At 41.6% G+C, this 237,164-nt stretch overlaps 3 protein-coding genes and 2 pseudogenes across 6 annotated transcripts; 4 read left to right on the top strand and 1 right to left on the bottom strand.

Moving 5' to 3' along the window:
* Positions 1–15,456: 15,456 nt before the first annotated feature.
* RDH10 (retinol dehydrogenase 10) lies at positions 15,457–45,771 on the bottom strand. Its single transcript, XM_003831321.6, has 6 exons — positions 44,701–45,771; positions 42,852–43,087; positions 21,557–21,655; positions 19,669–19,814; positions 17,935–18,066; positions 15,457–17,828 (listed from the first exon to the last, which is right to left on the bottom strand). The coding sequence occupies exons 1-6, from the start codon at positions 44,987–44,989 to the stop codon at positions 17,705–17,707; spliced, it is 1,026 nt and encodes a 341-aa protein (XP_003831369.1). The 5' UTR covers positions 44,990–45,771; the 3' UTR covers positions 15,457–17,704.
* A 636-nt stretch (positions 45,772–46,407) lies between these two features.
* Positions 46,408–49,640, top strand: RPL7 (ribosomal protein L7). Its single transcript, XM_003831322.6, has 7 exons — positions 46,408–46,680; positions 47,484–47,592; positions 47,876–48,042; positions 48,370–48,507; positions 48,619–48,728; positions 49,028–49,237; positions 49,576–49,640. The coding sequence occupies exons 1-6, from the start codon at positions 46,634–46,636 to the stop codon at positions 49,234–49,236; spliced, it is 780 nt and encodes a 259-aa protein (XP_003831370.1). The 5' UTR covers positions 46,408–46,633; the 3' UTR covers position 49,237; positions 49,576–49,640.
* Positions 49,641–49,779: 139 nt separating this feature from the next.
* C7H8orf89 (chromosome 7 C8orf89 homolog) lies at positions 49,780–188,480 on the top strand. Of its 4 annotated transcripts, XR_008626423.2 has the most exons (6): positions 49,780–54,688; positions 80,794–80,960; positions 83,159–83,312; positions 179,523–180,607; positions 184,738–185,097; positions 187,570–188,480. XR_008626423.2 is itself a non-coding variant. In XM_055116658.2 (5 exons), the coding sequence occupies exons 2-5, from the start codon at positions 80,834–80,836 to the stop codon at positions 179,540–179,542; spliced, it is 357 nt and encodes a 118-aa protein (XP_054972633.1). In that variant the 5' UTR covers positions 49,780–54,688; positions 80,794–80,833; the 3' UTR covers positions 179,543–180,607. The 4 variants fall into 4 exon arrangements, 3 of the variants coding, with proteins under 3 accessions (XP_054972633.1, XP_008954940.1, XP_034822125.1); XM_055116658.2 differs by lacking the exons at positions 184,738–185,097; positions 187,570–188,480 and adding an exon at positions 89,946–90,001; XM_008956692.5 differs by lacking the exons at positions 179,523–180,607; positions 184,738–185,097; positions 187,570–188,480 and adding exons at positions 89,946–90,001; positions 98,774–99,146.
* Positions 61,842–64,378, top strand: LOC100971793 (peroxiredoxin-like 2A; annotated as a pseudogene).
* Positions 123,752–124,481, top strand: LOC100979238 (putative heat shock protein HSP 90-beta-3; annotated as a pseudogene).
* Positions 188,481–237,164: the final 48,684 nt, after the last annotated feature.

The following is a 237,164-nucleotide window of genomic DNA, read 5'->3' as shown; positions in this document are numbered from 1 at the left end:
CAGCAGGTAGCCCAAACAGTGTCCCTGGGAGAGGGGTATGGGTCTCTTCTATGCTCAAATTCCAAATAATTGCCTTGGTTATTGCCAGTTCCCCAGGGCCCTGCACAGGGCAAGGGCAGGGGCAGGGGCTCTTTATTTAGAGACCACAAAATCCATATTTTTTTTTGACTACTCCTCTCTGAGTTTCTTCTCTTCATCTGCTAGCCCTGTGTGTATTTGAATATTTTCACAGTGTCAGGGGTGAGTGGGATCACTTTATCTTCCTTAAACCCCCTGAACCCAAGAAATTTGTCTGTGTGTCCCCTTTCTCTAAGGAGTCAAGTTCTTAGGATTTAGAAAGCAAACACCAGGAAGAGATTCGTTTCTCTTTCTTTCCTTCCTTTCTTCATTTCTTTCTTTATTTTCTTTCTCTCTCTTTCTTCCTCTCCTTCCTTCCTTCCTTGTCTTCTCTTTCTTCCTCTCTCTCTCTCTCTCTTCTTCCTCTTTCTCTCTCTTCTTCCTCTCCCTTCCTTTTCCCTTCTTTTTATCTTTTTACTTCTAGAAAACTATGAAGTATTTCAAGCATGCAAGAAAGAATAAAGGATAATATAAAGAAAACCCAATTATCCATCACCCAGTCTGTTTGAGCTTAGCATTTTGCCATATTTGCTTTTGCTATATATACTTTAAAAAGGAAACACAAAGCATTATACAGCGGAAGCCCTGTATACTTGTCTCTCATCTGATCTTATTCTTTTTCCTCTAAGGAGATAAGCACTACCTGAAACTTGGTGCTTAGCATTTTGGGTATGCTTTTCTACTCTTATTTAATATGTGCATCCATAAATCAACATAAAATAGTTTTGCATCTTTTTTTTTTTTTTTTGAGACAGTCTTGCTGTGTCGCCCGGGCTGGAGTGCAGTGGTGCAATCTTGGCTCACTGCAACCTCTGCCTCCTGGGTTCAAGCAATTCTCGTGTCTCAGTCTCCCAAGTAGCTGGAATTACAGGCAGGTGCCACCACGCCCTATTAATTTTTATTTATTTATTTTTATTTTATTTTTTTGAGACGGAGTTTCGCTCTTGTTGCCCAGGCTGGAGTGCAATGGTGCAATCTTGGCTCATTGCAACCTCTGCCTCCCGGGTTCAAGCGATTCTCCTGCCTCAGCCTCCCGAGTAGCTGGGATTACAGGCATGTGCCACCATGCCCAGCTAATTTTGTACTTTTAGTAGAGACAGGGTTTCTCCATGTTGGTCAGGCTGGTCTCAAATTCCTGACCTCAGGTGATCCGCCTGCCTTGGTCTCCCAAAGTGCTGGGATTACAGGCATGAGCCACTGTACCTGGCCAGTTTTGCATCTTTTAAACTGTAAATACATGACATTGTATAATGTGTCCTTCTGCAGTTTACTTTTTGTATCCAATAATAGGTTTTGTAAAACAACAACAGTACCTTTTTTTTTTTTTTTTTGAGACAGAGTCTCGCTCTTTCTCCCAGGCCGGATTGCAGTGGCGCCATCTCGGCTAGCTGCAAGCTCCACCTCCTGGGTTCACACCATTCTCCTGCTTCAGCCTCCCGAGTAGCTGGGACTACAGGCGCCCGCCACCGCGCCCAGCTGATTTTTTGTATTTTTAGTAGAGACGGGGTTTCACCATGTTAGCCAGGATGGTCTCAATCTCCTGACCTCGTGATCTGCCCGTTTCGGCCTCCCAAAATGCTGGGATTACAGGCGTGAGACACTGCACCCGGCACAACAGTACCTTTTGAGGTGTATCCATGTTGGTGCATATAACAATAGTTCAATCCTTTTTTCATTGTTTCGTAACAATTAATTGAATGAACATATCACAATGTATTCATTCTCCTGTTAATAGACATTTAGGTTGTTTCAATTTATTTATGCAAAGATGCTACAATGACATTCTTGCTGACATCTCCTGTGCCCACGTGTGAGGATTTCTCTAGGCTTTCCCTCTAGGGGTGTGCTGTTGGATAATTCAGCATGTGCTGTCTTCAGTTTTGTTGGGTGTCAGAGGTTATATGCTCTCTCCAGCAATTATGAGAGTTCCTGTTGCTCTGCACCCCGGACGACTATTTGTATTGCTGGGGTTCACTTTTGCAATCTGATAGCCATGAAACGGTATCTCTTTGTGTTTGTTTTTAATTTTTTTAATTTATTTTTTCTTCAAACAATTTTTTTTTCTTTGTAGTGACAAGGTCTCACTATATTGTCTAGGCTGGTCTTGAACTCCTGGCCTCAAGTGATCCTCTTGCCTCGGCTTCCCATACTTTTGTGATTACAGGCATGAGCCCCTGCACCCAGCCTCTTTTGTGGTTTTAAACTGCATTCCCCTGATTACTCCAATTTCTAATGAGGGTGAACATTTGTTTATTGATCCTTTACTGCAGTTTTCTAGTCTGTGGCCTCTCGCCCAGCTGTTTTAAAGAGGTGGGGGATGTGAAACAGGTTTGGGAAAGAACTAATAGTTTCAGCAACCATACCAAGAAAGAATAATTAGTTTTGTTATTCCATAAATGTGCAGTGGTTGGCTATAAGTGCAAGAGAATCCATGTGCCATTGCTGTCATATTTCCTTGTCTACCAATCTTACTTTATCAATTCTGCACTGCCTTCACCAGCAAAGTCTCATTCCCCAATTTGTTCCTGACCAACTCCAGTGCCAAAGGTGAGGTTCAGTTGCCTAGGATTGGCTATCCTTGGCCCCAAAGGCTTGCTACCTGCCTGGAAAAGTCTTTATCTCCAGCTAGTGTGCTTTGTTGGTGTTCTAATACTAACTTGGAGTTACTTTCCTGGGATGAGCACAGCAAATCTAGACATTCTGCCTCTAGATTCATGATGACTTCCTCCCTTCTCTAAAAGCCAGGGTTCTAAATGTTAGAATCTCTATATTTCACATGAAAACTCAAAGACTTTCATGAAACTCTAAAATAGTGAACAGCATCATCTGTTTATACTTACTGACTTTATGGCTATCCTCCTCCCACCCCAATCAGGGCCATTTTTTCCCCAAAAAGAAAGTGGTATTAGAGGCTGGGCCTGGTGGCTCACGCCTGTAATCCCAGCACTCTGGGAGGCCGAGATAGGTGGATCACCTGAGGTCAGGAGTTTGAGATCATCCTGGCCAACATGGTGAAACCCCATCTCTACTAAAAATACAAAAATCAGCCGAGCATGGTGGCGCATGCTTGTAATCCTAGCTACTTGGAAGGCTGAGGCTGGAGGATCGCTTAAACCTGGGAGGCAGAGGTTGCAGTGAGCCAAGACGGCACCACTGCCCTCCAGCTTGGACGACATAGTGAGACTTCATCTCAAAAAAAAAAAAAAAAAAAAGGAAAAAAAAAGTAGTATTAGAGTTTGTATCTCTGCTCTTTTACCTTAATTTATAAAGCACACTGATGTTGCATGGGTGAAGGAATATGGCTGGCATCCAGTCTCCCCACTTGGCCCAGGGACTCCCTAGAGTATGGCAGCCTCTTGGCTTACGGAATTCAAATTGGACCTCAGCAATTTTAAATGATGGCATATCATAGAACTCTGGGGTATTACATGCATATTCTTAGACACGAATGCTAAAACTTGAATGTTGAAAGTTTATTAAATATGTTCATTCATTCTGCCTTTAAGAAAATGCTCTATTGGAATATAATTTACATACTATACAATTTACCCATTTAAGAAGTGTGATTCAGTGATTTTTAGTATAGGCACATATACATGCAACCATCACCACAGTCAATTTCAGAACAATTTTATCACCCCAAAGAGGAACCCCATACCCTTTAGCTATCACACTCCCATCTTCCCACATCTGGTCCTGCATAACCACTGATCTTTCTGTCTCTATAGGTTTTGCCTATTCTGAACATTTCATATAAATGGAATTGTATATAATATAAGGTCTTTTTTGTCTGGCTTCTTTTATTAAGCATAATGTTTTCAAGGCTCATTCATGCTATAACAGGTATAGTACTTCATTCCTTTTTATGGCCGAATAATATCCCATTGTATGAATGTACCACATTTTCTTTATCTCTTCATACACTGACAGACATTTGGATTGTTTCCACCTTTTAACTATTGTGAATAGTGCTGCTACAAACATTTGTTTACAAACTTTTATTTGAATATGTATTTTTAATTCTTTTGGGTATATAGCTAGGAGTGGAATTGCTGGATCATTTGATAATTCTGTGCTTAACTTTTTGAGGCACCACCAAACAGATTTCCACAGCAGATACACCATTTTACATTCCCATCACCAATGAACAAGTGTTCAAATTTCTCCACATCCTTGCCAACACCTATTTTCTGTTTTTCAAAAAATATTATTATAACCACCTTAGTGGGTGTGAAGTGGTATCTCATTGTGGTTTTGATTTGTATTTTTCTAATGACTAATGATGTTGAGTGTCTTTTCAAGTGCTTTTTAGCCATTTATATATCTCCTTTGGAGAAATATATATTCAAGTCTTCTGCCAACCTTCTAATTGGGCGTTTGAATTTTTGTTGTTGAGTGGCATGCATTCTTCAGTTAACATTTTCTGAGCACAAATTGTGTGCCAGGCATGGGGCTGTGGCACTTGGGAGGAGGAATGCAAAGATGAATAAGGTACAGCCCCTGTCTCGCAGCTGCCTTCAGCTGTCATGTGTACAGTGAGTGAGTCTAGCAAGGGACCCTGCATGCCGAGAGTTCAGTGGAGGGAAGGAGATGACACTTCCACCTGGCCAATTCTGGGACTCTGTGGAAGGAGTAAGGCCTGAGCTAGGCCCAGGGAAATGGGAGCTGAGTGAACTTGGGAGCCAATGTTGGAGTTGGGAAAGCAGTAGGAATGCCTGGCCAGAGCCCAGGGATCCCCAGGGAGACAGTGAATCCAAGAGGATGTCAAGTGTAGAGGTGGAGGAAGGAACATGGGTAGAGGAAAATGCATAAATGAGATGATACACAGTTAAAAATTGACAGGGAGGCCAGGTGCGGTGGCTCACGCCTGTAATCCCAGCACTTTGGGAGGGCGAGGTGGGTGGATCACCTGAGGTCAGGAGTTCGAGACCAGCCTGGCCAACATGGTGAAACTGTGACTCTACTAAAAAATAGCTGGGCATGGTGATACACTCCTGTAATCCCAGCTACTCTGGAGGCTGAAGCAGGAGGATCACTTGAACCTGGGAGGTGGAGGTTGCAGTGAGCTGAGGTCGTGTTGCTGCACTCCATCCTGGGTGACAGAGCGAGACTCTGTCTAAAAAAAAAAAAAATGGACAGGGAGCTGGGTGCAGCTGTAGCCTGTAGCTCCAGCTACTCAGGAGGCTGAGGTGAGCAGATTGCTTGAGAACAGGAGTTTGAGGCTGCAGTGTGCACTGTGGTGGGGCCTATGAATGACTACTGCACTCCAGCCTGGGCAAAAAAGCGAGACCCTGTTTGTAAATAAATAAATAAATAAAAGACAAGGTAAAGCTACCAAAAAGAAAGAAAATGAACGGAAAGTTTTGCCTGATGACTGTAAGTGCCTGGATCATGAATAACAAAGTGCCAAGAATTGCCTGTAGATGTAGCAACAGGTGGGTTGTACTGACGTGTGGTTGGGCTGTTATAGTCAAGGATACGAGTATGCCCAAGAAAACGTGGCCCAAATACCTTGGAGCCCAGAGGTGTTCTGTTTCTTACTAGGGAGTGTCTGCATTAACAGCTGGGCTGGTTTGCAAGGCCTAGAATGGTTGGTGTGGCCTCACTCCCTGTCCCCAGGATCTCTGCTCAGCTTCTCTGGAGCCACAGCTGGCTCTGCTGGCTGCCTTTGCACTGTTGGTTCCCCAGCAGTGCCTCAGCCTCACGGCTCCTTGTCAAATCTCAGGTCATCTACACATCTTCACCTACAGAGGTGAAGGACCAGAAGACTTGTGGGAAAAGTCAGCCTGGCTTCATTACTTTCCACCCTAGGCCAGTCAGAGAGCTAATTTCCAACTGGGTAAACTCCTTCCTTATCTTGGCAGGAAGACAGGTGTGAAGGACAGTAGCTCATGTGCCCTGAATACCTACTGGGTACCAACCACTCCAAGGGGAGGAAGGAAAGCAAGATTCCACCCTGACTCCAAGAGGCAACCCAGTCCAGCCAGGATCAAACACACCAGGAAGCATAAAAGCTGCATTCCCAGGGTTGCTCAGCGCGGATTTGTTTCAGTGGGCAGGTCTACGCAAACCTACCTCAAAGTCTGAGGAAATTGAGAGGCTCAAGAAAGAGGCTGACATATCCATTTCTCAGAAGGAAACCTTTAATAAGGACTTAGAAACAGAAACCATGACTGTGACAAGATGGTGGATCTGCTGAGCATTACCTCTCAAACTCAAAACCTATATACCATAGAAAAAGAAGCTGAAGCTGACACCTCAGGGAAAAGCAAGAATGCTATGGGAATCTGCCCAAGGGCAGGATTTATGGTTGAGGTTGTTTTGACCTAAGGGCAGGATTTACAGTAAGTACGTGCTCTTACACAAGGAACCCTAGACACAATAGAAACCTTAGAGGCGTTCCTGGAACTGGGGTTAATTAGAAGTCAACATGGCGGATCAGCATCCAAGATGCAGTTACTTTAGCCTCTACACGAGTGCCCCTCAGCACTGAGGGGTGTTCACGGTGCGACTGGGAACAGTCTTTGGCCATGGAGTGCTTGTCTTCTCTTTTTTTGAGACAGAGTCTCACTCCGTCGCCCAGGCTGGAATGCAATGGTGCGATCTTGGCTCTTTGCGAACTCCGCCTCCCAGGTTCAAATGATTCTCCTACCGCAGCTTCCAAGAAGCTGGGATTACAGGTGTGCACCACCAGGCCTGGCTAATTTTTGTATTTTTAGTAGAGATAGGGTTTCACCATGTTGGCCAGGTTGGTCTCGAACTCCTGACCTCAGGTGACCCACCCACCTGGGCTTCCCAAAGTGCTGGGATTACAGGCGTGAGCCACTGCGCCTGGCCCATGGAGTGCTTTTCTAGCAGCATCTCGTGAGACCAATGCTCCAAGTGACACACTTGGGAAATTGTATCTTATGGCATCTTGTACATGCTTGACCTTATGTCTGGGTGTGTTACCAGTGGAAGGTATCTGAGTTACCAGCAGTGAATCTGTACAGGTCTGTGGCAACCTCAATTCTTAGCTCCTCAGAAGAAAGAATTCCACTGAGGGGATAAGGCAGAAAAGGAGACTGAGGCAAGTTTCAGAGCAGGAGTGAAAGTTTATTTAAAATGGATTTAGAACAAGAAACAAAGGAAAATACACTCGGAAGAGACCCAAGTGGGACACAGAGGTCAAGTGCGGTATTTAACCTTGATCCTAGGACTTTATAGGCTGGCTCCTTTCCCATGCTTCTTCCCTTTGTGTGGGCTGCCCACATGTGCAGTGCCCTCCTTACCCTTGGAAAGTGAGCATGCACAGTGTGTTTAGGAAGTTGCATGCATGCCCATCTGAGACTTTCTTCCCGTTTCCAGTGGAGTGCCCTAGAAGGTCATGCTCTGCCATTTTGTCCCTTAATGCACATGCCCAGGAAGTTGCTTCTCCCTGGCAGCTGCATTCAGTTAAGACTTCAGTGCAATAGGTGTGGACCATCAGGGAATGACCTCTCCCTAGCCCTGGCTGCCAGTTTATCACTTTTAGAGAGGCAAAACAATAATTCCCAAACCGTCACTCGCCATTCCTAGTGGGTGGGGGAAGGACCTCTCCTGTTCTGCTCATGCCTGTCTAACTACCTGTAACAGGTGCAACCTAGGAGTGGTCAGGGGGAGCTGGAGAAACCATGGAAGCCAGGAAAGACATTGCTACATGGCTTAGAATATACACATCGCAAAAGTCTTTGTACTGTTCATAGAGAAATTATTTCATCTAAATATTTTGGCCTTTGGTGCCCTGAGAACAGGGGACTTCTGTATCCTGGCCCCCTTTGGGTTTTCAGTCCCCAGCATGTGGCATCAGCTAATAGTGTTTGTTCTGTGATCTGTCCTGTCTTGTCATAGAGAAGCATGACATAGGGTTGAGAGACCATCTGCTGCAGCTACTTACAGATGGAAAGCTGTCTCCTCAATAGTGGCTCCAAAGGCCAGGTCATTCTAGTCTTTTCTTAAAAAAAGAAAAACTGCAGTAAAACACATAACATAAAACATACCATCTGGATCATTTTAAAGTGTAGAGTTCAGCAGAGTTAAGTATATTTACACTGTTGTGCAACCAATCTCCAGAATTTTTTTTCATCTTGCAAAGCTGAAACTTTGTACGCATTAAACGATAACTCCCCATTCCCGCTTTCCCACCAGTTCTTGGCAACAACCATTCTACTTTCTGTGTCTATGATTTTGACTACTCTAAGTACTTCATATAAGTGGAATCTCATGATACTCACCCTTTTATGACTGGTTTATTTCACTCAGTATAATCTCCTCAAGGTGTATCCTTGTTGTGGTATGTGTAGGAATGTCCTTCTTTTTTAAGGGTGAATAATATTTCACAGTAAGTATATGACACATCTTCTTTAAACCATTCATGCACCAATGGATCTATGTGGTGGTTCCACCTTTTTGTTACTGTGAATAGTGTTGCTATAAATATGGGTGTATGAATGATCTCTTCAAGACTCTGCTTGCAATCCCTTGGATATATACAGACATAGAATTGCTAAATCATATGGCACTTCCAAGGTTTAATATTTTGAGGAACTGCCATACTATTTTTTATAGTGGCGGCACCATCTTACATTCCCTCCAAAAGTACAGAGGGGTTCTAGTCTTTTAAATAGCTCTTCTACGAGCAGAGTGTGTTCTCTAAATAGGTTTCACTTGAAGTTGGAAATATAGACCGTTTTCTTCTCTGAGTCTCTTACAACTTTCTGCTTCCCAAAATTCCCAGTATGTCAATAATTTTGATGGCAAATGGATCTAATTTTAGGGGACTGATACGATGAGAAAACACTAGAAACCCCAAGGCTGATAAAGAAATCAACTTCAGCCTGCAAGCCTCCACTGCCAGGGAGAGCAAAGCAAACTGGCCTGGTGAACACTGCGATTTTGTGCATTTTTCTCTCTAGTCCACCAGAACCTCTCCTTTTCCTTTTAAGCTGACATTTAACTGATCTCTGAAGTTACTTAAATTCTTTTTCTCATACATAAAATACTTCTTCCCTTCTAAGATAAATCATTTCAAACTGACATTTCCTCGTGAAGAATAAGCCAGAAGCACCCACGTTGCACAAATTTCTTATTCGTGGCTCACTGAGCTAAAATCTTGAGGTGCAAGTGAAACTCATTCCCAAAAGCCCAGTCCTGGAGAGGGAAATCTGGCGGATCCCTCTTCTCCAGAATGTGCTCAGTTCCCTATGGCCTCTGTAGCAGGTAAGGAGAAATGGTTCCTGGGCTTTCAGCTGGCTGTGGGAAGGTCTTCAGGGACAGACTCCAGGCGGTGGTGGAGCAGGAAGTTGGAGCAGCTGGAGGAACTGTGGTTAGGGAATCTCCCCTGGGGCTGCAGTTTTGCTCCATCTACTTCCTTCCCTGACAGCGGTATTCATTTCTTCACTCCCTGGCCAGGTTCTGCATTTCCCGGCTCTCAGTCCTCAAGGGCCTCCGCTTCAGGAGCACTCAGGGCAGTGGATTGGGCTCCCAGAGTGGTCATGAGAAAAGCATCTCAGGTCCACTTCTGGGGGTGTTTCAAAGACCCCCTCAGCATACTGCAGTGAGTCCCAGGAAATCTGACAATGCCAAACCATCGCCAAAGTCAGAGAAAAGGGTAGAAAATAAAGGTGGCTTCTGGAGAACAGAGAACACTGTTTATTCTTTTTTTTTTTTTTTTCCCTGAAAGGATAAGCTTTCCATTGTCACTGCAAGCCAGAAGAAAATGGTGTTTATAGGGGTCAGATGGAAGTTCTCTCTGTTTGCATCTGTCTCAATGTTTGTCCTATTCAGAACCTGGCTAACTTGTTTTACTCTCTGAACTATCCAAGACTGGCCAGATATTCTGAGGGCTTGGGAGGACTCTCCGTGTTTAATTTTGGTAGAAGCAGCATCTGTGCGGTTGCCTTACAAACTTTTCTGGCCTTCGGTAACCTCTTGCATACAGGTGACGTTGATCAGAGCAAAGGCTCAAAGAGCACATAAGTAGTAAACTCCTATGTCCTCACAGTTCATTTAGGAGCAACAGCGCAGGGAAAAAAAATTCTCTGGTGCACAGACTTGGGAAAGCCCCATGCTTGGGTATTCCTATTTCACAGACCACCAAGTATTTGAAGAGCACAAAGGGCCATGAAGATCAACATTTATTGAGCATCTACTGTGTGCTTGGGTCTACGTGAGATGTTGGAACTAAGACTACCGAGATCAATAGAACAGGACACTTGTCTTCAGATGTACCAATAACTAATTGCAACACACTAGGTACTTGCAGTAGAGTGAAGACTATATTTGGTCTTTGTCCCTAGCTTCTGGCACAGAGCTCCTAAAACCCTTGGAATTTCCAGAGTGACACGAGTGTCTCTTGTTATTCATAACCGGCCTCTTTACATCCTACTTGAGTCTATGCTAATGATGTGGACAGGGTGGGCCCTTAGAGAGTTTCAAGGGAGGAGTTGAAGTTTCAAACCCCGTCACTTCTGGGGAGAGAAAAAGGGGTGGAGACTGAATCGATTCACCTGTGGCCGATGGTTTGGTCAATCATGTCTACATAATAAAACTTAAGTAAAAACTCTTTAATGAGGAGATTTGGAGAACTTCTGGGTTGGTGAACACATGGAGGTGCTGGGAGGGTGTCTCCTGGGGAGGGCATGGGAAGCCCGTGCCCTTCCCACAGGGCTTGCTCTGTGCATCCCTCCCATCTGGCTGTGCCTGTGCAGCCCTTCTAATAAACTGTAATCAAGGACTGCATAGTGTTTTCCTGAGTTCTGGGTCATTCTAGTGAATTATCAAACCTGAGCAGGGGTCTTGTGAACCCTGAATTTGTAGTCAGCTGGGCAGAAGCATGGGTAGCCTGGGGACCCCATTTGCGATTCTCTGGCCGGTATCTGAAGTGGAGGCAGTCTTGTGGGATCGAAACCTTAACCTGTGGGGCCTGCACTAACTCTGGGAAGTGTCAGAATTGGACCGAACTGTAGGACATCCAGTGGGTGTCAGGAAGTAAGAATTGTTGGAAACACAAAACAGTACCATAAATAGAGATTCTGATCTAGGTACTGTCACTATCCATCCCCCATCATCACTGTTATGTTGAACGAGATAAAAGTGCCTTTTTTGTAGGTCAAAAGAATTCAGTCACAGCAATTTCATATGATTCAACCTAATGCAATCTATTGCACACCTCCAAGGTGTGGTAGGCACAGTCCTAAGTGCTTATCTGTGTCCTCCCACATTCCTCACGATGCTCTTGATATAGGTACTGCAGTTATTCCCAGTGTACCCATGAGGAGACTGAGCCTTACGAAGGTTAAGAAAAAGACCTGGGATCCATGGCTAGGGAGATGCAGAGCTGGACTTGCACTCAGGCTGTCTGACAACAGACCCTGAGTGTATTCGTTTGCTAGGGCTGCTGTACCAAAGCATCACAAACTGGGTGATACTTAAAATAACAGAAATCTATGCTTTCACAGTTCTAGAGGCTATGCATCTGAAATCCAGGTGTCAGCAGGCTTGGTTCCTTTTTGGAGGCACTGAGGGAGGGCCTGCTCCATGCCTCTTTTCTAGCTGCTGGTCCTTGATACAATTCCTTGGCATTCCACGGCTTGCAGCTACGTCAGTCCGATCTCTGCCTATTGTTACATGGCATCTTCTCTCTGTGTGTGTCTGTGTCTCTTTGTATAAGAACACCAGTGATGGGATTTATGGCTTATTCTAATCCAAAATTACCTCATCTTTTTTCGTTGTTGAGACAGGGCCTCCCTCTGTCGCCCATGCTGGAGTGCAGTGGCACGATCACAACTCACTGCAACCTCAAACTCCTGGGCTTAAGCGATTCTTCGGACTACAGGTGTGCACCACCACACCCAGCTGATTTTCTCATTTGTTGTACACATGGGGTCTCACTATGTCATCCAGGCTGGTCTTGAACTCCTGGACTCAAGTGATCCTCCCACCTCAGCCTCCCAAAGTGCTGGGATTACAGGCATGAGCCACTGAGCCTGACCAAAATGATCTCATCTTGATTACATCTGCAAAGACCCTATTTCCAAGTAAGGACACATTTGCAGGGACTAGGGGTCAGGATTTCAACACATCTTTTGAGGGGACATGATCCAATCCACAACACTGAGCTCTTAAGCAGGAACTCTGTGGCTGCCGGATACTGTGCTGTCAACATACGTAAATATGCCTGTGTCCAGGCAGGACTCCCATCTGCTCATTAGCCTCCTGGACCACTCAGGCCCTGGATAAGCTGGGCTGGCCGGGAGATGGCCACCTGCTAGCAGAGGGCTGGAGGAGCTGGGCTCAGGTTCCTCCCTAGGGGGAGGGGATGCCTGCTGAGTGGCATTCAGGTGGACCACCCATGAGGTATGGACAAGGAGAGGGGCATTCTTCATGGCTGCTATGCACACACATTTCTCCCTGCAGCATGGTTTCAATCACCTTGACAGGAAAACCTCAAACTTAGAATCTGGGCTGAAGATGCTTTGTTTTTCTTGCTAATCAATTCTCTTGCGTTTTGCTAGTGGTAGAAATGTTTCAACAGTCACAGCTCAAAAGCCTGTGAGGAGCTCCTGGAAGACATTAAGTTCTCTACAGCAACGGAGCACGTTAAATGAGAAATAATTACTCAATGAGCAGGATTCTCTGGACTGTGTGGCTGTGTGTTGTCAATGCTTTCCCCCAAATAATAGATGAGTTGTGAAATGTGTAAGTGCTTTGGTATAGCTATCGTAATGTAGGAACTGCAATCCCCAGAAAGCGTCATAATAAACAGTAGCAAGACTGTGGTTCCACACTGCTCTGCCGTGACATTTCCTGGGAAAGCTGGGAGTCACTGCATGTCCACCTTGACCCAGGACCTGCCTGAGAGGTTCTTGGCCCGCTGTGAGTTTAGTGCTTCAAGGACCAGATAGGAACCCATCTTTTTGAGCACCCTGATAGAAGCTGGTCCTGTCTCATCTTTTTGGCACATAAAAATAGTTCATTTGCACTAACATGTATCCATTTGGTGATACTCAAAGTGCATTTTGTTTTTCCCCAGGGTTCTGATGAAACGTTGCTTGCACATCTAAGCAAGTCATGCTTCTGAGGCCAAGCAAAGAAAATTGCCAAAGAACAACAGTTTCCAGGATTCACTCAGGAAGAAATTTTCCTTTGGTCCTTTTAACAATGGATTCAGTTACTAGAAACCCGAGTGCGTGGTCGAAGCCTCCATGTGCTGTCTGTTAACACTGCCCTTCACCTTTTGGGCCTCTGCCCCAGGGCTGGCCACACAGACTCTTTTTCTTGGGCCAGACTGAGGTTTCTTAAGTGTGACTCAGCCTGGGGACTAGGTCCGAGGAAAGGAGATAATTATTTCTAGTCTGGTTTCTCCTTGGGAGGAGAAAGTTCCCTTCTTAACTTTACTCTGTCACCTTTTACACCTTCTGCTGCTGCTCTCCCACATTCCCCAAGCTGGGTCCTTGGATCTCCACTCATTCTGTGCTTTCCCCCTCCCAGGTTTGTTCACTTCACAGCCTCTATGTGGATGACTTCAGGATCCCAGCACCAACCTGTTTCCCGAGGGCCAGAATTAACATTCGCCTGTCTGCCAGCTATTGTCACCCGGCATCTCAAATGCAACATTTCTAAATCAGATTCACTCTTGGTGAATTCTGTTCTTCCCACTTAAAACCACTTGGCTCGAGGGATAAGCTATCTTCAGTCACCTAGGCTTGCAAGTTCAACCTCCTGCGGTATCGGTTGCTCAGCCTGGGTTTCTCCCTCCATTCCCTATCCCCCTCTCTTGCTGGCCCATTCTTAGCACCTCCCCGTGGACTACTGCAATAACTTCCTTCCTCACTGCTCCCTACTTCTTGTGCCTTGAAATTCTTCACAGCGGCTTCATTGATCCTATTAACTTACAACTCTGCTTCTGTTACTTTCCTGCTAAAAAAAACTTTCTGGGGCTTCTCTCTTCTGTATCAAATGAAGGGCCCATTCCTCAGCCTGGAATGAAGGCCATTCTCAAGACGGGATCTCCTTAGGGAACGCATGTCATTCTCTTCCCATGTTCTATGCTTCAGTCATAATGAGTATAATCTACCTTTTTTGATCTCTGGGCCTTTCCTGAGAATCTGTTCCCTGGAATCTGCAAACTCCCATTCCCAAATCCATCCATTGCATCACCAACCTTCCAGGCCACCTTTCCTTCCCTTACTGAGATGTCATCATACTCTGAGGCTTCATTTGTGGCATGTGCACATAGATACTTACATGTGTACTTGTGAGTTACCTGCACGCTCCTTGAGTCCCTGGGATGGGCGCTTCGGCAGATGCCTGGTGTGCAAATGCTGACTACATGTGCCCAGGGCCCACATCTCACCACTTCCGAACCATTACATCCTTGCTTTCCCTACTCTTCTGACTCAGGCACAGGCAATACATTTGGCATAGAAAGAATGACCCTGTTCCCCCAACCCCTACTGATCTTATATTTTGCTGGAGGCAAAAGCAAATTTCCAAGATTCAGGTCAATGTCAATTTAGAATTATTTCTGCCAGTTGGAAAAGAAAACATTTTCTTTTAACTTGAGAAAATTTGAAAGCTACAGCCTTCTAAGGAAACAGGATACCTAACACACACACACACAAACACACACACACACACACACACACACCCCAGCCTGGCTTTACGTAGCTCAATCCTGTCAGGCTAATCTAATCTTTTGTGACAGAGCAGCAGACCTGGTAGATCAAGGGGGAAAACAATAGTTGGAATTTATGTTTGTTGGCTTCAGAACTTTTGATTCCTGGGTCCCACTCAATATAATTATCATTAAATTGGTTGAAAGGTTAGAGAAAGGGAGAGTGCCAGTATGAGCTGGGGGTGTTGCTAACAGACAGAGGTGCTGCTCCTTAGGGGATCAGCCTTGAGTCCAGTGGCCCTGAACGTTCACATGAATGGGCCAGATGACAAAAAAGAGAACATATTCAAAGTCAGCATTCATGTTAAGGGGTGGGGGCAGGTGTAGATAAATAACCAGCCAGAAAAGCAACCTTGGCAATTACATAGGTGTTCAACACAAACAGGCAGACTTGTCTAGAAGAGATTTCATGTTTAGAAACAATAATGCACACAATCAGCAATGTAGCATTAATAAGAACGTGACATTGGGATGAAGAAATGCAACTTGTAGGAATTCCATAGTTCTAAACCTGCATTAACTGTATCCCTTTCCAAACTCCACAGCTAAAGATGGGAGGGAGAATATGGACAACATTCAAGGAAGAGCCACAGAAGTGACTGAACTGGGCTGGGACATGGGAATGAAAGACTTCTACAAAAAAGTTAAACGAATTAGTTTATTGAACTTGGAGATGGACACCCTTATAAGGGCAATAACAAACAAAAATAGAAATAGGTTTAAGTTGTAACATACAAGAATAAAATTAGATGTAAAGAAGACTTTCCTCAGTTTTAAGGTGGATAAGTGGGTTGTTAAATTATAACCGATTTCTCTAGGAGGGTCTGGTGTACTCCAGGCTCGCTGGGAGGCAGACCTGGATAATCTCTGAGTATATCTGTCCCCACCTGGCATTGTTGAGACCCTTCAGAGTACTTCTTTAGGTCCATGATTGAAAATTAAGAGGCAGCCAGTGCCTCCATTGTTATAAGGGCCATAAGGTTTGGTTATCTTTTATAAAGAGAAATGGAAACATATAACAGAGCTCTTCCTCAAGTCCTGCATTGGGAACATTAGCACACACCAGGACCTTTCCTATATGTAGACACAGTGCAGATTTGATCTGTGGTGCAGCCAAAATAAAACACAGGTCATGGCATTGTTTCCCCACTTTTGGTACAAACAAGCCCTTAATCAAATCTCTAATCTAGGGACAGTAACATCGGCTATTAGAGTGCAGGCACCCTAGGTTGTTAATGTCTGTTTCCCAACACTATTCCATTCCAATATTTTTCTTTACCTAAAGTGGGATAATGATCATAAAAAAAAACAGTAATTTTCCTTACAACACTGCTGATAACTAATAATCACACAATTGCATGTAAGTTAATTCTTTAAATTTAATCAGTCATTTATAAAACTCCCCAATTAGTAAAAGTTGGCTTATTTTAACAGCCTTAAACATTGGCCACTATTTAAACAAGACATTCTAAAAAAAAAAGCAATCACATAATAGTTTATAGTCATTTACAAGTGGATGGTATACATTTAGATACAGAGGTAGAAGTTCACCTTTACAATGTTTCACTAATACACATATACCAAATTCAAGGCACAAAATAGTTTGCTTTACAAAAAAATACTGTAAAAATGTCATTTGCTGTTCTACAATGTGAATAAACCTTTCAAAAGAATCTTTACACCCTTCCATACATATGCCATAGAATAAGATTTCTTCCTCTCACTAATCATAGTTGGCACAAAAATGGGGACTTTTCAATGTAGAAGTTCCCATTTTTAAAAACTGTTTCTTTGCAGAGCTGCTATGTATTCTAGATAAGAGTCCATCCAAAGAAATGAAACACAGCAACTTCCTGAGGAAAGGGCACTTTCTGTATGCAGCAAAATTCATAGGTAGAAAATGTATGATCTTTTAGGATAATTAGGTCTCCAGACACTTAATGAAGTATATCAGAGATAAAATTAAAAATTCAAGGCTGGGTGCAGTGGCTCATGCCTGTAATCCCAGCACTTTGGGAGGCCGAGGCAGGTGGATCACAATGCCAAGAGATGGAGACCATCCTGACCAACATGGTGAAACCCCGTCTCTACTAAAAATACAAAAATTAGCTGGGCGCGGTGGCGCATGCCTGTAGTCCCAGCTACTTGGGAGGCTGAGACAGCAGAATCACTTGAACCCGGGAGGCAGAGATTGCAGTGAGCCGTGATTGTGCTACTGCACTCCAGCCTGGTGACAGAGCGAGACTCCATCAAAAAAAAAAAAAAAAAAAAAAAATTCAACTAATACTTTAGTCATTGTGACTTTAAGAAAGAGACTTGGTCACCTTTACTGTAACACTCAGACATCATTTACTTCAGTTGATGGAGATTTCAAAATTCCTTTTCAAAAGAGCTAAACATACAAACACCACGAAAAAGCCACCTAGGCCTTGCAAAACGGAAACTTAGAAAACGTGAGAAAATACAGCACTATCAGTCCTTGAAATTGCGAAGATGTCAACTGGCTAGAGTTTAATAACAAGAATAAGTAAACTCTGGGAATTCTGAAAAATCACACACATGAAACATACAGTCTAGTTATCATTTCTAGACTTCCTGCTCATTAAAAAATAATGGTAACCTGAAGATGTCACACTGCTTCTCTACAGATTTGACTGGTTTCTGGGTTCTGCCTAAAAGGACCCTGTTGGCAACAACCTAAGTTCACTTGTACTGATCACATTTTCCAAGTACTCTAGTCGGTTAATTTACACTTTATTTTTTTAAAAAGTTGATTTAAAAAAGAAACAACACAAGTTTAGAATCCATAAAATGTCAGCAATGCTGATGTGCACTGGACTGAAACATCTTGATCATCTTCTGATAGAAGTAATATTCCATACAAAAAGATTCTTAGATTCCATTTTTTGCTTCATTATTGTTTGTGGCTTGCTTTCTTTGAGCAATAAAGGGGTACATACACTTGTCCGCTCCTAGGAACCGATACATGCACACAACTGCTTCAAATGGTAGGATGCTGAAAAAGGGAAGTCACAGCTGTTAGCAAACTTGAAGTTTCAATTAAGACATCGGGCAGGCATGGAGAGACCCAGTCAGTGAGGGAACCCCTCCCAGTTAGTTACCTCTTCATGAAGGTCACGATGTACATGAGGCGGGGAGTGCAGATCATGGGCTGGTCAGTGAGGATGGCCTTCATGGCCTGCTTCACACAGTAATCAGGCTTCAGAGGTGGCAGAAAAGGCTCAATTTCTTTCCTGAAAGTTATTTATTCAAAAACAAAATGAAAAATTAACACAATAGAAAAGACTGGAAATACATATCAAAACATTAACAGTGACGTTATCTGAGTGATGGGATTTTGGGTACATTTTGTTTTCTTCATAGTGCTTTTCTGTATTTTCCAAATTTTCCTGCTATGAACACATTTTATTGGCACAGTCTGGAGAACAAGTTGGGAAAAAAAAGCAAAATTGGTCTGCTTTTCCATAAGATGAGAAAGTCATGTTTTTAAGATGCCTTAAAAGTATTTCAAATTATTTTCCTATGTTTTGCTTTCAATAGAAAGAGGAGAAGGTGTTTGGCATAGCAAACACTGATCTCAAGCAAGATGCCAAGCTTTTAGTATTAGTTGTAGTCAAAATGAGGGTGTAAGCTTTCAAAGTGAAAGGAAGGCCACAGGTATCCACTTTCCAGGATGCCGGAAGAGGGAAAGCTAAGGTATATTCTCTAGGGGCCCCTGAAATGAAGGGTATATAGACATCCTACCTTCAGTCTGATTCACTGGGTTACATGTTGAAATGATAGTGTGCAATTTATTCCTTTCATTCTTCATTTTGCCACCATAGCTTTGGACCCCTGCACCTGCTGCTATGCTACACTGGAGGAAACAGAGCTCTGCAAGACCCTCAGCAACTGCTTCCCAAGTACATAAGAGGAAAACAAACCAAACCAAACCACCAACACACACACATGTTCACACAGACACATACATGTGTGGGATAAGAGGCAGAGCTAGAGTCCATTTTCCAGGTCAGACTTGGGACTCCAAGCCTGACTTTGGAGTGATTCAAATCACCTTCCACCTATTTTGCTGCTTGTTCAGTTCAGTACACGTTAAGAATGGCCCCCAACCAACAGGGAACTGGTTTGGTTATCTTCCTTTGCCTTTCAAATTCACCCAAGCAAAGATAAAAGTAAGCATGTCTTCACAAGCATCCTCTTAATGATTCACAGTTTTGTTTATTCTGCTGAGCTCAAGTCAGATGTAACTTGACATTTATATTCCCACATACCTCCTTTCTATGTGTGTGGGTATTTTATTTCATTTTTCAGTATATCTAAATGGTTCTTCTCATTCTGCCAGAGTGAACCTAGTTACATGCGCTTGCTGCAAAAAGGAAGTTTCCAAATCTGGAGTGTAATATTCAATGGTCTTTTCAGAAGAAAGGCACGTTACTCTCTGTGACAGTAACATTGCTTCATATCCAGACCCAAGTCACATGAAGGAATTTTCTTCTGGAATCCTTATTTACCAATACCAATTTTAAAGAAACAAAATAACTTCAAAAGATGAGCTTCTAAGGAAAAGACTGGATACTTACGTTTTCTCTTTACAGAGAAGCCATTTCCTATCTAATGATTCTGGATTAATTTCTGCAAATTAGTATCAGTGTGTAGCACCAGTCTCTCCTTTGCAAATCTTATACACCAATTTTACAAACTTTACAAATCTTGACCAATAAAAGCCACAGATTGTCAAATGATAGTTAAAATACAAGGTTATGTTTGAAAGTCCAGTTCCACATATTCTCCCAACATTATTCTTTTTATCAGTAATAATATAGGTTCTCACTGACCTGATTCGGCAGCCTCTGAACATGCCAGTGTCTACAAGATAAGGGCAAACCAAGGTTGTTTTAATTCCATCCTTTTCAGCAGCCTTTAGTTCATGGCTCAGGGATTCATGAAAACCCACAACTCCAAATTTACTGGCACAGTAATCCTGAGTTAAAGAGGGGAGAAAGCAGAAATACTAAGCATATGCCCCTATCTCCAACCAAACTAAAGCTTCCCTGGTCCTATTACCATGTTTAGATGTCTAATACATAAGGTTACAGGTGACTACACAAAGAAAAGGAAATCATTTTAAAAGACAGATACCTGGCTGGGCACAGTGGCTCATGCCTGTAATCCTAGCACTTTGGGAGGCCGAGGTGGCTGGATCACTTAAGGTCAGGAGCTCGAGACCAGCCTGGCCAAAATGGTGAAACCCCGCCTCTACTGAAAATACAAAAATTAGCTGGGCATGGTGGGCCTGTGCCTGTAGTCCCAGCTACTCAGGAGGCTGAGGCAGGAGAATTGCTTGAACCTGGGAGGTGGAGGTTGCAGTGAGCCAAGATCACACCACTGCACTCCAGCCTGGGTGATAGAGTGAGACTCTGCCTCAAAAAAAAAAAAAAAAAAAAAAAAAAAAAAAAAAAAAAAAAAAAAACAAAAACCACAAACCAGATACCTGATGTGGTTCAGTGCAGAAATAATATTTTCAAAGCAACAGCAGAAACAGATGAATACTTTTTGTCACATCAACTAAATATCATATTACTTTGGGGAAGTTACCATAAAGGATTCTATGAAAGCTCATAAGCTGAAGTTAAAATGGAGAGAGGTTCACTTTGAAGTGTCTGGAAAATTTACAAATGGTCTCTTGTTCAGTAAAGGAGAAAGAAAAACCAGTTTGTTTAAATTAATGCAAGAAGAATAAAGGCAAATCTAGCTTAGGCTATAAATTGTTATGATTTGACTTTCTTTGTAAGGCGAAGTTAAAATGAAAATGATAATCATGCCTTGTAATCTTAAACTAGAACTTAACCTAAAGGCACAGAATATAGAAAAAAAGTTATTGTCCATGGCCCAACTTCAGAAATGGAATCCCTTGATATAGGTGCTATTTAAATAATGTGTCCTTTTGCATATTTGCATGGAGTGATGTTTTCAGTTTTACAGGCATGCAGAGGACAAACAGGATAGAACAACATATATACTCATACTTTATAATCTGAATATCGTGAAGAACAGGGTTTGATGAAATCCAGTTCTACAATTCTACAAACTTACAATGCAGGATACCTGACCGCCTCATCTGATGGGCTAATTAATACAAGATAGCTCAGTTTTGGCAATGTGACCACAACCGCATGTGAACCTCTGGCCTCATTCTTCTGTTCCCCGCAGCCTTCCATGGTTCCATTCTTGGCCCTGTGCCTCCTGCCATCGTCAAGTGAAGCTGCTAATGAAAATGGGCACACTGAGGGCTGGCCCATGTACTTTTCTTGTCGCTGCTGCTTTGTCAAACTAGTGTAAGAGATTTTATGGCAGAAGAGGCAGAAGTCCATTCCCTTTGTTTGTTTTGTTTTAGAGACAGGGTCTTGCTCTATCTCCCAGGCTGAAGTGCAGTGGTGCCATCATAGCTCACTGCAGTCTTGAACACCTGGGCTCGCACGATTCTCCCACCTCAGCCTCCCAAGTAGCTAGGACTACAGGTGTGCGGCACCACACCTGACATAGAATTCCATTCCAGTGGCTGGCCCTGGGTTCCTGTGGAACATTCTACACGCAGCACACATGCAGAGTGCCTTCGTGCAGCTTTCATGAATGGAGGGGCAGCAGGTGCTCTCCTGGAGGTTCTGGTGTACTTATCACAGGATAAACAGATTGAACGAAAGAAATGCTATATATCTGACAAACCTCAACTCCGGCAGTACTGAACAGTCCCAAGGAACTTGCAACTGTCACAATATGACCATGATTAATCTCCAGCATCGTAGGAAGAAAAGCCTTAGTGGTCTGAAACAAAGTAAGATTCAAGTTTTAGAACTGATTTCATGAATTTCATCTAAAACCCAGTCAGGATCACAAAACAAACTTTTATTCACATGATGTTATGTTTCCCAATTCCTTTAAAAATATTTTATATTTATCAAAAAGATCTTTTAAGTGTCTGGCTAACTTAGCACTGTATCATCGGCATGGCAGGCCTATTATAAGTCGTGACCAACAAGACTGTAACTTAAAAGCTTTTGGGGACAGTGTCTAGAGATAAAAAGAGAGCCATTGGCAGAAGATTCTTAATTACCTTTCAAGTGACAGTTATCTGCTAATTTAAAGTACTCCCAAGCCAGGTATTTGTTTCTGCTCGTGACACTTCAATGCAGCTATCTCATGGTTTAGGAGGGACCACAGCCTACTACAAACATTGCCTTGTATTAATGTGTGCCTTACGGCGATGTCTACGTAGTAATAGACCTATCAATGAAGAGATACTCCAGCAGCATGCTCTGGGATCCCAAGGCTTATTACCAAAATGTACTAGCAGGAGACAAAGTATTTTAGGATGTAAAAAACAGGCTAAATTACAGAACTATTTTTGTGAAAAACATATCATAATGCCAACTATGCACTGACAAGAACGTGTATCATTCTGAACAGTCACATTCCAACATGGGTTTCACTGCAGGGACTCTGCCACAGATGCAGGTGACTGGCCACACAGTGAGGCAGAGAGTGTGGCACAAGTTCCAGGCTGGGGGACCCAGAGGCCCTGAAACTTGTGCCAGAGGTGGCACAAAATCAGAGGTGGCGCTGATTTCTTACTCACTAAACTCTTTTCTCTCTAGCTCGCTTGCCTTCAAAATGCAAGGCTGTATCAAAAAAAAAAAAAATTACTTCAAATTGCTTACGATGATCTATTAACTACTCTACCAGGCTCCCAACAGTTTTATAACCTGCTTCTTAAAAGAAAGCAGCGAAGAGCAATCTGTCTACTGCTGAGTTATCTCCTACTGCCAGCACAGCTTCCCATGATTTATGAAGTTAAAAAAACCCACACAACCAAACACTACAAAGCAGACTTAAGGAAGAGCTGCATTCCCTTCTCAGAGGATTTGCTGGCTAAGGTATCACTGAGTTTTTGCATGAATACCTAATATGGGTTTGTGGTTTTATTTTTTGGGCGGGGGTGGGGGACAGGGATTTGTGGTGTAGCCCAGGTTGGAGTGCAATGGCATCATCATAGCTCACTGCAGCCTCGAACTCCTGGGCTCAAGTGATCCTTCTGCCTCAGCCTCCCGAGTAGCTGGGACTACAGGTGCACGTCACCATGCCCAGCTAATTTTTAATTTTTTGTAGAGAAGGGGTCTCATTATGTTGCCCAGGCCAGTCTTGAACTCCTGGGCTCAAGTGATCCTCCCGTCTCGGCCTCCTAAAGTGCTGGGATTACAGGCGTGAGCCACTGCCCTTGGCCTTATCTAATTTGTTATAATTTTTGTGTGTAAAGATTGAAAACAGCAATTCCCTTAATTCTGATGTTTTCCTGTGCTCCCACCAATTATTCATACAGGTGCCACATGAATTTTTGTGAAGTATCCCAAGGTCTTCCCCAGTCATCATGTAGTACCCCACTCCCAACTCACACCCTGTTTGAGTTTCCTCATCAGTACCCATGAAATGCTTATTCTCACCTGTGGCATTTGACCCATGAACTCTTCTGATAATCTATCCCAGACCCTTCCTGTGTAAATCAAAGTGTAATATTCATCACATATTTATATAGTCTCTCATGCTTTTCAAAGTGCTTTATGTCACTGGAGCCCCCTAATAATTCTTTATTGAAGGTAGTTAGGGTGTTAAACCTTTATCTAATATTATTCTAGGCCAGCCTGACTTTGTCTACATTTCTCTAAGACATATAGTCAGTACCATTTACCTTAATGCGATTATGTGTTTTATAGTGCTTTGATTTTGATTGTCTTATACTTATTTGTCTGACTGTCCCAGACTAAGCTGGAAGACCCAGATCAGTCTTCCAAATATTAAGGGAGAATTACCTTGCTACACTGAGACAGGCACTGTGGAGGAGAGCTAGTGATACGGTTTGGATCTGTGCCCCCACCCAAATCTCAGGTCAACTATAATCCTCAATGTCAGAGGTATGGCCTGGTGGGAGGTGACTGGATCATGGGAGTGATCTTTCATGTATGGTTCAGCACCATCTCCTGGTGCTGCTCTAGTGATGAGTGAGTTCTTGCGAGATCGGGTTGTTTAAACGTGTGCAGCCCCCACCCCCACCCACCCCCTCGCTTCCTCCTGCTTCTGCCGTGTTTATTGCTGCACCCTCTTTGCCTTCTACCATGACTGAAAGCTCCCTGAGTCTTCCCCAGAAATGGAGTAGAAGCCTCTATGCTTCCTGTACAGCCTGCAGAACCGTGAGCCAATTAGACTTCTTTTCTTTGTAAATTACCCAGTCTCACATATTTCTGTATGGCAGTATGAGAACAGACTAATACAGCAAGTGAACACACTTCTCATTACTGCATTGCCCAAGTACACTGCTGAGGAAGAGAGACACATGTTTCAGCTTGATTGTATTTCTTTGTAGTAGTAAAAACAGAAAGAGTAATTATGACAGTAATTATTATTTTGATCTGTTACCAGAAAAAGTCAAAAACTGGTACTTCAGGTTATTATGGGTTCAACTTTAGGCTCTATAATTTATACATGGGTATTATATCACAGAATTGAAATAAAGTAACATCACAATGGAGTTTATATATTCCAATCTAAACTAGAAAACAGCTGGGCACAGTGGCTCACACTTGTAATCCCCAAGCTTTGGGGGAGGTTAAGGCGGGAGGATCACTTGAGCCCAGGAGTTCAAGACCACCCTAGGAAACACTGTGAAACGCTGCCTCTACAAAAAATACAAAAAATTAGCCGGGCATAGTGGTGTGTGCCTGTAGTCTCAACTACTTGGGAGGCTGGGGTAGACAGATCGCTTGAGCCCAGGAGGTCGAGGCTACAGTGAGCCGTGATTGTGTTATGGCACCCCAGCCTAGGCGACAGAGCGAGACCCTGCCTCAAACAACTAGAAAACATATCCCTAAGTAATCAAGCCTATATGTCTTTTAAAAGTATCTAGTTATGATTAATTGTTCCCAGATTAGCCAAAAAGTATAAAACATATTATTGACGTTAACCAGAGATCATTTGTAAGTTTTGAAAATTTGCCTAGTCTTGGAAGACAGCAATAAACTTAACAATAAAGGGTCTTAGTTATCTTTCTGTGTAAAAGTTAAAGTATAAGGACTCAATATTAAATCCTAAGAAATTACATCCAATATCAAATTCCTATCAGAACCTGCTACTTGGTTACCTGACAAATCTGAATCACTCACTCACGTGTCCACTCTAACTCCAGCCAGCGGCTGGCTCTGACTAGAAACTCAGACACCATAGCAGGTTGGCTGTAATGACTTCCCTGTATTCACGTGCTCTGGTCTTGCCTGCAGGTATTAAATGACTAATCCAGATCCCCAGCACCACATCAAGGTAGGTGACAGAAGATTAACAAGTTCCTAACTGTTCTTTAATTTGTTGCAAGGTTCTGAAACTGATTAATATCCCCTCCCCTTCTTGCCCTGAAATGAATCTGGTGGTATTAAATTAAATAAAATAGTTCCAGTTTGTCCATAAGGAGGGTAGTATGGCTGCATATTCTAAAAAATGTGACGTGGGGTCACACTTCCACCTGTGGGACCCTCCCTCCACCCCCAAATTGTCTGAAGAGGAGTTAAGCTAGTGGTTTAAAGGAAAAGGAAGCAAAAAAGGGCGAGGGGGAGAGAGAGAGGAGGCCGGTAGGGGGAGAGAGAGAGAGAGGAGGCCGGTGGGGAGAGGAAGGGAGAGAGAAAGACAAACCAAACAATCCAGATATGGCTATGTGAAAAAAATCTTTTCCAACTGTGGGCTATAAACATTTGGAGAAATATATTCCAATTTTAAAGAGTAAAGTATGACACATGTTGGCTGGTTGTAATATGAAGCTTTCTTTTGAGAGGGAGATTATTTGTTTTGTTCTGTAAAGCACAGGTGGGTCAATGTTCAGTTTAAAACATGTGATTTCTTTGCCTAATCAAGGACAAATCTGGCCTTCTGTATAAATTAAATCCAATGTATCTTTGCATTTTCTACATTTTTAAGACAAAGATCCATATTTTTTATTTGAAAGGCTCATTAATTACAGGCAACACTGCAATTACTATAACAATCACTCACAGCGTCAACAACCACCAAAGAGCTGCGCGGAGGGAACTGAGAGGTGAAGAAAGCTATCCAGGGCCGCTAATCAGCCTGAGATCCCAGACGGCTTGTTTCTAAAGCTGGTGTCAAACATTTACTCAGCTCTGCTCTGTGTCGGGCAAAGGCAGGCGTGGGGTAGGAGCACCCACATCAGAACCACTCGGGTTTCTTTTAAGCCTGTGCTCAGGTTCCCGCTGGAGCCCAGTACACGTGACTGAGCACGAAGGCTGTTAATCATTTCCTTTGCTGCCTGAATAGAGGCGAGCAATTACTCCAAACTCCTGCCTTATGTCTGGGGCGCATTATTAAATAAACTTTGATCAACATGAATTCTATTCCATACTTTGCAAGAAAAATGCTATAGTTGGGTGACTAGAAAGCATCACATTTTCAGGAATTTTCCCAAGTAACCTGACTAGTTTTCTTTTCTAATTACTCTTGCCCTCAACAGTCTGGTAGATGACATTTGAGATAGCACAGCATATTCTGTCCTTGACACTGCTTGACAGCACAAAGAAATCTGGCACTTTGCAATGAATTATTAATGTGCACAAATATTGTAGCATGTATGAGGTAGAGACCAGCAAAAGGTGAAGTGCTAGTTGCCATGACACCAGTCAGTTCAAGCTAAGGTTCATAATCTTTAACTTTGTCTCAAAGAGTCGTCAGAAGAACATAAAGGGCAAATCTGAAACACACAGCCAAACGGCTTTGGTATGGATTAATGCCTGTGACGCATGGGTGGATCTGAGAGGGCAGCACAGATAATTTGCTGACCAATAGGACTGCTGTGTTACATCAAGTATAAGGATGGATAGATCAGCAGTTATCATCTAGTAAAGGGGTCTCTAAATGCAGTACATGTGCTCAGTCTCCAGAGTGAGCTGGTGCCCATGCTGGTTGGCAAGGTTTGCTAGATGCTAAATGTAAGTCAGAGAATTGCACTCTATTGCAGTGTCCTCTTTACTGTCTAAAAAACAGAAGAGGACATCAAGTTCTTCAGCAGGAAAATATGGTTGACTCTTGATCTAGGGGGTCTCAAAGTCAGTAACCAATATATGAAACAGGAAGTTTACAGAATTTAGAGTTGGAAGGGGCCTAGGGATTTTCTTATTTGCAAAAGAGAAAACTTTTAATAACTGACTTTTGCTATTAAATGTAGAGCTAGAACTTTGACTACCATGATTAATTTGATCACAAGATTCCAATACCATAATCTGCTACCAGCTGACAGGGTTGCTGTGTGATTAAAAAAAAAAGGGAAGGACATTCAAATGGACACTGACATTCCTATGAAACATGCTTAACAAGTCTAATATCTCCTTAGCTCCTCAGGGTTCCTCTTCAAAGCACTGGGCACTTTGAAAGATAACTGTAAAGGTCACATTTGTAATATAAGCAAGAACTTCTTAAACAGACATGTAAGTAACTGCACATAGACATGACATGTCATAGCTCGAGAAATCTTTTAAAGTAAAGTTTACGCCAAATTAACTTCCAACAGCTCCGACTCTCCAGACCATTCTTGGTACTCTTAATGACAGACTGTGCAGCCCAAAGCCTGCAGCTGCAGTGTCAGGACAAATTAGCCTAAAGTGGAACAAAAGTCAATGTGAAGAAACGTGGTATCCGGCAAGGTCTGACTTTTGAAATTCTGAGATTGATGACATTTTAAAGGTGTAGGTATAACAGAATGTGTTTTCCATATTTGTAAGCAATTCTAGGTTCCTGAGCACTGAGAGAAAAGCAAAGTTAATTTCTCACCGTAGGAGAAGGCCTCATTATTTTTGTGCACATACATGACTGTCCTGTGATCAAGAAAAGGCATCTTTTAAAAGAATCGTTTTGAAATGTTTATCTCTTATTTGAAATCCAAGAAAGAGAGTAGACATTCATTTCCAAAGAGGACCATAAATCATATAACACTGGGAGAAAGGTCAACACCACCAGCACAGTACAGTTTTCTCACGTATGCTTAAGGATTTTCAGAATCTCCAAATAATAGCATGATGTAAACTTTGAATAAAAAAGAACACCATCAAGACTCCACTGAACAAAGAACGTCTGACTGGAAATGCTTACGGCACCCTTCACATGGTTGGGCAACTTTCCTCTACTGTTCCACCCCTTCTGCCTGTGCAGCTGCCAGAGTTAACTTATCTTTATCAGAATCACAAAGGAACACTCTCCTGCTTATTTACAAGGCTAAAATGACATCTGGTGGCGCTCTTCTCTGAGAACTCAGTCACTGTTCCTGGAAAATGATTCAAAAGCACAAACTTTTGCAGGGCAACTGTAGGAGTATTCTTGTGCATGTGTGTTAAGTACTAACTGCTGATGTTGCTCAAATGTTCCGCTAGTCCCTGTAGCCTCACAATGTTTTATTCATTGTCCTGTGATCAATTCAAAAAAGCCATCTTTTATAAGAATGGTTTTGAAGTGTTTATCTTTTATTTGAACATCCAAGAAAGAGTAGACATTGACTTCCACAGGGGACCATACCTCCTATAATGCCTGAAGGTGCTTAAAATATAGTGAACTGTGTTAAAGTTAATAGGATACATCATTAGTGTGTTAAAAAATGTAAAATGGTGACATACTATCAGCTCACCTGGGTAAGGAAAATATGGCTAAAGTACCTCTAAAGGTATCTACTCATTAAGTATACTGACCAAACTTTAGACATTTTACTTCGACCACAGAAAGTATTATTTGAAAAAAACAATCTTCATTACAAAATTATATATTTAATTAGGAAGTAAAACCTAAATCTGTATTTACTAGCAATACCAACTTTAAATATTCTAGTTGCAGCTGACAACAGAAATTCTAACATGCATATGTTGTTGCGTAATAGCCTCTTTTTCCTAGTTGGGTATGTTTGTAGAGACAGAAAGGTCCCCTGACCAATTGTGCAATAGAGCCCCAAGATACTTAAGCCTGGAACTACTCTCTCAGACTTAACAAGATGTTCATCTTAATTTCTATCAGATTGGGACAAAACATTCACTCTTTAGATAATAGAGGAGAGACTAAAGAACATGTCATAATAGTCAAATTTGTGCCAATGTTAAATCTATCCCTTTAAAAACATGTATTATTGTGAGGCCACAGGGATTAGTGCAACATTTGAACAGAATCAGCAGTTAGTACTTAACACACATGCACAAGAATACTCCTACAGTTGCCCTGCAACCAAGAAGCTAATAAAAGAGCCAGGCTTTTCAAATGAACACCTCGATGATGACACCATTAGTTATTCAGCAAAAATAAATGCTTCATTAACTTGTCTTCCCACTGTTAAAGGATAGGATGAATTTACCTCAAGGCAGCAACTCAGATATTAACGTTCCCTTACATTTTAGAGCTCACTATGCAGAAATACCAGAAATAAGGTGACTTAAAACTCAATTTGTCTGTAAAATACACTGGCCTTTGGAATCCAGAAACCCACTTGGTCCTGACTGCCAATTACTTGACCTTCCTTTTGTTACTTGACCTCTCTGGATCTCACTAAACTCATTTGTGAGACAAAAGAGGAGATGTCCAAAGTTTTTTCATCTCAAATATGTTACGATTTAGATTCAACAATTATTTTTCCAATTCCTACCACACACCCCGAATACTGAGGTCACGCTGAGGTATTATTTGCCTAAGACTCTCGTAAATGACTCAATAAGGGATCAACTCCATTAGTGCAGTGGCCAGCATTGAGTGATCAGCAAAAATATCTCATTGAGTATTTCTATGATGTCACAGCTGTGCCTTTTAACATAATATAACTTGAATGTATGCCTCTTATCTATTAAAAAAATTACAAATTATTTGTTTGAAACAATCATCCTTTTTCCGTTTTACTTGAGTCCATGGAGGCTCAATGTGTTAAACAATGAATGCTGAAGAGTGTTTCTGAAATGCTGTTTTCCCTGATCTTTCCCCTGCCGGGCCCTAGATGATCAAACGAGTGTTCGATGATCTCCTTCAGCCTCACGCCCCTCCCCCTATTTAATAACTCTTTATGGAATAATGAAAATAACCCACAAAATTGCGGCCAAATAGCTTGCCAAACAACAGGCTGTCATTGATCTCTTTGCTTTGCCCCAAACTCAAACTGCATCTCAGAAATTGTAATAAAGACAGATCTTCCAAAGGGCAAAGGCTTCGGTTCTGCTCTAGTGACCAGTAACTACTTCCATGACGCATAAACACATGCATGCGAGCTTAGCCACTGCTCCGGCCATCTGCAGTGGCAGACTTCTTAGCCCCTGTTCCAACAGCACAGCTCTCAATGTCCCCATCATCATCAACCCCTGTAATTCCTAAGTGTAAATAGTTCAAATTCTTCCCTGCTTTCTAGTTTGCTTACTGTGAAATCTTTAAAAAGTTAAAATCTTTACGTAAATGAAGGGTAAATATATTCAAGAGATTACACCTGAAAACTTATTCTGTTTTTAAACATGCACTGTTAGAACTTAGAATTCACTCAACACATACGAGGGTCTATGAGGTACCTACATTGGGATAGGCATTGTTAAAAAACAAAAATAAGTATTTGTGAACCTCTTAAAGGATTTTAAAGATTGCAGATGGCAACTTTCCTATAAATCAGTGGTTTGGTACATTAGAATCACCTGGGGAGCTTTTCCTCCTGGTGTTCAGGACACCTCTCAGACCAATTATACCAGAATCTCCAATGGGAGAATCAGGCATCAGGAGGCAACGTCCCTCAGGTGGCTCCCATTTGTAGCTGAGTTTGGGAACCAGTGCTCTAGAACAGCGTTTCTCAATCTCAGCACCATTACATTTGGGGCTGGGTAATTTTAAGCCATAGGATTGCCCTATGCATGGAAGGATGTTGAAGCAGCATCCCTGACCTCTCTCCACTAGATGCCAGCAGCAGCTCCACCAGTCTGACAAGAAAAATGTCTCCAGATGTTACCAATGTTTCCTGGGGGCAAAATCACCCACATGAGAACTACTCACTAGAAAGAACATGTACATTAGGAAAGGAAGTCCCATATACTCCAGTGATGATTGTCCCTTAAGTTTTCATTCTCATATTGTAATGACATTTTCCAGGTTTGGAATATATTTGGGGCTGGAAATTGAAAAAAAAAAAAAGGCAACAACTTAAATATGGACTCAAAACTTCATCACTTTTAGTTTCTATATTTCAAACCACCACTCCACCATGAAATTAAGAAGTACCTTTGAAGGACAATAATACTGATCCAACAAGTCTGATATATTCTAGCTACCTCACAGAGGAACAATATTGAAATGTCATAGAAGATCACACCAATCACTTACCAATCACAACTCTGGTTAAACCACCGAAAATATCATTACTAAATTATGAGAACTGAAAAAAGAAAACTTCCTTTTAAGGACAACAAATATACATGAGACACCATTCCTTCCATTATCCAGCAATGCCACACAGTTCTTCACTGGCGGGCCCTGACTTTCTGCTGTGGTGCTTAGGGCTGTGAAAACTCCACCCTGGGCAGAGCAACCATTCAGACACTGGACCTGAATCAAAATTTAAAAAATAAACCTAGATCAGAGTGGGCCCCAGAGTGCGTGGTCTGACATCTTCCTAGGTACAAGATTCCTAAAGGGCTGGTTAGCTCAGGAAAAAAAAAGTGTGTGTATGTGGGTAAGGGGGAGATGGAATATTGAAAAAGTGGGAAGAGTAGTTCCTCTTCAAACTTTGGCGCACATGCGTGTAGGAATCACCTGGGCTCTGAATCAAATGCAGACTCAGATTCAGTAGTTAGGTGGTGCTGCTGTGGCTGCTCGGGACAAGCCGAGAAGAAGGTTCTAGAGTGAGCCTGAGCAATCTGTCTACTCCCAACCTCACGTGGCTTCAGATCAACTCTCCTAAGAGTTCAGTGAAACAGGCAATATAATTGATCCTCTTTCTGTTCCCAGTGCCTCCTACCCCTAGCATTTATCAGGTAAAGCCTGGTTCAAATCAATGCCAAGAGCCCCTAGTGCAAGAGCCCCTAGTATGAATGACCATGGGACTTTGTGGACTGACTCTATGTCTATTTACCTTGGATCCATTTTTAGCACTAGCAAGCCACCCAATCCCATTAGAACAAAGTTCGTAAAGAAGAAACCTAAAAGACTTCAAATCCTTCCCTCTGCATCCACAGAGGCTTTGAAGGCTTAGCTTTCAAGACAGGGACTGTAGACTCCGCCAGCCTTGGCACTTACCTCACTGGCTTTCCAACTTTACCTTGGACAAGTGAACCATAGAGGCTTTTATACTATGGTAAGCCTGTGAGAAAACCTCATTTAGGGAATAATTACCGCTTTATAGATCACATGCTTGGACTATAAGTTTGGACACTACCAGTGGCCCAAAGTGCACAATTTTGAAAATCCATGATTAACATTTCAAAGGCAAAGCTTATGAAGCTATCTGGAATTCTGATCCCATAAGAATATTATATAACAGAATAAAGGTTTTACATTTTGTTAGGAGATAAGCTAACAAAATGAACTAAACTAAAACCACACTTAACTGATATTTTGGTACCAATTATTCATAGAACTTTGTTCAGCCAGTCCTTGTAGAAGAGCCCTATCCATTCGTGACTTTTTTTGTGTCTAATTTGTCGACGAAGGATGCACTACACTATTCTCAAGGAAATAATAACTCTCTCCAATACAAGCTATGGAAAAGTACAGAAAAGGCCCAGAAACACGCAAGTTGGGCTTTCGTAATAAAATTCTAGTATAGTATTGGTTCTTCAGGCTTGAATTTTACATGCTTGTCTAATCTACAGAGCAAGCTTCCTGGGGATATTAAGCTAGGGTTAATCAGTTACTGCTAAACTAACCATGCTAATAAAAAATCAACATTTGAAGATTAATTCTTACACTATACCACAGGGCAAAACTCCTAAGTGACTCATAGGAAAATCTACTTACTGTACCAGGAGCTTTGAACTTGTAGCCCACAGCTAAGTATTTGTACAGGCTCTAACCTGGAAGCCTAGGCTGAGGGTTTGGGTCCTAGTTTCTTCCTTCCCTGGCAGTGACCTTAGGGAAGTCCCTTCACCTCTCTGGGTTTGTTTCCTCATCCATAAACATGAGGATAGTGGCTCTATTTAATTCAGAGTTGCTGTGAGGCTCAAATGAGAAAAGTGTTTATGAAAAGGCTTTGTAAATTTAAGTGCTATATAAAAATTTAGTACACAAGGCTCATTAAGCATGTATTTATAGACTATTTTTGTTATAAGTGCTATCTATTTTTGGTTAGGTTGTTTCCTTAAGTTCCTGCAAGTCCTGGTTCTTACTATGTATGGCTCCTAGTCCTCCCTGCCCTCCACGCAGACCATATTCTGGTTAAAACACAGTATCTGACCTAAGAAAAGAAGTCGCAAAAACACTGCTAAGCAGTTGCTTCAGCTGCCTAGTCCCTTTCATCCCAAGTCCTAGATGACGCTGGAAAACAACTTTCCAACACCACCACCTTTCTAATCCTTCTTTTATCAGTCCCATTTTACTAAAGGCAAAAAACGACTGTTATAAGTAAAAATTGCAACACTTAAAGAGTCCAGCAAACATAATAAAAATACAATACGAAATCATTTAGAAGTAATTCATTACACCTTATGCTTCTCTTTCCCAAGAGACTGCAGGACTAGCCCATGTAAAAAACCCTTAAGAAATCAGTAGGGGGCAGTATGTTAATTACAACTTAAGGTGGGAAAATTCAGGCTTTGAATTTTAAGTTTCACTTGTCCTCAAAATACCCATGTGTTTACATAAGTAACACTTATGTTATTTTGAGCCCTATTGTTTAGGCTAACACTAAGAAGCTGCACCATGTTAATATTCAAAAATTCCAGTACTAAACTATTTGAAGGAAAGGCAAGAAATTCACATTTTATGCAAGCAGCATGTAAGAAACACTTGTGGTTTTTTCCAAACCAAAAAATACAATGCTAACACCGCTGCCACTTTCACACATCTTTGTGTGATCTTTGAAAGTTTCACAGACCAAGTAATGTTTTGTTTCCAAATGTGAATTCATTGTAAGTGGCTTGTCATTGTAAGGGGCTAATTTGACAGCACTCAAGGTTGCGGCAGTAATTGCCCTTACTTGTTAAATATTCTAGCAGCATTTGCTGCAGTGTTGAAAGTTTTATGAAGATTATAAGAGGATATTCATTTTTTCCCCCTGTGGCTCACTTCATTTCAGTTTCAGAGCATTTAGGAAAATGGTCCCTGACAGGTGTGAACCTGAGTTTTAAGAGAATTGACAAATAAAGTAAAAAAGAAGAAAAAAATTCAAGAATGAAATACACTGGGGAAGCTCTTCAAGTAAAAAATGTTAGCATTCCTTCAGACCACATGAAAAGGTTTGCGTCCCTTCGCATCCACTCCAGTGTGGGGATGGCATAGGCCTGTATAAACCCAGGGATGCAGGTGACTGGAACTGGCCAGCCAGATATGTCAAGGCAAATGAATCCCAAGGCCATGCTCTGTCAGCCTAGGCTCTGAACAATGGTATCTTAACAGAATGATAATTCACAATACAGGGAACCTTCTGAAGGCTACCTATTATGGGGACCAGCTGTATGCTTTAGAAAGAATCAGAAACCCCTATCTTCTGAGTTATTTTCCAATTATGTCTATATGGGGTCTCAGCCTAAAGGAGCTTCTAGGTCAGTTGATAGAATCTAGAAGTGTTAGTTCTTTGAATAGCTAACTACTATACCAACTTCTGATAAGAAAGATTAACACATTTTAATCTGATCTCTGGAGTTACAGGCTCAAAATATTGAACTTAACCCATTCAGCTGAGGCAGGAAATAGTTCTCTATTTCTTAAGGACTATTAGATTTTGTCATACTCCAAAGATTAGTTACAAAAGACCCTTTCTCTCAGGAAAATACTGGTTCTATGTGCAGGAAATAAGATACAAATCCACCCTGCCAGTACACCCCCTAGTGGAACTTCAGCATAGTACAGTTTGGGGGTCCAAAAACATCCTGGGTATTTAGGACTTTCCCAGGTCCAGTGGCTGTAACTGCACCATAATCATGTCTTCTACTTATTACTGAGCATAGAAAAACAAGCAAGCAAACAAACATAGCATGTCATCTGCACATTTATCCATATAGGCAGACATCTGGATTAGACACATGCAAATAGACTACTTATCATAATTGAAAGAGGCTTAATTTTAGTTTCTGAAAGAACTAAAGCAGAAATTTTAGATGAATTTGCTATTAATATTTCTCAACTCAAGACAAAACTTAAATGTAAAGGGGTTTCCTACTTAAAATTCATCTAACTCTCAGGTGAGGCTATTAAATTTTCTCAGATTGTCATGGGTTAGATATATTCAAGTTACTAAAACCGATTCATTAGAATTTGCCAAAGATCTCAAAAATCTGAAGCATGATCAGAGTAAAAACAAATGTAGGAGAAGAGAATAAGTGGAGTGTGAGCAGTTAAGTATTAAACTATAGGGTTTGTAGTGACCCAATCCTGCAATGAATGGCTAAGGGCTCTGCCGGGGCACTTTGCATTCAGTCTTTTTGAGAAAGCTATTCAGTCAGTGTTAGCATTAGCACAGGCTACACAATGCTTCCACTTTGACATATCCTATAGATTAATTTCTATTTGGGCAGAAAATGGATAAAGCCTGGGATGTAGAAATAATGAGGCAGAAAAGAACAAATACCAACTTTGCTTCCTTCCAGGAATTGAGATAAATAGCACAACTCACTCCATGATCAAACAAGAAAGGGCCATTCCTTGAGCCAAGAATTTCATGACTATTTTACAGGGACTGCCATCTTAACATATAAAGATATTATTAAGTGAACATGAAAATATTTTGAACTTGTTTTTCTTTCTCAGGAATAGTGACAGATTTTTTTCTGAACTATTCAACTTCTGTTGTCTTCAAGTAAAACAGGACTCAAATGGCAGAACAGCCAAGCAGAGGCTCTTGTGTGAAGCATAAGTGTGTGCAAGGCTCTCTCCAGGCACAGTGAGGAGTCCAGCCCATCTGAAGTTTACAGTAGATGAGGGGATAAATAGGTGCTGACCTGGAAAAGCAGGTGGAAATCAGCTTTGGAAGGCCCAGGATGCCATGCTAATGAGCCTGGACTTCACGCTGTGAGCAATATGGTCATACAAGCGTTTTAAGCAGGCAGATAACAAACTCAAGGCTGCTTAGATGACCCTAGGGTGGAAAGCCAAAAGCGAATACAGGAAAAGAAGATCAGAGGCACTTTCAAGAGTCCAGGCAAGAGGTGATGGAGGCACACAGGATGAAGTAGGAAAGGAAAGGGGCGATCAATCAAAGCACAGGGGCACAAGCAAATAGTCAGGATTTGGGGACCCATGAATGTATGCAGGCTGGAGAGGTGAAGATAATGCTGACGTTTCTAAGCCTGGTGACCAGGGAATGCAAGAAGGAGCAAAGAGGAGTTTGTTCAGTTTTGTGACATGCTGCTTTAAGAGAATGTGTGGCGCAGTCAAGGTAGTTGAAGGCAGACAGAGAAGCACGACAAAGTGGGCTTATCATGGAAGCTAAAGCACTTGAGTTTCAAGGAGACGGTCAAGAGGGTCACATTCTGTAGAAAGGCGAAGCTGCACACTGGATTTGGCAATGAGGGGAGCATTGCTGTTTTTTTCATTTAGGTTAGAAATTATGACATTGGTTATTTAGCAGTATTTTTTAAACAACTGAGAAAAACAGACACAGATTAGAACATATTGAAGATGTTGGAGAACTTTTTATCTGATGCAGCGTCTGGTTCCCTATTCACACCAGCTATGTAAAGTGATATTTTATCATGTCATAGATTTTGATTTCTAGTAGCAACAGATTTGGGCCCAGCATGTAATGTATCAAATACAGAAACTCAAAGTTCAATGAGCATGTGATCCTATTTGGTGTATATAGGTATTCAGTCCCAGGTACCAAGCAGTTCCTATCAAAAGAGATGTTTTACTCAGTTTTCAACTGTGACTACAAGAATAAGATAAAATTGACCCCAGGTCAATTTACAACTCTGTTTAAGACATTGAAAGTACTTCTAAAGTTCAAACATTTTTATACATATGACATATATTTAATAACAGAAACCAGTTCTACTGGAGACTTCTAAAAATAGGCCATGAATTCCAAGTGTTTAGTAGCTATCTTAAGATAGGAAATCAATATTCTCTATAAACTAATTAGTCTTACAGTTATTATGGTAAGGAGAAAGAAATACTGGCCAAATATTTTTATGAATACTTTAGAAATGATTTTTGAAATTCTAAATGTAAGAAACCTTAAACAAAACTAGTTTCTGTAACCAGAGAACACAGGAATGCAGTATGTGAGATTAAAAACCAGTAAATCACATAAGAACCTAAACATTAATGATTAGGGACCATTCATGAGATATTAGGTACAACTGCAGCACTAATGTCTTTAAGTGCTACATTACTCAGATCTAGCTGGTGGGCTTTTACTTTTCCTGGATAGATTTTAACTAAATAGACTTTAGACATTTGGATATAGATAAATGCTTAATTCAGTAATTAGTATTTTAAAACTGTGAAACCTTTTAAGTTAAGTGGTCTATTAATTAACTACCAATTATCTTGTCTGACTACCATATCAATAGAAGTAAATTACCTACTAGCTATTTGACAGATTTAGTCCTTTACCATGCAAAAATTCTTCAGAATATAAAAGGCCTGGAGTTAAATGCTTTTGCTTCCCCCTTTTGGTTAATCAGGGATCAATTTGCTGCTCACGTATAAAGGCCAAATGCAGCTCTTCAGTTAAAAAGGATCTACAGATAAACTTTGGCTTTTAGAAATAGCAAGCTAAGGTTCTACTTCTCTTAAAAAATAACAAGTAAAGCAATGTTAGTACTTTGAGGAAAACATGGGTTTGCATGGAGACCAACTTTCCATATTTCAAAGTAGAATACAGAGAGATATTTTTCTTTTCCTTTTTTTGAGACAGAGTCTGGCTCTCGTCACCCAAGCTGGAGTGCAGTGTTGCGATCTCAGCTCATTGCAGTCTACAACCCCTGGGCTCAAGCCAGCCTCCTGCCTCAGCCTCCTGAGGAGCTGGGACAACAGGCACGTGCCACCACGCCCAGCTAATTTTTGTATTTTGGTAGAGACAGGGTTTCGCCATGTTGCCAACGCTGGTCTTGAACTCCTGGGTTCAAGCAATCCACCCTCCTCGGCCTCCCAAAGTGTTGGGATTACAGGCTTGAGTCACTGCACCCCGCCCAAGAGAGGTATCTTTCAAGTTTTTACATCTCACCCAGATACAAACAGCCCACATGAATAATTTCTATGCTAGTGTTAAAGTGCATGATAGTGCATTCATTTTCCATGGTCTTGTACTGGGTGTTTCACAGTAGATTATGCTGACTAGAACCTAACCCAAATCTATCACTAAGTCTTGACTGGGGACCAGGAGAAGGTTCCTAGGAGAGCTACTGGTGATGGAACAACATTGGAAGACGAAGTGTCACAGCAGACTGGAAGGCTGTACAGAATTAGGCCAGGCTGAGGAAAGGCTTCCAAAGGGTACAGAAATGGTACATGGTTAAGAGGGAAGGAAAGAATTGCTAAGGGGGTCCTCTTTTTGAGGACTGATCATTGGTAAATATGAATGGCTGTTACACATTCATTGTGAGCTTCATTCAAACTGGCATACCAACACCAGCCTTATCAAGTCACTAGCCTCACACCAATGAGCAGAGTTCTAACACAAAATAGTAAAAATCAGAACACATGTGGGACAGGGAGAATGGAAAGTTACGTAGGAAAGCAAAAGAAAATATGAGTGATAACAAGGGTGAGACAGCCCTGGTTTGCAATAATGGTCTTACACAGCTTTAGTCCAACATAATGCTCACCTTTTTCTTTCTTGAGATGGAGTATTGTTCTGTCACCCAGGCTGGAGTGCAGTGGCGCCATGTCTGCTCACTGCAACTTCGGCCTCCCGGGTTCAAACAATTCTCCTGCCTCAGCCTCCTGAGTAGCTGGGATTACAGGCTAGCACCACCACGGCTGGCTACTTTTTTTGTATTTTTAGTAGAGACAGGGTTTCTCCATGTTGACCAGGCTGGTCTCGAACTCCTGACATCAAGTGATCCGCCTGCCTTGGCCTTCCAAAGTGCTGGGATTACAGGTGTGAGCCACCGTGCCCAGCCCATAATGCTTACCTTTTAAAACTTCAGAACATAGACCCATGTGAGTATTCTCTGAATAGGTTATCTTCTAAATATTTAAGCCTATTATTATCAAATATTTATTGAGTGACTTAAGAATAGAGTTTTGTTCCAGGCAAAGGAAAATGAAAGATGTATATAATAAACTGCCTTCAGACAGCTTGCCATCTACTTTGGGAGAATGATAACAAATGCTGTGAGAGATTAATGGAAAGAAAAGAAAAACCTTAGATGAGTCATTTAACCCCTACTTCACTGGAAAACAAAGGGTTGAACAAGAAGGTCTCTGGATTCTTGCAACTCTAATATCCAAAAATGCCAGAAGTGCTGCAGTGGGAAGGAAAGGTTATATTGAAACTTGAGCTACACCTTAAAAGACACGTGGAATGGAGGAAGAGGGTGTTTCAGGTAGGGGGAATAGCATGCGGACTGGTTTGGGAGTGCCCACAGCTTTTCAGTGGAAGTCCACACGGTTTTCTATTTCACTCACTTTGGCTCTGAGTCAGGATCAACATACTACTTGTTGAAATACAGGTATTAACTGTATTAACTGCTGAAAACAGATATTAACGGTTACTTAAATGTCTGGTTCAGGATGATCTGTTCAAATGACTGAACAGTTCTTTGCTCAGCTGATGGACTTTTAAAAATGTATGGGGTAACTTCTTTTCCATACCCAGATACAGTAAAAAGACACACTCATTATTTTTTCTAGAAGGAAAACAGCACATGCCAACGTCAACACATCTTTGAAAAGTTGCCACCAACGCTTCGCATAAGAGGACTACTGGAAGGGAAGCTGAATTCAGGTGGCTCTTGTGACACTCCTTAACCCCTGTTAAAAATTCACTGTAAAATCTATACTGAATTTTCCTTTAAATTTTGGTTGCTGAATCAAAACTTCTCAAAAGATTTGTAAATTTCAGCAAGAAGTCAGAAATTCCAACTCTAAAACCAATTTTCTGACTCAATATTGAAAATAAATTCTTAAGTTTAGATGCTTAGGGGAAAAACAGCTGGAGAATTCAGGAGCCTCCCATATTTTAATACAAAGTGACGTCATTACCATCAAGGCTTCCAAGAACTCCTTAAATTGTGTGGTTAAGCAACATCTCAAAGCACAGTGATGACTCTAGGAAGGTGCTATGCTCCTCCCTGGTATACAGATTCAGGTCCAGAATAATTTTTCTATTTAGAGATTTGATTTGACTTCCTCCTTATGTTAAAAAGTAGCCTAATATTAGAAAGACGGTATATCAATTTATGTGCATTTTCAAAGCTAAGGCTATGAATTTTCTGTGCTTTACACACACTAAATTAGCATTCATTTTATCAGATGTCTTCCTGGAGCTGGTTTCTTGTTGTAAGTATTTAACTGCAGATTGTATGGGGTTTCTTAAAAACCTGATTACACTTAAAATTTTACAATTAAGCAAAATAATCATGCAGACAAAGTAGGCAAGATGGCTAAACTTTAGAATACCTGGTGTAGGTAAAAGTTTACAGTTATGTAGTCTTGCATCATCTTAGTCAAAGGTTACGGGAGAAAACAATCCCAGTCAGTATCTGCGGTTCATAATGAACCTACTGATAGTGCTGTAACTGTTTAGGGCTGACTTAAATCAACTGCAGTTTTTATGGCAGCTTCATCTTTACCATTCTTCAAATATGAAAATGACACTTCGCCTCCCACTTATGTATGTCTTTTATTTCAAATGGCAGTTATTTTACTCAGGATTAGTCATAAACACACAAGATTCTTGATAAATTCTATGTCAAGTTTATTTGGTTGGACTGCCTTTTATTCATCTAACCACCCCTTTGACACCTGCTGCCTGTTCCTGGGGACCCAGCCACAGCAAGGACTTTAATTCAGTTCCCCACCCCCACTGAACACAACACACACCTACAGGCAAGCTGAAGTTGCCCAAACTGTATTTGGTGATTTCCTTGTTTAAAACATATATAAGCTCAGGTCATTTATATATTCATTTCTAGAGGTTTGTGAATGAATTAAATAAAGTTCATGTTGGCCGGGTGCAGTGGCTTACACCTGTAACCCCAGCACTTTGGGACACTGAGGCGGGCGGATCACCTGAGGTCAGGAGTTCGAGACCAGCCTGATCAACATGGTGAAACCCCGCCTCTACTAAAAATACAAAATTAGCCAGGCGTGGTGGTGCATGCCTGCAATCCCAGCTACTCGGGAGACTGAGACAGGAGAACTGCTTGAACCCGGGAGGTGGAGGTTGCAGTGAGCTGAGATCACGCCATTGTACTCCAGCCTGGGCAACAAGACCAAAATTCCATCTCAAAATAAATAAACAGGCCAGGTGCGGTGGCTCACGCCAGCACTTTGGGGGCTGAGGTGGGTGGACTGCCTGAGCTCAGGAGTTCGCAACCAGCCTGGGCAACACCATGAAACCCCATCTCTACTAAAATACAAAAAATTAGCCAGGTGTGGCAGCATGTGCCTGTAGTCCCAGCTACTCAAGAGGCTGAGGCAGGAAAATTGCTTGAACTTGGGAGGCAGAGGTTGCAGTGAGCCAAGATCGCACCACTGCATTCAGCCTGGGTGACAGACTGAGACTCCATCTCGAAAAATAAATAAATAAATAAAGTTCATATTTAAAAATAAAACATTAAAATAAGCTTCCTCCAAGAGCAGAGAAAAGGTCTGATGCTTGAGGTGCAACATTTGAATAAGTACTTTTAAAGCCAGATTAAGTTTTTAAGCAGTTGCTAAAAAATTAATGAGGTTTAATGTGACCTATTTAGGAGAAACAGTTCTTTGTTGTGTTCTATTAGAAGGCTAATCCGCCTATGGAAAAAAAAAGTAGAATCCTATTTCTTTACTCCTTCTTTATTGAATCGTATCTGTCTACAAAAGGAAAGGGAAAATACTGTGAGGAAAAAGAGCATAAAGTGGGTCAGCAGTGTGCAGTTATAGGGGACAGAGTCACACCTACCTTTACTGAAGACAAGTTGAGATGAAAAACTGGGGTTACTTTTGCCCCTAGAGCAGCAGAAGGCCCTGCTCCCCTCCGTAGATCATGACATTGTTTAAATCCCCAGCTTACCAGGTTTCACCACCTCACTTCCCTCTCTAGGGTCCTATTAGGGTGATATTTGCCAGGCACTGTCTAACCCGAGAGAGTCCCGAAGCGTCCTGCAACAGGAAGATGCCCTGGACCCAGTGGATGGTCAGGAGATGCGAAGTGACTGCCAGGGTGGCCTGGGCACTCCCAACAGACCACAAATGTTGATTTCAGAATCTTTGGCACTTTCCAAAATGTGGCTGAGCAGTAATTTGGAAGCCTAAATCCTGACTTTAGAAATTCATAAGAACAACCAATGTTTTATAAACTCAACAGAAAGTAAAATAAACAAACCCAGGGTTTTATGCTCCTTTGTGTTATTTTTATGGCAATCTTTCAAACTAGTTCAAAATGTTCAATCCTCTGCCCTCTCAAAAATACTGAGTTAGGGGTGGCGGGGGGGTGGGTGGGGACAAAACGACTAACAGTAACCAGCATACACTGCAGTTTACCATAGGGAAGAGCTAAGGAGACCTTGTGGCGAAAGAGTACAGGTTGCTTTCAGGCTGGCACTGAAGTCTCTCCCCTTCCCAACCTTCTCATTGAGGAGGGCCCAGCAAAGAAAACAAGGATGTTTATATTTACCCAGAAGTGTGCATGGCAATTGACCATCATGGTTCTCTCAATGAGCTCATCAGGACATTCCAGAAGGTGATGCCCAGAGACCACACCAGCATTATTGACCAGGACTGAGACTTCGCCAACCTCCTTGCGGACTCTTTCAGCCGTCAGGTAGACGTTCTCCCTCTTCCCCACATCACAGGTGTAGGTAAAAACCTGCAAGTTACAGTGGGGCAGAATTTCTTCCTCACCATTCCCAGCTGTCCTCAGAAGTCCAGATGAGGAGAAAACATGCAAAAGAGAAGGAAGTGCAGAAAGTGAGTCACATGGCGATCAGTAGGACAAAGATCACACAAAACAAAAATACTACAGTGAGCTTCAAATTTCTAACGCTGCAAGGCTTGCCAACGACTGAGCTTTACAGCTGCCTTCCTCCCATGAAGTCTTTGGGAATTACAGCAATTTACTGGATAACTTTGCTTAGGGGAAAGTCATGTAATTGTGACAAGCCCAATACAAGTAGACCACATGGGATCAGCTTGCTGGAGCTAAAGACACCTGCAAAGAACTGATCTCAGCCCAGAGCTCAGAGAACAACACACACACACTACACACTCCTCTTTTTTTGGGGAAACAGTGGCCCAAGAGAAACAGCTCTTAGTCTTTAGTATGAGAACCCTCAAAATGGAAACTCACTTCAAGGCTCACAAATCAAAACTGCAATTAATAATCTGAATTCATCCAAAGCCAAGAAATGAATCTACAATTTTTAATGAAGAAATAGGGATCACTGGCTTGTTCTAACTGGGCTAGCTGACTCCTCTAAGAAGTACTCTCACAAATCAAGTTACAGGTAAATATGCAATTTTACCGCATAAGAACTTGACAATTTAAAAACCAAAATCGGTATCCTGGAAAATGAATACCCTTATCTTTTAGGTTTCGGCAGGGAGCACAAAAATCTGTATTTGCTACACCTCCATACCACCAATGAAAATGGTACATTTTCACCCTTAAATTAAAAACGCAGGTATCAATAAGTTTGATGATAAATTATCAATACAGGGGAGAAGTGCCCAAGTCAATTTTCTCCGTACAGGTAAATGTTTTCCCTAAAAATGAAAAATTTTGTTAAAAACCAACAGCCATTATCAAATTTCCTGAACCAATATTTATGGTTGGTTATGGACTTTGCTTTGGCTTAAAAAAAAAAAATCTCAGATTCAGGTTAGTTAATAAGTATTCAGAAATGCAGATTTTCTGGGGTGACCAAAAACATGGAAGAAATTTACAACGAAGCCTAAATCCTCCAAGAGCTTTCTCTTAGGAAGCAAGGCGTCTTTCAATCACGCTCAGGGAATGTAACTAAAGCACTTATCGCTGGCGAAACAATGTAATTATGTTCCTCAGGCTAAACTTATAATGAAACCGTCAATACTGCCCTCGTCTAAGGGGTTCAGACCACAGTAAGACAGACACTTCTTCAGTCTAGTCAGAACAACTTCCCAAAGACGCTTCAGTTTCCCATCGCGCCGCTTGTAAGTCGGAGCAAGACATTTCTTTGGGATCCAAACCTGTGGTAACAAGTTCCCTCCGCCTTCCCTACCCCGGAGGGCTTAGGAAACCCCCCCCCCGCGCGTGGTCCCCAGAGACCGAACCTCCGCGAGGACAGGGCACCTTCTCCCTGGTAATACAGAAGTGATCGCGTTCCTTTATCAGGGAGCGAATTCCACTCGTCTCCCGAAAGACCGGTGGGGTGTTCCTTTCCTCCACAGCGGGGCTGACCAGGCAGCGGGATTTGGGGCCTGCCGTGGTAGGGCGCGGGGTGGAAAGAGGCTTGACCCAACAATGCTCCCGCGCGGGTCCAGGTTACCTTGCAGCGCGGCGGCGTCGGCCGCCTCCAGGTCGCGGTAGATGTGGCGCACCATGCCAGCCGTCTCCTCGTTGCTTTGCGTGTTGATGTCCCACAGCACCAGCAGCGCCCGACGCCGGGCGAACTCCAGCGCGAAGAGGCGGCCCAGGCCGCTGCCGGCGCCGGTGATGAGGCACACCTGGCCCGCCACGCTCTTCTCCTTGGGCCGCACCAGCCAGCGCGCCGCGGCCAGCACGAACGCCCAGAGCACTTTGAAAGTAACCACGAAGAACTCCACCACGATGTTCATCGCGACGCCCGGGGCCCCGCACGAGCCCAGTGCCTGCGTCCGCGCCCACCCCGAGCCCGGCAATCGGGCTCCCGGCTCCGGGGCGCTTGTCACAGAGGCCGGGACGAGAAGGCTGCGCCCCGCGCCCGCCCCCGAGGTGCCCGCCGGGTTGGAGTGCGCGGCGCCGCTCCCTGCCTGCGCGGGGCCACTCCCGCCCGGGCTCGGCGCTGTGGCCCCGGACTGTGCCCGCCGCGGCAGTCACCCGGCTCGGCGCCTCCTGCCGGCAGCCGCCCGCCCGTCCCGCAGCGCCCGGCCGGCCGGCTCCGCTGCAGTGGCGGTGACAGCCGCGAGTTAGACGACTCGAACTGCCCTCATGGCCAAGCTGCTGCCGCCCGAGCGTCCCCGGAACCGGCGCGCCGGCTCCCTCTCACCCCGGGGGAGGGGTGCCCAGCGGAGGCGGCACGGGCCAGCAGGCTGCCGCGGGAGTTGTCAACTCGACCCAAGTTGCGAGAGGGTGGGAGAGTGGGGTGCGGGGCGGCGGAGCGCCGGGAAGGGGAGACTCGCACGGCGCAGGCAAGCGCTGCCCAACGCCTTGCAGATGCCCCCGAGGGCTCGCGTTCCCCGGCCCTGCACTCTCCGCGGCTGTCACTCGGGCACTGGGCTCCGCAGCGCAGCCCGCTTGCAAGTCAGAGCGCTCCGGGCCGGCTCTGAGCGGGCTCCACGCTCCGCGCTATATAACCCCGCGACCGGGAAGAGCCCGCGCCAGCCTCGGCATCGGCCCTCCCTCCGCCCGGCCTCCCCGCCCCCGGGCGCACCCCGCCCCCGGCCCAGCCCCCAGCCCGCCAGCCGTCCGCGGAGCCGAGCCGGGTAGCCCCTCTCACACGGCCGTGGCCGCAACCTCAGCCCTCCTCGCACCTCCCTTCGCAGCTCACGCCCCCTCCCGTGGGGTGTCCTGGCCTCCGCCTGCCGAGCTCGGCAGTCAGCAGAGCCCCGGCCATCCTCCTCCGGCCGTCCGGTCCCCACTGGTCCCTGGCTAGCCACTTTTCGTAAGCCAGAGCACTCCGGACCGCCCCGCCTGCGATCAGGCGCTGCGGAAGACAGCCCTGTGGGCTGGAGCGACGACAAGGACCTCGCGGAGCGGCGAAAGGGGTGTAGTCTGCGACTACCGCGGCAGGGAGCCGGGAGGGCGGCCAAAAGTGACTTCGAATTGCAGCTAGCCGTTTGGAACGTGGCCCAAGAGGCTCTCATTTTCCTGGCTGGAACCGTCGCCGCGGTGCTTGCCTGCGGTCCTGGTCACCCGTTGCCCTCCCGCCGGGCGGGCGAAGACTGGTGCATGCTGGGATTTGTAGTTCGTCCCCATGAGGCTCGTCCTGGGAACATTATGGGGAGGAACGGAGCCTAATCCTGTCAGCGCAGCCTGGGGATTAGGACCCGGAGTTGCCAAGGTGTCAGCACTCTTTGCTCTTGAATTGATTAAAAAGTCTAATCAAATGCATATATTTTCTTCAAACAAGTTTTACCCGAAAGTTTGTTGAAAGAGGCTAAATCAGGGAGTTCTTTGCGTCTGCAAGGCGGCTTTTTAGTTCTGGATTCTTTTCCGGCTTATTCTAAGACACCTATGAGTCGTGGGGCTTCTCTCGCGAAGTCTTTAAGTGGACAGTACGCATGCGCCAACTTCCTCTTTTTCCGGCTGGAACCATGGAGGGTGTAGAGTGAGTTGCTTCTGGTCCTCTTGAGAATCCTTCTCCATCTCCAGAGCCAGATACTTTTTGTGCCACTTTTTCTCTCTCTGGCCGTAGCTTGCACCTTTGCCCACCTCCCTGCTTCATTGTGACGCTTTGTGACACCAGTGGGGACCCGAGGCTGGGGTTGGGATGCGGGCGGTCTTAGGACGGAGGTTTTGGAGATCCCGGGAACGAGATGTTGGGTTGGAATGTGTGTGGAACCCGTCGGTTGGCTGACGGCCCAGTCCTCGGTAGAGGGTCTTTCGGGGGAGGCGCAGAACCTCAGCATTGTGTTCGTCCTTGGCTGGTGCTTGGTACAGGCCGACCTGCCGCCAGGCCTTTGCTTTCAACATGTGGATCCTGATTGAACCAGAGTGGTGGTGGCTTGTTTTTTTTTTTTATTTTTATTTTTTAATTTTTGCGCTTAAAGTCTCGGGGTCAGTGCCTTGCAGTAGTCTTTCAGCTAGTACATTTTGTTATTCGGGTGTTGGTGTGTTTTTTTTGTTTTTTTTTTTTAATTAGTCGTCGGAGGCCGGGCCTCTTGGTTGAAATAGGGAAAAACGTATTGCTATTGTCATATTTGTGATTGCGTTTTAGGCAACATGGTGTTAAAGGTTATTGACATGGAGCTAAAATATGCATCGTACACTGTAGCATGCCAGAACAAGTAAAGTTACTAGTGACTAAAGTCAGTGACAGCATTTCTGGTAAACAACACTGCTCAGTACGGGAGTAATTCAGCGCTGTGAGCTTTTTGAGCTATTGATAACATTTTTGTTTATTAACGTTAGAGAGAAGAAGAAGGAGGTTCCTGCTGTGCCAGAAACCCTTAAGAAAAAGCGAAGGAATTTCGCAGAGCTGAAGATCAAGCGCCTGAGAAAGAAGTTTGCCCAAAAGATGGTAAGTAAACTTTTTGAGGCACTAGCACATAAGGAGGCGCCTTATTGGGATTGAGGATGAGGTGAATGTTCTTGGCAAGATTTACTTCCTAACTGTACTGAGTAATTGCTTAGCTCCCTAATGTTACAATCTGAAGGTAGTGGGGTTTTTTGGTGGGGGATGTAATTGCATACTGTGGCAAGAAAAGATTTAAAGGAAACGTGTTTTAGTTTTCTTTTTAATAATTGGCATTGCTAATTGTGATTGAGCTAAAAATTATGAATAACTGATTATTGGTTTTCAGCTTCGAAAGGCAAGGAGGAAGCTTATCTATGAAAAAGCAAAGCACTATCACAAGGAATATAGGCAGATGTACAGAACTGAAATTCGAATGGCGAGGATGGCAAGAAAAGCTGGCAACTTCTATGTACCTGCAGAACCCAAATTGGCGTTTGTCATCAGAATCAGAGGGTAAGTTCAGTTTTACTGCATTCGGGTTTGAAAGGGAAGAAAAAAAAAAACTTCACATTACTTCTGGGAGCCCTGATTCTGAAACACTGGAGGAACAATATTTTAGGGGAAGCTAGAACAAGGAGGGTGCTGATCACTAATGGTTTAGTTGCGAGCCATGTTCCCCAAGCTCCTATCCCTTCTCTTAATAGAATACAGAAATTCAGTGTGTAACATGAGAGGATTCCTATCTGTTTAGGTAGGATTCGATATTCAAAACTATAATGGTTAGTATTAATAAAAATTTCGATGAAAGGCAAATGCATTTCTGGTCTGTTTTCACCACAGTATCAATGGAGTGAGCCCAAAGGTTCGAAAGGTGTTGCAGCTTCTTCGCCTTCGTCAAATCTTCAATGGAACCTTTGTAAAGCTCAACAAGGCTTCGATTAACATGCTGAGGATTGTAGAGCCATATATTGCATGGGGGTAAGTCTCTTTTCTCCTTTGATTTCTATTTGATAAATTGGTTATGTAGCAACATGAATTTTAGATGTTTTAACAGTGGTCACCTTATTTTTGTTTGCTTTTTCACTTCAGGTACCCCAATCTGAAGTCAGTAAATGAACTAATCTACAAGCGTGGTTATGGCAAAATCAATAAGAAGCGAATTGCTTTGACAGATAACGCTTTGATTGCTCGATCTCTTGGTAGGTTCTATTTGGGGGAAAATTTGGTATTAGACCATGCGATAATTTCTTACCCTCTTGTGGCCGTATATTTCTCACTATTGTGAATCTTCATGTGTTCCCTATGATTCTTGATTTAGCTTAAAAGAAAACGTAAGACATGGTTTCATTAGCTTGAACCTTATCTTTGTAAAGCCATGCATTTACCTTGTTTATTCCTGGTTATGTTTTTATCTCACAGCCTATTCAAAAAGATTTTGAATAATTATTTCAAAACTTTTTGCAACTTTAATAATCTTAAATAACCTTAAAATATTTAGGTAAATACGGCATCATCTGCATGGAGGATTTGATTCATGAGATCTATACTGTTGGAAAACGCTTCAAAGAGGCAAATAACTTCCTGTGGCCCTTCAAATTGTCTTCTCCACGAGGTGGAATGAAGAAAAAGACCACCCATTTTGTAGAAGGTGGAGATGCTGGCAACAGGGAGGACCAGATCAACAGGCTTATTAGAAGAATGAACTAAGGTGAGAGACCTCATCCTGAGAAAGGTTGAGTTAATGTTAAGAGTATAAGTGGTGGTAATCTTGAATACTTTTCCCATTAAATATTGATGGGGGTTTGAATTTTAATCAGTGCTTTTGTGGGGAGTGGGGGTCAACTATCTTAATGATTACAGTTGGTTTGTTTACTGCTTTTGAGGACCTTTCTGGAGGAAAGGAAAAGCCTGTTTTGGGGAGTCTTTAAAGATGGAAATTGGGTGGTCTTAAAAATGTAAACTCAATCATTACTTTATAACTGCCTAGTTTATGTTAATTGTTAGCTGCCTAAAGTGTTTTCTAATGGTTTTCTTTTTTCCTTTCAGGTGTCTACCATGATTATTTTTCTAAGCTGGTTGGTTAATAAACAGTACCTGCTCTCAAATTGAAATATATTGTTGTATTTGTGATTTTTTGTTGTTGTTGTTGTTAGCCTGCCTCTGTCTTCCCTTAACTACTGTGGCAAGTCTGGTGTGTGATAAAATTAAGCCAAATCAATAGCCCATTTCATGCAAAATCAGGGTGGAGTCTGTGTGAAAGACATCTCTTGGGTTTTTAAAAGGCTTTTCTCTACAAAAGATTTTAATTTTTTGTTTTTTAACTGTGCTGAGTGATTCGAAATGGGTTTATTCTAAGAAAGCCTGTTTCACAAGCATTTGTACATGATTTGTCGGTAAGGTAATCCAACTTTGGTTTATGGAAAAAATTGAATTTAGTTGCTAAAATTTATTTCTCGGGCCTTCGCTTGTTTATAAACTGCCATGTAAATGTGTTGTTTTCCTTTTGCATTCCATTTTTGTGTTCTTGTTTTGCATCTTTTGCCATACTTACGTGAGTTACTAATAATTGTTACATACTGTGGGTATTATGAAGGAAGGCATGAAATTTGTGCCCAGGGATGCAAATTATTTCAGAGCATCTGGTGAAATTAATGGGCAAAAACTTCAAAGGTTTTTTTGTAAATAAAATTCCTTTATACTTGATGTATTGTTTCACCTAGACTAGTGAACAATGTAGGGTGTAACATGAAGTACATAGAATGAGAGTAAAAATGTTTGTGGTCCTCATTTAGTTGTCAAAGGTCTGACACACTGTGAAACAGCTCCCTTAGTAATTATTTTGGTACTACTGCTCCACAGTCATTTATTGCTTTTTAATATTCGAAAGTTGCTAGACAAATAGAATTTCTTTGAGTTCTTTGTTCCTGGTTTTGGGACCTATTTCTCTGGCTTAGTAAGTTTGTTTAGGGTCAGTGAATTTTGGAGAGAAATCAAGATGATCGTTTATAAAAATCATTTTACATATTTATGATTGTATCAGTGTTTGGCTAGATATTTTTTGTCTTAGCAGTTGGGTCAATATTTTGAAATAGTACATGGATATCTAGGTAGAGCCAAAGAGTTTATTTTTTAATTTTCCTTTGTAGAGATGAGGTCCACACCAGCCTGTGTTCCCCAGCATGTTACTGAACTCCTGGCCTCAAGCAATCCTACTGCCTCAGTCCCCTGAATAGTTGGGATTACAGGCATGACCCACTGCCTCCAGAGGGTTTTTAAGTTATAAATTCAGTTTTGTCTTACTGCTTTGGTAGATAGAGAGTACAGTTCCCAGTGTTAGCACATCCAGTGTCGTGAAGGGTAGTTGTGCCTCAGAAGATGTCAGAGCCTGTTTGGCTTCCAGGTTTTAGAGGAATAGTGAGGGCCATCAGTGGCCTCTGCAGGGTCAGAATTAAGACTAATTATGGAATGAAGTTGTACAGATGGTGTATTGCTTGCTTAATCTAGGTGCAGGTGGGTGGGTGCATGAAATGTGGGAAGTCTTCATTGGGATAGGAATAAGCACTTTATATACAGAGAGATACTTAGCAAAGCTTTTTTAAAAAAAATTTATATAAATATATAGCCCGTGCAGACACATATTGTAAGTGTGGCCTGGGGCCAGGGAGGATGGGGAAATGTGGGAGGGGTTGCAGAGAACCAGGATTCCCATAGAGAACAGAGTAAAGTGGGATAACCAATCTGGTTTTATAAGAGGATTGTGAGGAACAATAATAGGTATGAAAATGTTTGAGCTGGTGGAACCTATTCAAATGCAGATTAACACCTGATTAGGAAACTCACCTCTTATAAATGTCATTGCTTTCAAGGGATCCTCCTCTGGAAGGCCTAACCAACCTTAGGGGTCTGGGCACCCAGTAGGTTCTCCTACAAGATTTCACCTCATATATGTTTATTTCCTGTTCATCCTTCTAAGGTCCGGCTTTCTCTAGTGGATGGTCCCTTAGCTATCTCAGTTTTTATAAAGTTGTCTTGGACTCACTGGCCTTTAACCAGTGTTAACCTAGTTAGTAACTTCTTTGAAGGTTCATTTGTGGTTGGCTGGATTAGGAGTGTTGGCTTCGGAGCCAGAGTGCTTGGGTTCATATTTAGTCTCCACTTATTTGTTAGCTTGGGCCAATAAATAATCTCTGTCTCGGTTTCCATGTCAGCAAAATGGAGATAACTTTGCCTAATTTCATAGGATTTTAATGAAGATTAAATGTTAACAGGTCCTGTAAAATGCTTAGAGCAGCGCCTAGCTCGAAAGTGCTCAATGCTGCTGTGCAGTATAGCTTCAGCACTTAATGTGGGCACACAACAGTGAATTACGGAAAATAGCCTCTGCTTTCAGGTGTCAGTCTGATGGGAAGACAGGCAACAGATACGGTGAAATGAGTGCCCTGGGGATGTATAGGATGTGATAGAGCCTCTTAGGGGTGTCTGGTGTCTTTGTGGGCCCACCTCCATGGGAAGATTGACAGCTTTCTGCTCCCAGTGGTTTTCCTTAGAAATGTGGTGTCAAAGAGCCAAAACATTCCTCTCATGTGCCTCCCTTCTGTTAGGTAGTAAACTTTAAGGCCAGGCCTTTCAGTTTCTGCCCATTTGCTGACATGTAGGCACTCAGTGTTAAATGTATTAGTTTTCTTTTGCTGCTGTAACAAATGACCATAAACTTAAGTGAATTTATTGTTTTAACTTTTCTGGAGGTCAGAAATCTAAAATAGGTTTCACAGCCAAATCAAGGGGTCAGCAGGCCTGTGTTCCTTCTGAAGACTCCTTTTCTTTGCCTTTTCCAGTTATGGGAGCCCCTTGCTTTTCTTGGTTCGTGGCATCTCTGCTTCCATCGTCTTTGATCTTCCTCCTGCCTCCCTCTTAATATAAAAACTAATGTGATTACATTGGGCTACTCGAATAATTGAGGATAATCTCCCCATCTCAAAATCCTTAATTCAAGCACACATCTACAAAGTCCCTTTTGTTGCTATATAAGGTAACGAATTTACAGGTCCCTGTAATTAGGGCATGGAAATTGGGAGGCCCATTATTTGATATTTTATTTCCGGCTCCCCAGCTATATTCTTTGTTCCTCAAAAGTGTCTTCAGCCTCCAGGTCTGGGTACTTGGCTTTTCATTCTGGAAAAAGGTCTTTTCTGACACACGTCTTCATATATCACCTTTTTGCATAGCATTAATTACTATCTGAAACTGCTAACTTGCTTTTCCCAGCCATTCTCCAATGTAAGGTTTGAGTCTTAGCTTTCTCTATTCTGGCACTTAGAACAATGCCTGGTGCATTGTAGGCACTTCACTTTTTTAAGGGAATCTAACCTCATCAGGAAAATAGATATTTAAAATCTTGAGACTTCAATTACTGGCATATTGTAGTCCTTGAGTATTTGGTGATGGGGGATGGCGACAGGAGGAATGGGGTAGAGTATGGATTTATGGATATATATTTCTGTATATATAGTTTACTTTGGAGGACTCAGAAATTGCATTTTGTAGGAATAATGATTTGTAATAGTAGAAAACCATGTTAGGAGAGAGTACAGGAGATGCTTCATGCTGTGAAGATGTGGCAAGTTTCACGGAAGAGGTAGAATTTGGTCACCTGATGATAGGAACAGTTTGAGAAATGGCATGGAGTTTGGGAAGTGTCAGGTAGGGGTGTGATAGCAGAACTAAACAGGAGACCATTTAATAAACATTTGATCACTTGCTGAGTGCCAGTATATCACTTGATCCACATAATCCTAGGTTAGTGTTTCTCCACTTTGATTGCAACCCCAGAACTAAATTCTTAATTGGTTTTGGGATGAGCCCTAGACTTTTTTCTAATTAAGTACTCCACATGATTTTTAATATGCAGCCTAGTCCTCTTGTTAGGTGGGTTAACTTTCCCTCACCCAGGATCACATGACTAAGTAGTGGGGCCAGTGTTACGATTCCAGGCCTAATTTGAGTGTTAAAACCAGGCCTAATTTGAGTGTTAAAAAAATAACCAAATGACCTAGGAGAGGTTAGTGTAGAGCTTAATAAGAATGGAGAAAAGTGTGTTGAGAGCAGTTTCAGGAGTTTTTGTGGGCTCTGAAACCTTGTTACCAGGGATAAGCTTGCAGCTCTAGTGGGGAGTCAAGTCATGAAGGCAGAGGCTTTATATGATAACTTAATCTGGCAAGAGTACAGATGCTAAGATCCCACTGTGCAAGGGGTGCTAGGTGTCCAAGCCAGAGAGGGCACACACACCTAACCTTTTATAAAGGAACCAAAACAAAGGAGTCAGAACATGGAATTTGGGTGGACTCGTGAGGGAACTCGTCATTGTTGTCATTTACCTAAAATTGGGCTAGTCAGGTATTAAGTGGCTAATATTTGAAAGGTACAGCTCATCAGTACTCTGGAAAGCCTGGTTATTTTGAACCTGAAAAATAAGTCTTTGATACAAGCTGATGTGCAAACAACCCAGAAAATTGAATTACACCAAGCTTGCCCAACTCCCCTCTCTTTGCCCTATACGTGCTTCCTGGTGCTGTTTGCCATTGGGCCCCTCACCTTGTGTCACCACTGACCAGTGTTCACCCAGTTTTGATTCAGCTCACTCCCCCACATTACCCCCCATACCCGGCAGCAGTGACCTGAAGGCAGAGGCACTAGTGCTGGTCGAGGAGTCCCGGTGGCCTCCGCTGCCCAAGCTGTCCAAGCACCCGTCATGGCCCTGAACCCTAACACTGGGCCCCTTGCCCTATGGAACTGAGGCGCGAGGCCCCGGGCGCCTAGCAACTGGTGCACGTAGGGCAGGCAGCGCTGCAGCCTCGGGAGACGCCGGCCGGGCTGGGCCCAGCGTCGCCGGGCTGCTGGCTGCGGGGCGTGCTCACCCCAGGAGTGGTGAATGTGGGAGCTCGCGGCCACCTGCATCACCTGTCCCGCCCCGACGCCGTGGCCAGCCCCGCGACAAGGCCGGACTGGGCCGGGGGCTGAGGTGGGCACCGGGCTGCCGCTGGCTCCCACACTGCCCGCTGTGCCCGCTGCCCCAGCCACCCCTGCTGCCGGAGCCTCCTACCTGGGCCGCAACGGCCAGGATCGCAAAGAAATCCCTCCCCTCGGTGCAGCTGCGGGCACAGTGAGTGCGGGCGGCTGGCCCGTCTCAGGACGAGCCCTGGCCAAGGAGCGGGAGGCTCAGGGGACTTGCCAGGTCAGGGCTGGATGGGAGGTCGGGTCCGGAGGTCATCTAGTCCCACTCCCTCCCACGAAGGGGACACTAAGGCTCAGAGAGGCACGTGGGTCACTCCGAGGATGCTCTAGATGCACTTTATGATGGGAGCTGGCAGAAACATCTGGGCATGGGGACCTGAGGAAGGCTACTAGGTGGGGTTGGGGGATGAGATTGAGGGAAGCGGGTCCGCCTGCCAGATCTGTATATTCTTTCTGCACCCCTTACTTCTGGTAAGTAAGTACTTACATCTATCCGTTAAGTGGACACACCCTTACAGATTGACCCTCCCAGGCTTAAACTGGAGTGGGGGGAACGTGTTTACTTTCCTTCCCTTGCCTACCCCTGTGTCTTCCCTTCTCCCACACTTGCACCCAGCCATGCAGTGGGACATGGAAGACCAACCCAGTTAGACTGTTAAAACCCTCTTTCTGTTGCCAATTTTACTTTGAACCATTTCTGATTTACCTATAATTTGTGTGTCTGTTACTTTTCTCACCAGGAGTTAAACATTCTAGAAATTATTTGTGTAACATAGGTAGTCTTTTCTACTGTACTGGTGATTTTCCCATACAACCTTTTTGGGTTCATAGACATCATAAAAACTGGAGTCTCCAGACAAATGCAAACAATTTTGTGAGCACGTTTAGGGTATTATAATCCCTAAAGCACAAGAATTCTTGCTCCTCTTTATTGACTTGTTATGTACATTGTTAACAAGTTAAAATCTCTTGTTACAATGGTATTTCTTCAGAAATACTCTGACATTTCCTTTTTTAAGTTCTTCCTTACATTTTTCAAATTACATTATAATGTATTAGTACTTATTGAAACAGTACGGAAGTATATGGAGTTAGAAAGGAGAGGTCTATGCCTTTCTTTACTTTTTAATCCTTGTTAGAATTCATTTGGTGTTCATTCTTCCTTCTTTTTTCCTTTGTTTTTTGGTCATAATGGAATCATACCATGAATTATTTTGAGAAATGTCTTTTTTCACTTATGATGGAGCGGGCCAGGCATGGTGGCACACGCCTGTAATCCCAGCACTTTGAGAGGCCGAGGCGGGCAGATCACAAGGTCAGGAGTTTTGAGACCAGCCTGACCAACATGGTGAAACCCCGTCTCCACTAAAAATACAAAAATTAACTGGGCATGGTGGTGCGTGCCTGTAATCCCAGCTACTCAGGAGGCTGAGGCAGGAGAATCGCTTGAAACCAGGAGGCGGAGGTTGCAGTGAGCCAAGATGCTGCCACTTCACACCAGCCTGAGTGACAGAGTGAGACTCCATCACAAAAAAAAAAAAAAAAAGATGGAGAATACCATTCATATCAGTTTACTTAGGTCTGCACGGAGTATTTCATAGTATAGATGTATCAGTTTATGTGACCATTCCTCATTGAGATTGGTTTCAATTTTTCCCTGTTACAAACAATGCAACAATAGGCATTCTTTTTTTTTCTTTTTTCTTTTTTTTAAGACAGAGTTTCGTTCTTGTTGCCCAGGCTGGAGTGCCATGGCGCGGTCCTGGCTTACTGCAACCTCCGCCTCCAGGTTCAAGCAGTTCTCCTGCCTCAGCCTCCCAAGTAGCTGGGATTACAGGTGTGTGCCACCATGCTCGAGTAATTTTTTTTGTATTTTTAATAGAGATGGGGTTTCACCATGTTGGCCAGGGTGGTCTTGAACTCCTGATGTCAGGTGATGTGCCTGCCTTGGGCTCCCAAACTGCTGGGATTACAGGTATGAGCCACCATGCCCAGCCACATTCTTACACATGGGAACAGTTCTACAGAATAAATTCCTTGAAGCAGAAGTGCTAAGTCAGATGTAGGCACATTAAAAAATTTTGATAGAATCTTGCCTTTAAGAATCTTGAATGATTTATCTTTTTGTCAACAGACTGTATTGAGCAAAATCTGTATTTATTATTCTTTAAAAGAAGAGAATAGCTTCCACTTAGTGTTTATAACATGTCAGGTACTGTGCTGAACACTTCACATGCATTTTAAAATTTAATCCTCACCTTATGAGAGTCAGAGGCAGAATTATTTTCTTCATGACCCTGTGGTTCTGTAGCTCTTGAGGGGCACATTTAAGATTAGAATCCAAGTTCATTTTGCTTCAGTTCCTGGGTTCTTTGCAGGGTCTGAATCCCTGCTCAGTCATTGACTGGAATCTGTGTTTCATTGGGTGACTTAAGGATTAAATTGGATTGTGTATTTGCTGTTACAGTAATGTTATTAATAATTCCCTTCTCCAGTAACTTGCACAATTGGACATGGTCCAATGCTTCCTATGATGCTGGTTCCCCTGAACTGTCTGCCTCTCCATTCCTTCTCTGCCTTTTCTTCTTCCTGCCTTGCATATATTTTAAGGAAATCTCTGGCTTTTCTTCTTTCTCTCAAATCTCCTTTGCCAACTTTATTACAGTCTCTGGCCTTATTTCTCACGTGTAAGTAGATAACTCTTAACATTTTCATCTTCAGACCTGTGTACCTCAATTCGTACTGCATAGATCCAGATTATATATCTCCATGGGATGTCCTGTACTCACTTTTTTCTAAAACAGAACTCCTTGTTGCCCTCCACCTCCAGACTAGCATGTCCTCTTTGAATTTAATTCATGGTTCCATAATTCTCAGTCACCTCAATTCCCAGCCTCATTCAGCTTTGACTCCTTTTTCTCTGCTGAATCTCCCAAATTAAATAATCAATCTTGCATTCTCACTGTGACCACTCTAAATACTCTGGACTATTATGATTGCCTTGTAATTTCTCTTTTGGGCTCCAGTCTCTGCCATATTAATTTTTCTAAAGCATAGCTGTGAATAGAAACCATACCTCTGTTCAGAATATATACCATATGTCTGTTCTGTGGTTCCACATTACTCAAGAAAATATAGACCACTTTGTCCAGCATTCAGATTTGTCTGTAATCTCATCCAATTTATCATTTCATTATTTCTCACACTGCCTTTATCTGAACCCCTCCCTCCAGGCAATCCAGAGTACTTACATTACATGCTCTGTGACATCTTTCCCATCTATATCTTTTCCTGGAATGCCTCTACCTACATTTCTGCCGTCTAAATCTTATTTAAATGCCATTTTCTAATTTCTTTAAAGTCTTTTTTGAATCTCCCCCGAAAGTAATATCTCCCTCCTTTTAACTCTTCTACTACTTTATATATCTCCTAAGGATTTAATTTATACACACCGCTTTGTATTATAGTTGTATAAGTGGCTACTGTTTTTTCTTCTGGACTGGAAATTCTGTGCAGGCAGAATCTCTCTTTAGTTATTTTTGTGTTTTTTGTGCACGTGACACATTTATGTGTATATCGTACATGCTTAATGAATATATTTAAGTGAGTTACTACATTATTTGAGAATAAAAAGTCACATGTATTAGCCTATTGCTAGCTGTAGTGACAAACAGATCCCAACATTTTCTTGATTTAACATAGAAAAGTTATTTCTTGCTCACATAACAATTTCAAGGTAGGCGTCCCTGGTCAGCAAACGGCTTGCTTTCACTTGGTAGAAGGACCCAGACTCTGCCATTCGTCAGCACTTCACTCTTGTCTAAATCCAGTCAGCAGAAAGGCAAGGAGAAAGTATGGAGAAAGCATACTTGCTTAGCTTCTTAGAAGCTTCTTGCAGTGTTACACATTACATTGGCTCACATTCCAGTCACAGGGAGGCAGCCACTTCCTAGAACAAACGCTATTCTCTGGAGGAGGAGCCAGGATTTTAGTGGACAAACAACCTTCTCTCCCACAGTTAATTTCTACTTGTGAAAACCTTTGGGACTTAGCTTGAACATCACTTGCTCAAAAAGCAAAACAAACAAACAAACAAACAAACAAACCTTCCTACTTCTCCAGTCTGGTTAAGGTCAGCAAAAGTTCTGTTGTGCCATAGAATTTGAACGTAGCTTTATCATAATGAACTAATTACTCCTCCCCACTACCTCCCACAGACTGTATGCTTTATCTTTAATCATTGTTGTATTACAACTCCTAGAACAATGCATGACATGAATAAATAAATATCTTTCTCAATGAATCTATATCTCATCTTTCTTTATGTTCACTTGGTAATTATTTTGGTTCAAACAACCCTAAAATTAAAGATTATTTTGCCACCTGCTGTTTGACATTTGAGTTATTTTCATTCTCTTTTCTATTATAAGAAATACAGGAATTGATATTCATGTATCAATGATTATTTCTTTTTGTTTTTGTGGAGACAGGGTCTCATTATGTTGCCCAGGCTGGTCTCAAACTCCTGGGCTCAAGAGATCCTTCTGTCTCTGCCTTCTAAAATGCTAGGATGACAGGTGTGAGCCACCACACCTGGCCAGTGATTATTTCTTTAGGATAAATTCCCAGAAGTAGAATTGCTGGGTCAAAAATATATACAATTATAAGGACATGTATATTACTAGATTATTCGCTGGAAATATTACACCAATATATACTCCCACTGAAACCTTATTCCTTGCACTCCATCTTACTCTATTAATAGTAAAGAAAAAAATCCCTGCCATTTTGATTGGCGAAAGTAGCTCATTATATTTTCTGCCTTTTATTTGAGTACTAGAGAGAATGAATTTTTTATTGACTGTATTTTCTCTGCAACAAGTTACCTGGTCTTTAATAAATGCACTCTCAGGATTATTTTTCTTTTCTTTTTTGATTTTAATATATACATATATGTATGTATGTATGTATATGTGTGTGTGTGTATGTATGTATGTGTGTGTGTATATATATATATATATATATATATATAAAATAAATTACTGGCCAGGAGTGGTTGCACATGCCTGTAACCCCAGAACTTTAGGAGGATGAGGTGGGTGGATTACCTGAGGTCAGGAGTTCGAGACCAGCCTGGCCAACATGGTGAAACCCCTTCTCTACTAAAAATGCAAAAAAATTTAGCTAGGCCTGGGGCCATGTGCCTGTAATCCCAGCTACTCAGGAGGCTGAGGCAGGAGAACTGCTTGAACCTGGGAGGTGGAGGTTGCAGTGAGCTGAGATCGTGCCACTGCACTCCAGCCTGGGCAACAGAGTGAGACTCCGTTTAAAAATAAATAAATAAATAAACAAATTATTCAGTTCTTTATGTCATTATTTAAAAAGCTATTCTGGGAACTTCTGGGCAATGTGGCAGACTGAGCTGGCATGGAAGGGTCCCCATTTTGCTTCAATATATTTCAAATGCTGAGTAAAAGATAATTTATGGAAATGTGGCTAAGCTAGGAACAAAGAAAAGGAAATCCCCAGGTGCCTGAAATGAAGGAATGTTCACAGAGAAAGCCACCGTTGAGCCATCTGCTGAAAGCTGGGAGTCACAAAGAAGTACTGTTCAGTTACTATGGCTTCATAACAAATTTCTCCAAAACTTAGTGGTATGAAACAACCATTTATTGTGCTCATGGATTCTGTGGGTCAGGAATTCGGACAGTGCACAGCAGAGACAGCTTGGCTCTGCTTCAGGATGTCTGGAGCCTCAGCTGGAAGATTTGAAGGCTCAGGACGGGAATCTCCTGAAGGTTTATTCACTCACATGTCTGGTGGTTGATGCTGGCTCTTGACTGAGACCTTAGCTGTAGATGTCAGCTGTAATCTTTGTATGTGGCCTCTCCATGTCACCTGGCTTCCTCACAAAATGGTGGCTGGATTTCAAAGGTGAGTGTCCTGAGAGCCAAGTGGAAGTCATATCACTTTTATGACCTAGCTTTGGAAATCACATAGTGTGGTTTCTACTGTTTTTTTGTTTGGCTGAGGAAGTTGGTTTCAGGGAAAGAAACATCTCACCTCTTGATGGAGGAGAGGAGGAACATCACAGTGAAGGAAGAGCATGTGGGGCTGCATATGCATTAGTACACCTATCTTTGAAAAATAAAATCTACCACAAGAACCCTTTGACCCTAAGAAGGTAACTAGAAAAACATCCCCTTATTGACCTGAGGAGGCAAGAAGGAAGCTTGCCATCTACTTGAGCTATGGTAAGAAAAGAGTCAGCTGCTAGAGATTAGAGATTAATGGTCCATACTAGCTCAAGTCTGGGGTCTGAATTCATATTACTACATGGTCAGGACCGTAGTCCAAGAAATTGACATTTTAGCTGGTCTGGTACCTCTGACACCCAGGGCCAGGCAAAGATCAATGGAAAACCTCTCTGCATAGCAAAGTTCCTGTAATTCAAGGAATCCTTGACTTCTATAGATATCGATCTCTCTATAGATGAGTTTGCAAAGATTACAGAATATGTAAGGAAATTAACTGCAAGGAAGCAGACTTGGCAGATGCTGCAAACGGGAGATTTGTACCCTAAAACTAAATAGAATGGCATAGAAAAAAATTTAAATTTTTCATATTCAAGAAGGTGAAGGAATGGAAACCATAAGACAAGAACAAGACCATATGAAGAAGAGCAGAAGGACTGGGAAAATGTCCTGTAATACTTAGGACAGTTTGGTACAACAAAGAATTGTCCTTTTAATTAACAGGGTAGCTAAAATGAGAATTAAAAAGGGGGAAAAAAAGAAAGAAAAAAAGAGTTGTCGTACCTAAGGTGCTTGGGTTGAGACTCTCAGTATAGAAAATAGGGGGAGTTATGGATCACTAAAATGAATATAGTTAAAGATAGTCACTGAACACACTCATTAACTCACTTTCTTCTAAAATTCTATTGATAGGAAAGGGTTTAAAAATTTTTTTAATAGCATGGATTTATAAGGACTTAGAGAATAATAGATATAGTATCAACAAAATTTGGAAGTTGGAATCAGAACAGTATTGGGCTTCTCAACAATAAGAATCAAAACATGTAGACTATGGAATAGTCCTTTCAACATTTTTGGAAAAATAATTTATAATCTGAGATTCTGCTCTCATCCCAAGTTATCAATAAGTATGGGGGTGAAATGTAGAAAATTTTCAGACACACGGTATCTTAAAAAATTTTACTTCCAGGGGCCTGCCCCTGGGACCCTTGGGGCCAGGTGGTTTGGCCCCTCAGCGCCCGGGCGTCAGGGTAGGAGAAGGCTAGCAGAAGGGAGGCACTTGTGGTGGTTTTTAAAAAGAAAATAATGAGGATTTATTTTGAAAAGCATTGTGAAGGAGTCAGCTTGAATAGTCTTGAATGCTCCTGCTTAGGCCCAGCCTTGGAGAATGAGAATTGGGATTCTGACTGCAAACCCTGACTCCTTACCATACTCATTCATCAGAAAACTCTCCATTTTGTGTACAAATAACGTTTTAGGGGTAATCATTGTTTTAGAAATGAGAAAGAATTATACATCGTATTATGGCACTTTTTGTAAGCATCTATTCAGAGGTTTCTGAATCTGGCATTTGAGAGTAGGGCTGGGCCAGAACCAGGCAGACACACACCCCAAGGAGCAGAACTGAGAGTTGGAGACTGAGGCAGAAATGTCTTTCTTCCAGAACCCAAGTTTCCTCACCATGGGCATGTGGTCCCTCGGTGCAGGAGCCCTGGGGGCTGCTGCCTTGGCATTATTGCTGGCCAACACAGACATGTTTCTGTCTAAGCCCCAGAAAGCGGCACTGGAGTACCTGGAGGATATAGACCTGAAAATGCTGGAGAAGGAACCAAGGACTTTGAAAGCAAAGGAGCTATGGGAAAAGAAAATGGACCTGTGATTATGGCTGTGCGGAGGCCAGGCTGTTTCCTCTGTTGAGGGGAAGCTGCGGATCTGTCCTCCCTGAAACCCATGTGGACAAGCTGGGTGTACGCCTCTATGCAGTGGTAAAGGAGCACATCAGGACTGAAGTGAAGGATTTCCAGCCTTATTTTAAAAAAGAAACCTTCCTGGGTGAAAAGAAAAAGTTCTATGGTCCACAAAGGCAGAAGATGATGTTTATGGGATTTATCTGTCTGGGAGTGTGGTACTTCTGAGCCTGGAATGGAGGCTTCTCTGGAAACCTGGAAGGAGAAGTCTTCATCCTCAGGGAAGTTTTCGTGGTGGCATCAGGAAACCAGGGGATTCTTCTCGAGCACCGAGAAAAAGAATTTGGAGACAAAGTAAACCTACTTTGTCTGGTTCTGGAGGCTGCTAAGATGATCAAACCACAGACTTTGGCCTCAGAGAAAAAATGATCGTGTGAAACTGCCCAGCTCAGGGATAACCAGGGGCATTCATCTGCGTTCATTGGATGTGTTGCTTCCACTTGTGTCCCTAAGGAGTGAGAAACCCATTTATACTCTATTCTCAGTATGGATTATTAATATATTTTAATATTCTGTTTAGGCCCAGTAAGGCAAAATAGCCCCAACTGACAAAAATCTAAAAAACCAATGAGGATTACTAAGCTAAACCCTGGAAGATTTGAGGCTTAAAATTGACTGCCGGGATGGGCGCGGTGGCTCATGCTTGTAATCCCAGCACTTTGGGAGGCTGAGGTGGGCAGGTCACTTGAGGTCAGGAGTTCAAGACAAGCCTGGGTTACATGGCAAAACTCTGTCTCTACTAAAAACACAAAAATCAGCCGGGCATGGTGGCGTGCACCTGTAGTCCCAGCTATTCAGGAGGCTGAGGCAGGAGAATCACTTGAACCTGGGAGGTGGAGGTTGCAGTGAGCCGAGATCACGCCATTGCACTCCAGCCTGGATGACTGAGACTCCCTCTCAAAAAAAAAAAAAAAAAAAAAAAAAAAAAGACTGCTGTGCCTCATTACAAATATATATGGTATTTGGGTGCTGTTGTTTGAAATTATTTTTCTTTCCAGGTCTTCAAAAATCTAAGAAAAGTTGATGGTTGACTTGAAGATTACAGAATTTAAGGTTTTTTGGCTTGTGTGTTTTCTACTAATAATTTGTTATATAATAATAATTTCATAATAGAGTGGTCATGCTCTGGGATAGTTTGACAAAGGTAAAATATAAAGTGAAATATCTTGTTTCATTGTCTTCCATTCTAACCTCAAAGATTTGTTTCTCTAGAATAAATAACCACCTCTGACTTTAATAAAAGTATGCATCAGAAGGCTGGGTGTGGTGGCTTACTCCTGTAATCTCAGCACTTTGGGAGGCTGAGGTGGGTGGATCACCTGAGGTCAGGCGTTCAAGAATAGGCTGGCCAACATGATGAAACCCCGTCTCTACTAAAAATACAAAAAATTAGCAGGGCGTGGTGGCATGCGCCTGTGATCCCAGCTACTTGGGAGGCTGAGGCAGGAGAATCGCTTGAACCTGGGAGTTGGAGGTTGCAGTGAGCCGAGATTGCACCACTGCACCCCAGCCTGGGTGACAAAGCAAGACTCCGTCTCAAAAAAAAAAAAAAAAAAAAAAGCATCAGAAATCACCTGTATGTACAAGCTTTTCTGATACAACTAATAATAAAAATATATTTACCATAAAAAAATTTTACTTCCTATGAACCCTTTCTCAGGAAGCTTCATAAAACAAGGGAGCGAACAAAAACCAAACAAAAATAAGCTTATATGCACACATAAATGCATATATAATTTTTAGAAATTAAGGTAATGTGATAATGGCTCAGGGGTAGTTAATAAGATCAGAGAAACAGTATCAAAATCAGACTCAAATATTAGGGGATCTTGGCTTTATCTTTTTGTCTTAGAGTAGGAAAGAGGATTTCTTCAATATGATATTATAGAAAAAGAAATAGACAAATTTGACTATATAAAAATTTAAAGTTTCTGATAAACTAAAAGATATAAACAGGTTAAAAATAAACTAATATTGGGAGAGATATTTGTAACATATATAACATATAAAGAATTAGTACTCACCAAATATAAAGCACTACAAATAAGAATAAAACAAAACCCTGTACAAAAATGGGGAAAGCATAGAAATAGGCATTTCACAGAAGAGGAAACCTAAGTGGCAAATAAACACTTTTAGGGAAGTAAAAATTAACAAGGTACCATTTAACATCCAAAGATTAGCAAAAATTAAAATAGCTTAATTGGCAGGGTACAGTGGCTCATGCCTGTAATTCCAGCACTTTGGGAGGCTGAGGTGGGTTGATCACTTGAGGTCAGGAGTTTGAGACCAGCCTGGCTGACATGGTGAAAACCTGTCTGTACTAAAAATACAAAATATTAGCCAGGTGTGGTGGGGCATGTCTGTAATTCCAGCTACTCCGGAGGCTGAGACAGGAGAGTTGCTTGAACCTGGGAGCCAGGGGTTGCAGTGAGCTGAGATCAAGCCACTGCATTCCAGCCTGGGTGACAGCAAGACTATGTCTCAAAAAAAAAAAAAAAAAAAAAAAAAAAAAAAGAACTATTACAAGTGTACATAAGAATGTGGGTAAACAAAAATTATGGGAATACAGGTAGAGATAACCACTTATTCAGTATAAATTAAGATTAGTACATGGAGAATAATCTATTAGTAGTAAGTAAAGTTAAATATCTGCACATCTTACAAACCAGTGAATCCAATTTTAGGTATATTGCCCTACAGAAACACACATGTGTATTAGGAGTCATATACAAAGATATTAACTATCATATTGTTTGTAATATTAGAAAATTCTAAACAATTCACCTGACCACCTGTAGGAAGATAGATAATTACATATTCATATAATCGATATGTTATAGACAGCAGCTAAAATGAATAAACTAAATCTATATGTACACTCAATCTCAGTCTCATGTGACTCAATCTCAATGACTCAATCTCGAGTGAAAAAAAGTTGCAGAAGATATGTGTAACTTATTTATGTAAAACTAATAAAATATCAGACAACTCAGTATCTTTTCTCCTATACCTACGTGCAGTTAAAATATAAAAGCAGACTTCAAGGATTCACACCAAATTTATGAGAGTGGTTGCTTCCGGAAAAGGAGCATGATGGGGGATGGAAAAATATTTGCTGTCTTTCCCTTAAAAACATAGGAAGCAAACATGCAAATTCTTAAATTTTGCTAATATTTAAGCAATATTAGCATATATTTAGCATAATGTTAGGGTGATAGGGAAACAAATGTTACATTTCTCTCTGTACCAATGCATTTTTTAAAACAAACAAAAGATAACCTAAAAAAGATGAAATGGCCAGGCGCGGTGGCTCACACTTGTAATCCCAGCACTTTGGGAGGCTGAGGTGGGCGGATCACAAGGTCAGGAGATTGAGACCATCCTGGCTAACACGGTGAAACCCCATCTCTACTAAAAATACAAAAAATTAGCCAGGTGTGGTGGCGGGTGCCTGTAGTCCCAGCTACTCGGGAGGCTGAGTCAGGAGAAGGGCGTGAACCCGGGAGGCGGAGCTTACAGTGAGCCGAGATCGCGCCACCGCACTCCAGCCTGGGCGACAGAGCAAGATTCCATCTCAAAAAAAAAAAAAAAAAAAAGATGAAATATGGTCTGCTGTATACTAAATAATATAGTGTCAGGTAAGCACCTCTCTCCCCCCACCCAAAAAAAGTCCTTTTGACAAGCAATATAATATAAAAGAGAAAATAGTTAACAGTAATCTCAAGGTGGTAAAAAAAAATTAGATGAACGTTTCAGAAAAGCATAATTTGGATGATATATCATTACAAAATATAACATTTTGACCTTTTAATGGTATTTCTTAGTTCTATTTAGTAGTTTTAAGAGTCATAAAATATACTTAACTAAGAAATAAAATAATTAGAATACATTCCATATAGTTACCAAGGTTAAGCAAGATAAACAGTTGGATATTAAGAAGACCATCTTATGTATCAATCTCCCATGTAAATTTTGAAGTTTGAAGTATCTTTCAGAAAAAAAAAAAAAACTGGCATCACCAACAGAAAAGCACCCCAAGTTCTCACTCTGGGCGCAGACTTCACGTGGAACTGACAGCCTGGGCCCCAGGCTTCAGGCTTCACTGGGGACCGCCTCTTTCCACCTAGGAGCCTGACTCTTGCCGCCATCAACCTGCTGTCCATGGTGCCCATGGCGCCCAGGCTATTCATGCAGAGGGGTTCCTGCAGGGCCAAACTGAGCTGCCCTCAGCCCCACCTCGGCCTCCCTCCTGTGCTCATCAGTGGCCACAGTCTGGAGAGGGCCAAGGTGGCAGGCGGCTGGCATGTTAGTGCCTCCCTGAGCGAGCACACGCCCAGCCAGGTTGTGACAGTGCCCGGGCTCGGCCATAACTTTGCTCTAAAATCAGAGTGGGCACTGGGAGCTGGGAGAGGCCAGGCCGGGGAAGCAAGCACTTTGAAGCCTACAGAGGCAAGTGGTTTCCGGGGCCCTGAGAGTGCAGGGATGCCCAGGTCTGCAGCCATGGCTGGGTGGCTGCAGCTGTGCCCAGGAACATGGGACTTCTGCCCCGCCACTCAGAAAGGGGCATGGCTTCTGCCTGTTCCTGGCTCCCACTGGCTCCATGGAGCATGCAGCCCTGGCTGCACCTCCCCCACTGCAACTGGCATCATGGCAATGACCACTCCAGGCCGGTTGCCGCTGCCATCAGAAGTTTTGAACAAAATTCTGAAAACTTTTGAGGCTCCTAATTTCTCTGATTTTACTTACCTTTTTCCTTGGCATTATAGGAGAGAGATTAAGGGCATCATCTTTGCAGTTGGGAAGGTGGCCTGAGTTAGATTTCCATTTCAAACAGTTAGTAGCTATGGGATTTTGTTATCTAAACCCCAGGTTTCTCAATGTAAAATAGAGATGATAATAATAATAGTGCCATCCTCCAAGGTAGGCTCAATATTAACACTTTACAAAAATTGAGCAGCCATAAAAAAATGATGAGTTCATGTCTTTTGTAGGGACATGGATGAAGCTGGAAACCATCATTCTCAGCAAACTGTCGCAAGGACAAAAAACCAAACACTGCATGTTCTCACTCATAGGTGGGAATTGAACAATGAGAACACTTGGACACAGGAAGGGGAACATCACACACCGGGGCCTATCGTGGGGTGGGGGGAGGGGGGAGGGATAGCATTAGGAGATATACCTAATGTAAATGACGAGTTAATGGGTGCAGCACACCAACACGGCACATGTATACATATATAATAAACCTGCATGTTGTGCACATGTACCCTAGAACTTAAAGTATAATAAAAAATATATATATATTAAAAAAAGAATTAAGTGGGCTGATATAATGTGCATGTCATAGTGCTTGGTACGGTGAGTATTCAAGGAATGTTAGATGTTTTAATTTTATTATGATTACAATAATAAGTATATTAAGCCCTGATTAGGTCCTTTCACAAATGGGCATAGAAATGGACAATTTTCCTGAGTTAACTGGTCAAAGGTGGGAGAGAGGAGAAAGGAAAAAGGAACTTAGAAAATGTTTCTGAATCTGCAAGAAAGATATACTTCTCTCATTAGGAATTAATTGAATTGCCAGTGGTAAAGGGGGAAAAGGTAGAGGTCTAAGTTTGTAGTTTCACCCTGAAAGGAAATAGGAAGAGGCATTGAGTCAAGCTATACATCCCCTACCCCAGCCATTAGTCGATTCTTGGCCTATAATAATAATCATGATGATTATGATAATAATTGCAGCTATCATTTGTTTCTGTGCATAAGAAGGATCCTTTACTGTGGTCTGAAATGAAGATTCTTGCTTGAGAATTAAAGCAGTGTACTAGGTTATATGGTTTGGCTCTGTGTCCCCATCCAAATCTCATCTTGAATTGTTCTCCTATAATTCCCACATGTTGTGGGAGGGACCTGGTGGGAGATAATTGAATCATGGGAGTGGTTTCCCCCCTCATGATTGTGAGGCCTCTCCAGCCACATGGAATTGTAAGCCCAATAATCCTCTTTCTTGTGTAAATTGCACAGTCTCGGGTGTCTTTATCAGCGGCATGAAAATGGACTAATACACTAGGCATTTAGTTAGGTGCTGTCTTAGTATGTTTAGTGTTGCTATAAAAGAATACCTGAGGCTGGGTAATTTATAAAGGAAAGTGGTTTATCTCACTCATGTCTCTGCAAGCTGTACAAGAAGTATGGCTCTGGCATCTGGTTGGCTTCTGGCAAGGGCTTTTGTGTTGCATCAAAAAATGGCAGGGAAAGTCTAAGGGGAAGTGGGCACGTGCAAAGAGGGACCTAACCCAAGGGGCATCCTGGCTTTATCACAACTCCCTCTCCTGAGATGTAATCCATTTCCCCAGAACCAATCCAGTCTCATGAGAGTGAGAACTCACTCACTGCCAGGAGAAGAGGCACCTAGCCATTCATGAGAGATCCACTCCCATGACCCAAACACCTCCCACTAGGCCTCACCTCCCAACACCACCACACTGGGGATAAAAGTCAGCATGAGATTTGGGGAGGAAACAAACCATATTCAAGCTATAGCAGGTGTTTTCCTTAAGTTACCTTTAAACTTCACAATGACTCTGTAAGGCAGAGTGTGCTAGTTCCCAAGATTGGGAGACTGAGGCATAGACAGGTTGACATGAAAATAAATGGCTGCCTTATCCAGGAAGGGGTGGCAGGAATGGGGGATTGGCAAAGGGCTTTGAGGTGGCATGGATGGGGATGTAAATATATCACTCACCATTGCATCTATATACATTCATCTCTTCATTTCTTGATTCACAGGCTGTGAAGTTTTATTTCATAGAACTTTATTTAGGGAAAGCTTAAATGTAACTTTTCCTGTAAGTTGAATATTTAGACACAAATAAGCAAATTAATTGCTTTCAGATTTTGGAAGTGGGAAATACTTTTGTTCAGATAAGCACTTTGCAAGTGTTTTTCCTAATTTTTCTGAATGCTGCTTATTTTGTTAATATTTATTTATTTATTAATTAATTTATTTATAAGATTAGAGACCAGGTCTCCCTGTGTTTCCCAGGCTGGTCTCAAACTCCTGGGCTCAAGTGATCCACCTGCCCTGGCCTCCCAAAGTGCTGGGATTACAGGTGTAAGCCACCACATCTGGACTATTTTTTTAATTTTGTTAGAGCTTCATTTTAATATTTCTTCTTTAGTTGTGTTCCTTTGGCCATCTCCCCTCCTTCCTGAAAGATAATTTGATAAAAGTAATAGTTTTTGTTTTGTTTTGTTTTGTTTTCTGTTGCATAACATTTGATGCAAACCATTTAACCTCCCCAAATCTGTTTCTTTAACTCAAAAATTAGGGGATTAGGCCTCTTAATCAGTGATTTCTGTTGAACCATTCTGTTAATTTTCAAGTAAGGATCTCAATTCAGACAGGAGTTAGATATTCTTTTTATACAGATACGTAGACCTGACTTTGAAAAACTGGTTATTACGCTATTAAATTTTCAACGACTTTCACTTATCTCCTTGCTTATTTTTAGATGTTTGGTATTGGGATGGGGGTGCATGGGCAATTCTAATTCCAGAAATCTTGCACAGAATAAATTTTTATTATAATGACTGAGGTTTTAAAAATGAAGATTTGAAAAAAAACTTTGTTGTTTTTCATTTCACTCAATGATTCTATTCTCTTCCACTAAGTAATTAAAGATTTTCTTGCTACTATAAGTTTTTAATGAAGGTTCTTATATTAACAGGAACAACTTTCCCCATTAACATACTAGTGTTGCTTCAGTGAGTTTAATCTCTGTAAACAGGAACCCCTTACCTTCTTAATATCTTCAAAAATATAGATAAATATAACCAGATCTCTATGTTGAGGTCACCTTTTAATACATTTTAAAATTTTTAAGAATTCTGCTTTTAAAACAATATGTGTCAAGTGCTGAGTAGTGCTGATTTTTAAAATAACAGTGAAAGCTACAGCTTTTTGAAGCTTACTCTGTTTACATACTATATTGAGTTATTATGTCATGGGAGCCCCTAAGGAGCTGGGTTTGTGTTATATTATTGGAGGAGGCAGACAGTAGTATCTTAGTGCACAGCCTGCAGGAATGCTGAATAGATGATTGCTTAAATCTACCTGCATATATTAAGTGCTTTGAAGGTTTGCTGGGTGGATGAATTTATCCTGAGGCAGCCCAGAGTCCCTGTAAGGGTTGGTGGTTCTGCTAATGGAAAAGAACACTGTGCATCTGCCATTGCTTCTCATCCAGTGCAGATCAGACTATAATGAATGTTCAAAGTTTTCTATTGTATTAGGTTTGGAAAAATTCTGTATTAGAGCAGAGACTATTGTTTCAATGTGATTTATGACAGTGGTGGTTAACTGAGAGGTTTTCATCTTTTCATTTTAGGAGAGCAAAAACTTATTGTCAGTTTTTTAGGGAGATTGTGGCATAACAGCAAAATATATTTTAAACTCGTAATCACTTTTCCTCAAATTCTACAGGACAATTATTAAGTATTCCCTGTATTATATTATGAGATGTAAAGGGAGGGAATGACATGTTTAGACTAATTTTTAAATAGAGATTTTGCCCTAGCCAGTGTAGCAGGGATTGCTAAAGTTTTCTCACTGTACCTGTTCCTTCCTTTTTTTCAGTAAAAAGATTCCTGACATTTTTGCTGGATACTTGATCCCCACAATAAAGTCTACATTTTCCACCTTGTTTTGCAGCTTGGTGTGACCACATGGCTAAGTTCTAATCAATAGGATATAATCAAAACTCTGTATGACTTCTGGAAAGTGACCTTAAAGGGAAGGAGAATGTCTCTCCCCTTCCTTCTTCCTGTAGGCAGGAGCTCAAGCTGTTTTGTCTTGTTTTTCAATTGTGGAGTATGCTCAGAACATCCCAAAGTAGAAAGGGTTATATAATAAGGCCCAATGTACCAGCCATTCATTGCAACAATTAGCAACTCATGGCTGACGTGGTTTTACCCATACTGTCACCACTACCCTCTCCCTCCCACGCCCATTATATGGAAGCAAATCACAAACATTGTATCATTTTATCCATAAATATTTCCATATATATCTGGAAAGATGAGAGTTCTTTTGAAAACACAAACCATTATGACATCTTAAAAAATTAATCATAATTCTTTAATGCTATCAAATATCCTGTCAGTGCTCAGACTACCCTGATTGTCTCATAGAGTATCTTTTAAAAAGCAATTCATGCAAAGTTCATACACTGCAATTGTTTGCTATGTTTCTTTTTTTTTTTTTTTTTTTGAGACAGAGTCTCACCCTGTCGCCCAGGCTGGAGTGCAGTGGCGCAATCTCGGCTCACTGCAACCTCTGCCTCCCAGGTTCAAGCAGTTCTCCTGCCCCAGCCTCCTGAGTAGCTGGGATTACAGGTGCGTGCCACCACACCTGGCTAATTTTTTTTATCTTTAGTAGAGACAGGGTCTCACCATGTTGGCCAGGCTGGTCTCGAACTCCTGACCTCGTGATCTGCCTGCCTCGGCCTCCCAAAGTGCTGGGATTACAGGCATGAGGCACCGCGCCCAGCCTGCTATGTTTCTTAAATCTCTTTTAATCTATAGATTATCCCTACCCCCTATACTGATGATTGACTGATTAATTGTAATTTATTTGTGGAAAGAAACAGTTTATTTGTCTCAGGTCAAAACTGCAGTCTGATTTTGCTGATTGTATCCCCGCGATGCCATTTAATATGTTGTTTTGTCTTCTATTCCTCTAAATCAGGAGTTAGATCTAAAGTCTTCATCAGAGTTGGGTTTGATTTTTTTCTGGCAAGAATGCTATATAGATGGTGGTGTTCTGCCAGAGACACATCTTCGGCAGGAGTTAGTACTGCAGTGTTGAGGTAGAATTTCCTTCCTCAAGGAAACATCAGTTTTTCTCCAGGGACTTTCAACTAATTAGATAAAGCCCACTCAGATTATTGAGGAAAATCTCCTTTACTTAAAGTCAACTGACTGTACGTGGTAACTACATCTACAAAATACTGTCCCAGCAACACCTAGATTAGTGTTTAATTAGATAACTAGATACTATATAGCCTAACCAAGCTGAAACAAAACATTAATCGTCATAATTGCCAAGCTCCATTTATTAAGGTTTGCAAAATGGTAATATTTTATAATCATACTCTAATTCCCTCATTTATTAGTTGAGATACTGTGAGAAACTTTCCTATCATCATTTATTTGAATAAATGCTTGGTTATTTCCTGATATGTATTGGGTTTCAAATTAAGTTGATCCTTTAGTATCCTCCAAAGATGAGTAAGGTTTTCATTTGTTTTTGCTGTTGTTTTGTTTTTAAGTGCTGTACAGCAGTTCCCCCTCATTTTCAGTTTCTGGTTTCAGGTATCCATCATCAACTGAGGTCAGAAAATATTACATACAATAAAATATTTTGAAAGAAAGGGCACATTCACATAACTTTTATTATAGTACATTGTTATAATTGTTCTATTTTATTATTAGCTGTTGTGGTTAATCTCTTACTGTGCCCAATTTATAAATTATCATAGGTATGTATATATAGGAAAAAACATAGTATATATAGGGTTCAGTACTATCCACAGTTTCAGGCACACACTGGAAGTCTTGAGCTGTATTCCCCAGGGATAAGGGGGGATTACCGTATATTTACACATTTGTGTATTCTACATGCTTAACATATTTTAATCCATTAAAGTTAATATTCTTATTAAGGTTTATAGTCCTATCTTTGGTCAGTTGGCACCTCATTAAATCGGTGACCGCCATGATTGCAGTTGTCTTTGATAGATTCCTAGACTTCTGAAGTGACAAATTATTACAGGTTCATTTTGTATATTTCCTACCACAGACCTGGAATCAGCTACTTCTTCCAGGGGCCCTAGTTTTTTTTTTCTTTTTTCAGGAATGAGATCACAGCCTGGTTGTTAGGGGTTTTTAATGCTCTTGGTTTGATGATTGTTTCTGGGTGCCTGCTGTTCAGTGGACAGTGCTAGGAAACATTTTTTCATGGTTATTTTAAATAAAAGCCTGTATAATGATACTTCCAATTCATGTTTAGGACTTTGGGAGTTTTCACTTAATCTTATTGATCTTAAATCTTTATGTTTTTCTCCAACACTGGAAACCTTGGTTGCCATCAGCACCATATAAACATTCACTTACTGAAAAGCCACCTCGAACCATAAGGTAGATCCTGTATGTTCAGGGAGGTAGAGCAGTAAGATAGAAGTAGTCTGGCTCTCTGACATCCTGGCACCAGCCTTGAGAGGTCTGGCCAGGCTTTTATATGGTGGAAAATATTCTTGTGTAAGCCATTCATATTCCAGCCATCTTTTCCCATGTCATGATGACACCTCAAATGAGTGGATAGAAACTTTGAGCAATCTATCCCAAGATAGAAGGGCTTCATAGATTGCTCCATCTCAGAGTTCTGTGAGGGACCATAAGCAGGTCCATTCACTCACTGAAAAGCCCAGAAGGCTGCCTGCCAGCTACACAGTCATCCTAAATCAGCCAGAGGTGGCCGAAGGTTTTCACTCTTCTGTCTCCCTCTTTATCAATTTCTTTTCTGTTCTCCAGATGAATGGAGATACAAAAAAAGGTAAGAATCATTTTTTAAAAGTTAAGATACCTTCATTAGTGTTTTGAAATTCAAATTTTAGACTGTGGGAATGTGACTGGATGTGAGGAGATCAGTTAAATCCTAATACAACAACCCAGGCATGAAATGACAGTAGCTTGGAGTAGGGTGGAGATGGAGAGAAGTAGACAGATTAAGAGATATGTAAGAGATAAAACGAACAGCTCTTATTGAATGACAAGATTTAGGAGGAAAGAGGGGTGTCCATGTTGGCATCCAGGTTTCTACCTTTTGTTACTGGAGCATGATGATGTCAGGTACTGTTAGGGAATCTGGAAGGAAACATACTTCAGTTGGAAAACATGGCTAGTTTGGGGGCATTTTGAATTTGAGATGCCCTTGAGACATCCAGGTAAAGCTCCCTAATAAGCAGTTCTTTTTGTATGCTGATTGCTCAGAAGAGATGCCTGAATATACAGATTTAGGATTCTTTGAAGAATGGCATGGGAGAGATCACCATGCTAGCCATATTTAACTGCTTACATTCCTTGAACAGAGAAGTTCTTTTGATACCTCTGTGTCATTGCCCAGCAACGACTCTATAAAGAGGTCTGACCACTCCTCCAACCTGGACTTAGCTTAGGGGGGTCATCTCCTTAAAGCCTTTCCTGAGAATTAACAACTCTCTTCTTTGTGTTCCACAGTGTCCTTTATGTGCCTTTAAACCAGAGATTTGCTTTTAACCCAACTCTAAGATGTTTCTTCCTATTCAAAGCCTTCTGATGGATTTTTGATGCACGTAGAATAAAATCCAAACTCTGTTATGACTTATAAAGCCCTAAAATACCTGATATCTGCTATCTTTCAAACCTTGTCTTATTCTCCTCTCCCCTTTGCTAGCTTCATATGTAATTTAAAAATTTCTGAAAGCCACATTAAAAATGCAAAAAGAGACAGGTGAATTAATGTAAATAACCTTATTTAATCCAAAGTATCCAAACTAGTATCATTTCAACATAAAATCAATACAGCATATAAATTGTTAATGAGATATTTTAGATTCTTTTTTTTTTTCCACAAGAAGTGTTTGCAATCTGATGTGTATTTTACACTTATAGCACATCACAATTCTGACTAGCATGTTTTAAGTGCTCAGTAGCCACCTATGACTAGGGTCTACCATATTGGATACCATAGCTGTGATACACAGAGCTTGTCTACCTATAGAACATGCCAACCTCATTCTGGTTTTATAGCCTTTGCACTCACTGTTCTCTTTGTGAAGAGTGCTCTTCACTTTTAGATATTCCTCCAGATATCTGTGGCTACTCTGGTCCATTGAGATCTCAGCTCAGGATCACCTTATTGCCAGATGTGGTGGCTCACGCCTGTAATCCCAGCACTTTGGGAGGTTGAGGCAGGTGGATCACTTGAGGTCAGGAGTTTGAGACCAGCCTGGTCAACATGGCAAAACACTGTCTCTACTAAAAATACAAAAATTAGCTGGGTGTGGTGGTGGGCACCTGTAATCCCAGCTACTCAGGAGGCTGAGGCAGAAGAATCACATGAACCCGGGAGGTGGAGGTTGTAGTGAGCCGAGATCACGCCACTGCACTCCAGCCTGGGTGACAAGAGTGAAACTCCTTCTCAAAAAAAGAGATCACTTTGTCAATGAGACCTTCCTTAGCCACCCAGTCTGAAGCGCTTCCTGCCCCTCATGACATTGCCAAGTCAACCCTCATTATTCACAGATTCTGCCCTTACAGATTCATCTGCTCACTAAAATGTATTTGTAACCCCAAAGTCAATACTTGTGATGCTTTCCTAGTCTCCTGTGGACATGTGCAGAGCAGCAAAAAATTCACCTGACGTATACTTTCCCAGCTGAGGTCGAACAAGTCAACGCTCTGCCTTCTCGTTTTAGCTTCCATACTGTAAACAAATGTCTTTTTCACTATTTAGTACCATGTTTTTTGCATTTCTGTCCTTTTTTTGGTGATTTTCCTATTTTAGAGGACCCCCAAGTATAGTTACACTGAAGTGCTGTTCAGTGTTCCTAAGCACAAGAAGGCTGTGATGTATCTTGTGGAAAAAATACGGGTGTGAGATTAACCTATTTGACCGTGAGTTCCATGTTAATGAATCAATAATGTATATATTAAATAAGATGTCTTTAAACAGAAACACAAATATGACAAAGTGATGTATGGACTGGTTGATGAAAATGTTGGGACCAGAGGCTCATAGGAACCTACCCTTATAAGTCCCCCTAGGAACAATGGTTCAGTATTTGCTAATTCAGTGTTCACAGTGACTTTATAGAACTTAACCATCACCAGTATAGAACTCTACTTTTATTGTACTTTATCTGAAATAAGCTTGGTTCATTCATTTACTTACCTATTGTCTGACTGCCCCAATTAAGCTTCAGGAGAGCAGGGACCTTATCTCCTTGGGTTCAGTATTACATCTTCCATGCTTGACATGACAGATGTTCAATACATTTTGCTAAGTGAGTGAACGAATGGGTGGATGAATAATAAATATGTGAGCCAATATTTAACATTTCCTTTGAGTTCTAAGCTAGGTGATAAAAGGAAATCTTAATTTAAAAATATTTGAAATATTTTATTATTATTTTTTGAGATGAAGTCTCTCTCTGTCACCCAGGCTGGAGTTCAGTTGTGTGATCTCGGCTCACTGCAACCTCTACTTCTCAGGTTCAAGCAGTTCTCATGCCTCAGCCTCTGAGTAGCTGGGATTACAGGTGTGCACCACCACACATGGCTAATTTTTTTGTATTTTTAGTACAGATGAGGTTTTGCCATGTTGACCACACTGGTCTTGAACTCCTGGCCTCAACTGATCCACCCACCTCAGCCTCCCAAATTGTTGAGATTACAGGTGTGAGCCACCATGCCCAGCTGAAATATTTTTAAAATGTTTAAATACACCCATATTTGGGGGTGCCTTAAAAATACAGTAATTTTTTCACAACTGTTAGTTTTAAACAAGTTTATCTCAACACTAGTTCTCTTTACTGGTAATTTGAGAAAGCATTTTTTCAGTGATTTTTTAATTGGTTGCCCTAGAACATAAGTACTTTCTTCTTTTTATTATCTCTTCCTACATGTGTGTGTGTGTTTTAAATAGCCTTTTTATTAGTTCTGTAAAGTATCCTTAATTTTTCTTTTTCCACTAGAATTAGGTAGAGACCGTGTTTACGGGAAACATCACATCAAAAATATTTGGTTTTTCATGATTTCAGCATATTCTTTAAGTTATATATTCTTGCAGATATGGCTCTTTTATTTTGATTTTTTCAATTTTTTTTTTTTTTTTTTGAGCCAGGATCTTACTCTGTTGCCCAAGCTAGAATGCAGTGGCATGATCATGGCTCACTGCAGCCTAGAACTCCTGGGCTCAAGCAGTCCTATCACCTCATCCTCCTCAGTAGCTGGGACTACAGATGTATGTCACTACACTTGGCTGTTTTAAAATTTTTTGTAGATTAGGGGGTCTCACTATGTTGCCTGGGTTGGTCTTAAACTTCTGGCCTCAAGTGATCCTCCTGCCTCAGCCTCTCAAAGTGCTGGGATTACATGTGTGAGCCATTATGCCCAGCCAGCTGTTACTTAAAAACATTTTTTTTTATTTTGGAAAATTTCAAATACACACAAAAGCATAAAGATAACAATAGTATAATGAATGTGTATTTATCATGTGAACTTTTACTAAAAAGCCAGTTTTAGGAAAGCTTTATCTTGGCCTGATAGAATAAAATGCCACTAAGAGGGCTGTTCTTTGGTATAACCTTGGTCTGGAATGTTCAGAAATGCAGATGTCCGCTGGAGGGTGTGAGGCATTTATTGTTAGTGCCTGATGGCCTCTTCTGTCCTAGAAGAGGGGCTTTGAAGAGGGAGAGGAGGCTGACTTAAAGCTGAAAGAAAGTTGTCTGGTCATCTTCACCTTTACAAATAAAATGAGAAAGAAGCTGTTAGAGTCTGGATCGTGATTCTGAGTTCTTTAAGACTGGAAATTATAATTTACTCCATATTTTAGTTAGTTTTGTTGCCATTTTCATTATTTTTGCGCTTATAATTGTCTTATTTGTTTTCTCAAGTCTTTAGCAACAAATCCTGTGAAATCAAAAGAGTTTGTCTTCAAGTACATCAAAGAAAGAAGGAGCCACTCTTCTTTCTTTGTTGCTTGGAAAGAGGATCAACCCCAAGAATAGAGAGGGTGGTGGCAGCATTAGAGAACAAGCCTGGAGCCTTGCTGCAGGGAAGGAAGCGTGGGCTGGGCCCAGAGGACCTGGCAGGACAGGTTGGAGCTGCCAAAACGGGCCTTTGGAACCAGTGCTGAGCTGGATTCTCCCCTTCCCTTTGCTGTCCCTGACTACATTTCCTAATGCTCTTCACCTGTGCTCTGTAGCTCCTTACTGTCTGATCTCCATCCTCACTTTTAGCTGCCAACACTGCCATTTCAAGCAGTGTAAAAAGCATGTCCAAGATCTCATCACAAAATCTAAAGACTTTCCCTCCTTTATTTTTAACTAATTTCTCACTTTGTAATAAATAACTTTCCAGGATCTGAGGCAGTGGCCCCTCAGGAGTAGCTTCTTGGAGAGGGCTCGCCTCTCCCTACTCCCCCATTGCTGAGGCTACCTTTGGGTCTCCCCCTCCTCTCTTTCCTCCCCTTCTCCCTGTTCCTCCTTTTCCCTCTTTCTCTTCTCCCCTTTGCCCTCACCGTTTGCCCTCTCTCCCCATGTTCTGGGCCACATTCTTGTTTTTCCCCTTCCCTCCCTGCTGGTGTGCAGCACACACACTGCGGCTGTGTTAAACTACATTCTGGAACCCTGTTGTCTCTCACCGGAGAAAGGCATGCTTTTTATGTGCTTGTATTAGTCAGGGTTCTCTAGAGGGACAGAACTAATAGGATAGATGTATATATGAAGGGGAGTTTATTAAGGAGTATTGACTCACGTGATCACAAGGTAAAGTCTCGCAAAAAGCTGCCTGCCAGCTGAGGAGCAAGGAAGCCAGTCTGATTCCCAAAACCTCAAAAGTAGGGAAACTGACAATACCGAGAGCCCCTGACAAATCACTGGGTGTAAGTCCAAGAGTCCAAAATCTGAAGAACTTGGAGTCTAATGTTTGAGGGCAGGAAGCATCCAGCATGGGAGAAAGATGAAGGCCAGAAGACTCAACAGGTCAAGTCCTTCCACGTTTGTCTGCTTTATTCTAGCTACACTGGCAGCTGATTAGATCGTGTCCACCCAGATTAAGGGTGGATCTGCCTCTCCCAGTTCACTGACTTAAATGTTTATCTCTTTTGACAACACCCTCACAGACACACCCAGGAAAAATACTTTGCATCCTTCAATCCAATCAAGTTGACACTCAATATTAACCATCACAATGCTCTTCTTCTGCTGGGAGCCATATCCTCCTCCTGCTCTCCCACGTCCTTGCTTTGTTGGCTTCCTCCAGAAAGGCTTCCCTAATGCCCAAGACTGCGGTGGGAATCCCTCCTGTGTGCTCCCACGGCACCCTTATATTTTGCCCCCCATCATAGCACTTACTAAAACTGTATTATCCGTTTTCTTTCTTTCTTTTATTATACTTTAAGTTCTAGGGTACATGTGCACAACGTGCAGGTTCGTTACATATGTATACATGTGCCATGCTGATGTGCTGCACCCATTAACTCATCATTTACATTAGGTATATCTCCTAATGCTATCCCTGCCCCCTCCCCCACCCCACGACAGGCCCCAGGGTGTGATGTTCCCCTTCCTGTGTCCAAGTGTTCTCATTGTTCAATTCCCACCTATGAGTGAGAACATGTGGTGTTTGGTTTTTTTGTCCTTGCGATAGTTTGCTGAGATCAGAGAAATGTATTATCCATTTTCTCATCCGTATTTCTTTTACTAGATTCTAAGCTCCTCAAGGGCAGGGACTGTTTTGCTTAGCATGTTTCTCTAAGGCTTTATGTAATTCTTGGCATAAAATTGACACTCAGTAAATAATTTATTTTGCATGAATGAATAAGCATAGCTGAATCTGGCTATCTCTAATTCTTTGTTGTGATCACTGGAAAAAATGGATGCAAAATGCCCAGCAAGGATCCTGGAAAAATAGGCATTTCATAAATGGTAGCTGTCATGGTGGTGTCACTCCTCACCATTCCCATGGGACTCCTCGGGGTTTCTCATGGTTGTACTCTTTGGATGTAGTCATGCCTTGCATGTAATAGATAATGTATATGACTGAATTGAATATGTGTTTAATATATTAAGTAAGCAGGGTACGTGATTGATTTTCCTTCTGTGTCCATGTTTAAAATAAAAGTGATGATTATCTAGAAAACATGTTTATTTTCCATGGAGCATAAAATTTGTCTTTTTTTTTTTAGGCACAAATGCATTTTATAATGATAATGTTTTTGAGAGAATCCAAGTATTCCATTGTCTTGTAGGTGATAACTTGCTATTGGACTTTACTTTTAAAAATATTACCCAATATCTGTAACCTGGAATTTGAAAGAATTCATTAAAATGTTCAAAGTTTGAAAGAGAAACATTATGACACATCTGTTTGCCTTGTCTCGGACGTGACTTGTTTTTTTTGTATTTTGTGTCCTGTCTCTGCAGCAGCATCTCCCTCTCATCAGCACTGTTGAAAGAAGAAAAAATGTCAGTGCTATCTCCTGAAATCAAATGTGAGACTTCTAAATTCACCAGAAGTTCCTTTGGCAGTTGTTTTATTTTTGAGAGTAGTTGGAAGAAAGCAGTTTTAGAAACACAAAAGATTAAGAAAGGTAACTTTATTGTTATCATTTTCCTTAAGAAAACATAGAAATAGTGCCTTGAATTTCCATGTATTTTTTTCATCAGGCAAGGGACATTTTCTGTGACATTTATGTAAGAATTATATCTTAAATTGATGAAAAAGAAAAATGGAAGCAAACTAAAATTAATTTAGTTAATGTAATTCTGTGACTCATGATGGAAACAAATTTTAAAGAGCTGTATTTCTTTTTTTTTAAACTCAAATTTGTCTGAAAGAACTGCATTTCTTAATATCCATTGCAGTACTGTCTCTGTTGAATCACACTCCGTTTTATAAATGGCATTTTCTTTTAAATAACTCAAGGTGATTTTTATATTTTAAGACATCCAAATCTTTAACAGTGCTGTTATGTATTAATAATTCTAACCAAAGCCAGGCACAGTGGCTTAGCCTGTAATTTGAGCACTTTGAGAGGCCAAGGCAGGTGGATCGCTTGAGCCCAGTAGTTAGAGATCAGCCTGGGCAACATGGTGATACCCCATCTCTACAAAAAACACAAAAATTAGCTGAGCGTGTTGGTGTGCACCTGTGGTCCCGGCTACTCAGGAGGCTGAGGGTAGGAGGATCACCTGAGCCTGGAGAGGGTGAGGCTGCAGTGAGCCATGACCATGCCACTGTACTTCAGTCTGGGCAACAAAGTGATACCTTGTCTCAAAAAAAAAAAAATTCTAACCAAAACTTTATTTTTGACTGAGTTATGTGGAGAGTATCTTAAATCCCATAGCTGCTCAATGAAGACTAGTTTGATAACTTTTGACATGTAGATGAGTATATTAATAGTTATTCCCCCTTTCTTTCAAGTTAATTATATTTCTTGTTTATTCTGAATTCTGCTTCCATCTTTATTAATGGAGAAATAATTCTTTTTTTTTTTTTTTTGAGATGCAGTCTAGCTTTGTCACCAGGCTGGAGTGCAGTGGTGTGATGTTGGCTCACTGCAGCCTCTGCCTCCCAAGTTCAAGTGATTCGCCTGCCTCAGCCTCCTGAGTAGCTGGGATGACAGGCATGCACTGCCATGCACAGCAGATTTTTGTTATTTTTAGTAGAGATGGGATTTCACCATGTTGGCCAGGATGGTCTCGATCTCCTGACCTTGTGATCTGCCCACCTCGGACTCCCAAAGTGCTGGGATTACAGGCGTAAGCCACCATGCCCAGCCAATAATTCTTGAAAATAGTAAAATGCAAACTACTCAATGATTTATCCCTCTTTGGCTTTGAATGTGTTGCTATACTTTTTCTTCAACTTTCTTACCAGGTTTCCTTTAAAGGTACTCAGACAGTAGTTTATCCACCCTTCTACCCCCCAAATCTAATTGATGAAAAAAGAGTCTATATGCTTTTTGACCAACAGAAACTATTTTTTCCAAAAGAGGAAAAAATCAAAAGTTACAAAATAACATGTTGAACATTCAATATAATAATTTTAGTCCCATTAAATACCATTTTTGTTGCTGTGCTACACTTGCTTTGTAGAGAATACTTTCAAAAAAATTCTCTATGTTTAGTTCAAAGAACACGCAAACCTTTAACCTCTTAATCTCCTTTTTCTTTTCATTTAATGCCTTGAAAATTTTTAAAAATAATTTGACCGTTTCTCTGTGCAATGGATATGTGAGGTTAGTAGAAGAAACAATCTTGATGCTTCAAGGTGATGGTTTACAGATTTGGTATGGAATTTTGTGGACAGAAAATCAAAATCAGTGCCTCAAGTATAATTCTTTGACTCTCATTGCTAGCTAAGATGATCATCTGTTTACACCTCTTATTTACATAAAAGCAGGAAAATGGAAATACTCTAAGTGCTAGATAATATCAGACTCTTGAAAGTGCCTTTTATTTCAGTGTGAAGGTATCTAATATTCTGGGAATTCTAACTGTATAAAATAATCAAAGCAGAGGATAGTGACGACTGTGGAAGATCCGTGAAGCTGTTCTTTTTCCTTATTCCACTCTTAATCATCCCCTTAATCTATTCCTTCCTGCAGTCCCTATAGTCAGGATGTAGAAGGAAAGCCATTCTCTTGGGAAAGATGCTAGATAAATTACAGTTGCTTAATTTTCTTTACTTAATAACTGATTTTGTGTATTTTATTATGTGTTTTAGAATGCAGTAAAACAAGTAGTATGCATTTAATCAAGATGATTCTTATATATTTTTAACCAGAATATACCACAGCATTTGGTCTAGGAGAGCTCAAGGAATGTATCAAAATGCCATATTTACCAGGACTGCAAAGTTGCCAAAAAAGTGTAAGTTCAACTCCACTAGAGGTTCCTAAAAGACTGCCACGTGCTGATGCCGAGGTGTCTGCAGTCAGGTAGATCATTGCTATTTAATTCTCATTTGTTGAATGTGTATTTGTAGTAATACTGCTGAATGTAGAGGTTTTTCTGGTCAGTGAATTGCATTCATTTTTGCCTGTTTTTTTTTTTTTACATAAAGGATTTAATTTTTAAAATCTAAGCTATTTTATTCAGTTTGACAGCTCGGCACTTTTCTCTGTTTTCGAGTGATGTTACCAGAAAAGATTTAAGGGCTTTTTTTTTTTTTTTTTTTTTTGAGACAGAGTCTCGCTGTTTTGCCAGGCTGGAGTGCAGTGGTGTGATCTTGGCTCACTGCAACCTCCGCCTCCCGTATTCCAGCGATTCTCCTGCCTCAGCCTCCTGAGTAGCTGGGATTACAGGCGCCCGCCACCACACCCAGCTAATTTTTGTATTTTTAGTAGAGACGGAGTTTCACCAAGTTGGCCAGGATGGTCTTGATCTCTTGACCTCGTCATCCGCCCGAGTCAGCCTCCCAAAGTGCTGGGATTACAGGCGTGAGCCACTGCACCCACCCCCGATTTAAGGGCATTTTAAAAAAAACCTTGATTGCCCTAGCCTAGATCATGCCCATGAAAGCATTGGAATTTTTAGCATTAGAAAAAAAAATTAACTCTCTGCAATATTAAAAAGTTTCTGTACCCTCTATATAGAACCTTGTGCTTCATTTCTGGTCTGACTGAAGTAATGTGAAGGAAGATTCTGAATGAGATGTTGGCCTAATTAACATCCTGCATTGACTATCAGAAATGAATTTTTCAGCCAGAAAAGTCTCCCTGACTTTGAATACTGACATTTGAAAACATTATTATTATTATTATTATTATTAATTTTTATTTTATTATAATTATACTTTAAGTTTTAGGGTACATGTGCACAATGTGCAGGTTAGCTACATATGTATACATGTGCCATGCTGGTGTGCTGCACCCATTAACTCGTCATTTAGCATTAGGTATCTCTCCTAAAGCTATCCCTCCCCCCTCCCCCCACCCCACAACAGTCCCCAGATTGTGATGTTCCCCTTCCTGTGTCCATGTGTTCTCATTGTTCAATTCCCACCTATGAGTGAGAATATGCGGTGTTTGGTTTTTTGTCCTTGCGATAGTTTATTGAGAATGATGATTTCCAATTTCATCCATGTCCCTACAAAGAACATGAACTCATCATTTTTTATGGCTGCATAGTATTCCATGGTGTATATGTGCCACATTTTCTTAATCCAGTCTATCATTGTTGGACATTTGGGTTGGTTCCAAGTCTTTGCTATTGTGAATAGTGCTGCAATAAATATACGTGTGCATGTGTCTTTATAGCAGCATGATTTATAGTCCTTTGGGTATATACCCAGTAATGGGATGGCTGGGTCAAATGGTATTTCTAGTTCTAGATCCCTGAGGAATCGCCACACTGACTTCCACAAGGGTTAAACTAGTTTACAGTCCCACCAAGGAGTGGGACTTCTCCACATCCTCTCCAGCACCTGTTGTTTCCTGACTTTTTAATGATTGCCATTCTAACTGGTGTGAGATGGTATCTCATTGTGGTTTTGATTTGCATTTCTCTGATGGCCAGTGATGGTGAGCATTTTTTCATGTGTTTTTTGGCTGCATAAATGTCTTCTTTTGAGAAGTGTCTGTTCGTGTCCTTTGCCCACTTTTTGATGGGGTTGTTTGTTTTTTTCTTGTAAATTTGTTTGAGTTCATTGTAGATTCTGGATATTAGCCCTTTGTCAGATGAGTAGGTTGCAAAAATTTTCTCCCATTTTGTAGGTTGCCTGTTCACTCTGATGGTAGTTTCTTTTGCTGTGCAGAAGCTCTTTAGTTTAATTAGATCCCATTTGTCAATTTTGGCTTTTGTTGCCATTGCTTTTGGTGTTTTAGTCATGAAGTCCTTGCCCATGCCTATGTCCTGAATGGTATTGCCTAGGTTTTCTTCTAGGGTTTTTATGGTTTTAGGTCTAACATTTAAGTCTTTAATCCATCTTGAATTAATTTTTGCATAAGGTGTAAGGAAGGGATCCAGTTTCAGCTTTCTACATATGGCTAGCCAGTTTTCCCAGCACCATTTATTAAATAGGGAATCCTTTCCCCATTGCTTATTTTTCTCAGGTTTGTCAAAGATCAGATAGTTGTAGATATGTGGCGTTATTTCTGAGGGCTCTGTTCTGTTCCATTGGTCTGTATCTCTGTTTTGGTACCAGTACCATGCTTCATGCTGGATATATGAAACTCAGACCCACAGATGTCTGCTGCGAGGTCTGTGGCTGGCCTAGGGGTGGGAGGGCCTAGGATGAGACCGGGAGGAGGGCATGAAGAAGGGGAGGTGGGACAAGCCCAGCCACCCAAATGACCAGGCATGAGGTGTCCCCTGGATAAAGCTGCATCTGGAGCCCATTTAGCAGCTTCCTTCTTGCCACTCCCAGTTCCTGTGACCTCCTGGGAATAGAGGAGGCCTCCTTCCCTGAATGCCTTTTTTACAGAATAAAAGTGGTGGTGTTTTCAGTTTGGGCCAGCATCATCCTGATACCAAAGCTGGGCAGAGACACAACCAAAAAAGAGAATTTTAGACCAATATCCTTGATGAACATTGATGCAAAAATCCTCAATAAAATACTGGCAAAATGAATCCAGCAGCACATCAAAAAGCTTATCCACCATGATCAAGTGGGCTTCATCCCTGGGATGCAAGGCTGGTTCAATATATGCAAATCAATAAATGTAATCCAGCATATAAACAGAACCAAAGACAAAAACCACATGATTATCTCAATAGATGCAGAAACGGCCTTTGACAAAATTCAACAACTCTTCATGCTAAAAACTCTCAATAAATTAGGTATTGATGGGACGTATCTCAAAATAATAAGAGCTATCTATGACAAACCCACAGCCAATATCATAGTGAATGGGCAAAAACTGGAAGCATTCCCTTTGAAAACTGGCACAAGACAGGGATGCCCTCTCTCACCACTCCTATTCAACATAGTGTTGGAAGTTCTGGCCAGGGCAATTAGGCAGGAGAAGGAAATAAGGGGTATTCAATTAGGAAAAGAGGAAGTCAAATTGTCCCTGTTTGCAGATGACATGATTGTATATCTAGAAAACCCCATTGTCTCAGCCCAAAATCTCCTTAAGCTGATAAGCAACTTCAGCAAAGTCTCAGGATACAAAATCAGTGTACAAAAATCACAAGCATTCTTATACACCAATAACAGACAAACAGAGAGCCAAATCATGAGTGAACTCCCATTCACAATTGCTTCAAAGACAATAAAATACCTAGGAATCCAACTTACAAGGGACGTGAAGGACCTCTTCAAGGAGAACTACAAACCACTGCTCAAGGAAATAAAAGAGGATACAAACAAATGGAAGAACATTCCATGCTCATGGATAGGAAGAATCAATATCGTGAAAATGGCCATACTGCCCAAGGTAATTTATAGATTCAATGCCATCCCCATCAAGCTACCAATGACTTTCTTCACAGAATTGGAAAAAACTACTTTAAAGTTCATATGGAACCAAAAAAGAGCCCGCATCGCCAAGTCAATCCTAAGCAAAAAAGAACAAAGCTGGAGGCATCACGCTACCTGACTTCAAACTATACTACAAGGCTACAGTAACCGAAAACATTATTACAAATACTTTTCCTGCTAGAAATCAGACTGACTGACATACCATTAAAAGAAAACTCTCCAGAGGGATCTCTAAGTTAGTAAGATAATCTCACATTCTACTCAGCTTCTGCTTTGGTTTGTTTATTTGTTCTTCAGATATTTGTCGAATGTCTAGTTCCTTTTTCTTTTTTTTGAGACGGAGTCTAGCTCTGTCGCCCAGGCTGGAGTGCAGTGGCGCGTTTTTGGCTCGCTGGGAGCTCCGCCTCCCGGGTTCAAGCAATTCTCCCGCCTCAGCCTCCGGAGTAGCTGGGACTACAGGGGCCCGCCACCACGCCTGGCTAACTTTTTGTATTTTTTTAGTAGAGACGGGGTTTCACCGTGTTAGCCAGGATGGTGTCGATCTCCTGACCTCGTGATCCACCCACCTCGGCCTCCCAAAGTGCTGAGATTACAGGCGTGAGCCACCGTGCCCGGCCGAATGTCTAGTTCTTATTCACTCTGGTAGTATTAAAAAAAGTGAAGCACTTATAGCATTCTGAGTTGCACCTCCCTTTAGGGGAGGATTTATATTTTTATGTTATCTTCCTATTATAATGAACTTTAAAGTCATCCAGTTATGCCTAGCACACAAGGTTGACGTTTCAAAATATGTTTCTTGAGTTTTCCAGCTAATACAATTGTTCTTTTTAAGTACTCTTGAAATAAATTCTGGTAATATAAATAGAGAGCTGGAACAGGTTAAAATGAAAAGTTGATAATTTTTATTTAAATTATGAAAATAAGAATAAGAACTTTGCAGAAAAAAAGGAAAATAATTATTTGATAATCTACCCATCATAACATATCCATTTTTATTGTTTGGATATTCCCTTCTTTCAAAAGAAAGAAAAAATTCTTTTTCATGGATTTCATTTTCGTTATGATTTTAGTGTACTTAAAATTTTTATCCTGCCTTTTTAAAAACTTTATATATATGCATTTTGTCATGCCACTATATGTTCTTTAAACAGTCTTACCAACCACATTATATTTCACTGACGGATCCACAGTTTACTTCATCACTTCCTATTGTTGGATTTTGAAAATGTTTGATTGTTTTGGGTTTGTAAGTAACACCACAATAAACAATATCATACATATAGCTTTTCTCATCATTTTTAATATTATCTGAAGAAAGATTTTCAAGCTATGAAAATATAAAACGCAAAATTGTTCTTTCTGAAGTAAGGTTAGAATAAAATAAGGCAGAATTAGAAACGGAAGAGAGAGAGGGTTGCTACCGGATGGTAACTTAAGTCAAAGTGGAAAATGGCGGGGATGCAGAAAAAAGAGGGACCGTTTGAAACATGACTATAAAGCTACTAAGGACAGTCAGTTACATCGTAACCAAGACACTTGTGTCCCTGACTGTCAACTTATGTCATTTTCATCAAGGGTCACAGTGCTCTTTGGGGAGGAGGTAGGAGTGTGCAGGGCTGCCTGTGCCGATGGACTTTGTACTTTGCATCAGTATGGACCCGTCTTGTTACCCTTCCTTCGATACACGTGATCATCTCAAAGATACTGGAAGCCTGGAAAATACCCATGAATTAGCCCTTTCTGACTCTTAATTTGGGGTCTTTATTTTGCTTCTCATTGTTTCCACCCTATTCAGGTTTTTGTTTGTTTGTTTCTGTTTTTCATTTGTGATTTGACTGTGAAATTATTTCTAAACATTTTACATTGATTTGAGTGTGAATTTACTTAGGTCAATGAAGGATAATTGACTATATTTTATTCATGTTATGACAAGTGTTCTTCATATATAAAGTGGAATAGTAATGGCTAAGTGACATAATGTATATGAAGTGCTTGGCAAACATAAATGTTAGTTCTTTTCCCTGCCTTTAACTCAAGTGTCTTCATTTTAGCTGTTGTAGTGAGAACATGTCAAATTGCCTGCAAGTATTTTATTCTCCTGTGCACATTGCTCAGCAGCCTGTGAAGGAGCGGTTTTGGCAAAGCAGAGAAGTACTCATTTTTGTTCGTTTTATGTACAACCCCTTACTCTCTTTTTTCCCTCCTTGTGTGAATATTTGATTGAAAGTGTAGTATTTTTTCAAATTTCCTTATTGGTAAGCAAAATATTTTAGTGACTCTCAAAGCACACTCTAGTAATAGAAATAATAATAGTAATCCTAGAGGCGGAGTACTTAAAAGTTGCTGCTGACTTTTAAAGTGTAAAATGGTTTCAAGAGGCTGGTCTCAGTGGCTCATGCTTGGAAACCCATTTTGGGAGGCTGAGGCAGGAGGATTGCTTGAGGCCAGCATTTTGAGGCCAGCTTGGGTAACATAGTGAGACCCCGTCTTTACAAACTTTTTTTTTTAATTAGCCTTGTGTGGTGACATGCAGCTACCATCCCAGCTACTCAAGAAGCTGACGCAGGAAAATTGCTTGAGCCTAGGAGTTCAAAGTTACAGTGAGCTATATGATTGTGCCACTCCAGCCTGGGAGCGAGTGAGACCTTGTCTCAAAAAAAAATATTGTTACAAGAAATTTGGGATTTTTATAATGGATTATCTCACCCACAGCAGATTCAATCATGATATATTTCCCCTAATAATCTACTTATTATCTAGATGTTATTTCAGTGGGAACAAAATTATGACAAAATTCAGATTGAGGTGATTGATAGGTAAAAAGTGTACAAAAAAAGTGATAGTTGGTATTCAACATATCCAAATGGCCTGTTTATCTTGATTCCCTCCCACTTAGCACTGCTTGAGTCATGACTAGTGAGAGGTATGATAAAGGTCTGTGGGAGAAGTTAGACCTAGCACTCAGCCACTGGTAAAATTTGCTAGCAAGATGTTGGGTTGGCTCATATCTGCTTCTGATGGAAAAAGTTATAATGGAAAGACTTTCCTTAACATTTATTTAATGTCTATGTGATGTTATTCAACAAGTGAGTTTCACTGTACCCTGAATTTATATGTAAGTAATTTTATGATAATATATAATATTCAGGCTAAAGAAGACTAAGGAGACATGCAGTGTGGCACCACTTTGGGAGAAATCAAAAGGTAAGCTGACTCGTCCTTTTTTCTACTACCTCTCTTGGGTGTCATATACCTTATCTTTTTTTAAAAAAAATTCCTTTCTTTTCATTGATTAATTATCTTTGTTTTGTTACTACTTCTTTTAAGCTTTATTTTATAAACTAAGTGGATGTTGGGTTCATTATAAACATACTTTTATAATTTCAGGACTCAAGGGTAGGCCCTCATCATATCTCACTTGGGCCATTTAGTGCCTGCAAACTGGTCTTCTTGTTTTGAATGTCTGATCTTTGAAATCCTTCAATACCACAAAAAAAAGCCTAAAACTTTGACTTCTAATCACATTAGTCTCTTCTTCAAACACAATGACTCCCTCGTTACCCACAGACTGAGTATGAACTCTTTAGCTTGACATTGAACCCCTTACCATCTTCCCTCAGCTTTCCTTTCTAGCTTTATCTTCTAATTGCTATTTTTGTGAATCCTGTGTACTTATGACATCTAATACAGAACTTATCTATATACCAATAGTTTTGGCCCCAAAAAACTACTTTTAAGTCAAGTTACTCCTAAGTTCATGGTGACTAAAAGGGTTTATGGTACTAAGGTATATTTTATTTGCCATTTGTCCTTCAGTCTATCAAATGATTCATCCTTTCCTATGTGCAACAATTATTTCATTAAAAGCTTAAGTTTTTTATTGAATCAGTACAAATAGCCTACCATCAAAGAAACCAGGACTAGACAGATTCACAGCTGAATTCTACCAGATGTACAAAAAGAGCTGGTACCATTCACACTGAAACTATCTAAAAATTTGAGGATGAGGGATTCCTCTGTAACTCATTCTATGAGACAAGCATCATCCTGATACTGAAATATGCAGAGATACAACAAAAAAAGAAAACCACAGGTCAATATCCCTGATGGACATTGATGTAAAAATCCTCAACAAAATACTGGCAAGCTGAATCCAGCAGTATACCAAAAAGCTAATCCACCACCATTAAGTAGGCTTTATCCCTGCAGTGCAAGGTTGGTTCAACATACCCAAATCAATAAGGCAATTCATCACATAAACAGAGCTAAAGACAAAAACCACACGATTATCTCAACAGATGCAGAAAAGACTTTTGATAAAATTCAACACCCTTCCTATTAAAAACTCTCAATAAACTGGGTATTGAAGGACATACCATAAAATAATAAAAGCCATCTATGACAAACCCACAGCCAACATCATATTGAATGGGCAAAAGCTTAAAAACCTGAAAACCAGCACAAGACACTCACCACTCTTATTCAACACAGTATTGGAAGTTCTGACCAGAGCAATCAGGCAAGAGAGAGAAATAAAGTGCATTCCAATAGGAAGAGAGAAAGTCAACCTATCACTGTTTGTAGATGACATGATCCTATATCCAGAAAACCCCATAGTCTTGGCCCAAAAGCTCCTTAAGCTGATAAACAACTTCAGCAAAATTTCAAGATACAAAATCAATGTGCAAAAATTGATAGCATTCCTATACACCAACAACAGTCAAGCCAAGAGCCAAATCAGGAACACAATCCCATTTACAACTGGCACAAAAAGAATAATATACCTAGGAATACAGCTAACCAGGGAGGTGAAAGATCTCTACAAGGAGAACTACAAAACACTGCTCAAATAAATCAGAGATGACACAAACAAGTAGAAAAACATTCCATGTTCATGGATAGGAAGACTCAATATAGTTAAAATAACTATACTACCCAAAGCAATTTATAGATTCAATGTGATTCCTATTAAACTACCAATGACATTCTTCATAGAACTAGAAAAAACTATTTTAAAATTCATATGGAACCAAAAAAGAGCCAAAATAGCCAAGGCAATCCTAAGCAAAAAGAACAAAGCTGGAGGTATCACACAACCTGACTTCAAACCATGGTACAGGGCTATGGTAACCAAAACAGTAAGGTACTGGTACAAAAACAGACACATAGATCAATGGAACACAATAGAGAGATCAAAAATAAGGCCACACACCTACAACTATCTGATTTTCAACAAAGCTGACAAAAACAAGCAATGGGGAAAGTTCTCCCTATTCAATAAATGATGCTGGGCTAACTGGCTAGCCATATGCAGAAGATTAAAACTGGACCCCTTTCTTACACCATATACAAAAATCAACTCAAGATAGATTAAAGACTTAAATGTAAAACCCAAAACTATAAAAACATTGGAAGACAACCTAGGCAATACCATTCTAGACATAGGAACAGGCAAAGATTTCATGATGAAGATGCCAAAAGCAATGCCACAAAAGCAAAAATTAACAAATGGGATCTAATTAAACTAAAGTGCTTCTGCATAGCAAAATAAACTATCAACAGAGTAAACAGACAACCTACAGAATGGAAGAAAAATTTTGCAAACTATGCATCTGACAAAGGTCTAATATCCAGCATCTATAAGGAATTTAAACAATTTACAAGAAAAAAATAACCTCATTAAAAAGTGGACAAAGGACATGAACAGACACTTTTCAAAAGAAGACATACATGCAGCCAAACAAGCATATGAAAAAAAAGCTCAACATCACTGATCATTAGAGAAATGCAAATCAAAACCTCAATGAGATACCATCTCACATGAGTCAGAATGGCTACTATCAAAAAGTAAAAAAATAACAGATGCTGGAGAGGTTACAAAGAAAAAGGAACACTTATACAGTATTGGTGGGAATGTAAATTAGTTCAATCATTGTAGGAAACAGTGTGGTGATTCCTCAAAGACCTAAAAACAGAAATGCCATTTGACCCAGAAATCCCATTACTGGGTATGTACCCAAAGGACTATAAATCCTTCTGTAATAAAGACACATCCATGCATATGTTCACTGCAGCACTATTCACAATAGCAAAGACATGGACTCAACCTAAATGCCCACCAATGGTAGACTGGATAAGGAAAATGTGGTACACACACACCATGGAATACTATGCAGCCATAAAGAAGAACAAGATCATGTCCTTTGCAGGAACATGGATGGAGCTGGAGGCCATTATCCTTAGCAAACTAATGCAGGAACAGAAAACCAAATACCACATGTTCTCACTTAAAAGTGGTAGCTAAGTGATGAGAACACATGGACACACAGAGAGGAACAACAGATACTGGGGCCTACCTGAGTGTGGAGGGTGGGAGGTGGGAGAGGATCAGGAAAAATAACTAATGGGTACTAGGCTTAGTACTCAGGTGAAGAAATAATCTATACAACAAATCCCTGTGACACAAGTTTACCTATATAACAAACCTACACATGTACCCCTGAACTTAAAATAAAAGTTAAAAAGAAAGTTAAAGATTTTTAAAACCTTATTTTAAATTTTTATCATAATCATACTTGTCTTCCTCTAATACACTCATACTTCCATGACTTTGGCTTATGGAATAATGGAGTTAACTGAACACCTCCAAACAAACAACCAAAACTAAAATTACTAAGTAATGCTTCTATTGACATTATTGGTAGCTGTCAGAATTGACTTGTTAGCAGCTCTGCAAGCTCAGTCTATGGAAGTTTATAAGTTTAAATGTTCATGAACTTTTCCTTGGATGTTTTCTCTCTCTTAATTTCATATACTAAAACAATTTCTGTAATCAACAGACAGTGTAAAATAAAAAATATAAATGTTAATTAGAACAAAAGACATTGCTGGCTGGGTGCGGTGGCTCACGCCTGTAATCCTAACGCTTTGGGAGGCCGAGGCGAGCAGATCATGAGGTCAGGAGTTTGAGACCAGCCTGGCCAACATGATGAGACTCCGTCTCTACTAAAAATACAAAAATTAGCTGGGCATTGTGGTATGCGCCTGTAATCTCAGCTACTCAGGGAGCTGAGGCAGGAGAATCGCTTGAACCTGGGAGGCGGAGGTTGCAGTGAGCCAAGATTGTGCCACTGCACTCTAGCCTGGGCGACAGAGCGAGACTCTGTCTCAAACAAACAAACAAACAAACAAACAAACAAAAAACCCAAAAGACATTGCTTTGAATCTCGGCCCAAATGAACATTTGCCAGCCTCTTTTCTAACATTATGGCTTCTGTGTCTTATTCACTCACCTTCATATCCCTACAGTGCCTACGCTAGTTTCTGCAACAAAGTAAGTCTTCAGTAAATACTTATTATTTCTTATTTTGATGTGAAGAGTAACATTTACAGATTTTGTAATGTTAAGTCACTCTTGCATTCCTGAAATACACCCAATTTAGAAATGATTTATTATTTGTTTATATTCTGCCACATTTAATTTGCTAATATCTCATTTGGCATTTTTTACCTATGCTGGTAAGTGGAGTGAGATTGCCATGAATTTTCTTTTTTGTTCTGTCCTTGTCTGGATTCAGTGTCCACATTATAATGGCCTTGTGGAATGAATTGGGGACTATTCTTTCTCTTTCTGTTCTCTGAAGGATACGACCTAAAATTGGAATGATTTTTCTCTTGAAAGTTTGAGGAAATTCATTTATAAAATTCATTTGGGTTACTTGTTTTGTTTGGGAGAATATTTTAATATTGGCTCAATCATTTTGAATTTAGAGCTCTTAAGGTATTCTAATTTTTCAATCAGTTTTGGTAAGTTATATTTTCTAGAAAATTGCATTTTGTCTAAGTTTTAAAAATTTATTAGCATGAAGTTTAGTCTTTGCTTTATCTGTAATTCTGTTCCTCTTTTCCCAATATTATATATTTGTGCCTTCTTTTATTTTCTTGAGTAATGTCACCAGAGGCTTTCCTTTTTTATCAGTTTTTTCAATGAAGAGCTTTTGTCTTTTTAAAAAATCCCTTTTATTGTAACTTGGTTTTCTACTTCATTGATTTCTCCCCTTTCCTATATTATCTTTTTCCTCCATGTTCTTTGGGTTTACTCTTTTCCTACTGTGTATCTAATACCTATGTTTTAAATTTTCAACCTTCTTTTCTAACATAGACATTTTAGGGTATAAACCTCTCTATATACAACTTTTGCTCCATTACACAACTTTTGCGATATTTATCATTTAGCAACAAATATTTGTATGTTTATTATGATTTGTTTTTTGACTGATAATTTAGAAAATGTGTTTATATGGTTTGACTGCGTCCCCATCGAAATCTCATCTTGAATTGTAGTTCCCATAGTTCCCATGTGTTGTGTGATGGACTCAGTGGGAGATAATTGAATCATGGGGGCGGTTCCCCCATACCGTTCTCATGGTAGTGAGTAAGTCTCACGAGATCTGATGGTTTTATAAGAGGAAACCCCTTTTGCTTGGTTCTCATTCTCTCTTATCTGCTGCCATGTAAGACATGCCTTTTGCCTTCTGGTGTGATTGTGAGGTCTCCCCAGCCATGTGGAACTGTGAGTCTATTAAACCTCTGTTTCTTTAAAAAGTACCCAGTTTCAGTTATGTCCTTATCAGCAGCATAAAAATGGACTAATACATGTGTACAAATTTCTAAATATTTCAGAATTTTAAATTTATCTTATTATTAACAACTTCCAACTTAATTGCATTTGTGTGTATGATACTGATCCTTTGAAGTTTTTTCAGGTTTGTGTAATGCCTGGAATCTAGTTATTTTGCTGCCAGAGGGTCTTTTAAAGTGTCAAGTCCATTGTACTGCTAAGAACAGAAGTCCTGATCATATTCTTAACTCTCAGCTGTTTCTCTCTGAACTTCTCACTCATATTACCCCTGCAAACAAAACAAAACAAACAGAAAAATAACAACTACACTGGAGAATTGAAGATAGTGCTTTTTTTTTGACACTTGAAACTGAAGTTAAATAAAAATAATAATAATAATATTTTAAAGCAATATAGGTCAGTATTTTCAAAGCTGCATATATGTTTTTAAATAGAAATATTTCTACATATTTGTATATTGTATATAGAGAGGTTTATACCCTAAAATATTTCTACATGTATTTAGGGGTAATACGTAGTGATTGGAACTTTGATGAATCTGGATTCAAATCCTAACTCTGATAGTTACTAAGTATTTGCACTCGGGCAAGTTATTTAGCATCCCTAAATTGTCTTTTTAAAATCTGTAACTCGAGATAGTACAGATGACTATTTCATAGTGTTGTTGTATGGATAAAATAGATGTAAAGTACTTGACAAAGATCATTCAACAAATGCTATCTGTTGTTATTACTACCACCCTATGATAGAAGTTTGATTAACGCTATTTCAGTTAAGTGAACGATTTTATTTTACTTTACAATTTTACTTCACTTAGCATTTATGAGAAATGTTTTTATTTGAAGAAAATAACTTGATAGGCATGTAAAATATGAAATGAGTTAATTATTTATGGAGATTATGCCTTTTACTTTGAAATAAATCTCACAGTTGTCCCATGTTTTAAAAAGTATTGTACAAAATCAGATTAAGTTGGTGCAAAAGTAATTGCGGTTTTTAGAACTGCAATTACTTTTGCACCAATGTAATTTTATATAATTAAATACAGGCATTAAAGGTTTTTTAGATAAATATTTTTTGAGGCACATAGTCATTTTATAAAGTAGCATTAAAACTGAGTGCGGTGGCTCATGCCTGTAATCCCAGCACTTTGGGAGGCTGAGGTGGGCAGGTCACTTGAAGCCAGGAGTTTGAGATCTGCCTGGACAACATGGTGAAACCCCGTCTCTACTAAAAATACAAAAACTAGCTGGGCATGATGGCACACGCCTGTAGTCCCAGCTACTCAGGAGGCTGAGGCATGTGAATCACTTGAACCCGGGAAGTGGAGGTTGCAGTGAGCCGAGATTGCACCACTGCACTCCAGCCTGGGTGACAGAGCAAGATTCCATCCTCCATCTCAAAAAAAAGAAAAGAAAAAGAAAGTAAACATGGCATTTTTAATTCAAAATATGTGTTATATCAAAAACTAGTCGTGTTTTTTTAATTTTCTGGGTACATAGTAGGTGTATTTATTTATGAGGTATATGAGATATTTTGATACAGGCATACAACGTGTAATAATCACATTCACGTGAATGGAGTATCCATCCCCTCAGGCATTTATCCTTTATGTTACAAACAATCAAATTATACTCTTAAAGTTATTTTTAAATGTACGATTAGATCATTATTGACTATAATTGCCCTGTTGTGCTATCAAATATGTGTTCTTATTCATTCTTTGTATTTTTTGTACCTATAAACCATCCCCACTTCCCCCGCATCTCTCCTCCACTATCCTTCCCAGCCTCTGGTAACCATCCTTCCAGTCTCTATCTCCGTGAGTTCAATTGTTCTAGTTTTTAGCACCCACAAATAACTGAGAATATGTGAAATTTGTCTTTCTGTACCTGGCTTATTTAACCTAACATAATGATCTCCAGTTCCAACCATAATGTTGCAAATGACAGGATCTCTTTTTTTTATGGCTGAATAGTACTCCATTGTGTATATGTACCACATTTTCTTCATCCATTCATCTGTTGATGGACACTTCAGTTGCTTCCAAATCTTGGCCATTGTGAACAGTGCTGCAGTAAACACAGGAGTGCAGATACCTCTTTGATATACCGATTTCCCTTCTTTTGGGTATATGTCTAGCAATGGGATTCCTGGACCATATGGTAGCTCCATTTTTGATTTTCTGAGAAACCTCCAAACTGTTCTCCACAGTGGTTGTACTAATTTACATTCCCACTAACAGTGAATGAGGGTTCCCTTTTTTCTCTGCATCCTTGCCAGCATGTGTTATTTCCTGTCTTTTAGATAAAAGCCATTTTAATTGGGGTGAAATGATATCTCATTGTAGTTTTGATGCCTCTGATAATCAGTGATGTTGACCATATTTCATATGCCTGTTTGCTGTTTGCATGTCTTCTTTTCAGAAATGTCTATTCAGGTCTTTTGGCCCATTTAACTAATTAATTAATTAATTTTTATTAACATGAGAGTTTAAATGAGACAGGGTCTTGCTATGTTGCCCAGGCTGGTCTTGAACTTCTGAGCTCAAGGGATCTGCTCACCTCAGCCTCCCAAAGTGCTAGGATTATAGACGTGAGCCACCCCTTTTGCCCATTTTAAAATGGGATTATTAGACTTTTCCCATAGAGTTGTTTAAGCTCCTTATATATTCTGGTTGTTAATCCCTTGTCAGATGGGTAGTCTGCAAATATTTTCTCCCATTCTGTAGGTTCTTTTCATTTTGTTGATTGTTTCCTTTGCTGTGCAGACACTTTTTATTAATAACTTGATGTGATCTCATTTGTCCATTTTTGCTTTGATTGCCTGTGCTTCTGGGGTATTACTCAGGAAATCTTTGACCACTCCCATGTCCTGGAGAGTTTCCCCAATGCTTTCTTTTAGTATTCATAGTTTGAGGTCTTAGATTTAAGTCTTTAATCCATTTCGATTTTTTTTATATGTCAAGAGATGCGATCTGGTTTCATTTTTCTGCATAATCTCCAGTTTTATAATATCCATAATACCCAGTTTTCCTAGCACCATTTATTGATGAGACTATCTTTTCCCTAGTGTATATTCTTGGCACTTTTGTTAAAAATGAATCCACTATAGATGTATAGATTTGTTTCTGGGTTGTTAATTCTGTTCTATTGGTTTGTGTGTCTGTTTTTATGCATGCTTTTTTTGGGGTTAGTATAGCTCTGTAGTATAAGAACTAGTAGTGTGTAATAGTCATTTGTGGAAGAAATATTTCAGTCACATTATATTTAACAGAATATTATTCATGTGTGCTTAATTCATTTTAATAGCTGACTCCCCACCTCCTCCTCCAGGTTCTGGCTTCAGTGATCCTCTCACTGGAGCACCATCTCAATACTTAGAGAGACTTTCCAAAATAGCCATATTGGAATATGATACCATTCGTCAGGAAACAACCACAAAATCAAAAAAAAGCAAGAAACGAGACCTCCGAGACCGCTGAAAAATGTCGTACAGTGTGATGCTTTCTTCAGTGACTTTTAAGCTTTATATTTTCTTTTTTTATGTGATATGATGCAAAATGATTTATATAAAAATGGAAATGTAAATAAGAAATAAATATTTTACATTATAGATGAGTCATTTGTATTTTGTTAACATTACAGAGATAAATTATATTTTTTCCTTATTTATGTTGAAGGACTATAAATTATGGTTTATGGGAAAATAAGCATAAGATAAATTTTATTCCATGAATTTTATGTACATTGATTGTGTGTTTTGATTCAATTTGATACTCTTGAGTGTCTATTTTGTGCAATGACCTTGGCTAGCTGCTGGGGAAGATTGAAGAAAAAGTGAGGTCTTGAGGGCAGTGCAAGATGGCCAAATAGGAACAGCTCTGGTCTGCAGCTCCCAGCGTGATTGACACAGAAGACAGGTGATTTCTGCATTTCCAACTGAGGTACCTGGTTCATCTCATTGGGACTGGTTGAACAGTGGGTGCAGCCCATGGAGGATGAACTGAAGCAGGGCAGGGCGTCGCCTCACCCGGGAAGTGCAAGGGGTCAGGGGATTTCCCTTTCCTAGCCAAGGGAAGCTGTGACAGACTGTACCTGGAAAAATGGGACACTCCTGCCCAAATACTGTGCTTTTCCCAAGGTCTTAGCAACTGGCAGACAAGGAGATTCTCTCCTGTGCCTGGCTTGGCAGGTCCCATGCCCATGGGGCCTTGCTCACTGCTAGCGAAGCAGTCTAAGATCTAACTGCGAGGTGGCAGTCTGGCTGGGGGAGGGGCGTCTGCCATTGCTGAGGCTCGAGTAGGTAAACAAAGCAGCCAGGAAGCTCGAACTGGGCGGAGCCCACTGCAGCTCAGCAAGGCCTCTAGAGACTCCACCTCTGTGGGCAGGGCATAGCTGAACAAAAGGCAGCAGACAGCTTCTGCAGACTTAAACGTCCCTGTTTGACAGCTCTGAAGACAGCAGTGGTTCTCCCAGCATGGTGTTTGAGCTCTGAGAACGGGCAGACTGCGTTCTCAAGTGAGTCCCTGACTCCCGTGTAGCCTAACTGGGAGACACCTCCCAATAGGGGCCGACAGACACCTCATATAGGTGGGTGCCCTTCTGGGACTAAGCTTCCAGAGGAAGGATCAGGCAGCAATATTTGCTGTTCTGCAACATTTGCTGTTCTGCAGCCTCCACTGGTGAACAGGGTCTGGAGTGGACCTCCAGCAAACTCCAACAGACCTGCAGCTGTTGCAGCTGTTCTGCAGCCTCTGCTGGTGAACAGGGTCTGGAGTGGACCTCCCAGGAAAACAGGGTCTGGAGTGGACCTCCAGCAAACTCCAACAGACCTGCAGCTGAGGGACCTAACTATTGGAAGGAAAACTAACAAACAGAAAGGAATAGCACCAACATCAACAAAAGGACATCTACACCAAAACCCCATCTGTAGGTCACCAACATCAAAGACCAAAGGTAGACAAAACCACAAAGATGGGGAGAAACCAAAGCAGAAAAGCTGAAAATTCTAAAAACCAGAGCGCCTCTTCTCCTCCAAAGGATTGCAGCTCCTTGCCAGCAATGGAACAAAGCTGGACGGAGAATGATTTTGACTAGTTGACAGAAGTAGGCTTCAGAAGGTTGGTAATAACAAACTTCTCTGAGCTAAAGGAGCATGTTCAAACCCATTGCAAGGAAGCTAAAAACCTTGAAAAAAGGTTAGATGACTGGCTACCTAGAATAAACAGTGTAGAGAAGACCTTAAATGACCTGGTGGAGCTGAAAACCATGGCATGAGAACTTCGTGGCGCATGCACAAGCTTCAATAGCCGATTCTATCAAGTGGAAGAAAGTGTATCAGTGATTGAAGATCAAATTAATGAAATAAAGCAAGAAGAGAAGTTTAGAGAAAAAAGAGTAAAAAGAAACAAACAAAACCTCCAAGAAATATGGGACTATGTGAAAAGACCAAATCTATGTTTCATTGGTGTACCTGAAACTGATGGGGAGAATGGAACCAAGTTGGAAAACACTCTTCAGGATATTATCCAGGAGAACTTTTCCAACCTAGCAAGGCAGGCCAACATTCGAATTCAGGAAATACAGAGAACACCACAAAGATACTCCTCAAGAAGAGCAACCCCAAGACACATAATTGTCAGATTTACCAAGGTTGAAATGAAGGAAAAAATGTTAAGGGTAGCCAGAGAGAAAGGTTGGGTTACCCACAAAGCGAAACCCATCAGACTAACCGTGGATCTCTTGGCAGAAAACTTACAAGCCGGAGGAGAGTGGGGGCCAATATTCAGCATTCTTAAAGAAAATAATTTTCAACCCAGAATTTCATATCCAGCCAAACTAAGTTTCATAAGTGAAGGAAAAAAAAAATCCTTTGCAGACAAGCAAATGCTGAGAGAGTCTGTCACCACCAGGCCTGCCTTACAAGAGCTCCTGAAGGAATCACTAAACATGGAAAGAAACAACTGGTACCAGCCACTGCAAAAACATGCCAAATAGTAAAGACCATTGATGCTGTGAAGAAACTGCATCAATTAATGGGCGAAATAACCAGCTAACATCATAATGACAGGATCAAATTCACACATAACAATATTAACCTTAAATGTAAATGGGCTAAATGCCCCAATTAAAAGACATAGACTGACAAATTGAATAAAGAATCAAGATCCATCAGTGTGCTATATTCAGGAGACCCATCTCACATGCAAAGACACACATAGGCTCAAAATAAAGGGATGGAGGAAGATCTACCAAGCAAATGGAAAGCAAAAAAAGGAGGGGTTGCAATCCTAGTCTCTGATAAAACAGACTTTAAACCAACAAAGATTGAAAGAGACAAAGAAGGCCATTACATAATGGTAAAGGGATCAATTCAACAAGAAGAGTGAACTATCCTAAATATATATGCATCCAATACAGGAGCACCGAGATTCATAAAGCAAGTCCTTGGAGACCTACAAAGAGACTTAGATTCCCATACAATAATAATGGTAGACTTTAACACCCCCCTGTGAATATTAGACAGATCGAGATAGAAGGTTAACAAGGATATCCGGGACTTGAACCCAGCTCTGCACCAAGCAGACCTAATAGACATCTACAGAACTCCATACTCCAAGTCAACAGAATATACATTCTTCTCAGCACCACATCGGACTTATTCTAAAATTGACCACATAATTGGAAGCAAAGCACTCCTCAGCAAATGTAAAAGAACAGAAATCACAGCAAACTGTCTCTCGGACCACAGTGCAATCAAACTAGAACTCAGGATTAAGAAACTCACTCAAAACCACACAACTACATGGAAACTGAACAACCTGCTCCTGAATGACTACTGGGTAAATAACGAAATGAAGGCAGAAATAAAGATGCTCTTTGAAACCAATGAGAACAAAGACAAAACGTACCAGAATCTCTGGGACACATTTAAAGCAGTGTGTAGAGGGAAATTTATAGCACTAAATGCTCACAAGAGAAAGCAGGAAAGATCTAAAATTGACACCCTAACATCACAATTAAAAGAACTAGAGAAGCAAGAGCAAACAAATCCAAAAGCTAGAAGAAGGCAAGAAATAACAAAGATCAGAGCAGAACTGAAGGAGATAGAGACACAAAAAACCCTTCAAAAAATCAATGAATCCAGGAGCTGATTTTTTGAAGAGATCAACAAAATTGATAGACCACTAGCAAGACTAATAAAGAAGAAAAAGAGAAGAATCAAATAGAAGCAATAAAAAATGATAGACCACTGATCCCACAGAAATACAAACTACCATCAGAGAATACTATAAATACCTTTATGCAAATAAACTAGAAAATCTAGAAGAAATGGATAAATTTCTGGACACATACACTCTCCCAAGACTAAACCAGAAAGAAGCTGAGTCTCTGAATAGACCAATAGCAGGCTCTGAAATTGAGGCAATAATTAATAGCCTACCAACTAAAAAAAGTCCAGGACCAGACGGATTCACAGCTGAATTCTACCAGAGGTACAAAGAGAAGCTGGTACCATTCCTTCTGAAACTACTCCAATCAATAGAAAAAGAAGGTGTCCTCCCTAACTCATTTTATTAGGCCAGCATCATCCTTATAGCAAAGCCTGGCAGACACACAACAAAAAAAGAGAATTTTAGACCAATATCCCTGATGAACATCAATGCAAAAATCCTCAATGAAATACTGGCAAACCGAATCCAGCAGCACATCAAAAAGTTTATCCACCATGATCAAGTTGGCTTCATCCCTGGGATGCAAGGCTGGCTCAACATATGCAAATCAATAAATGTAACCCATCACATCAACAGAACCAACGACAAAAACCACATGATTATCTCAATAGATGCAGAAAAGGCCTTTGACAAAATTCAACACCCCTTCATGCTAAAAACTCTCAATACACTAGGTACTGATGGAAAGTATCTCAAAATTATAACAGCTATTTATGATAAACCCACAGCCAATATCACACTGAATGGGCAAAAACTGGAAACATTCCCTTTGATAACCGGCACAAGACAAGGATGCCCTCTCTCACCACTCCTATTCAACATAGTGTTGGAAGTTCTGGCCAAGGCAATCAGGCAAAAGAAAGAAATAAAGCATATTCAATTAGGAAAAGAGGAAGTCAAATTGTCCCTGTTTGCAGATGACATGATTGTATATTTAGAAAACTCCATTGTCTCAGCCCAAAATCTCCTTAAGCTGATAAGCAACTTCAGCAACGTCTCAGGATAAAAAATCAATGTGCAAAATTCACAAGCATTCCTATACACCAATAACAGACAAACAGAGAGCCGAATCATGAGTGAACTCCCATTCACAATTGCTGCAAAGAGAATAAAATACCTAGGAATCCAACTTACAAGGGATGTGAAGGACCTCTTCAAGGAGAACTACAAACCACTGCTCAACGAAATTAAAGAAGACAGAGACAAATGGAAGAACATTCCATGCTCATGGATAAGAAGAATCAATATCATGAAAATGGCCATACCCACCCAAGTTAATTTATAGATTCGATGCCATCTGCATTAAGCTACCAATGACTTTCTTCACACAATTGGAAAAAAACTACTTTAAATTTCATATGGAACCAAAAAAGAGCCCACATTGCCAAGACAATCCTAAGCAAAAAGAACAAAGCTGGAGGCATCACGCTACCTGACTTCAAACTATACTACAAGGCTACAGTAACCAAAACAGCATGGAACTGGTATCAAAACAGAGATATAGACCAATGGAACAGAACAGAGGCCTCAGAAATAACACCACACATCTACAACCATCTGATCTTTGACAAACCTGACAAAAACAAGAAATGGGGAAAGGATTCCCTATTTAATAAGTGGTGCTGGGAAAACTGGATAGCCATATGTAGAAAGCTGAAACTGGATCCCTTCCTTACACCTTATACAAAAATTAATTCAAGGTGGATTAAAGACTTAAATGTTAGACCTAAAACCATAAAAACCCTAAAAGAAAACCTAGGCAATACCATTCAGGACATAGGCATGGGCAAGGACTTCATGACTAAAACACCAAAAGCAATGGCAACAAAAGCCAAAATAGACAAATAGGATCTAATTAAACTAAAGAGCTTCTGCACAGCAAAAGAAACTACTATCAGAGTGAACAGGCAACCTACAGAATGGGAGAAAATTTTTGCAATCTACCCATCTGACAAAGGGCCAATATCCAGAATCTACAAAGAACTCAAACATATTTACAGGAAAAAACAACCCCATCAAAAAGTGAGCAAAGGATATGAATAGACACTTCTCAAAAGAAGACATTTATGCAGCCAACAGACCACGAAAAAATGCTCATCATCACTGGTCATGAGAGAAATGCAAATCAAAACCACAATGAGATACCATCTCATGCCAGTTAGAATGGCAATCATTAAAAGGTCAGGAAACAACAGATGCTAGAGAGGATGTGGAGAAATAGGAATGCTTTTACACTGTTGGTGGGAGTGTAAATTAGTTCAACCCTTGTGGAAGACAGTGTGGCAATTCCTCAAGGATCTAGAACTAGAAATACCATTTGACCCAGTAATCCCATTAGGATATATACCCAAAGGATTATAAATCATGCTACTATAAAGACACATGCACATGTATGTTTATTGCAGCACTATTCACAATAGCAAAGACTTGGAATCAACCCAAATGTCCATCAATGATAGACTGGATTAAGAAAATGTGGCACATATACACCATGGAATACTATGCAGCCATAAAAGAGGATGAGTTCATGACCTTTGCAGGGACATGGATGAAGCTGGAAACTATCATTCTCAGCAAACTATCACAAAGACAGAAAACCAAACACTGCATGTTCTCACTCATAGGTGGAATTGAACAATGAGAACACTTGGACACAGGGTGGGGAACATCACACACCAGGGCCTGTCAGGGGGTGGGGGTCTGGGGGAGGGATAGCATTAGGAGAAATACCTAATGTAAATGACGAGTTGATGGATGCAACAAACCAACATGACACATGTATACCTATGTATCAAACCTGTCACTTATGCACAAGTACCCTAGAACTTAATAATAATAAAAAGTGAGGTCTTATTGTTGAGGTCATAAAAATTTCTTTTTTCCCTGCTTGAGTTTGGAAACAGTTGCTAGATAAGTATTCAGGCAGATGACAATGAAAATTTAGCTTGGTTTGCTGATCAACGCAGGATAGGAAGCCCTGTCTTAGATGTGTAGCAATAAGGGGCTTCCCATTACTGGCCTTCAGAATTGGGCAGATGGACACGCACAGGTAGTGTGAACACCCTCAGTCTCACCTGCACATCAGCGCCTTTACTGCCAAGCATAACAAGGCCTCTTCACTGTGTAGACAGGCAGGTCCCTGAGGAGAAAGGGAGGTGGGGACAGATGCTCTTCATCTCTATGGAGAGGAGAAAGAAAGTCTAGGTCAAGAGGAAAACCCCTTTTTGAAAAAGCCTGAGGAGTGGGGAAAAGTGTACATCTCTATCTCTTCCTGAGAAACAGGGAGAAAGCAAGGATATGACTGTGATGCCAAGAAGGGTGGGCTCTGGGCCATAAGAAAGCCACAGAGTGTTACAGACGTTCACAAACGGGCAGTCACATCCAGCGGGGTGCTCACAGAAAGCTTCAAGGAAGATATGGTGTTAGAAATGGGCCGTAAAGACAGGAAAGAAGGAAGGAGAGGGCATTTTCAGAAAGAGGGGGAAACAGAAGTAAAGACGCTATGCATTTGGGAATGTCGCACTTGGCTGGAGCACTAGGTATTCTAGAGCAAGTGTCATAAATCCACGTGCATGAAGGCACCAAGCCAGCACCAGATTGAGTGACACCAGTCAGGTGAAGGCTGTAGTGAACTGGGGCCTGTTTCTCCCTTTCAAAGGGCTCTGGCTGCCTAGCCTCAGCCCTTTGTGCCATGCAGGTTCAAAGCTGCCAGACATCCCAACTTTTCATGTTGGGATCCAGAAGCCAGAATCTGGATTTCTACATGAAAAAACCTTCCAATGTATAAATGTTAGCAACTAATTTGAAATAAGCAGCTAATTCAAAATTTATAAAGCCATTGTGTTTCCCAAAGAAAATTATATCTGCAAGCTAGATCTGGCTTTTTGGGGCCATTCATGCACAACCTCAGGGACAAAGGAATAGAGGGCAATAGGTCCCAAAAGATAACTTGATCATCTGTGGTAGAGAGCCTCAGATGCCAAGCATGAGTTTATATTTAATGTTTCCCAGTGGGAGATTTTGAGAATGCAAGTAAGTTATTGCTTCGGTGATTAAGGATGAAGGTTCATCTAAGTATCATTTGTAGGCTAGACGGTAACAGGGGGACACTGAAGGTTGGGAAACCATTGGGAAGCAGGAATGGGAAGGAGGGACTGGATAATTAGGATATCAAGGGAGAGGACTTAAGATCAATTGTTTAGCTATAGAATATCAAGAAAGGAAGACTCAAAACTAGCTCAGGTTTCCAATCTTAGAGATAAGCATATCAGAAGGATATGCTAATTTGCAGGGGAATAAGAGCATAAATGCAACTTCAGACATATTCGGTTTAAGGTGCCGTCAGGATGTCCACATAGAGATGCCAAGCAGGTATTTGAAAAGCAGCTCTGTAGTTATGGAAAAAAGACACTGACTAGAGTTGGAACTCTGAGAAACATTTGCACAGCAAAGACTGAGTTTTCCATGATAAAAATGTAGAGAGAGAAAGAGTCCAAGTTCATGAGGGATGAGAGGAAATAGGAAGAAGACAGAAGACACAGAAGACAGAAGAGGAAGAAAGGAGGAGAAGAAGGAGGGGGAGGGGGAAGAAGAAGGAGGAAGGAGAAGGAGAAGCAGCAGCAGCTATCACAGATATAGGAGAATGAGCATATTCTATGTCCTTGCATGCTTTATATTAATTCATACATAATGCTATTAATACATATGTGTTTGTAAGCATTATGATACATTAGATCCTAGGAGAATAATTAACTACACTTAAATGGACATGTTTCTGCTTATGTCTGAATTTTGGTTAAGAATGATTTAGATTTACGTTTCTATTTTCTGATCACCTCTTCCAAGTATGGTCAATGATTTAAGAAATCGGAAGCAGGAGAAAATTTTCAAAGAAAATTTTAACTATTTTTTGGATGAACACTCCTAAACACCTTTGATTATCAGATGGATTTAATATTGAACTCCTACTATGTACTCTGAACATTTAATATTATTTATAAATCTTATGAAAACTCTAAAAAATAAGTAGGTGATATTATTTCTGCTTCATAAATAAGATAAATTTGGAGTCTCTGTTTTACACTAGGTCTCTAGCAAGAAAGTGGGAGAACTAGGATTTCAATCTACTAGGATTCAAAGCGGATATAATAAACTCCATGGAACAATTATTCTTAAAACCTTAAACCTAGCTGATACATGTAATAATGGTTTAATCACTTAAACTTTAGGGCAAGATAGTACTTCTGTTACTGAAAATCCAGGAGTTCAGTCTAGATCCTGCTACTCGCCACACAGAAAGCCAATCACTGAGACAAGGATTATCACGAAGGAGGAAGTCTTTAATAGGGTGCTACAGCCAAAGAGATGGGAGTTCAGTCTCAAATCCATCTCCCTGAACTACTAAAACTAGAGGTGTATATAGCAGGGAAGAAATGTAACAATATGCAAGAAAACAGAAACTAGGAACTAGGGAGGAGCATGGAATCAATCATGATGAATTAGTGGTCCAGCCTCACTGTCTGGATGTGGTGATCTGATGAGTTTCAGTTCTTTGATACTTTCTGTTTTGAGATGCTTGAAGGTCCTTCCCTGAGGAAGGAATTCAGATAAAACAAATATAAGTTTCAAGTTTTAAGACTAGAAGGATCAATTTCCATTTTTATCCAAAATAAAATTACCAATGGGACCATTGGGTTGGTTTCACTTCCACAGACAAAAATATCTCTCATGGGGACTTGTGGTGGTGGCTCATGCCTGTAACCCCAGCATTTTGAGGCCAGGAATTTGAGACCAGCCTGGCCAACATGGAGAAACCTGTCCCTATTAAAAATACATAAAAATTACCGGGGTGTGCCGGCACATGCCTGTAATCCCAGCTACTCAGGAGGCTGAGGCACAAGAATCGCTTGAGCCTGGGAGGCGGAGGTTGCAGTGAGCTGAGATTGCGCCACTGCACTCCAGCCTGGGCGACAAAGAGAGATTGTCTTAAAAAAAAAAAAAAATCAAGATTGAGCTGAGTTCCTGACATGAACACATCATGGAGCATTTACACTGGTAGAATGGAAAGCAGGGATCGTATACATGAATAATTATGTCTGCTCCCTGCCCCAGTCTTCCCTAGGAAAGAGTTAACTGAAGCCAATTCAAGAAAGGAGTGGAATGTTTATTTCTTTTTAATAAACAGGATGTGCTGACATTAATAATAAATCACCTTTTTAGCCTTGGGATTGGATTTATGTTTTTCATTAATTTTTTTTTTAACCACAGGCTCTACTTCCTTACCTCACATTTACTCTTTTCGTTTCTCATGAAGTTTTAAGAAAAACCAGTGTATATTTTATTCACAGAAAGCTCGAATCACCCTCAAGTAAGATAAACTCAAGATTTAGAGATAAGCATGAGATGCCAACTTCTGATATTGCAGATGCCATGGATGTTCATCCTTGGGATGGAACACAATGACTCTTCTGCATTTGTGGTTTAGAAATTCCTCCAGTGTAAGCAATATCAATCATAACCTTGGGAAACTGTACCTTATGATAAATATTTAGGATGGGAAGATGGACTTCTGATCGTAGACTGAGAAAACAATTCTTTACAAAGAATAATTACTTTGGTGAAGGACAAATCATTAGTAGTGATAGTTTCAAAGAAATTTCCTAAGACAGCTCACTTCCTTTTCTGTAATTTTCTGCTTACCAAGCAGCCTTCTAGTGTGTAATTTAGACTCTTGAGTACGTATGTCCACTAAAAATCAGATGCCTTCTCTTCATGACATGTTTTAGATCTGGGAATGAGTATGTTAATTAATGAATTGCTATTCTGCTTCACAGTCTCTGTGAATTTGGTTGGTGTGAATTACAGATCATGATCATCCTCATCAGATTAACATATAGAGGGTTTTTTTAATGAGAAAAATCACTTCAGTAATTTTGAAAAATAATGGATATTTTTAGGAATTTCAGCAATGTGGAATAGTACAAAAAAGTCTAAAAAGCACCTCAAATCTCATCACTCATAAATAACATCAGATGCCATTTAAAATTGGATGATTCTACGTATGCTATACTTAAAGTTATTCACTTAATTTTTACTCTGCTATAAGAAAAACTTCAGTAAAAATGTGACATTGCTTAAATTCAAATATTATTACTTTTAAAATTATATATTATAAATTCATATTTAGATCAATTTTTAGATTTATCTCCAGACTTAGATCTAGGTCTTCTTTCCTTAAAGATTCCTCTGTAAGGCTTTTGAAACTGAAGCATGCCTCCAGATCTCCTGGAGAGCTTGTTAAAATCCAGACTCTTGTAGGTCTGGAGTGGGGCCTGAGAACTTGCATTTCTCACAGACTCCCAGGTGATGCTGACGCTGCCTGTCCACAGACCACACTTTCCGTAGACCTGCTTGAGAATCGTCTGTACTCAGAATCACCTGGCAAACATCTGCGAATTACCATTGTCCAGGTTCTACCCCCACAGATTCTGATCTAATTGGTTTGGGGTGGCCTCTTGAACTGGGGTAATTTTTAAAAGCTCTTCTCATGACCAGCCTGGCCAACATGGCAAAACTCTGCCTCTACTAAAAATACAAAAATTAGCTTGGCATAGTGGCAGGCACCTGTAATCCCAGCTATCCAGGAGGCTGAGACAGGAGAATTGCCTGAAACAACCTCCCGGGAAGTGGAGGTTGCAGTGAGCCGAGATCGTGCCATTGCACTCTAGCCTGGGCAACAAGAGCGAAACTCCGTCTCATTTTTCTTCCCTTCAGACCTATATGGATGTTTTCCGTTGTCTTCTGGTATTAATTGTTACCATGGAGAAATCTGATTCCTCACCATGTTTTATCCCTTGTAGATTATTGGCTGTTTCTGTGGGGATGCCTCAAGATTTTCTTGATTTTTGAAACTGAATTAAAGTATGATTCACTGTAGGTAGTACCAGTTCAAGATGTCCTGGAACATGGTGTATTCTTTCAAGGCTGTAGAGTCCATTCTTTCTGCATTTTAGGAAATTTTTCTTTTATTAAATCTTTGAATACTTACTCTTTCTATTCCATAGTTTTGAGTTCTCTACTTCAGGGACACCAAATATCCTTATTTGGGATCATCTTCATCTGTTCTAAATATCTAGAGAATTGGAGAATAAGAATTTGTCAATATTTTCTATTTTCTTTCTGATTCCTTGAATCTGTGGAATTTTTTTCTCCCACGGATGCATTCACTGTTGATTATCTTAGCATTCTTCTAAGTCAGCAGTTCAGTTTCTAGTTGTGACTCTTCTTCCTTGCTGTTTCTAATTTATTAATTTTGTAATGATATTGTGAGTCCAATTTATTTTCTTAGATCTACAATCACTCTTTATTTAATTCTATGTCCAGGGATTGGCAAACTTTTTTTTGGTAAAAAGGCTAGAGGGTAAATATTTTAGGCTTTGCCGACCATACAGTCTCTATTGCAGCTACTTAACTCTGACATTGTAGCGTGAAAACGGTTATAGACAATCTGTAAATTAATGGGCATGACTGTGTTCCAATAACATGTTATTTACAAAAACAAGCCGCTGGCTCGCTCATTCTCAGTGGCAGTAGTATGTTTAGCACATAGTGTTCTTTAAGTAATTGTAATCTCCCTCTTTTCAAGACCAGCTCTTAATTCACTGCCTCTGGGGATAGTTTCCTAATTCTTCCTTAAGTGGATGCTTCTTCTCTGTTCTCAGAACACTTTGTTTACAGGCAGCATGATCATCACCAGGTTGATTTAATAATAAGTAATGTTTTTTGCAGGCCAATTATGTGCAGGCCATTGCACTAAATGCTTTTCATCTACTATCTTGTTGAAACTTCCCAGTAAACCAATTTTACAATTCCTAGTCAACTCATCTTTACTCCATTCTCCTGGGTGACTATTAGGCACCTCTTTTCTTTTCAAATCACCAATGCCTTCCCTCAGCCTCCTATTCTGAGCTTATGACCCATCTCTTTATTTCACTAAGAAAATATTAAATAGACGGAGTCAGAAGAGAACTTCCAGCACCCTAAATGCTAATCTATAACCCTACCTGCTTCTGTTCTCAGACGTGCACTACCCATGTTCCCAAGAGCAACCTCTTCACTTGTGCAGCAAATACATCTCGATCTCCTCTTGCTGCAGCAATGTATCCCCGAACCATCACAGTTTTTCCTCTGAATTTGATCATTTCCACCAGCATAGAAACTTGCTACAAAATCTGTCTTAAATGAACAAGCATCCCTCTTGTCACCTGCTACTTCATTTCTTTGCTTCCCTTTATAGCAAAACTCCAGAGTGCCCTGGACTCAGTCTTCCTTCCTCAACCTCCTGGCTCTCTTGAACCCACTCCAATTAGGCAGTTGGCATCACCACTGCACTAAAACAGCTCTTGTCAAGGTTTCTGGTAACTTCCATGTGGCCAAAGCCAGTGACAATTCTCAGTCCTTATTTGCCCTGTCAAGCACCTTTTGACACAGTGGATCTCTCTTCCTTGAGGAGGCTTCCAGAGCATTATTTTCTTTCTCCTTTTACTTTTCAAGCCACCTCTTCTCATTCTCCTTAACAAAGTCTACAGCTGGTAAATTGGCACATGTGGGATTCGAGCTCCTCCAAGGCAGAAACTACTTCTTACTCATTTCTATGTCCCTAGTACCTAGCACTATCCCCAGCACCTCATGTGAACTGAGAAGAATCTTTATTATTTTGCAAGAAAGGATGTTAGTTGGCGATGAGATGGTTCAGATCAGAGATGCTGGACTCTGAGTAAGGTGAGGGAGATGGGATGGAATTTCCAAAGGGTGGAGAACAGGTAGGATACCTGGACAGCTAAGTGGCAAACTTAGGGTAGGACCAGATGGAAGAAGGAAATTGGGTCTAGTCTGGCAGGCCCTGTCTTCAAAGACTAGCAGCATATAGTTGAGAGACCACTTCCTGGTCTTTAGTCAAGAACTCATTGCCTAAGGACATGTTCCCAGGGAAGAGAACTCCACATGTGCCAGAATTTTACTGGCTGTGCCTTCAGTAACAGTTCCCAGGAGGGTGGGCAAGCAAAATGATTGGGCAGAGAACTTGAACAGCAGTGCAACCTCAGTGAAGGCTTCCACCAATCCCACATGGATCTGTGGAACTGGAAAAGACCTTCAGGATTTTCCTGCTCTGAGGCAAGGAGATTTCACCTTTATAAACTCCACCCCTCCCTGCACTAGTCAGCCACAAGATCATGGGATCATGGATCATGGGGTGCGACCCTGGGCAAGGTAGATCTCTTCTGCCGAGGGAAATTTCTCAGGAGGGCCTCTCCTGTGGACACTCTCAGCAACTGAGGAGCAAGTACTGCAGCTCTCAAGATGCAATTTGGATGGCACACTACAGTATTCATTACACCTCTCCCCAGAGAAACCAAAGTACAGTATTAGGTAGGAATGAAGATAAGCACCCAGGAGTAGAAGAAGAAGATGGCTTGACCATGTATTGGTAGGGCTTCTCTTAGGAAATGGCTCAAATGAAGAGACTTTATGGACAGGGTTAAAGAAGCAGACACGATTGTGATGTACCTGGAGACTAACACAGTGAAAAGCTGTTGCCACCCTTAGGGCTAAAGGGCCAAAGGGAGAGCCAGTAGGAGCAGGCACTGCGGAAGAAGTGCTGCCTGGTAGGAGCTGTGGTTATGAGGGATGCCAGAGATGGTGCCGCATGGGGAGCAGGGAAGTTCCTGACTCTTTCTACTCCCTCTTTCCACCTCCTGCCTGTGTGCCTCCCACGGCCAACCCCTGTTCACAGTCTGTTGATAATGGAGCACGGGTCCTGCATTCCACAGGAGTCAGCTTCTTGGGGTGCAGAGCAGGGTGAACAGAGAGTGGATGTGGGTAAGGAGATGGAGAATAATCAGCAGAGATCACAAGGTAAAAGCAGTATTAGAACCGGGGGCCACGGGTGCGTCTGAGATGCTACTCTGCTCTGCCTTCCAGGCTTTTCTACTGACTGAGACTGAGGCTGAAATAGAGTCTGGGTGTGGCTGAGTCTGGGGTGGATCCCTAATGTGAGGATTGAATGCCAAATTGAGGGCAATTATGAGTGGTAGGCATGGCTAAGTGTTCCCAGGTGGGAAGGTGGGAGGGATCGAGGGGAAAAGAGACAAGGAGGAGAATATGACGCCCAAGAAAGCAAAAACTCAACAAAACCCACACAGAACCCTGAGGCCATTTGACGTTGCCTCCAGTCCCACCAAGTCTGTTGGTTTTGTTTGGTTCTAGCTGAGGTCTCTAACACAGAGATCAGACGGAGGACCAGATCTTCCTTCCAGGGACACTTGAACTAGTGAACTTGGATGTGCCCTTCAGCCTGAACAACCTGTGAAATGCAGGGAGAGGGAGTGGCGAGAGAAGGGAACCTTTACAGTAAGGAGTTGGGCTGGATGGGAGCCACATCTTCCTATGGAAAGGCCATGTGTCACTGCCCATCACCATAAAAAAATCTTGTGGGCATCCGGTAATCAACACTTACGGAGCCCAAATGGTAGTGGAAAATGCTTTTGACTTTACTCATATAGTCGGAGTGAATTGGGCATCCAGGAATCCTGTCTTCCTGGTGTCCTCCCTCTTTGTTTTTAACCTCTGTAGCCTCCCTGCTCCCCCGCCTTGGCAGGGGAGATCAAGGTTCTGGTGATTATTTTTCCTGAGGAGATGGGACGGTAGCAGCTTGTAAATGGTCCTCCTCCTTAGAGGTAATCCTGGTCTTTTAGTCTTTTCACAGTGGAACACCTATGAAACAAACCCATTTCCCTCCTGGCAAATGAGGCCACTCCCACGCACTTCTTTGATGTGTTATTCAAGTGAAGCTCCCCTTCCAAACAAGGGTGAGGGCAGGAGCCAAAAAAAAGGGTGGTGGTGGTGGAGGGCTGGGGGGTGGTGGTGAGGGAGAGAAAAGCCTTGTCCTTCCACACGAAAAATAGTGATAATAATTATTACTCTAGTGGGCTATTATTGAGCAGTGGTTCATCTATTCTGTGGCTACTCTATGTTGGTACATATTAAATGCATGTTGAATATCCCTAATGGGAAAATTGAAAGTGCTGCAAAATCCAAAACTTTTTGAGCACTGACATGACCCCGCAAGTGGAAAATCCCAGATCTGACCACATGTGATGGATCACAGTCAACACACAGGTGCGTGACACAGTGTATTTGGTGTCCTCAAGGAAAAAAAGACCCAGTCCATTTAAGCTGCAATATATCTGTGCAGACTCAAATTCCCCATGCAAGCACAACCACAAAAAGCTATAAAATGGTACGTGTGCCAGCTGGACACACCAACAGCAGCTCCCCCATGATGCCCCACGTGGGGCTAAGGCTTACGTGCATTGCTCACTGTTTTTTGGCGTGTGCTCTGTGGTATAAAGATATTGTTGAAAATGTCAAAAAAAGGCTGCATGATATCCATAGGGTAATGCAGATATTCCAAAATCTGAAAAAATTCAAAATCCAAGACACTTCTGGTTCCAACTCACTTCCACAAGTTGAATATGAGGGATACTCAACCTGTACTATTTTGGCTTGAATGGCGGCCCTCCCAAAAGATATGTTTATATCCTAACGGCTGGAACCCATGAATGTGAACTTATTTGGAAAAAGGGCCTTTGCAAATGTTATTAAGTTAAGGATCTCAAAATGAGATCATCCTGGATTATCTGAGTGGACCCTAAATCCAAAGACAAGTGTAGAGTCCTTATAAGAGACAGATAAAGGGATCCAGGAGAAGAGGAGAAGACCATGTGGAGACAGGAGAAGAGACTGAAGTGATCCAACTGCCAGCCAGGGATCTCCTGAACCACCAGAAGCTGGAAGAGGGGAGTGATTCTCTCCTATGGCCTTCAGAGGGAGCATGTCCCCTTGTTCTCACACTTCGAGCCTCTGGAACTTTAAGAGAATAAATTCCTGTTGTTTTAAGCCACCCAGTTTGTGTTTATTGGTTTTGGTGGCTCTAGGAATCTAAAACTAATGTTTACATGCATTATTTCTAATCCTCATGGTGACTGGTAAGATGAAGGAATTTTTTCCCCCATTTTATAGGCAAATAAATTGCAAGTTAGTAACTTACCCAAGTTTCTGCAGCTGGTAAATTGCAGAGCCAGGATTTGAACCTGGACTTGCCTGAATCACAAATCCAAGTTTCTCCTTCATGATGCAGTTCTCTTTGAGTACTTCATTTTTGATATCCTTTCCATGCAAAAAGTGCTCTTCTGCAGTCCTGACTCATGGGCACGTCTCTGCTTGCCCCAGTCATACTCATTCACTCAGCAACATTTACAGGCACACCTCATTTTATGGCACTTTGCTTTATTGCATCTCACAGATACTGCACTTTTTACAAACTGAAGGTTTGTGGCAACCCTACATTGGGCAAGTCTATCGGCATCATTTTTCCAATAGGATGTGCTCACTTCATGTCTATGTGTCACATTTTGGTGACTCTTGCAATATTTCAAAGTTTGTCTTTATTATTATTTCTGTTACAGTGGTCTGTGATCAGTGATCTTTGATGTTACTATTGTAATTGTTTTGGGGCATCACAAACTGCACCCACATAAGAGGGTGAACTTAATTCATAGTTGTGTGGGTTCCGACTGCTCCATTGACCAGTCATTTCTCATCTCTCTCCCTCTCCTCAAACTCCCTATTCCCTGAGACACAGCAATATTGAAATTAGGCCAATTAATAACCCTACAATAGCTTCTAAGTGTTCAACTGAAAAGAAGCATCACATGTCTATCACTTTACGCCAAAAGCTAGAAATGATTAAGCTTAGTGAGGAAGGCATGTCGGAACTCAAGATAAGTAGAAAGCTAGGTGTCTTGCACCAGTTAGCCCTGCTGTGAATGCAAAGGAAAATTTCTTGAAGGAAATTAAAAGTGCTAGTCCAGTGAACACACAAAAAGTAAGAAAGTGAAACAGTCTTATTGCTAATATAGAGAAAGTTTTAGCAGTCTGGATAGAAGATCAAACCAGCTGCAACATTCCCTTAAGCCAAAGCCTAACCCAGAGCAAGGCCCAACTCTCTTCAATTCCATGAGGGCTGAGAGAGGTGAGGAAACTGCAGAAGAAAAGTGTGAAGCTAGCAGAGGTTGTTTGTTCATGAAATTTAAGGAAAGAAACCATCTCCATAGCATAAAAGTGCAAGGTGAAGCAGCAAGTGATGATGGAGAAGTGGCAGCAGGTTATCCAGAAGATCTAGCTAAGATCATTGATGAAGGTGGCTACACTACACAACAAATTTTCAGTGTAGATGAAACAACCATATGTTGTGAGAAGATGCCATCTAGGACTTTCATAGCTACAAATGAGAAGTTGATGTCTGGTGAAATAGTTTAGATATTTGCCCTCACCCAAATCTCATGTTGAAATGTAATCCCCAATGTTGGAGGTGGGGCCTGGTGGAAAGTGACTGGATCATAGGGGTGTATTTCTCATGAATGGCTTAGTGCCATACCCTTGGTACTGTTGCTGTAATAGTGAGGGATTTCTCACGAGATCTGGTTGTTTAGAATTGTGTGGCACCTCCCCTGCCTTCTCTTTCTCCTGCTTTGCCTTTTGCCATGATTGTAAGTTTCCTGAGGCCTCCCCAGAAGGCAAGCAGATGCCAGCACCATGCTTCCTATAAAGCCTGCAGAACCATGAGCCAATTAGGCCTCCTTTCTTTATAAATTACCCAGCCTCAGTTTTTTTTTTTTTGAGACAGAGTCTCGCTCTGTCACACAGGCTGGAGTGCAGTGGTGCAATCTCAGCTCACTGCAGCCTCCACCTCCCAGATTCAAGCGATTCTCCTGCCTCAGCCTCCCAAGTAGCTGGAATTACAGATGTGCACCACCACGCCCAGCTAATTTTTGTATTTTTAGTAGAGATGGGGTTTTGCCATGTTGGCCAGGCTTGTCTCAAACTCCTGACCTCAAGTGATCTGCCTGCCTTGGCCTCCCAAAGTGCTGGGATTACAGGCATGAGCCACCGTGCCCGGCCACCTCAGGTATTTTTTTATAGCAACATAAGACCAGCCTAATATGCCTGGCTTTAAAGCTTCAACACATAGATTGATTCTCTTGTTAGGCACTGATATAATGGTGACTTTAACTTGAAGCCATTGTTCATTTCCCATTCTGAAAATCCTACGGTCCTTAAGAATTATACTAAATCTGCTCTGCCTCTGCTCTAGAAATGGAACAACAAAGTCTGGATGACAGCACGTGTTTACTGCATGGTTTGGTGAATATTTTAAGTTCACTATTGAGACCTACTCCACAGGAAAAAATACAGATTTCTTTCAAAATATTACTGCTTATTGACCATGCACCTAGTTACCCAAGAGTTCTGATGGAGATGTACCGGGAAATAAGCATTGTTTTCATGCCTGCTAACACAACATCCATTCTGCAGCCTATGGATTAAGGAGTAATTCTGAGTCGTAAGTCTTATTATTTAAAAAATATATTTAGTAAGGCTTTGGTTGCCATAGATTGGATTCCTTTCTTGGATCTGGGCAGAGTACACTGGAAAACTCCTAGAAAGTCATCATTCTACATACTGTTAAGAACATTCATGACTCACAAGAGGAGGTCATACTATCATCATTAACAGGAGTTTGGAAGAAGTTGATTTGCACCCTCAAGTGTAACCTGGAGGGGTTCAAGACTTCAATGGAGGAAGTAACTGCAGATGTGGTACTTGTCAGGGGATTGCAGCAATCTCATGACAAAACTTGAATGGATGAGGAGTTGCTTTTTATAGATAACCATAGAAAGTGATTTCTTGAGATGGAATCTACGCCTGTCAAAAATGCTGTGAACATTGTTGAAATGACAATTAAAAATTTAGAATGTAGTATAAACTTAGTTGATAAAGCAGCAGCAAGATTTGAGAAAATTGACTGAAATTTTGAAAAAAGTTCTCCTAACGAAGAGACAACATACCAAAATCTCTGGGACATAGCTAAAGCAGTGCTAAGAGGGAAATTTGTAGCACTAAATGCCCACATCAAAAAGCTAAAAAGATCTCAAATCGACACCCTAACATCACAAATAAAAGAACTAGAGAACCAAGAGCAAACGAACCCCAGAGCTAACCAAAGACAAGAAATAAGAAAGCTCAGAGTGAAACTGAAGGACATAGAGAAATGAAAAATCCTTCAAAAAAATCAGCGAATCCAGGAGCTGGTTTTCTGAAACACACAATAAAATAGATAGACTGCTAATGAGACTAATAAAGAAGAAAAGAGAGAAGATTCAAATACTTACGATCAGAAATAAGAGGGATACCACCACTGACCCCACAGAAATACGAACAACCATCAAAAAATACTATAAACACCTCTATGCAAATAAACTGGAAAATATAGATGAAATGGATAAATTCCTGGACACCTACACCCTCCTAAGACTGAACCAGGAAGAAGTTGAATCCCTGATGGGACTAATAACAATAACAAGTTCTGAAATTGAGACAGTAATAAATAGCCTACCAACCAATAGCTTAGCCCAGGTCCAGATGGATTTATAGCTGAATTTTACCAGAAGTACAAAGAGGAGCTGGTACCATTTCTCCGGAAACTATTCCAAACAATTGAAAAGGATGGACTCCTCCCTAACTCATTTTATGAGGCTAGCATCATCCTGATACCAAAACCTGGCAGAGATACAACAAAAAAAGAAAACTTCAGGCCAATATCCCTGATGAACATAGATGCAAAAATCCTCAATAAAATACTGGCAAACTGAATCCAGCAGCACATCAAAAAGCTTATCCCCTATGATCAAGTTGGCTTCATCCCCGGGATGCAAGCCTGGTTCAATACACCCAAATCAATAAACATAATTCATCACATAAACAGATCTAAAGACAAAAACCACATGATTATCTCAGTAGATGCAGAAAAGGCCTTTTATAAAATTCAACATTCTTTAAGTTAAAAACTCTCAATAAACTAGGTATTGAAGGAACATGCCTCAAAATATTAAGAGCCATTTATGAGAAACCTTCTGCCGATGTCAGACTGAGTGGGCAAAAGCTGGAAGCATTCCCTTTGAAAACTGGCACAAGACAAGGATGCCCTCTCTCACCACTCTTACTCAACATAGTATTGGAAGTTCTGGCCAGGGCAATCAGGCAAGAGAAAGAAATAAAGGGTATTCAAATAGGAAGAGAGGAAGTCAAATTGTCTTTGTTTGCAAAGGACATGATCCTATATCTAGAAAACCCCATCGACTCAGCCCAAAAGCTTCTTAAGCTGATAAGCAACTTCAGCAAAGTCTCAGGATACAAAATCAATGTGCAGAAATCACAATCACAATGTGCAGAAATGCACCAACAACAGACAAGCAGAGAGCCAAATCATGAATGAAATCCCATTCACAATTCCCACAAAGAGAATAAAATACCTAGAAATACAGCTAACAAGGGAAGTTAAGGACCTCTTCAAGGAGAACTACAAGCCACTACTCAATAAAATCAGAGAGGACACAAGCAGATGGACAAACATTCCATGCTTATGGATAGAAAGAATCAATATCGTGAAAATGGCCATACTGCTCAAAGCAATTTATAGATTCAATGCTGCTATTCCCATTAAACTACCATTGACATTCTTCACAGAATTAGAAAAAGCTATTTAAAAATTCACATGGAACCAAAAAAGAGCTCGTATAGCCAGGACAATCCTAAGCAAAAAGAACAAAGCTGGAGGCATCATGCTGTACTACATTCAAACTATACTACAAGGCTACAGTAACCAAAACAACATGGTACTGGTACAAAAACAGACACATACACCAATGGAAAAAATAGAGAACCCAGAAATAAGGCTACACACCTACAATTATCTGATCTTTGATGAACTTGACAAAAACAAGCAATGGGGAATGAATTCCCTATTCAATAAATGGTGCTGGGAGAACTGGCTAGCCAGATACAGCAGAAAATTGAAACTGGATCCCTTCCTTATACCTTATACAAGAATTAACTCAAGTTGGATTAAACACTTAAATGTAAAACACAAAACCTTAAAAACCCTAGTAGAAAATCTAGGCAATACCATTCAGGACATAGACATGGTCAAATATTTTATGATGAAATTGCCAAAGGCAATTGCAACAAAAGCAAAAATTGACAAATGGAATCTAATTAAACTAAAGAGCTTCTACACAGCAAAAGAAACTGTCATCAGAGTAAACAGACAATCTACAGAATAGAAGAAAATTTTTGCAGTCTATCCATCTGACAAAGGTCGAATATCCAGAATCTACAAGGAACTTAAACAAATTTATAAGAAAAAACAAACAACCCCATTAAAAAGTGGGCAAAGGATATGAACAGACACACCTTAAAAAAAGATATATATGCGGCCAACAAACATGTGAATAAAAGGTCAACATAACTGATCATTAGAGAAATGCAAATCAAAACCACAATGAGATACCATCTCATATTAGAATGGTGATTATTAAAAAGTCAAGAAACAACAGATGCTGATGAGGTTGTGGAGAAACAGGAACACTTTTACACTGTTAGTGGGAATGCAAATTAGTTCAACCATTGTGGAAGACAGTGTGGTGATTCCTCAAAGATCTAGAACCGGAAATACCATTTGACCCAGCAATCCCATTTGACCCAGCAATCCCATTACTGGGTATATATCCAAAGGAATATAAATCATTCTATTATAAAGATACATGCATGCATATGTTCATTGCAGCACTATTCACAATAGTAAAGACATGGAATCAACCCAAATGCCCATCAATGATACACTATGGAATACTATGCAGCCATAAAAAGGAATGAGATCATGTCCTTTGCAGGGACATGGATGAAGCTGGAAGCCATTATCCTCAGCAAACTAATGCAGAAATGGAAAACCAAACACCGCATATTCTCACTTATGAGTGGGAACTGAACAATGAGAACACATGGACACCGGGAGGGGAACAACACACACTGGAGCCTATTGGGGGAGGGTGGGGGAAGGGGAGAGCATTAGGGAAAAGAGCTAATGCATGTTGGGCTTAATACCCAGGTGATGGGTTGATAGGTGCAGCCAAGCTGTGTTACATAGGTGTTTACTGTGTAACAAACCTGCATTCTGCACATGTACCCTGGAACATAAAAAAAACTAAAACAATGTTTTTTAAAAAAGAAAAAAGTTCTCCTGTGGGAAAATACTATGAAATAGCATTCTCATGCTACAGAGAACTCAATCAAGGAATAGTCAATCAATGCGAAAACTTTATTGTGGTTTTATTTTAAGAAATTGCCATAGTCACTCTCACCTTTTACACCACCCTGATCAGTCAGTAGCCATCAGAATCAAGACAAGACCTTCCACCAGCAAAAAGATGATGACACACTGAAGGCTCAGATGATTATTATCATTTTTTAGCAATAAAATATTTTTAAATTAAGGTAGGGAAAATTTCAAACCATGTTTTTCCTCTTTTCTCATTCAAAACACAACAACAATCAACACAAAAAAGTTCTGTGACCAAATGTGGGGGATTACTCCCTACCAAAAAATAAGCAATCTGCAGTTCTGCTGCAGATACGAACTGAGTATCCTCTAATTTAATTCTGACACTATCTACCTCAAGATAGTGTCAGAAACTTACAATCATGGTGGAAGGTGAAGAGGAAACAAGCACCTCTTCACATGGTGGCAGGAGAGAGAGAGAACAAGGGGGAAAGTGCCACACACTTTTAAACCATCAGCTGTCATAAGAACTCATTCACTATCACGAGAACAGCATGGGGGAAACCCGCCCCCATGATCCAATCACCTCCCACCAAGTCCCTCCCCCAACATTGGGAATTACAATTCAACATGAGATTTGGGTGGGGACACAGAGCCAAACTATATCAAATAATATCACAGGTATGTTCACTTTTAAAGACATGCTATTGCACACTTAATAGACCACAGTATAGTGTAAACATAACTTTTATATGACTGGGGACCCCAGAAAAATTGTGTGACTCACTTTGTCATGGTGTTCTGGAACTGACCCTGCAATATCTCTGAGGTTTGCCTATAATTAATGGGCTATTTGTGTTGAGCATTAAATTAGTGCTGTGGATACAAAATTGATTGTCACTAATTCCTTTTCCTCACCTCATTGAGGGCCTCAAATTTTAGAGGAGGAAAAGTCTAGCTTCCATATCTCAAAAAATAGGTTAAACTATTGTAGAACCCTAAGTTATAGTTTAAAATATTAGTGATTACTGGCATCTGTACAATTATTTATGGTTTAATAAAGGTTTTCCATCATGGTCTTAGTCTGTTTTATGCTGCTACATCAAAATACCTGAGACTGGCTAATTCATAAAAAACAGGAATTTATTTCATACAGTTCTGGAGGCTGAGAAGTTCAAGATCAGGGTGCTGACAGTTTCAGTGTCTGGAGACGGCCTGGTCTTTGCTTCCAAGATGGTGCCTCATTTTTGTTTCCTCCAGATGGGAGGAGTGCTGTTTCCCCACATGGCTGAAGGTGGAAGGGTAAAAGGTACGAACTCCCTCTGTAAATCTCTTTTATAAGGGCACCTAATCTCACTCACAAGGGAGGAGCCCCATGGCCTCATCACCTCTTAAAGGCTCCACCTCTTTTTTTTTTTTTTTTTTTTGAGACGGAGTCTCCTCTGTGGCCCAGGCTGGAGTGCAGTGGCACCATCTCAGCTCACCGCAAGCTCCGCCTCCCCGGTTCACACCATTCTCCCGCCTCAGCCTCCTGAGTAGCTGGGACTACAGGTGCCCACCACCATGCCCGGCTAATGTTTTGTATTTTTAGTAGAGACGGGGTTTCACCGTGTTAGCCAGGATGGTCTCGATCTCCTGACCTCATGATCCACCCACCTCGGCCTCCCAAAGTGCTGGGATTACAGGCGTGAGCCACCGCACCCAGCCAAGGCTCCATCTGTTAATACTATCCCATTGGCAGCACGTGAATTTTGAAGGAGAAACATTCACATTCAAATCACATGATTTCATTTCAGCCTTGGACAGTGAAGTTACACATGGATGTAACATGAGTAATTTTCTGGTGAGAGCAAAGAGCAGGTGGCCAATTCTGCTTTTGTGGACTGAGTGTGGAAGCGGGGCTTCAAGGTAGTCTCTATGACCGAGTCCATTGGTGAGTAATGTGTGCAGAGGCTCAAGGAATTTGATGGGAAAAGCCTGGTCTCAGTTACCAAGGAGAGTCTGGAGCTACCTGAGGATGAGGAGGAGAAGAAAATGGAAGAGAGCAAGGCAAAGTTTGAGAACCTCTGCAAGCTCATGAAAAAAAATCTTAGATAAAGAGTTTGAGAAGATGACAATCTTCAATAGGCTTGTGTCTTCACCCTGTTGCATTGTGACCAGCACCTATGGCTGGACAGCCAATATGGAGCAGATCATGAAAGCCCAGGCACTTCAGGACAACTCTACCATGGGCTACATGATGGCCAAAAAGCACCTGGAGATCAACCCCAACCACCCCATTGTGGAGATGCTGCAGCAGAAGGCTGAGGCTGATAGGAACAGCAAGGCAGTCAAGGACCTGATGGTGCTGCTGTTTGAAACCGTGCTGCTCTCTTCTGGCTTCTTCCTTGAGGATCCCCAAACTCACTCCAACTAGATTGACTGCAGGATCAAGCTAGGCCTGTTGAGGATGAAGTGGAAGCAGAGGAACCCAGTGCTGCAGTTCCTGATGAGATTCTCTAGCTTTGAGGGCAATGAAAATGCGTCTTGCATAGAAGATCAGGAGTTTATACCTTGGGTCTTCATATAATGTCCCCACGGTTCTCACCGCATCCTTGAGTGCCTTATCCTACGTGGCTCCCTCTGCTAATGTCTAGTGTTTTTTCCTCTCCTGTCCTTGTGTCTAAGGCAGGAAACAAGGGCCTCAAGCCCCATTCCCTCCCTTCTCTGACAGCAGGATTGGATGTTATGTATTGTGGTTTTATTGTTTGATCATTTTGTTCTGAATCTAAAGTATGCAAAATAAAGAATATGCTGTTTTTATTTAACAAAACCCAAAACATATGAGTGATTTTGTGAATAAAGACAAAAGTGTGTTCCTAAGTCCAGAGGCTCCCTTGGTGTCACATGGTTTCTAGGTGGCGGCTCTCCACAGCACGCTGCCATCAGGAACACTTTCCAAACCTCCATTAGGTCCATCATAGACTCATATAATCAGCCATAGAATTTCAAGTGCTTAATATTCCTCTGGTTTTTCTGTCTGAATTTTTCTGCATTTGAAAATGAGGGGAACGGCTACCTGGAATTATGAAGAGCTGGCTTCTAATTGAATGGGCTTAGAATGTTGAGTGCAGGGCAGATTTCAGCAGACAGTCCAAGTCAGAAGAAAGCTGAATTTAAGACCTGCTTTAGAATAAATATTTGTGATTCCTCAAGCAGTTCTTGTCTCTTAATGTATGGCATTTTCAAAATGCTTACAGTCTGTACCCTGATTGATGTTTATGTTTAAAGAAGTATAGAAATTGCCATCAGTACCTGTTGATCCCACCAGAATATTAAGCTAAACAGAGAAAATGTATGTGTTCACAGTTACAGGCACAATTTATAGTTCTTGGAATACAAGTTGATATCTACACAAAATAGATGTATAAAGAGAGGAATGCTTTTTGATTATTGAGAGTGTTTTGCTTGTGCCATGTTTTTACCTGAAACTAAGGAGACATCAGTGTGTAATTTTCCTATAACTCTACAAGCCTAAGTATAATCTGAGGTAATGTGTGCACAAAGAGACCAAAAACCTATCTTCTAAAAACTGGGCCTGGTGAAATAATACTATCAGGGACCTTATTCTAGAACTTATAATTTTTGTGGTAGCTGACAGACTTGGAGTCTAGGCTTATAGAGTGTTGTTTTGGTGACAACAAAAATGTTGGAAGAAAAGATGCCTTTGGCTCATAACAAGCCAATTTCATTTAATATAAAGGTATTTTAGGCTGGGCATGGTGGCTCACGCATGTAATCCCTACACTTTGGGAGGCCAAGGTCAGGAGTTCGAGACCAGCCTGACCAACATGGAGAAACCCCGTCTCTACTAAAAATACAAAATAAGCCAGGTGTGTTGGCGCGTGCCTCTAATCCCAGCTACTAGGGAGGCTGAGGAAGGAGAATTGCTTGAACCTGGGAAGCAGAGGTTGCGGTTAGCCAAGATCACACCATTGCACTACAGCCTGGGCAACAAGAGTGAAACTCCGTCTCAAAAAAAAAAAAAAGTATTTTAGCAGGTTAAATATATGCACAAATTGATTTACACTTTAGAAGATCTGGCATATATACTTGAAACAATTTCTGACAACTATCCCCTCTCCTTCCAACTACAGGTTGTGCTTCTGCAATCTTTTTTTTCTAAATTGTGATAAAATACACAAAACGATAAATTCACAGGCACTTTGGTTCACAACTGTAATCCCAGCACTTTGGGAGGCTGAGGCAGGAGGATTGCTTGAGGTCAGGAGTTTGAGAACAGCCTGGGCAACATAGCAAGACCCTATCTCTTCAAAAAATAAAAAAAGTTAGCCGGGTGTGGTGTTGCATGCCTGTATCCCAGCTACTCAGAAGGCTGAGGCAGGAGGATCTCTTCAGTTCAGGAGTTTGAGTTTGCAGTGAGCTATGTGCCACTGTACTTTAGCCTGGGCAACAGAATGAGACCATGTCTCAAAAAACAAAAACCCCAAAATTACCATTCTCACCATTTTTAAGTGTACAATTCAGTGGTATTAAATATGTTCACATCTACAATCTTGAGTTCTCTTGGTGTTTTGTTTAGGACTGACTTCCTTTCTTCTCTCTTAGTTAATTATTATTTTTTTTCTTGACTTCACTCTTACCATTCCAACAAATAGGCAAAAAATTCTGAAGCTTGGTACAAAAGGGGAAAAAGAACGATAGGGCTTGTGGAAGGCTATCTCCTCAGAAACTGGAGGAGTGAGCTGCTGGGGCCTTTACTTGTGCCCTGCCTTCTGTTGTGGTAGCAGGAGGACCCTCTCCCAGGGTCCTGGAAAGGCACCAACTTCCCAGAAAAAGGTGGAAGCCTTTTCTGTTTCTATGGCAGGGTTGTCCTCAACCTTATGGAAGCTAAATAGACCTTTTTATGCCTTGGGACTCTTCTACTGCCAAACTCTAACCGATGGGCCCTCAGGTTCTACGGAGGAGGAGGAGAGGAATAAGATGTTTAGTGTTGAAGGACTCTGATCTGAAAAGGACTGGAAGAAAGAGAAGGAGGGTTTCTATATCCTGAGGCGCAGGTGCTCGAACCCCAACATGACACAGGTCTGATAGTTGGCATAGGGCCTAAGATGCTTGGGACTGGTGAAATGCTTGTGCTGCTGCCTAGGAGTGGCTAGATCAGAGAGGATCCATCCATCTCAACCCCACAGCTTTAGGAAAGAGTAGAGTTAATCATAACTTCAACCTAGATGGAAATTGATCTTAGAGAGAAATTTGTCAGCTGCTGGAGTATGGAGGCTCTCTGGTATTGCTTACATAGACAGAATGGGACTGAAGACAGAGAGTCCTAGTCATATACTGAGATGAAAGCTCAACACACAGTGGCGAGATTTGGCAAGCCTCTGCCTTACGGAGAGCCCCTAAGCAGGAGAGCAAAAGGGAGTAGACAGCCTTGTTACACTGTATTGTGAACCTGTGAATTCCTGTGAAAGTCTCAGTAGCTCAAGAAATATTTCTTATAATTTGGCAAGATTAGAGAGAAATCCACTCCTGAATTCCTTAGCAGAAGTTGTAGATGGGCTTGGGTGAAGATTTCCGTTTCAGCATACAGGTTTTCCTTGCAGAGAGATTATTCAAATCAGCTGAAAAACCATTGAGCCTACCATGTGAAGGCAACTGCAGTGGACATTCAAGGGTGGGTAAGACATGGTCCTTGCTTCAGGGATTTTACAGGATAGTGTGGATAAGTGAGCATGGATACCTGTGTGATGGGATGGCATAAATGTTGTGAACTGATGTAAATGCACAGCACTGACTTTCTTTAAGACTTCATTTCTGGTATGGAGGCCATATTAAGTCAGTAAATGAAATAGAGTTATGAGGAAATCCACTAAGAAAATCACTAATTAATCAATTTATTTCAATATATATTGATCTTCCATGTACCAGGCACTAAGTCATTGAAAATCTAAAGAAAAATAAGCATGGTCCCTGTTCTTGCAAGGCTGCCACACAGGATGGGGAGACTGACAGCCATCAGCAATGCAGTATCAGGAGAGGCATCAGCCCCCCCCTTGACTTTACACCTTTTTTGGGGTGGAATTTCCAGGACCACTTGGACACTGGAGCATCCTGATTAATAAAATCACTGAAGGAAAGGCACAACCCCATGGTGCTTGGGTAGACAGGATGAAGAAGGGCAGTGCAAAAAAGGGCAGGAAGGAAGATAATTCTCCAAAGGGCAGGAAGGAAGATAATTCTCCAAGTGTCTGAACATGTCACCACCAATGCCCACTCTGCCATGTTGAAACCTCTCTAAGACAGCATGGTTAAAACTGCAGCTCTTCTAAGTGGCCTGCGAATGTTTGCCAACCCTATAGTTGAACTCATCTTCCCCACCCTATTTATTTGCAGGATTATCACAGCTTGTCCATGCCCTGGGAAGGCCAACAGGATATGGCTACAGCCCGAGTTGATTTCCATTCCCTCTGAAGTCCAACCAAGGGGTCAGGGAGATAGCCTTAGGGACCAAACTAGAGCCTCACCTGGCTGGCTGGTTGCTGAGTGCCACATCTGTTGCTTTCAGAGCAGCCGGGGGGAGTGGAATATCATGGGCCTTCTAGCAACATGGTGGGCATCTTCACCAAGCATGTCTTGGCTCAGGCTATTGTAACAATCCTATAAACTGGAGGCTTTAGTGACAAACAGTTCTGTCTCACAGTTCTGGAGGGTGCGAAATCCAAGATCAAGGTGCCAGCAGACCTGGCATTTAGTGAGGGCTGGCTCCCTTGTTTGGAGACAGCCTTCTTACTGTGTCTTCATATGACTGACAGAAAGAGATTCTCGTGTCTCCTCCTCTTTTTAAAAGGGCGCTGATCCAATTTATGAGGACACCACCCTCATGAAATAGAGTTATGAGGAAATCCACTAAGAAAATCACTAATTAATCAATTTAGCCCACCTCCTGATACCGTCGTATTGAAGAGAAGGCTTCAACATATGAATTTTGGAGGTTCACAAACATTCAGTCCCTAGTACAGCAGGCTGGAGTTTTGAAGTTCATGTTAGAATAGAGGTTAACCACGTGGGCTGTGATGTCATGCTGCCTGGGAGCAGATTCCCACTCTGGAAGTTGCCAGCTGTTTAGCTGTTGTCAGGTTTCTTTGCCTTGCCACGTGTCAAAATGGAGATGTAAAAAACCCAAAATAATAATAATGCTGGGGGTGTTGGGAGATGTAAGTAAAAGAATGCATGTAAAGCCATTAGCACAGTGTCTGTCACATGGTGCTTAATTGTGTTAGGTTTATAAACCCTTCAGGGGGGTTCCCACCACCCAGGGATTGAGCAAAACCCTTGAAGTCCCCGGCTGGTGTGGGAAATAGGAATACCACATGAATCGTATTGTAACTTGAGATGGTCTGATGGGCCACTTTCTCCTCTTTCAGACAGGTTGAGTGGGATACAATTACAATTTCTTAGTTTTTTTCAACCTTAGCAGAAAGGGTATAATTTTAATAAGATGAAAGGAAGCTTGCAGGCTCCTGATAACAAAGACTATCACAGGCCACCCTTGTGTGTCTGCAGTTTCTCAGATCATCTTGAGGAATCCAGATTAATGAATGTGCAGTAAAGGGATGACATTGGTGCATGCCAACAAGACCTCGCTTTCCCCATGGGGGATGAAGGAGGGGGAAAGGAACTCAACTTGAGTCCTCTTTCAATAATTGCTGCTGTTTAAATGGGGGTGGTGGTATACGTGTGTTTTAGAAAGCCTCCTGTGAACATTCCTGAGCTCTATTCCACCAGGGTGGCAGCTCTGGTTTGTTACACTGCCTGATAACAGTTTAGAGTTGACGTAGGGAAAAACCATATATTCCTAGCTCTGTTTTTGAAAGAGACCGAGTAAATGTTCATATTAGAGTTTAATTAAAATGTGCATACATATTATTCTCTTAAATAAGTGTTTACACTGGCCCCTTCCTTTCCCTTTATGTTCCAAGTGAACAATACCAATATCTAACTTCTGTAACATTTTGGTTCAAGAAAACCATACAGAATCTAAGATTACCTCCCACACCCCACTTTCTGCCAGCTCCAGAATGGCTTTCTCCTTCCTTCCAATGTTTTTTTCCTTCATTCACAGCCTTATTGCCCAGTAGTTAACACTGATGCAGGAAAGACACATATAAATGTAATGCACTCAAAACTGTCAAGCTGTGAGTGACTTATTATATTCCGCCTCTATCTTGAAAATGACAACTTTCACTGACATCCCCCTTGGCCCTCCCAGTTGTCAAGGGAGTAGTGCTAAGGGTCCTAGAACAGTAGACCATAGAGCTGCTAGATAGCTAAGAAGGAGTATGACATCTCCATTGAGGCCAGTGAGAGAAGCATAGGTCCAATGCAGTTAAAACCTAGAGGATGTACAGATTAGTAACTGCTATTGTCACTTGTCTGATCTATGTCAGGTACTGTACTAAGTATTTAACAAACATTTCTTTTTATTTATTTATTTGTTTTTAAATTTCACTTTAAGTTCTGGGATACATGTGCAGAACATGTAGGTTTATTACATAGGTATACATAGGCCAGGGTGGTTTGCTGTGCCTATCAACCTGTCATCTAGGTTTTAAGCCCAGCATGCATTAGATATTTGTCCTAATGCTCTCCCTCCCTTTTCCCCCCACCCCCCAACAGGCACTGGTGTGCGATGTTCCCCTTCCTGTGTCCATGTGTTCTCATTGTTCAACTCCCACTTATGAATGAGAACATGTGGTATTTGGTTTTCTGTTAGTTTGCTGAGAATGATGGCTTCCAGCTTCAACTATGTCCCTGCAAAGGACATGAACTCATTCTTTTTTATGGCTGCATAATATTCCGTGGTATATATATGCCACATTTTCTTTCTTTCTTTCCTTTTATTTTTTTTTTTGGATGGAACCTGTTGCCCAGGCTGGAGTGCGGTGGTGCGATCTTGGCTCACTGCAAGCTCCGCCTCCCGGGTTCACGCCGTTCTCCTGCCTTAGCCTCCACGAGTAGCTGGGACTACAGGCTCCCGCCACCACACCCACCTAATTTTTTTGTTTTGTATTTTTAGTAGAGATGGGGTTTCACTGTGTTAGCCAGGATGGTCTCGATCTCCTAACCTCGTGATCCACCCGCCTCGGCCTCCGAAAGTGTTGGGATTACAGGTGTGAGCCACCATGCCCGGCCTGCCACATTTTCTTTATCCAGTCTATCATTGATGGGCATTTGGGTTGGTTCCAAGTCTTTGCTATTGAAAATAGTGCTGCAATAAACATACATGTGCATGTGTCTTTATAGTAGACTGATTTATAATCCTTTCGGTATATACCCAGTAATGAGATTGCTGGGTCAAATGGTATTTCTGGTTCCAGATCCTTGAGGAATCGCCACACTGTCTTCCACAATGGTTGAACTAGTTTACACTCCCATCAACAATGTAAAAGCATTCCTATTTCTCCACATTTAACAAACATTTCATTTATTCCTTGCAACAACCCCAGGTACTGTTTTGAGACAGAGTCTTGCTCTGTTGCCAGGCTGGAGTGCAGTGACGCGAACTTGGCTTACTGCAACCTCTGTATCCCGGGTTCAAGCAATTCTCCTGCCTCAGCCTCCCAAGTAGCTGGGACTACAGGCGTGTGCTACCACGCCCAGCTAATTTTTGTATTATTAATAGAGATGGGGTTTCACCATGTTGGCTAGGATAGTCTCGATCTCTTGACCTCGTGATCCACCCGCCTCTGCCTCCCAAAGTGCTGGGATTACAGGCGTAAGCCACTGCGCCCGGCCCAAATCCTGTGTTCTTAACTACTCTGCAGCCCTTCTGGACACAGGACTCTCTGTGGGATTATAGAAAATATACTTTTTTCTCAAGCTGTTTATAGTCTAGAATGAACTAGAATGTATGCAATAGTATCTTGCTGTTCTAACTTAAATTGTTTTCACTATCTGTTCACCAATAATCTGTTCCAACAGAAAATGCATGGAGTATGATTTTGTCATGCAGGGGAAGATCCACACGGATAGAATTACTTCCCAAAGTGTGTTTTAGATTCACTTCCCCCAAAGGCAATGGTGTGGAAGCTTGAATGTTTATTCTGTAAGCACAAATGATACACGTAGTGTAGTACCTCCAGGTAACGTGGCCTGGGGACTGGGGTAGGCTGGGCATAAGGGAATTATTTGGCTTGTGAGATGTTGCAGACAGATTTCAATACAGTCATGCATTGCTTAACATTGGGCATACATTCTGGGAAATGTGTCGTTAGGCAATTTCATCGTTGGGCAAACACTGTAGGGTGCATTTACACAAACCTAGATGGCAGAGCCTGCTACACAGCAAGGCTAGATGGTGTAGCCTGTTGCTTCTAGGCCACAAGCCTGCTCAGCATGTTGCTGTACTGAATACTGTAGGCAACTGTAACACAACAGTAAGTATTTGTGTATCTAAACATAGAAAAGATACAGTAAAAACACAGTAGAAAAGGCTTCAAAAATGGTATACCTGTAGGGCACTTATCACGAATAGAGCTTGCAGGTCTGGAAGCTGCTCTGGGTGTCAATGAGAAAGTGGCAAGTGACTGTGAAGGCCTATGACATTACCGTGAACTACTGGAGACTTTATAGACACTGTACACTTAGGCTACACAAAATTTATTTAAAATTTTTGTCTTCAATAATAAATTAATCTTAGCTTATTGTAACTTTTTTACTTTATAAATGTTTTTCTTTCTTTCTTTTTTTTTTTTTTGAGACTGAGTCTCTGTCACCATGGCTGGAGTGCAGTGGCGCAATCTCAGCTCACTGCAACCTCTGCCTCCCAGGTTGAAGCTATTCTCCTGCCCCAGCCTCCCGAGTAGCTGGGATTACAGGCTCCCGCCACCACACCTGGCTAACTTTTTTTTGCATTTTTAGTAGAGACAGAGTTTCACCATGTTGGCCAGGCTGGCTCAAACTCCTGACCTCAAGTGATCCACCTGCCTCGGCCTCCCCAAGTGCTGGGATTACAGGCATGAGCCTGTACTTTTTAAAAACTTTTTGGCTGTTTTGTCATAACAATTAGCTTAAAACACATTGCATGGCTATACAAAAATATTTTCTTTCTTTATATCCTTATTCTATAAGCTTTTTTCTATTTTTATGCTTTTTTTTTGTTAAAAGTGAAAACATAAGCACACACATTAGCCTAGGCCTACACAGGGCCAGGATCATCAGTGTCACTGTCTTCCAGCTCTACCTCTTTGTCCCACTGGGAGGTCTTCAGGGACAGTAACAGGCATAGAGCTGTCATTTCCTATGATAACAGTGCCTTCTTCTGGATACCTCCTGAAGGACCTGCCCGAGGCTGTCCTACAGTTCATTTTTTTGTTGTTTTTAATAAGTAGAAGGAGTACAGTCATAAAGATAAAAAGAATAGTATAGTAAATGCTAGGCGATAAAAATTTTCCAGCTCCATTATAATTTTGTGGGACCACTCATATATGTGGTCCATTGTTGACTGAAATGCTATGTGGTGCATGTGTTTTTATAAAATGAAAAGTACAGTTTCCCTCAGGAGCAGCAAAGCTGTGGACCCTGTAGTGTGATAGAGTGATGGGTTTCCCTAATTATTGCTGATTTACTTCCATCAGAGAATGATTTACCACTAGCTGTGTTATGGAAGGTAACATAGGGTAGGCACTATGATAGAAATTAAGAATGCTGATTATCTCATTTGTATGTGAAATCTAGAAGTAGAAACCATAGAATGAGCGTGGAATGATGGTTACCTGGGCTGGCGGTGGGGTTAATGGGGGAGTGGAGTGTGAGAATGGGGAGTTACTGGTCCAGGGGTACACAGTTTCAGTTAGACAGGACAAATAAGTTTTGAGATCTATTGCACAGCAGGTGACTATTGTCAGTAATAATGTATATTTAAAAATAACTAAGAAAGTAAAGTTCAAATGTATAACCACAAAAAAGTCAAGTGAGATCATAGATATGATAATTAGCTTTATTAAATCACTCCACATTGTGTATATATATATATATCACAACATCACATTGCACTTGTGAAAGTTGTCAGAATCAAAGTGGAGTCAATTGTGTTAAAACTTCTGACAAACAGAGCTGGGGAAGGCCATGAAGGAAGGGATCTCATGCACGAATGCCTGATAACAAGAACTATCAAGGCCGGGCGCAACGGCTCATGCCTGCAATCCCAGCAAGAGGAGGGAAGATTGCTTGAGCTCAGGAGTTCAAGACCAGTCTGGGCAACACAATGAAACCTTGTCTCTACAGAAAAATTTAAAAATTACCAGGTGTGATGCCTCACACTTCTAGTCCCAGTTCCTCGGGAGGCTGAGGTGGGAGGATTGCTTGATTGCTTGAGCCCGGGAGATGGAGGCTGCAATGAGCTGTGATTGCACCACTGCACTCCAGTCTGGCCAACAGAGTGAGACCTTTTCTCAAAAACAAAAACAGCAAAAAAGTAATACAAGACTCTACCAAAACCACAACCTTTCATTGCACAAAGGCCATTGCAACCTTACATTTCAAAAAAAAGAAAAAAAAAAAACTTCTGCTGAGGACACTTGCCCAAAAACTTCCTATCCAGCCTCGGACTGGTACCACCTTGTTATTGATCTGTGTGGCCAAGGATAATTATTGCAAAATAATTATATAATCCTCCTCCTTTTTTCTTTAAAAATCTTCCTTTATCTTCCTGAACACACACAGTTTACTATGGCACATGTATTCCCATCGCAATGCCCATTCCCAAATACATGTCATTTTGCTTTAGAGAGTTTCCCTCTGGTTGTTATTTAGGTTGACATACTCTATTAAAATGACACAAATTAAAAAATAGGAGTGCTGAGATGAATAGGTGTTTTGGCTCTTCACTGAGGGAAAGAAAGACCTGTAAGCAGCTGAGTCCAATCGAGAGGTTAAGTGCAGACATGGAAGTGTGTGTAAAATTCTGTGTGAGAAAACAGGTCAGAGCACCTAATTCTGTTTGTGAGTTACAGGGGAGTATGAACATTGGAGGAGGCTTTACTAGGTCAAGAAGGTCATTTCAAGTCGTGGAAACACAGCCCATTGGTTGGCTTGAAGGTATGAATATGTGTGTCATTATTGCAGGATTGTGAAAAATTAGTGACTGGGACATCAGCTCTCTATGGGGAGGTGAGAAAGATGGGGAAGGGAGGCAAACAGGTTTTCTTTTTTCTTTTTTTTTCTTGAGATGGAGTCTCTCTCTGTCGCCCAGACTGGAGTGCAGTGGTGCCATCTCGGCTCACTGCACCCTCCGCCTCCTGGGTCCAAGCGATTTTCCTGCCTCAGCCTCCTGAGAAGCTGGGACTATAGGTGCCCGCCACCACGTCCGGCTAGTTTTTGTATTTTTAGTAGAGATGGGGTTTCACCATTTTGGCCAGGCTGGTCTTGAACTCTTGACGTCGTGATCTGCCCACCTCAGCCTCCCAAAGTGTTGGGATTACAGGCGTGAGCCACCGCGCCCAGCCGCAAACATGTTTTATAACAAAAATATGCAGCAAATTTCTTCCTGTTATATGTTAACAGTAACAAAATGCAATTATTTTAACAATAAAAGTGGGAAAGAAAATAATGCAGCATAGTTTTCATGACCACCGTGTTTAGACAAAAGTTCACCTTTTCAAATATTCCAAAGCATAACAATTCCACTGGGTCATGGTCCATTCCTGGCCACTGAGCTCCTCATGAAAGTAGAAGTCTAGAAAGTGGAGATATTTCTTCTATAATTACAAATGGCAAGACTGATGATAACTTATTGTGGCTTAAGAAATGTCTCTGACAGGTTGGGGTGAGACCTTTGAATTTAAAAAAAATGTATACAAATTAATGGGGTACACGTGAAATTGTGTTACATGTATATAATGCGTAGTGATCAACTCAGGGTATTTAGGGTGTCCATCACCCGAGTATAAAACATTTTTCTTAACTATAGTCACCCTACTCTGCTCCCAGACATTGAATGTATCCCTTCTATCTAACTGTATGTTTGTACCCTTCAACCCACTTGTCTTCAGCCTCTCCCCTCCTGCATACTTGAATATTTTGTTGATCTTGCAAGGGAAGAAATTCAAAAACACTTCAAGAGAAAATAGAGAGGACAGAGGTTAAAGCTGTAGAAGTCTTTGTTTCTTTACTCTTATCGACCAAATGACTTCTAGGAATAAGTGTGTGCTTGTGCTCACGCACAGTGAATTATTTGTAGTTATTTACAAGATCACTCTATTTCATAATTGTAAGCTTTCAAATGGACATTAATGATGAAATTCAAATGCCAAAGGAACAATGCATGTCATAATTCACAGGGCTTGCAGGCCATTCCAGCCTTTATAACTGCTACCCAATTAATGGTGACGCTTAAGCATACTGGAAACAATAGCAGAAAAGAGATTTACTTTTTTTTTGTCGAGGGGTGGGTTAGAGTTTGGATCTCATTCTGTCACCCAGGCTGGAATGTAGTGGTGCAATCATAGCTCACTGTGGCCTTGATAACTTACTGCTTGGCTCAAGCAGTCCAAGCTGGGACTATAGACATGTGCCCCTGCACCCAGCTCCAGGAGATTTACTTTGAAAATACTCTTTGAAATAATGCTAAGGCAGCTGAAAGCTCCCTGGGTGGAAAAAGCAGAGTAGGTCCTGGAACTACCAGGACACTTCCTCAGAGAGTTTGAGAGATTGGGTGCTTTGATCTCAGGTTTGGCTCTCTGAGCCTCTCCCAGAGGGTGTGTTCTATCCTGCCCTGATCCAGGCCCTGATCCATTCAGAAAGGTCCCCAGAGAAAGCAGTTTCAGAAATAAGAGAGAGACAGTAACAATTCAAGCTTTCTTCTTCGGTGGTTACAAAGAGGAGTAGAACACAATAACCAGCACAGGATGGCTTAATTTTAAACATTAAAAAGGAGAGAGTGAAAAGCAAATATGAAAACGTATTTCAAATTCCAAGGAGAGAAAAAAAGAGCAGCAACTCCCCACTTCGACTCCTGTGTGTGTTCATGGTGTCTACCCTGCCCAAGGAATCACAGGGCTGTTCATTATTTTGGAAAAAGGAATTTGTTATTGACATATCGATGTGTGCCCTTAACCATTTGGTGGGTTTTATTTTTCAATGCCCCTCTTTCATGTTCTGGAGTTTTTCCGGGACAAGGCCTCTCCATCCTACGGGATTACACATGGTCAGATTCATTTTACATTGGATGACAAATTGCATTTGAATTCATCGGGTTGAAAGGTCAGGGCTGTTCTCTGTTACCCAGTCAGGCTCCCTCAAAGTGTCTCAGTCATGAGAATATGTTGGAATCCCTGGGTACTCCATGCCGCTGCCCGCCCAAACCCTCATGAATACTGAACTCTGCGCCGACTTGGATTCCTAATTACTGACTCCATCAAAAGGAGGAGCCACAGCCAAGGACAGACAAAGTAAATGGCGTGGGGTCGTGTCATTCCTCTCCCACAGTCTGTACTCAGTGGTAACCCAGAATTTTTAAAAAGATCTATTTCCTGAACCCTAAATAGGAGATATTTTCTCCAGGATACTACTTCGTGACAATAAGTGCCTTACCAAAGATATGCCCAGAATTATTGGGAGGGGAATAAAAACGTAGTTCTGTACTATGGTTGTAAAAAGGTTGAAGAATGTTTCTAACCCAAGTAGCCCACAGGCCCAACAGCTTTTATCTAGTAGAGAAGGTTTTGTTCTGCTAAGTTTACATTAATTTGATTAAAAGTGACTTACCCCAAGATGCTTGGTTCTCCTGTGAGCACCTTGTTTTGGTCTCTGGGTGGGCTAGGTATAAATGTCATGCTACACACACACGAACGCACATAAGGAGAAAAACCACATCCACTCAGATTCTGCTGGTTTTAAATCTTGTGCCATTCACACTAGTACTGGCTAGAATTTAGTTTTGTACTATCTCGAATCAAATGAGTTTTCATAAAATTTTAATAGTGAAAGGAAATTGTAAATAAAACACTCAGGAAATTTTTTTCAAGTACTTTTAAGCTCTAGCTAACATAGAAACAACATGCAAATTTCAGTCATTTTTTACCTAAATCATTTAAGACGATTCTTTCAAGTCTTTTACTAGGCTATATTAATACCAGTTTATTCAGCTAAATAATTACTTACCTCCTCCTTTCTCCAGGTTTCCAGAAACATCTATTGATAATTATGCTAAAAATTATGATATTGGTCATCATGTATACTTGTTATTAAATGTATATAAAAGTAACAAATACATAATAAAAATTTCACAATTCAGACTTTTCCCTTCATTAAGTATTTAATAACAGCTATCTTCTATTAAACCTTTTTTTAGTAGGATGCTAAATGCTTTATATCCATCTTATTTAATCTTTCACCAGCCCTGGGAGGAAAATGTAAATATGATATTGATATTGCAGATGGGATGCAGAGAGGTTAAGTAACTTGCCTCAGCTCACATAGCATGAGTGGCAGAACTGGGATTCAAATTCAAATCTTCCTGATTCCAAAGCCAGGGCTTTTAACCACTGTGATGTACTGCTTTCATAGTGTGGTAAACTGGCCCCGCATGTGTCTGAATGAGTGAGATTCTTCCTGTCCATTTCTCTGCCCATAGCACCTGGCCTCCTGCAGTCATCAGCAAACACTTGTCCTGCCCTCATAAATACTTTTGGACGAATGAAGGATATGGTTAAAGACCAAACGAAAGGTAATATCCACAACAGGAAAGACTTGCTAACAAATTCATGAGTAGATTTTAGTTTAGCTGATATAGTGAAAGTATTTTTGTGTGAAACAAAGCCCCAGATCCTGCTTGCTTTTGTTGCAATGTGAAAATATTGATGGAAAGATTTAGCAGCTGTTATTCATACTTCTGAAGAAGGCAGAAGACTTTCATTATAATGATGATTCATGTCAAAAATAGAAGTGCAAATAACATTTTTTTAAAATTTACACTTTAGTTCTTTCTAAAAAAGTTTCAGATGACAGATCTAATAAGTGATTTTTAATTGATTTTAGTTCGTTCTTTAGTCTTTAGATACATTGCATCTGTGTACAATGATGTAGAAATTCAGTTCAATTCTACACACAGGCACTGATAGCCTTTATGTGTCATTCTCTGAGCTGGCTGTTCCAGACACTTTTCTTCAGGGACACACAGGGTAGAAAGGTAGGCAAGCGGACATGCGCTGAGTCTGGAATTGAAGTTTTGGCCGGGCATAGTGGCTCATGCCTGTAATGCCAGCATTTTGGGAGGCCAAGGCCCGCAGATCCCTTGAGCCCAGGAGTTTTAGACCAGCCTGGGCAACATGGCAAAACTCCGTCTCTTAAAAAAAAAAAAAAAAATTAGCCAGGTGTGGTGGCGCACGCCTGTAGTGCCTGCAGGGGCTGAGGTGGGAGGATTACTTGAGCCCAGGAAGTCAAGGCTGCAGTGAGCTGTGAATTGCACACTGCACTCTAGCCTGGGTGACAGAGAGAGACCTTGTCTCAAAAAAATAAAAGCAAAACAACAACAAAAAAGAAGTTTTAAAATGATGGTTATGACCCATATAAGCACTATCACACCAGTATTTGGCACTAACAATAAGAGTAACAATAAAATTCTGAAGCACTTCCACAGAGAGGCAGTGGCACAGTTCAAACACCAAGAGTGGACTTGAAGTTTAAGCAGAGTATCTTCAGCTTACACCTTTGGATTTAACTAAATTGGAAATTACATTTTCTCCACATCTTAATCGACTAATTTTATCTTTCTTGCAAAGGGGCAGGTTAATTTTACCTGGGTAAAAATTTGTCAAATAAACCAGCATTTTTTTTCTAAGCTGTGTAGTCTATGGCATTTTGTTGTAGCAGCTGAACGTGCTAAGACATCAGATCCACAATTGTGTAAGTCACTTCCTTGGTTCTGCTTCTGTGAGCAACTCTCACTGATACAGCCCATTTTGAACCTGTTCATAAGCTTGGCTATTATAAAGATTCTGATTAATGAATGGCTTTCTACTTTCCTTTCTATTACTTCTTTCAAGTACAGGGAGGATTAACTCTATTCTCTGGGATTCAGGGATTTTGGGGGCAAAGCCTTTAGTCAATGGAGCTTCTAGGAAAATTGCTCTACTCTTGAGTCTCAAATTCTTTTTTTTACCGTGAGCGTGCATCAAGTTACAACTGAGGGAAATAAAACATATTTTTAAAAAATTTTAACTGATATTTGATAAATAAATGTGTATATTTATTTACACATTTATTTATAAAAATAATGTATATTTTATATATAATATATATTTTATTCTATTATTTATTCATATATAAAAGATTATTTTAATATATTTTAATAAATGTATATTAAATAATATATAAAATATATATTGTTTTTATTTATATATAAAAATATATTTTTTATTATATTAAAAATATAATAAAGACAGAGAGAGAGGCTGGTGATTACCTCCAAGATTGTTTCTAGCATTACACGTGTGCACAGGTTTGGCCATGACTTTATCAGAAGAAAACTCTGTGTTTTCTATTTGATTTCCTCATGTTCACCTCAGTTTGGTTCAATGCCATCTGTGAAGCATCTGTTATAAGTCATGTACTGATGGGGGTCCAAAATTTTATACAGATCCCAAAAATATAAGTCTATAAAATTAGAAGGAATTTCACCCAATCTCTTGCTTGATCCTTTTGTTTTGTATATCAGGAAACTAGTTCAGTGGGTGATTTTCTCAAGTTTGTGCAGCCTGTTAATTATAGAACTGAGTCTAATATCCAAGTTGTCTGATTACTAATGCTGTTTTCTTTTTACTGTGCTAGACTATCTCTGATTTGTTGTTAATTGTAAAAAGCAGTCTCTTAGGCGTTACCAACTTCAGCAGATATAACAAGGCCTTCTTTTTTGGACCACCTCACCTTATGTACTAGCTAAGAGCTCACAAATGCTTATTAGAAAGGAATTTGACTTGCTGTTTTTCTCATTATTTTGATTGGTACATATGTCAAGAAGTGAAACTCAAGTTCAGATGAGTCATATTCATATTTCATAACAGGGCAGCAGCAAATTGGTAGCCAATATTATTGGAGAATTAGGATTAAATTTAACCGTGATGAATCAAAGACCAAAGGAAAAGTAATGGTTTCTCAGTATCACTGGACACGTCCATTGATTTGAGTTATCTTTGAATTCACAGGAGACACAGGAACAAAGTTTCCTAGACATCACCCTGGTAAGGACTTTGGTGGTCTGGCGACCAGCCTGTGAGCTGGGTTCTCAGAAGCACATCTTGAATTTCCTCTGCAGTATCCCCTGCTCTCCAGCCTCTTGTCTCTACGCCTCTTGCAAACTTTCAGCCTGGAATCACTCCCACCCTAACCCATCTACCTCCAGGTGGTAGTGAACTCTTGGAAAAGCCCACACAGCTATGTCAAATGGGGTGGCCACAAATTCACACTTCTAGGCTCAGCTGGGCCCTCAGTGCTGCCATTCAGTTTTTTGTTTTTTGTTTTTGAGACGGAGTTTCACTCTTGTTGCCCAGGCTGGGGTGCAGTGGTGTGATCTCGGCTCTCTGCAACCTCCGCCTCCCAGGTTCAAGTGATTCTCCTGCCTCAGCCTCCCAAGTAGCTGGGATTACAGGTGCCCACCACCACGCTTGGTTAATTTTTTGTATTTTTAGTAGAGACAGGGTCTCACCCATGTTGGCCAGGCTGGTCTTGAACTCCTCAGGTGATCCACCCTCCTTGGCCTCCCAAAGTGCAGGGATTACAGGCGTGAGCCACCGCACCTGGCCCCATTCAGTTTTTTGTTTTCTCTTTGTTAAGCTCTCTCTTTGGTCTTATCAGTTCTTTTTTCATTACTGACTCAGTTCTCTTAGCAGATGCTCTCACCTTCTACTTCACGTAAACAATTTGTCAAATCCCCTCTGCCATCCCCTCCTGGTTTCTGTGAGTCTGCACTGATCTCTGGTCTGAAGAGGCTGGGGAGCCTTCCCTGCTACCAACACTCCTACCAAGCTTTCCACCTCTTTTCCTGCCATCCCCTGGGACCCTACTTCATCAGTAATCGCGTCTCTCATAATCTCTGATCTTTCTCTGCTGGCTCATTCTCCTCAGATTATGAACATGATGAAGACCCGCCTATCCTAAACAAATCAACCAAAAACAAGCCAAAACTTCTCTTGGTTCCCTGTCCTTCTTTAGCTACTAGCCAATCTCTCTTCTCCTTTGGAAAGTTTTTCTGAACAATGATCCCCATTTCCTCTGCCAACTTCCTCAACTCCTGTTCACGCCTCAACCTCCCTGGGTCTAGTTTCTGTTTACTGCCTCCACTCTCATTCATTTGTTTGTTTATTTGTTCATCCATCCATTGCATTCAACAAGTATTTATTGATCAGATGCTAGGTGCCAGGCATTGTTCTAGGTGCTGGAAAATAGCAAAAAAACTCCATTGCAACTTCTCTTGCAAAGTCTCATATTCCAAAAAATATTATTCTTTTAAGACATTGATTATAAAACAAATACAAGATACACGAAGTAACTTCATGGTATTGGTCAAGGCTCCACTTTGACCTCATTATTCCCCAATCTGTTACCTACAAAGATCCCCAGTGTGGCAGGTTGCAACTGCCTCTGCCAGGCCAGAACCTGTATCCATCCCCCTGCTCCCTGCCTGCCCCCTGTGGAGTTCCTAGAAATGTCAACCTTAAAAGCACATCAATTTAAACACCAAGATGTCTTCAGTGTTTGCCCTGGAGCTCCAGAAGCTTTTGGTGAATGGAGGTGAGGGTGGGGGGCTAGTGGGAAAGAATCAGAGGAAAGGAGAGGGAAGAGAAGCCCCAGGAGAGAAAGAGCTAAAGATTATGGACCATTCCACTAAAAGCCAAGGCCCTGATCAAAAGATAATAATAACAGTAGAAGTAGTAATAATAATAAATAAATGAAATTAATATTTTATTATTAAATTCATTGCAAAATTTGGAAAACACACAAAAGCAAAAGCACAAGAGGATAATAAAAATCACAAAGTGTACTTCCCAAAGGAAGCTATTCTTTTGGTATGTTTCCTACCAATAGGTATTTCTCTGTACATGTGGTGTACATCCCATGCAAAGTTGATATCCCACTGTAAAAGCTGATTGCATATATCATTTTTCACTTAATATTCTATTATGAGATTTTTTCCTCAACTCATTAAATGTTCTTGAAAAGCATGAAGCTGGAGAAACATGCAAAGAATAGATTCTAAGAGACTGCAGCAAGGGGTTTAGATTTTTCCTGAAAACAGTGGGAATTCCCTGGAGAGATTTTCTTCACCCTCTACTTTTTTTTTTTCTTTTTTTTTTGAGAGGTTTTCTAAGTCAGGCTAATTGAGGAATAATTCACGTGCAGTACAGTAAAAGTCACCCTTTTGAGGTGTGTGGTCTGATGAGTTTAACAAATGGATGCATGTAATATTATCACAACCAAGACATATGATATTTCAATCACCACAAAAAGTCCTTTTGTGATCTTTATGTAGTCCATCCCCTTTTCTCAATCTAACCCCAGCAACCTAATCTGATGTCTTCGTTTTGCCTTTTCCAGAAAGTCATATAAATGAAATCATACAGAATGTTACCTTTTATGTCTGACTTCTTGCACTTAGCATAATGCTTTCTATCCACATTGTCACATGTTTGTTCCTTTTGGTTGCTGAGTGGTATTCCATTTGATAGTATGGCACAACTTGTTTATTCATTCACCAGTTAATGACATTTGAATTGTTTTCAGTTGTTGATTTGTAGTTTTTTCTTTAAGGCCTTTGTCTAGGTTGTTATTAGGGTAATGCTGACTTCATCAAACAGTTTGGGAAATATTCCTTCCACTTCCATTTTCTGCAAGAGTTTGTACACAGTTGCAATGATTTCTTCTTTCAATATTTGCCAGAATTTACCAGTGGCACATCTGGATCTGGACTTTCCGTTGTAAGCAAAATTTTAATGGCAAGTTCAAATTCTTTTATACATATAGGACTATTCTAGTCATCTACTCTTCTTGAGTGAGCGTTGTAGCTTGTATCTTTCAAGAACTGAATCTATTTATCTTTTATCAGACTTTTTGCTATTAATTTTATAATCTTTTAATCTTTTAATGTCTGTAAGATCTATAGTGATTCCCCTCCTTTCATTCCTGAAATTGGTAGTTTGTGTCTTCTCTCTCTTTTTTTCTCGATTACATTAGTTCAAGGTTTATACATTTTGTCCATCATCTCAAAAAGCCAGTTGCTATTTCATGATTATCTCTATTTGTTTTCAGTTTACCTGATTTATGCTCTTATCCCTATTATTTTCTTCCCTCTGCTTGCTTGGGTTTGATTTACTTTTCTTTCTCTCATTTCCTAAGGTTGAAGCTTAGACTGTTGATTTGAGACCATTCTATCTTTTAACATAAGCATTTAATGTTATATATTTCCCTCTAGGAACTGCTGTAGCTATATCCCTCCAATTTTGGTATGTTATTTGTTTTCATCTTCTTAAAAATATTTTATAATATATCTTGCGAGTTCCTTTTTAACCAAGAATTATTTAGAAGGGTGCTGTTTAATATAAAATATTTAGATACTTTTCTAGATACTCTCTTATTATTGATTTCTAATTTTAATTGGCTGTGGTCAGAGAACAGAGTTTTATATGATTTTAATTTTTAATTTTTTTTTTGTTTTGAGATGGAGTCTCACTCTGCTGCCCAGGAGTGCAGTGGCACAATCCCAGCTAGCTGCAACCTCCATCTCCTGGGTTTAAACGATTTTCCTGTCTCAGCCTCCTCAGTAGCTGGGATTACAGGCATGAGCCACTATGCCTGGCAATTTTTGTATTTTGAGTAGACATGGGGTTTCACCTCTTAGCCAGGCTGGTCTCGAACTCCTAAGCTCAGGTGATCTGCCTGCCTTGGCCTCCCAAAGTGCTGGGATTACAGGGGTGAGCCACGACTCCCGACCAATTGTAATTTTTAAAAAAATTATTGAGGCATGTTTTATGACCTAGAATGTGGTCTATTTTGATGAGATTTCATAAGCATGTCAAGTGAGTGTGTGTTCAGCTATTGTTGGTTAGAGTGTTCTGTAAATGTCAATTAGGCCATTTGTTTAATAGCACCGTTTGCTATCGTCATACTGATTTTCCATCTACTTTATTGAGAGAGGCCGACATATATGAAGAAGAGATGCTCAATATCAACATCACTAATCATCAGGAAAATAGAAATCAAAACCACAATGAGAGCATCTCACACCTGTTAAGATGGCTATTATCAGAAAGACAAGAGATAACAAGTGTTGGAAAGAATGTGGAGGAAGGGGAACCTTGCAGACCGTTGGTGGAAGTTCAGATTTGTACAGCCATCATGAAAACTTTACAAATAGAACTACAAATAGAACTACCGTATGATCCAGCAATCCCACTACCAGGTATACATGTAAAGGGAAAGAAATCAGTACCTGGCTGAGATAGCCACACTTTCATGTTCATTGCAGCATTATTCACAATAGCCAAGATACGGAAACAACCTAAATATCCATCAGCAGACGACTGGCTAAAGAAATTGTGACACATACACACACACACACACACACACACACAAACAGTGGAATAGCATTCAGCCTTAAAAAAGAAGGAGATCAGCTGGGCACAGTGGCTCATGCCTATAATCCCAGCACTTTGGGAGGCCGAGGCAGGTGGATCACCTGAGGTCAGGGGTTCGAGACCAGCCTGGCCAACATGGTGAAACCCCGCCTCTACTAAAAATACAAAAATTAGCTGGTTGTTGTGGTGTGCTCCTGTAAGCCCAGCTACTGAGGAGGCTGAGGCAGGAGAATCACTTGAACCCAGGGAACAGAGGTTGCAGTGAATCAAGATCATGCCATTGCACTCTAGCCTGTGTGAAAGAGTGAAACTCTGTTTCAAAAAAAAAAAAAAAGGAGATCTTGCCATTTGTGACAACATAGATGAACCTGAAGGAAATTGCACAAAGTGAAATAAGCCAGACACAGAAAAGAAAATACTGCATGATCTTACTTATATGCAGAATCTAAAAAAAACCAAGTCAAATCAAATACACAGAAATAGAATAGAATAATAGTTACTGGGGCCAGGGAAGGAAGGAAATGGGGAGATGTAGGTCAAAGGGTACAAAATTGCAGTCCAGTAGGATGAATAAGTCTAGTGATCTAATGCAGTGGTCCCCAACATGTTTGGCACCAGGGGCCAGTTTTGTGGAAGACAATTTTTCCATGGACTGGAGAGGGGGTGGTGGTGGTGGTGTGGTGGTGGGCAGGGGGAGAGATGGTTTCGGGATGAAACAGTTCCACCTCAGATCATCAGGCATTAGATTCTCATAAGGAGTGTGCAACCTAGGTCCCTTGCATGCACAATAGGGTTTGCATCCCTATGAGAATCTAATGCCACCACTGATCTGACAGGAGGTGGAGCTCAGTTGGTAATCTGAGTGATGGGGAGCAGCTGTAAATATAGATGAAGCTTCACTTCCTCACCCACTGCTCACCTTTTGCTGTGTGGTCTGGTTCCTAACAGGCCATGGACTGGTGCTGGTCCATGGCCTGGCGATTGAGGACTCCTAATCTAATGGACAGCATGAGAATTACAGTTAACAAGATTGTATTGTATGCTGGAAGTTTGCTGAGAATAGATTTTAGGTGTTCTTACCACACACACAAGTAAATGTGTGAAATGATGGATGTATTAATATGCTGGACTGTAGACCATTTCAGTATGTATGAATATATCAAAATATCATGTTGTATACCTTGAATACATAGTACAATAAAAATATATAAAAATTATTGAGAGAAGAGTGTTAAAATCTCCAACTATAATTGTATATTTGTCTATTTTTTGTTCAGTTATGCTTCATGTATTCTGAAGCTCTGTTAAGTACATGTACATGTAGGATTATTATGTCATTCTGATGAAGTGACCACTTTGTCACTATGTAATGTCTCTGTTTATCCATGGCAATATTCCTTTTTTCTGACGTCTAGTTTGGCATTAACCATTTCAGTTTCATTTTATTAGTAATTTCATAATTACTGATTATTTCATAGTGTATCTTTTTTCCATTTATTTATTTATTTATTTATTTATTTATTTGAGACAAAGTCTTCCTCTTGTCCCCAGGCTGCAGTGCAATGGTGCAACCTTGGCTCACTGCAACCTCCGCCTCCTGGGTTCAAGCGATTCTCTTGCCTCAGCCTTCCGAGTAGCTGGGATTACAGGCATCTGCCCCCATGCCCAGCTAATTTTTGTATTTTTAGTAGAGACAGGGTTTCACCATGTTGGCCAGGCTGGTCTTGAACTCCTGACCTCAGGTGATCTGCCTGCCTCAGCCTCCCAAAGTGCTGAGATTACAAGCGTGAGTCACTGCACCTGGCCTATCATTCTTTTACTTTTGACCCATCTGTGTTTCTATTTTTAAGGTGGGTTTCTTACAAACAGCATATACGTGGGTCTTGCATTTTTAATCCAATCTGACAGTCCTGGCCTTTTAATTTGGCTTCAGCCACACCTGTAGCACTCAGATAATCTCTCTTTCTGGCCCCTTGCCCCTTCCCTAGTCTTTCTCATGAGCACCTGGTAGAAGCCAGTGGAAAGAGCTTGCAAGTGGGTACAAACTCCCCCTGTGTCTGGTGATCCTACCTATTCCAAACTGATGTTCTAACCCACACTAGCTTTTAAGAATATGTTAAAATTTTAGATAATTTCTGTCTCCCCATGTGTATGGTAGCCACCTCTTCCTTTCTTGCTCTGTCAAAGGTGAAACAATATTTGAGTCTCATCTGTCCTCACAGGGTTTGTCACTCTTTGGTATTCAGTTTACCTTCCAGGGAGAGTGGAATTCAGTATCTCTTATGACCTCAGCTATTTGATGGGTTCGAAGAAAAGTGATGGTTTTGTAGAGATCAGCCATTTTCCCATTTTTCAGGGAGCTATGCTCTCTTACGCATTCTAAGTGGAAGCAGGATGATGCACTGAAAAGAGGGGAAGGAGATAAAGGGAGGAATTCAGGATGGCTGCTAGGCTTAGTTTGAGCAGTGGAATAAATGTTGACACCACTTACTAATAGTAAAATGGATCTGGGGGGAAAGTCGAGAGGTCCGTGTTGCACATGTGAAGCCGTAGATCATGTGGATGTGTCCAGTTGGCTGTTGGATACTCAGAGGAGAGCTCTGGTGTGACAATTTCCCTGTGAGAGTTGACAATACAGAGATGATATTTACAGCCTTGGGACTGGATGGGACTACCTAGGGACAGAATGTAGACAGAAGAGGCTGCCTATAACTGAGCCCAGGGACAGTCCAGCACTTGACACAGGATGGAGGAAGAGGAAGGAGCATAAAGGAGAAAGAGAAGCAGTGGCCAAGGACACAGAGGAAAGACATTAGTAATCCCTTGAGGGAAGATTTTCATCTAGATTTGGTAGGAATCCATAAGTCACAAAACATTGTGTTTCATTCAAGACAAACTTAAGATCATAAAAATCTATTGACTCTTTTGAGACTTCCTATCGCTTATGGAATCTTGGGCCCAGGACCTTTCATTGATGCCAAGCAGAGGTCTGCTCCTGCTGAGGCATGGGCTAGAACCTCTCTCTTTCCAAGACCAACTGCAGTGAAAGTTAAATGGGCTCTTGAAAAAAATCCTGCTCCAAATCCCTGAGGATCAGAATGAGCCCTTCATTTGGAGCTCAGTAAGATTTCTGGTAGTTGCATGCAGATATGTCTTTTTTGCCACTTTACTAGGCTTTACAGATATGTGCATTTGTCAGAAGATTGATGCTACCCTTCAAATATTTGTCTCTTCTCCTCCCTCTGGGGCAAGTGCCGCATGGTCTGATGGGTGCTGGCCACATCACACAGATTCCTTCTTTGGTCTTTGCATGTGTTATTGTGAAATCTCCTGGTTCTTCAGAGGAGACACGCTCTGTTGAATAAGAGAAATGTGGTCAAAGGAACATACTAATGAGGCTGATTAGATGGTTTTATTGGTGGTGACCTTTCTATTTCATGGTGGGAATGTGTTGGTTTTTGTTTTAAAAATAAATCATGCATCTCACATTTCTTTCATTTGGCATCTGCATCACATATAGACCTATACTATATAACAGGGTTTAGAAAGAAAATAATGTTAGTGTGTTTAGATTTTTTTCAGGCAGTTAAAAACAATATTATGCTTCCCTTAAACATTCTGATTGACAGAATGATAAGACAAGCTGTATGAAGGAGGGCGAGTGTTTGAATGACAGCACCAAACACTGTCAATGCTACTTGTGTTTCCTAGTGACTCTAAGAGGCCACCAGTTTGAACATATACCTAACACACTGATCCAAGGATCTGAGGCCATTAGCTTAAAGGGCAGTGCCCAGTTCCTAAATTAGCCTTTTTTTCCTTGCCTAAGACACATAAATTTGAATCCCCTCTTGATCTTTATCCATCTCCTTCACACCAAGAATTTAGATTCAGATCATTATTTTTAGTTAGTTCAGGCATTTCTGTGACTGTGTGCCATCTTAAGGATCTTAATTCTTTCTACTAACCACGGGGAATGGACTACCATGACAGTGCTGTCATGGGTGGCCCCCACGCCAGCAGTGTCCTAAGATGGCCCTTCCTCTCCTTCCCCTGTCCTTCCCTCACTGCCCAGGAGGGAGAGCACTCCTGGCCCAGCGGTGATGCAGCATTGGTCTTGGGGCACCCGGGGCCACACTGGGAGGCATTTTCCATGTTTGTCTTTCTACAGAAACCAGTTGCATCAACTCATTCTCTTTGCACATTGCCTCTCTTAGGGTTTTATTTTGTTTGTTTTGGTTTATTTGGTGGTGTGGAGGTTTCCTTAATCTCAGAGGAGTGTATGAATAATTAGAAGCAAGCTGTGATCACCAGCGAAGTTTACCACCTGGGTCTGCTTCTGAGTAAGTTAACTGAACATGCTTAACATATAGTCTGTGAATTTAAAAGAAAAAAAATTTTGGTTTTTATGGAACTCAGATGTCCAGATCAGTCCCTCTGTCTCTTAAGAGCTCCTTGAGTTTGGCCTGAATGTTGTGGAAACCTGTTGGTTGCCCCAAAGCTGTACAGATTCCTTGCAGGGGCAGAGGAAGGGCTCTTTCTCATGGTGGTGTCTAGCTCCACATTCCCGGTTCTCCTAAACTCACTCAGGTTGTGGACTGTATTGCCATCTGCTAGGTGCTATTTTGGTTCTATTCTATAACAACCCAGACATGAAACTTAGCCCATTCCTTTGGTTTACACACACACACACACATACGTGTGTGTGTGAACACATGTACATGCACGAATACACACACAACCACTTGCACGAGGTATATGGCTGGGATGCAGAGGGAATGTGTTTGAGAAAAAGGAGTGGAAATGCACTTCACAGCAACAAAGCTTCATATTTAATATTAGACATCCTGGTTGTATTAGGATTTTCCAGAGAAAGACAACTAATATGATATGTGCTTATTTAGAGGAAGACCTATTTTAGGGAATTGGCTCACACGCTTATGGGGGCTGGCAAGTCCAAAATATAGAGTTCAACTCTGAAGGCTGCCAGGCTGGAAAGCGAGGGAAGAGCTGATGCTGCGGTGCCAGGCCGAAGGCTCTCTGTGGTGGAATTCCCTCTTGCTCAAGGGAGGTCAGTCTTTCATTCAATTCAGGCCTCCAACTGATTGGATAAGGCCCACCCACATTATGGAAGGCAGTGTGCTTTACTCAAAGTTTGCATATTAAAATGTTCATTTTATCCAAAAACACCCACACAGAAACAGCTAGAGTAATTTAGACCACATATCTGGGCACTGTGTCCCAGCCAAGCTGACATATAAAAGTAACCACCATCTGGTTTTCAAAAGTCCTTTCCTACTGCACTGAGTTGCTCAATGATTCTAGTCTTCCCACTCTGCCCCCAAATACCTGCTTATTTCTAGTGCTGTGAAATTTGGCTATTTATTTTATTCAGTTGAATCGTCAGGGTCTCATTTTCCATTTGAAATGGTTTATGAAGGTGTTTTCCTGAACAAAGATAGTTTCCTCCCTAAGAGTACCGGGGCTAGCTGGTAAGATGATGATTTTTCTCACTTTGTTTCCTCTATAAAAATGCTGTCAATGGAGTGGCAATTTAAAAATCTTTCAGGATGTCCTGTTTTAAAGAAACTGCATAAACAATCAGCTGCATCTAACAAAATGACAACAATTTATAATATAAAAGGGCAAATGGTAAAGGGTCTATCAAAAAGAAACCTTCCCTTATTCATTTATATTAAAATAAGATGATGTATAAAGTTTGACTTCTCTGCAATTTCTCAGGAGCACACTGATAAGGAAAAGGCAGGCACAACTGCAGGTTGCTTTTTATCAAGCAAGAATGAATAATTCCAGCCTAGAAAGCTGGAATGCCCTGTTGTACTTTGCTTCTGCCCTGGGTGAGTTCTGCCTCATGCCTACAGCTAAAAATACCTTGCTTCTGGCCAAGCCGGTGGTGGCCAAGAACAGTTAACTACTTAGAAGCTGATTCAGGGCAGAGAAGCTTTTCTCTATGCTTTTGTTTTTATCTTTTATCTTTATTATTAGCATTTGTTTATTCAAATGATAACAGCTAATATTTTTGAGTGCCTGCTGTGTACCAGAGTATTAAGCAGAGTGTATGCTGCATCTCACTTGCTCCTTACAATTCATTTATTAAGCATTCCTGTAAGCTTCATTTTATGGATGAGGAAATTTAGCTACTGCTTCCAAGGTCACACAGCTGTTTAATCCTGAAGCTGGGATTTACATCCAAGAGTATTTGTTGTTGTTTTTGTTTTTTGCTTCGACACAGGATCTCAATCTGTCGCCTAGGTTGGAGTGCAGTGGCATGAACACGGCTCACTGCTGCCTCAACCTCCTGGGCTCAAGCGATCCTCCTGCCTCAGCCTCGCATTGTAGCTGGGCCTATAGGCACATGCCACCATGCCCAGCTAATTTTCAGATTTTCTGTAGAGACAGGGTTTCACTATGTTGCCCAGGCTGGTCTCAAACTCCTGGGCTCACACCATCCTCCCACCTTGGCCTCCCAAAGTGCTAGGATTACAGGTGTGAGCCACTGCACCTGACTTTCCAAGAGGATCTGACTCCAAACTAGCAACTCTCGGCCAAGAGGCCAGGCTTTCTCCTGCCGTGTGCTGGATATTCTGCTGGATGCGTCCCTATAGTAAACCAGTTAGTTTTGTAAAATCTCAGCTAGTTCATCACATTACATATATAGTCACTTAACTGCATTTTACAATAGAATTAAGAACTCTTTTTTTTTCTCTATTCCTTTCTGCCAATCAATTTTTACTATGTAGGAGGGAGGCCCTGGGGAAGCCTCAGCTTCTTAAGGCTGTGGCCCAAAAAGTCTCATGGAGCAAAGTTCCAACTCACTCCTCAGTGGTGCAGCTTGGGGCCAGTGTTAGCATCAACATGGCATTGTGACATGGCGGGGCCCAGGTGTCCTCCTCAGGCCTGCCACCTGCTCTGACATCTGAGGGGTGTTATCTGTCTTGCTCTGAGTAACTTTTTGAAAAGAGGATTATTGGATACTCTCTGAGAATTTACTCCAGGATCTTAAATCAAAGTCAGGAAAAATAGAAAAACATAAGACAGAACAACAAGAACATCCTGAATTTCATAACAGGCAGGACTGGTATTAATATACATACATACATATATATATATATATATTTTTTTTTTTTGAGAGAGGGTCTCGCTCTGTTGCCCAGGCTGGAGTGCAGTGGCAAAATCACTGTTCACTGCACCTTCTGCTTCCTGGGTTCAAGTGATTGTCCCATCTCAGTCTCCTGAGTAGCTGGGACACAGGTGCGTGCCACCATGCCCGTGAGAGCACAAGGCGGTTATTCCCCCTCCCTCGCGTGTACAAGGAGGAAGGAATGTTGTGGTCCAGCTGAGGCCTCATAGCCTCACTCTACCCTGGGGTTGGAGTGTCTGCTGCAACGTCAGGGCAGCGGCAGCGTTCTTAGCTTTGCTCACAAGTAGTCAGAGTCAAATTTTTCAAATTTCAAATTTCAAATGGAGAATGATACAGTGAAAAGAAGAGGCTATAGAAAGAAAATGAAGAGAAATCTATATGCTGATTCAAATTTATGAATTTTTTGTAGAGACGGGGTTTTGCTATGTTGCCCAGGCTGGGCTTGAACTCCTGGACTTAAGCAATCCTCCTGCCTCGTCCTCTTAAAGTGCTGGGATTGCAGGCATGAGCCACTTCACCTGGCCTAATATTCTTAATAGCTATGGACAGGAGGAAAATGAAAACTGCCACTTGCTATCTCTCTTGTGTTCCCCACAGTGCCACCCCTGCAGTGATTCAGCTGGAAGGCCAGGGGTCTCCTCCTGAGCTCCTGGGAGCCCAAGAGGAGGTGACTTTTCAATGTGTTGCACAGAAAGTATCTAGGAAGTGTCTGTTTTCAGTCTGAAGCCCAGGTTGAAAGTGAATAATCCCATTGAGAGGGGTTAAGAGCAGCTCTCCTCTGCCCTGGTGATGGAGCACTGGCCACTATAGGGGTGGGGACCTTGACACACAGGACCAAGACGTGCAGCAGCAGAAGCAGCACAATGCTATTTCCTACTAAGGAGCACAAGAAGCCAGAGAGCTGCAGACACATCGAAGGGTGAGACAGCCTTGGACTCAGCACAGAAGAGACTTTTACCACGCGTGAGCAAAGCTAAGAACTCTGCCGCTGCCCTGACGTTGCAGCAGACACTCCAGCCCCAGGGTGGAGCGAGACTATGAGGCCTCAGCTGGACCACAACATTTCTTGTACACGCAAGGGAGGGAGGATAACTGCCTTGTGCTCTCATAATTTATATTGTAAAAATTCTTCTTAATAATCTCTCTTCCTTGTTATCCAAGTAATATACATGAATTGTGAAGCACATAAAGAAGAAAGAAGAAAAGAAGGACAAAAAAGGAAGAAAAGAAAGAGAAGAAGGAAAGAAAAGAAAGGCAAGCAAACAGCATGGAAGAGTTTAGTATTGAGGAAAAGTGGGTGAAGGGCACATAGGACATCTTTGTACCATTTTTGCAACTTCTGTAAATCTATAATTAATTCTGCAGCATGCAGCTTTGGTTACGCACGTCTGTATAATTTGTTGTAATTAACAAAGCACAGTAAATCGAATGAGAGCTAATTACAGAGCCGGAGCTAGTCATTCTCCTCAAATGTTTGGCATCTGTATAATGTCTCCATGATTCCTCTGTGAAGCTATCTATATCTCTGGATTGCACAGACCCCATCCGACGTGAGAGTAAGGATCTATTGCCCTAAATGGGCAAAACCCCAGCGACCGCCCCTGAATCGGATTCTGCCTTAATAGTGCTTATTTCTTTCTGGGTATATGATCCATCTCTGTTTCCCCCAGAAAAATATCCTTTTACTGAAGGCTTCAGAATCTGGCTGCTCAGGTAGGAAACAGTGCTCTATGAAAGTAACGAATATAGCTAATGAAGAATGATACAGTGAAAAGAACAGGCTAAGAGAGTGAAGAGAAATCCGTAGGCTGAACACAAAAGATGAAAAAGGCGACGCAGTGAAGGCCATGTATTATAGGCCTAAAATTAGGGCCCGATATTATATGTTGCTTTCAGATCCGAAACCAGAAGGACCTCGAATGGCCTGACCACAGGTTTCCCTCCCTACTTTGCTCCCCTGGATAAGGTCCCATTGCCAAACGACACTGCACATCACCGAGACCAGGCACAGTGCCCGTTATGCCTAAGCATCACGCTTCAGTTCTCTGCCGGCCCACGGAATGATTCAAACAGGCCAATCCCATCCTTCCATGGGAACCAGGGGGAACCCCACCCTCTTGGTACTCCAAGGCCTGTCTCCCACAGCCCCTGCTTGCTCACTGTGTTCCCGAGTGCAACCCCTGTGTGGCCCTGCTTGGCGTGCGGTGTCTACCCCGGGCTGTGACTATGTGACTCATAAACCGTTGTGGATCTCATCTGCCCAGTGTTGGGCGTTGCGTGTTCAGCCATCCCCAGAACGCTAGGGTGGGACTCTCTCCGTCACCAATGGGGTGAAGAGGAGGTGATCAAAAAGGGTGGAGGGCTGTGTCAGTAGCCGGAGCCTTGCCCGTCTGCGGAGCCGCCTGGCCTGGCCTTGGGCGCAGTGCTTCATCTCTGGTGTCTATCTTTGTGTATTCCAAGTCATAAAATAGAAAGCTGTTAGAGCAGATTGAGTCACTTCTGTTTGCCTTGATTTACTTACATTTCCTCCCTTTGTTGAGAAAATGTCAACAACCCAGAGTTTGCATTTCAGGGGTTGGTGCATTTCAGGGTGGGAAGAGCTGCACCACCAGGGCGGCTGGCAGCTGCAGGGGCGGGCACCTCAAAGGAGTGAGGGAGCAACACGTGGATGTACTGAGACCACAGGAGGAAGGGAGCTTATTATCTCCAAGCAGGCCTATTTTCTTGTTAGTGAGGTTTTTCCACATTAAATGTGTAAAGGGGCATAATCACAAGCATGCTTTTGAGTTCTTGGCATATTTGAGTAATTCAGAACAGGTTTTTCCTATCCAAAGGGACAAATAAAAGGAAAGGCTAGGAAAACAAGCTACTGAGGTTATCTTCCCTTTAGGAACCAAAGGAATGAGAGTAAATAAGTTCATTAAAGAAGAAAGTGTCCTCAGCTATGTTTTGGGATCATTATCCCTATCTGTCCTTTCAAAGACCTTTGTTTTTATGATAATGGGACTACTTCATACTACTTTTTTGGGGTCTCTCTTTGATTGTTCACAATACTCCTATGAGGTATAGCAGCAACTTAATATTTATTGAAGACAGGAGGAGGCAATGCAGACATTATTATTCTCAGATAGCAGCTAAGTCAATGGTATAACCAAGGGAAATAGGGTCTCCCATTCTTTGTTACCATCATATTGGAAAGGATACACGTGGTATAAAAATCCTTCTTTGCAAGCTTGCCGTGTCTCGTTTAGACAGTGCTGATCCCTGCTGCCCCTAGACACAGTGGAGACAGAGATGCCAAAGGGGGGGAAAAGCTGGCTGGGGCTGGGTGCGGTGGCTCACGCCTGTAATCCCGGCACTTTGGGAGGCCAAAGCGGGGAGATCACTTGAGGTCAGGAGTTCAAGACCAGCCTGACCAACATGGTAAATGCCCATCTCTACTAAAAATTAAAAAAAAAATTAGCTGGGCATAGTGGCACACACCTGTAGTCCCAGCTACTCATCGGGAGGCTGAGGCAGGAGAACTGCTTGAACCCAGGAGGCAGAGGCTTCAGTGAGCCGAGATGGCACACTGAACTCCAGCCTGGGCGACAGAGTAAGACGCTGTCTGAAAAGAAAAAAAAAAAAAGAGAAGGCTGATACTCTGGTACTCAGTCAAGGCTTCACTGACTGGTGGTACCTTGGAAAGGGTCACATGGTCCAAGAGATGATCCAGATGTGGAATTCCAGAAACTCTGATCAGACCAAGGGGAATAACTCCTGCTCACAAGGACTGACCTGTAACCCAGATTTCCAGCTGGTTAGTCCACATTGAGATCCATAACTGCCAGTGGCACGAATGTGTATGTCAACTGTTCAATCTGAAGATACACCTTCTCCCACACCCCCATGTTTTCACATCTCTGACACAGGGATTCCCATCACAACCACTGTCAGTCAAGCAGCAGTTCTGACATAGTTGCCGTTGCCTACACATAGATGGATCTGATTGTTACTTCTTGGGTGTCATGCTTGAAAAACGGCGCAGCAACCAGTGATGCTTCAGTGAGCAAACTCTGAGGACCCCTTGGGGGAAGGAATGTGAATCATGATTCCTGTCTGAAAACTTATGTGGACATCCATCTGGTAAGATCAAGAAAGCACTGATCTGATCTGAACTGGTGTTGGCAGCTTGAGAAAACTTGGAAAAAATTATTGGAGTGGATTTCTCAGTGAAGCACGCTCTTCTCCTACTCAGCTCACTGAAGCCTCTGCCTCCTGGGTTCAAGCAATTCTCCTGCCTCAGCCTCCCGATGAGTATCTGGGACTACAGGTGTGTGCCACTATGCCCCACTCCGAAATAACATTTAATTTTGGAAAACCTTAAGCTTAAAGAAAAATTTAAAAAATAGTTCCATGAATACCTGTATATCCTTTATCTAGATTTTCCTGTTGATATCATTTTGAAGGCATTTCCTTTACTCATCACTCTTTATGTTTCTTTGGGCATTTTGTTTGTATGTTTTTTTGCTGAATCATATGAAAGTAATATGCAAATAGCATGACACCTCACTGCTAAACACTTCAGCACGTATCTTTTAAGAATAAGAACATTCTTCTACGGTATAGTATTATCACACCCAAGAAATTTAATATCAATATCCTAATATCTAATAAACAGACCAAATTTCAAATTTCTATTGGAATATATATATTTTATATATAACATATATATTATATATAATATATAATTCAGAACAGGCTTTTCATATCCAAAGGGGCAAATAAAAGGAAAGGCTAGGGAAACAAGCTACTGAGGTTATCTTCCCTTTAGAAATCAAAGGAATGAGAGTAAATGAGTTAATTTAAAATATATATATATAGCATATATTTTAAATTCTTTTTTAAAGGTGCTGTATTACAAACATTGTTGAAGGTACAGAGGATGATATTGTGCAGGAAAAATACAGACACCAAAGACAGTCTAAAAATGATTCAGAAGAATCAGACATTGAATTTGAAGAAGTTTTAGGAATTATTGCAGCCATTTTATTTCAGTTATATTTTTCTTTTCATTTATGCACAAGCTTGATGTAGAATAAAATCTATGTCAAAATAAGTGTAAAATGATTAAAAGTCAAAGTGAAAGGAAAGCATTATGATGCAGTGTAATTGGCATAAATGTTTCTTCTTTGTGGTACATAAAATAATGGCACGACTTACATATGATAAAATACTCTAGGCAGCTGGGGCTTCAGTGACAAGGAGAAAATATGCCGGGACACGAACTCAGCCGTGCATCCTGGAGTGTAACTGCATGGCTGGCTCCCTCTCCAGCATCTATTTGGCCGGAAACAGCCTGACCGACTCTCACTCTCTTTCTCCCTCTTCAGGATGCCAGGCAGGCATCTGTAGCCTCTGTCTGTTGCAGAAGACCAGAATATGTCACCCTAAGATATGCCACTTTGGCATAAAAGTTATTTTGAGCTGAAGGCAATCGAGAAGAAGCAGATATAAGAAAAGGTCTCTGCTCTACCCCATTAGCCTAAAAGCAAGACATAAATTTACCAAGGCTATGATGTCCATCGTTGCCTCTCTACCAGAAAGAACAAAGGTTGTTCACTGAAGGCAACTTTAGATCCTTCTCATCCTGGAGATGGCACCGAAGAATCCACATGACAAATTCCCATTTCCTCGCCTTCCCTCAATTTGCTAACCCTAGAGACTCACAGTACTTTTCCTTTGGTTACTTCTCTAACAATTTGCTCTTCTTTGTTAAAAATGCCATATAAAACCAGAGTTCTAAGATACTTTGAGAATTTCTCATTTCCTGGGATCTCCTATGTATATATGAAATATACATGCTAATAAATTTGTTTGTTTTTCTCTTGTTAATCTGTCTTTTGCTACAGGGGTCCATCCGAGCTACAAACTCAGAAACGTAGAGAAAAAATTATTTTTCTTCCCTTACACTGTGGTCATATTTTATCTTCAGATGGGTTGCAATACAAGTAATTTAAGTTCCTCTTTCTCTCTGGGTGGACAACTCCCCTTAGATATTCCTAAGCCATATCTGAGCCCATCTTTAGGCAGACATTTTCTGAGCTTTCTCAGCTGGCTAATCACAGGCATTGCGAGTTTATCTTCCAACCACCATCTGCTCCTGCAGGGCAATCAGATTTCTGCTTTCAAGGATCACCTTCCTTGTCACCTTCTAAGTACTGGCTATAGGTGCATCTTTGCCTACTTGCCCTGGATTCCACTCTGCAAGAGTGAGTATTGTTGAAGTTAACTGGTCTCTCTCAGCTTGTCCCAACAGATAGACTCAGAGAACCCCTAAGCATTTGGTCTCCTGTTCAGGGAAAATTTAGAAATAGATGGCGTTGCCATTGACATCTTTTCACCTCCCACCACCATATGATTTCTCCTTCTCTTCTCCGGAAACTCCAAAAGCATTTCTCATTCTTTTTTTCTTTCTATCTAATACCAAGCTTCCTACCCTTGGAAAAAGTTTTCTGCTTAATTAACCCATGCACAGGGATGAATGATTCCTTTCTCTTTGTGGTTTGGAACATAGACTGTAGAGAAAGGGGAGGGAAGAAAGGTTTTGTTTTCTGTAAATACTCAGAAACCCTATAAACCCTTGCCAGAAAAGTGGGAACATTTTCTTGCTTGATAGATTCAGGGTTCTTTAGAGGGACCTCAAGAGCTGCTTAACCAAATACCTACCATTTGAGTGTGTAAATGCTTGCTTTCATTGAGTAAAGTAACATTAAATAAAGACATTTAATTAAAAATTTTTAAAATCAATTTGAGTGGGTTGTATAGTTATTGTTTTTGGTTTTCTAGCAAGTTTTCTCCTGTTTCCCTTCTTTTGGAAGTGGACTCCCATGCCTGGTCATAAAGGCATGGATTCATGGCCTGGGTCAGCAAATCAGAGAATCCCATTTCCCTGGAGCTCGACCCAGCTGTGGCCAATAAAAATCCTCCTGTGGGAATCAGTCCTGTTTCCAGGGTGGTAGGAAAGAGACGCTGTCTTTTCAAGAAGCTTGCTGAATTTGGATGGTGTAGATATGGGGATGCCAGCAATCACTTTCTCTCTCTCTCTCTCTCTCTCCCTCTCTCTCTCTCTCTCTGTCTCTCTCTCTGTGTGTGTGTGTGTGTGTGTGTGAGAGAGAGAGAGAGAGAGAGAGAGAGAGAGAGAGCAAGCTAGCAATGTGCAGAATAAAACCAAGAATATATACAGGCAAAGAACTAAAAGTAGATCTACTATTCGGCCCAGCAATTCCACTACTGGGAATCTACCCAGAGGAAAAGAAGTTATTACATGAAAAAGACACATGCACACACATGTTTATAGCAGCACAATTTGCAATTGCAAAGATATGGAACCAACCTAAGTGCCCATCAACCAACAAGTGACGAAAATATGGTACATATATACCATGGAAATACTACTCAGCCATAAAAAGGAATGAAATAATGTCTTTTGCAGCAATTTGGATGGAACTGGAGGCCATTATTCTAAGTGAAGTAACTCAGGAATGGAAAACCAAATATTGCATGTTCTCACTTACAAGTGGGAGCTAAGTTATGAGGACACAAAGGCATAAGAATGATACAATGGACTTTGGGGGCTCAGTGAGGGGAAGGTTGGGAGGGGGGTGAGGAATGAAAGACTATATATTGGGTACAGTGTACACTGCTCAGGTGATGGTTGCACTAAAATCTTAGAAATCTCCACTAAAGAACTCATTCATATAACCAAAAACCACCTGTACCCCAAAAAACTATTGAAATACAATGAAAAATATATCGAGAGAACAAGAGATAGGCAGAGATAAGAAACAGAAAGGGAGAGGTGTGATGGAGCTGGATTCTCTGTCTCCTGAAGTCTTGTTTCTACAGAAGCTCTTCCTTTGATACTGAATAGATTTCAACTCCCTGCCTTTTAAAACCTTATTTGAGTTGGATTTCTGCCACTGGCAACCAAAAGCATCTCAAATAATGCAGCCATTGTACCTGTTCACTGAGTTGTATAATGGCCCCCAAGCAGTATGTCAGGGAAACGTGACTGTACCTTTATTTGATTACACACTGTATTTTCCCTTGTTTCCAAAGGTTTTTGCTCACAAAATATGTTTCCTTTTGAACAACAGAAAAGATAAAAGGGAACTCTGGTCCAAGACAGTATTTTTGCTGTTTTACTATTACTGTTGTTGGTTTTCTCATCAATATGAATAGTTTGCCACACACACACACACACACACACACACACACACACACCCCTACCTGGGTCTAGATTAAAGATTTCAAGCTCAAGTAATTACAGGAGTGAAGCAGGTCATGCCAAATGATGAGGAGGTGCAGGCATTATGGTAATGTGATAGACGGTAGAGGGACAGAAGTGAGCTGAAAGGAATATGCTGTCTAAAAGGCAGCACCATTCAAATTAAAACAACAATAGCAACCCCATGTGGGTCAAAGCAAACACATCTGTGATCCATCCTGCAGGCTGCCATTTTGCAGCTCCTGGCCTAGAGCGCATCAACTAGCCTAGCTCGCTTAGCCGCGAAGCACTGGGTTGTGAAGAACAGACTTCCATTCAAGCTAGGTCAAGGAAGGGGCCATTACCCATAAGTGTATGACAGGTAATTGCTTGAACACAAGATACAAAGTACAAGCCACGTGGGAACTGGAGTGGGGCACTGCACAGAGCCAGGGACACCCTATTTCTGATTACAGTCTCCATATTGAACTTCAGAGTCTCAAGAGAGAGTTGACTAGTTTCTGGCCAGTGAGTCAGACATCTGTTCCTTGTCTAAAAGGTATATGTTGGAGACGGAGGCAGGTAGGATGTGGCCACTTAAGCCCATGTCTCAGCAGAGGCTGTGGACAGGGGTAGAGTGGGGCTGGGCTGGGCAGACAGTTACAGCTGTCTCACATGGCAGGTTGGCCACTCCTACGTTATCAACACCTAAACTAGTTCAGATTAAGATTTGCTAACTTTGCATATTTTCTTTTAATTTTTTTCTGATCTGATAGAGGATGTGGGACTTTTAATAGGGCATATGTGTGTGTGAATGTGTATTTACAATTCGTCATCAGTGAACATCCTCTGGACTTGCACTGGGTCAGCTCTTATAGGAGCTTTTCTCTGGCTCCTTGGTAATCGTACGTCTCACTCTACAAGGCTCTTCTTATTCCACAGCAACACTCCTGCCTTGTGTTCTGCATAGATGAGTATAAAATGTATAGTTTCTTCCACTTTCAGAATATCCTGAATATCATTATCCAGTTAATCTTTCCAAAGTACCATTGTTATATTACTCTTCTCCTGGGAACATGCCATGGCTCCCTATTGGATTTCTTTCTTTCCTTTTTCTTTTTTTAGACAGGGTCTCATTCTGTCACTCAGGCTGGAGTGCAGTGGTGTCATCACAGCTCACTGCAGCCTCAAACTTTTGGGCTCATGCTATCCTCCCACCTCAGCCTCCAGAATAGCTGGGAACGCAGGTGTGCACCATCACGCTCAGCTAATTTTTAAATTATTTGTAGAGATGGAATCTCCCAATGTCCTATAGGTTTTCTGTCCTGAAAAAATGAACTTCTCTGAATCTTGTACCCAATCGTAAAATGCTTCAATACCAGCCCTGTAGGGAAAGTGACAATGTCTAAAAATGCCTGGAGCAGTGCCTGGCAAAAAAGTGTAAAATAAGTGCAACAAAAATAAATATTTGTGCCGCAGATTTGGGTACTGTTTCCTGAGTCTACATCATTTCCACAGAGACCCCAAGCTCCTTAAGAATATTCCTTTGCTTTCTCTGTATCCTCCACAGCTGTCTAGAGCAGCCGACCACCCAGCACGTGCTCAGTGAGGCACATGCAATGAACCTGAAATATGGTAGGCCTGGCCCTGTGGCCCTGTGGCCCTGAAACAGGTTTGAGCTCCAAAGAGTGAATTAGAGGCTGGGTGTGGTGTCTCACACCTGCAATCCCTCAAACCTGTATGCTTGGCTTTTCTTAGGCTCTGCGGAAGCCAGTGGAGTAGAAGCCCAGTGTTTCCCTGCACCTACAAATTGTCTCCGAGGCTCTTGTAATGGGCTGCAAGTTTCCTAGACCCTGTTCAGGGTGTTTCTGGGATACTTTTCATAGATTCGTTATCCCAGGATGAAGACTTAAGCACCTTATAACTCTCTTCCCCAAGATAGGACTAGGAAACTGCATGGTGGGAGGTTAAATAACAGCCAGTGAACTGCTGACAAGCATGAGTTTGCATCAACAAATCTCAACCTGGCCTGGCTCCCTAGATACCAGTGTGTGTTCGTTACCCTTCTTTGGTTATAAGGAGCAGAAGCATACTCACTGGCCATAAAAGGTCCATTGCCTTCAAGCTAAAAGCTTAACTTCTTAGCACGACATTCAAGACCCTTCTGATCTGGCTTCTGCCTGTTTCATGGGTTTCATCTCCTTCTCTTCTACTCACACTCCTCCCTCACCAATGCAGTGCACACCTAACACACCTACGCACATGTGCACACTATTTGTGTATAGGCACCCTATGTTCTAACCATGTTCAACTTCTTGGAGTCCCCCAAATTTATCATATCCTTCCATGTTTGGAGGCCTTTCTAGATTATTTTCCCCTCTGTCTTCTGATTCACTCCAATTCACTCTTTTTTTTTTTTTTTTTTTTGAAACAGAATCTTGCAGGAGAGCACTGGTGTGATCTTGGCTCACTGCAACCTTCACCTCTCAGGTTCAAGCAATTCTTGTGCCTCAGCCACTCGAGTAGCTGGGATTACAGGCACGCACCACCACACCCAGCTAATTTTTGTATTTTTAGTAGAGACAGGTTTTGCCATATTGGCCAGGCTGATCTGGAACTCCTGACCTCAGGTGATCCACCCGCCTTGACCTCCCGAAGTGCTGGGGTTACAGATGTGAGCCACCACGCCCAGTCTCTAATTCATTCTTTGGAACTCGGTGTCGTTGTTTTTTTGTTTGTTTTTGAGAGAGGGTCTTGCTCTGTCACCCAGGCTGGAGGGCAGTGGCATGATCATAGCTCACTGCAACCTCAACATTTTAGACTCAAGCAATCCTCCCACCTCAGCCTCCCATGTAGCTGGAACTACAGGTGTGCATCACCACACCCAGCTTATTTAAAAAATGTATTCTGTAGGGATAGGGTCTCACTATGTTGCCCAGGGTGGTCTTGAACTCCTGGGCTCAAGTGATCCTCCCACCTAGGCCTCCCAAAGTGCTGGGATTATAGGCATGAGCTACCAAACCCGGCCCCAGTGTCAAGTTTTTAATAAACCTTCCTTGGCCCTCCAGAGCTGACTCGGATGCCTCCTGTCACGTGCCCTTGGCATATGGACCCACCGCCCATAGCACTCACCACACTGCTCTGTCTCTATTGCTGAACTTGTTTATATTCTTTATTGGATGGCAAACTCACTAGGGGCAAGAGCTATATTTTATTCACCATGGTATTGTCACATTTTGTTAGAACTCAAAATTTTTTTGAATGAGTGAATTTTCCCCTAAATATGTTCCTTTTGTAGAAGCAATACAATGAAGTTAAGAACATGAGCTTAGAATTTTGAGTCTCAGTTCTGCCACTGACTAGCTGAGTAACCTTAACCTCTTTGAGACCTGCATAGTTTATTGAGAGAAGGGACAGCTTGAAATCCTGCTCTCTTGGCCCCAGGCTCAGCAGGACCTGTGTCCACATAGGGTCAACCAGCAGAGGACCTAAACTGAGATGCCTGGCTAGGGACGCTAGTCACCAAAGAGACAGGGCAAGATTTTCCTCCTTCTTGCAGACCTCTGTGGTTTAAACGAGACTGCTCCATATCTGCTTGTCCTTTAGGGGTTTCGTGAAGTGCTGCCTTGATTCAGTTTATTTTCTCTAATCGGCCTTTAAAAAGAACAAGGGTTAAACTCTATGGTTTGAAAAGTAGCAAAGAGAGAAAGACATAAGAATCCACCTGCATGTCTAGACATGCCTGTACTATAGCTCTCACTCCATACTCTATTTTTTTAAAACTTTTATTTTGAAATCATTTTAGACCTTTCCCGCTTAAATCGTCTTCTTGATTTGAAATTGGTTTTTCATCAAAAAGTAAGTGGCGTGAGATAAATAGTGTCCCGGAGACTTTATTTTTTCTACTACTAATAAGGAATTTTCCAAGGACAGTGAGATACAGGGATCATCTACAGAACGCGGACAGGACACAGCAGAATTCACCCATTCCTATCTCCTTGGTTAATATGTCTGTTGCCAGCATGCGTTGAACTGGGGCCCAAGCAAGTGATTTCAGTTGTTGATTCAAAACTCACTGACTTTCAAGTTTAATATTGGTCTGCCTGGTTACTGTGGCCAGAAACCTTAAATAGAAAATAAAGACAAGGTGGATTATTGGTCTCCAAGTGCCCCTCAAAAGCAACCTTCGTCTTTGATTGGGTTTTTATGTGGATACTCTCTCCCCATTATGGTGTTCAATACCCCATGCCCTGCATGCCAGAGCTGAGTTACTGGCAGGAGGGTGCTCACTAGCCTTGGGGGATAAGCTTTTAATCATCTACAAAGAGCAGTTGGCCTTCTCTAAAAACACTTCAATAAAGCGAGATTCAGCCCTCAGTCGGCTCAGCCCTTGTCAGCCCCAGGCTTCCCTGTGCCAAAATGCATCGAAGCCAGAAATGGAGGTCAAAAAGTTGCTCAGCGTTGGCCATCCTGCTTGCCGGCTTTTTTGTTATATGCTGATTAAAATATAGGTGAATGTTGGCTAGCTTCTTTCTTGCTCCTATAAATACGGTCATGTCAGTTTTCATTCCTTTCTTCTCTGTCTGGCTTTGCCAAGACGGTTTTGCCAGAGGATGAAGAGGCTGAACTCATCAGTAGAGCTGTCGGCTTACAAGAGGGATTCCCGGTGTCCCAGACGATTAGTGCTGATGATGCACATCAAGAGGATGGTGTTATGAGATCATCCGGGAGCTGGCCGGACGGATCAGGACAGTCAGGGCTTTAAACCCTTTCCTCTGGCTTGTCTGAGGGCCTCCAACGGCAGCTGCGCGCTGTGTCCACTAGATGGCGCAGTGACACAGGCCCACGCCAGGGGGAGTTCTGGGAAAGCAGGGAGCGGAGGATGAACTCACCGAAGCTCTCTCCGCTGTTGGCTCTATTTCTCTAAGTCTCCATATACATGCCGTAAAAATTGTGTGGATTTTGTAAAACGCCGTGGACAATAATTAATGGCAAGAAGCCAAAGAAATGCAAAAATAGCCCTTGATTATGCAGGAGCAATGCCTTTTTTTTTTTTTTTTGACGGAGTCTCGCTCTGTCCGCAGGCTGGAGTGCAGTGGTGCGATCTCAGCTCACTGCAGCCTCCGCCTCCCAGGTTCAAGCGATTCTCATGACTCATCCTCCCGTGTAGCTGGGCTTACAGGCGCCTGCCACCACGCCAGGCTAATTTTTTTTTTTGTATTTTCGTTAGAGACGGGGTTTTGCCCAGTTGCCCAGGCTGGTCTCGAACTCCTGACCTCAGGTGATCCACCCGCCTCGGCATCCCAAAGTGCTGGGATTACAGGCGGGAGCCACCGCGCCCGGCCAGCAATGCCACTTAAAGTGGATCTAATCATCTCTGATACTTAGAAAATGTATCCTAGTATTTGGCGGAAAATAACATGGCTTAAACAGCATTTACGTTTTGCCTGGTGCTGTCTTCCCATGCCTTATCTGCATTAACTCATTTAACCCTTATAATAACCTCTGAGGGAGGTGCTATTAATATACTAATTTACAGATAGTAAGATCCAGGTATAGAGAAGTTAAGTTACTTGCCCAAAGTCACAGGGCTAGTTAGTGCTACAGGTGAGACTCAAACCAAGGGAGTTTGACTCCAAAGTCCAAGCTCTTAATGACTGTACTAAAATAGAAGTCTGGGAGCTCTGCATGGGTGAAAAAGAAGCTTTTAGGCTTTCTTATTACTAAGGAAAGAGCTTCGCTTCTAGACTTCTTCATCCCTAACATCCCCCCGCTTTAATATTACAGCATCGGGACGTCACTGAGATATGTCAGTGTTAACCAGAATCCTCATGTTCTAATTATACAGCAAATGTCATCATCCCTACAGAAATAATGTCAGAAGAATATCATATTTTTGTCCATCTGTTTAAAAGAACATTTACAAAAATCTGCCTGGTGGATTCTCATTCTGATTTTTATTTACAGATAGGAAAATAAATGTGCTAAGTCATTTGTCCACTTAAGGATACACAGGCTGTGGCTAGATAACTTACTCCAATATTCATTCTTCCAGCTTCCATTTCTTTTTTGTGTATTTTATTTTATTTTTATTTTTTGAGGCAGAGTCTCATTCTGTTGCCCAGGCTGGGGTTCAGTGATGTGATCTCAGCTCACTGCAACCTCTGCCTCCTGGGTTCAAGCGATTCTGCTGCCTCAGCCTCCCGAGTAGCTGGGATTACAGGCATGTGCCACCATGTCCGGCTAATTTTTTGTGTTTTTAATAGAGATGGGCTTTACCCACGTTGGCCAGGCTGGTCTCGAATTCCTGGCCTCAAGTGGTCCACCTGCCTTGGCCTTCCAAAGTGTTGGGATTATAGGCGTGAGCCACTGCATCCGGCCATATCTTCCATTTCTTTAATGATGTCTACAGGACATACACAATGTGAGTGGCCCAGGACATGCACAATGTGAGTGGCCCAGGACATGCACAATGTGAGTGGCCCAGGATGTACACAATGTGAGTGGCCCTGAGGTTGAAGACAGCAAGGGCAGATTTGCCACTTTACACCATGCACAGTTTGATAGAGGAGGCAAACACCTCAACACGTCATCAAAAGCAGTGCTGTTGGGGCTGTCCCAGTACTTTAAACAGTTCAGAGAGGGGCTGCCTCACTCTGCTAGGGATCAGCCTCCACAACAGTTGGGGTCCTTGAGTTGAATCATGAAGGATGAGCTGGGACCCCCACGGGTAAACACAGGGGGAAAGAACAGGGTGTGAAAATGGTTGGAGTTTGGAATGGCTGTTGTGCTTTGGCTGGAAGACCTGCAGAAGATGAATCTCAAAAATTCCCAAAGACCAGGCACAAATGTCTCCATGTTTTGAGCTTTCTTCTGTAGCTGACAGAGAGCCACAGCAGGCTTCCTGAGAAGAGATTAAGTCATTAGGTTTGTGTTTAAGAAGAGGACTCTGGTCTGAAGGATGGACTATGGGTTGGGGGGCCATGGCTAGAATGGACACAGGGTCCAGTTAGGAGGTTTTGTGATCATCCAGATGAACTAAGACAATTAGGGTAGGGGATGCTGAGTGGGATGGAGAAAAAGAGTGTTAGGAAAATTTCAAAGATACTATAAATAGAGCCTTTATATTCATACATATATATATATATATATATAGTATACACATACATAATAATTCATGCAAATATATATATGTATATACAATACTATTTTAGAGCCAGCTTTATTCCACAAAGGGTTTGGGATAGCAGCACAAGACTCGATAACCACCAGATAAACATAGGGACCAAGGGAGAAGAAAGCATCCAATAGGACGCCCCGTCTTTGGCTCTTTGGCTTGGACGACTGGGTGGAAGGTGCTCCCTTAATCAATAAAGGTCATGATGGAAAAGATGCAGTGTTCAAAGGGATGGCCAAAGTTTTTTGTGTGTGTGTGGTCTTTTTTTTTTTTTTTTTGTGATAGGGTCTCACGCTGTCACCCAGTCTGAAGTGCAGTGGTGCAATCATGGCTCACTGCAGCCTTGAACTCCTGGGCTCAAGCAATCCTCCCACCTCAGCCAGCTGAGTAGCTAGGTAGGACAACAGGCATGTACCACGATGCCCAGCTAATTTTATTCTTTGTAGAGGCAAGGTTTCACCATGTTCCCAGGCTGGTTTTGAACTCCTGGGCTCAAGTGATCCTCGTGCCTCAGCCTCCCAAAGTGCTGGGATTACATGTGTGAGCCACTGTGCTCGGCCCAACGTTGCATTTCAAATGGGAAGTCTGAAGTGTTGTGAACAATCAAGCAGCTATCAGGAGAAAGCCAAGGTTGGAAATGTAGAATTTGGAATTGTCAGAATATTAGTGTAGACAGAGACTGTGAGGGTGGACGTCATTATGGACTCTGATGAAAATGTGAAACATTGAGTTGTTTCCAAATATTTGGCTGTTTAGTATCTCATAGATCTGACTGCATTTTCCCCCTTTTCATCAGAAGTTAATATCATACAGAAAACTTCAGTGAGTAACAGTAGAACTGAGCAAAAGATCCAGTGTTTCCAGGATTCTTTTGTTCTGTTTTTTCTTGTGCCCAAAGTCCCATGCACCTTTTATACTCAATGGTCTTCCCAAGGTAAATCAAAGACTGGTGTGGAGGGAAAAGCCTTGAGATTTCAACCAGATTGTTGGCAGATTCTACATAAAACTCTACCTCCAGTGCCCAAGTAACGCTCTGGCTTTTTGCAGAACTGGAGAGAACATGTTTTACTGGCAGGTGAAGAAAGGGAGGGCCTCAGGCTTGCATTTATTTTAAAACTGTATAAATGTTTAAAATATGATATGTAAACTTGCCGTCAGACCACTTTTCACTTTAAGCACCCTTGACAGTTAACCATTAGGTTTCTCTGGGGTGGAGGAAGCTCTCTGGGTGTTCTTTGGAAGAAGACAGCAAAAAGGCTGCTTTCTAGGTGGTACAAGGTTTGCCATCTGCTTTTGGCTTTGGCAAAACAAAGGAATTGAAGGCACTGTGCCAGCACGTGGGTGAAATTGAATAGAAGAGGCCTTGTTCCTCCAAGGTCAGAGCTTTTACTGTGGTGACAAATAACTCCCAAATCTGTTTCCTAAGAGCAAATCCTCATGTCTCCATCACAACACTCAAGAGCAGCAGATGGAGTACAGCTCTGTTCCAGGCTGTGGGCCAATTCTGGGTCTCCTTTTCACATCTTCTCGAATCTTCTTGTTCTGGAACAAAGGCTGCAGGAGCAGCATGCAGCCATGGCAGAGAGCAGCAGTGCAAGAGGCGGAGCCACGGCACATGCACTCACTTCAGGTTGCTGCTCAGGCGAGCCTGCGTCATGGCCCCCCGTATCCCACTGGCCAAAGCAAGTCACACAGACAACCCCAAAGTTGTTGGAGGCAGGGATGTGATATGAGGAAGGAGGAAGGCGATGCTTGAGCATAGCTGTTCTGTCTGCCACCGTTAGTCATTCATTCATTCATTCATCAAATATTTCTTGAGTGCTAACTCTGTGCTAGCACTGTATCAGAAATTGATCTATAGAAGTAGACCTATCTGCCTCCTGCCCTTGGGGAGCTTGCAATCTAGTATGGGACACAAATAATAGAACCAGCAATTATAATGAAGGCTGAGCCCAGTTCCAGATTCCAGATCCCTTAAAAGGGTAGTGGAGCAACATAGCACTGAATGACCACCATGAACTTTTAGGGATAAATCACTCCAGAATGTTATCATACCAAGGCCTGTAAACTTCTCTAGAACCTCTTGGTGGGTTTCTATTCACCCGTGGCCTTGGACCTGATGGCTATGTAAGAACACATGTAAAAGATAAGTGTGAATGCATCAACGTTTTTCCACTGATGGGATGGAGGATGGGGAGGGGTGGTGGAAGGCTTCTGTTCTTGAAAAGTCTACTCAGGTCACTAGTGGCCTCCTGGGACTATTTATGGCCTTGTTTGCTGAAATAATGTCAAGTCTAGCATGTTACCTGCCTTGATATCTTTTATCCCACTTGCCATCTGCAAACCCAGACCCACCTGCCTTCCTAGTCTGCTCATGTCCTGAATCAGTAAGGACTTAAACAGATTCAGCTCTGTTTTCGGGGGCTGAGGATCCAGTTACTGTTGGGTACTTGCCTCCTTGACTGGCTGCCCCAGCCTTGAAAACTGGATTCCTGCTGCATCCCTAAGCTTTCTTTATAACTTCTCAAACTCTGCCACACTGTTCTGACCCATCCTTCCCAGGCTTCTACCCAGTGATTTCCTGTGTATCTGTTTGATCCCCAGTTCCAGGGTTAATAACTGCCAGCACTCATTCAACATCTTTACAGAGTGGTATCTCTCACAAAGCTCCTCCCTGTGGGTGCCACTTCTCCTGTGGCCCGCTTGATCTCGGGACCAGGAGACAGACAGAGTGTTCTCCTTACATCCCAGTGTGGCCTCCTATACCCTGGTGACACACTTTGCTCCTTTGCAAGGAGAAATTCTTGGTTACATTTGTGTGGATGGCTTCACTGGTCTTCAGGGAAGCCCCTGGCAAAGGGTAGCTGCTGCTCTGCTCCATACTCACTGCTTGGTGCAACCAAACTACTGAGAAGGTATTGAGGAGTGGGTTCATGCATACGATGTGCAGACGGTGGCCAGGGAGGGGATGGCTTTGAAGTAGGGCAGACCAAGGATTTCCTCCGTGACTCGTTCACCTTTTCCATGAGTTCTTACACAGACATCGGGTCCAAGGACATGGGTGAATAGAAACACATCCAGAGTTCTGGAGAAGTTTGTACAGGGCTCACCGAGGCTGAAAGCAAGCCAGCCAAGTGGGGAAGCAACTCAAGTGCCCTGTCTGCAAAGCTTTACTAAGATTTATTTGGAAAGTTATGGTCTCTCCCACAACGAATCTGTAGATTGCCTTGCTCTGATTACAAGAAGAATGTTGAGGTCTTCATTAACAGTCATCATCAGATTCCTTCTCTCCTTAAGGAGATTAATTAGGTAAATTTCATTACAGTAACACCAAGTTTCTTGGAAAGAAACCATTCAACTTGAGAATGACTTTGCGTTTATATCTGGAAACAAAGCAATGTGAGTGTTTACAGTGAAGAACATGAAACGTTAGGTTTTAATAGATGTTGATGTCATTCTTGGCCTCCTGCAAATGATATAAATGACTCTGTGAAGAGGTAACACATTGTTAAATGTAACCAAAATGCGAAGAAAGAAGGGAAATGTACACACATGACGTTCAGCCCTGCCTCCCACTTCCCTCCCCTGACTTCGCCATCTGAGCTGAACCAGAAAACCACTTCCCTCCCCTGCCTTCACCATCTGAGCTGAACCAGAAAACGGCAGCTGACATGCCCCATCTGTCAGATGTCAAAGAGAGAGATGGAGGACTCTCTCCCGTCCTGTTTAGTGGGCTGATGGTCTAGAATTTCCAAAGGGGAGCCCAAATGGCCAAGGAAAGAGAGGCCAGGTTCAGACCTGGCTCTGCCACGACTTGTCTGACCTTGGACCAATCACCCCCTCTCTGGGCCTCAGTTTCCCCACATATGAGCTGAGAAGTCTGAACTCACAGGCTTCCAGCAATCATCATAAAACTGCTGAGAGAATAACTTTCCCACCATTTGGGTAGATTGTACAATATGCAGCCATTTGACAACTACCCTTTCAGCCCCAAGGGAATATAGAAGCTTTTTTTTTGGTTTTGAGATGGAGTCTCGTTCTGTCACCCAGGCTGGAGTGCACTGGTGCAATCTTGTCTCACTACAACCTCGCTTCTCTGGTTCAAGTGATTCTCCTGCCTCGGCCCCTGAGTAGCTGGGATTACAGGCACACACAACCACGCCTGGCTAATTTTTGTATTTTTAGTAGAGATGGGGTTTCACCATGTTGGCGAGGCTGGTCTCAAACTCCTGGCCTCAGGTGATCCACCTACCTCAGCCTCCCAAAGTGCTGGGATTACAGGTGTGAGCCACCGTGCACAGCCAGAATATGGAAGCTTTGAGTCTGAGTCCTTGAACCTGCCCAGGTGGCCAATCTGTGGCTGACTTCAGTGACAGTCCAGGGCTAGGACAGTGTTGAGACTCTGCCGCTCTGCTCCACACTCACTGCTTGGTGCAACCACAGTTGTTGAGGAGGTATTGAGGAGTGGGTTCATGCACACATGGGCCCGTGGTGGCCAGGGAGGGCATGGCTTTGAAATACAGCAGACCACGAGTTTCCTTAATGACTTGTTCACATTTATCTTCTCCATGAGTTCTTACATAAACATCAGGTCCAAGGCCACAGGTGAACAGAAACACATCCAGGGTTCTGGAGGAGTTCTGTCAGCTCAGAGACAGACTGTGTCAAAGCTTGCTCTTAGGACCTGCTGCCCCCACCCCGCTCTGTCCTCCGTTGGTTTTGCCAGTTTTCAGAGTGTCACCCTATGTGACTCATTCTCACACCATTGCCAGGTGGGCAGGGCAAGTGTTACGTAGCATCGCTAAATGGAGCTCAAGTGTGTTAAGGAAATTGAAATTTAGACACAGCATACAATTTCTTCCATAATGCTGGGGAGAGGGGCATCTCTCTGTGATCTCTCAGTACCCCTAAAGCCATTCTGCACAGCAGCTTTGGATGATTGGATGACTTTGGGAAGAGTTAGGCAAGGTCCAGAGTGATCTGTATATCTGATTTCCCCTAGTAATTAATTAGTTAGTTTGTTCTTCTGTGGAGGCTTTAGGACCTGGCTAAGCTTTTAGTAGTCCTCTAGATCAGGGGTCACTAAATCCCAGGCCATGGACCGGTACTGGTCTGTGTGTGGCCTGTTAGGAACTGGGCCACACAGCAGGTGAGCAGTGGGTGAGTGAACATTACTGCCTGAACTCCACCTCTTGTCAGATCAGCAGTGGCATTAGATTCCCACAGGAGCATGAACTGTATTGTGAACTGCACATGTGAGGGATCTAGGTTGTGTGCTCCTTATGAGAATCTAATGCCTGATGATCTGAGATGGAACAGTTTCATCCTGAAACAATCTCCCCTGTGTCTGTAGAAAAATTGTCTTCCATGAAACCAGTCCCTGGTGCCAAAAACGTTGGGGACCACTGCTCTAGGCCCCCACGTGACCTGAGTGCTAAACTGGACTTTCCATTTAAGACGTTAGAAGGTCTGTCTCTGAGGTTCCTCTTCCACCGTTTCTGACCTGAAATGTGTATGGATGGAACACGAATAATCAGAGACATGCTAGGACTCCACAGGCCTCCGAACAGATTTGCTTGGGCCTGGAGAGTCCAGGAGAGATCCCCGCAGGCTCTAAGGCATTTGGACCTTCCAAGGAAGCAGGGATGTTGGGCATTTTTGCACTGACTACACACGCCCTCAAAATACTGTGCTCTGTTCTGGACTCAACAACTTACGAGTGACAGGAAAAAGTAAGATGAAAACTCAGAGGTAAGCCACAAAGATGAAAAAGTAGATTGGTAGATGTTATTTTTGCATGAAGATGGAAAAACTAGGAAGAGGCCATTTTGGAGAGAAAAAGTCAAGGGGAAGTTTGGGAATAATCTTCAAACACGTAAAGTTTATTTTACAAAAACAGGAGGCCATTGCTGTCCACGGAGAAGGGAACGAAGAGAGACGTGCATGCACTCTTGGCTGGGCGGATTCAATTAGCAAGAGGAAAACTGTCTTGCCAGCTAGAATGAGTGTCTGAAAGTTGTAAAATGCCCTTCTCTGGCACCCTCCTAAGCAGGGTGGATTCTCCTCTTGCTAGTGAGTTTACGAGTTGAAGTCCCTGACAGTAGCAAAAGGGCTAGCTCAGACATCCCATTAGCACTCACCCCAGTGGTTGTAATTTTTCACTGAAGACCGAATAAAATCTTTAGATTTGTAGAAAATGGCATCAAGAGAGCAAGAACATTAGAGAAAAAGGAAAATATTTGAACTGTCAGCTCCAGGAATTGTAAGCACAAGAGCTGGGATGCAGGGCCAGTGCCCTGGAACATGTAAAAGCCCAGCTTTGATTCCCTCAACTATTTCTCAAACTGTTTACAAGATGGAATTAGCTATTCTTCCAAGCTTCCAGAATTCTGTGATTGTGAGTGCTTTTTACTTAAACATTTTTAAAAAAATTTTTTATTTTTATTTTTGAATTTTCATAATTTGGTGACAGAAATTGTTTCATTTTTATTTTTTGGAGACGGAAGTCTTGCTATGTTGCCCTGGCCGGTCTCAAACTCCTGGCCTCAAGCAATCCTCCCACCTTGGCCTCTCAAGTGGCTGGGCCTGCAGGCGTGCACCACCACACTTGGCTATGAGTGCTTTTTAAAAAGAATGGTTTGAATTTGTTTATATAAGCTATATAGGAATGACTCATTGTCCAGTCCATTGGCCACTCTGGAAGTGAAAAAAGAAGAAATAAGACTGTTTCGGTATTGAAGACCTAAACCAACAGTGAGGCTTGACTTTGCTGCGAGTTGCTTGATTTTCATGTGTGTGCATGTGTAAATAATAGCTGGTACCACTCTGAGCTGTGTTTCTCATTGTAGGGTTGGCTCTTAGTACTCTTGCAATGTAAGTCACAGCAATGTGCTGTGCTGAAACGGACAATGGACTCCAATCACTATGAAACGGACAATGGACTGTCTCCATCACTAGGAACTGTGTGATCTTGGGCAAAGCCACCTAACTTGCAGAGTTCTGGTTTGCCTATCTCTAAGATGAAGTCTTTAGAATAGACTAGTGTTTCCTAAATGTCAGGCAATTGTCATTAAAGTCACATCTTTACCTTCCAACTACTACCTGTACTTTTATATTAATATTTTATTTACATTAACTCATTTTAAAATTAATTTACTTAAAAGGTAATTTTGTATCTTACTACACAAGGAATGCTACACTACTTGCCATAAGTAGAAAATAAATGCAAAGTAAACACAATGAAAATAAAACAATGTTATTAAATTCTAGCTAGTAACTGCTGCTTGCCAAAGACTGAGCCTGAGGCCTGTGCTCTCTCTTTACTAAAAGGAGATTAAGAAGTGTTAGAAACATATTAAAGATATATTAGTCCCCCCTCCAAAAAAAAAAAAGATATATTAGTCCCAAACTGATACTTTCTCTTTGACATAATCATGAGGGTTGAAAGAAACTTACAAGGCTGGCTAAATCTTTTTTAAGAAAACTTTTGTTTTGAAGTGATTTCAAATTTAGGGAAATTCGTAAGGACAATACAAAAGAACTCCTGTAGATCTTTTAGTCAGATTTACTAGTTACTAGTTCTGGCCATATTTGTTTATCATCCTCTTTTTTTTTTTTGAGACGGAGTTTTGCTCTGTGGCTGAGGCTGGAGTGCAGTCACACAATCTTGGCTCACTGCAACCTCTGCCTCCTGGGTTCAAGCGATTCTCTTGCCTCAGCCTCCTGAGTGTCTGGGACTACAGGCATGCGCTACCACGCCTGTCTAATTTTTTTTTTTTTTTTTTGTATTTTTAGTAGAGACAGGTTTCACCATGTTGGTCAGGCTGGTCTCGAACTCCTGACCTTAATTAAAGGCTCTGCCCGCCTAGGCCTCCCAAAGTGCTGGGATTACTGGCATGAGCCACCACACTTGGCTCTCTTTCTTTCTGGATATATACTTGTAATTTATTTCTGAATTTTTAAGCAGGCTGCATATACTATACCTTTAATAACTCAATATGTATTTCCTAATAACAAGGATATCCTCTTCTATAACCACAGCATAATCGTCATGTTCAGGAAATTTAACTTTGATGTGGTACTTCTGCCTGACTGAAGTGTATAATTCAATTTTGGCAACTGACCCAAGAACATTATTGATAGCCTTTTTTTTTTTTTCCCCAGACCAGGAACCAGTTCAGATCATGTTTTGCATTCACTGGTGCTGTCTCTTTAGTCTTTTTAAGCCTGGAACAATTCCTCAGCCTTTCCTTGTCTTTTGTGATGTTGACATTTTTGAAGAAGGCAGGCCTAGTTACTTTATAAATTGACCCTAAATTCCTGGTTGTCTGATGTTTTATCTTGATTAGCTTCAGGAAACACTGGTATGCTTCTGATTTGCTAGTATTTAATGCCATGTCGATGTCCCTGTGAAATCCTTTCTTGTGTGATCCTGACAGCCACCCTATGCTTGGCTGACCCTGAAAGAGATCATCTCCATGTTAACTTTTATTACTATCTTTCTGAAGAAATCCAAATGCTAATATTGACCAAATCACATTATCTAAAATAAATTATATCATCCGCAATATTTCATGTTGTTTCTGGTGCTACCAGATATTGTATAGACAGCCTAGAACTTCAAAAGAAGCTCTTTCTTTATACCTCTGTCTACAACAAGGATCCATGATGCTTTTCATTTGGGAGTCAGGAATGGCTGGGGAGAAAGAGTAAAGAGAAAGGTGCATGAGGCCAGGCACGGTGGCTCACACCTGTAATCCCAGCACTTTGGGAGGCTGAGGTGGGCAGATCATCCGGGTTAAGGAGTTTGAGACCATCCTAGCCAACATAGTGAAACCCCATCGTCTCTACTAAAAACTACAAAAATTAGCTGGGTGTGGTGGCAGGTGCCTGTAATCCCAGCTACTCGGGAGGCTGAGGCAGGAGAATCACTTGCACTCGGGAGGTGGAGGTAGCAGTGAGCTGAAATCACGCCACTGATCTCCAGCCTGGGCGACAGAGGGAGTCTCAAAAAAAAAAAAAAAAAAAAAAAAAAAAAGTAGGTGGTTGTAGCAGTGATTTGTGCTCAAAGTGGCCTCTGTTGTGAACAGGCATGGAAAATAAATAATGGGTGAGAGATGGTCCCTGGTGAGGAATTATCTGGGTCAGAGTAGACGTCTTCACAAGCAGTTACAGAGGCAGACAGCAGCTGGTGGCCAAGAAGTATGACTCAAGTCTGTCACCGTGTCTGCTATATGAAGAATCTTTGTAGTTAAAAAAATATATGTTTAGAGACAGAAAACCAACTCAAACTGGCATAGGTAAAAAGAATAATTTATTGGCTCATTTATTAGGCTTCAAGAATAGTGAGATCCAGGAGCTCAAATGACATAATCAGGACTGTCTCTCAGCTCTACCTTTTTCCATACCAGCATCTTACTCAAATAGGCTCTTTCCATTTGGATAGAAAAAATGGCCCTGTTTGGCTTACACAATTGTCACAATCTTAGGAGAGACCCTCTTGTGCCTGTTGGTCTTCCAAAGTGCCCTCTGAATAACCCTCCCTGGGTTATTCATTGTGTTTAGGAAGGGGGAATACTCTGGCCCGGCCTGTGTCCCCCACCTCCCATTCCCTGGGGAGTCAGGGCACATGACTGACAAATCCCCCAGGTGTGGGAGAGGCAGTTCCCCAGTGGAAAAGGTATTTTGTTTGTTTTTGTTTTTGAGACAGAGCCTCGCTCTATCACCTAGGCTGGAGTGTGGTGGCATGATCTCGGCTCACTGCAACCTCCGTCTCCCAGGTTCAAGCAATTCTCCTGCCTCAGCCTCCCAAGTAGCTAGGACTACAGACACGTGCCACTGCGCCTGGCTAATTTTTGTATTTTTAGTAGAGACGTGGTTTCACTATGTTGGCCAGACTGGTCTCGAGCTCCTGACCTCAGGTGATCCTCCTGCCTCGGCCTCCCAAAGTGCTGGGATTACAGGCATGAGCCACTGTGCCAGGCCCCAGATGGAAAAGATATTAGTCAAGGAAACAACAAGCAGATATTCAGGACAGCAATGATGCAGTATGGAGGATGATTTGGTGAGTTCTCTGATGCCATATTAAGAAGGCTTGGTGCAGTGTAGCGATTAAAAGCCCAGGTTTTGGTCTGAATCCTTGTTCTACCATTCACTAGTTCTGCTGGTACTTGGTAAATTATTACAAAATAAAAGCAGAGAGAGACATATTGCAATAAAGCATATCAGGAAATTATTAGAATTTTTCAGAGTTTAGAATCACTGGTTTTGAAAATTGTCATAACATTGCAAAGCAGATATCCACAGGATTAGAAACAGAAATTAAATTTTGATTATCACCCTTAATGGAAAATAACTTTATTTCCACATGAAGCTCTGGATGAACCAAATCTAGTACTAACAAGGAAGATAATTTTATAATTAGTTTTTCCTTGCCACTGAAGATACAATGATAGAATGTAAAAACAGGTGTCTTGAATTATATATAAATCATAAAGCTACTTTCAGTTTCCTGTATGACTTCAACAAGCTACAGGGAATGCCAGAGGAAACATTAAAACGCCACTGTATGAATTTGCATCAAAAATTAAACTCAGACTCACACAAAACTGATTTGTATGAGGAGTTAAATCTTTTTAGAAAATTTCTTCTGCAAAAATTGTCAGCTCTAGATGTACTAAAATTTGTATTTCAAAAAAATTAACAAATTTATCTCAAAGTTGTCAGACTATAAAATACTTTTAACAACTTAAGCAATGGTGACTTTAGTGGAAAAGTCATTCTCAAAATTAAGGATTGTCAAAAATTATTTGTGACCTTGCATTTGCCAAGAACTGACATCACTTTCAATTATACTGATTAAGAATGATGTTGCTAAAAGCAATAAGTGACCTAATAAATGAATTTGTAGAAAAGCATGTGAGAAAAATCTTATGATCAATCAAGATAACATTATTACAACATTAACGTGATAACAATATTGTTCCCCGTATTATACAAAATTGACCCGTTTTTGCAATTTATAACTTTGTTATTAATGCATTGCTATTACCCCATAGTACATTTTGTAAGTAATAAGATCTTTTTAATGAATTAAATTTTAGTACCTTTAACTGCACTTTTCCTCCTGCTTTTTGAATAAGCAGGAGGAAAATGGAAATTTGAATAAATTTTCCATTTTCACAAGGCCCTGCAGATTATGTAGCTAGCACTAGTTACGTGCTATACTTTAGGTGCAAGTGAAGCTGGAAAAACGTAGTTTCAGCGGATTCTACCTTGGGAAGGAGGATTTCGTAAAGGAAGAAACCAACTAGTCAGGAATGATAGACTATCAGCTCCCCACCCACCTCACTGGCTGCCAAACCACTAACCATATTTATTTTCTCTTGGTTTAGGAGATCCCAGCAAAGTTTGAAAGAGGATGAGATTCAGTGCACTAAACTCACCATTCTAAGGATCAGCCACTTCCAAAGGCTGGGGTGGTGCATCAAAGAGAAGCCAGCTGTGCCCCAGCTCCGTGAGGGGTGGTTTCCCTAACACCATGTGGCCCCTTGGCTCCAACTCAGCTTTCTCAATGCCTCTGGGCATTTGTCTGCCTCCCAGAAGTTATTTTTGTGCGTGTGTACTCTTTGGTGATTTTCCAATTCTGTTTAATGCACAGAATATATAACTACAAATATTTACCTCTCTCAAAGCTAGGTCCCAGGAAACTCTTACTGATTTGAAAAGGTTAGTGATTTAATCTCATGCCATTTTCATGTGAGCTGCATGACTGTGAGTAGTCCCAGAATTCTCCTCTGCAAATATCCTGAAAGAAAAAGAACAAATTGTTCTGAATTGAAGACTGAATTCCAACCTGCTAACCAGAAACCTTCTCTGAGAGACTTGGCAAAGATGCATCTGCTGTCAATGCTTGGATCTTTCTTTTTATGCCTCAAAGGATACCATAAACACGTGTGTGTGTGGATGGCCAGTTTCCTAAAATAAATCTCATGTCTCATTCTTGTCCAGAGACTGGCCATCAAGCTTCCTGAGAAAACATGGTGGTTAAAAAGGAAGAATGGCCAGTCGTGTACCCCTAGAAAGAGACCACTGAAACACAATTTTTAATGTTTTAGAGATCACCGAGACCAAGTCCTTCTGTTTAGAGATAAGAACCCTGTGCCCGTGAGGCTGCTTGTTGGTTAGAGGATGAGTTGTGGACTCCTGGATCCTGATCCAGAGTTTATCTGTTTCTCTTCTGCACCATCCCGCCATTGCCAAAACAAAGGAAGCAGGTGTCCAAGTGTCATCTAAGGGGTTTAGAGTACCTGTTTATCCCAGGAAGGGGAGTCTTCTGGGCCTCCCACAGCAGGGACCATAAAGGAGGAAAAGTCAAGTCAAGACTAGAATACTGCTGTTTAGATTTGCAACTGGAATACTGGGGCCAAGTGGAACAGAAACAGGGATTAGAAAATTGCTTCAGGTTGGGATTGAGAAGGTAAGAAAGTGAGTTTGTATGCCATTTTTGTGGGAGAGGAGGAAGGAAAAGGCACCTGACTTTGACATCCCAAGAAATCTGTGTGTGCGTGTGTGAGAGAGAGTGTGTGTTAGTGTGAGTGTGTGTGTGAGCATGTGTGTGTAGGCATATTTGAGAGTGTGAGCATGTGAGTGTGTGAGTGTGTGTGTGCGCGCATGTGTGAGTGTGTTCAAGAGTGATGGTTGTGAGACCATAAAGCTGCCATGGAGTCCCAGCTCACTGCTGACTGGCTGTGTGCTCTGGGCAAGTCAAATCAAGTCATCTCTCTATGCCTCAGATTCCTTAGTTATAAAGTAGGGAGAATTGTCAAAGTCACTTCATAGAAATGTGAGGATTAAATGAGATTATCTACGCAATGTGCTTGGAATAGTGCCTGGCACATGGTAAGTGCTCCATAAATGTGTGCTTTTATTATCACATCAGGTAGCATCTATGACCTAGACTTTTCAGGCTGTTAGTGTACTGCGACCCCTGTCTACCAGGTACGCTTCTCACCTGCTGTACAGAGATGTAACATCCACCCATCCAGATTGCATGTAAACACAACTATGTTTAGAAAGGGACAAGCTCACCTCCCAGCCCACTCCTCCATGTGGGGATGCCCACCTCCCTCACCCACCTCGGACCTGCCTCCAACAATGGTTGGCAGGGTCAGAGGTCCATGGACTGTGGCTCGTATCCCAGTCCCTAAATGAAAACATTGTCTCCTTTCAGTCAGGAGAGTTGTGTCTGCATTTACCTATGAAATAAATCAGATCTTAGGATTTATCCCTTATAGCGGATTTTTAATAAAAAATACCTTTTGCATGACTAGAGCAACATTGCCATATTGAATTGATTTTTCTCCACCTGCAGCCTGGGGAGACCAACCTTGCTCCTTGTTTCTTCTTTCTCACGACTTTATGGGCCTCCTGGGTTTCCTGGCTTTTTTATATTGGTGACTATAGCTACTGAAATGTCTTTACTACTTTCTTTTCTTGCTGAACTGACTGGGTACCTGGAATCCTGCCCTTCTGAGGCTCCAGAGGGAGGCAGAACAGCAGAGGGTTAGAGGATCTGAGACTCTGTGGCTTCAAGAGAGATTCTAGCCTGAGGCAAGTGTAGAGTTAATCAATAAAACAAGAAACCCTGAAGGGGACAAAAGCCCACATCCAAAGATGGGAGAGAAGTGCATGGTGGCTGGAGGTGCCACATGCTAGCCTCATGGGCTGAGCCACAGGGGCCCCTGGCTGGCTGTAGCTCAGAATGAAGAGCTGCTTCCACTGCTACTTGCTTGGACTGAAGTGATGGAGGCCTTCCAGTGGGGGCCCTAACCTCAGGCAGCCCCCAGAGGCCCACATCGCTGGTCCCAAAGGACTCTTGATTCTCACTGACCACTGCTCAGTGAAGGGCAACACCACTGGGGTGAACTGGGTGTCCTCAGGGGTTCCTGAGCTATGGGCAACTGTCTGGTAAATCCAAATAGATTGGTGGGCCAGACAGTGGCTCACACCTGTAATCCCAACACTTTGGGAGGCTGAGGCTGGCAGATCACTTGAGCCTAGGAGTTTGAGACCAGCCTTGGTAACATGGCGAAACCCCATCTTTACAAAAACTACAAAAATTAGTTGGGCATGGTGGTGTGCATCTGTAACCCCAGCTATATGGGAGGCTAAGGTGGGATGATGGCTTAGGCCCAGGCAGCAGAGGTTGCAGTGAGCCGAGATCGTACCACTGCACTCCAGCCTGGATGACAGAGCAAGACCCTGTCTCAGAAATAAATAAATACATAAAGCAAAAAGATTTGTATTTAAAAATAAAAAAAATTAGATGAGTGGCATAGGGTTTGGAGCAGCTGTGGTGTCTGGGGCCTGATCTCATAGTGAGATGTATAGTGGAAAACTGAGGTTGCTGGCCGTGTCCCAGGCGAAGGAAACCTGACTGTAGATCTCTGGCATTCTGAGTTGATAACTTTATAATATTGTTCCCTATCCTCTTAGCAATTCACTTCCTTACTCACCTATCTACTCATTCCAACACCTGCTGAACGTCTACCATGAGGCAGACACTTTGCTGAGCAACAGAGAAATGGAGAAAAGAACAGAGCCCTGTCCTCAGTCAGGTCTGCTGGGAAGAAATCTTAAGAGAAATCCTCAGTGCTTAGAAAATTGCAGATTAATTTCATGTGTCAACTTGGCTGGGCCACAGTAGCCACGTATTTCGTCAAACATTATACTAGTTGTTTCTATGGAGTTATTTTTTAGATGATGTTAACACTTACATCAGTAGAGTTTTGATAAAGCAAATGCCTCTCCATAACGTGGGTGAGCCTTACCTAGTCAGTTGAAGGTCCTAACAGGAAAGACTGAGCTTCCCTGAATAAGAGGGAATTCTGCCAGCAGATTGCCCTTGGCCTGGAACTGCAGCTCTTCCCTGGGTTGCTAGCTTGCCAGCCTGCCTTGCACAGTTTGACTTCCCAGCCTCCATAATTGCAAGAGCCAATTCCCTAAAATCCCATAAAATAATTTCTCTCTCCCTCTCTTTCTCTTTCTGTCTACACACACACACACACACACACGCACGCACGCACGCACGCACATGCACACACCCTATTAGTTCTGTTTCTCTAGAAAACCCTAACTAATACGGGAATACAGCCTCTGTTATATTCCTCTCCTGATGACTTTTGCATTTTATTAAACAGGTTTGGCGTGAACCCGGGAGGCGGAGCTTTCAGTGAGCCGAGATCGCACCACTGCACTGCACTCCAGCCTGGGCGACAAAGCGAGACTCTGTCTAAAAAAAAAACAAAAACCAAAACCAAAAAACAAAACAAGTTTTTTTTTTTTCCCAAAGATGAAATACACATTGTGGAAAATATAGAATATACAAACAAATAGGCTGGGTGTGGTGGCTCATGCCTGTAATTTCAGCACTTTGGGAGGCCAAGGTAGGAGGATCACTTGAGGTCAGGAGTTCAAGACCAGCCTGGGCAACATGGTGAAACCCCATCTCTACTAAAAATACAAAAATTAGCCAGATGCAGTGACACATGCCTGTAGTCCCAGCTACTCGGGAGGCTGAGGTGGGAGAATCATTTGAACCTGGGAGGTGGAGCTTACAGTGAGCCGGGATTGTTCCACTGCACTCTAGCCTGAGCAACAGAGCGAGACTCTGTCTCAAAAAAAAAAAAAAAAAAAAAAAAAAAAAGAAAGAGAAAAAAGAAAAAAGAAAGAAAATACAAACAAATAGTACAAAATAGCCTGTAAACATCCTGCTGGGTGTGCCTTTTTTTTCCTATGCAAACATAGACATGTATACTCAACAACAAAATTTGGATCATGAAGCTTTATTCTGTCTTTTTTCAAAAACATGAATCATGAGCATTTTAAAAATCTCATTAAAATTGTATGGAAAGATGTTTAGGGCCTGCCCACTCATCTGTTTTTGTTGGAAATTTAGGTTGTTTCCTATTTCCTGTTATTATAAATAGCTCTGCAATGAAAGTTTTTCTACATAAATCTGTCTGCCTCTCGGATAATTTCCTTAGGGAAGATTCCTGGGAGGGGAATTACTGAGAACGTTTGCCTCATAAATGGGAGAATTATGAAAAATGGAAGGGGAAAATGCAATAAATTGAATGAACTGGGCTTCTTGACTCATTTTAATGGAGAAAATAAGAAACACCTGACCTCCTCCAGGGCTGAAGTCATGGTCATTAGTGTTATTTAGGGAGACAGTTGGATATGGTAGAAAGAAGCCGATTAGGAGCCAGAGCTTGGGTTCTGGGCCTGCTTCGCTTCTCTGTACAGCCAGGAGCCCCATGTTTTGCTTACAGTTTCTTCATCTATAGAGAGGAGATATAGTAACGACCCTGCCTACTTTGCAAGAGGTTGCGAGGGCCATTGATGCAATTGGTGTGAATGATCCCTCTCACCCACCTGGCCTTTCCTCCCCCTTCCAGAACAAGCAGAACCCTGCTGCTTCTGGGAAGTCTGTTTAGACTTTCTGAGGATAAATCAGTAGCCTCTTCTCTAACATTCTCCAACCTCTTTTCTATAGCGTATATAACGTGGCATTAAAATAACCACTTCACACTTCTATTCCTCTAGCTGGCCTGCGAGTCTGAGTCTTATTCATCTTTTCTCCCCACTGATGCTTAGTATAGCATCAGGCATGCCAGAGATGCCCTATTCACATTGACTAAAATAAATAGTAAAGAGCTACATGAGCATCATTCACAAACATTTATTAAGCACCAACGGTGTGTCTCTGAACTCAAAGCACTCACTCGACAGAAGAAGAAATATCGCATTTGCTGAGTGCCCAATCAGTTGTGTGGATGCTCAGCGCTGCAGGAACTTGGGCAGAGGGAAGCCATCACTGAGGGCCCAAGTGGCCAAGAAGTCTTCTCAGACCAGACCTGGGCCTCTGAGAAACACTGGCCTCGGACGAAGAGAGAATACACAGAGGTAACCCCCCTGCAAAGGGAATAGCATGAGCGAGGGTCATCCAGTGGTGTAATATGTGGTCTGGTATACAGTAGGGGCCTCATAAATACTTGCTGAGTGAGTAAAGAAGAGCACAGTGCAGTGCATCACATTTTCTGAGAACAAGATGGCCTTTTTGCACCTTCCCAAAGAGACTGTCTATTCTATCAATGCAAAAATGACATGTCATCCAATAAATAGGAATGGAGTGTCTAATCACCTCATCAGTTTCCAAATACAGGTACAAACACTGTCCAGCTAAATTTCCTCAGTGCTGCTCACAAAATTACAGGTCCACGTAGCTGTGCATGCTCCTCCACTTCCTCCTGTGACCTCCCTGGGTCTGTAGCAGATCTATGAGGAGCAACTGGCTACTCTGTCAGCTTCTGTTGACAGAGCTTCCACGAGCAAGTGACATGAAACTGAGGTGTCATCCTGCCTGATTCACGGTTCCTGTAGACAGGTTTTTTTTTTTTTTTTTTTTTTTGAGACGGAGTCTGGCTTTATTGCCCAGGCTGGAGTGCAGTGGCCTGATCTTGGCTCACTGAAACCTCTGCCTCCCGAGTTCAAGTGATTCTCCTGCCTCAGCCTCCCAAGTAGCTGGGACTGCAGGTGTGCACGACCATGCCCAACTAATTTTTGTATTTTTAGTAGAGACAGAGTTTCACCATGTTGGCCAGGCTGACCTCGAACTCCTGACCTCAAGGGATCTGCCTGCCTCGGCCTCCCAAAGTGCTGGGATTATAGGCGTGAGCCAATTTTTTTTTTTTTCTTTTTTAAGCCGCTCTGTCCATTCTGTTCTGGCTGACATGGCCCAGCCTTTTATTTGTGTCAGTCATGTTGCTTGCCAAAAATCAGAAATTGTAGGTGTTTATCACAAAATCATCAGTAATCATGTTGGACAATGTGTTTTATCTCTTGGCATCTAACTTTAGGTAAAAGCTTCAAACTTGTCTTGGAAATGGATGGGTCAGTAGACTGATGTTTTTTGGGTAAAATTAATTTCAGCTGTAAATAACATAGACCCTCTCCTCACCCCTTCTAAAAGGTAAACAAGGTAGTTGCTTAATTATTTCAAACATATAAGAATCCAGAACTAGGTAGTGGAGGGTGTGTGTTGACTTCATTGTCACCAGGGATACAAAGCTCCTCTTGCCTCACCGTCGTCCATCCCTAGTGAGGCAGGAGAATAGGGTCTGGAGGCAGGGAACCTAAGGCTGTTTCAAGCTGACTTCCTAGATCTAAATCAAAAGGACAACCCCAAATTTCCAAGCCCAAGTAACAAAAGGACCAGAAGCCACTCCCTTTGCCACATCCCCCTTTTCTGTGTAGCATAGGAAAAATTAAAAGTACCTCTGATTTGTCCCCTCCCACAACCAATCAGGCTGGTCACAGGCCAAGTCTTCATTTGCATAGGAATATAACTTTGTACCTTCACTTCAACCTCTGATTGGCCACTTTCCACACCAATCAGATGTTTGCATAGGGTGTAATTTTGTAACTTTGCTTCAGCCTCTGATTGGTCTCCTCCCACAAGCAATCAGATTGATGGTGGCCACTACTTCATTTACATTGGGTGTACATCAGGTAACCAATGGGAGTGCATTTTGTTCAATTCTTTGTTCAAGACTCCAAGAACCTGGACACCCTCCACTGGTAACACTAGGACATGGCCTGCTTCTTCATGTCCAAGGTTAGCCATTTCAACCACTTCCCAAACAGCAGGGTGGAAGAAGTGAAGGGGGAGGGGTGCAACTCCTCCCTTTTACAAAACTTTCTGGAAATCCCACACAACCCTCCGGCTTACATCTCATTGGCCAGAACATAGTCAGATGGCCACACCTAGCTGGGAAAGAAAATAGGAAATGCTGGGTATTGTATTGCTGTAGCTGGGTGTTGCTGTCCCCATCTAAAAAATAGAGCTCAGTTAATTTGATAGAGGAGAGGATGGATATTTGATGGACAACTAATAATCTCTGCCTCAAACTTGATTGCAGCTATCATAATCTTTGACTCACTTCAGAAAGCAAAGCAACGATATAAATAAATGAAAGAAACATGCCAAAATATCATGCTTGGGAAAAAAACTTGTTTTCTGAATGCCAGGCTCTAAAATTTCAGAGATATTTAATCAAAAGTTTATAGCCCAATTTAGGGCACTGATGTGTCTAACACTCTAGCCAAATATGTATATGTGTATGTGTGTGTGTGTGTTTATGAAATATAAAATGTATCTGTTTATTTAAATTGTTAGAATGCCAATTAACATTTGAATAAGGCACCTTTTGCTTTGAAAGTTTGACAATGATTTGTAATTGTCCTATAGTTATATTTTTTCAGTGTTCATCATTTTAACATTATTTATTGTGAAATATACATGTAAGAAAGTGCAGAAAGCATGAACTTAACTTACTTTTAAATAGAGCTTTAGAGTGCCTCTTTATCATTATTTAGCTTGACCCTCTGGACAGCTCTGTGAGGAGGGAATGGGAGACATCACACTTTCTAAGTGAGGAAGCACAGAAGGGAGATGACTTTCATGAGGTTCGAAGACAGAGGTGGATTCAGAGCTTGAACCTACGTCTTCTGCCTCAGAGCCCCTCGCGTGTTTACCACATGCTGCCAGAGACTAGAAATTCCATGAAATCTGTCAGAGATAGAAAGAGGCGGCACAACTTTCTGGAAAATCATTGGTAAGTAAAAGTGAACAGAGAGGACTAGTAGTTGCTGTTCATATTGAAACATAAGATATCCCAGAGCTGTGGAGTCGATGCATCGTGAATTACCACTTGACATAAACAGTGCCTTAGTGCGAGGAACACTGCAAAGCAGCTCTCACAGATTTAAGATTTTACTATAAATGAAATAAAGGGGGAAAGAAGGACATATCTTTGGCAACCCTTTCTCCTTGTCACTATTTTTGGTTCCTCATCTGAAGAAAGTTTGAAAGATTTCCTTGTAAGGACAAAAGAAAAAAATCACGCCATGGCCTCGTGACCTCAGTAGAAACAGTCATGAGTGAATGAATATTTCTCTTCTCTAGCACTTGGGAAGAATTGGTGGCAGACTGTAAAGACTTCCCACCCACCCAAATGGCATAAATGAATGAAATCAGCTCAGCGATCTCAAAAGGCCGTCTCTGGGACTGATTAATCTCAGCATTTCAGATACAGAATGCCCCCGGGATTTGGATAAGAGTGCACCCAAAGAAGAAGGCAGCCTTTTCTTCCTTAAGTAGACATTGGACCCGAGCCCTTAGAAGAGATGTTTGGTGATATGTATTTGGTTTTCATAAACCCTTTCATCTATGGAATTTCTTCCAGATGGAGGAAAGAGGAGAAGCAATAAAGCAAATGTCTCCCTCCCGTGTTTTTGCAGATTAGTTGTAATTGTGTGAACAAGTCACTGAACAGTGAGAATAAGTATAATCTTTCTCTCACACAGGAGTCAACTGACCCAGCTCATTTATTTATTAAACATACACTGCTTACTGAGTGCCAGGTAAAGACTTTACAGATAGTAATTCATGTAATCCTCCTACAACCCTCTGAGGGAGGTATTATTTACAAGAAAGGAAACTGAAACACTCAAAGTTTAATTAACTGCCCAAGTCAAAGAGCCTGTAAGTGGAACCAGGCAGGGACCATGCCCTGAACCACCATTTATTCTGTCTCTCATCTTCCTGTATAGGGAAGTCCAGGAAGAATGCCTATCTGAAGACAAAGTCACTTGGGAGCAGGGATTATGTATTTATTAGTTTCACTGCCTTATACATATATAATATACATATATATGTATATAGTATATGGTGTAGAAAACTTATGCTTCTCTTAAAAAAGGAAGGAAAGAAAATAGGAAGGAGGGAGGCAGGGAGGGAAGGAAGGGAGGGAGGAAAAATGGAGGTAGAATCATTATATACCAGGAAGGAAGGAAAAAACGAAGGAAGGAAGGAGAAAGGAAAGGAAAGGAGGGAAAAAGGAGTGAGGGAGGGAGGAAAAAATGGAGGGAGAATCATTATATACCAGAAAGAGAATCCTGGTTTGGACATTCTCTCAAAGGCTGCTGAAGATGAAGCTATCCTCAGTGTCTTCATTTCTTTAAACCGGGAGGACGGATTGTCACAACCAACCTGCTTTCATTATGAGTTGTTTATAAATATAAGTCAAATTAAATAATGTATGTCAAAGCACTTTTAAAAATTCTGGTATATATGCTCAAGTATTTTTGTAATTACTATAACCAAGCCAGCTTACCAGTTTTTGCTTTCGATTTTTCCTTATCCCACCTTGCTTTGACTTTCGGGTAGAAAAAAAAAGACTCGAACTAAAATTCTCATGTTCTCCAAAAGTCATTAGAACTAGCTGCTAATCTTTTTTCCTTTAGCTGAACATTCCAAATATTATACCACTTCTTCAAACACAAAACATTCATTCTTATAATGACACCTTCACAAAGGAAACATTTTCTGAATGGCATTCACGCAAAATCTTAAAGTATACTCATCTTCAAGGCTTCGAAATGTTGGATTGGCTCACAGTTGTTCAGCCCTTCTGTTTATCACGAAGGTAGGGGTGATCACCTTCTGATTATCTGTATCTACAGCAGCAGAGTCTTCCCTACAGGAAGCTTTATTCTCTTTAGGCCTCTTCCTGTCAGTCAGCTGTCAATCACAGAGCAGGGCTCATGGCCTTTGAAGTATCTGCTTTCTCTCTTTCTCCTTTTCCTAGAAGAGTTTCAAGGGCAGACATCGGGGCCCTGTCAGAGGAGGATTGGGACTGAGGGATGGGGTATCCGGGTTTACAAAATCTTAATTTTTGTATTGAGACAATCTCGCTCTGTTGTCCAGTCCCCTGCAGTGGCACGATCTCGGCTCACTGCAGCCTCCTGGGCTCAAGTGATCCTCCCACCTCAGTCTCCTGAGTAGCTGGGACTACAGGTGTGCACCACCATGCCTGGCTAATTTGTCTATTTTTATGGAGACTGGGTTTTGCCATGTTGCCCAGGCAGGTCTTGAACTCCTGGGCTCAAGCGATCCGCCTGCCATAGCCTTCAATACTACTGAGACTACAGGCATGAGCCACTGTGCCTGGCCTGAGTCTATGAAATCTTTAGCTTCAGATTTGTTTATCTATTTGCTCATCTGGGTATCCCACAGGCATTTCCAACCCATCGTATCCAAATCTTTTTTAACATTATATTTGATTATAGATTTAGGGGGTACATGTGTAGGTTTGTTACCATTATATTTGATTATAGATTTAGGGGGTACATGTGTAGGTTTGTTACCATTATATTTGATTATAGATTTAGGGGGTACATGTGTAGGTGTGTTACCATTATATTTGATTGTAGATTTAGGGGGTACATGTGTAGGTTTGTCACCATTATATTTGATTGTAGATTTAGGGGGTACATGTGTAGGTGTGTTACCATTATATTTGATTGTAGATTTAGGGGGTACATGTGTAGGTTTGTTACCATTATATTTGATTATAGATTTAGGGGGTACACGTGTAGGTTTGTTATCATTATATTTGATTGTAGATTTAGGGGGTACATGTGTAGGTTTGTTACATGGGTAGGTTGTGTAATGCAGGGGTTTGGGTTTCTGGTGAATCCATCACCCGAATAGTGAACATTGTACCCAGAAGGTAATTTTTCAACCCTTGTCTCCCTTTCACCCTCCCGGCTTTTGGAGTCCTCACTGTCTATTATTTCCATCTTTATGACCAAGGTACCCATTGTTTAGATCCCACTTACAATTGAGAACATGTGGTATTTGATTTTCTGTTTCTGAGTTATTTCACTTAGGATAATGGCCTCCAGCTTCATCCATATTGCTGTGAAGGACACGATTTCAGTTTTTATGGCCGTGTATATTCCATGGTACATACGTACCACATTTTCTTTATGTAATCCACCGTTCATGGGCATTGTGTCCAAATCTGAGCCCACCATCATGAACCTTCTTCTCTTCCTCTGTCCCCATTTCAGTGACTGATACCACCATCCACCAAGCCCTGGAGTCACTGTGGCCCTTCTTTCTCCCTCACACCCACAGTCACCAAGTCCCCCTGATTCTGCCTCCTTAGTGGGTCCATCTCGGTTTGCTTTCAATTCTCCTTCCATATTGTGGCTAGAGGGATCTTCTGAAACTAATTTGTTCATTATTACTCCTCTGTTTAAACAGTTTCAGGGGCTTATTCCTGGCATGGCACAGAGCCCTAACTACTAGCCTGGCAGAAAAGGCTCCTAGTGACCTGTTCCCTGCCCATCCTGAGAAACCTCAGCTCCTCCTGCTTCCTGGCACACACCTGCACTTAGCCACACTGGCTGCGTTCAACTGCAATTACCTCTCCCTCCTTTTTCCACCTGTCTAAGTTCTCTGCGACCTGGAATACTCAGCTCAAACATCCTGTCTCCCCAGCCTGCTGCCCAGGTCCTCCCTGCTGCTGCCATAGAGACCCAAGTAAAGCCCTTGCCATGTCATATGCTGTTAGTTTCCCTTTATCTATTTAGAAGATCTTCAGGGACAGGAGCTGCTTGTTTATCTTTGTATTTCCAAACCTAGAATAGAGTATTGCACCAAATACATGTGCCAAAAATGTTACTGAATGAATAAATGTATTCTAATATTAATTGTCTACTGCCTACAGACTCAGCCAGTGCCACTCTGCAGGGCACACTGAATCCCACACAACATAGCCTCTGATCAGGACACCCACTTTACACAAAGGGAGTGTGGGTGGGAGCCCAGGGCCATGGAATCCACTGAACATATCACAAATTGTACCATCTAGAAGCGACTGCCTCATCATGGAACACAAGAGCAGCCTACTGGATACACAGACACAGCTGAAGATTATACTGAGAAGCAATTATCTGAAAGGATAGGAGTGTCCTCAGACAGCTCTCTATGATGCTGTGTAGAAAGAATACACAAGTGTGGGAACAAAGGGGTGGAAGTGGGAGTGCCTGCACTTACTATCACTTCCAGTGATCCACTGGGGGACTTGGCACTTCTCACCTCCTCAACTCTGGGCTCTGCAGTGGAGGTTCTCTTCCCTTAAAGGGACACACTCTTGCCAAGGGACCCAGACAGGGCCCCATTGCACTGCAAGCTGCAGCTGCCTCTGGGACATGTTAGACTCCTTGTGTCCAGGGACCAACAGACAAGAGAAGGAATCACCATCTTTGCAGGTGTAATTGCCCCTGGCAGGCAGGAGGGGGTAGGGTCACTTTTGCACCTTGAAGCAGAGAAGAAGACATGTGGGCCCCAGATGCTCCACTGAGCACTCCCTGTGCTCACTTTGGCAGCTGACTTTGGTTTGGGCACTCCCCATTGGCCTGGCTGAAATGATTGTAGAATTGTGCTGCCATTCAGGATGCTTTCTGGTCAACTTTTCTTCCTTCCTGCTCTCCTTTCACAGGTGTAATCCTTGCATTGCAGTTTGGTCTTTTTTTTTTTTTTTTTTTTTTTTTTTGAGATGGGGTCTCGCTCTGTCGCCCAGGCTAGAGTGCAGTGGAGTGATCTTGGCTCACTGCAATCTCCGCCTCCTGGGCTCAAGCAATTCTCCCGCCTCAGCCTCCCAAGTAGCTGGGACTACAGGTGTACATCACCATGCCTGGCTAATTTTTGTATTTTTTGTGGAGATGGGGTTTCCCTGTGTGGCCCAGGCTTGTCTGGAACTCCTGAGCTCAAGCAATCCACTCTCCTTGGCCTCCCAAAGTGCTGGGATTACAAGCATGAGCCACTGCCCCAGCTGTTCTCTTTATTTTTAACAGGCATTTCCCCTAATAAGTCTGTTGCACTTCTAATCCCATCTGGCCAGCTGCTTCTCAGGGGACCAAGACTGCACAAGATGCAGTCCTTTTCATGGGCATCTGCTTTTTAAGAGATTTCCTAGAGCAAGCACTCTTTAATAAAATAAGTTAATGCCAAATAGTGGAATTGTAGGCCTGGCAGCAGGCATTCGGGAGTGTCTTTCACATGCTCTAGTGCTGGTGACTAAGCTTATTCCTAAGGCTGGCTGGCCTGGAGCACCTTCTCCCTCAGCAGATGTGCTTGGCTTCTGGTTGGCTTCTTCTTGTAGCCTGGTTGGCTACAGGTCATGTCAGGCTTTGGAATCAGACAGATGGGCAATTCATATCTTGGATTTGTGGAACCTTACCCCCTGGTAAAATAGGAGCAGTAACACTCATTAGGTTACTGGGAGGATTCATATAGAAAATAAATGTAAAGTGTGTAGCATACAGTAAGTGCCCAATAAAGTGTAGGTAATCATACATTATTCTTACTCTTAAACTTAGGAGACATCTCAAAGTCACCTTTAAAATCTACTAATTCTAGGAGAGAATGGTGAGGCTAATCCTTTTTTTCTACTGAAGAGCTGTGTTTTTAGAAATGCGGTTGGCTTTTGTTTATTTTTTTTTTAAAGGTCACTTCCAACTGAATAGCCTATCATTGGTATAACTGTGGCTGTTCATCAAATGGACATAAACACACAGCAAGAAGCCTGCCCATCTGCCTTTTGGTGTCTGGGCTCACTGTAGCACAGGTCAGTCATGCCACCCATCTACCAAACTGTCTTAGTCTGTTTGGGCTGCTGTAATAAACTAGTGCACACTGGGTCACTTATCAATAGAAATGTACTGCTCACATTTCTGAAGGCTGGGAAGTCCAAGGTCAAGGCACCAGCAGATTCTATGTCTGATGAGGGCCTGCTCCTCACAGATGGGGCCTTGTTGCTGTGTCCTCACGGGAAGGAAGATGGAAAAGGCAAGCAGGTCCTCTAAAGCTGCCCTGTTTTTTTGACAAAAAGAAAGAAATTTTATTATATATCTAAGAAAGGACTTGTATACAAAGTGCGTAAAGAACAATGAAAACTCAAGAAGGCAACCCAGTAATATGGGCAAAAGATTTGAAACGATGTTTCACAGGAAGATATAAGAATCACCAAAAGGCACAGGAGAGTATGCTCAGAAATATTAAGTCATCAGGAAAATGCAAATAAAACCACAATGAGATACCACTTTCACACAGTAAAATGGCTTAAATTCAAATACCAAGCAATACCCAGTGTTGCTGTGCACGTGCTGCAGGTGACTCTCTTGTATGTTGTTGTTGTGCGTATAACATGCAGTCACCTGATTTGAAAACATCAGATTTCTTGCGAAGTGGATCACAAACTTATGAGATGATTCTGCAGTTCCATTCTGAGGTATCTACCCAAGAGAAATGGAAATGAATGTTCTTAAAAATTCTAGTCCAGGCTGGGTGCAGTGGCTCATGCCTGTAATCCCAGCACTTTGGGAGGCTGAGGTGGGTGGATCACCTGAGGTTAGGAGTTCGAGACCAGCCTGGCCAACATGGTGAAACCCCGAATCTACTAAAAATAGAAAATAAACAATAAACTAGCCAGGCATGGTGGTGCACACATGTAGTCCCAGCTACTAGGGAGGCTGAGGCAGGAGAATCGTATGAACCTGGAAGGCAGAGGTTGCAGTGAGCTGAAATCGTGCCACTACACTCCAGCCTGGATGACAGAGCAAGACTCTGTCTAAAAAAAAAAAAAAAAAAAAAAAAAAAAAATTCTAGTCTAATAACATTCAAAAGAAATTTACTTATTCCCAAAATCCTAAACAACCCTTTTGTCAATCAAGAGGAGGATAAGTAAACTGTGGTATGTTCAGACCGAAACCTCTACTCAACTATAAAAAAGAAGCTACTGATGCATGCAGTGTGAGTGAATCTCACATTGTGCTCAGTGAGACGTGTTAAACACAAAAGGGCACATACTGTGTGATTTTAATTATATGAAATTCTAGAACAGGCAAGGTTAACCTATAGAGAGAGCAATCAGATGAGTGGTTGCCTGGAGTGGGGAGTGAAAGGGAGATTGACTGTAAAGGGGAGTGAAGGAGGTGAAAATGTTTTATACTTTTGTCAAAAGTCATCTACTTGATATTTCAAATATGTAGAACTTATTGTACATAAATTATGTCTCAATAAAGTCGGTTTATAAAAATTTGTGTGCTTTTTAAAAAAATTATTTTAAGTCCCATGATACATGTGCAGGATGTGCAGGTTTGTTACATAGGTAAATGTGTGCCATGGTGATTTGCTGCACCCATCACCTAGGTATAAATCCTGTTATGCATTAGGTGTTTATCCTGATGCTCTCCCTCTCCCACCCCACCCCCACCAACAGGACCCAGTGTGTATTGCTTCCCTCCCTGGGTCCATGTGTTCTCATTGTTCAGCTCCCACTTATAAGTGAGAACATGCAGTGTTTGGTTTTCTGTTCCTGTGTTAGTTTGCTGAGGATAATGGCTTCCAGCTCCATCCATGTCTCTGCAAAGGACATGATCTCATTTTTTGTTATGGCTGCATAGTATTCCATGGTGTACGTGTACCACATTTTCTTTATCCAGTCTACCATTGATGGCCATTTGGGTTGATTCCATATATTTGCTATTGAGAATAGTGGTGCAATAAATGTACACGTGCATGTATATTTATAATAGAATGATTCATATTCCTTTGGGTATATACCCAGTAATGGGATTGCTGGGTCAAATGATATTTCTTGTTCTAGGTCTTTGAGGAATCATCACACTGTCTTCCACAGTGGTTGAACTAATTTATACTCCCGCCAACTGTATATTATAAAAGCATTCCTATTTCTCCACAGCCTTGCCAGCATCTATTATTTCATGACTTTTCAATAATTGCCATTCTGACTGGCACAATGAGATGGTATCTCATTGTGGTTTTGATTTGCATTTCTCTAATGATCAGTGATCATTAGAGCTTTTTTTCATGTTTGTTGACCTCATAAATGTCTTCTTTTGAGAAATGTCTCTTCATGTCTTTTGCCCATTTTTTAATTGGGTTTCTTTTTCTTGTAAATTTGTTTAAGTTTCTGTAGATTCTAGTTATTAGATGTTTGTCAGGTGGATAGATTGCAAAACTTTTCTCTCTTTCTGTAGGTTGTCTGTTCACTCTGATGATAGTTTCTTTTGCTGTGCAGAAGTTCTTTAGTTTAATTAGATTCCATTTGTCAATTTTTGCTTCTGTTGCAATTACTTTTGATGTTTTCATCATGAAATCTTTGCCTGTGCCTATGTCCTGAATGATATTGCCTAGATATTCTTCTAGGGTTTTTATAGTTTCGGGTTTCACATTTAAGTCTTTAATCCATCTTGAGTTAATTTTTGTGTAAGGTGTAAACAACGGGTCCAGTTTCAATTTTCTGCATATAGCTAGCCAGTTCTTCCAGCACCCTGTATTAAACAGGGAATCCTTTTCCCATTTCTCCTCAAGCCCTTTTATACTGGCACTAATCCCATTAATGAGAATGGTGCTCTCATAAACTAATTACCTCCCAAAGGCCCCACCTCCTAATACCATCACCTTGAGAGTTAGGTTTCAACATACAAATTTTGGGAGGATATAAACATTCTGACCATCGTGTGAACCTTCCACAGAATCAAGTTCGGCTTCATATAGGATGCCAAGCTCAGCACTTACCTTCACACAGGTTGCCAAGGTGTCACATTTACCTATTCCTCTAATAATTGGGCTGTCAGCTGGCCATGCTTCTTGGAAAGAAGTGATTTCATTTGGGTACATGATGATATAATTAGACAACGAATATGTGTCTGCTCTTGGTCGTCTCCTACTCCCAGGCCTTGTAACCTTTCTCTGGAATCTGTTCTTAAATGCCCAGTTATTAGCAGCCAAGTCATGAAATAGAAAATAGCCTTAATTTCTTAAAAGGAAAGGGGAAAATATTACTGAAGTGGAAAATAGGATGGAGGAACAGCTTGAAATGGTTCCTGATGTTTGGGAAATTCAGGTCATAGTAAAGTAGAGACTATTTGTGTTATTTTTTCCATTTAAAAAAAGTTAAAAAAATAAATGAAGTCTTACAGACTCTGAAAGAAATTTCTATCCAGAGACCACAAAGACTGGACCTTAACAATGCTTTTTAGACATCTGGATCCATGATAATAATGTCTGGTTGGGGAAAGGGATAATATGTTTGCAAAGAAACTAGACTTTTTATCATGTTTGGGGTTGAGTCTGCTATGGGATCTTCTTATTTTTATTATGCATTGTACAACTGGCAGAGAGAAAAGCTAGACCCAGAAGCCTGAATAATTTTGGGTAATGAACAAATACTTCTGTAATGAACAAATACAAACTTTATATAATTATGAATCAGATGAATGGTTAATTTACAATTAAAGTCAGCAAATTCCAGTCCCTCAAACAAACGTATTCTATAGATTAAATAAACAACTCACTGTTTTACATACCTTGAGATTAAAGTTTATGTTTCAGAAAATTTGTTTTTAACTTTTAGGACCATCACAGAAAGAAAAGCACATGATGAACTTGTGAATTTGTTAAGAAGCTTCTTGTTTCTTTTTAGGAAACACAGCAACGGTCATGGTTCATATAGTTCAAATAAAAATAAGATATTTTCCCCCCTGTCTGATTTTGTTGTTCTTTGTATTACAGAGATTACTGGAATAAAAACGTTTTTTAGCCCACCTCTCTATTAATAACTAGTATATGACGTAATAGGATTTTGCCCTCAAGATATTAAATTGATTCTGACCTACAGTTTCTTTCCATTTTAACCAAGACAGAATCAAAGTGTTTGTGTTTCTGTTTTCTTATCATCTTATTAACCAGACTGTTGTATTTGAAAGTTATATTTTTTCACTATAAAAATGATTCTTCCTCCCTGTTATTTTCCCTCTCTCCCCTCCTATCTTCCCTACCACCTTTCTTCCTTCTTATTTCTTTTAAAAAATATTAGTTGAGCACCTATTATGTCATGTAACAGATTAGATGTTGGAGATTAAAAGATAATTCAGACATAGGCTTTCACAGAGGAAGAGAGTACAGTGGACAAAGCAGATGTGCAAACAGAAAATCACAACACAGCGTGAGTGCAGCGCTTGAGACACATCCAGGGAGTACAAATGAAAGGCACCACCTCAGAATAATGAAGGGTTGCACTTCATCCAGGGCCAGCCTCCTAGGGAAGTGAAGCTGTGCCTAAACAGGTGAAAATGAGTATGTGTAGGAGAGGCAGGGGCTCGAGGCTTTTCAGGCTGGGGACATAGCACAATCAAAGGAACAGAAGTCAAACAAGAACAGGGAACAGAAGGAGATCAATGTTGCTGGAGTATAAAGTGTGAGGTGCGGAAGGGCAAGAGATGAGGGAAAGACATTTTTCAGGTGCCAGATCATGAATAAACCTCTGCGTTGTATTAAAGAGTTTGGATTTGATTTAATAAGAAAAGAGACTATACTTGTGAGATCCAAGTCTGAATGCAGGGAAACTAATTAAGAAACTGTCGGCCATGCACGTGGTGGCTCACACCTGTAATCCCAGCACTTTGGGAGGCCAAGAAGGGCAGATCATTTGAGGTCAGGAATTTGAGACCAGCCTGACCAACATGGGGAAACCCCATCTCTCTTTAAAATACAAAAAATAACCAGGCCTGTGCCTGTAATCCCAACTACTCAGGAGGCTGAGGCAGAAGAATTGCTTGAACCTGGGAGGCAGAGTTTGCAGTGAGCCGAGATTGTGCCATTGCACTCCAGCCTGGGTGGCAAAAGTGAAACTCTGTTTCAAAATACATAAATAATTAATTTTAAAAAGAAACTATCACACTGGTCCAAGAGAAGAAAACATGAGGGCTCAAACGAGAGAGGGAAGAAGGGAATGGAGCCGAGAAATATTTGAAAGGTAAATTCAGCAAGTGTGAATGACTGCTTGGACATGAGGGGTAAGGAAGGCAAGGGCAGGAATGTGAGATATCTGTCAGGTGTCTAGTTTGTGTGATTGAATAACAGGAGTGCTTTTAGTGCAGATAAACTAATCTTGGAAGGAAAAATGCTGAGCTGCATTTTGGAAACATTCAGCTGCAAATATCAGTGGGGTATGGGGCAGAGATGTCCAGATTTGGATGTATAAGTCTAGAGCTCAAGGAGAAGAATCTAAAGATACAGATTTTTTGGAGTTATTGGCATGTTGTGGTTAAAACCATAAGAAAGGATAAAATCACCCACGATTGCTCTGGGAAAGTGTTTAGAATAAGAGAAGCAGCGGGTTAAAGATGGAACTTTAGAGACAGGAACATCTAAGGGAGAGTTAGAGCAAAAGGAAACCCACGAAGAAGCCAGAAAGACAATGGTCAGAGGGATATGACAACAATTGAAGAAGGCATTGTCACAGACACAAAAAGAATGAAATGTCTCAAGGGCAGCAAGAACAAGAGTATCTGATGGAGAAGTACATAAGACCATCTGAAATGTGTTCATCAGACCTCATGATCAGAATTTCACTGGAGAGAGAGCTTGGCTAGAGGGGAAGACTCCAGGAGGCAGAGGTCACACTACAACAGCTTGAGGAGGGAATAGGAGCTGAAAGTTAGAACAAGTGAAAGCAAATTATTCTTTCAAGAAGTTTGACTGAGAAAGAGAAAAGTGAGATTTGACAGTAACTAGAGGGGAGTAACAGCAACATGGAGTCAATGGAGTTGTTATTTTTCTCTATATTTGAACAAATCTTCTTTAGAGGCTGAAGGGAAGGAGTCACTTAATAGAGAAAGGTTTAAAGATATAAAAACTAGGCCGCGTGGATTGATAGAAGTGTATTTTGGGGGAAGCAATGGGAGGCATTAAGCATACAGGAGGAGATTTTGGTCTTGAGCAAGAAAAGGACTCTTCCTCCTATGAGACTGGAGGTAATAAGAATGGGTATGGTTAGAGCCAAATTGGTAGCCAACTGCTCAATAAGTTGAGAAAGATTGCTGCTGGGGATCTCAGTGAAAGTCCTCAGCTGACAAAATGGGGGTGGAGTTTGTGAAGCCTTGTGAAGAGTGGTGAAGGTTGAGAACCGTCTTTGAGAGGACGATTGAGGGAGCTGATGAAGGACAAGTGAAATATGACCAGCTGGTTGAGTTGGGAAACTGTCATTTTGTCAGTCCTCAGAGACTGTTGTGACTTTTCTCCAGCAGCACTGATTGGACTGAGCATCGACCTAGAGAAAGAGGAGCTGTGCCTGTGATCTAGGGCTGGGGGGAACATGACCCAGAACTATCAGGGTGTTAGGGAAAAGATGAGAGAGAGCGTTCAGATGACCAAAATGGGATCCAGATGGAGTAGTGAGGTCAGGAAGGAGCTCACAAGTTGAGAGAAAATGGAGAGTAAAAGAGGCTAGGCATGTTTGAAGTTGAAGAAATCTTAAGCTGCAACATTCTACTCTCTCCTTTGCTGATGAGTTTCTTGAGAGAGCTGGTCTATGGAGAGAGTAGAATGTTGCAGCTTCAGATTTCTGATATAAAAGTAGCTCTAGATGACAACAAGATCCAAGGTGTGGTCCTAGAAATAGGTGTAAAGATGAAGGCCATTGAAGTTAAAGAGGTCATTAAAGTGAAAAAGGTATAGGAAGGTCCAGTCAAGGGCACTATATCTACAATGTACACTCAAATTTCCTGGATTTGTGGGATAGATGGGTGTAAAAGTCTGTGATCCAGGTTCTAAAGACTTTAGTGATGATAATTTTTCATCTTTATTTGGTGCTTATGTGTTTCTAAAACTATTCTAAATTCTTTGTATACATGTAAATCCTAAGAGGTAGGCATTAATATTATCCCCATTTTATAGATGAGGAAATCTTAAGAACAGAATGATTGAGTAAATTGCTCAAAGGCACAACATTAACAAGTAGTGGAGATAGGATTTGAACTCAGGCAGACTGATTTCAAGATCTTTGTATGTAACTATTGTGTTATTAGCAAGAGGTTGACAATCCAATTCTTTTCCAGTAATGCTCATACCTACCTTTCCTTTTCGTGCTCACTGTTACTTCCCTTGGTTGGGTTCTAATTGCCTCTCTGCAATCTGCAATCTGCAGGACCTGCAATCTGCAATCTGAAAGGACCACTGCAATCTGCATGCGGGCCTTTCACAGACTGCTGCCAAATTACAGAGTTCTGACATTGGTCTATCCCATTGCCCTGCTGTGCCCCTTGTATCTTTTTTTTTTTTTTTTTTTTTTGAGATGAAGTCTCGATCTGTCGCCCAGGCTGGAGTGCAGTGGTGTGATCTTGGCTGACTGCAACCGCTGCCTCCCACATTCAAGCAATTCTTATGCCTCAGCCTCCTGAGTAGCTGGGATTACAGGTACATGCCGCCATGCTGGACTAATTTTTGTATTTTTGGTAGAGACAGGGTTTTGCCTTGTTGGCCAGGCTGGTCTCAAACTCCTGACCTCAAGTGATCCACCCACTTTGGCCTCCCAAAGTGCTGAGATCCACCGTGCCCAGCCACACTCCTTTTATCCTTAATGACTCCTCACTGGGTCGAATCTGAACCTTCTTGTTCAGACCGTTAATGCACTCTGCAATCTGATCCCCATCCTCATTTCCAGCCCTGTCTCCTCTTACTCTCTTAAAAGGCCTTCTTACAGCAGCTCCAGTGCTCAGCACAGTGTCCCACACATAACAGGTGCTCAGTGATTATTCGTTGATGAAGTCCTATTTTTCCCACTAATGAAAGCTCTTCATAACAGGGAAGAAAGCTTTGTATCCCTGTTAAAGGAGAACAATCTGGGAGGAGGACATTAAGACCATCTCGATCAGCAAGTTCTCACCCTGAGACACACAGGGTGGTGATCATTTAATAGACGAGGAGCTGAGACATTGAGAAGATAAGTTGTGAGCCAAATTTAGAAAAAAATATGTGAATGTTCTGCCTCAGTCTATGGTACTAGATTAGAATTACCTTAGATTTGGCAATTGCATTCATCTGTCTGCCTATCTGGTAATAACCTGAACCCTTTGAAAGCAGAAACTCACCTTTATTGGTAGCTTTCTAGAGCCTAGAATAGCATCTTGTAAACTGAAGATTCTCAGTAAATATTTGTTGAATGAAATAAAATAAGTGGGTGTTAATCTTTACATCCCAGGAGCAGCTTTGTTTACATATTAGATAATTTAATTCAATTTAAAATACATTTACTAAGTGTTTAGTCCCATATTGGGCTAAGCTCCCAAGAAATAAGAGAATTATCACCAGGCACAGTGGCTCACACCTGTAATCCCAGCACTTTGGGAGGCTGAGGTGGGCAGATCACGAGGTCAGGAGATCAAGACCATCCTGGCTAAATGGTGAAACTCCATCTCTACTAAAAATACAAAAAAATTAGCCAGGCATGGTGGCGGGCACCTGTAGTCCCAGCTGCTGGGGAGGCTGAGGGAACAGAATGGTGTAAACCCAGGAGGTGGAGCTTGTAGTGAGCTGAGATCACGCCACTGCACTCCAGCCTGGGTGACAGAGCAAGACTCTGTCTCAAAAAAAGAAAAAAAGAGAGAATTATCATATGGCTGCATTGAACTTATTTATGCATTGCTGTATTTCTTCATAAATGGATCAAAAGTAAGATGCACATACAAACATGTAATGGGCCCCCATAGATTATTTAATTGCTTTGAATTTTGTATGTCCTTTGCCCAGGAACGCTATGTTCTGGAGTAGATTGATGACTGTTTGGAGTACAAGGTAGGGTGAACACTTACATCATGTCTTCACCTCAATCCCTACATGGCTGGACCCAATATTAATATTAATACATTTCCCTTATATTCTATCTGCAGTTTACAAGGCATGTTCACATTCATTATATTACCTAGGCTTCGATGAAAAGCTAGGAGTGTCCCCATGTTACAGATTCAACATTCATTTAACAGATATTTACTGAAATAAGCCAGGTACTATTCTAGCTACCAGATTAAAGATTGAGTACAAAAACAAGTTCTCTACTCTCATAGACTTAGCTTCTTGCCAGGGCAGGCAGACAGTAAACAGAGAAGTAACCAGAAGATAATAACGTGGCTCTGAAGACAATGAAGTGGTGTGATTGAGAAGGACCATTGTTGAGAGAGGCTTCTCTGGGGAGGTGACACTTGGGCTAGATGTGTCCTGGATGAGAATCAGAAGTCACTCATGGGCAGGTCCCATGGAAACCTGTTCCAGATAGAAGGAGTAGCAAGTTCAAGGACTCTGAGGTGAAAATGAACTTGGTATGTCCAAGGGACACATGTGTGGCAGGAGCCTAGTGGAGAATGAATGAGATGAGATTGGAAAGATATATGGGTGCCCCATCAAGTAGGCCTTTTAGGCAATGACCAGTCAGTGCTGGATGTCTCACTCTAATTGCAGAGGGGAGCTGTTGGGAGTTTTAAGTAAGCATGTGACTACTGGGAAGCATTTATCCACGGATTCCTCACGTTCCTGCATGGTCCAGGCCTTCTGAACAAAGGCATTTATTGCCAATGTTCATTTAAGGAGACATTCCAAGATAACAAAGCTTAGAGATGTCTCTCTCCCTCTCTCTCTGGAGACATCCCAGGGTAATAAAGATAAAGACTTCCTCATGCCCTCCCCAGAGAAGATTTGCTTACATTCCAAGGTAATGAGTAATCTCTCTCTCAGCAGCCCCATACATGATTGAATTTTCCTAATTTCAGGTTTCCTCTTCTGTGATACACCCCATGCACATGCAGGTAACCTCTGGTCCTATCACATTGGGGAAATAAAGCAAGATATTGCTCTGGATCCTGCTTTTGCTGTGAGTAACAAATGGTCTTTTCTCTGACCCTGAAGTCTCTTGTATCCTCTCAGCACATGTATGTAACACTATGGTAGGCTAACTTGTTAGTTTGCTAAGATAAAATTCCAGACCCTTCACAGCTTCCAAACTTGTCAATGACCTTATCCTATTTGCTTTTGAAAAATATTTCATAATAAGGAGACTGAGAGTTTGAGAGCTGAGAGGATTTTCCCAAGGTGAGGCAGCCATAAGGTTCCCATTAGGACAGTCAATACTACAGGATTTTTAGACACTTGCTTAGTTTTCTCAGAAGAAAACATTTTCTCAGAAGAAACCATTCTGATCACTGTGAGTTTTCTTTCTGAACTCTCCAGGTGTGTTGTAACTTAGTTCCAGTTCATAGACTATTCCTACCAGTCCTCTGAAGGTCTATAAATTCAAAAAGTGGTGCAAGAAACAGCCCAATGGAAGAAATACATAGAAAGTTAGACCACAGACTTTGTGAAAAACAAGGTAAATAGACTTGTTATGAGATTAAAAAAAAAACCTATTTGAAATTTGATGGATTCTCATTTGAATTGAGTTTATTGATGAAAGACATTATATCAAGCCACCTTTGCATTTTGTGAAAGCAGCATCTCAGGGTGCAATGAAATACACCCCCACCTCCCACCGTCTTGTTTAGTCTATTGGCGCCCGATAGGCTGGAATGCTGCCAGCCCACGCATTGCAGAGCACTCGGGAGCTGCCTCCCACAAGGCACAGCTCTCTTGGTGTGGGAGGCTGTTCGATTCGTGTCACCTGGAGAGAACAGTCACAAAGAGAAGAGTCCCTCGAGGCCTTCGTTTGTTTTATGTGTGTTGAACATAAAGCAAGGAACACTCTTGGTTGAACTCACTATTCCTGGTTGCTTCTGAACATCTGCTCTCCAGTAAAGAATATTGTTTGGATTCAAAATCAAAACAGAAATCCACATTATTTTATTTTGCAATGTCCTTGTCTCGCCGTGTTGATCTCTGAAGTCTCTTGTAATCTCAGGTCTTAAAATAAGTATTTCTGTTCCAGGCTCATATTTTCAAAGGAATTGGTCACTTCAAAATTGCTTTGTACTAAACTGCCACTTGCGAGAGTCTTATGCCCTATGTTAGATATGGAAAAAGCCCTAAGAACTGACCTTTGGGATCAATTACAATATTCTTTGGGTGGGCATTAAGGCAGTGGTTCATAACTTTTTGTACTGAATATCTTACCAATTGCTGGATGAAAAACCTTGTTCCTATCATCAAAAAACAGAAACAAACAGAAAAACCCCACTTTTTCCAAAAGAGCGTTTCTACCTTGACATGCATTCTCAGTGGCTTAGAACTTTTAGGAAAACACTGCTTCTCACCCAGACTACTTCACAAGACCATTTACAACCTTGGCAGTCAATCCTAGACCTAAGTAATTACATCTTGGAAATAGGTGTTTGGTGATTATTACTTTAGGTGAGGAATATTTGAGATCCAGGTAACCTGTAAAAACGTTGATCCCATTTATTTTAGTAATGGGTATCCCTTAGCAGTATCCTGGTAGTAAATATTTGCAGGCTGACAAGTATTGTGATCTCATTTTCAAGGTTGTGTTTTAAATCACTAAATAGCTCTCCTTTTCTACTTGCCTGGATGGACAGGGGCTCTCCATTTCCAATTTCCCCTGCTCTTTCTCCATTCAGTTATGACTGCGCTGGGTCTCACCCATGCACGGTGCCCTTCCTGTCTCCAAGCAATTGACCATGTTCATATCTGAGGCTTTTTCAAGTAAAGGGAACTGAAGCGCTCTTCAGAGGCAAGAGATAAACAGGTCCATAGAAACTTCCCTTCCAAACTGAGACATTCTAACTTAAAATATTTAAACTAGGCCTCATGGATCACAAAAACAGTGTGGTTCTTTTCAACCTGATTCTCAAAACAAGCAATCCAACCACACATGCAGCTGAATCAAGTTTGTTGATCAATGTACTGGCATTCGGAGTTACTTTCCCTGTTTCTGAGAGTGACAACACCATCTACTTCTTTGAAATATCTGAGCTGTCTGATGCAACGTTGGCTTTGCCTTCCTGTTTAACTATGGCGTGGTGGAAAGAGAATTGGATGCGAAGTCTAGAGATGTAGGTTCCACAGCTGTCTTTACTGCTGATGAGCTTGTGACTCTGGGTAGCAAGGAGATGTTCCACAACTCTCCCAAAGTGGCAGTGCTGGAATCTGAGCCTGGGCAGCTGGCCCCATGCTCTGACCTTCCCCACTGCAATGCACTCCAATGGGGGTGTTGTCTGCCCTGTTAACCCGTGGGGTTGCTATGATAATCACAGTTCACATCAGTGAGGAAAGTATGTTAGTTTCCCAATTCTTGAATGTAGTAAGCCAGGTTATAGGGTTATTTTCTTTGATCACTTAAAGTGATTTATCTTATTATTAAACTGCAGTGATAGCCTCTTACCTGGCTTCATAGCCCCCACTCTCTTTCTCCAAACACTCCTGCATGACCCCACTCCACTAACCCTCCTGGAGAACCACTACCATCACAGGTCACCCTGGAAAGAGTATTGGAGTAGAATTCAGAAGTCTCACATGCCAGCTCCAGCTTTCTCAGGTTTCCCTGAATTGTGTGATCTCATGTAGTTCACTTAGCCTCTCTCATACTTAGTTTCCGCATTTATAAAATGAAAGGGTTGGTGTAGATTTAGAGATGGAAAACAGGTTATATTTCTCAAGCCAATTTGATCAGTAGCAGCTACCCAGAGCCATGGGTTGAGAAGGATTCTGAGGTTCCAAAAGAGCTTAGCGGGAAAGAGCAATGCTGGCCTCATGTGGGAAGGAGGCAGTGATGGCGCCTGTGCCATGTATTTGCCAGCGCTGGTTTAGATGATCTCGAAGGTCTTCCCAGCTTAAACATTTGATTCTATGTTAATCTCCTGCTCAAAACCACCCATTTTTCTCCATTGCTTAGAAGCCAATCAAATGTTCTCAGTCTTTATTTTAGTACCAACCTTAATCCAGTTATTTCTAAAGATTCTCTAACAAGCACTTTCCGAACCTAAATGTTTGCTAATGCCAATGAGCAGATAAAGTGGTTCTTGAAAATGAGGTGATTTAGGCCAGGTATGGTGGCTCACACTTATAATCCCAGCACTTTGGGAGGCCTAGGTGGGAGGATCGCTTGAGCCCATGAGTTCAAGATCAGCCTGAGCAACATAGAAACCTCATCTTTACTAAAAATAAATTTAAAAATCAGCTGGGCCTGGTAGCATGCGCCTGTATTTCCAGCTACTCAGGAGGCTGAGGCCAGAGGATGGCTTGAGCCTAGAAGTAAGCAGCTACAGTGAGCTATGATTGCTCCACTGCCCTCCAGCCTGGTGACAGTGTGAGACCCTGTCTTGAATTAAAAAAAAGAAAAAGAAAAAAAGAAAAGAAAAGAAAATGAGGTGATTTGCAGGGTAGATAATCTTTGGGTAAATGTACAAGGGCTGATTTATCATCTATGTGAAGATAATAGAAAGCACTGAACAAAAATTAACAATTGATTTGATATGTGGCATTATGTAAACAGTATGGTGTTATGTATGTATGATATAATATATAGATTTGGGAAAGGAATTTAAAGGATTAAATAGCATGAGGACTTTATAAAGACACAGCATTAGGCTTGTTTTCCTTTGAAACAGTTTATTTTGTCATGATACGCTTATTAAGTCAAGACCGTATGGCCGAGTGGTATAATAAAATGGATAGGCTTTGGCATCGAATGCCCTGGGTTAGTTCCACTGTTTACGGCTCTTGGCCCAGGTATCTCAGTTTCCCCCTCTGTGAACTGGGGGTAAAGCACCTACCACCTAGGGTTGTGTAAGGACTGAGTGAGTCAAAATACACAAAGTACTTGCAACAGCATCTGGCTCATGTTAACGCTAAGATTATATGACCTCAGTGGGATGATAGAGAGAAGACAGCACTTTTTGCTTTATCACAAAACTTGCCATCACCACGCAGATAGCACCAAGGGGTTGTAGAGACCAGGCTGTCCCACAGCCCTCAGTATCTACTTAGATTGGTGTCCTCTCTGACCTGTGTCATGAGTTAACACCTCCAGGATGCTGCCTTGTGCTTAAACCATAGGACAGGCTTAAGAATTAGTAGAAAGATTCTTGCGTGTGTAAAGTAAATATGTTATTAACTTATTATTCTTAAGTTGTGAAGAGAAGGAGGAAGGGAAAAGCAAAGAGGAAAGGAAGGGGAAGAAGGGAGGGGGAAGGAGAAAAGAATGAGGGAAGACAAGGGAATAATAATCTTCTTCACCAATATATTTAATTGAATATTAATCTAGAGGAACAATTTATGATGAAATTTGGCTCTGTGAGTTCAAAGCACATTAAATCCTTTTACAGCCTCTTGAATGTATATCAGCACTAGGTCAACTTCAAAATTCCTCCAAGAGGAATAACTCCTTTCTCAGAGCATTGAGAGTTTATCTAAGTACTCCCTTACCCCCTCTTTAAAACAAACAAACAAACAAACAAAAATCATATCTTCACAGATTCTGGTCTTCACATTTATTTAAATTAAAAAAAAAAAAAACTGGGCCAGGTGCGGTGGCTCATGCCTGTAATCCCAGTAGTTTGGGAGGTTGAGGCAAGCAGATCACAATGTTAGGAGATCGAGACCATCTGGCTAACATGGTGAAACCCCGTCTCTACTAAAAATACAAAAAATTAGTCGGACGTGGTGGCGGGCACCTGTAGTCTCAGCTACTCGGGAGGCTGAGGCAGGAGAATGGCGTGAACCCGGGAGGCGGAGTTTGCAGTGAGCTGAGATAGCGCCACTGCACTCCAGCCTGGGTGGCAGAATGACACTCTGTCTCAAAAAGAAAAAAACAAAAACAAAACAAAAAACTGGAAAACTTTCCACGGGGCTGGCATTGCCTGTGGCTCTCCACAAATCATGGAAGTCACCTGGTAGGTTTGCAGGCCCTTATGGTGCTCAATAGGTTCAGTCAGTCTGCCCAGAGCTTTGACATTCAATGGTGGGAGGATTGTAAGATACAGTCAGGCTGTGTGGGTGGTCCAGCTGACCCACACAGCCTGACTGTGAGATGTTGTAATGAATGGGATGGATGCTCATGGGTCTCCTCCAGGGTGTGGGTCTGTCCATCACCTGACAGAGTGTCAGAGTTACAACAGAATCTTCTTTAGGCTGTTTTGCTGTGAAATGCACAGAAGACTCACATGATGCAGGGGTGGATGAGGATGTCATTCACCCCTTTGACTTTAGACAGTGCTGTGTTTTGTTCATCCCTGCCACTGGACTGTCTGATATTTTGTTTTCGAAGGAAACATCTCCACTAAAACAGAGGCCCCCGTCGGAAGGAAACTCACCTGCCTTGTACCTCTGTTTCCCCAGGGCCTGTCCCAGAGCTTAGCATATTGTGGATGCCCAAGAAGTACTCACTCAAGATCTTCACAGCTTCCTTGTTAACAGTTTACAAACCAACTAGCCCTAGGTTTGAGAGAGTTTCAGTAACTCCACCAGTATTGATTGGGTGCCGATTCAGTGGCTGGCACTTCAGTGGATACTAGAGAAATGATGGTGAGTAAGACATAGTCCCTGCTCTTGAAGAATCTAAATCCCTCATTTCAGGCCCTGATGTTTCTGGGTTTATCTCGGGCATTTTAGTCAGGTTGCCCTGCACACAGGGCCTCAGCCTTATTCCAATTGCTTGTAATGCTTGTTCCCTGGTGCCATAAAGAACAGCACTTGAACATAAATTTAATTTCCTCAGCAAAGCCATTTTTATACTTTCTGCAGAAAGGGTACACTCGCCAGCAGTTTTGTCATGAGAGTACACCGAACGAAGCATCATTTATAACCTGATGCTTCCACCCTACTGCTGTGTCTGGTTTCCATTGGCTGAAACGGGACCTCACATTCTGTATTTGTCCCGATTGGCTAGCAACTTAGAACTTTTTAAAAGAGGCAAAGGCAGAGGTGTACAAAGGAAGGAGGAAGTAACTTGTGGAATGCTGAGAAAGGTAAAAACACCTTCAAATAAGGAAGAGGAACAGGCTATGGCCTACTGCTTGCTTGGACCAGTATAAGCATGCCAGGGCAAATATTTAGGCTAAATTGTGGAAGCTAAGAACACAAAGTACATTGATTTCCTTATTATGGCTAGCAGATATTTAAGAATGTTAGCAGGTCTTCAAATAAATTTTGTTTCTAACAGAAGTTACTATTTGTTCTTAATTAGATGGGGAGGAAAGTCTTTGAAGAGTAACCTCTACTTCGCTTTTGACATCAGGATGTCCCTCCTGCTCTTCCTCTTGCCCGGAACACCCTCCACCTCCTCTCCTCCATTCTTCCTATACCCTGAGACCAGCTCAAGTACCCCCTCTCCCACAAAACCCTCCTGACATCACCAGATCCTGCAGCTCCCCTGCCCAACCACCCATAGTCTTGACACATCATCATTTTCCTTACAAACTGCAAGGCTTAATTACACAGCTTTCTGTGGGCTTCCCTTGTTTCACCATCATGCTTATCTTATGCCCTGGTAGAACCTTAGGTGTGGGTCTTCCACGTCTCTGTCTCCCATAGTGTTCACGTTGCTCTTACTACATGGTTACTGCTCAAGGAATACTTGGTTGATGGTATAGTTCTTTTCTTCCTGTTTTATTAGTGCCTATAAAGACCATCAGGACAGTATTTTATTTATAGTAATCCTTTATGTACTTGTTAGCTAAGGTTACTCCATTTCTCACTTTTTCAGATTAAATAGTCCCAGTTCCCTGCATAATTCCCAATGGTTCTCATCTTTTACCTGTTGTGATTGGAGCTGCATTCCAGGAGTACGTCCCATGAAACACCACATGAAAAAGTATTCTGTGGGTAGTTTGACAACTCTTGCTCTTTTGTTTACTGTGGCTATGCAGATCCTTTAATATCCTCTACTATGTTATGAATCTTCTAAAAGTAAGTCTAGTGTGCCTACTTAACACTGAAAAGTTTGAGTCTTATTTTACTTTTACAGGCATAACTTGGATTTATTGAAAGTTCAGTTCCAGACCACTGCAATAAAATGAACATCACAATAAACTGAGAGACATGAATTTTCTTGGCTTCTCAGTACATACACAAGTTAGGTTTACACTATACTGTAGCCTATTAAGTGTGCAATAGCATTATGTCTAAAAACAACCAACATACATACCTTAGTTAAACATACTTTATTGCTAAAAAATGTTAACGATTATCTGAGCCTTCAGTGCATTGTAATCTCTTCACTGGTGGAGGGTCTTGCCTCAATGTTGATGGCTGCTGACTGATCAGGGTGGTGGTTGCTTAAGGTTGGGAGGCTGTGGCAATTTCTTCAATAAGACAAGAGTAAAGTTTGCTGCATTAATTGACTTTTCCTTTCATGAAAGATTTCTCTATAGCATGTGACGCTGTTTGATAGCGTTTCCCCACAATAGAATTTCTTTCATATTTGGAATTAATCCTCTCAAATTCCGATGCTGCTTTATCAAATAAGTTTATGTAATAGTCTAAATCCTGTGCTGTTATTTCAACAATGTTCATAACATCTTTATCAGAGGGCTCAGAAGGGAACAAGAAACATGTTATCGGAAGCTGGAGGACAGGGGATTCTTGTAATATAGTGGCAGAAAGCTGAGCAGAATAGTGTCCTGCAATTATGTGGAAAGCAGAACTTCCAAGTGATGAAACTGAACACTAGGTTGAGACTTCCAAGAAAGGTCTTAAGACGTGGTCTGGTTTTGCTGCTTATAGTGAAGTGTGAGAGGAATGAGATAAATTGTGTGAAGAACAGTTAAACCAAAAGAATTCAAGACTTGATTATTTGGGGAATTCTCATTTTACCCAGATTGCAAAAGATGCTAAAATTAAGAGATTCACCATCAAAAAGCATGCTGTAGAGAAAAAGCTGAGATCATGGCTGGATCCATTTGATAATACTCTGGAAAAATAAAACATTTCAGAAAAATGAAAAGTTCAAAGTCTTTGGTCACAAAAGAAAAAAAAACACAAAAAACTTTTTTGTAAAGATTAAAGATGCAACTCACAGATCCCATTATCTCAGCAGAAACCAAAAATAGAGATGGGATTATCTAGGAAAGATCTTTGAAGGATCCTTTCATCAAATGGAGTAAATCACTGTGATTTAACATGGGAGACTTACAAGGTTTCTGAGGATTTTTATACCTGCTGAAACACTTCCAGCTTGGACCGAAAAGGACAGAGTGCAAAATGAAAGAAGCCTGTTGGTCCCCAGAAATGCAGAACACAGACCAATAAAACTACTCAGCTGCCTTTTATGAAAAAGGAAGGATGGCTCAGGCAGCAGAGCAGTGAACTACAGAGGATTAGTTTTAGGTTTTAAAACCAAATGGAGTTTGCCTCGCTGCAGTTTGAAATCACTTGATTGATGATTTCTTTTTTCTTCTATTTTCTCCTTTTTTGAACAGAAATATCTGTGTCATCCTATGCCTGTCCTGCCATTGTATTTTCAGAGAAGATAACCTGTTTTTTTAGTTCACAAGTCTAGGTAGAGAGAAACTGTGCCCAAAGATCTGTTATACCCAGAGGCTGACCCATACCTTATTTAGATGATTTAGACAATGAGATTTGGCACTTTGAGTTTGTGCTATAATGGGTTGAGACTCTGGGTGCACTGGGATAGGGTTAATGTATTTTGCATGTGGGGCAGACATGAATCTTTCAGTGCCAGAAGGTGGACTGTCCTAGGCAGAATAAGGTGCAGCCACTCAAGATGCCCACACCCCAATACCTGGAACCTGTGAGTATGTTATGTGGCATGGCGAAAGAGAAGGTTGCGGATGTAACTAGGTTTGCTAATTAGCTCACTTAAGATGGGGAGATTAGTCTAGATGATCTCAGTGGGACCAATTTATTTATATGAGTCTTTAAGAGTGGAAGAAGAATCAGAGGCTCAGAGACGGTGGATGAAAGGGACTGGGCCCACTGTTGCTGGCTTTGGAAACAGGGGGAAGGGCCTTGAGTCCAGGAATGAAGGCAGCCTATGGAAACTGGAAAAGGTAAGGAAACAGATTCTCCTCTAGAGCCTTCAGAACGGAACTCAGCCCTGATAACACCTTCATTTCAGCCCCGTGCAACCCTTGGCAGACTTCTGATCTGCAGGCTCGAGATAACACATTAAGTGTTGTTTTAAGCCACCATGTTTATGGTAATTTGTTACAGCAGTGATAGAAAATAAAATACATTTAGTGTCTATCAGAAACACTTGGAAGGCTTATTACAATATAGATTGTTTTCCCCAAGTTTGTGACTCAGTAGATCTTGGGCGGGGCCTGAAAATAGGCATTTCTAACAAGTTCTCAGGAGAAACTGACGCTGCTGGACTGGGGACCACACTTAGAGAATTCCTGCTTTATGTCCTTTAAGGCCTAAACTGTGGCAGGTCACTCAGCTTCTGAAGTGTTCCATGTTATTTATTTCACAATACTTTGTATCCTTTGGCTTGAGAAATTTAAAAGTGAAAAGAGGACTTGAAGGGATGGGTGTTAGAAAGCAATTAGCACCCTAAGTGTGCACAGAGCAGTTTGTAAAAGTCATTCTTATTCCCTGTAGCACAGGAATGGGGATGGGCTCATGTCAGAGAGATCAGCAGCGGCCCTTTCAAGAATGTAATTAGAGATAACAGCATCTGAGTGTGTTATGTTTTCCATGGTATGGAGCTGGATCCAATGGTTCTCATCACTCAGCATGGCAGTAATCCTTGGCATGGAGCTAAATGGAACAGTGACTTCAGAATGACAACATTGATCTTGATTTTAAACTGAGCTCAGGAATTTTTGTGTTCTCAGGTTTCACTGCATGCCTGGTATTGCACAAATTCTTCAGGTTTTTTTGCTCTAAATAGGCCTTTTTAAGCTCAAAATGAGTTCTGTATGCTGAATGGACTCTCTGACTCAAGGCCAGGCACAACAGCAGGTTCACAATAGATTTTGTATTCTTGCTGGGCCTCCTCAACATCACTTTGCAAGTAGTAGCTTTGGAAGAATATACAATGGTACTCTGTATTATTTTTCAAAGCACATTCATGTCTTTCATCTCATCCTAGCTGTCACAGATATTAATGACAAAGCCAGGAAGAGAATCCAGGCTTCCTGGATCTTAGCCTCATGTTCTATCTGCTTTGTGCTCCTGAAACACTTTTACGTCAGTCTCTAGATCAATGCCCAGGATGTTGTTCCATCTATAGGCGAAACATAGCCTGTGGGGTAGCGGGGGAGAAAGAAAGAGAGAAATAGAGAGAGACAGACAGAGATAGAGACAGGGAAGGAAAGAGAGGGAGAAACCGACAGAGACAGAGACAGAGGCAGAGAGAGGAAGAAAGAACAAAAAAGTGAAGAAGATGAAGGTAACCCCCAAACAGGGAAGGATAAGCAAAGGAGGAAAAGAGAAAGAAAGAAGAAAGAAAATAGACGCTGAACCCCCTAAAGGACCACTGGGAGCCGTAACCTTCCATGTCCGTGAATAGGAATAATAATCTAGTTTCCTTGGGATGGTGACAAAAACACCATCATAACCCCGAGAGAAGCGGTGGGTGTCACAGTGATTAATTACAGATAACAGTTGTCACTTCCTTTTCCCTTGTCTCCTTGCCCTGCCCTTCAGTGATGGCTGAGCTTCTGTTGCCTCCTCCCCACTTTCTTCTCCCTCACTGCTGGGGTCTGAGAGAGCTGTGTAGAGAGGTTACCTGCCTGCAGGTCACCTTGTGCTGTTCACAGGCTGATCTCAGGGTCCTCATGGGGCAAAGTGAGGACTGGACAATGACACGGACATGCTGCCTATCGCTTGGCTCCAGTCCCATGCTGTTAGCATCACAGAGCACCCAGAGTGATTTCTGGAACAGAAACTGAACAAACAACCCTTGCCATTCTTTTTAGGTTTCATCTTGACTACTATAAGATTTAGATCATGAAACCTTTTGACAGTGAATAAGAGTCAGTGTAACACTGCTCAAAATGGTGAAATATTTTGAGAATCTAGAATGGAAACACAATATCCGTTATGTAAGTATGCTTCAACAACTGTCAGTATGACCGGGTTAGGGGATGGGGAGATGGCAAAGAGGAAATGCCTGTCAAATGTTAGAGGATGTGCTGGGTTTTGTGTTGACTCTTAGTATCCAGAACCATCTCGCTTTGTTCAAGGATCTCTTTCTTATTCCTCATCTGTATTCTCTCATCCTATTCTCTTACCTACATGGGAGTTTCTTGAGTAGTCAGGATCCTGGCATAGCACCTGGCACACTGCAGGTGCTTAATGAATGAGTAGGGGGATATTGGAGACAGAGAGGCACTGCTTGTGGGAAGAGCTCAGGCAGAGATTGCTGGATCTGTCATTTGGCAGGGGTGTGGGAGTCATGCGTAAGACAGATGGTTAGGCTCCATGATTCTACCATTCCTCCAAACCCTGAGAGTTCACAGTTCTTATATATTTAGAAAAGTTCAGAAATGCCAATATCTGCATCTGAAAGTGTGATGGTTAATACCGAGTGTCAACTTGATTGGATTGAAGGATACAAAGTATTGTTCCTCAGTGTGTCTGTGAAGGTGTTGCCAAAGGAGATTAAAATTTGTGTTAGTGGACGGGGAAAGGCAGATCCACCCTCAATCTGGGTGGGCACCATCTAATCAGCTGCCAGCGTGGCCAGAATAAAAGCAGGTGGGATGCTATGAACAAGCCCTAAGCCTGCCATAAACAGGCCTTAAAGAAACTGGCCATAAACAGGATTTCTGCAGCAATGTGACATGTTCATGATGGCTATCATGCACACTGCTGAAAGTTGTTGGTTTACTGGAGCAGGGCAAGGAAAACCTGGCCCGCCTGGAGTGGAAAACTGCTCAAACCACAAACAATAGCAGGAGCGGCCTATGCCTCAACAACATGCTTTTGCTGCAGACAATCAGCCAGAGCCTGTTTCTCTACTCCTCGCTAAGAATGCTTTGTTTCCCGTAAGGAAAGCTTTTAGCTAATCTATAATCTATAGAAACTATGCTTATCATTGGCAGTAAATATGTGGGTCAGACTCTGTTTGTGGCTTTCAGCTCTGAAGGCTGTCAGCCCCCTGATCCCACTCTGCACTCTATTTCTGTGTCTGTCTTTAATTCTTCTAGTGCCGCTGGGTTAGGGTCTTCACGACCGAACTGGTCTCGGCAGTGGAAGAACATGGAAACACTAGGCTGACTTAGTCTCCCAGCCTACATCTTTCTCCCATGCTGGACGCTGCCTGCCCTCAAACATCAGACTCCAAGTTCTTCAGCTTTTGGACTCTTGGACTTACACCAGTGATTTGCCAAGAGCTCTCAGGCCTTCAGCAACAGACTGAAGGCTGTGCTGTCGGCTTCCCTACTTTTGAGGTTTTGGGACTCAGACTGGCTTCCTGGCTCTTCAGCTTGCAGATGGCGTATTGTGGGACTTCACCTTGTGATCATGTGAGTCAGTACTCCTAATAAACTCCCCTTCATGTGTACATCTATCCTATTAGTTCTGTCCCCCTACAGAACCCCGACTAATACAGAAAGGAATTGTATTAAAGTTTTATGGTGTATTTTTGTCAGAGGTTTATAAATAGCACCATAATTTGTCTTTAGCGCAAATTCCAAGTTTTTAATATTCTCATTTATTATATTCCATTTCTATAGCAGAATTGGAAACCAAGAGTCTGAGGACCCTTACTATTGTCATGCTATATTATTTTACAAATTGAAAGGGTATGTTTTTAGAATTGCAAAAGAAAGTTAACTACTTCAAATGGAGCAAATACCAGCAAAACATAAATTGCCTCTGCCCAAGGAAAGTAGTAAAAAGGATCAAAACTCGGGTCTTTCAAATATTTCCATAAAACCATCCATCAATCTAGAAGCTCTGAGAGAGCACACAAGGCTTAATAAATGGTTTCCCATGGTGATAATGTTTGGTTGTAAAAAAAAAATAGCTCGAAGTTCTATAGCTGAAGGAAAGAGAAAGAAAAAGGAACAAATATCATAACTATGAAATTTTTCATAAAAATTGAAAAATATTTTACCTGTAACAACTATAAGCAAGCTTCACATAAAACAAAACAAGCTTCATGTAAAACAAAAAACTAAGCCTCCATTGTCACCAATCCCTGCAAGATTTGCCAGGCTTTATGTTCTTAAGGAAAAGAATGAGGAACTTGATAAGAAGTTTCCCAGCATGGTGCAGAAACTTGATTCATACCAAACCAAAAACTGCCCCGAATTGTCCAGGAATTTCTGTTATCTATTATAGTTGCTGAGGGGATGGAGGCTTGAATTGTGCAGAAATATTATTTACATGAATGTTTGGGAAAGGAAGTTCCCAAAGGAAAACAGTAACATTCCACCTAAGAAATTATACAGTCTCAGGCTTTGGCCAGTCATTGCAGGAGTAGGCTTCTTTCATATTTGATAGCATTTTATATCAACCCATAGATGATTTGCGGATCATATATGGGGAGGTGAGTCTTCACAAAGGAGGGATAAAGCTGTCATCTCCTGAACCCACTGATCAGTTTTTGTCTCACTAAAAGTGAGAGAATAAGACATTATGGCTCCAATGTACGAGGACATTGCATCATTTATCAGGTATTCTTCCCAAAAAGTTAGAATGCAAACTTAAGCATTTAGATCTAACTTCCAGTTTATAGGAAGCACAGTGGATAGAAGATCTGTTTCAACAACACCATGAGGAAGTCAGTAGAGAAATTCAGAATGTGAGAACTTCTATAACATATCTGACATCTCTCAACAGGTCAATGGTAGGAAAAAATAGCATGTGTGCTAATAGGGCAGAGACTGTTGAAGATCAGGAGACCAAGGACATGGGGCAAATAACGTGTGGACCTTATATTTGGATCCTGATGAAAACAAACCAACATTGGGGAAATAGTTGGGGAAATTAGAATATTAGATGATATTAAGGAATTACTGTTACATTTTTTAGGTGTTATGCTAGCATAGTGGTTATGTAAGAAACTGACCTTAATTTTTAGAAAGATATACTGAACTATTAGGGTAAAATGGCCTTTAAAATACCTCAAAAGGTTTTCATGTGCTTATAAGTGTCAATAATCCCTTAATGCCTTCATAAGTTGGTTTGAATTACATTTTCTTAACAGTATGCTTGAATGTTGATAGTGTTTATCTAGTAGAGAGAGAGGGGAGAATTTCTGGAGTCATGTCTCTGAGCAGGCGGGAAGAGCTGTGATCTAGCACAGGGCCAGCTACTCAGAGCGGTCCAGGGACCCTTGCCAGCCTGTAAATTGCTTGCTACTGGTCCTCGAGAAGATAAATATGAAAGTTGAGAGTACACATTTAGAAACTTATAGAAATTCAACAGAGTCATTTTATGCCCATTGAATCTAATAATTTTTAAATGTGGCTTAAAATGGGGTTTTCCTGTTATCCATAACAGAAAGATTCATAAGTGACATGATATTTCATATTTTACCATCTCTGTTTGCTGGGCTTCTTAGCCTGGATTCTTGGGTGTGCTTCATGGGGTCTGTGAACCTCTTGAAATTGCATGCCAAATGGAATTGCAGACAGATACTCTCACACCCACATTCATGCCCTCACACACATTTGCCAACAGCTGTCATCAGATTCTTGTAGAGGTCCACAACACCCAAAATGATAAAGAAACTTTTCCCTAGAGTTGCCTTAGAGTAATCCTCCCCACACTGCTTAGGGTTGCCTGTGTAGACGCTTTAATTTTTTCCAGATTTTAAACGTCTCAAATGCTAATTCCTAGCTCTATGCCCCTCTACAGGTCTTTAGTTGGCCGCTCTCCTCATCACTTTGCCAAAAGGCAGCTCTGAAAACACACACTATGGGCCAACCAAGCTTCCACCAGGACAGACAAGCTCCCTTCCACCCAAATTGGGTGAGGGGGGTGGAGGGTGCAGGCCACTTTCTCAAGCTTCCGGCACCAAGTGCTGAGTTATTGCCCATCTCAGCTCTACCAGGTTGGCAGCCTCCATTTGCACAATCCTTTTTGGCTTAGCTACTCACCACACGATGCACTGTTTAAACAAATTCCAGAAAGCACATCAATTATTACTAATGAATTCCAAATCAAATCATCCAGAACTACAAAGGGCCGCCAGATGTTTCAGGCAAGGAGAAAAGATGGGATGGGAGGTGTGGGGAGAGGAAGGATTCTTTCCCACCACTCTGTTAACTTGAATCTGAAAGCCATAATTTATCAGGCACCCATTATAAAGAGGCATCACATACATCTGAAAATATTTTTTGGAGATTGTTCTGATGTTAATTTCATTGTGGGATATTACTTTATATTGGTATCATACCTAAAAAAACTTTTCAGACCTCTTTTACACAGACATATCTCACTTTGTCCTTAACAGTGTCTGAGTGAAGATGCAAAGGCTGTGACTGTTTCTCATTGCTTCAGATGAGTAGGCTAAGGCACAATAAGACACATAGGGTTTTTTTGTTTTGTTTTATTTTCATAGTAGGGAGGGCTATGTTTAGAAACCAGGTGTTCTGAAGTTCTTGTTGGACGCTGTCATTTCCAAACAACCAGTGAGCACACTAGGAAGAAAAAAAACTTTCCAAGGAGTAACGTCACAAGGGCCCATAGGAAAACCACACCATGTGTTTTAAAGGTTGTATGTTAATGAGCTATAACCAGGGCCAGAAAACAAATCTGCAGTGGTGAGCCTAAGTGAGAAAGTGAGAAAGCTGGGATGGCCATGGCAGGTGACAGTCCCCCGTGGCTGGGATCTCTGGTAGGGAGTCAGGGGCAGAGGCTCTTTAGGCAGTGGGATACCACCTTTTGCAAAGGTACACAAAAGTTTTCAGTGGTAAATTGCAGCAGACTGGCCCTTCTCTGAGCTTCTGACTCCTCCTGGAAGCTTGTTCCATTACCAAGCAGAATTAAAGACCTCCAGAGGACGCATGTCTAAAACAAAACCCCTTCAAAAGGCTGGGGGTCAGCGTTATCAAAATATAGATGACTTACAAAGTGATGATTTTGGACTTGGAAGTGAGAAGGAGGGAATCGTGGCATAGGAGGCCAGGAAGGGACCTGAACATACGTGATCCAACATGTTCATCTCTCAGGTAAGGGACCTGGGGCCCAGGTAAGGGCAAGCCATTTGCCAGGGGTACACCCCTTTTCTTTAGAGATGGAGTGAACATATGTTAATTAATTGCTTCCTTCTACTTATCCTCATCTTTGTGCTCCTTGCAAATATTCACAGGTTTCCAGTAGGTTTAGATATTTAAAACTTGTGCTCTGAAATGTTAGAATGAGTAAGAATTAAGTGCTGGCTTTTGTCTCTCCTACCATACATTTGATCAAGAAGTCAAATTTTCTTTAGAGGTAGATTTCTAGTATTTTTAAATAACAACACATGTTAAATATCTCAAAAAAAAGGCCTTCATGTAGCAAAAAGTCTTAATGTCTACACTTCTGTTGATACTGTGTGAAGACTGCTGAAGAAGGCTGGAGTTTTGTTTGTGAGTGCATTGCATGCTGCATTCCAGCCCTACAATACATTTGATTTATAAACTCTAAAAATAAGACATACTTTAGAAAAAGATGTGGGCTTGGTCAGAGTAAAAGTAATGGAATAAACAATTTCTTGCAATCACTAACATTCCAAAACCATTTTCAAGAGTGATTATCAAGCCAAGAACTACAAAAACACTTTAATTTACAAATCAATGCAAAATAAAAAAGCTTTACTTACTGACTCAAGAAATATTGTTTGTTTTTCAACTCTAGGATCAAAAGTATATAAGCATGCATAATAAAAAAATGTTAAGTGTTTAACATCTAGGCTATTTTAAATTTTAAGAATAAAAAAATTCAAAATATATAAATATTCTTGGGTGTGCTTCATGGGGTCTGTGAACCTCTTGAAATTGCATGCCAAATGGAATTGCAGACAGATACTCACACACACACATTCATGCCCTCACATATTTGTGTGAGAATGTGTGAGAGAAAGTGTATGTCTCCATCAAGTTCTCTTCTGACAAATACCACAACCATCCTTTTCTCTACTGAAGCTACTGGCCAAGCGCCATGCTTGAGGTAACCAAAACCCAATATTTCTTTAGAGTTATAAAGAAATAACTTGAAGGACTGCCCAACCCCCTTGAGAAACAGAAGTGCTGAGCAAAGGCACCAACTAGGCATTGTGAGCCATCACAACTTTGTGTTTGAGATCTACTTTCCAATGGAGTAGTCATTCAATAGATATGTATTGTTAGCCACCCACCAGGAGCTGGATTTCACTGATAAGTAAGATACAGTCCCTGTCTTACAGGAGGTTCTAGTTCTGGAGAGGAGATGGATAAACGGACTGTACAGCCTCACATTGTAATGCACCGGGACGAAGAAATAATAGTAATAACGGCTAACATTTATGAAATGCTTGCTGAGGGTGTGGCGTTGGGCTGATAATGTACGTGGTGCTGAGAGAGCATGGGGAAGGGATGGGAGTAGTCAGGAAGAGAGAACACTTTGTTATATATGAAAACAAAAGCAGGCTGCCCACACACACACACCACACACAAGATGACACACGATGGAAGAAATGTGGCTGGAGAAAGGCCACAGGCAGGCTGATGGAACGTTCCTTTATTTTCATTACCTCATAAAACCTGAAGTGACAGATACCTGGAAGCCTGTGTCCCTCAGCCCACCCCTGAGCCTCACTCAGTTTCATCCACTCTCTGGCACTCAAGGAAGTCAGGAGCAGACCAAAATGCCGTCGGTTAAACAATAAAGCTGAGAGTTTATTGAATGCCCTTTTTCCACCTCAGCGAAATATTCCTGGCTTTGCATTACAATGGATGTTAAAGCCGTCTCATGGCTTTGGAGTCTGCAGAGGTGGCTCTGAATCCTGTCTAAGCCCTCTGAAGGGTTGAGTATAGGACCCTGGATACATACATCATCTAACTGAGCCTCAGTTTCTTCCTCTGGGAAGTCAGACTGTGAGGGCTTCACTTCCAGGGCTGCCGCAGGGATTCAATGAGCTACGAGAAAAGCACAGTACCTGACACACAATAGTTAAGGTCAGCAGCTCTTACTGCTGTTATTCAGTCACCCTAGCCTTTAGGTGACAGCCCAAAGCCTTGGCACCTGGAACTCAGACCCAGATCCAGATTCCTGCATTCGCCTGTGAGTGCGCACATGTTTGTGCATTCGTGTGTGTGTGTGTCCTGGGCATGGAGTATAAGAAAAGGGAAACAATGGATCAGTCTATAGCAGGGTTTACCAACCTTAGCACGATTGGCATTCTGAACTAGATAATTTTTTGTTGTGGGTGACTGTCTTCTTTTTTATTGGATTTTAAACTAATTTTCATTTAAAATTATAGTATATAAGCATGCATAATAAAAAATGTTAAGTGTTTAATATTTAGGCTATTTTAAATTTTAAGAATAAAAAAATTCAAAATATATAAATATTCAGAGAAAGTGTGTATCTCCATCAAGTTCTCCTCTGACAAACACCACAACTCTCCTCCTCTCTGCTGAAGCCACTGGCCAAGCACTATGCTTGAAGTAACCAAAACCCAGTGTTTCTTCAGAGTTGTGACTTTGAAGGGCTGCCCAACACTCTTGAGAAACAGAAGTGCTGAGCATTGCAGGGTGTTCAGCAGCACCCCTGTCCTCTACCCACTATATGCTAGCAGTGCCCACACTCCCCTTAATCCCCCGCCAAGCTGTGACAACCAAAAATGTTTCCAGACCTTGCCAAATGTCCCCTGGGCAAAATCACCCCTGACTGAGAACCACTGCTCTATACATTGGCATTTTACACCTCTTGTTGCCAACTAAATAAATCATGGGATTGGGGATGACTGAGCCCATGGGGATTAATGTTACATGAAAGGTTTCCAACATTCTGTATAGACAGCACCGTGGTCTTTTGCCCTACCTGTCGAACTAGAGTAAAACAAACAAACAAACAAACAAAAAACAAACCAAAAAACCTGCTTCTAAGGACAGACCTTGCCAATGTTACCTGCAGCCTTTCACTCATGCTCTTACCTGCACAGCTCTCTTACTTTTTGAGGTCAAAATGCTGTTTCCAAAACAATCTCCCCCTCAGGTTTTCTGACCCACCACAACTCCTTTCTGCCTCCCAAGTCAGCTCCCTCCTCTGCACTTGTGTGCCAGGACACCGTGGCAATCTCATCCCATGCACCTCGCTGGGCTCCTGTTTCTCATTTTGTCTAAGGGGACACCCTGTTGACCTCTTTCTTGTTCTTCTGGACGTCTGTGTTCCCCACCCCCCACCCCAGCTGAAGCAGCCTCCCACCTCCTTCCTGCCCATCACCCCATCTTTTCCTTACAGAACTTTTTCCAAACCCTACTCCACAGGGACATCTTTCCACACTCTCTGTCTGCTAATCTCTCTTCCCTCCAACAACTTTCCCATGAAGATATCTATCTACCCCTTGGTGGACAGATTCTGAGAAGAGCATCGTTTGACAACATGCCCAGGGGATTTTATTAAACGCATGGAAACACTTCACTGCTCTTGGCCGCCATTCTTGAGCTGCTTTCACACAGCAGTTGTGGTGAATTTCAAAGCTGTCTCTCATATTTATCTTGATCAAACATCTGTGTGTTCTATATCTACTGACAGTTGAAAAATGAATGCCTCTACAGTAGATGATTGGCTATTTACAAAGTCCACTGAACAATCAAACCTGTACCCTTGGGCAGTTCGTTCCTGTCTTGTTCTTGTTGATTTTGCTCTCTGATTCAAGTCAATTTTGTTTTCCAAACACCCCCTGCCCCTTTTTTTCTGGCATTTAGCTCTTCAGTTTATAACACTTTCTCCTATACTTCAGTTCTGGCTGTAGAGTTAGAAGTAATTTTTAGTGAGGGAAAAAGACTTAGAGTTAAGTGAATAAAGAGATGACAGTGGGTAGGGAAATAAAGGCTTTGGGGAATGTGCTGTATCTCATGTTCAGGACCCATTTATGTTAAAACATATTAATGTTTTAAGGTTTATTTTTGCATTTCACTGAACCAATAGCATTAGCAAAGGCTACTTAGCATACTTTCAGGAAGAAGTTTGGGCATATGCTGTGCTTAATGAATCCAGTTACCAAAACTGTCTTCCTCAGTGTAATAAGAATGGCTTTTTCTTCTGTGTTAAAATATAGAATAGACTACTGAGCTTTTATGTTTTACGAAAATTTCCTGCTGTGCAGCTCTTGGTGTTCTGGTTTTCATTAAGTTTATCCAGTGATGCATCCATAAGCTGTGAGCATGTTCACCCATTTTCCTGATGAGAAACTAAACAGAGGCCATCACGGTGGCTCACACCAGTAATCCCAACCCTTTGGGAGGCCAAGGCAGGAGGATCATTTAAACCCCGGAGTTTGAAACCAGCCTGGGCAAAATAGCAAGACCCCGTCTCTATTAGAGAGAGAGAGAGAGAGAGAGAGAATGAACAGTACAGTCTGTGGGTTCTCTTGATTGAGATCTCGGTGTTAGCACTGATAAGACTAGCACTCCTATTCCTCACACCTCCTGCATCATTGATCCCATTCATTAGTAGAAACCCACAGTTTTTCACTGAAGTTTGTCCATTTCACCCCTACGGGTGCTTATTTTTGTCCACTTCTTTTCTATTTGCATAGGTAAATTTTTAAGACTCTCAGCATGCTTGTTGCTCTCCTGACCGCATTTCAGTTCTTCACATAGGAGCTCATCTTCCTGTCCTAATAGCTTTAAAGAAGCTGAAATATAAACTGATCTGAAAACTACGTTTTAGAGTTTATTAACAGGGCAGAAATTTTAGCTGAGGACTACCTCAGCCCACTCTTATTTTACCTACACTGATGCCTATCCAAACTGGGTTTAAATCCCTACTTCATTTTCTAACTGTGTGTTTGGAGCTAGGTGTGTCAGTTCTTTCCTCTGTGAAAGGTATTTCATAGGCTTTTCATGAGGATTCGATGAATTAATAACAAAGCACTTCAAACAGTGCCTAGCACACAGTAAGAACTCAATAGATGTTAGCCCTATTATTATGGGAATTGTGATCAGAGAAGAGTATCAAAAGAAAGTTCTTAACATTTCTCTTGGAATGGAATCAGAATGAGAGCTCTAACAAGAACAAGGCAAGATACAGACCATTACCCTAAAAGTCAGAAAATACCAACCATGAATGGTTTTGTGAGGCAATAAACATCAATTTTAAAGTGAATTACCGGGCCGGGCGCAGTGGCTCATGCCTGTAATCCCAGCACTTTGGGAGGCTAAGGCGGGTGGATCACCTGAGGTCAGGAGATTCAGACCAGCCTGGCCAACATGGTGAAACCCTGTCTCTATTAAAAATACAAAAATTAGCGGGGCATGCTGGCGGGTGCCTGTAATCCCGGCTGCTCGGGAGGCTGAGGCAGGAGAATTGCTTGAACCTGGGAGGCAGAGGTTGCAGTGAGCCGAGATTACGCCACTGCACTCCAGCCTGGGCAACAGAGTGAGACTCCATGTCAAATAAATAAATAAATAGATAGATAGATAGATAGATAGATAGATAGATAGATAGATAGATAAAATAAAAGATAAGGATAAAGTGAATTACTCAATTAAAAAATGGGCAAGTGACTTGAATAGACATTTCTTTAAAGAAGATATACAAGTGGTCAGTGAGTACATGAAAAGATGCTTAACATCACTAGTCATTAAGGAAATGCAAATCAAGACCATGATAAGATACCACTACATACTCACTAGGAGAGCTATAATTTTTAAAGATGTGCACATTCACCACCTGGAAGCTGGGGCCATTTCACCCCGCAGTGCCCCCAGCCTGGTGTAAAAAAAAAGTGCACATTGCTGGTGGGAATGTAAAAAGACGCAGCTGTTGTAGAAAACAGTTTGGCAGTTCCTCAAAAATTTAAACATAGAACTACTATGTGATTGTATAATCCCACACCTAGGTATATACCCCAAAGAATGGAAAACAGGTATTCAAACACATACATGTGCACACATGTTTATAGCAGCACTAGTCACAATAGCCAGAAGGTGAAAACAACCCAAATGTTCATCAATGGATGGATAGAAAAATAAAATGTGGTACACCCATGCAATGGAGTACTATTCAGCCAAAAAAGGGACAAAATATGGATGTATACTACAACATGGATCAACCTTGAAAAAAACTATGCTAAGTGAAAGGAGCTAGATGCAACAAGTCACGTATCATATGATCCTATTTATATGAAATAACCAGGATGAGTTTATCCATAGGGACAGAACACAGCCTGGTGCTCGCCAGGGTCTGGGGAAAAGGAAGAATCAGGAATACCTGCTTAATAGACACAGGGTTTCCTTTTGAGGTGATGAGAGTGTTTTGGAACTAGATGAAGGGGATGGTTGCACAACACTGTGAATGTACTAAATAGCACTATTGTCCAGTTTTTATTACTCCGCTACAGCCCCCAACACTGGGGGTGACTAAATGTTGTTCATTTTCTTCATTATCTGTCCAGCGCAATGAAACCAAATTGCACTGAGTCTGGCTTTGATGCCAGCTGGCTGAATCATTCATATTAAAATGATTAATTTTATGTTATGTGAATTTCACCTCAATTAAAATACAAAGCAGAAGTGAATCACTCACTTGCCAGTGAGCATTTCATACTTCATTGAAATAGAAGGTATATTATCTAGGTATTCTCTTGGATATTTCAGTACACCTAAGAAAATTCTGAGGAAATACTTTCTTTAAAAAGCAAAAAATGCCAGACATGGTGGTTCATGCCTGTAATCCCAATACTTTGGGAGGCTGAGGCTGGTGGATCGCCTGCTCAGGAGTTTGAGACCAGCCTGAGCAACATGGTGAAACCTCGTCTCTACAAAAAATACAACAATTAGCCAGGTGTGGTGGCATGCACCCTGTAGTCCCAGCTACTCAGGAGGCTGAGGTGGGAGAATCGCTTGAGCCCAGGAGGTGGACGTTGCAGTGAGCTAAGATGATTGTTCCACTGTACTCCAACCTGGGCAACAGAGAGAGACCCTGTTTCAAAAAGCAGAGAGAAAGAAAGAAAAGAAAGAAAGAAAGGAAAGAAGGAAAGAAAAAGAAAGAAGGAAAGAAAGAAAGAGAAAGAAAGAAAGGAAAGAAGGAAAGAAAAAGGAAGAAAGAAAGAAAGAGAAAGAGAAAGAGGGAGGGAGGGAGGGAAGGAAGGAAGGAAAGAAGGAAGAAAGGAAGAAAGAAAGGAAGGAAAGAAAAGAAAGGAAGGAGAGAGAAAGGAAGAAGAAAGAGAAAGAAAGAAAAGAAAGAATGAAAGAACGAAAGAAAGAAAAGGAAAAGAAAGGAAGACAGAAAGAAATGCAAAACCCCGACAAAACTGGTAATGAACTCTGGACTTAAATTGCGTTCGTGTGAAGGTGCATCCTCCACACCGTGGTAGAGTATGTTTCCCTCTCACTGTTCAAGCCTCACTGCATTTATGGCCTGGGCCACTGTGGCTTGCCGGGCAGGTGGGCATGCCCTGCTCCCCAGTAATGCAGGTGCCATGAAACAGCTTGATTGGTGGAAGAGGGAAACCTAACCAGACAGGGGAAAACTGCTAACGTCAGTTTAAAAAAAAATAAGCGTCTGTTGTCAGAATCTTCCAACATGCTCTCAACGTACACATTGTAGCAGACACCTCTAGTGCTTTAATCCAGAAGGGTGACTAGTGGGGGAAATTTGAAGCCCCATAATGAGGCAGTAGATACAGGGGATGGTATTTATGAAAGTGGGGCTTTCTGCCCATTTCATACCAAATATGCCATCACTCCTCATGCCCCTGGCTACAGCCAGCCCGAATGGAATAGAACTGACCTCAGAACAATTGTTTGGCTATACCAAGTGCCGCTTTTCCACTGCCAGCATAGAACCCAGGAGAGCTCAGTGAAATCTGTGGTTTTAACCATATAAAGCCTGCCACTGCCTGCAGGCCACATATTTTCCAGGATGTCCCATCTCCAACTCTTGTGTCACTTCAGTTTAGCTACCCCTGTCCACATTGCCACTCCATGCTGCTTCCAATTTCCTATGTCCTATCTTTGCTTGTTGTCCAGCTTTTATTATGCTGCTACAGCCCAAATACTCGAGTGGTGACTACATGTTCTTTTCTTCATTATTTGTCCAGCTCATGATACCAAATTACACAGTCTGGCTTTGATGTCAGTTGGCTGGCTTCTTTCCAGGTGTTAATTATTGAAGACCTTGTCTTACTATTTGATATTAATTACTTTGTGTGGGCTTCAGTGGAAAAAAATGGTCCAGGAATGGAATGTGACCTTAGAAAACAGGTCCAAATCCTGAGTATTCTCCCCACAAGACAGGCTGCACAGAGCTTTTTAACCCTGAGAGGAATGATGCAGTGCATGCGGGCACCTTCAGAGAAGTCTTAAGACATTGGTAAACCTAAAGAAAAATGAGAACAAAAAGAGGAGGATCAAGGAGAGTGGATGGGTGTGATGGGTGTGCAGGACACAGCAAGGCAAAGATACTAAAAGGATGGGGACTCAGGGAGCACCCCTGCTAGCCATCCTTGGGATTAAAATGGGCTACAAATGGTCACTTTCCATGTAGTTGCTCCTGGGAGACGTAACAGTTAAGACTACAGAGTTGGGAATCAGAACAGTGTGGGTTTTAAGTCAAGCTTTTCCAGTTACGCAAGCAGTCTTCAGGCAAAGTGTCTCATCCCCTACGTTCCCAGTTTCCTCCTCTATAAAATGGAGATAAAATTGACTGCAGAATATCTTTATTATTATGAGACCCTCATTTCCCACCTCTCCTTTTATGATCATCCCACTTCCATTTTACAAGAGGAAGATACAACCTATCTCTAATCTTACCATACTGCATTGTCCTGCATCTGACAAACCTCTGGGATGCCTAATAAAGGGACAATTTGGCAGATGGGTTTTTTTGTTTGTTGGTTTGTTTTGAGACGGAGTCTCGCTCTGTCACCCAGGCTGGAGTGCAGTGGTGCGATCTCGGCTCACTGCAACCTCTGCCTTCCACATTCAAGTGATTCGCCTGCCTCAGCCCCTTGAGTAGCTGGGAATACAGGTGTGGGCCACCACATCCGGCTAATTTTTTTATTTTTTTATTTTTTGTATTTTTAGTAGAGGCAGGGTCTCACAATGTTGGCCAGGCAGGTCTCAAACTCCCAACCTCAAGGGATCCCCCTACCTCGGCCTCCCAAAGTGCTAGGATTACAGGCATGAGCCCTTGTACTCAGCCTGGCAGATGGTTTTGATGCTGGTCTTGAGAAAGTGAGTGATTCTAATGATCAGGTAACACGTATTTTTGCAGTTCAGGTCGTTGCCAAATATTTGCTCTCAATACAATTGAAGGAAGTCCTTTTTGAGTTGTAAGCTGATTATTAAAAATAATTTTGATTATAGAATACTTAAATGATGTTCAAGAGGCTGAGAGGCTTTGCTATGACAAAACACCTTCCACTCTTGTAAATTTATACTAACTCTAGCTCATTGTAGCAATAAATATATATTTATCCACGGATACATGAATGAATTTTTTAAAATTCCAGCTAACTCATTAAGAGACATAATTCAAGACATACCCCCTCCAGCACCCTAGGGCATCTCACTACTGGGATCCCTTATTGACACTTCTACGAACTTAGGAGAAGCCCTTACTGCTGGCCCCCTTTCCTGGACATGCAGACTGACTGGTGGGTTTCCCCAATTTATAGACAATCTTCTATGGTTCTCCTTAGCATATTGACACTGCTCAGCTGAATTAATTAAAGGAAAAGGCCTATGTTTTTAGTGGAAAGATACTGCATAAATGGCTTATCGAACAGTCAGAATTTAGTCGATCACAAACACAAAATAGTCCAATTTTTTTATTCAATCGTTGCTTTTTAAAGTACTCTGTCAAATCCCTCATCCACAACTTTCTGATCACTTGTGGCTTTTAAAAAGTAGGATCCTGTCTAACTTAAAATGAAGTCATATACAATTTGGCAATTGACCTGTATTATTTTATTGAAACTTTCTCTCTCCCACTAAGTAGTTTATTAAGAAAAGCACATTTCAGGGCTCCTCCCACCCTCAGATGAGGCCACCCGTTCTCTAATGCAGTGGTCATCAAAATATTTGTTTATACTCCCCACCAAAGGAATGTTGAAAAACTTTGTATCCCCATACTTTAAAAAATGTGACAAATAAGTTTCTTTATTTTGATGCAAATGCTGTAATTTTTATTGTATTGTAAATATTGGCACTTATAAATAACACCACTATAATTACTCTTAAATAAACCCACTATGCTACAGATATGGTAGTCATTTTATAACCACTGTCATGCATTTGTAATACATGGAAAAGTTCTCTCCTAACGGTGGGAAAGTTTGCAGTGCTTCTTTGCCTCCTTGGACTTGTATTTCCATTCCACTTCTCCAACAGAATTTTATCCTCTTATCTTGCTCTGCTTCAAAGTTTTTGCTAACCACCCTATCATAATTTCCTACAATAAAAATACCTCATGTAAATGTAAATGTTTTGATTTCCTATGTCTCTAAGACTGTAAGTATTTTTTTAAATGTATTCTGGAGTGAGTTATCAAGTGTTTTTAGGGCCAGGTAAGGTGGCTCATGCCTGTAATCCCAGCACTTGAGGAGGCTGAGGTGAGAGGATCACTTTAGGCCAGATCAACCTGTGCAATATAGTGAGACCTCCGTCACTACAAAAAATTTTTTAAACTAGCTGGGCATGTGGTGAGTGCCTGTAGTCCTGTCTACTTGGGAGGCTAATGTGGGAGGATTGCTTGAGGCTAGGAGTTGAAGGCTGCTATGAACTGTGATCATGCCACTGCACTCAGCCTGGGCAACAGAGAGAGACACTGTCTCTTAAAAACAAACAAAAAAAATTTTTAGGGCCGGGTGTAGTGGCTCATGCCTGTAATCCCAGCACTTTGGGAGGCCGAGGCAGGCAGATCACTTGAGGTCAGGAAGTTTTCGAGACCAGCCTGGCCAACATGGTGAAACCCTCTCTCTACTAAAAATACAAAAAATTAGCTAGGCATGGTGGCAGGAGCCTATAATCGCAGCTACTCGGGAGGTGGAGGCAGGAGAATCGCTTGAACCCAGGAGGAGGTGGAGGTGGCAGTGAGCTGAGATCACGCCACTGCACTCCAGCCTGGCAACAGAGTGAGGCTCTGCCTCAAAATATACATATATATTTAAATTTTAAATAAATAATTATTAAACATGAAAAATAAAAGTTTGTTAGAAGTTATTTTAGGCAGCCTCCAACTTTTCCCTCCAGTCCTGTCCCACCCATGGTGCTGGCAGGTACAGTGCAGCAAGTTCTGGGCAAGGAGCTTCTTTCTCTTTGGGAATGGAAGTGAATGGTGGCTGGTGTGCAGGAGCCCCCGATGTGGGCCAAACAGCTGCACCTCAGTTCTTTCCCAGGTGGCTACCTGCTTCCACAGGCCGCTTGACTTCTTTTAGTCTCTGTTTCCTACCCTTGTAAACTGGGGTTAATATAACATGTGCCCTGTTTCCCTCAGAGTTGTAGAAAGCTTCACCCAATATAATGCAAAAGTGCTTTGTAAGCATTAAAAACAAAAATACCATTGTTAGTCAGTGTTTTCTATAAGAGGGAAATGTCCTTTCTGAAATTTGGCATCAGAGGCCTGGAATTTATACTGCAGTTTTATCTGACCTGTTTGGTATTGCTTTAGCCTTATCTGTATCCAAGATATTAAAGTACATTTATTTTTCTAAAGAAAATTATAAGGATCTTAATGATCCTTGAGGTAATCTTAAAAATAAAACTAAAAGAATTCTTAATAATCCTAAATGATTCAGTGATCACTCGAGTGAGAAGTTAGCTCTGGCTCAGTCCCCAGCCAGGACCTGGAAACCAGGGAAGGTGTATTACCAACTAGTCAACCAGGAGTGAAGTTGTGAATCACAGAATCACACAACCAGGCAGCTTCTGGTCTTAGGAGCTTCTCATTCAAGGCCCTTAGAGGAGAGGAAAGATGGGAAGGGAGGGAGAGGAGAGAGGGAAGGAGGGAGAGAGGGAAAGAGGGAGAGAGAGAAGGAAAAAGAATGTCTTTCAAGAATACACAGATATAAGGAAATAAGCAAGAGATAGAAGAGGGGAAAAGAAAAACAGAAAAATGCAGCATGTGCAAAGTGCCCTCATCTTGATTCCATCAGTTAAATCCCTGGAGAGTAAACAAAGTGAGCCCTGTGCATCTGTAGTGCCAGCCCTGGGTGGGTCCCAGTGTGGAGGTGGAGGCGTGGCAGACTCTCCCCTGACAGATCCTACATCTCAGCTCCTCTTTGAAGTTGACCTGAATGATCCTTTTTTCGGGTTTTCGATATTGCTGTGGCTATAATTTAAACTTGAAACAGGAACAAAGTGTTTTTGCTATTGAGTAACCCCTCTGTTAGAAGAGATTCTCCGCATGCAGATGGCTTCCCTCTGTTCTCCTCTTCCTGGTGGTGCATTTAGCCCCCACATTTCACACATCAAGTTTGGAAACACATCACTCTGCAGAACAAGACAACAAAACACACATCGGGACTGACTGTGGGGTCTGAACACTGACAGTACCTTTTCCCAAGCTTCTCTTTGTCCCTTCCGACCTTACTCTCTCCATTCCTGTCTCCTTTTCTTTTTCTTTTTCTTTTCTTCCTTTTTTTGGGGGGGCTTATTTTCTTTTCTTCCTTTCTTAAAAAAATTTCTTATAATGCTAATGCAGTAGTATTGTAAATATTATAAAACATTAAGAAAATACAAATAAGCAAAACCAAATCAAAATAAAAACATGAATTGCTTTATCCAAAGTTTCTCAGTTAACATTCTAGTAAAAATTATTTCAGAATTTCCATCTACTTCTCTCTCTCTCTCCTTTCTGTCTTTCTCTTTCACTCTGTGTGTGTGTGTGTATGTGTATGTGTGTGTGTGTGTGTATGTGTAGGTAACTCTACAGAAATAAAGTGTCTTGAGGGTAACGACTTTCATTTTTCTCAATTTGAACCAGTTCTAAATAGAAGCTTCCTCTTGTTTTCTTCAGTAGAGATATTTAAGTTTTATCTACAAACAGCTAACTCTTAGACCATGTAATCCAATGTGATTTTTAGGTCACAGTTACTTGAGAAGGTCAGTACTAAAGTTTTTGTTCCTGATGGTGACTTGGGGTTAAACTTTCAGGGGTGTGAATAGATGCTGAAATCAGAGCTATTTCTCTGAGCAGGCTTTTCTGATCTTGACCAATAAGGTGTGATTGAAAAGTGTGAAGTAAAGCAGGCCCTCAACAAGTCCCTCATCAACTGCCCTCCTCCTCAGCTAACTCTGGCCCCTACACATTCCAAGAACCCATTGTTCTTTGTGCTACAGGAATTCTGGGAGGATTTGCAAATGGAAATGTGCCTGCTTGTAGATATCACACCAAAGCCTTGTAATTGGTGTGATGGCATTGAAGGACACTGACTTGGATTAGATCATCAGTTCCTGGGAAGAGAAAAAGACCTTGACAAAGGTGTGGGTTGGGTTGGAGGAGAATTAGGGAGACTGCAGAGTTAAGGGAAGGGAAAAATGAGGAAAGATTCTGACATTATACAGTTCCTCTAATGTGATGAGTGTTCAATAGCAAGGACCAGAAACCCACTCGACTTAGTGCACACTCTTACACACACACAGAGAGAGGGAGGAAGGAAGGATTCCTGTAAAGATCCAATATTCTTAGAAGCTACAGGGACATGAAATAAAGTAGAGCCGGTCCTTGGCAGTTGGAAATTCAGAAAGAGCTCCTCTCTTCCTTCTCTGACTCTTTATCTTCAGTTCCTCTATCCCCCAAGCAACACCTTCTAATCACTCACTTGGCACTTGGCCTAAAATGGTCTCCAGCTGTGATATTACAACAACCCTCTTCCAGTACCCACCACGGCTGAGAATTGTTTCTGTATCTTTTAATTCAAATTTACCAGAGTAGTGGCTCCCAAGACTGGCTTGTTATTTACATCAGTTGGGGCAATTTTTAAAGATCTAGATTTCTAGGGTCTCACCCCCGAGGACTCAACCAGAATCTCCATGGAGAGAGAGTAGTAACCAGCACATCTCTGTCTTGGCAGACTGTGTCATAGCTGCTGGTTGGTTGCCCTTAGGTCAAGTGACCATCCAAGGACACTGAGCTGGGGTTAGGGTGGAGGGGCTTCCAGAGACACAGGGGGCCACTTTAGGGCTGCGGCTAGGGCAAACCCTTCAGTGCTCCCTTCAATTCACTCTCTACTTGTCACTAGGGAGTTTTTTAAAAATATGTAGAAATCACATCATGCTCAGGCAGCTTCAAATCCTTTGATTAATTAGTGATCTTTTTAGATAAGGATCAAAATTCTTAATGTGGCTCACAGGGAGAGAAAGACGAGGGCAGGAACAGAGGGAAAAAAATAACTAGATAGAAGAAATAAGTTCTAGTGTTCTGTAGCACTCTAGGATGACTATAGTTAACAATAATATGCTATATAGTTTCAAACACCTGGGAGGATATTGAATGTTCCCAACACAAAGAAATTATGTTTGAGATAATGGACATGCTACTTAGCTGGGTCTGATCACTATCCATTATATGTACTAAAACATCACCATGTACCCCACAGATATGTACAATTATTATTTGTCCACTTAAAAAATATAGCCGGGGGTGGAGGGAATATGGCTGAGGCAGGAGAATTGCTTGAGGCCAGGAATTTGAGACCAGCCTGGGCAACATAGAGAGACTCCATCTCTTAAAAAAAAAAAAAGGAATAAAATAAATAAATACAATTTAAAAAATAGAATGGGAAACATTAAAAGCAAAACTGGAGTCTGGAGATCTGAATGCTGGTTTGGATTCTGCGACATCTTGTCAGTCTTACAACTTCTCTGGCCTCAGTTTCTTCACTATAAAAGTATGTAGGTGGGCCAAGCATAGTGGCTTAGGCTTGTAATTCCAGCACTTTGGGAGGCCAAGGCAGGAAGATTGCTTAATCCCAGGAGTTCTAGACCAGCTTCGGCAACCTGTCTCTACAAAATATTTAAAAAATTAGTTAGGCATGGTGGTGCATGCCTGTAGTCCCAGCTACTCAGGAGGCTGAAGTGAGAGGATCACCTGAGCCCAGGAGTTCAAGATTGCAGTGAGCTATGATTGTGCCACCGCACTCCAGCCAGGGTGACAGAGCCAGACTCTATCAAAAAAAAATAATTATATATATATATATAAAATATTTATCGATATAGATAAGATGATCTCTAACTCTCTCAGCTTTAACATTCTGACATTTCTTGGTCCTGTATCACAATTTTGGGGAAAGAAATCCATTCCAGGGCAAGGTAGGATTTGGCTGGTGCAACATGGGTCATGAATAAATTCACCTGTTATTAATTAATGAAATGTAAAACTAAAAAATCAGTGGTAATAGAGGACTCTGTGTACAAGATCCTGACCAAACCTTGGCTTTATAGACAATAAACATGCAGACTTTTTCTGTCTTTTGATGACACAAATGATTTAAGTGAAAATCATGATTCTGAGACTATTCTTTCAAAAAGGATAATTCTAAAGCTGACTTGCCAGTGCATCCAGGTTTTAGCTTGGTGAGTATGTGGCAAATGATGAAATAATTCAGTCCTAAACAAACTGCAAGAATTGGTGCAAGTGGAAATGATGTGAAACTAACTACCAAGAGAAAATGAAAAGTTTCTATGGATGACTGGCCACATTGCAGCTCATAATAGTCATCTGTAGGGCAAATGAAATAGTGTGTCAACAATTCATTGGTTGGATGATTATAATGATACTTGTAAATTGATGAAGAGGCTTGAATTGCAATTTTTAAAGCAAGTTCAGAAATACTTCATTCATTTCAACCGAGCAATGTCCGTGTCCCTGAGGTCAAAGACAGCATCCATCATTTTAGTGTACCCAAGTCCTTAACAAATTCAAACTAATCTACAGCAGTAGACTGAGGCCCGTGGTTGGATGAAAGACTGCTCAAAGACCCTTTCACCTGGTATCCCACTTGCACTTCCAAGCTGCCTCCCAGGCTTCCCGCAGTGTACTAAAATGCCTTTCTCTTCTGCAGGCCAGGCTTGGTTTCTTAGGCTCAACCTACTGAGAGATTTTATGTTCACCAAAAATGCTGTCCTTTATTGCATGGATAGGGACTGATGACTTCTGATACCTGATGCTTAATTAATCTCTGCATTTTGTGTGCTGTCATGTCATCTTACAAATACCATGATTACAAGGCTTGGAGCATTATGTCTGTCTGCCCTCTCATTATAGCAGACATCATGAGTCACTTCTGTATCTCCCACATCTACCACAATGCTCAGCACATAACTGGTTCACAGTAAGTACTTAGAGAAAAAATTGTAATGATGTCTTGGGCGGAGTGACGTGGGTGAGAAGGGGAGAAGAGATAGTTACCATCTCATAAGGACTTTTTTTTTCCAAGTGTTTTTTTCCTAGGGATAGGGTCTTTCTCTGTCGCCAGACTGGAGTGCAATGGCATGATCATGGCTCACTATAGCCTCAAACTCCTGGGCTTAGCTTTCTGAGTTGCTGGGACCAAGGTGCATGCCACCAGACCCATCTAATTTTTAAAAAATTATTATTATTATTATTATTATTATTGGTAAAGACAGGGTCTTGTTATGTTGCCCAGGCTGGTCTTGAACTCCTGGGCTCAAGCAAACCTCCCGACTCAGCCTCCCAAAGTTTTGGGATTATAGGCATGAGCCACTGTGCTCAGCCAGGAATTTTATTCCAATTTATTTTGTGCCACTTAAAATACTACACATTGACAATGTAAATATATCACAGTGCAATAGAATTTGAATATTAACGATTGAAACAGGAAAATGCTATGTGGGAAATATTTATCTTGAACGATGGTGCTTGAGAGAAAGAAAACAAACTGGTTTAAATAAAGGACAGTGAAGAAAAACCTTCTGAAGATAATGCATACCTCCTGAGTGATTTTAGGGGTTGCTCACACTCTACCCAGGTCTAGTTAAATTTCAAAGCACATGGCCTTCTTTTCCTAGACATGCCCATTCTTATGTGTTCCCATTCTGTATGGGATAATTTGTAGGCTGATGGGGTAGGTAGAGAGCATGTAGAAGAGAGATTGAGAATAAAAGATTGCCTTGAGGGGTCTGAGCAAATTGGAAGAGAAAAGAAGAAGAGGAACAGTTATGGCTTGAACTGTGTCTCCCCCCACCACCAAATTCATATGTTGAAACACTGGGTGTTAAGCCCAGTATTCCAGCATGTG

This window comes from Pan paniscus, chromosome 7 (genome assembly GCF_029289425.2).
Source record: "Pan paniscus chromosome 7, NHGRI_mPanPan1-v2.0_pri, whole genome shotgun sequence".
Taxonomy (NCBI): domain Eukaryota; kingdom Metazoa; phylum Chordata; class Mammalia; order Primates; family Hominidae; genus Pan; species Pan paniscus.
This window is presented reverse-complemented; position numbering and strand designations above follow the sequence as displayed.

Bases quoted from the DNA above. Each gene is read 5' to 3' on its own strand.
- RDH10 (XM_003831321.6), bottom strand. From the start codon at position 44,989: ATGAACATCGTGGTGGAGTTCTTCGTGGTTACTTTCAAAGTGCTCTGG. The intron at 43,088-44,700 runs GTAACCTGGACC...TTCTGAGGACAG, and splicing joins CGACGCCGCCGCGCTGCAAG to CTGGGAATGGTGAGGAAGAA. The intron at 17,829-17,934 runs GTAACTAACTGG...TCCCTTTTTCAG, and splicing joins ATCGTGACCTTCATGAAGAG to CATCCTACCATTTGAAGCAG.
- RPL7 (XM_003831322.6), top strand. From the start codon at position 46,634: ATGCGCCAACTTCCTCTTTTTCCGGCTGGAACCATGGAGGGTGTAGA. The intron at 46,681-47,483 runs GTGAGTTGCTTC...TATTAACGTTAG, and splicing joins GGAACCATGGAGGGTGTAGA to AGAGAAGAAGAAGGAGGTTC. The intron at 48,508-48,618 runs GTAAGTCTCTTT...TTTTCACTTCAG, and splicing joins GAGCCATATATTGCATGGGG to GTACCCCAATCTGAAGTCAG.
- C7H8orf89 (XM_008956692.5), top strand. From the start codon at position 80,834: ATGTCAGTGCTATCTCCTGAAATCAAATGTGAGACTTCTAAATTCACC. The intron at 83,313-89,945 runs GTAGATCATTGC...TATAATATTCAG, and splicing joins GCCGAGGTGTCTGCAGTCAG to GCTAAAGAAGACTAAGGAGA. The intron at 90,002-98,773 runs GTAAGCTGACTC...CTCCTCCTCCAG, and splicing joins ACTTTGGGAGAAATCAAAAG to GTTCTGGCTTCAGTGATCCT.